The sequence below is a fragment of the Sinohyriopsis cumingii genome, chromosome 17, assembly GCF_028554795.1.
Source record: "Sinohyriopsis cumingii isolate HCF-2022 chromosome 17, ASM2855479v2, whole genome shotgun sequence".
Lineage (NCBI taxonomy): Eukaryota > Metazoa > Mollusca > Bivalvia > Unionida > Unionidae > Sinohyriopsis > Sinohyriopsis cumingii.
This window is the reverse complement of record NC_142977.1, coordinates 77,576,854-77,854,848: the sequence shown is the minus strand read 5'-3', so window position 1 is coordinate 77,854,848 and position 277,995 is coordinate 77,576,854. Positions and strand designations below refer to the sequence as shown.

Genomic DNA, 277,995 nt, shown 5'->3' with positions numbered 1-277,995 from the left:
GGTCCCGCCCCCTCTGCTGCTATAAATTTATCCAAAATTTTTATCACGTCCAATACGATATCTTGTTCTAGGATCATGCAAATTTATTGTTATAAACCCGTACTGGGTTGATTGTGCTCGTGAAAAGAAATTTCTGAATTTAATTATATCCATGTCACCGCTACACCAAGTTTGATGAATATTTCGCAACGTATGCGTATCGACTCCATTAAACATAACTAAAATATTAGAGTTATCTCTGATCACTTTTGGTATTTGTGTGTATCGCTGAGTAACATAAATCACATCAGTGTTTTTACGTCTGCCACGTGAAAATATTCTAGCAGGATTTGATTGTTTGTCCAGCATCACATCATCGTATACAACTAAGTTATTAACTAATCCATCTAAAACATCAGCACTCGGCGCTTCATCAATATCGGTTATAAACTCGATAACACCGTTATCTTAGTCCAGTAATCTTGCGTTTTCATTGAAATCTTTAAGTACATCATAGCATCTCTGATCATCAACTGACGGAGCTACTAAATATAACTTATCCCACTTTAACCATCTCATTATCAGATTAAGTAATAATTGCGTCTTACCCGATCCAGATGGACCTATTATTATCATTTTAATGGAATTCGGTAACTCAGGATGGTGTTTAACTGGCTCTTACTTTCGTGTCGCTGAGAAATCAATAATATCCATATTATAAATAATATGAATTTATATTGTTTACGTTGTAGAGCTAAAACTCCAACTAATGATCTTCTATCCACAACAACAAAAAATAAAAGAATAGCATACAGTGGAAGATGTGCAATATGTAATAGGAAGAAATTTTCGTTTTTACCCAGAATTCAACGTAAAGACAGTGGTGATATTGCTACATTAACGTAAAAGTTCCTAGGAACCCCATGGGCTAAATACCCTGGAGAAAAACATCTACCAGGATATAATTATTGTGGTCCTGATACTCGACTTGATATCAGGCTTGACAATCAGGATCAACCAAAACCAGGTGAATATACCATAAATGATATTGATAAAGCATGTCACGTTCATGATGTGGCTTATAAAAATAAAGATCTACAACATAGGCATATTGCAGATGTGAAGTTGATTCATTCGCTAGATTCCATAAAAAATAAAAATATCAGAGAATCATTAGCTAATTGGTTGGTAAGATCCGCGATGAAAAGTAAACTGGCGTTAGGGGGCTGGTAATTAATTAATCAATTATTATAAATGGAATCAATTTATTATAGTCCAAGGGGATACTGGAGGGGTAGAGCAGCAGTTAGTAAACTCGCTGATGCAGCAAATGTCACGCGTTCTGCCGCAGCAGCGTGGTTAGCACGACAGGCAATATGTCAAATTTACCTACCATCACCGAAACGAATTCAGTACGCACATTTCGATGTTAGTGTTCCTAATGAAGTTCATCAGGCTGATATTCTGTTTTTACCTCATAATACGATTAAAGCACGTAGACGTCAAATAACGTACAAATACGCGTTAACTGTCATTGACGTTGCGAGTAGGTATAAAGAGGCAGAACCATTATCAGCTAAAACAGCGACCGAAGTTTCTTCTGCGTTTGAACGAATTTATCAACGAGGACCCTTGCAATGGCTACAGCTGTTACAAGTTGATCCTGGCAAAGATTTTCTTGGTCCAGTATCATCGTTAATGAAGCAACATAATGTCAAAATCAGACGAGGACACTCTGCAATTCATCGTGATCAGACAATTGTTGAACGATTCAATTGAACACTTGCTGAGCTGTTATTTGGATATCAATACGCGAAGGAATTTATTCAAGACAAGAGATCACGCGAATGGTTTGCAAGATTACCAAGTGTGATAGCCGCGCTAAATAACGAAATTACTCAAACAACCAACATGAAACCCATTAGCGCAGTCACAAAAAACATATACCAATACAACGACGTAGTTTTTCAGTATTTGTGTGAACCCGGTGAATTTGAAGGTGGTAAAAAAAGAGCGACTGATCCTATTTGGAGTATTGCGACGCACAAGATATCTAACATAGTAAGATCTACTGGTAGACCCGCAATCTACAGACTGGATTCAACTGCTCCTCAACGTGGATTCACGCGTGAACAATTACAAGCAATTCCTGAAGACACACAATTACCACCGCAATCACTTAACTAGCACCCTTACTACGATTACACTCAAGACAGGTCAACATCACATTCTCACGTGTATGACCGCGACTGTTATTTTTTCTATCTACGGTAAATTGTCTTGGATTATTATTCTAATACTTCCATAACATTATACAATTACAACTCGCACAGTGATTATTCTGCTGTTGTTTCATCGTATTAATAAATTCAACATGAAGATCAAAGTCGCGTTTATTTTTTTGTCATTTTGTTTATAACCAGCTAATTTTTTTCTTGTTATATCGTTGTCAATATCATCATTGATCACTGACGAGTCCATGACGATTCTCCGTAGTTGAGATATTCTTCTAACTCTAGATACTGCAAGATAGACTAAGTTCGACCATTCGATACGATCATCGACGATCCAAACAACTGTATCAGTAATAGTTAACCCTTGAGATGAGTTAATCGTCATCGCGTATCCTAGCGTCCACGGAGATTTATTTGTTTTTAGCGCATCCTCAACAACACTGACATCAACTGCGACAACATCATTTAATACGAGATTTTGTTTTTCGGTCTGTCCTGGTTGTAGTGAATGGGGATACCCTGGAGACAATGGGAATTACCATTACAGGACCCCTTGGGACAATCTGGAGACAATGGAAATTTAACATGGGGAAAAATCATGGGACAATCTGGAGACAATGGAAATTTAACATGGGGAAAAATCATGGGACAATCTGGAGAAAATGGAAATTTAACATGGGGAAAAATCATGGGACAATCTGGAGACAATGGAAATTTAACATGGGGAAAAATCATGGGACAATCTGGGGACAATGTAAATTTAACATGGGAATAGATTGTGGGTCTGTTGAGCGACAAAATGGAACAGGGTCGGGACCCTATTTTAATAAGGTCCCGACCTGAGGGGTCTATGGAAAGGGAACAGGGGAGAGGGATAGAACACACACACACACACACACACACACACACACACACACATTAAATAAAAAAAGGGGTAGGCAATTGAAAGTCCATCTCTTTTCGAGAAATTTGGGTGGCCCTGAAAAGGGCCTTTGGGTTTATATATGCCCTTAACATAAATGACATCTGTGACTTCTTCTTGTCCTTAGGCTTCGTCTCACGGTAGGACCGTAAATCAGGACTCTTTTGAGGCATCCTTGCCTCTCCACGTAAATCCTACGTATCCATAGGTTGCTGGCGGTCCTATGGACAACTGTCCATTCGGATCGGACATACATCGGTATGTCCGTCCTGAACATCATCGAAGACACAAGGGTTGATGATTCGACTGTGGTCCACATCTTGTGGCGCCGAGAACAGGTGAATCAATGCAGTGAACTGCGCTTATTTATAAGTAGAAGAAGGATTGAAACGGATTAAGTTCATTCACCAATCCAAACACGCGTTACAAAATTCAGTCAACCCGCATCCAATCCGAAGAGAGCAGTCCGTGACGTCACGTGGTCTATATAGATTCGCTAGCGCCTGTGTGCAGTCAATCTATGCGACAGTGATTCAACATGACGGAAACTCAGAAAACGATCCATTGGGGTGCACCAGCAGTGGAGACCACCCAAGGGAACCCGGACTTACTTTCAGAAGAGGTAAATTGGGATTTTGTGGATTTTCTTACCTCGCAAGAATTTGTTCCGGAACCTCCATCACCTTTTTCATTACCGCACGTGGAGAACTTTAGACAGAGACAGAAAGAAGAATTGGAGAAATTTATACAACGACAAAAGGAAGCGGAACAAGCTTTTCTTTTACAGCAACAACAGTAAGAAGAGGTAAGAAAAAAAAACAAGAAGAAGAAGCAGCAAAGAAACAAGAGGGTGAAAATCAAACGGTCACGGTACTGTTAGACATTTTAGCGGAGTTAAGAAGTCTGAAACAAATGTATCAGACTTCTTTATCACGACCGAAGAGAATACGACCTTCCCGAGCTAAACACGTCAACCCTGTGACTAAGCCTACCGTACCACCCTTAGTGATTTCAACCAAATCATCATCATCATCAGAAGTAGGCCTCGGCCGTGGCAAAGGCTTAGGGCAGTTAAAGTTGATTGCTTAAACTCACCCCTACACCAAAAACCAAAGGCCCTTTTCAAGGCCACCCACTTCTCTCGAAAAGAGATAGACTTTCAATTGCCAATAACTCAAAAAAAAAAACAAAAAAAAAAAAAAAAATTTACCCCTATAGTACGTGTATATGAGTGCGTGAGTGTAGCTTCTTATTTAAAATCAAAACTCAAAGACACTTACCTTTTTATACCTAATTTATTCTTTTATCAATAGTTATAATCCAATTCACAATTCACAACAGAGCACTTTAAAAAGTTCATAGACTTCTTCTGTTTCTTTGTTTACTCTCTCTGTTTTTTTCAATTTCTTCACCGTCAGAGTCTTTTCCTCCTCCTCCTCCTCACTTTCCTCCCTTCTTCTTTTCTTCTCCTGTTTCTTTTTCTTTGCCTCTTGTAAATAGAATTGTCTACTTTCTTCCTCTTCTTCTTCCTCTCCAGAATCCCTCTCTTCTTGCTCCTCTTGTTTCTTAGGGCAATCTGGAGACCAATGTCCTTTTTCTTGGCAATAATAACAGGTATCTTGACTTTTGTCTTTTCTAACCCCTTTTTTTCTATTTTGACGGTCTGGACGCTCTGAAGACCAATGCCCTTTCTTCTGACAGATATAGCAAGTATCTTGACTTTTATCTCGAAAGGAAGGAGAGTAGTCCGTCGGCTAGTCTGAAGAGAATTTTCTAATGACCCCTCGCAAAGCTCTGATGAAACGTTCCATCTGGGTAGTCTCTTCCATCGTTCTGCTCGGTTTGAGAGTGAAATGAATAGTGAAAGGACAAGACACACACCCTTTTATATACGCTGGTCTGCTAGGACTATAAATTAGTCCATGGTGTTTAAACTGTAGTCATTTGACGTTTTCCACTCAAGATGAAACAATCCAATTCATTTGAGAAGAAAGAAGAAGAAAGTAAGAGGCAGAAACGTGATCTATCGCCTCTTACCAGAGCTGACGTCTTGGCACAAATTCATGCCAGTGATTTTGAAGAGGACATGAGTGAACCAGAATCCAAACCCTCTAAACAAAGTTCGCCACCCTTAGTCAACCCTGAAAAATACTATTCCATTCGAGAGACGGAAAAGCGCTCCTCTAGAAAATTTAGAACCACGGCTTACAAATACACGGTGAAGTTTAAAAATTTCAAGGCTGAAGTACCGTTAGAGAAAGCAGAAGGGTTCATCACTGGGGTGTGGGATTCTTTGCTCACTACACTCAAGCGACAATGTCAACCCAAAGAAGACAATCGCTTGCGACTCTCCATACAACACGACGGTTTGAAATCCCCTGTTTGGATCGAGTTTAGCACCCCTGCAGAATTGACCGCTTCCAAAGTCATGGACAAAATTCAACACGTACAACAATCCAATGACCAGTTTGACATCACCGATGGAAAAGCCACACTGGACATGACCCACGTCTCTCCTCCTCAAGGGAATGGACGCAAAAAGATGTTATTGGTGGACGAGCTTCGCAGCACCAAAACAAGTCTCGTCCGAATTCACAACCCTCAAGACCAGATGTGTTTAGCCAGGACTATCGTGGTGGGACGAACCTATGCCAAAAAAAACGACACGGTAGAATGGAAAAGAGCCTGGAAAACTATTCAAAAATCTGACCGAGCCAAACAACGAAGTGAAGCAGAACTCCTGTTGCAACAAGCCGACTTGCCCAAAGACAAACCCTGTGGCATTCCTGAAATGCAAAAATTGCAAGATGTCCTAGCTCCACGATACACCTTGAAAGTGTACCCTCAAGAAGTGCGCGGACCTCTGTTGTTTCGAGGGAAAGACTTTAAGGACGGAAAATGCATTCATGTCTATTATCACGATGACCATTTCGATACCATTACCAGTATCAATGCATTCCTGGGATATGGTTATTACTGTGAGAAATGTGACTATGGTTATAACAATCGAGAACAACACAAGCATTGTGGATCGAAATGCTCAGGATGTTTGGCCTCTCCACCCTGTCTGAGCGAAGGGCAAGAACCAGTGCATTGTTCAACTTGTCAGCGCACGTTTGTCAGCCCTGCCTGTTACTAACAACATCTGAAGGCGCAAAGTTCACAGAAGAAATGTGCTTGTCAGCTGCTGAGATTGTGCCCTACGTGTGGACAAGGCATACTTACCAATAATGCCAAGGCACACGTATGTTCAGGAAAGAAAAGATGTCACATTTGTCACCACATCGTGGACTTGGAACACGAATGCTACGTGCAAAAATACCAACCCCAACCAGAGAAAGAGGATGGACACAAGAAGAAAGGCAATTTCATCTTTCTCGATTTCGAATGCATGCAAGAGACTGGCATTCACGTTCCTAATTTCTGCGTGGCTCATCGAGCGTGCGAGAAGTGCATTCAAGAACCTATCTTCAGTCATTGCCCTCACTGCAGCAAGATTCCTGGAGGACGTGAAAAAATCTTTCGGGGACCGAACACGCTAGCCGATTTTGCCCAATGGGTCTTAGATCCCATCGACAAGACGTGGAGCCAAGAGGACATCGAACGTTACGGAGATTGTCATCGTCATGCCACGGTGATGGCTCACAATTTCTCCGGATACGATGGACAGTTTCTTTTGAGATACTATACCGAACAAGGCACCGAACGTCCTAAAGTCACTTTGAACGCAGCCAAAATCATTTTCATGCAAGTGGGACAAGTACAGTTTAAAGATTCGATGAGTTACTTGGCCATGCCTTTGAGCCGAATGCCTAAAACGTTTGGAATGACAGAAATGGCTAAAGGGTACTTTCCACACTTTTTCAATACGGAAGCCAATCAACACGCCGTTCTACCCCATTTACCTGAGGCTCACTATTACGACCCTGACAACATGCGTACCGAACAACGAGAAGCTTTCTACGCTTGGTACCAGGCTCACGCCTCGGACCCTTTCGACTTTCAGGAAGAAATGTTAAAGTATTGTCGTTCCGACGTGGACATTTTACGGCGTTGCTGTGGAAAATTTCGAGAAATGTTCATGGAACACGGAGGGGTCGATCCTTTGAAAGAAGCTTGCACCATTGCCAAAGCGTGTTCCTTAGTGTACCGGCAACGATTCATGCCTGAAAACACCGTGGCTGTCATCAGTCCTCAAACGACCAACTATGTCAAACGTCAATACTCGGTCAAAGCCCTACGCTGGTTACATTACTTGTGCGACAAGTAAGACAAATGGATTCAGCATGCCCGCAACGGAGGGGGCGAGAAGACCATCGGAACGCGTTCGGTCGATGGCTGGGACTTAGAAAACCCCAAGATCGTGTACGAGTTTAAAGGTTGCTTATTTCACGGATGTCCCGTCTGTTACCCTGACCGCGGCACTAAAAATCAGTTTTTACAACGAACCATGGAAGACTTGTACCAGACCACTTGTCAGCGACGCCTAAAGTTAGAACAGGAAGGATACCAAGTGGTGGAAACGTGGGAACACGAGTACGATCACCGTTTGAAAACCGATCCCGAGTTTAAACGCCTCGTGGAAAGTTACCAGTTCATGGATCCGCTGAACCCGAGGGATAGTTTGTACGGAGGAAGGACCAATGCCACCTGTTTGCTGTACCAAGCCGACGAAGAGAAAGGAGAAGAAATGAAATACTTGGACGTGTGTTCGCTGTATCCCTACGTGTGCAAATATTGTCGCTTTCCTGTAGGGCACCCACAATTGTTCACGGAACACATCGACCTGGAAAACATTTGACAATACGAAGGCTTGATCAAGTGCAAAGTTTTGCCTCCCAAGGACTTGTACCATCCCGTCTTACCTCACCATTGCCAAGGCAAACTGATGTTTCCTTTGTGCCGTACTTGTGCCGAAACGTGCAACCAAGACCAGCCTTGTCATCACACCCAGGAAGAACGGGCTTTGACGGGAACCTGGGTCAGCGTAGAATTGTTCAAAGCTCTGGACATGGGATACCAACTGTTAGAAGTGTACGAAATTTGTCACTTTCCCAAGACACAACAATGTCACAAGGGTGACCCCACTCAGAAAGGCATTTTCGCCGACTGCGTGGATGCCTTTTTGAAACTGAAGCAAGAAGCCAGTGGCTATCCTTCCTGGTGTCACACTCCCGAAGACCAAAATACATTCAAAGAGAAATACTGGGCACAAGAAGGCATTCCTTTAGATCACATCGAGAAAAACGAAGGCAGGCGATCGTTTACCAAAGTGATGTTAAATTGCTTGTGGGGTAAAATGGCACAACGTCCGTGTTTACCCAACACGGAGTATTTGACAGAACCTTCCCGCTACTTTCACATGATTCACGACAAAACCAAATTCATGAAACACGTGGACGTCGTTCGCGAGGATTTGATCTTGGTCAATTACGAAGAAGATCTGGACTTTGTACAAGACGACCCTTTTGGAAATGTCATCATTGCGGCTTACGTGACAGCCCATGCTCGCTTAAAATTGTACGAAACTTTAGAACTGTTAGGGGAACGTGTTCTGTACTTTGACACGGACAGTTGCAATTACATCGATCACCCGAGTCAACATCACCCTGACATCGAAGGAGACCGTTTAGGAGCCTGGACAGACGAGCACCCCGACGACAAGATTCTAAGTTTCGTCAGTGGTGGTCCCAAAAATTACGGCTACGAATACCGGGACAAACAAGGAGAAGTGCACACGAAGTGTGAAGTGAAAGGATTGACTCTGAATTATCGTACCAGTCGTGTGGTCAACTTTGGGGTATTGAAAGAAGCTTTGCAGTCTAGAGAAGATGAACACTTTAAAGTGACCACCTATCAACCCAACAAGATTGTACGTTTACCCACTCACCACATCGTCAGTCGACCCTTGGAAAAAGTCTATCAAATCGTGTACCAGAAGCGAGTGCGACTGCCCAACCACTTTACTTTGCCGTATGGACATGTTGGTATTAAACATTGGTTGTAAGAGGATAGCCACCCACCAGAAGGATGACTTCGCCACAGCAAGAATCGAGTGAGAAACCCGATGAGAACTCCAAGTTCAAACCCTACCCTGTTCCAGTCTTCTTGCCTGACTATTGTGATTGTGCCCGTCGATTGGACACGTTTCAAGCATGGCCTACGGATAGGAAAGGATTACCTTCTTCGCATGTTTTAGCTAGAATATGATTTGTCTACTTGGGACCTGAGTCTGGATTGGGATACGAAGTACAGTGTTTCGCTTGCGGACTGAAGTTACGAATGGATCTATGTATCTATAAAGATTCAGCTATTCTGGAACATACTCGATGGTCTCCGCACTGCCCTTACCTTTCTGTAGCCTTTCCACCCATGACATTACGGTACAATGATGACGGTACCTTAGAAACGGTACCTTCCAAAACAAGACATACAAAAGGAACGATATACAAGCTTGAGACTGCATTGCGACTAGTATAAAAAGGGGCTATGGTCAAGATCGATAGTTCATTGTGACTACCAAGACCAAGTGAACAAGATGAATACTTTCAGAGAAACACAAAACAAGTTTAGAAAGGCACAATTCAAGTGTGGGGCTTCTAAAGTGAAATGCGATTGTGAGCCTTGCGATGGGAACGAAGCTGTACGCTGTGACCTTAGCGATGCCGTAAAGCATCGTGTGAACTTTGATCTCACTACCCCTATCATGGAAAGTGATGCTGTGCGTGGCAAACCTGAGGGATGCGAAAGCGATGCCGCTCATCCTCTTGGACACTTTACTGAGTTTCGTTTTAAAGGTGGATGTTCACTTTCACGTCTACCTCCCTACGGATGTCATCCAGCCCTGAGCAAACTCCTGTCCATGTCACCCAACCCTCATCGAAACGAACCTGTGAAAGACGAATATTTGTTTCCTGTGCGTTTGTCGGAATACTGCGACTTTGAAAATCGTCTTCAATCGTTCAAAGGAAAATGGCCTAAGTATCTGGGAGGCCCGACCCCCGAAGAATTAGCCAGAGCCGGATTTTTCTACTTGGGCGAAGGGGATAAAGTCAAGTGCTTCAGTTGCGGTGTGTCACTTCACCACTGGGAACCGCAAGATTCGGCCTACGTAGAACATGCTCGATGGTCACCGAATTGTCATTACTTACCCTTAGTGGGACCGAGACATTGAAGTAACTTACCATGTCGTTGACGAAGAAGAAACCAGATTGGCTAGGAGTGAAATGTTGGACATCACCGAGACCGGTATTTAAACTTCATTTCAAAAACGATATTGAATCATTACCTAAAGAACTGCAAGAGAAGATTTACAAGGAAGTTTGGCAGGGGTTTGCCAGAGTGAAATCTCAATGGGTAACTGTAGAACTTTTGTGCCGAGAAATTCACAAGAGGAAAGTGAAAAAAGTCAACCAGTGTGTTGGATTTCTCTGGGTCAAGTGTGCATTCGTCCTATTATATCACTCTAGACCGTTTACATCAAAAGAGTTCAGTGAGATTCTTGGACGTTACCCTGAATGGCAGTGGTCAGAAATTACTCACTATGTGGATTACTTTTGCTCTAGGAGAAGACTGTGAATTGTACGGACTGACCTATTCATGGATACTTTACAAGAGAACATTCGTGCTTTGCCTGTGGAGTTGAGAGAACACATTTACCGAGAGCTGGTCAAAATACAAGTCAAACGTAAAGAACAGTTGCATCCGTTACGTCACCAGATCTTTAAAAACTGGTACCTGAATGGTATAAGAGGACTGATTCGTCAGAAATTGTTTCAGTGGTCAGACCTTGTTGAACACTTTCAGTTACTGAATGAACTAAACGTTCGTAATTTTGGTTACTTTGAGATTCACCTAGAGCAACGTATTGAGGAAGACGAGTTAAAGGATTACCAACATATGTTACGTGGAATCTGCTTAGCGGAAGAGGAAACATCTAGACAAACTCTGAAGTGTAGGTTACAGTATGCAAGATTTAGATTCCCTACTGGAGAACGAAGATGTCTAGTTAGAAAGTACCTTTATTGCTTCCGAAACAAAGAGACTATAAAATCAGTAATCCATGCCACGGCTTATGTCACATGTGATTGAACAGATTCCGTGGAAGGAACTCAATGACCATATTCAAACCGTGGATCATTACCATCGATTATTACGAGAACTGTATCCGTTCAATTTGAGACGACGCATAGTGCGTGTCTTAGTGACTTGTTTTCTGGGATTTCGTTTACCAGCCGATTCCTTGTGGACTCTTTACGAACAGTATTTACCACCCCATTCAACATGAAAGTGGTGCCTTTAAATGTTCACGAGAGACTCCTTTTACTCAAAGCCTTACGTTTTCATCTGTATACTTCTTGACCTCTACGTGAAAAAAAGATTCGTCAACTTTTAGCTACCCAAGACGTGTATGACGATGTGTGTGTAGCTTGTGACGTACACCCCCACTGGACAGATGTCCGTGCCTGGAAAAAATGGGATTTTGAGGCTTGGACCCAAGAAGTGGCCCAGTAAGCTCCAGAGTTGTGATACTTCCTTTTAACGTCCAAAGAAAAAAGTTACTTTTCAACCTGTGTTAGTGACAGTACCAGAAGAACCCGTCACCCAGGACAGGACTGTCGTGGACATGCCTGAAAGACCCTTTTGAGAGGACACTTGTGTGACCTTACCCCTATAGAACTAGTCAGAACATTTCCCAAAACATGTTGTACAGACACTTGTGTTTATTCCACGTTGATGGTTATCATGTGCCTTTTATCGCTGTACTTAAGCCTTTGGCTTTTATGTATTTTTGTCTTTCGTGTTCATGTTTAAAACATTCAATAAACGTGTCCTGAAAACTCTTGTCTGGTCTGTTTTCGTGTCACAAGTGACATTCATAACACTATGGCTACCTCTGCTGTCTCTGCTCCCTCTTCCTCTACTGTCAAAGTCATCGACGAACACTTAGATCGTGCCAGTTGGGAGGCTTTGTATCTTCGCCATCCCTTTAACATGCTCATTGCTAGACCTAGCGTTTCAGGCAAAACCGAATTTGTCAAAAGTTTGATTGAACATAAACATCATTTGATCGATCGTCCACCTCAACGCATCGTGTGGTGTTACAAAGAGTGACAATCGGCGTACAACCTCTTGCGAGAAAGTCAAGGCGATTCCATCGTGTTTGTGGAAGGCATTCCTAAAGAAGACGACGGCATCGTCTCTGACCCCCGTCAAACCCATTTGGTCATTTTTGACGACATGTTAGGAGAAGACGAAGAAGAAATTAAACTGTGGTTCACGCGCAAAGGGCATCATCGTAATGCCAGTGTCGTTTACATCACTCAAAATTTGTTTCAACAAAGTAAAGCCCATCGCTCCATCAGTCTCAATGTGCATTACGTGGTCTTGTTTAAAAGCCCTCGAGATAAATCGCAAGTGCAAGTGTTAGCCAAACAGTTAGGAACGCCTTGGCTGACTCAGGCGTACGACGATGCCACTCAAACTCCACACGCCTATTTACTCGTCGATTTGAAACCTACGACCCCCGATGATTTGCGATTTCGTACCCACTTGTTTCACCACTGGTGCCAAGACGGAGGGCCTGTCCTGTACACGTCTCCGTCCTCGACTTAACTTAATTCCACAAAAATATCTATAAAAACCTCAGACCCTATTCGTCTGTCTCACACAACGTCAACATGACGTCCCTTCAGTCGCATCTTCCCGTCAAATTGATTCGTGCCTTGTATGGAATCAGTCGAGAAAAAAATCCACACACACGAGCTCGTGTCTTAGAAGCTAGTCTCAAAGAAGTCTTACGATGGTTCACGGTGACAGCACGTCAATTACTACAAGGGATCATTCAGATTCCTCATCAAACCAAACGCTTTTTTGATCGAAACAAAGTAGCTTTGACCCAACTGGCCGATCCCCGCATCGACACTCAAACCAAAAAACAAATCATTTTGAAACCTGGAGGGAGCGGTACTCTAGGAGGGGTCATCATTCGCTCTCTCTTAAGATGGGATCCTAATGCCACCAAAGTTCTCACCAAGAAAAAGTCAAACGAAGCCCCAAGAAGAAGAAAAATACCAGGTCCCAAAGGAGAACTTCTCCAGTTGCGGGACCCTCCTCTTACCAGACACCACCCCGGAAAAAGAAAAGAAGCCCCCAGAAAAAGAAACAGAGAAAAAGTCCCTAGAAAAAGAAAAGTCCACAGAAGAAAACTAGTCGCAAGAGAGGCACTTCGGCCAGGACGCAACCTTACACTCGCAAACCACGACCTGCCACGGCGGAGACCGCGTCTCCGGCAGCCTCACGTTCATCCACTTCTCCGCTGATGACACCAAGAACCTGGAGACGTTGATTACACCAAGAACTTCTCCGTTGATGACCCCAAGAACTTCCCCAGTGGCAGGACCCTCCAATTTAGTGGCAGTGGCTGCTGCTTACAAAGTACCTTCTCCCAAAATCAAAGTCCAAGAAAGATCGGGCATGGTACAAAGTTTACTGGATTTGTCCAAGCAAGAACTGGCTCGATTTAGTCCGTTACGTACCCCTGTACGACGTGTCATGCCTGTCCTCAAGTCGATACGACGTAAAGACAATCAGTGGCGACGTGTTCCAGTATAAAAAAGGTATGTGACCAAGTAGGGGTATCAGTGTTTTGGTGCTCCTGAAGATGTCACCCTCCAGAAAACATCCCTCTTCTAAACAGACCCAAGGAAAGAAAAGGAAAGGACAGCCTCCTCGTTTAGTCAAACATGGGGACATGTTATCTGTTCTGTCCAAAGCTTCTTCACCCCTACGAAAAGAAACTCATTCAAACGGCCTCCAAAGAGGTCATCGATACAGTGTGCGAATGTTGTTTGAACGTATTGAAAGGCACGATCCCTTTGTCCAAAACCAGAAACAATGCTTAGGCAAAGATCGTTACGTTCTTCGCCAAATGGTTCACAAGAAAATTCCTCTTCGTCAAAAGAAGATGTTGGTCCGACGTGGAGGCATTTTACCCCTCTTGTTAGGTCCATTGCTGAAAGGAGTCTTGGGAACCATGTTGGGAGGACTGGTGGGAGCAAGATAAAAAGGCCCTCTGAAGTCCCAAGATCTCAGAATCGACCCCTGACAACCCCATGAAAGGACGAAAACTAGCTTTAGTGCCTTACAAACGATGGATAGAATACCATCGTTGGCAAGAACAACGCACCCCGCATTTACCTCCCATTCCCCATTTGAGCGAGATGTTCAGTTACAACACGAATTGCAATCCTTGATGGATCGCCAAGATTTGTCCGAAACAGAAAAATCGCAAAAGTACGGTCAACTCTTGCAACGACTGCAACTCTTTCACCAAAAAGCTTTAGACGAAACAGCTCTTCCCACTCTGAAAGATTTTAAGACCTTGATGAAAAGTCCAGCACCATCACCAGTACCACCACTACCATTGACCAAGACAGAAAAAGGAGAAGAAGAAGAAGAGTTTCAAACTCCACCAGAAAAAGTACGCAAGTTAACAACACCACCTACCTCCAGAATTGGATGGATTAAAAAGATGATGACCACCCCTTCTTCATCACAGGAGAAAAAGAAAGTGAAGACAGAAGTGAAGACAGAAGTGAAACAAGAACCGATATCCCCTGCTCCGACATCCTCCTCTTCGACACCTATTGCCGGTCGCACACGCAAAGCATTGCAATCCAAGAAAGTACCCCAAGAGAAAAAGAGTAGCATCTTCCAAGGGTGGGTGCCTTATTAACACACAAACACAAAATGGAAAAAGTCTTAGCCAGCATTTACTACGATCCCTCGCATCCTGCAGGTTACGCAGGAGTTCAAAAATTGTATCGTGCTGCCAAAACGCAACTGAAAACTCTCCGTTTACCTCAAGTGCAACGATGGTTACAAGAACAAGCTACTTACACTTTACACAAACCCATTCGACGCAAGTTTTCCAGAAGTCGCACCAGAGTGGAAGGCATCGATCATCAATGGCAAGCCGATTTAGCCGATGTCTCTCATTTGGCCAGCTACAATCGTGGCTACAAATATTTGTTTTGTGTCATCGACGTCTTTTTCAAATTTGCCTGGGTCGTACCCTTGACTTCCAAATCGAGCGGCGATTTAGTGCGAGCCCTGCAACGAGTGTTGAAACAAAGTGGTCGTCACCCTCTTCGATGGCAAACGGACAAAGGCACCGAATTTCTGAACCAAGCTTTCCAAAAAGAATTAAAGAAACGTGACATTCATTTTTTACCACCGAGAATCCTGAAACCAAAGCCAGCATCGTGGAACGTTTTCAAGGCACTTTGAAAGAACGCATGTGGAAATATTTTACGCATCACCACACTCTGAAGTACATTGACATCTTACCGCACCCGGTGCAAGCGTACAACCAATCTTACCATCGAAGCATCCGACGTGCCCCGCAAGAAGTGACTCCCGAGAACGAAGTGTTGGTGTTTGAGCGCCTGTTTGGTACGTCCCCGACGAGGGCTGTCCCCAAGAAAGGTGGAGTGTTGGCCGTAGGAGATTGGGTATGCATTGGCAAAACCAAACGCACTTTCGACAAAGGTTACTTACCTAACTGGACGACCGAATTGTTTCGTGTCACTGGACGAGTGCATGGCCGTCATCCTGCCGTCTATAAATTGGAAGACATGAACGGAGAAGTGCTCAAAGGAACGTTTTATTTGCCCGAGTTACAACGTGTCACCAAAAAAGAAGACGACGTGTACGACATCGAAAGCATTCTCGAACGCAGAACCCGTAAAGTGGGTAAACGACGTGTCAAAGAAGTCAAAGTACGTTGGAAAGGATATCCACCCAGTTTTGATTCTTGGATCGACGCTTCGCAAATCATCGACTATAAAAAGAAGTGACCATCATGCCCTTTCACACAGACGCAGCTACGTCGACCACTCCTTCACCCAGTTCTTCTCTGCAAGATTTACAGAAACAACCCTTGTGGGTGTGGTGTGGAGAACGTGTGCCTAAAACGCAAATCGTCTTTTTCTGCCAAATCTTCGTGGTGTATTGTGTCATCAGGGCAGCCATTGCCAATTTGAGTTTGCAACAAGGAGACAAACAATTGTGGACCATTTTATTGAGCAGTTGCATCGGTTACCTGCTTCCCAATCCCTCCCTGAAATTTACCTCGAACGGGAACAAAGGGAACCTTGTGCCCAATGCCAGTGCCAGTCACCACTTCAACAACAACAACCACAACCTTATTCTGGGCGGAGACACGCGTCTGACGTCCAGTAACCCCTCGGACAACCACAGAACTCTGGAATTATGAGTCACCAAAACCAATTTTACTTAACCTTACCCAGTGACAGTTCCATGGAGGTGTTTCCCAAGAACACGTTGTGCTGTTACACGGCCAAATTACCTCAGACCATCCAATTAGATCACGAAGCCCATTGGGAAGTGGCTTTAGTAGAAATCATTCACCCGACCCAAGTCCTCAATGTCCTTCCGAATCAAAATTGCAACAGTACTTGGATACCCATGGCAAATATGACAAGAAAACCCCTGGCACAAAAAATCAAAAGTACACCACCTATCACTTGTTCGTTCCCCCAGGCTATTATTTTAGTGGTCAACATTTGGTGAGCACCACATCCTCCAGGTTTAATGTCGTGTTTCTGAAAGCTTTGGAAAGTGTCAAAAAAGTGTCACCATGGAATACCACAAAGCAGCTCGTCGCTTCTTGATGAAATTTGACGGGAGTAAAATCGTGTCCATTTTATTTTGTCCTGAATTGTTTGACATGTTTGGCGGAGACATGGACATGAGAATGGCCATGATGAAGAAAAACGAATTGCCAGTCATTTACGACAACGAGTCTTTTAGCAAGTTATTTCGTGCCCCGGTAGAACTGAACCAAGGACTGAATTTGATGTTCGTGTACTCCGATGTGGTGGAGTATAACGTGGTGGGACACACCTCTGTGCCGTTACTGCGTGTCATTCCTTTCAAAGTGGATTCTGCCACGGTCACTGACGAGGAAGGCGGAAACACTTACCACGTTCACCGCGAATTTGTACATCCTCACTATTTGCCTGTCAGTAAGTCTTATTTGGACACGGTCAACATTGCTATAAAAGGAGATCTGGGACAAAATATTCCATTCACTAAAGGAAAAGTCACGGTGAAACTCCATTTTCGAAAACGGTTCTCTCACGACTTGTAAGTCATGTATCCAGTGTACCGAGGGGTTGCTCGACAGCGAGGACACGGTTTAGGAGATATGTTAAAATCGGCCTTTCGTTCGGTGGCCCCGGTGTTGAAACCGATGGTGACACGCGGATTGCACGCCTTGAAAGATGCGGCACTGACGCAAGGCAAAGAATTTCTCCAAAATGTCATCATCGACAAACAAAATCCTAAAGCAGCCTTCATGAGGGTAGGCAAAAATGTCTTGCTGCAAACGGGCAAAGACCTTTTGGGCCGACGAGAAACACCTATAAATGCCCTGCACGCTACCGAGTCAAGCATTCAGCAAGGACAAGACAGAAAGAGACGACGAAGAAAACACCCTTTCACCAGACTTCACACTTCTAAAGCTAGAAAGGCAAAGAAAAGAAGAACCGTTCGAGACTTAGACCTTTTCGATTATTGAGAAAGAGACAAAAATGATGCACCGAGAGTCATGCCCTTGTTCCAAGTCGGAACTGGATCAGTTTGCCATGCCCCCCACCATGATGACCATGCAAGAATCCCAGTGGGTGGAATTTCATCCCGTCTCCTCTTTGACGGATTCCGCTCGCATCGAGTTTGAAATCAAAAGACAATCCGAAGATTACATCGATCTGAATAGAGTTACCTGTATTTGAAAGTGAAAGTGATCAAAACGGACAACACCAATCCAGGAGGCGATGCTAGAGTAGCTCCTGCCAACAATTTCATGCATTCCTTGTTCAGCGAAGTGGACTTGTACTTGAATAACAAATGGTCAGCAGCAGCATGGATACTTACCCATATCGTGCCTACCTGGAAAATCTCTTGACGTACGGAAAAGAAGCCAAGAATACTCATCTGGATGCTTGCGTGGTATGGAAACCTGACACGGCAGGTGTAGCCACGTTTAGCGACACAGTCCTGACAGAAGATGACAATCCTCACAATGTGGGGTTTAACGACCGTCGTAAGAAAATTCTGCAAGGGCGAAGTTTAGAACTGATGGATCGTTTGCATGTGGACATGTGGTTACAAGAAAAGTATTTGCTGAACGGGGTGGATATCCGTCTGAGACTGAATCGTAGCAGTGCCGCTTTCCATTTGATGGCCCATGCCAATGAATACAAAACTATCATTCAAGAAGCCCGACTTTACGTGCGTCGTGTGGAAGTGTTACCTAAAGTGGGAAACGACGTCAGTCAGACGTTGAGCAGAACGACCGCCAAGTATCCGATACGACGCGTAGAAGTGAAAACGTTCACCATTCCCGCTGGACAGCGATGTATGATCGAAGATCATCTGTTCCAAGGACAGTTACCCAAGCCTTTGATTGTTGGTATCGTCAGGAATTCAGCCTTCAACGGAACCCACGATCAAAATCCTTTTGAGTTTCAACATTACAATGTGTCCAAGATCGAAGTCAGTCGCGACGGCAAGACCTTGTGTACCCGACCCTTTCAGCCCAACTTTGCTGTCGCGAAGAATTATTTGAGATCGTACTTGTCCCTGTACGAAGCCACGGGACAGTTAGGAACCAACACCAGTCACGGTATTTCGTACGATGATTATGCAGGAGCCTATGCGTTGTGGGGTTTTGATTTCACTCCAGACCAAGGCAGCGACGAGGGACATTTCCACCCTATAAAATCGGGTCAGATTCGTGTGGAACTTCAGTTTGCAAATCCACCTCCAGATCACACAGTGAACGTCCTCCTGTATGCAGAATTTGACAATACCATAGAAATCAACAGTTTGAGAGAAGTCATTCTAGATTAGTAGAAGCTATGGAAGACTGTTATCCCTCTTTACCTAGTGGAGAAACTTTGAAGATGGAATGTAAGGAGACCGTGGAAGAAGAAGAAGAAAAAGAATCCCAAGACGAAGAAGTTATCATGATGAAGTCAAGATGGCCAGAACAAGAAGCCCATTTAGTCTCCTGTTTTGCTACAGTCGTGGCAGAAATAATGAAAGAATTGATCAAGGAAGAGTGCTGGATGTCACAACGATCATCCCAGTCAAATTCAACACGACAAATGTCTGATGTTAAGTCAAGAAGAGAAATTGGACGAATATCTGGACAAAGCTTGTGATCGCATCGAAATAGAATTCGTGTTGAACGAGTGGTATAAAGGCTTGGATAAACATTCTTCTCCTCCATTAACGTCTCTGGAGTGCCGTCTCATCGAATCACTCTTTGACCAGAGTAAGAAGTCGGATCTAAACGCCTTTTACTTGTCAGACATTTTCAAGGAAAAAGTCAGGATCGAATTGATCACTTATCATTACCTGTGAAGAAGAAAACCACACAAATCAATGGATACCTGGGAACTTTATTACCCTTTGAACCACAGCTCGTACACGGCTTCTTGGAATCCTGTCGTCTGTGCTAAACATGAACTCCCTCATCGTAAACCTCAAGATCATCTAGCTTATGTGATCAACACGGACGACAGTCATCTCCCAGGAACCCACTGGGTAGCCGTCTACTTTCCTCAAGAAGGATGTGTGGAATATTTCGATTCGTATGGATTGCCTCCTTTGGAAGACGATATCATTGACTTTATGAGAAGAAATGCTCAGACCACCCGATTCAATAATGTGAAATTACAAGGCACAGATTCCTTGGTGTGTGGACAATATTGTGTGCATTTTCTGCATCATCGCAGCCTGGGTTATTCCTGAGAACATTTAGTGACTCATTTTGATCCTCGTTCTTCTTCTAGAAACGGTGTGAAAGTAGATCAATGGTTTTGTGACCATTATGCTTATCTTTTGTCTCAAGCTAGGAAACGTAGTATCCATCAATGGCCGAATGACTTCCGGCAGTGGAAATCACAGTTTCATTCACAACGTTGTCAGCCTTGTCCAAAATAATGTGTGAGTTGGAAAAAAATGTTTGTTATTTGAAAAAAATGTTTGATGTTATATTATTAAAAATGTTATAGTTGCTTGTTAGTGTTAAGTGATTTTGAATAAAAAAAAATGTTGTTTTGAAGAAAAAAATGTCTTTGTGGTTTGTTTGGCTATAAGAATTTTGATTCATGCTCTTTGACTTCTTACTATCCCTCTCATGGCACTCATTGAACGTTTCGGCTCGAAAACCGTGGAGGTATGTTTTCCTTCACGTCCGCGCTTTGACTTTAAAGCCGGGGTAGCCTCGAGTCTAACCATCCATTGTCGACTCATCCTCCTACGAAGATGTGCTCCAAACTAGCTAAGCTAAACGAAGCCTACGTGAATTTGCACAGGGTCAGACACAGTCTGATACCGAAGCCAGAAGAGATAGAGAATGTGAGAATGCTAAAAGTCACTGAAGACCTGATAGAAGAGCTCTTCAGAGAAGAAGTGAACAGGGAGAAAGAAGAATGGACAGAGAAGTACAGACTTCAGAAACAGCAGAGAGAGCAGCAACAGCAGCAACAGCAGCAGCAGCAACCTGAACCTGACAGAGGCTTTGTCGATTGTCGTATCGACACCAAAGAGTTCTTCTTCTCTTTCCGAAGAAGCAGACCTATCGTCAGAAAGTCTATCGTCAGAGGACGTCGCATTCTTAGAAACTAAAAGATTGCCATAGCAAACAAAAAAAACAGCCCTTTTCAGGGGTACCCCAATCTCTAGAAAAGAAATAGCAATCCATTTGCCAATGTGTGTAGGTAAAGTAGTGTGAACTCTGACTCTGACTCTTTTTTATAGTGTGAGTGAATGTGTTAGTGTATATGATTGTGTGTTTGTAAGTGCTCACGTACGTTTGTTGTGTGTTTGTAAGTGCTCACGTACGTTTGTGTGGATAGTATATTATGATGATTTTTTTTTGTGCTGTTTTTGACGTGTGGGGAGAGTAGATTTGGGGTTTGATTGGATTGCTTTGCGTATGTGGATAGTATATTATTTGTTTAATTAAATTTTTTAGAATAGTGATGGGCAGTATAAAAAAGTGAGTGAGTGTTTCTTTTAGGTCCGCGCGTTTGTTTGGTGATGATCTAGGTAATATCAATTTTGATTTAAGGGATGTTTTCCTTCACGTCCGCGCTTTTAGTATAAATGGAAACTCTCTTGGCAGTCTAGCTACCCTGTTCATTCGTTAACAAGACAAGGAATACCAGAATAAGCAAACTTCTTGAACTCCAGATACATCTGGAATACGTCAGGCGCCTGTTAAATGAACTGGCAGCGGAGGCCATAGTAGAAGAGGGAAGAATAAAGAAGGAAGAGGAGGAGAGAAGACAGAGGGAAGAGGAGGAAAAGAAAATAGGAGAGAGGATGGCTTACAAGATACCAGAGACAGAGGATTGGGGTGCTGAAGCCAATCATCCTCCCTCTGCGCTCTCAAGACAAAAAGTTAAAGGAGACTGGGGAAGAAGATGTGTGTGTGGTGCCAGGCCTGGAAGGTGCCATCATTAACCAGGTGTCACTGGAGTTAAAAAAAAAACAAACAGCCCTTTTGAGGGCTACCCAATAATCTAGAAAAGATATAGTAATCGATTTGCCAATGTTTGTATGTAGAGTAGTGTGAATATAAACACTCAGTCTTTTTTTTTATAGTGTTTGTGTTTGTGTTTGTAAGCGCTCACGTACGTTTGTGTGAATAGTAGATTTGGGTTTCATTTTAATGCTTTGCGTGTGTGAATAGTAAATTTGGGGTTTCATTTTAATGCTTTTCGTGTGTGAATAGTAGATTTTGGGTTTGTTAATTGCTGCTTCACGTATGTGGATAGTAGATCATATAAAATGAGAAAAGTATGGGATGTTTTCCTTCACGTCCGCGCGTTTTAAGTGATAATCTAGGTAATATCAATTTTGTTTAAGGGGATGTTTTCCATCACGTCCGCGCTTTAACTATAAGAACCCACAAAGTTCGTCGTTTGCACCATTCTAAGGAATAACTGAGATAAAATGACTCAAGTATCAGTTTTATTTAATCTATTGAGAGACATCTATTTTTGGATAATGGATGTAGAATATGTTGTAGGAAGAATAGAAGAGGAATGGAGGCATGGAGATATGAAAGACTTGGTAACCAGTCAAGTTCAAGGCCTAAAGACAGCAAGAGATATCATAACAGGGATGATAGAAGAAGTCAATAAGTCAAGAGGCTTCATTAACCCACCTTACTTCAGAGTGGGAAGTTTGAAGGAAGCACTCGATCATGCCATCCAAGTCCGGTGCTTCCTAGAAAAGATATTGTACTGGACAGAGTGGAGGAATGTAAAATGGGGGTTGGACAAGGTGAAGAAAGGGGAAGATCTGATGAGAAAAGTAATGGAGGAAGAAGTAGAGAAGATTAAAGAGAGATGGAGGGAAGAAAGAAAAGATGAGGAAAAAAAAGAAAAAAGGAAAAGTTTGAGCGGCTCAACAACAATTGGATGAAGATACAGACCAAGTTTAGAGAGTTGGGCCATCCTGAAAGGTTACCAGAGTCAGATATAAAGAAGAAGAAGAAAGGATTATTAGGCAAGATAAGGGGATGGATGAAGAAGTGGAGGAAATAGAAGAAGAAGAAGAAGAAGAAGAAGAAGAAACCCAACGGCCCTTTTCAGGGCCACTCCAATTTCTCGAAAAGAGATCAACTTTCAATTACCTACCCCTTTTTTTATTTAATATGTGTGTGTGTTTGTGTGTGTGTGTGTGTGTGTGTGTGTGTGTGTTCTATCCCTCTCCCCTGTTCCCTTTCCATAGACCCCTCAGGTCGGGACCTTATTAAAATAGGATCCCGACCCTGTTCCAGTTTGTCGCTCAACAGACCCACAATCTATTCCCATGTTAAATTTACATTGTCCCCAGATTGTCCCATGATTTTTCCCCATGTTAAATTTCCATTATCTCCAGATTGTCCCATGATTTTTCCCCATGTTAAATTTCCATTATCTCCAGATTGTCCCATGATTTTTCCCCATGTTAAATTTCCATTGTCTCCAGATTGTCCCAAAGGGTCCTGTAATGGTAATTCCCATTGTCTCCAGGGTATCCCCATTCACTACTCCTGGTATATTAACGTTGTCACGTTTGCCTGCCCGCGATTACGTAAGTCAGGAACAAAGGGATGGGTTAGCGCCATGAGTATGTCGACCCTGCACTACCGTGGCGATTCGTGTTTGTACAAGAGTTCTCTTCGTTAGGTGTCAAAACTAACATGTAGACGTTATAAGCTTTGTGCTAGAACAAAGGACCCTCGATGCTGTTGTAAATCTCCCCGCTTTGACAGATGGCCTGAGGCTTGTCTGTTAAGCTAGACCGACTGGGGTAGAATTGATATCCAGTCAGAACTGAGGAAGGGTGGGGCCATCAATTCGAACCAGAATTTAACAGTCATTTGGGCTGGGAACGAATTAGTCATTGTGAAGCATCGTGCTGACAATTTGTAGCAATAACTCCGGGAGCCACTCGTGATTTGGCGGGAAAAACCTTTGTACATTCAAGGACAGAAAGCTTTGTAAAGGTCAGTGAGTTATTTGCTCGATTGTTGCAGAATGTTACGGCATTGTAATTGTAATTATGTGCAGCATGTATATTTACTTCCTAGAATCGTTAGTACGTAGAATTACCGTTGTATTGTTTAATTTACATGCGTACTTGAGAAATGAGCTATGATTATGTAGATTGCTCGCTCGTCAGAATTAATATTGTGATTCGCTGTTTAGTTACTTCGTGGTAAACTAGTGTATTTATTTATGTGATATTCTAGATTTTGCAATTGTTGAATTAAATTGTAACTTTGGAAATGGTTGCAGTGTGTAAATTTAAATAATATGGATATTTGAATATTTGTGTACACTTGTGGGAGTGTAATGTACAGAAATGCGTCTGATTGTTGTGATATTGTTGAGAATAATGAGATTAAGAATATATATATATATATATATATATATATATATATATATATATATATATATATATATATATATATATATATATATATATATATATATATATATATATACATATTGATGTGACGCAATTTAGTGATGTCTGTATGTTAAGTAGGTTACCTCTTTTGTTGTTTTCTATAAGAGCGTGTGGGTTTTTCGATCTGCACGAATGCGTGACCAAAGATGTACATAGCCTTTATCTGATGATTGATTGTTGATGTAGTATGAGGCGAGATGGCTAACACAAATGCTAACGTCCTTGTGTTTTTCGCAGGAAGCTTTTGGGGACAATACTACCGGGTAGTCATGTCCAGAGTTTCGGAGAGACAGGATAGAACAAGGCAGTAGGCCGAGAACAAACCTAGTTGCTGGAGAAAGAGAGAGAAGGAGGAGAAAAGGAGACAAAAGGGGAAGAGGATAGGAAGAATCGGAGTACGGAGAACGCCGGAAGGAGGAAAAGAATTGGCAGAGTAAGCACAGATGAGCAGAAACCAAGTACAGGGGAAAGACATCTCACACTATAATCACGTGATGAAATAGGTTGTTACATGGTCGAGAGGAAGATTGGTTGAGAAATTAATATCGTTTAATTTGTATTAAATTGTTATTCATTGAATTTCACCTTTGTGTTCTTAATAATTTAATTGTCGGTATTGCTGACTGGGGGCTCGGAGCTTTACCTCTCTCTATCACTAATTTCACTTCCTACAAAACGAGCAGGAAGGGGGGGGGAGGAGTTCCACAGTAATTCAAATAAATATTGGGAGCATCCCACCCGAACGCATAACAGTGGGTCACATAGAACTTCACAAACATCAATATTCTGTCGTCGCGTGTCTGCTGGTCGATAACATAATGGTACACGTAACGCTGAGAACTTTTCTTTATGTAACTGAAACAACCGCTGTTGAAGTGTATCACGAACTATCTTTCTGCTTTCAACTATCAAATCATTTGGTCTCCACGTTTGCAGAAAGTCGTTCATAGAGGTTTCTGAAATCACTTCACGCATTACATCACATTGAGTTTAATTCGGATGTAGTCTGATTAATTTTTTTTAACTCACTTAATTCCGGATCAAGTGCTCTATGATCATCAGTTATCTCCGAGTAATAAACAACAAAATCTTTTAGCCAATCATGTGGAAATGGTCCAACAAAAGGTGGTGGTTGACCGTGATCGCCGCACATTATTACAGCAGTATTTTTTGTTAATAGCCAATCAAGAAATGTTTTTAATGTTTCTAATGATACTGTACATATTTCATCCCAAACGATAATCCTTGGAATATATTTCTCTCCCATTCGATCAGGAGTCCATGCGTCACCCTTGCATCTAAAAAAGCTGTGATAGGTACATGATTGCACTCCTCGTTGTTTCATCTCTCGCGCGAGTCTATGTGTAGGTGTTAAAACAATCATATCTGAATTCTGAAATAATTCGATTGCTCGAGTCGTCTTACCAGAACCGCCCGGTCCGTTTAGATAAACCGTTTTATTTCTGGTTATTGGATCGTACACCGATGGTGCAGATGATAATTTTGATTTCTGATTATTTATCAGGTAAATATCTTTAATCGTAACATCAGCGGATTCTGAATAATCGAGTATACTTTCTTTTTTTATTCTCCACGAACCCCACGGTGCGCAAGTATCGATATGTAGTTGTTCTAGCAATCCTGAATATTTTTTTACTGATATAAAACGAATCCGTAGCAACTCTGACAGCAAACTTAGAAACTCTGTTTATCATCGATAATAGATTTATCGAAACATATGCGAGCATTGAAGATCTTAAATGAGTAATCTGAGGTGACTCACCGTCTATATAGCTGACAAAAATTGTACCTAGTTTATTTCCATTTGGCAAGAAAGCTATTTCTCGATTTATAAACGTATTTCTTTTCGTTGTATCAGCGATTATAAAATCTAACTCAGCATCGTCCATGATCAATCTTGTACAATGTCGTTTATGATCATATGATCCACCTTGAGTGAACTTGCCAATTATATTTCTGCCAAGATCTTTCGTAATATTATTATCATAATCGGTTTTATCCGGGTTTTCATCATCAGAATATTTCTTTTGTTGTGGTAACCAAACATCGGTTTGTTTCCGATATGATATAATTGCTTCGTTTACAATCAACGATATTATTATTTTACAATCGAGCATATACGGTAACAGTACTATTGGTACCCACATTTTTTACTGAAAAATGTTTTCCAAACCAAACACAACAAATTGGATGAAGTCCTTTAGCAAACGCGAATGACTCGATACAAGCGAATCCAGTCAGGTCAAAATCCGGTAATGGTCCATTTATCGATACTCGCGTCATTTCGTGCGTCGGATAACCGAATCTTTTAAAGTATACAGAACGATCTCCCATCCCGAGAAAACTTCCGGGATAACACGCGACCATATCAACCGAAATAACATCTTTATGATCGTATTTAGTATTCGATAGTCCACCGTGTCCGTATTCGACACAACTGGATACTATGTCATCAAGAAAATCAAACCTAGCTGGTTTCCACGAATTCTTTTTTCTAGCAAAATGAGCCGCAACTGACGGAACACTAAAACATTTGCTCAACAGTTCGTCAGTATCATCAGTATATCGCAGCGCAAGATTTTTCATTTTTGTGTGAAGAAGATCTGTTCGATAAATAACCCCATTAGGTCGTACAAACTGATCAAATTTACTTTTTTCTTCCATACATGATTCGTCGTTCTCAGAACTCTGAAATAACCATACTGACACAGGATCGTTTTTACTTATTTCGTTAATAAAATCAAATATGTGTCCGCGATAGTATTTAACAGTTCGATTTCGTGGAAATACTGTTACTGCGCTGGTCCATGCATGCGCGTTATGATCAATAATTTCAATTGAAGCTCCTTTTGATTTATATTTTCATTCATATAATATTTCTCCAGTTATCGTCGCTACGGTTATTGGGAACTTTAGTTTTTTTCCTAACTCAACCACATCTTTGATAGACGCCCCGCTATCTTTAACCATTTCTCCCCACGTGTTTATTATTTTACGTCTTTTATCCGTTAGACCGTTTCTACGAGTCGAAACGGTATAATGTTCTGTTACTCGTTCGGCTACACCGTTTATTTTTGCAAATTCCATCGATTTCAGATTATCAACGCTGGGTTTTTTATTTATCGGATATATTCCATAAATAACCGCGGTCACAGGATACGCTCACTCATAATATGGTTTGTCAATGCCAGTCAATATTCCTGGTTTGGAATTTTTACTCAGTGCGGCAATTTTTTCACCCTTGTGTACAGGATGATATTTGTCACGGATGATCCAATTACCTGTTTCTGTTAGCACGACAAATTTTATTCTGAAAAGATATTTGCGATTATCAATATAGTTAATGATAGTTGCTGCTCGTTCGTCATTCATCGTAGCGTCGATGACACCTTCGGTGTTGTGCATAATCTGGAACGTTGACCAGACATGAGATGCACCATCTGTGTGAAATTCTTTCTTGGCGCCGTGAATTTTATTAATCAAATTATTATTTTTCTGATCAACCAGATATCGCATCGGTAGGTCAGGCAATATCCTGTCGAGATTAAATTTATTTGCTTTCCAGGGCTTGATTCTAGATAATTCATCGAATTCGTTCATATTATATGTCAAAAAAATATTTAAATTAAAATACTATGTATACAATGTCTCGATGCAAATGGTTTATGAACGGTTCATTGACTCCTTGTAATAAATCCTGTAAAAAGGAATTCTGCTGACAACACGTGCAGTGCGTTCGTGGTGGAAGCTTGGAACCAATACCGTGCCTGCGACGTGGTGTCGGAGTACGAGGAAAAACACAGCTGTGTGCACAAATTTCTGCAAAAAAATATCGCGAACTTAAGAGATATTATGATTAAAAAAATAATAACAGTAACAACGCTATAAAATCCGTAGAGGACTATCTAACTAAGTTTTCAGACAAATTATGATTTAAACAAAAAATATTATATATATGGAGCAAAATATAAACCAGGAGTTTGAAAGGATCCTATAATAACGAACTATGAAGCAAATCGTGATGGCATGATTAGGCACTGTCGATTGAAAAAACCAGTTGGTTTTGTTAGTAATACTGGCTATCTATTGTTTACTGCTGGGAGAAAGAAGTATCTCTGTCATCGGTTCATATACGAGTGTCACAAGGGGTTGATCAAACATGGTTTTTTGATCGATCATATTGACGCAGATCCTCAGAACAATTCCTTGCACAATCTTCAGGTTATTACACAGAGTGAGAACTCTGCACTGGGAGAGACTGGTGAGTACACAAAGATTCACAGAGCGATTAAATTCTTCAATACAGAGACTAGCGAAGAGAGAGTTTTTCATTCAATCAATTCAGCTGGCAAATATTTTGATTTAACCCGCGTGCGGTAAAATACATCGCAGAAAATGTAACTAAATCCACTTTCTCAAAGAAACATAAACAAAAAAATATGTTTTATTATTGTTAATGAGATAAACTATCTATCCCATAAAAGGTATGTTTTCATGATATTGTAACACCCTATGTATTATATATCGAAAAGACCAGAGTTCAAGACTAAAATGCTTTTTAGTAAATAATAAAGGTGATATAGAACATGCTTCTCAATATGGCAAAGTGACTTTACATAAACACAGTGTTCGTCACAACACTATCGGCTTTTGATGATATAAATAAGACTTAATTGTCTAAATGCTAAAAGAAAATAATACACCATATTATGGTAAAATTAATTCTATTATTAAATTCCTGTGTATATTAACAGCTAAATATTGGATTTACTATGATACATTCTGACATGGTAGCGTGTTCTCAATGAAAACTATAATTTAGGTACTAGTGTACTTGAGCAGTGTGGTGGGAGATAGCAGCGGCTTTATAAAGAATTATATAGTAATTCTTTAGCATTTAAATTCAATGGCAATCCTGTAATAAATCTATTTAAAACTTCTCATAACAATCTGATTCATTTTTGGGATTTCAAAGTGCCAAAGTTAATATCGGTTGTGTAAAAATATATATAAGTGATGGTTTGCAGAAATTCTTTTCTGCTTAGATGTTCATACTTTGCCGCTCTGACAGCTATCTGCCACTGTACTGTCTGCACGCGTATTTATAGAATCCTGTTTAGGTCACATAACCTTAGTTAGCCAATCAATGTTTGTCCTTCTCAGTGTTAGCCATGGCGGTAACCGAGTCAACTGTTCAAACTGCATGGAAAAATCCCTCTACACACAAAATTTAGACAGAAGTAAGTTGTCCTCTCAATGTCCGTGGTGTGCGTTTTTACTTTTAATCTTATTTATATATTCATACCTATGATTAAGAAGAACAGAACGAAACGGACAAGTGAATTTCGATGCGAGTCGAGCGAGAGTACAACGTACTGCTGATGCAATGAGTCGTAATACGGTTAGAAATAGTACCTATCAAATGCATACTATTTCGCACATTAAAGTAAAATAACAAATTCTACATAACCAAGAACTTACAATAATGAACAGTAGCATTAGTTCTAACTCATTGTTCAACAAAAGTCTGACAATTGTGATTTTTTGGCTGGGCACATTGATTCCATCACTATCCTGCATGTCCGCTGTTCCGGCAATGAAACTCCTCCGGATGGTTAAGTCTCTAATTTATGGACTAGCATCTTATTTCTGGCTTTGATATTCCAAAAATCATGGAAGGTACGATAATTCATTTCCTAAACCATTTATGTGAAATTGCAGCACGACACACACATGGTCCTACATAAAAATGAATATGGCACAATGACTACTATTATGCGAACTTCTTTTCACTTAATGTTGATATCACAGGGCTTGTAGAACTGTTGATGTCTTTAAGTGAATTTCTTGACGAATTCATTAATACTCATGAAAACAGCGTGTCATTCCGAGTACAACAGTTAGGTTTTATACTGATATTTAGTATAAAACACAAAGTACATATTTATAAGAGATGCAGATGGCGGTCTAAACAATGGTGGGTGGGTGGCATGCGTTCAGGAACGGAAGAAGGAATGTAGTTTTTAATAACATTTTGGTATGCTGAGTTGGGTATTACAATATTCTAACACCAATGTAAAATTTAATATTTACCTCGAATTGTATTTATTAACTATTTATTTAATTTATTTTTTGGGGTCAGCATTCTCCACTCGCATACTACTTATTTTTTTTCGACATGAGCGAAAGGAGATAATTATGTTGAGTATACTCATGTAATTGAGTTACTTCCCTTTTACCATTCATGGATCCGCAGACGTATTTACGATAAGTATTATCACAAACTTTCTATGTAAGCGGAAAATTGTTGTACATAAATATTACCTTGTAAATAATATTTTTTCTGTGTATTTCTAAAGTCAGTTGAGAAACCGTTAATTCGACAAACCGTACTTATTTAATTTCGATTTGTCGAAAGTGGCTAACAGGAAGAATATCAGTTATCTTCCTTATATTTTCCGTTGTCTTACAGGAAGAGTATCAGTTATCTCCCTTATATTTTCCGTTATTTTGTATGAATGATTGTGATTATGGTACATGTGATCTTTTTATTAAGCACAAACGATGTAGTTTTAAGAAAAAATATTTTTATTTTATTAAATTCGTTCGGTTTCCTGGTTCATCTGTATGTTTTTCTGCGGTAGTAATTAATAAAGCAAACAACAAGTAGCCAGAACGTTTCTCGAATTATTTTCGGGTACATATATTATCCCGAAAATGACTAGTTTTTTTTAAAATCTGACTTGTTAAGCAGATATACGTTTATAAGGTGTATTTCTTCTGAATTCATGTGTTCAGAACTAAAATTCAGTTGTATTTTAGGAAAAAATACTTAATACTGATTTCTTCAGTGATGGGTAAACTATATAATAATTTCTGAAACATGTGCAAGCAGATTAGAAGCATGACGCAAGTGGTAGAGCGGATGATTCTTGTTCTGGAGGTCAGCGGTTCGAATCTCGTAACAGGCACATTGTCGACGGTACCGATTTATAGGATTTTCATATATAAGTGGGAGCTCCAGCAGCCCGTGTACATCTCTCATCACGTCAAATACGTGGTGAGTGCGTATTTTGCACTCGCCCCGGGATTTGATCTGGGGGTGTGTACACAAGTGCATTTCGCTCCCAAAATAAACAGTAGCGTGGATGTATAAGCTCTAGGTCACATGGGTACCCACAAAAAATACATTCAGAAAGAATGTTTAGTTAAAAGAAACGGTCATGAGATGCCGAGAAGACCATAACAAAGATCACAAGAAAAGGCAGAGTCTCAAACAAAGACAAAAGTCAGACAAGGATATCATGAAAGACATACAGACCAGAGCAGGTACCAATGAAATGATAACCGCTCATCATAGCTACTGTTTATTTTTGGTCTAAAATATTATTCTTAAATAAAATTATTCTGAAGTATTTTATTTATTCTGAAGTATTTTTTTTTATTCTGAAATTTTTATTTATTCCGAAGTAATTTTTTAAATTCTGAAATATTTTTTTGAATCATAAAATCTGATCGATTTGTATAATTTTGAGTACCTAACTACATCAATCTGATCGATTTGTATAATTTGTGAGTACCTAACTACATCAGTTCTGATCGATTTGTATAATTTTGAGTACCTAACAACCCATCAATTTCAGAATTAAAAAAAATATTTCAGAATAATAATAAGATATTTCAGAATTAAGAAATATATTTCAGAATAATGATACTGATCGATTTACATGATTTTGACTACCTAACTCATCAAACTGATCAATTTACATGATTTTTACTACCTATCTACATCAAACTTTTCGATTTACACGATTTTATGTACCAACCACCCCATCAATTTTATAAGAAATAAAATATTTCAGAATAAATGAAATATTTCAGAATAATGATAAAATATTTCAGAATAATAATAAAATATTCTGATAAAATAAAATATTTCAGAATCAATAAAATATCTCAGAATAATAATAAAATATTTCTGATAAAATAAAATATTTCAGAATAATAATAAAATATTTCTGATCAAAGATTATTACGATAAAAATTCTTAGGATAAAAATCTACTATTTTGCCTACAGATTCACAATTAATTTCTCTCCACGCAGGTCAATTAAACGTCCGAGGTGGTCTGTGAACTTAAAATTTATTCGTGTTAACAGATTATTATGACACCGCAGATAAACAGGAGTAGTTGTTTCTTGCACGATTAAACTTCCGGGGGGGGGGGACTTGTGGTGTGAACGTGTATAACATGTATCTTTGTTGAGCCTGATTTTACTTTCCAGGATCTATTTGATAGCTGCCATCGATCACATCACAAACGAGATTAACCGCGATTGTTGATGTTATATAGACGATTCCTGGTGAAATATGTCTGCCGCCGCCGTATGGATCATTATCATGTTTGAGAAGCGATGCTGGTGGGGCTATTTTTCTACATGACTCAACAATTTTAGGAAAGTTCTCATTGATAATATCTTTGAGTGATTTTACTAGTTCGTCAGCATTAAATCCTGGTATTACAAATGTTGGTAATTGTTGTTCAGTTATTTTGTAATGATTGAGAAACAACCGTTTAAGGGTCGTTGATGTACGTGGTTTTGTATAATGATCAACGAAATCATCATCGGAGCGAATCATATTCGAAATGAATGTTTTATTGATATATCTTTAGATCTGATATAACCTGATTTAGATGTTTTATCCTCTCAACGATTTGTTGTTTCACATCATCACTGTAGTATTTTGTGATGCCAGAAAAGATTTCGGAGTTTGTTGATTGATTGTCTAAATTCAGAATTAACAGGATCGAAAAATGACTGAATAAATCCTTCATCGATGATTGGATTCACTTTATCATCATGAGTATACAATTGTCCTATTATTCTAGGAAGATGTTCACCATCAGGAGCAGTCATAATTCTGGTAATTCCAGACAATCTCCAAGGATATTCATCTCGATATCCTGAAGCTGTTATAAATTTCTTTTCATTTATTGTAAAATCATCTAACTTTGGTTCTGGTGGTCCATGGTATTCTGGCGCAATATCAGGCCAACCTAGTACGGATCTAATCGATGATTGATAAATATAAACGGCATAATCAGGAGAATGTATCTCAACCGTAGAAGATAAAGTCGGCTCATGAACGTTAATTGATATTTTTGCTTCTTTTCCGGTTATTGATTCGATACTGCGCTGAAACTCATCGTTGATTTGTTCAATCTCATAACTACCAGTGGGTATCCCAACAACTTGCCAGTCAGGTGTTCCATCCGGTTTGTTCTTATTAGCAAATACAAGCGAATTATTTGGTCTCAATCCATTAAATGATTTCGATCTGATGTTTGGCCAACTGTAATATACTCGTAATTGTGCTAGCGCGATTTCTTTTACTGGAATCGTAGTTCGAAAACAGACGTTAAATTCAGGATTAGTCGAACTTACTGAGATCGTCGTTGTTTTTGGTGGAGTTGTGTTTGTCACGATCTGTTGAAGTAGCTCTCCCGACGTTGTCAGTGATGTCATTATTTAATATATTTGTACCTTTAATACCAGCACCATGTGATATATTTTAATCATCTCTGAAAACTCGAAATCAGAGATAATTCCATCATTGAGGCTTGCTGATAACAACGAAGATAACTTCGAGTATGCTGTTGTCGCCGTATGTAATTTTATCATGTAATCGGATAATTTTTCATTCGTGCAAGTACTTATTTTTTTTTGCGATGAAATAAAGAACACCTGCATACGTTGTTGTAGCTGAAATACAGATTGTTACGGCTACTGGCGCCATCATTGTTATCGTTGATAATAATACGCCGGTGGACGCAACAATAGCGGATACTGAATAAACGATTACGTCGACGATAACTAGTCGTCGTCGATATTTCTTTATTTTTACATTGTATTGTTCGACTCGATCTTTTAAGTTTGTTTGGCATTCACGTGCTTGATTGTACCTGTAATGTTGCGATGCAACATCATTTTGAACGTCGATTGAGGTACTCATTATATTTTATACAGTAACCAATTGAGGTGTTTCGGCATCTTCGTCGGATGTTGGATCTCTTAACACTGTGATCTTGTTTCCGTTCATGCTGAGTTCACCTGTCATTATGTCACCGGTATTTTTTAAGCGATTAGCAACACTTTTTGCAATTTCATCTCTGATGGTTGTAAACGATATACTTGAGTCTCTGACTCTACCGCCGTCAGTAAACACAGGGATGTTATCCGTGACCGCTCCGAGTACTCGTCGAACTATATCATTCCATTTGATGTTGCTCGTTTTTAGTTTTCCGTATCAGTCCTGAAAAACAACAACTTCATCTCGGACAACTCCAGCCAGGTTCATAATATCAGCGAGTTTATCTTTAGTCGCGTACTTCGACAAATCAATATCATCTTTTTTTTCTTGTCCTTCTTCTATCGAGGACAAGAAAAACAAGATGATAATACCGGTGACATAATGACAGGTCAACTCAGCATGAACGGAAACAAGATAACAGTGTTAAGAGATCCAACATCCGACGAAGATGCCGCGACGAAAAAATATGTAGACGTTAACTCTGGCACCGTTGACGGTAAATTATCCACGTTGCGGGCCGAGTATGACGTCGGCTACAGTACCGTAGATGGTAAATTATCCACGTTGCAGGCCGAGTATGATGTGCACATAGGCGCTTTTGCAAGATTTCGCAGAAATTTTCAAAAAAATCGATGAAGCCATAGATAAATTCTTCGGCACTCCGCACGCCGTTGACACAAAAGTTTCTGACATAAAAACTAACCTAGACACAACTAAAAAAACCCACTCAAGATGTCGTAAGTGGAATTCCTGATATCGTTAACAAAATTAGTTTGACTAAAATTTAACCCAGAGTAACTCCCGGGCATATTACCAACATAGTATACACGGCGAGAACAAATTGCTAATGGTGGTCCAAACAAGTTATCGTTGACTAAAACTCAACTAAAACATTTCAATAAAGCGCAGCAAGCAAACACCGGAGTTCAACTTGATTTCGCTCCAAGTGCCATCAAAGACATAATTAAAACCGGTGGTATATTCCACTTCTCGCAGCAATACCAGTATTAATTTCCGCTGCTGCTCCAGCTATCGCAAAAGCAGCCGCGTTAGGTGCTGTTGGAACAGCTGCCACAATGGCATTAAAGAAAGCACCTGGGAAAGGTTATAAAAAAAGAAGCGGGTCTAAGACTTCCAGGAATTCCGCCCTCATGGTACAGAAAGGGTCTAAGACTACCAGAAACTCCACCCTCATGGTACCCCAAACACCGCTAATAAAAACACAGAGTGTTTCACCGTTGTCAAATTTTGATTTACTCGATGCTGCAAAACAATTAAATATAAAAAAATTCAGAGGTGTTTTTATGCGAGATCAGTTACCGAGCCAACCGAATACCAACGAAACTGGAATTATTAATCTTGATAACAGCGATGGTCCAGGAACTCATTGGGTTGCTTACGCGATTGATCCACGTGGAATTGTTTATTTCGATTCGCATGGGTTAGCACCGCCAGTTGAATTTCTAAAATACGTACATAAAGTGCAAAGCACTTCCACTCCCACGAAAATTCCATTTTGGTACTCAACGCTACCAACACAAACATTTACCGATCCACCAATATGTGGCCTTGAAGTAATTAATGTACTTGACGCGTTATCAAAATCAACCAAACCACCTCACAAAGTCGTGCACGAGTATACCTCGGATAAATTTAACATTTTAAACAATCCCTGACGAATAATGGTTGATATTTACGGAAGATGTCTCGAAAGTAAAGGTACAAAACGCGACGATGTAGATTTATCAAAATATGCGACCAAAGATGAGATTGATAATCTTTTAACGTTGTCCGGGATAGACCCAGATGAGCTTGTTATTTGTCAGGACCGGCAAGGCAAGCTAAAAACCAGCAATATCAAATGGAATGACATAGTTCCACGAGTACTCGGAGCGGTCACGGATAACATTCCTGTGTTTACTGACAGCTGAAAAATCAGGGATTCAAATATATCGTTTACAACCATCAGAGATGAAATTGCAAAAAGTGTTGCTAATCGCTTAAAAAATACCTGTGACACAATGACAGGTGAACTCAACATGAAAGGAAATAAAATAGTTGATTTAAGAGATCCAACATCCGACGAAGATGTCGTTAACTACAGCACCGTTGACGGTAAATTATCCACGTTGCGGGCCGAGTATGACGTTCACGTTAGCATGTTTAAAAATCTCCGGAGAAACTTTTGAAAAATTAATGAAACCGCAGAGGAATTTTTTGGTACCCCGCTCACCGTTGACGCAAAACTGTCTGATATCAAAACTAACAGTAACACGATCAAGAAAACACTCGAAGATGTCGTGGGATTCCTGAGAATGTTAACAAAATTAGTCTCAGTCAAATTCCACCCGGAGTAACTCCCGGGCATATTAACAACATCGTATATACAGTATCATCTGGATTCGCAACATGGTCAAAACAAAATAGTACTATCAAACATACCTCAACAGTTACTGGTGTGTAATGGCTGTCTGTGTTCAGTGCTGCAAAATTTGAGATATTTACAACGTATTCCTGGCGGCATTCCACCGACAAGTTTTCTTGGGTTGTGTCTACTATATTAAATAGCGGAACCGAAGAAACATTTATACTGGAAGCAGCTAATAAGAAATTAACCGCAACATCTTACTGGTGGTGTCTAGAATTTGTATCTGAAACACCTCAGTTGGTTACTGCGTAAAATAATTAAGGCGTTTACGAAGTCAACGACGAAGTCAATCACAGCGTCAACAACAACATTATATGCACAACAATATAGATACGATCAAGTGCGCGAATGGCAGTAAGAGTTAAAAACCATTATTGACCAGTACACGTTGAAAGTAAAAAAGAAATACAAGCGTCGTGTAATCGCGTTGGATGCAATAGTTTATTCAGTATCCGCGGTAGTTGCGTCCACCGGAGTAATATTATCAGCGCTGACACCAGTAACAACTGCAATAGCAGTAACAATATGCGTTTCATCATCGGTTGCAATCGCAGGTGTTTTTAACATTATCGCGATAAAGATATCAAAGTGCACGAGCACAAAACTACACGATTATGTCACGCGGCTAAACACAGCCACGAACGCGTACTCGAAATTATAGTCGCTGATATCATCAAGCCTTAACGACGAAACAATATCAGATTCCGAATTGACGATGATGACAAAGACATACAATGAAGTCCACGTTTTCAAGGAAAAAGATATAAATAATGACCGCTCCGACATCAGTAAGATTTGTCGACCATGAGATCACAGGCACAAAGTCATACCACGATGTCAACATGAAATACAGACAATCTTTACTTGATATAGAAAATGCAAGGTCGGGTAGTTATTTTAACTTTAACTACAACAAGAGCTATATAGAGTGGGGGTTTGTTTCCGAATGAAAACAAGGAAAAATAACTAACTCTGTATCTTTTAATTTACGTCAAATCATGGACTTGTTCGATGAAATTAATCAAGAACATAAAGAACAACTAGTGTGGCTAAGACAGAGTTTCCCCGATAACTAAAGCGTCGTCAGGAAAATTGAAATATTAAATCAACTTGCATACGACAAGGAATATATTAACTCGCGAGCAATTCGAACAATAATCGATTGCACCAACAATGACAAACAAAGGTTTTTAGATGAATTCAAGATAACAGAAGTTGATCTCGTAAATTTTAAACTTCCAGGGTGTAACGTAGCCGAGTTAAAAAAAATCCGTCATCGATGAAACACTATCGCACCCAATTATTTTTCGATACAATGATGACTTAAGTGTAATTATGGAAATCGTACGACCATTTGAAAACGAAGGTAATGAATAATGACAGAACTACTTTAGCAGATAGCCGCAAAAGAAGTCTGGTGAAAACGACGATGAAAACAATAAGCTCAACCAAGCCTGAATTCAGTATTAATTTTCCAAACGAATTCCTAGAGGAGGAACTGAATCCATGACTATTCACCTGGATCAAATTATTGAATATTTTAAAATCATTGATCGAGAACATAAAATAGAACGAGAGCAACTACGGCAACTCTTCCAAGAACATCTTTTTGATATAGCAAGTTCACGCAGCGAAATCATCACGCGAATTGAAATACCAAATCAGCTCGTGTACGACATGGAATATATTAACCAACGAGTAATTCAGGCAACAATGGATTACACCGACAACATATATAGATATAAACAACAGTTTTTAAACGCGTATTCGATAACAGAAGCTACGCTACCGAATTATAAATTTCCTGGATATAACGCACCCGAATTAAAAAAAAAAACCACTCAACGATATCATCGATGAGTTCTTTCCTGATATACTTACACGGTACAAAGAAACACTACCACCGGCAACAATTCTCCGCACAACAATAATTCACAAGGGTAAGGACGATATGTATCTCCGGAAATCGTAAATATAACTTCGGTGGTCGCGGTCAGTCTTGTGTGTGATGCAATCGATGGAAGTTACAGCACGGACACATCAATGTCAAATCAAGCGCAGCAAGGATTTATTCTTTATTCATTCACACCGAAAGAACCAACCGGATTTCTGATTGTACAAGAACCGATCAATCCGGTTAATCTACGATGTCATAATTCACTGTTATCAAGAATAAATTTCAAACTAACTGACCAATCCGGCCACTTGCTGGATTTAAGAAATAAAACGGCAAATATTAATTTACTTGTGAAATCGTATAAATCTACGATTTTCAGGGATTCTAAGCGTGTTATCAAGAAAACAGTGCCAAAAAATTAATTCTCCTGATAGTCAAGGTGGATATTTTTTTTACTGACTGACTAGACCCAAGCTGTCGCTCAGGTTTCACAAGAAATTTATTTTTTCTGAAAATCTGTCAAATTTGTTAATTATGAAAGGGTAATAAGTAGTCAAAATCCTGTAAATCGACTGATTTGTTAATTCTGAAGAGGTAATAGGTAGTTAAAAACGTGTAAATCGACTGATTTCTCAATTCTCAAGGGGTAATAGGTAGTCAAAATCGTGCAAATCGACTGATTTCACAAAAAATATAATTTTTACTGATAATAGCACCAAAAATAAATTGTCCGTCCTTGTGGACTGACATACTACTTTCACTTTCATTTCCACGATCAAAGCGTCTCATTTTCGTTTTCGATCGTTTCACGATCTGACATAATTTTTCTTAGTTGCCTCACACGAGTATTAATTATATTCTTTGCTTCATATTCAAGAGCTAATTCTGACCTAATTTTTTCGATTGCACGAGAGAGACTGACAAATTCTTTGATCCGCGCTTCTTCTATTGTAGCTAGCTATTGACACATAGCCGTTTGAATCTTCTTTATAAATATATATTGAGACGGTAAAATATATCTTCCCTCGTCTTTAGCCTCTTGCAATGCTTCAAAATCAGAAATAATTTTTTCGGGATTTAATTCATCAGATATATTTATACCGTCATGTTCTAATTTTTTAATGGCAAAAATTACATCATTGATATTTTCGTAATTCATTATATTATATATACCGAATATTATATATTTAAAAGAATTATTTTTATACACCATTATGTGAATTTCTAGGTTGCCATATGGCAACCTAGCAAATCCAGAATGGTGTACACAGAGGACAAATCACAATCCCATATGAACCTCTAGGGTGTTAATAACATCCTACCAGGCTCAGGGGATTACTAAACATGACCTGTCAAACAACAGTCGAGCGGCTCAAGAGGGCGTGTTTCGGGAGACGTCACAACACATAGTATTTACACTATTTACATTTGTAAACTCCTAAGGTGCCACCGCATCTTAGCGAGTTTACAAGCGAGTAAACCTTAATTAAGGGACGTCACAACACATAGCATTTACACTATTTACAAGTATTTACAGTAGTACATGTATTTACACTATTTATAGTTAGGACAGCACAACACATAGTATTTACATTTGTAAACGCCTAAGGTGCCACCGCATCTTAGCGAGTTTACAAGAATACAGTAAACCTTAATTAAGGGACGTCATATCACATGTATTTACACTATTTACAAGTATTTATAGTAGGACAGCACAACACAGCGTATTTACATTATTTACAACAAGGACAGCACAACACATAGTATTTACATTAGTTACAGTAGGACGGCACAACACAGTGTATTTACATTATTTACAACAAGGACAGCACAACATATAGTATTTACATTATTTACAGTAGTACGGCACAGACAAATACGGGGTTATTTTCTTACGCTCAACAGATTTGCACACCCTGCCCCAAATGAATCCCGTGAGGTGCAAAAGTAGCACCGCCACGTGGTGACATGGCGGAAAGGTGTGAAAATCTGTTGAGTTTCGCAAACCCCAAACAGAAGATGGGGTCGTATAGTATATAAACTGACTGATACTTGGAAATTCAAGAATAGCTCACGCGATGGGCGTGGCTTATTTGCTGTTTTGTATTTCTCTTTTTCTTAAATATAATCGCCGAAAAAATATAGATAAACCAGAAAACCAAATGAATTCAGCAAAACAAGTATATTGTCTGTGAAAAAAATATTATTTACGATAAATAAACGATTACACCTGCCGGTGTTGATAGTCCTTGATAAAATCTACGGGGAGTAATCGGAGATAGACCGTAGTATTTTACTTCCGTGTTAATCCGTACAGATAGGACGGAGAATTATTTACCTGTACTAGTGTGTGTACAATAGACGGTTCGCCACAAAACCTTATTTCAGAACAGACTGCAAAAAGAAATAATAGAACCTGAATTTAGTTCTACTTGAAAATTATTTGTTTCCTGGATAATATATTACCTATGACGTGTGTTGCGCAATCTCAAGGGAGGGAATTTTTTCATTGACTTTTACACAATTGCTGTAGAGTTATCTCCGTTATCTGTATCTAACACCAATGGAATGTAAGAGAACGATGATTTGATTATTTTATCTGCAACACGTTGGACCGAACATGAGTGAATATCAAAATATTTGCCAGCCGCGTTCATTGACTGAAATATCATCTCTTCGCCGGTCTTTGTATTAAAAGATTTAATAGCTCTAGGAATCTGTATGAATTTCCAAGTCTTCCCACGTGCAGAATTCTCACTTTGTTTAATAGCCTGAAGGTTGTGTAGGGAATTGTTCAGAGATTTTCCGTCAATAAGATCGATCACAAGACCGTCTTTGATCTCTCCAAAGAAACATTCGAATATGAACCCATGATTGTGATACTTCTTTCCCCCAGCGGTAAATCTAAGATAACCAGCATTATTAACAACACCAACTGGTCTTTTCAACCTGCAATTTCTGACTACCCATCACGAGACGCTTCATAGTTCTTAATGATAGGCTGTCTGACAAATTCTTTTTGCTCCATTTATATATAATGTATTTTTCTAAATTATAATTTATCTGAAAACATAGATAATCTTCTACACACTTTATAGCTATGTCATTGTCATTATTTTTTTATCATAATAACGCTTCATTTCTCTGTACCGTTTACCAGCGCACTGCACACATAGCTGTGTTTGTCCTTGCACTCCGACACCGCACCGTAGGCAAGGCTTTGGTCCTAAACTACCATTACGAACGCATTGTGAATGTTGCCCGCAGAATTCGTTTACACATGATTTGCGACATGGAGTTGCAGATCATATCAGAAGCTATTTACACTGATTCAATATATATAATATTTTTATTTAAATACTTGTCTGAAATATAATATGGATGAATTTGAGAGATTATCTGCAAGCAAACCATGGAAAGCTTCAAGATTCGATCTTGGCAGACTTACCCCCGACTTGCGGAGGCGAGCTCTGACTGATCTGATTAATATTATCAGGGATGCCTTAAAAAGAATTTCGTGATGATGGAGCATCTCACACGTGGTCGACATTCAAAATTGTACGCGATGTCTCTGCCAAGGACTCTGCCATTGATGCTACAATGAACGATACACGTGCGAAAACGATTATCGATTACCTTCATCAGAAATATCTTCTCACAATGAAGTTTGTTGTGCAAGCAGATTCCGATACGTGGATTATCCGTGACAAACATGACCCTGTCCCTGCTAATGGAAAAAACCGCTGTGTTAAGTAAAGATTCCAAACCAGGAATGTTGACCGGGATTGACAGACCATATTACGCTCGAGCGTATCCTGTGACTGCGGTTATTTATGGAATTTATCAACTACATGATAGACCTAACATTAATGGTCTTGCCCCAATGAGATTTTCATTGCTGAATTGTGCAGCCGAGCGAGTAACTGAACATTTTAAAAATGCGAAACGTGGAAACGGTCCGACTGATCTGCGACGTGAAAAAATAGCGAAGTGGTCCGAACAGGTCAAAGATACAGGAGCGTCAATAAACGATGTCGCTGAGTTATCGAGTAAATTAAAATTTATATGAATCAGCGAATAAGGGAAATGGAACACCAATTGAAATTATTGATCATAACACTCAAGCTTGGACTAACGCAGTAACAATATTTCCACGAGATCGTGCTGTGAGATTTTACTCTGGGGAAAATATGTTTGATTTTATTAAACAGATAAGTAAAAACGATCCTGTATCAGTATGGCTGTTTAAGAGTTCCGAGGATGGAGAATATGATCAATTTGTAACACCTAACGGCAATTTATATCGTAAAGAATCTCTCCATGGCGCGATGAGAAAACTCGCGGAAAGATATTCAGAAAATACTGAGCAATTATTAACTAATTGTTTTACAGTTCCGTCAGTTGCTGCCCACACCGCGAGAGAGCGAAATTTATGGAGACCAACACGCACTGAGCCCCTCGAAGATGTTCAGTTAAGTTGTATCGAATATGGACATCGCGGTTTGTGGAATACAGAATAGAACCACAAGGATGTTATTTCGGTGGATATGGTCGCATGTTAACCGGGAAATTTTTCGGAATGGGTGAATGTGCTGGATATTTTAAAAGATTCGGACATCCTACAAACGAGAGGACACGAGTGGCGATTAATGGTCCATTACCCGATTTTTATCTGATAGGATTTGCTCGTGTAGTATCGTTTGAATTCGCTAAAAATCTTCATCCGTGTTGTTATGTTTGGTTTGGTTTGGTAGACACTTTTTAGAAAAACGCTGGACAGCAATAGTGTTATTACGATATATGCTTGACAGAAGCGTATTAATATCGTTGACGGTCAGTGAAGCAATTATATTATATCGGAAGCAGACTTCGGTTTGGTTACCAACACCGGAGCGTATCAGTGTAGATGAGGTCATCGAAGAATATAAGCGGGAATGTCCAAATACGCATGTTGATGTCATCGTCGATGATGCTCCTAGTATTCTCAGGATTAAACTCAGCAACAGTGAAAAAACCGCAAAAGCTCTCGGTAGAAAATAATCGGTAAATTTACTCAAGTTGGAGCATATGATCATAAACGGCATTGTGCAAGATTGATTATGGATGATGGTGAATTAGATTTTATAATTGCTGATGCCGCTGCGAGAAATATATTTTGTGACCTGAGAAACGTTTACTTGTCTGACGGGAAAAAGTTGGGCACACTTGTTAGTTACACTGATGGAGAATCTCCTCAGTATACACATCTAAGATCTTCAATGCTTGCTTATGTTTCTATAAATTTGCTATCGATGATAAACAGATTTCCTGACACTGCAGTTAGAGTTGCAACGGATTCATTTATATCAATTAAAAAATATTCAGAATTATTGGCTCGTTTTACAAACACTAATGCATTATGGGGTTCGTGGAGAATAAAACAAGAAACATTGCATAATTATTGTACAAGCCGCGGATGTTGCGGTTAAAGATAGTTATCGCAGCGATCAGATATCAGAATTATCGTCGGAGCCATCCGTGTATGATCCAGTATCCAGACACAAAACGGTTTATTTGAACGGACCGGGAGGTTCTAGCAAGACAACTCGGGTAATCCAATTATTTCGACAGAAACACGATGATATGATTGTGCTAACACCATCACACAGACTTGCCAGGGAGATGAAACAACGGGGGTAAATTCTTGTACTTATCATAGTTTTTCAGATACAAGGTGACGCATGGACTCCTGATCGAATGGGAGAGAAATATATTCCAAAGATCATCATTTTGAATGAAGTGTGCTCAGTGTCGTTGGAAATATTAAAAACATTTCTCGATTGGTTGTTATTGAAAAATACAGCTGAGATAATGTGCGGCGATCACGGTCAACCACCTCCATTTGTTGGACCATCTCCACACGATTGGATGAAGAATTTTGTAGACTACGTTGAAGAAATAACTGATGATCATAGATCTCTTGATGTATAATTAAGAGAATTTAAAAAATTAACCAGACAGCAACCGAACAAAATTCAATGTGAAATAGCGCGTAAAATAATTCCAGAAACTTCCTTGAACGACTTTTGGGATACGTGGAGACCAAACGATTTGATAGTGGCAAGTAGAAAAATAGTCAGAGACACACTTCAACAGCGGTTATTTTAGTTACACAAGGAAAAATTTCCAGCCTTACGTGTACCGTTGTGTTATAGACCAGCTGATACACGACGACAAAATATTGACGTTGGTATACCAGGACCCTTGACAGAGTCAAGGAAACAGAATCTCGTTTTAAATGATGTTGTCGCAGTTGATGTCAGTGTTGTTGATGATGCTCTACACGCTGATAAATCCCCGTGGAAGCTAGGATACGCGATGACGATTCACTCCTCTCAAAGATTAACTATTACTGATACAGTTGTTTGGATTGTTGATGATCGTATCGAATGGTCAAACTTGGTTTATCTCGCAGTGTCCAGAGTCAGAAAAATATCTCATCTGCGGATAATCGCCATGGACTCGTCAGTGATCAATGATGATATTGACAATGATATAATAAGAAAAAAATTAGCCGGTTATAAACAAGGTGACAAAAAAAATAAACGTGATTTTGATCTCGACGTTGAATCATAGCGCTAAAGCAGCAGCAGAATAATCACTGTGCGAGCTGTAATTGTATAATGTTATCGCAGTACTTGAGCAATAATCCAAGACAATTTCCTGTGGACAGAAAAGATAACTGCCGTGGTCATACACGAGAAAATGTGATGCTGACCTGTCTTGAGTGTAATCGACGTCGAGGTGCTAGTTAAGTGATCTGGGCGGTAATTGTGTGTCTTTGGGAATTACTTGTAATTGCTCATGTGTAAATCCACGCTGAGGAGCAGTTGAATCCAGTCTGTAGATTGGGTCTACCCGTGGATCTTGTTATGTTAGATATCTTGTGTGTCGTGATGGTCCAAATAGGATCAGTCGCTCTTTTTACCACCTTCAAGTTCACCGGGCTCATATAAATATCTTACAGTCACATTACCTAATGCTGGCTGTGCTGAAAATCACGTCGTTGTACGGGTATATTTTTTTTTGTGATTGCGCTAACGGGTTTCAACGCAGTTGTTTGAGTTATTTCATTATTTAACGTGGTTATCACACTTGGTAATCTTGTAACCTAATCGCGAAATCTCTTGTCTTGAATGAATTCCTTTGCGTATGATATGTAAATAACCGCTCAGCAAGTGTTCGATTAAATCGTTCAACAATTGCCTGATCACGATGAATTACAGTATGTCCTCGTCGTATTTCGACATTATGTTGCTTCATAAGCGATGATATTGCACCCTGAAATTCTTTGCCAGGATCAACTTGTAACAGCTGTGGTCATCGTAGACCACCACGTTGATAAATTCGTTTAAGGCAGAAGCTACTTCAGTTGCTGTCTTTGCTGATAACGGCTCTGCTTTTTTATATCTACTTGCAACATCAACGACAGTTAACGCGTATTTGTATGTTATTTGACGTCTACCAATTTTAATAGTATCATGTGGTAAAAATAAAATATCAGCCTGATGAACTTCATTAGGAACGCTGACATCAAAATGTGCAAAGTGAATTCGTTTAGGCGGCGGTAGGAAAATTTGCCATATTGCCTGTTTGGATAACCATTTTTTAGTAGCAACACGTGTAACCTTTCCTGCTTCAGCGAGTTTACTAATCCCTGCGTTACCTTTCCAGTATCCTCTTTGGGAATAATAAATCGATTCCATTTATAATTAATTACCAGCACCTAGCGCTAATTTACCTTTCATCGCGGATCTTACTAACCAATTAGGCAATGATTCCTTGAAAGATTTATTCGTAATGGAATTTAGCGCGTGAATTAATTTCACATCTGCGATATGCCTATGCTGCAAGATCTTTACTTTTATAAGCTACATCATGAGCATGATACGCTTTATCAATAGAGTTTATTGGATATTCACCTGGTTTTGGTTGATCTTGGCTGTCAAGTCTGATATCAAGTCTGGTTCCAGGGCCACAGTAATCATATCCTGGAAGATGTTTTTCTCCTGGGTATTTAGCCTACGGAGTCCCGGGTAACTTTGTTAATTGTGCTGCAATATCACCTCCTCGATTTTTTTTAAACCCGACTGTGCGGGAATAAATTTAAATTTCTTTGTACCGCATCGTTCACACTTACCTGTAACCGCTGATCTGCTATTTTTTGTTGTAATAGTTGTTAGATCACCTGTTGGGGTACGCGTCCTGCATTTCACACAATATAGATCCATAATTTATTTATGTAACATGGATATAATTGATTTCTCAGCGACAAGAAAACAAGAACCGGTGAAGCATCATGCTGCGCTACCAAATTCTGTTCGTATGATCATAATTTGACCATCTGGAAGTGACAAAACGCAACTGTTGCTTAATTTGATAATGAGATGGCTCAGGTGGGATAAGTTGTATTTGGTAGCACCATCAGATGATGATCAACGATGTTATGATGTACTTAAGGATTGTAATGAAAATGCAAAATCGTTAAATGAGCGCGGTGATGCTGTTGTCGAATTTATAACTGATATTGATGAAGCGCCGAGTGTTGATGATATTGATGGATCTATTAACAATTTAGTCGTGTAGGATGATGTTATGCTTGATAAACAATTAAATCCAGCTAGGATATTTTCTCGAGGTAGACATAAAAACACTGATGTGATTTATGTAACCCAGCGGTACACACAAATTCCAAAAGTAATCAGGGACAATTGTAATATTCTTCCTGTGTTTAACGGAGTTGATACTCACACGTTACGAAATATAGCTGTGATATGGACATAATGAAGTTTACAAATTTATTTAGTCGGGCTCAGTTATCACCGCATGGGTTTATAACAATGAACTTACAAGATCCTCGAACACGATACCGAGTCGGTCTTGATACAATTTTTGGATAATAGCAGCAGAGAGGGCGCTGTCTCCAACTTGGCACCGACGTGATCGCGTATTTTCCTGAGATTTTTCGCGATCAGCGATAGCCTGGGTAAGTCAGTTAGAGTTTATTAAGTTCGTTGACAGGGTTGTCTCATACCAGATACTGAGACAATCGCGATTTTTTTTGCGATTTTCCAGGAAGGCCTATTTTGCGAAACGGAGAGTGAACCAATTAGAGCAATTCACCCTCTCTGCTGCTTGCTTGTTTTACTGGAGTATCCGGTGCTAGTATTAAGGAAGTGTAAGCAGCAGGGAGGGCGAATCCTACAACACTCTAGAAGACCTCCAAATGCCAAAATAAGCCCTTTAAAAAACCGCGATGGTATTGTAAGCGAATCGTCATCGCGTTGTTGTCGCTTGCGTGTAAAAAATTGTCCAAAAAATTTTATCTAACCCAACTCGATATCGTGTTCGAGGATCATGTAAATTTATTGTTATAAATCCGTGCGGGGTTGATTGAGCAACACTGAAAAAGTTTATCAACTTATTTATATCCATGTCGCCGTTACACCAAGTCTGATGTATATTTCGTAACGTTTGTGTATCAACTCCGTTAAACACCGCAAGAATATTACAGTTATCCCTGATCACTTTCGGTATCTGGGTATATCGTTGGGTTACATAAATAACATCTGTGTTTTTGTGCCTGCCTCTGGAAAATATCATGGCAGGATTTGATTGTTTATCCAACATCACATCATCATACACGACTAAATTGTTAATTTCCCCGTTAATATCATCAATACTTGGCGCTTCATTAATGTCAGTTATAAATTCAACAACATCATCGCCGTTTATCGATTTTGCACTTTCATTAAAATCTTTTAACACTTCGTAGCATCGTTGATCGTCCACAGATGGAGCTACCAAATACAACTCGTCCCACTTCATCCACTTCATTATTAAATTAAGTAACAACTGCGTCTTACCACTCCCAGATGGGCCAGTTATAATCGCGCGGACAGAATTTGGTAGTGCTGCGTGATGCTTAACTGGTTCTCATTTCCTTGTAGCAGAAAAGTCAGTGATCTCCATTATATATATTATAAAACAATATGGATTTATATTGTGTGAAATGTAGAGCACGTACCCCAGCAAGTGATCTGACAACTGTTACAACAAAAAATAACAGATCTGCGGTTTCGGACAAGTGTGAGCGATGCGGTACAAAGAAATTTAAATTTATTTCCAGTGCAGCGCCAAATCCAAAGTCAGTTCCAAAACCAGCGCCGAAACCAAAGTCAAAACCAAACCCAAAGTCAAGTAAAAAAAAGGAGATGATATCGCATCCAAGTTAGGAAAGTTACCCGGAACTCCGTGGGCGTAATATCCCGGAGAAAAACATCTCCTAGGATATAATTACTGTGGTCCTGGAACCCGACTTGATATCAGACTTGATGACCAAGATCTACCAAAGCCCGGAGAAGAACCAGTAAGCGCTATCGATAAAGCATGTCATGTTCATGATGTAGCTTACCGAAGTAGGGATTTGCAACAGCGCCATCTCGCGGATGTGAAGTTAATTCACGCGTTAAATGTCATCACTGATAAATCTTTCAAAGAAAAGTTAGCTAGTTGGTTAATAAAGTCCGCAATGAAATCTAAGCTTGTATTAGGCGCTAGTAATTAATTTTAATGGAGTCAATTTATTATTCCCCTGGCGGATACTGGAAAGGTAACGCAGCAATCGGCAAGCTTGCCAACGCTGCAGCGGTTACACGTGATACTGCAGCCGATTGGTTATCTCGACAAGCAATATGGCAGATTTATCTACCGCGTCCTAAAAAAATCCACTTTGCACATTTTACTGTTAGTGTGCCAAATGAAGTTCATCAATCTGATATATTATTTCTGCTACATGATACTGTCCGTCGTCGAACATACAAGTACGCGTTAACCATAGTTGACGTTGCAAGTCGATACAAAGAAGCAGAACCGCTAACATCGAAGACATCAACTGAAGTGGCCAACGCGTTTAAACGAATTTATCGGCGTAGTCCTCTACGATGGCCAAATCTATTACAAGTTGATCCTGGCAAAGAATTTCAAGATGAAGCAACATAATGTCACCATCAGACGAGGACATACGGCAATTCATCGTGATCAGGCAATTGTTGAGCGATTTAATCGAACACTTGCTGAGCGGTTATTTGGATATCAGTACGCGAAGGAATTTATCCAAGACAAAAGATCTCGTGAATACGTTATAAGATTACCAAGCGTGATAGCTGCATTAAATAATGAAATTACTCGAACAACCAACATGAAACCTGCCATCGCGGTCACCAAAAAACATATACCACAGCGACGTGATTTTCCAGCGTAACCAATACTGGGCAATGTCACTGTGTGATATTTATATGAACCAGGTGAACTTGAAGGTGGTAAAAAAGAGCGACTGATCCTATTTGGAGCATCACGACAAACAAGATATCTAGCATAACTAGATCTACTGGTAGACCAGCAATCTACAGGTTGGATTCAACTGCTCCTCAACGTGGATTTACACGTGAACAACTACAAGTAATTTCCGCGGATACTCAATTACCGCCCAAATCACTTAACTAGCTGGCATGCAAGGCGCTAGCGCCTCGATGTCGATTACACTCAATACAGGTCAGCATCACATTATCGTGTGTATGACCGCGACTATTATCTTTTCTATCTACGGTGAATTGTTTTGGACTCAAATACTGCCAAAACATTATACAATTACAGCTCGCACAGTGATTATTCTGTTGTTGTTTCAGTGTCATGATAAATTCAACATCGAGGTCAAAATCGCGATTATTTTTTTTGTCGCTGTATTTGTAACCAGCTAATTTTTTTCTTATTATATCGTTGTCAATATCAATTTCATCAGCGTTTGACTCATCCAAGACAATTCTTCGCAATTGAGATATTCTTCTGACTCTGGACACAGCCAAGTAAACTCAGTTTGACCATTCGATGCGATCATCAACGATCCAAACAGTTGTATCGGAAATTGTCAGTCCTTGAGATGAATGTATCGTCATTGCGTATCCTAGCGTCCACGGAGATTTGTTCATTTTTAGTGCATCTTCAACAGCATTGATATCAACTAGCACAATATCATTTAATACTAAATTCTGTTTGTCTGTCAATTTCCCAGGAATATCAACATCGATATTTTGTAACCGCGTGTCGGTTGGTCTATAACATAGTGGCGTTTTCAGCAAGGAAAACTTTTCTTGTGGTAACTTAAATAATTCTTGTTGAAGTTTATCTCTAACTTTTTTTCTACTTACAACTATCAAATCGTCTGGTTTCCACGCTTGCAGAAAGTCGCTCATTGAAGTTTCAGGAATCATCTCGCGCATAATTTCACATTGAACTTTATTTGGTTGTAATCTGATTATTTTTTTAAATTACCGCAGTGGTGTATCAAGAGCACCATGATCATCAGATATTTCTTCGTAGTAATCAACAAGTTCCTTTAGTGCGTCATGGGGAGATTTTCCAACAAACGGTGGTGGTTGACCATGATCTCTGCACATTATCACGCTGGTAATTTTTGTCAGCAACCAATCTAAAAGTATTTTTAATATCTCGAATTCCACTGTGCATATCTCGTCCCAGATTATTTTCCCAGGAATATATTTTTGTCCCATTTGTTCTGGACTCCACGTGCCGCCGCTGTATTTAACAAAGCCGTGCCAAGTACAAGCTTTTACTTTTCGTTGTTTCATCTCTCTGGCAAGTCTATGTGTAGGTGTTAGCACAATTAAATCACAGTTTCGAAATAACTCAATTGCTCGCGTTGTTTTACCAGAACCTCCCGGGCCATTCAAATAAACAGTTTTATATCTGGTGATTGGATCATCTACAGATGGCATCATCGAGAACGCGTTTATGTCATAATCGCGACGATAATTATCTTTGATCGCGACATTAGCGGATTCACAATAATCATGTAAACGTTCGTCTTATATTCTCCATGTCCCCCATGCACTTCCGGTGTAATAGCTTACTTTTTCTAAGTATTTTTTACTAAAGTAAAATGAATCTGTGGCAACTCTAACCGCGGTGTCAGGAAATCTATTTATCATCGACAATAAATTTATAGAAACATAAGCCATCATTGAAGATCTTAAATGCGTGTACTGAGCCGATTCTCCTTCGATGTAAATAACAACTGTGCCTAACTTTTTCTCGTCAATTAACACATCCTCTCGGCCACAAAGTGTATTTTTTGCAATAGTGTCGGCGATTATAAAATCTAACTCAGCGTTCTCCATAATCAATCGACAATGACGTCGTTGTCCGCCGCCTTGAGTAAATTTAACAATGATTTTTCTGCCAAAATCTTTTGCTACTTTTTCCTGGTTGCGGATTTTAATCTCAAGAATTTTAGGAGCTTCTTTAATAATAGCGTCCATAGGAGTATTTGGAGACTCTCGTGCAAATTCGCTAATAACGTCGTCAACGCTGACATCTTCCGGTGTTGGTAACCAAACGTCGGTCTGCCTTCGATATGATATAATCGCTTCATTGACCGTCAGCGCTGTCAATATTCGTTTGTCAAGCATAAATCGTAACAACACAATTGGTGCCCAACGTTTTTCCGAAAAGTGTCTACCAAACCAGACATAACAACACGGATGAAGTCCCTCAGCGAATTCAAACGATGACACGTAAGCAAATCCTGACAAATCAAAATCGGGTAATTCTCCATTTATTGATACACGCGTCATTTCATGGCGAGGATGTCTAAATCTTTTAAAATACCAATCACATTCACCCATCCCAAGAAAACTTCCTGGATAACACGCAGCCATATCCACGGAAATCATATCTCCGCGGTTATACATGATGTTCCATAATCCGCCGTGTCCGTATTCAACGCAGCTCGCGCGCACATCGCTGAGAAACTCAGTACGTGTCGGCGACCATGAATTTTTTTCTCTGGCAAAACCCGAGACTACACCTGGAATTGTAAAACAATTCTTTAATAACTTTTCGGGGTTTTCAGAATATTTTTTTGCAAATTTATACATCGCGGATTGCAATTTTTCTGTTCTATTTAATTCCCCGCTGGGGGTCACAAATTGATCATGTCCACCGCCTTCGTAACTTCCAAACAACCACACTGACACAGGATCCCGCTAATAAACTCAAACATTTCCTTGGTGGGGCGATTTGAACACGCTGGATAATATTGTATAAGACGATCCCGTGGAAATATTGTTACCGCGGATGTCCACGCGTGAGAGTTGTGATCAATAATATTTATTGAAGCTCCATTTCGATTATATTTCGGCGCGTGTAATATTTTGTTTGTTATCGTTGATACAGTTATGGGAAATCTTAACACGCGCTCCAGATCAGCAACGTCGTCTATCGATGCTCCTGTGTTGTTTACTTTTTCAGCCCACGCTGTTATTTTGGAACGTCTTAGATCAGTTAAACCATTTCCCCGCGCTGCATTTTTAAAATGTTCAGTAACTCGTTCAGGTACACAATTTAATCTTGTCGCGGTTTTCATCGGGGCAAGTTTACCAATTTTTCTAATTTTTATCGCGTAGATTCCATAAATAACCACAGTTACAGGATATGCTCGAACGTAATAAAATTTATCAATCCCGGTCAGCATTCCAGGTTTGGAATTATTACCCAATATCACACTTTTTCTATCAATGAGAACAGGATCGCGTTTGTCATGAATATTCCACCCATCTTCTCCCCCGTACGTGATAAATTTTATTTTTAAATGATAACTCGCTGTCAGATAATCAATAATTGTTTTTGCCCTCGCATCATCCATAGTCGCGTCAACACCGCCGTCAATTCTAAATGTATACCATACATGAGATGCGCCGTCGTCGTAAAATTCCTTCTTTGCGCGTTTGATTATATTAAATATCTCAGTAAGCCCTCGTCGCGCTACCCTGGTTAATCTATCAAGGTCAAATAGCGATTTTGATGGCTTAATCCGCGATAATTCTTCCATGATATTAATTAACCCAAGTATTTAAATTTTAAAAAATATATATAAATTGCAACCAATCAGTGTAAATGGCTTAAAATCGGTCACGTAACCCATGCAATAAACCATGCTATGGTGAATTTTGCGGGCGTCATATGATACAAGTTCGCAGCGGAAGTCATGGTCCATCGCCGTGTATTAAATGTGGCAGAGAAGCAGTGCAATTATGTGTAGGTTGCGGAGGGCACCGATGCAGATAATTAATCAGATATTATAACAAAAAATACAAAAACGTCTCTGATAGAACTGTTCAATCTGCTCTGGATTATGTAAATAAAGTATTCATTGATTTTCAAAATCAAAGATTTTCAATTTAGAAAGATGATATTATATATAAAATGAACTTTACCCTAAGTGATGAAATAATTCTTGGTGAATGCAAAGTTGAACTTTGCAATTTTAAAATCATTAGCGCTGAAGAAGTCTATGATAGAATTTCCAAAATTTAAAATGATGTAATATCCGAATTCAGAAAAATCACCGGATCATGCAATTCTTCGCGAAGACTCATTTATTCAACGCGCGAGTGGACCCCAGCTTGTATCAAAGTGGAACTTAGTGCGACAAATACGCGATATTTCTCGCGGCGTTGGCTATTCTCAGGCAAACCCGTTACGGGCTGCGCTAAAAAAATTAGAACAGAATTTCCTCTGCGCGGTAAAGACCGTCTAAATGCGCCGGAACAGGCATACCTACGTAAACAAATACATAAATGCGATGACAGTGGTGTTATAGACCGCGAAGTCCGCATAGAACATATAGTACAAGCGGTCAATGGGTATTTTGGTAAAATCTAAATCCGCGCAAGTTTGTTTACTAAATCCGCGTAAGTGAAGTTTTGTTCACATGTTTTTTTTTTTTCAAGTTTTTTTCAAGATTTTCAATTTAGAAAGATGATATTATATATAAGATGAACATTCAACCAAGTATCTATAATACCATTATCGCATACACAAATAAATCCATTTAGACAAAAAATGCTATTCTGGAACAGGATGCCTTGTGGAATTATAATTTATTAGATCAAATTGAAGAGTTTATGGCGAAGTTTGACAGCGAAGATGATTGTGCGCGATACTGTACACTCAGGGCCAGCGCGCGTAGGCTTTTCAGGGTAAAATCTTTCAAATCATTTTTTTTTACCTTTGAAAATCAAAGATTCCCAATTTAGACAAACGAATATATATGTAAAATGAATACCGAAAATATGAATATTGTATTTTCCGAAATTGAAAAATTGCAAACAAAGATCTTCAAAAATTTATTGATAAATTTAACTATATCATGGCGCGAGAACGATATGGCGGTTACACACTTTCAAAAAAATGGAGATTGATAGCGCGAATACAATCCGCGATGAATAACTGCCTTGGAGAACCTTCGATTGATCTAGCGAAGTTTGTTCCGCTGAGACGCATCGTTGATAAAATACGGCAAGAATTGTCCGACGAGTACGAAGCAAGAAAAACAATAAGTGCTCGTGTAAAAGATTTAAGAAAATTGACGGAACTCGAAATCCATCCCGTCGATGAAATATTAGACAATCTAGCTAGTATCAGAAATAGTGTCTGACATAGGTGTCAAACACCTGCGTCGGATACAAATGTCTAGCACAAGTGTCCGACAACAATGTCCAACACTAGTGTTGGAAATTCATAGATAAGTTTGCGAAAAAACACTGGGGGATTTTCGATTGTTGGACATTTTTTCGACGTTGTTTTTTTATATTTTTTTAATATAATTTCCCAATGCCTAACCGAGCAAAATATTTATCTCCGGCGCAAGAGCTAACCATCATAAACCTTCGCGGAAAGGAACAACCAGCAAAGATTGCCAAACAATATCATATCGGCCGTGCGCGACTATATAAGATATGGAAAGCTGCCTATCTCAGTGAAAAGTTCATAGGTGGTTTTGCTGGAACAGAGCGAGGAAAAAACCTAACAAAATACATTACCCGGATTAACAAAAAAATAAGTTAAAAAAAGAGACTTATGATGAATTACTAGCGCAACACCGCGAATGTATTTCTGCGATCAATCAGTTAAAACAAATAAATGAGCGTAACCGAGAAATACTGACTAAATTAACTCCGCTGCAAATAATTGCTAATCGCGATAAAACGATCCTTGTCTGCGAAGAACAAATCGCGGAGTTACAACAAAAAATCACTGACAAAGAAAAACAAATCACTGAGTTACAACAAAAAATTATTGACAGCGAACCAAAGAAAGAGTCCATCGAAGATATATTATCAAGAACTCTTCTAGGAAAGGATCCCCGGAAACCCCCCCTCCAGCGAGACTCTCACGTAGATCTTCTTCGGTGAGGCACGAGTGTGAATAATTTAAAATCTCATCATAGTTAGTTGCACTCGGATAGCCTGCTCGCGTTCAAGTCGCTGCTGTTGCTCTGTTGTCAGTAGAAAATCCTCGTCGCCGTATTTATCTATAAACAACGTAACCATTCCGTGCGAGCATAGGAATGTTTGTTTGATTGCGTTTGCGAGTGCTGGCTTATCATACCCAAAGACCTTTGCATGGAGATACATATATTTTTTTCTTATTTTCAAATCCTTGATTGAAAAATCTTACGGATTTTCAAGATTGAAAGTCTTTTGAAAAATCTTCGATTTTCAAGACTTGGAAATCCTTGGAAAATCTTTGATTGAAAAATCCTATGGATTTTCAAGATTGAAGTCTTAAGACTTCACTAGCAGATTTATATTCAGTGTTTCATCGCGCATGTCAATAAGATTTCCAGATTGATCTGTCAGCGTAAAATTTATTTATGACAGCCATGGATTCGAACATCGCAGAAAGACCGGATGAATTGGTTCTTGCACGATTAGAAATCCAGGCGGCACATGTTTCGGAGTAAATGGATAAAGAATAAATCCTTGCTGAGCTTGATTTGTTATATCTGCGGAGTAACTGTCGCCGATATCATCACATGTAAGATTGACTGCAACAACTTCAGTTATTTTACAATGCCCGGAGATACATGTCTGCCGTCGGAGGTCTGACTGTTGTTGTGTCTAAGGATAGTCGGCGTTGGCAGTGTTCGCTTGTGTTGTGCAAGTATGTCGTCGAAGTATTCGTCAGAGATATCGTCGACGGATTTTTTATTCTCGCTTGGAGAAATATACCCGGGGAGTTTAAATGTTGAAATATCTTCTACGCGTATTTTATACATATCTGCAAAATCGATTCTAACAGAGCCCTCTTTGGCGTCTAATACAGCTTGAATAAATCGTATATTAATATATTCCATGTCATATGCAAGTTGATTTAATATTTCTACGCGTTTGATGATTTCACCGCGTGAACTTGTTATATCAGAAAGATGTTCTTGGAAACTTTGCCGTAATCACTCAAGTTATTGTTTATAACCTTGACTAATTTGATTAAATAGTGTATGTGTTATTTATATTCCGCCAACACTTTGGAGTACTACCACTCAAAGTCTCAGCGGCAGATTGTATAAGAAACTGATCGTGATATGACTTATTGTCTGAGGTATAATCATACTTTTTGGGCGCTGGTGGTATTGGTGGCGTCGGCGGAATATCTTTAGGCCATCCTAACACTGTTCTGATCGAACTATTATATATATCCACGGCTTAATTCGGTGCTGATATTTCGATCGCCGACGACAGCGTTGGCTCGAGAGCAGTTATCGTTATCTTGGATTCCACCCCGGTGATATTTTTATTCGACGTTGCATATCTTCGTTGATTTCTTCGATTTGATAAGCTCCTGTAGGTATCGAAATAACGTTCCAATCCGGAGTTTCATCGTCGTTGTCTTTGTACGAGAATACGAAAGAATTATTTGCTTGCAGCGCGCCGAATGATTTTGATCTGATATTGGGCCAGTTGTGATATACTCGTAGTTTCAATAGCGCGATTTCAGTCGCAGGAATCGCAGTTGAAAAAAACAATATTAAATTCTGGTTTAGTTGACGACGTTGTGATCATTGTGGTTTTTGCCGGGGTTGTGTTTCTGGCTATGTCTAGCAGAGTTTGCGTTGTCATTATTTATTTCTGACGTTTTTAAATCCTCCTATATCTTTGTCATGTCGGTGAATTCCTGATTGGATATTGCCCCGTCAGTGATGCTGGTTGATATCAGCGTTGACAATTTCGAATACGCGGTTTGTGTCGTGGTTAATCTTGCTGTGTATTCACGTAATTTGTCACTCGCGCACGATGATATCTTTTTCGCGATAATATTAGCAACTCCTGCAATGGTTGTTGACGTCGAAACAGTGATTGTGACTGCAGTGACAGTTGTCACTGGTGTTAACGCGAACAATAACACCCCCGTGGATGCAACTAACGCAGATACCGAATACACTACGGTATCCAAAATAGTTACACGGCGTTTGTATTTTTTTATTTTGCGCTGATATTCCTCGATGAGAGTTTTTAATTCTGTTTGCCATTCACGTATATGATTGTATCTGTACTCGTCCATTATTATTATTTACACAACCAATTGAGGAATTTCAGCGATAAATTCCAGGCACCACCAGTAAGGTATGTCTATGCTGGTATTATCGTCAGGCACCAACAAAAACTGTTCTTCGGCGTCTTTATTTATTATTACAGTTGCAACTCCAGAGAATTTGTCCGTGGAATGTCGCCAAGGATATGCTGTAAAGATTTCGAATTTGTCTTTGGAGAATATAGACAATCTGTATACGCCAGTGATCGCGGCTGTGTGTTTGATGGTGTTGTTTCTGTTGGTCCATGTTGCAGATCCAGAATCTACAACGTATACGATGTTTCTAGCGCCAGATGGAATTTTTTTAGTTTTGTTAACGATGTCTGGAATTCCTGATTTGATTGCGTCAATGTTCGTTTTGATCTCGCAAAGTTTCATGTCGATGACAAACGGAGTGCCAAAGAATCTGTCCAGGTTTTTGTCCGTGTCTTGATAATTTCTGCGAACTCTGCTGAAGCCGCTCACGTGAACGTCGTATTCAGCCCGCAGCGTGGTTACTTTTGTGTCAGTGGCGTCAACGCTCGCATCAACGTATTTTTTATTTGCGTCATCTGTCGGCGTTGTTGGATCTGCCAGCGCGGTTATTTTATTGCCGCAGAGACTGAGTTCACCAGACATTGTATCGCCGGCGCTGTCTAGTTTGTCGCGGAGTAATTCACTAAGAGTTGTAAATTGCGCGTCGACATATTGTTTGTTTGTGGCATCTTCTTCATCTGCGGGATCTCTTAACACGGTTATTCTTTGCCCGTTCATGTTGAGTTCACCAGACATTGTATCGCCGGATTTTTTCACATGTCGCTGCATTTCTGTTCGTAATGATGCAGTCGATATCGCTGAGTCTCTGATTTTACCGTCAGAAGTGAACACGGGAATATTGTCTGGGGTTGCTCCAAGAACTCTGCGAATAATCTCTTGCCATTTAATATCACTGGTAGCTAGTTTACCGTGTACGTCCTGAAAAATAACAACTTCATCGGGGTTTACTCCAACCAACGACAAAAGATTGCTAACATCGTCTTTGGTTGCATATTTTGACAAATCCACGTTGGTGCGCTTTACTTTTCTGTTGAGAAGAGATCTTCCGTAAATATCTACCATTATTTTGTTAACCTGCTTTTAAAAGTGTATTCGTGTACGCGTTTGTGAGGCGGCAACGATGACGTCGATATCGCATCAAGAATATTTAATACTTGCTGGCCACATATCGGAGGATCGGTCAGTGTTTGTGCTGGAAGCCTTGAAATACCAAAGTTTCGCCGGAACCGATTTCACATATTTGAGAAATTCAACTGGCGGCGCTAATCCATATGAGTCGAAATAGATGATTCCACGTGGATGGATCGCGTAAGCAGCCCAGTGAGTTCCAGATCCTTCATTGTTATCAAGATTAATGATTCCCGTTTCTGGGTTTTTTGGTTGTTGTGGCAATTGATCTCGCATAAAGACACCTCTGAAATTTTTTATTTTTAATTGTTTGACTGCGTCGAGCAAATAAAAATTGAACATCGGGAAAAACTGTTTCAAAACCGTTTTGGGTACCACAATGGCGGAGTTCCTGGATGTCTTAACCCGCGCCCCTTTTTTTGTATCCAGATCCTTTGGATCCACCGGTCACTTTCTTTAGTGCCATTGCAGCAGCGGTTCCAACAGCTCCTAACGCGGCGGCCTTAGCAACAGCTGGGGAAGCAACGGCAATCAGTGCTGGTATTGCTGCAAGAAGAGGAAAGATATCGCCGGTTTTAACCATGCCCTTGACCGCGGCTGGAAAAAAATCAAGCTGAGTTCCAGTCGCTGCTTTCTTTGCTTTATTAAAATGATTAAGTTGTGTTTTAGTCAACGATAACTTGTTTGGACCGCCAGTAATTTGATCATATTTAAAAGTTATTTTTGCCCCGCATGTGCTTGCCTGCTTTGATTGCAATTTCTTTGCCTGACCAGAAGTCAGAGTGACATTAACATAATTGTACGACATTTTATTTAGATTGGATTGATCTAATTGTTTACACATTAGTAGTGAATGGGGATACCCTAGGGACAATGGGACTTACCATTAAAAACACCCTTGGGTCAATCTGGGGACAATGTAAATTTAAAATGGGAAAAATTGCTGGGTCAATCTAGGGACAATGTAAATTTAACATGGGAAAAATTGCTGGGTCAATCTAGGGACAGTGTAAATTTAACATGGGAAAAATTGCTGGGTCACTCTAGGGACAAGGGGAATTGAACATGGGAATAGAGTGTGGGTCTGTCTAGGGACAAGGGGAATTGAACATGGGATTTTTTAAAAAATAAAAAAATAAAAAAGGGGTAGGCAATTGAAAGTCTATCTCTTTTCGAGAGATTGGTGTGGCCCTGAAAAGGACCTTTGGGTTTATGTTAATGTTTCCCTTAACATAAAGGGCACCGCATTGGTCTTCTTCTTGTCCATAGGCTACGTCTCACTGTAGGACCATACATTAACACTCTTTTGAGACATCCTTGACGTTCTACATAGATCCTACGTATCCATAGACTCGTGTCTGTCCTATGGATAACAGCCCAGTTGGATCGGACATACATGGGTATGTCCGTCCGGAACATCATCGAAGATACAAGCGTGGAAGATTGTACGTCGGTCCACATCTTGAGGCGCCGAGAACAGGTGAATCAATGCAGTGAACTGCGTTTATTTATAGGTAGAGGAAGGATTGAAACGGATTGAGTTCATTGACCAATCCAAACACGTGTTACAAAATTCAGTCAGCTCGCATCCAATCCGAAGAGAGCAGTCTGTGACGTCACGTGGTCTATATAGATTTGCTAGCGCCTGTGCGCAGTCAATTCATGTGACAGTTATTCAACATGACGGAAACTCAGAAAACGATCCATTGGGGTGCACCAGCAGTGGAGACCACCCAAGGGAACCCGGACTTACTTTCAGAAGAGGTAAATTGGGATTTTGTGGATCTTCTTACCTCGCAAGAATTTGTTCCGGAACCTTCGTCACCTTCTTCATTACCGAACGTGGAGAATTTTAGACAGAGACAGAAAGAAGAATTGGAGAAATTTATACAACAGCAAAAGGAAGCGGAACAAGCTTTTCTCCTACAGCAACAACAGCAAGAACAAGAAGAGGTAAGAAAAAAAACAGCAACAAGAAGAAGCAGCAAAGAAACAAGGGTGTGAAAATCAAACGGTCACGGTATTGTTTGACATTTTAGCGGAGTTAAGAAGTCTGAAACAAATGTATCAGACTTCTTTATTACGACCGAAGAGAATACGACCTTCCCGAGCTAAACATTGCAACCCTGTGACTAAGCCTACCGTGCCACCCTTAGTGATTTCAACCAAATCATCATCATCATCATCATCATCAACAGTACGCAGTCTAGAAGTATGCCTTGGCCGAGGCAAAGGCTTAAGACAGTTAAAGTTGATTGCTTAAACTCACCCCTACACCAAGAAAAAAGGCCCTTTTCAGGGCCACCCACGTCTCTCGAAAAGAGATAGACTTTCAATTGCCAATAACTAAAAAAAAAAACATTTTACCCCTATAGCACATGTGTATGAGTGTGTGAGTAGTGTACGTTCTTATTTTAAAATCAAAACTCAAATACACTTACCTTTTTATAGTTAATTTATTCTTTTATAAATATTTACTCAATTTTCACAATTCACAATTCTCAACAGAACACTTTAAAAAGTTCATACACTTCTTCTGTCTCATTGTTCACTCTCTCTGTTTTTTGAATTTCTTCACAGTCACAGTCTTTTCCTCCTCTTCCTCCTCACTTTCTTCCCTTCTTCTTTTCTTCTCCTGTTTATTTTTCTTCACCTGGCTGCTTTCTTCCTCTGAAGAATTTCTCTCTTCTTCTGAAAAATCCCTCTTTTCTTCTGACTCCTCTTGTTTCTTTTTTGGGCAATCTGGAGACCAATGTCCTTTTTCTTGACAATAATAACAGGTATCTTGACTTTTGTCTTTTCTAGCCCCTGTTTTTTTTTTCTTTTTTGATGGTCTGGACACTCTGAAGACCAATGCCCTTTCTTCTGACAGATATAGCAAGTATCTTGACTTTTATCTCGAAAGGAAGGAGAGTAGTTCGTCGGCTGGTCTGAAGAGAATTTTCTAACGACCCCTCGCAAAGCTCTGATGAAACGTTCCATCTGGGTAGTCTCTTCCATCGTTGTGCTCGGTTTGAGAGTGAAATGAATAGTGAAAGGACAAGACACACACCCTTTTATATACGCTGGTTTGCCATGACTATAAATTAGTCTATGGTGTTTAAACTTGAGTCATTTGACGTTTTGCATTCAAGATGAAACGATCCTATTCATTCGAGAAGAAAGAAGAAGAAAGTAAGAGGCAGAAACGTGATCTATCGCCTCGTACCAGAGCTGAAGTCTTGGCACAAATTCATGCCAGTGATTTTGAAGAGGACATGAGTGAACCAGAATCCAAACCCTCTAAACAAAGTTCACCACCCTTAGTCAACCCTGAAAAATACTATTCCATTCGAGAGACGGAAAAGCGCTCCTCTAGAAAATTTAAAACCACGGCTTACACCTACACAGTGAAGTTTAAAGATTTCAAGTCCGACGTACCACTGAAGAAAGCAGAAGGGTTTATCACCGAGACGTGGGATTCTTTGCTCACCGCACTCAAGCGACAATGTCAACCCAAAGAAGACGATCGCTTGACACTATCCATACATCACGACAGCTTGAAATCCCCTGTTTGGATCGAGTTTAGCAGACCCGCAGAACTAACCCCTTCCAAAGTCATGGACAAAATTCAACACGTACAACAATCTAATGACCAGTTTGACATCACCGATGGTAAAGCCACACTGAAAATGGCCCACGTCTCTCCTCCTCAAGGGACCGGACAACGCAATAAGGTGTTATTGGTGAACGACCTTCGCAACACCAAAAAGAGTCTCGTCCAAATTCACAATTCTCAAGACCAGATGTGTTTAGCCCGAGCCATCGTTGTGGGACGAACCTATGCCAACAAGAACGACACGGTAGAATGGAAAAGAGCCTGGAAAACTATTCAACGATCCGACCGAGCCAAACAACGAAACGAAGCAGAACTCCTGTTACAACATGCCGGACTGTCCAAAGACACACCCTGTGGCATTCCTGAGATGCAGAAATTGCAAGATATCCTAGCTCCACTCTACACCTTGAAAGTGCACCCTCAAGAAATGCGCGGACCTCTGTTGTTTCGAGGGAAAGACTTTAAGGACGGAAAATACACTCATGTCTATTATCATGATGACCATTGCGATACCATTACCACTATTCCTGGACTCATGGGATACAGTTATTACTGTGAGAAATGTGACTATGGCTATAACAATCGAGAGCAACACAAACATTGCGGATGGAAATGCCCAGGATGTTTGGCATCTCCACCCTGTCTGAGCGAAGGACAAGAAAGAGTACATTGTCCTGCTTGTCTGCGTACGTTTGTCAGCCCTGCCTGTTACCAACAACATCTGAACACGCAAGGTTCACAGCAGAAATGTGCTTGTCAACTGCTGAGATTGTGCCCTACGTGTGGACAAGGCCTACGTACCAACAGTACCAAGACACACGTATGTTCAGGAAATAAAAATGTCACATTTGTCACCACATCGTGGACTTGCAACAATCGTGCTACGTGCAAAAATACCAACCCCCACCAGAGAAAGAGGACGGTCACAAGAAGAAAGGCAATTTCATCTTTTTCGATTTCGAATGCATGCAAGAGCCTGGCGTTCACATTCCTAATTTCTGCGTGGCGCATCGAGCGTGCGAGAAGTGCATTCAAGAACCTATCTTCAGTCATTGCCCTCACTGCAGCAAGATTCCTGGAGGGCGTGAAAAAATCTTTCGAGGACCGAACACGTTAGCCGATTTTGCCCAATGGGTCTTAGACCCCATCGACAAGACGTGGAACCAAGAGGACATCGAACGTTACGGAGATTGTCATCGTCATGCCACGGTGATGGCTCACAATTTCTCCGGATACGATGGACAGTTTCTTCTCAGATACTATACGGAACAAGGCACCGAACGTCCTAAATTTCACTTTGAACGGAGCCAAAATCATTTTCATGCAAGTGGGACAAGTGCAGTTTAAAGATTCGATGAGCTATTTGGCCATGCCTTTGAGTCTAATGCCTAAAACGTTTGGAAAGACAGAAATGGCTAAAGGGTACTTTCCACACTTTTTCAATTCACCTGTCTGCTTTCTTCCTCCTCTTCTTCCTCTTCGTCTTCTTCCTCTGAAGAATCCCTCTCTTCTGACTCCTCTTGTTTCTTTTTTGGGCAATCTGGAGACCAATGTCCTTTTTCTTGACAATGATAACAGGTATCTTGACTTTTGTCTCTTTTACCCCCTGTTTTTCTTTTTTGACGGTCTGGACACTCTGAAGACCAATGCCCTTTCTTCTGACAGATGTTGCAAGTATCTTGACTTTTATCTCGCAAGGAAGGAGAGTAGTCCGTCGGCTGGTCTGAAGAGAATTTTCTAATGACCCCTCGCAACGCTCTGATGAAACGTTCGATCTGTCTAGTCTCTTCCATCGTTGTGCTCGGTTTGAGAGTGGAATGAATAGTGAAAGGACAAGACACTTACCCTTTATATAAGCTGGTCTGCCATGACTATAAAGTAGCCCATGGTGTTTAAACTTTAGTCATTTGACGTTTTTCGCTCAAGATGAAACGATCCAATTCCTTTGAGAAGAAAGAAGAAGAAAGTAAGAGGCAGAAACGTGATCTATCGCCTCTTACCAGAGCTGAAGTCTTGGCACAAATTCATGCCAGTGATTTTGAAGAGGACATGAGTGAACCAGAATCCAAACCCTCTAAACAAAGTTCACCACTCTTAGTTAACTCTGAAAAATGCTATTCCATTCGAGAGACAGAAAAGCGCTCCTCTAGAAAATTTAGAACCACGGCTTACAAATACACGGTGAAGTTTGAAGATTTCAAGTCCGAAGTACCGTTGGAGAAAGCAGAAGGGTTCATCACCGGTGTGTAGGATTCTTTACTTACCACACTCAAGCGACAATGTCAACCCAAAGAAGACGATCGCTTGAGACTTTCCATAGAACACGACGGTTTGAAATCCCCTGTTTGGATCGAGTTTAGCACCCCTGCAGAATTGACCGCTTCCAAAGTCATGGACAAAATTCAACACGTACAACAATCCAATGACCAATTTGACATCACCGATGGAAAAGCCACACTGGACATGACCCACGTCTCTCCTCCTCAAGGGACTGGACGCAAAAAGATGTTATTGATGGACGAGCTTCGCAAAACAAGTCTCGTCCGAATTCACAACCCTCAAGACCAGATGTGTTTAGCCAGGGCTATTGTGGTGGGACGACCCTATGCCAACAAAAACGACACGGTAGAATGGAAAAGAGCCTGGGAGAATATTCGAAAATCGGACCGAGCCAAACAACGAAGTGAAGCAGAACTCCTGTTGCAACAAGCCGACTTGCCCAAAGACACACCCTGTGGCATTCCTGAAATGCAAAAATTGCAAGATGTCCTAGCTCCACGCTACACCTTGAAAGTGCACCCTCAAGAAATGCGTGGGCCTCTGTTGTTTCGAGGGAAAGACTTTAAGGATGGAAAATACATTCACGTCTATCATCACGATGACCATTTGGATACCATTACCAGTATCATCGGATTCCTGGGATACGGTTATTATTGTGAGAAATGTGACTATGGCTATAACAATCGAGAGCAACACAAGCATTGTGGATCGAAATGCTCAGGATGTTTGGCCTCTCCACCCTGTCTGAGCGAAGGACAAGAACCAGTGCATTGTTTCACTTGTCTGCGCACGTTTGTCAGCCCTGCCTGTTACCAACAACATCTCAAGACGCAAGGTTCACAGCAGAAATGTGCTTGTCAACTGCTGAGATTGTGCCCTACGTGTGGACAAGGCCTACGTACCAATAATGCCAAGGCACACGTATGTTCAGGAAAGAAAAAATGTCACATTTGTCACCACATCGTGGACTTGGAACACGAATGCTACGTGCAAAAATACCAACCCCAACCAGAGAAAGAGGATGGACACAAGAAGAAAGGCAATTTCATCTTTTTCGATTTCGAATGCATGCAAGAGACTGGTATTCACATTCCAAATTTCTGCGTGGCTCATCGAGCGTGCGAAAAGTGCATTCAAGAACCTATCTTCAGTCATTGCCCTCACTGCAGCAAGATTCCTGGAGGGCGTGAAAAAATCTTTCGGAGACTGAACACGCTAGCCGATTTCGCTCAATGGGTCTTAGACCCCATCGACAAGACATGGAGCCAAGAGGACATCGAACGTTACGGAGATTGTCATCGTCATGCCACGGTGATGGCTCACAATTTCTCCGGATACGATGGACAGTTTCTTTTGAGGTACTATACGGAACAAGGCACCGAGCGTCCTAAAGTGATTTTGAACGGAGCCAAAATCATTTCCATGCAAGTGGGACAAGTACAGTTTAAAGATTCGATGAGCTATTTGGCCATGCCTTTGAGTCGAATGCCTAAAATGTTTGGAATGACAGAAATGGCTAAAGGTTATTTTCCTCACTTTTTCAATACCGAAGCCAATCAACATGCCATTCTACCCCATTTGCCTGAGGCTCACTATTACGACCCTGACAACATGCGTACCGAACAACGAGAAGCTTTCTACGCTTGGTACCAGGCTCACGCCTCGGACCCTTTCGACTTTCAGGAAGAAATGTTAAAGTATTGTCGTTCCGACGTGGACATTTTACGGCGTTGCTGTGGAAAATTTCGAGAACTGTTCATGGAACACGGAGGGGTCGATCCTTTGAAAGAAGCTTGCACCATTGCCAAAGCGTGTGTTCCTTAGTGTACAGACAACGATTCATGCCTGAAAACACTGTGGCTGTCATCAGTCCTCAAACGACCAACTATGTCAAACGTCAATACTCGGTCAAAGCCCTACGCTGGTTACATTACTTGTGCGACAAGTAAGACAAATGGATTCAGCATGCCCGCAATGGAGGGGGCGAGAAGACCATCGGAACGCATTCGGTCGATGGCTGGGACTTAGAAAACCCCAAGATCGTGTACGAGTTTAACGGTTGCTTATTTCACGGATGTCCCGTCTGTTACCCTGACCGCGGCACTAAAAATCAGTTTTTACAACGAACCATGGAAGACTTGTACCAGGCCACTTGTCAGCGACGCCTAAAGTTAGAACAGGAAGGATACCAAGTGGTGGAAATGTGGGAACACGAATACGATCACCGTTTGAAAACCGATCCCGAGTTTAAACGCCTCGTGGAAAGCTACCAGTTCATGGACCCCCTGAACCCTAGGGATAGTTTGTACGGAGGAAGGACCAATGCCACCTGTTTGCTGTACCAAGCCGACAAAGAGAAAGGAGAAGAAATCAAATACTTGGATGTGTGTTCGCTGTATCCCTACGTGTGCAAATATTGTCGCTTTCCTGTAGGGCACCCGCAATTGTTCACGGAACACATCGACCTAAAAAACATTCGACAATACGAAGGCTTGATCAAGTGCAAAGTTTTGCCTCCCACGGACTTGTACCATCCCGTGTTACCTCACCATTGTCAAGGCAAACTGATGTTTCCTTTGTGCCGTACTTGTGCCGAAACGTGCAACCAAGATCAGCCTTGTCAGCACACCCAGGAAGAACGGGCTTTGACGGGGACGTGGGTTAGCGTAGAATTGTTCAAAGCTCTGGACATGCGATACCAACTGTTAGAAGTGTACGAAATTTGTCACTTTCCCAAGACACAACAATACCACAAGGGTGACCCCACGCAGAAAGGCATTTTCGCAGACTACGTGGATGCCTTTTTGAAACTGAAGCAAGAAGCCAGTGGCTATCCATCCTGGTGTCACACTCCCGAAGACCAAAAGACATTCAAAGACAAATACCGGGGACAAGAAGGCATCACTTTAGATCACATCGAGAAAAACAAAGGCAGGCGATCGTTTGCCAAAGTGATGTTAAATTGCTTGTGGGGTAAAATGGCACAACGTCCGTGTTTACCCAAGACGGAATATTTGACCGAACCTTCCCGCTACTTCCAGATGATTCACGACAAAACCAAATTCATGAAACACGTGGACGTCGTTCGCGAAAATTTGATCTTAGTGAATTACGAAGACGATCTGGACTTTGTACAAGACGACCCTTTTGGAAATGTCATCATTGCGGCTTACGTGACAGCTCATGCTCGCTTAAAATTGTACGAAGCTTTAGAACTGTTAGGGAACGTGTTCTGTACTTTGACACGGACAGTTGCATTTACATCGATCACCCGAGTCAACATCACCCTGACATCGAAGGAGACCGTTTAGGAGCCTGGACAGACGAGCATCCCGACGACAAGATTCTAAGTTTCGTCAGTGGCGGTCCCAAAAATTACGGCTACGAATACAGGGACAAACAAGGAGAAGTGCACACGAAGTGTGAAGTGAAAGGATTGACTCTGAATTATCGTACCAGTCGTGTGGTCAACTTTGGTGTATTGAAAGAAGCCTTGCAGTCTAGAGAAGATAAACACTTTAAAGTGATCACCTATCAACCCAACAAGATTGTACGTTTACCCACTCATCACATCGTCAGTCGACCCTTGGAAAAAGTCTATCAAATCGTGTACCAGAAGCGAGTGCGGCTTCCCAATCACTTTACATTACCGTATGGACATATCAGTATAAAACATTGGTTGTAAGAGGATAGCCACCCACCAGAAGGATGACTTCGCCACAGCAAGAATCGAGTGAGAAATCCAGTGAGAACTCCAAGTTCAAACCCTACCATTTTCCGGTCTTCTTGCCTGACTATTGTGATTGTGCCCGTCGATTGGAAACGTTTCAAGCATGGCCTACGGATAGGGAAGGATTACCTTCTTCGAATGTTTTAGCTAGAACAGGATTTGTCTACTTGGGACCTGAGTCTGGATTGGGATACGAAGTACAGTGTTTCGCTTGCGGACTGAAGTTACGAATGGATCTATGTATCTATAAAGATTAAGCTATTTTGAAACATACTCGATGGTCTCCGCACTGCCCTTACCTTTCTATAGCCTTTCCACCCATTACACTACGGTACAATGATGACGGTACCTTAGAGACGGTACCTTCCAAAACTAGACATAAAAAAGGAACGATGTACAAGCTTGAGACTGCATTGCGACTAGTATATAAAGGGGCTATGGTCAAGATCGATAGTTCATTGTGACTGCCAAGACCAAGCGAACAAGATGAATACTTTCAGAGAAACACAAAACAAGTTCAGACAGGCACAGTTCAAGTTTGGGGCCTCTAAAGTGGAATGCGATTGTGGGCCTTGCGATGGGAACGATGCTGTACGTTGTGACCTTAGCGATTCCGTAAAGCATCATGTGAACTTTGATCTCACTACCCCTATCATGGAAAGTGATGCTGTGCGTGTCAAACCTGAGGGATGCGAAAGCGATGCCGCTCGTCCTCTTGGACACTTTACTGGGTTTCGTTTTAAAGGTGAATGTCTACCTTCACGTCTGCCTCCCTACGGATGTCATCCAGCCCTGAGCAAACTCCTGTCCATGTCACTCAACCCTCATCGAAACGAACCTGTGAAAGACGAATATTCGTTTCCTGTGCGTTTGTCGGAATACTGCGACTTTGAAAATCGTCTTCAATCGTTCAAAGGAAAATGGCCTAAGTATCTGGGAGGACCAACCCCCGAAGAATTAGCCAGAGCTGGATTTTTCTACTTGGGCGAAGGGGATAAAGTCAAGTGCTTCAATTGCGGTGTGTCACTTCACCACTGGGAACCGCAAGATTCGGCCTACGTAGAACATGCTCGATGGTCACCGAATTGTCATTACTTACCCTTAGTGGGACCGAGACATTGAAGTAAATTACTATGTCGTTGGCGAAGAAGAAACCAGATTGGTTTGGAGTCAAATGTTGGACATCACCGAGACCAGTATTTAAACTTCATTTCAAAAACGATATTGAATCATTACTTAAAGAACTGCAAGAGAAGATTTACAAGGAAGTTTGGCAGGGGTTTGCCAGAGTGAAATCTCAATGGGTAACTGTAGAACTTTTGTGCCGAGAAATTCACAAGAGGAAAGTGAACAAAAAAATCAACCAGTGTGTTAGATTTCTCTGGGTCAAGTGTGCATTCATCATATTATATTACTCTAGACCGTTTACATCAAAAGAGTTCAGTGACATTCTTGGACGTTACCCTGAATGGCAGTGGTCAGAAATTACTCACTATGTGGATTACTTTTGCTCTAGGAGAAGATTGTGAATTGTACGGACTGACCTATTCATGGATACTTTACAAGAGAACATTCGTGCTTTGCCTGTGGAGTTGAGAGAACGCATTTACCGAGAGCTGGTCGAAATACAAGTCAAACGTAAAGAAGAATTGCATCCGTTACGTCATCAGATCTTTAAAAACTGGTACCTGAATGGTATAAGAGGACTGATTCGTCAGAAATTGTTTCAGTGGTCAGACCTTGTTCATCACTTTCAGTTAGTGAATGAACTAAATGTTCGTAATTTTGGTTACTTCGAGATTCACCTAGAGCAACGTATTGAGGAAGACGGGTTAAAGGATTACCAACATATTTTACGTGGAATCTGCTTAGCGGAAGATGAAACATCTAGACAAACTCTGAAGTGTAGGTTACAGTATGCAATATTTAGATTCCCTACTGGAGAACGAAGATGTCTAGTTAGAAAGTACCTTTATTGCCTCCGAAATAAAATGACTATAAAATCAGGAATCCATGCCACGGCTTATGTCACAAGTGATTGAACAGATTCCGTGGAAGGAACTCAATGACCATATTCAAACCGTGGATCATTACCATCAATTATTGCAAGAACTGTATCCATTCAATTTGGGACGACGCATAGTGTGTGTCTTAGTGACTTGTTTTATGGGATTTCGTTTACCAGCCGATTCCTTGTGGACTCTTTACGATCAGTTCTTACCACTCCAATGGCCTTAAATGGCCACGAAAGACTCCTTTTGCTCAAAGCCTTGCGTTTTCATCTGGATACTTCTCAACCTCAACAGGGATAAAAGATTCGTCAACTTTTAGCTACCGAAGACGTGTATGACGATGTATGTGTAGCTTGTGACTTACACCCCCATTGGATAGATGTTCGTGACTGGAAAAAGGGGGGTTTTGAGGCTTGGACCCAAGAAGTGGCCGAGTATGCACAAGAGTTGTTCAAGGAAAAAAGTTACTTTTCAGCCTGTGTTAGTGACAGTGCCAGAAGAACCCGTCACCGAGAACACCCACTCGCTTCAGGACAGGACTGACATGGACATTCCTGAAAGGTCATTCCGGGAGGACACTTGTGTGACAATACCTCATGTAGAGACTGTAAGAACATTACACACTGTCCCTAGGACATCTTGGTTACCCAAAACATGTTGTACAGAGACTTGTTTATATTCCACTTTGATCGTTTTGATGTGTTTTTTATTACTGTACATAACTATCTGACTTTTATGTATTTTTGTCTTTCGTGTTGTTCATATTTGAAACATTCAATAAACGTGTCCTGAAAAAAGTATATAAACTCTCGTCTTGTTTGTTTTCGTGTCACAAGTGACATTCCTAACACTATGGCTACCTCTGCTGTCTCTGCTCCCTCTTCCTCTACTGTCAAAGTCATCGACGAACACTTAGATCGTGCCAGTTGGGAGGCTTTGTATCTTCGCCATCCCTTTAACATGCTCATTGCTAGACCTAGCGTTTCAGGCAAAACCGAATTTGTCAAAAGTTTGATTGAACATAAACATCATTTGATCGATCGTCCACCTCAACGCATCGTGTGGTGTTACAAAGAGTGACAATCGGCGTACAACCTCTTGCGAGAAAGTCAAGGCGATTCCATCGTGTTTGTGGAAGGCATTCCTAAAGAAGACGACGGCATCGTCTCTGACCCCCGTCAAACCCATTTGGTCATTTTTGACGACATGTTAGGAGAAGACGAAGAAGAAATTAAACTGTGGTTCACGCGCAAAGGGCATCATCGTAATGCCAGTGTCGTTTACATCACTCAAAATTTGTTTCAACAAAGTAAAGCCCATCGCTCCATCAGTCTCAATGTGCATTACGTGGTCTTGTTTAAAAGCCCTCGAGATAAATCGCAAGTGCAAGTGTTAGCCAAACAGTTAGGAACGCCTTGGCTGACTCAGGCGTACGACGATGCCACTCAAACTCCACACGCCTATTTACTCGTCGATTTGAAACCTACGACCCCCGATGATTTGCGATTTCGTACCCACTTGTTTCACCACTGGTGCCAAGACGGAGGGCCTGTCCTGTACACGTCTCCGTCCTCGACTTAATTTCACTCCACAAAAAAATCTATAAAAACCTCAGACACTTTTCGTCTGTCTCACACAGATTGAACATGACGTCCCTTCAATCGCATCTTCCCGTCAAATTGATTCGTGCCTTGTATGGCATCAGTCGAGAAAAAAATGCACAAATACGAGATCGCGTCTTAGAAGCTAATCTCAAGGAAGACTTACGATGCTTCACGGTGACAGCACGTCAATTACTACAAGGGATCATTCAGATTCCTCATCAAACCAAACGCTTTTTTGATCGAAACAAAGTCGCTTTGACCCAATTGGCCGATCCTCGCATCGACACTCAAACCAAAAAACAAATCATTTTGAAACCTGGAGGGAGCGGTACTCTAGGAGGGGTCATCATTCGCTCTCTCGTAAGATGGGATCCTAATGCTCCCAAACTTTTCCCGAAGAAAAAAGTCAAACGAAGCTCCAAGAAGAAGAAAAAGAGCCACGGTGTCAAGACCAAGTCCCCAAGGAGACCCGTGTCTCCAAGAACTTCTCCAGTGGCGGGACCCTCCTCTTGCCAGACACCACCCCGGAAAAAGAAAAGAAGCCCCCAGAAAAAGAAACAGAGAAAAAGTCCCCAGAAAAAGAAAAGCCCACAGAAGAAAACTAGTCGCAAGAGAGACACTTCGGCTAGGACGCAACCTTACACTCGCAAACCACGACCTGCAAAGGCGGTGACCGCGTCTCCGGTAGCCTCAGGTTCATTCACTTCCCCGTTGATGTCACCAAGAACTGAAGAGTACTTGGAGACGTTGATCACACCAAGAACTTCTCCGTTGATGACCCCGAGAACTTCCCCAGTGGCAGGACCCTCGAATTTAGTATCAGTGGCCGCTGCTCACAAAGTACCTTCTCCCAAAATCAAAGTCCAAGAGAGATCGGGCATGTTACAAAGATTACTGGATTTGTCCAAGCAAGAACTGGGTCGATTTAGTCCGTTGCGTACGCTGCACGACGTGTCATGCCTGTCCTGAAGTTGATACGACGTAAAGACAACCAGTGGCGACGCGTTCCAGTATAAAAAAGGCCTGTGACTAAGTAGGGGTATCAGTGTTTTGGTGCTCCTGAGGATGTCACCCTCCAGAAAACATCCCTCTTCTAAAATCCAAGGAAAGAAAAGGAAAGGACTGCCTCCTCGTTTAGTCAAACATGGGGACATGTTATCTGTCCTGTCCAAAGCTTCTCCACCCCTACGAAACAAACTCATTCAATCAGCCTCCAAAGAGGTCATCGATACCGTGTGCGAATGTTGTTTGAACGTCTTGAAAGGCACGATCCCTTTGTCCAAACACCAGAAACAATACTTAGGCAAACATCGTCACGTTCTTCGCCAAATGGTTCAAAAGAAAATTCCCATTCGTCAAAAGAAGAAGATGTTGGTCCAACGTGGAGGCATTTTACCCCTCTTGTTAGGTCCATTGCTGAAAGGAGTCTTGGGAACCATGTTGGGAGGACTGGTGGGAGCAAGATAAAAAGGCCCTCGGAAGTCCCAAGATCTCAGAATCGACCCCTGACAACCCCATGGTAGGACGGAAACTAGCTTTAGTGCCTTACAAACGATGGACGGAATACCATCGTTGGCAAGAACAACGCACCCCGCATTTACCTCCCAATCCCAATTTGAGCGTGATGTCCCAGTTACAATACGAAATGCAGTCCTTGATGGATCGCCAAGATTTGTCCGAAACAGAAAAATCGCAAAAGTACGGTCAACTCTTGCAACGACTGCAACTCTTTCACCAGAAAGCTTTAGACGAAACAGCTCTACCCACTCTGAAAGATTTTAAGACCTTGATGAAAAGTCCAGCACCATCATCACTACCACCACCACCACTACTATCATCCCCAGGGGTCACCAGAGATGCTACCCCACGAAGACCTGAGAAAGAAGAGATGCGAGAAGTGTTTCAAACACCGTCAGCAGCTCCCATTTCAAGTAATATTGCAGCATCCTTGTTGACCCCGTCCCCCACACCCCAACGAGAAGAAATGAAAGCTTGGGTTAAAAAGATGATGTCCACTCCTCCTTCGACAGAAGTGAAAAAGAAAGAAGGGAAATCAGAAGTGAAAAAAGAAACGAAGACCAACGCCATTCCATTGCCACCTCCACCACCACTACCTTCGACTTCTACTCCCGTAGCCCATCGGACACGTAAATCCGTTTCTAAACCACCCTTTCGTCCCACCCAAAGTAGCATCACCGAAGAGTGGGTGACTTATTAACACACCAAAAAAAAAATGGAGAAGGTGTTAGCCAGCATTTACTAGGATCCCTCCCATCCTGCAGGTTACGCAGGAGTTCAAAAATTGTATCGTGCTGCCAAAACTCGACTGAAAAGTCTCCGTTTACCTCAAGTGCAACGATGGTTACAAGAACAAGCTACCTACACTTTACACAAACCCATTCGACGCAAGTTTTCCAGAAGTCGCACCCGAGTGGAAGGCATCGATCATCAATGGCAAGCCGATTTAGCCGATGTCTCTCATTTGGCCAACTACAATCGTGTCTACAAATATCTGTTTTGTGTCATCGACGTCTTTTCCAAATTTGCCTGGGTCGTACCCTTAACTTCCAAATCGAGCGGCGAGTTAGTGCGAGCCCTGCAACGGGTGTTGAAACAAAGCGGTCGTCACCCTCTTCGATGGCAAACGGACAAAGGTACCGAATTTCTGAACCAAGCGTTCCAAAAAGAATTAAAGAAACATGACATTCATTTTTTTACTACGGAGAATCCCGAAACCAAAGCCAGCATCGTGGAACGTTTTCAAGGCACTTTGAAAGAACACATGTGGAAATGTTTTACGCATCACCACACTCTGAAGTACATCGACATCTTACCGCACCTGGTGCAAGCGTACAACCAATCTTACCATCGAAGCATTGGACGTGCCCCGCAAGAAGTGACTCCCGAGAACGAAGTGCTGGTGTTTGAGCGCCTGTTTGGTACGTCCCCGACGAGGGCTGTCCCCAAGAAAAGTGGAGTGTTGGCCGTAGGAGATTGGGTGCGCATTGGCAAAACCAAACGCACTTTCGACAAAGGTTACTTACCTAACTGGACGACCGAATTGTTTCGCGTCACTGGACGAGTGCATGGCCGTCATCCTGCCGTCTATAAATTGGAAGACATGAACGGAGAAGTGCTCAAAGGAACGTTTTACTTACCCGAGTTACAACGTGTCACCAAAAAAGAAGACGACGTGTACGACATCGAAAGCATTCTCGAACGCAGAACCCGTAAAGTGGGCAAACGACGTGTCAAAGAAGTCAAAGTACGTTGGAAAGGATATCCACCCAGTTTTGATTCTTGGATCGACGCTTCACAGGTCATCGACTATAAAAAGAAGTGACCATCATGCCCTTTCACACAGACGCAGTTACGTCGACCACTCCTTCACCTAGTTCTTCTCTGCAAGATTTACAAAAACAACCTTTGTGGGTGTGGTGTGGAGAACGTGTGCCTAAAACGCAAATCGTCTTTTTCTGCCAAATCTTCGTGGTGTATTGTGTCATCGGGGCAGCCATTGCCAATTTGAGTTTGCAACAAGGAGACAAACAACTGTGGACCATTTTATTGACCAGTTGCATCGGTTACCTGCTTCCCAATCCCTCCCTGAAATTCTCCTCGAACGGGAACAACGGGAACCTTGTGTCCAGTGCCAGTGCCAGTCACCACTCCAATAACAACAACCCTATTTTGGGCGGAGACACGCCTCTGACGTCCAGTAACCCCTCGGACAGCCACAGAACTCTGGAATTATGAGTCACCAAAACCAATTTTACTTAACCTTACCCAGTGACGGTTCCATGGAGGTGTTTCCCAAGAACACGTTGTGCTGTTACACGGCCAAATTACCTCAGGCCATCCCATTAGATCACGAAGCCCATTGGGAAGTGGCTTTAGTAGAAATCATTCACCCGACCCAAGTCCTCAATGTCCTTCCCAATCAAAACTATTTTGATGTGGAAGCTCATGACGAGCAAATGCAAAAGTACTTGAATACCCATGTCACACATGATCACAAAACCTATGATGACAAAACTCAGACGTGGTCCCACCAATTGTTCGTTCCCCCAGGCTATTATTTTAGTGGTCAACATTTGGTCAGCACCATAGCCTCCAGGTTTAGTGTCGTGTTTCTGAAAGCTTTGGAGAGTGTCAATAAAAGTGTCACCCTGGAGTACCACAAAACAGCTCGTCGCTTCCTGATGAAATTTCCTGAGGGGCGTAAAATCATGTCTTTCTTAATTTGTCCTGAATTGTTTGCCATGTTGGGCGGGGACATGGAGACGAGGAAGAAAGTAGAACAAAAAAAAAACCGAATTACCAGTCATTTCTGACAACGATACTTTTGCCAAGTATTTTCGTACCCCGGTAGAACTGAACCAAGGACTGAATTTGATGTTTGTGTATTCCGATGTGGTGGAGTATAACGTGGCGGGACACACCTCCGTGCCGTTACTGCGTGTCATTCCTTTCAAAGTGGATTCTACCACGGCCGCTGACGAGGAAGGTGGAAACACTTATCACGTCCACCGCGAATTTGTACATCCTCACTGTTTGCCCGTCAGCAAGTCTTATTTGGACACGGTCAACATTGCTATAAAAGGAGATCTGGGACAAAATATTTCATTCACCAAAGGAAAAGTCACGGTGAAACTCCATTTTCGAAAATGGTTCTCTTACGACTCGTAAGTCATGTATCCAGTGTACCGAGGGGTTGCTCGACAACGAGGACACGGTTTAGGAGATATGCTAAAATCGGCCTTTCGTTCGGTGGCCCCAGTCTTGAAACCGATGGTGACACGAGGATTGCACGCCTTGAAAGATCCGTCATTGACACAAGGCAGAGAATTTCTCCAAAATGTCATCATCGACAAACAAAACCCAAAAGAAGCTTTCATGAGGGCAGGCAAAAATGTCTTGCTGCAAACAGGTAAAGACCTTTTGGGCCGACGAGAAACACCTATAAATGCCCTGCACGCTACCGAGTCAAGCATTCAGCAAGGACAAGGCAGAAAGAGACGACGAAGAAAACACCCTTTCACCAGACTTCACACTTCTAAAGCTAGAAAGGCAAAGAAAAGAAGAACCGTTCGAGACTTAGACCTTTTCGATTATTGAGAAAGAGACAAAAATGATGCACCGAGAGTCATGCCCTTGTTCCAAGTCGGAACTGGATCTGTTTGCCATGCCCCCCACCATGATGACCATGCAAGAATCCCAATGGGTAGAATTTCATCCCATCTCCTCTTTGACAGCCTCATCTCCCATCGAGTTTCAAATCAAAGGACAGCCCGAAGATTACATCGATCTGAACAGTAGTTACTTGTACCTGAAAGTCAAAGTGGAAGACACATCAACGGATGGTCCCAATCTAAGGGACAGTGAGGTAGTAGCTCCCGTTAACAATTTCATGCATTCCTTGTTCAGCGAGGTGGACTTGTACTTGAATAACAAACTGGTCAGCAGCAGCATGGATACGTACCCTTATCGGGCGTACCTGGAAAATCTCTTAACGTAGGGAAAGAAGCCAAAAACACTCATCTGGATGCTTGCGTGGTATGGAAACCTGACACGGCAGGCAAATTCAACGAAACAGACGATTACAATAAGGGATTCATTGAACGTCAAGAGAAAATCAAGCTAAGTCGTAGTTTAGAACTAATGGATCGCTTGCATTTGGACATGTGGTTGCAAGAAAAGTATTTGCTGAACGGAGTGAATATCCGCTTGAGACTGAATCGCAGCAGTGCCGCTTTCCATTTGATGTCTGCAACTGCCGATTACAGAACCATTATCCAAGAAGCCATACTCTACGTGCGCCGCGTAGAAGTGTTACCTAAAGTGGGAAACGACATCAGTCAGACGTTGAGCAGAACGACCTGCAAGTATCCGATCCGACGAGTGGAAGTGAAAACGTTCACTATTCCTGCTGGACAGCGATCCATGATCGAAGATCATCTGTTCCAAGGGCAGTTACCCAAACGTTTGATCGTTGGTATCGTCAAGAATTCAGCCTTCAACGGAGCCCACAACGAAAATCCTTTCTACTTTAATCATTACAAAGTGTCCAAAATTTAAGTCAGTCGCGACGGCAAGACTTTGTATACCCGACCCTTTGAACCTAAATTTGAGCCCGAGAAGAATTATTTGAGATCGTACTTGTCCCTGTACGAAGCCACGGGAGAGTTAGGAACCAACACCAGTCACGGTATTTCGTACGACGATTATGCAGAAGGCTATGCTTTGTGGGCTTTCGATTTCACTCCAGACCAAAGCAGCGACGAGGGACATCTCCACCCTATAAAATCCGGCCAGATTCGTGTGGATCTTCAGTTTGCAGAACCTTTACCCGTAAATAACACGGTGAACGTCATCCTGTATGCAGAATTTGATAATACCATAGAAATCAACAGTTTAAGAGAGGTCATTCTAGATTATTAGAAGCTATGGAAGACTGTTATCCTTCCTTACCTAGTGGAGAAACTTTGGACATGGAATGTGAGGAGACTGTGGAAGAAGAAGTTATCATGATGAAGTCGAGATGGCCAGAACAAGAAGCCCATTTAGTCTCCTGTTTTGCCAAACACTTGGTCGAAAAAATGACGGAATTGATCAAGAAGGATTGCTATGGATGTCAAAACGATCATCCCTGTCAAATTCAACACGATAAATGGCTGATGCTGAGTCAAGAAGAAAAATTGGACGAGTATCTGGACGAAGCTTGGAGTCTCATCTCGGACGAAGTCGTGTTGCATCAGTGGTATAAAGACTTGCGTGAACATTCTTGTCCACCATTAACCACTCAAGAGATCCATCGTATCGAAGCTCTCCTGAATCAGAGTGGGGACACGAAGCTAAAAGCCTTTTACTTGTCAGACATCTTCAAGCAAAAAGTCAGGATCGAATTGATGACTTATTATTACCTGTGAAGAAGAAAAAGAAAAAAAGCACACAAATCAATAGATACCTGGGAACTTTATTACCTTTTGAACCATAGCTCGTACACGGCTTCTTGGAATCCTGTCCTCTGTGCTAAAGATGAACTCCCTCATCGTAAACCTCAAGACCATCTAACTTATGTGATCAACACGGACGACAGTCATCTCCCAGGAACCCACTGGGTAGCCGTCTACTCTCCTCAAGAAGGATGTGTGAAATATTTCGATTCGTACGGATTGCCTCCTTTGGAAGACGATATCATTGACTTTATGAGAAGAAATGCTCAGACCACCCGATTCAATAATGTGAAATTACAAGGCACAGATTCCTTGGTGTGTGGACAATATTGTGTGTATTTTCTGCATCATCGCAGCCTGGGCTATTCCTTAGAACATTTAGTGACTCATTTTAATCCTCGTTCTTCTTCTAGAAACAATGTGAAAGTAGATCAATGGTTTTGTGACCATTATGCTTATCTTTTATCTCAAGCTAGGAAACGTAGTGTCCATCAATGGCCTAATGACTTCCAACAGTGGAAATCACAATTTCATTCACAACGTTGTCAACCCTGTTTAAAGTAGAGTGTTAATTGAAAAAATGTTTGTCATTTGAAAAAAATGTTTGATGTTATATTGTTAAAAATGTTATAGTTGTTTGTTAGTGTTAAGTGATTTTGAATTTAAAAAAATGTTGTTTTGAAAAAAATGACTTTGTCTTTTGTTTGGCTATAAGAATTTTGATTCATGCTCTTTGACTTCTTACTATCCCCTTCATGACACTCATTGAACGTTCCGGCTCGAAAACCGTGGAGGGATGTTTTCCTTCACGTCCGCGCTTTGACTTTAAAGCCGGGGTAGCCTCCAGTCTAACCATCGTCGACTCATCCTCCTACGAAGATGTGCTCCAAACTAGCTAAGCTAAACGAAGCCTACGTGAATTTGCATAGGGTAAGACACAGTCTGATACCGAAGCCAGAAGAGATAGAGAATGTGAGAATGTTAAAAGTCACTGAAGACCTGATAGAAGAGCTCTTCAGAGAAGAAGTGAACAGGGAGAAAGAAGAATGGACAGAGAAGTACAGACTTCAGAAACAGCAGAGAGAGCAGCAACAGCAACAACAGCAGCAGCAGGAACCTGAACCTGACAGAGGCTTTGTCGATTGTCGTATCGACACCAAAGAGTTCTTCTTCTCTTTCCGAAGAAGCAGACCTATCATCAGAAAGTCTATCGTCAGAGGACGTCGCATTCTAAGAAACTAAAAGATCGCCCCTAGCTTCAACTTCACACAAGCAAAAAAACAGCCCTTTTCAGGCCTACCCCATACTCTAGAAAAGAAATAACAATCGATTTGCCAATTGCGTGTATGTAGTGTGAATATAAACACTAACTCTTTTCAGGTGTGATTGTATGTGTTTGTGTGGATAGTAGATAATGATCATAATTTTTTTGCTGTTTGACGTGCGTGGAGAGTAGATTTGGAGTTTGATTAGATTGCTTTGTGTATGTGGATAGTATATTATTTGTTTAATAACATTTTTTTAAGAATAGTAATGGGTAATATAAAAAAGTGAGTGAGTGTTTCTTTTAGGTCCGCGCGTTGTTTGGTCATGATCTAGGTAATATAACTTTTGTCTTAGGGGGATGTTTTCCTTCACGTCCACGCTTTCACTATAAATTGAAAATCGCTCGGCAGTCTAGCTACCTTTGTTGATTGATCAAGAGAATGAACACGAGACTAGCAAAACTGCTTGAACTTCATGTACACCTGGAATATGCCAGGCGTATAGTGAATGAGCTGGCTGCAGAGGCCATAGTAGAAGAGGGAAGAATGAAAGAGGAGGAGAGAAGAAACAAAGAAGAGTAAGAAAAGGAGAGAGAAAATTTCAGAATCCCAGAGACAGAAGATTGGGATTCTGAAGCCACTTATCCAGCCTCTGCTCCCCCCCAAAAAAGAGTGAAAGGATACTGGGGAAGAAGATGTGTGTGTGGTGCCAGGCGTGGAAGGTGCCATCATTAACCAGGTGTCATGGAGTTCAAAAAAACAAACAGCCCTTTTCAGGGCTACCCAATACTCTAGAAAAGAAATAGTAATCGATTTGCCAATGTGTGCATGTAGAGTAGTGTGAATGTAAACACTGACTCTTTTTTCTTGTGTGTGTGTGTGTGTGTGTGTGTTTGTGTGTGTGTTTATTTGTAAGCGCTCACGTACGTTTGTGTGAATAGTAGATTTGGGTTTCATTTTAATGCTTTGCGTGTGTGAATATTAGATTTTGGGTTTGTTCTTTGCTGCTTCACGTATGTGGATAGTAGATCATATGAAATGAGAAAAGTAGGGGGATGTTTTCCTTCACGTCCGCGCGTTTTAAGTGATAATCTAGGTAATATTAATTTTGTTTTAGGGGGATGTTTTCCATCACGTCCGCGCTTTAACTATAAGAACCCACAAAGTTCGTCGTTCGCACCATTCTAAGGAATAAAAAAGGAAGATGGAAGTGTCCCAACTGTTTAATGATTTAAGGCATGTTTATTTTTGGATGGTGGATGGTGAATATGGAGTTGAAAGGATTGCAAGAGATTGGAAGTTAAGAACACGTCTGCACTATGTGAACGAACTAAAATTAGCTAGGGAAATGATAGAGGGATTAATTGAAGAAGAAGTAAAGAGATTGAGAGGGCTGATAAATCCCCCATATATCAGAGTGGGAACAATAAAAGAGGCCATGGAGAAGGTAAAAGAAGTAAGAAGGTTCTTGGAAGAGATAGAACAAAGGTCAGAGTGACCCTTTGTCAAAAGGAGTGTTGAACAATTGAAAAAAGGGGAAGAAAAGATGAGAAAGGTGATAGATGAAGAAGTGAAGAAAATAAAGGATAGGTGGGCAAAAGATAGAAAAGAAGAAGAAAATAGAAAGAAAAAGGAAGAACTAGAGAAACTAAACGCTAACTGGATGAAAATCCAACAGAAGTTCCGAGCCATGGGTCACCCGGACTGGATACCGGAAACAGAAAAGAAGAAGAAGAAGAAAGGAATGATGGAAAAAATAAGTGGATGGATAAAGAAGTTAAGGAGTTAGAAGAAGAAGAAACCCAAAGGCCCTTTTCAGGGCCACTCCATTCTCTCGAAAAGAGATAGACTTTCAATTGCCTACCCCTTTTTTATTTTTTTATTTTTAAAAAAATCCCATGTTCAATTCCCCTTGTCCCTAGACAGACCCACACTCTATCCCATTTTCAATTCCCCTTGTCCCTAGAGTGACCCAGCAATTTTTCCCATGTTAAATTTACATTGTCCCTAGATTGACCCAGCAATTTTTCCCATGTTAAATTTACATTGCCCCTAGATTGACCCAGCAATTTTCCCCATGTTAAATTTACATTGTCCCCAGATTGACCCAAGGGTGTTTTTAATGGTAAGTCCCATTGTCCCTAGGGTATCCCCATTCACTACTCACATTGTTTTCTACTGGTGCATCAATGACCCTCATTCGGCCACCAACACCTTCAAGTAGCATTGCCTTGTCGGAAAGTATAACTGCAATTGCTCTGTAATTATCATCTGAATTTACTATGGCTCGGAAGTGCAAATCGACAACAGATTGTTTAACCAGGTCAGGATGTTCCAACGAAAAGTAATAAATCGGATACAGCGTTATAAAATCCAGTTGTGATATTTGCAGACCAGTATCTGGATTTTGATCACGTCCCATAAATGTCATCAAGCGATGATATGCGCGCGCCACCTGATTGCTTTCAAAGTTTATTGTTATATCTTCGGATGGTTCTTGATGTCCGTTTATTCTCAATGATACTTCAGAGACGTTAAGATTGTCAAATATCATATGACTTCCTTCTTGATTGTTTAATCGGTTAACCAGTTGAAAAGCAACAAAGACATGCCTTGGCGCAGAAACACCTTGCTGTGATGATAAATGCCAGGTAAATAAACCGCGTACTGTCGGTGGTTGTTGTAAGCCATGACAGCATTGACTTACCGCCTTGATCCATAAAGGAAAGTAGACGCTGTTCTTCAGTGATTGACGGTGTCATTACTGGCATCCACAACGCGAGTTTAAATAATATTACTTTACCCTCAGCAGCGCCAGCTTCTTTCCAGATAGCATCATTATCGTCGGATTTTCCATAAAGAACAATTGTGTGTTTGGCCCCAAAAATAACTTTCCTGACATTTCTGCATAATCCAAAGACATGAGATAGTGGAATTGTGCATGAGAATCTTCTACGGTGATCTGGTTCACCTGTCAACATTGATTTACGCGTGGCAAAACCCAAGTTGTAATTTGGATTTTGTCCTGTCACGGCAGGTGTCGTATTGTCGCCGGCTGCGTTTCTCACATCACCCGTAAGCACAGATCGGTAATCAGGATGATTAGAATTGTCCTTGGCAAACATCATAGTTGGCCCAGCTGATCTAGTGTAATCATATGAATATCTCGCTAGACCTATAATTGTTGTAGCAACGTCAACGTTATCTTGGATTGTCTCAATTTCCCTTCGATCGATCATATACGTGGCACTTTTAAATAACGCCATGATACCATTATTAACAAATCCAACTCTGACATTAGCTTTACTGGCAACGTTACCAATAACACCAGGAGCTTTATCCTTGATGACATCAATAGCCTTCATCGATAATTGTTTTGCGATTGGCATTGCTTTGGGTGCCAATTTTGCAAATAACCCTTGAACAACATCGCCCAATCCATCTCCGTAAAATGCCCTATAAGTTGGTAATTGCGAATTTACTACTCTGACTTGTACATGTACGCGGTGAGCAGTGTGTATGATCATTTTATTTAATTGTTATTTCTCTAATCGCTGTCAACGAGCTCATCGATAAGTTCTCGATAAATGTGAGCATCCATAATCTTGTTTTGAAACAATCGCTGGCAAATATCAGCGGCTTCATTAATGATTTCCGGAGAGTTATTTCCGGCACGTCTTCCTCCGATGAGAACTTCTAGCCGCTGCACATCATTGATGATATTATCGGGACAAATACCGCCATAACCTTCACCGGTTTTAGGTTCAGGGTCGGGCTGTCATTTTTTGCGAGTTTTCTTTTCTGGTAAAGGTCCTCTTATTTTATCAACTTGTTGAAGAAACTTATCATATTCGGATTTATTTTTTTTTTTTACTGATTTGCGAAATATCCTTATACTCGCGAAATACCTTAGCGGGCCACTCGTGTTCTGGAGTGTTAATATGTTCTGGCTTTAAAATCTCATGTCGGCGTTGATATTCGCTTGCAGCAAACTTAAGAGGATTGTGTATAAGGCGCTCATGACCTACTCGAGTAAAATATCTGGTTATTGGCTCAGATAAACCCTCTACAATATCCTTAACGTCCTCAACCTCAGTGAGCGTTTTATTGGCAGCTTCCATAGCTTCGGTAATTTGTTTTGGCAATGTTGCAATAACTTGTTGTGATGCAGTTTTAGCCTCGGCGATCTTTTTAGTTGGTTCAACAATTGGTTTAAATAATTGTTCTGTGGAAGTTGTAAATTCTTCCTGTGTTTGCTGACACGTTTGTAACTTTTGTTTTACACTATCTCGTACAGTAAGAAATTTTTTAATTGCGGATAGTCGCTCTCGAGCTAATTTAGTAGTAAGTGATTCTCTAATGTTAGCCATTATTGATAACTTAAATTTTTAATTTGCAGCGGAGTCGGGTTAGATACAATTTTTGGATAGAGTTTACAGGCAAGCAGCAGGGAGGGCGACGACAACAACGCGATGACGATTCGCTTACAATACCATCGCGGTTTTTTAAAGGGCTTATTTTGGCATTTGGAGGTCTTCTAGAGTGTTGTAGGATTCGCTCTCCCTGCTGCTGCTTATATTCTGTCACACGGTCCTGGTTGGTTTTTGCTGGTTTTTTTGTTGGGCCGTTTCCTAGTGTTCTTGTGAAGTTGAGTTTAAATTTAAAACCACTGTCTCTGTTATATTGTCGATACTAGTGCCCTACGTAGCTGCCACGATGTGGTAACATCTGCCAAGAGATGGGCACAAGCAGGTTTCCTTTGGATTTAATTGAGTGACATATTTGTTACTCTTAGAACTTTCCATATGACGGAACCATCTTCAAGAACATGGTAAATCTGGAAATGCACCTGCTTAAAATCGAGTACGGAAACATAAACGTCACCTGCGTGAAACACTGTATCATGCGAAAACAGCACAGGCTCATATGATTTCACGATTAAAACTTAGTTTATTTCTGACAGAATGTCTGGATGGGCTATGATACAATTCGTAACCGGGTAAATAGTGATGTCATAATTACACCTTCGATCTGGTATGCCAGTTGTAAGGTGCTATAAATTTCGTCGTGTGAAAGTCGACGCTTTTTATTATAAAGATGTTTAATTGTTTACTTTTTTGGCGTTTCTTGGTTTCTGGACGCCTTGGTACGCACCTGGTACTCGTTACTCGGGTGTTGCGTTGAAGACTTTTATTTTAATTTTGTAAAAAGTACTATTAAAGTGATGTCATATAAACAATTGTGTTTTCGGTAGCACTACTAATACTAATTTGTTTACTGTTTCTTTTATAGGTACAGACTGTTGTATTTCTGGTACTGGAGTTAATTCGGAAGCCAATAAAAGAATCTGGACTGGTTTCCAAAATTGTATGCTTTTTTCAAACAAAAAAGTGACAGTTTACTTAATCAAAAACTTTTCTGCTAAAGTATCAGTTTCCTCCACTTATATTAAAGCTCCACTTTTCTAATATCGACGGATTTCAGTACCCTGGATACGCACCAGTTTCTGTGACCAACAAAATGGGAATATCCGCTACAACTTAAACCTGAACAGTCACCTAGTATACATATCCATTATATAGGCCACGACTACTGGGCCACTTCAGTAAAAGACAAAAACTAACATTTACATTTTGGACAGCCATAATACAAATATAATTTTAAGTTTTTCTGCACTGATTCAGTTATCAGGCATTTGCTTTATTTACATTTTGGATATTAAAATTCCGCAAATCCAACAGTCCATTGGTGTTGCCAGCTTGACGTAATTGTGTTATAATGGGTATGTTAGCTCTGTTAAATTTACACTTTGATGAAAATGCCATGAGACTTCACCTTTTCAAGTGTAGTAAAAAGGACTCAATTTTCAAAGCTTAAGAGTACATCAAAACGCCAAAAGCTTAGACCGACTAAGATATATGTTATGAAAATGGAGTTTCTCATAACCTTCTTCTCATTTCTTGCTATGAGACGGAATTAATCATCAGTTAAGAAAGGTCTTTGTCCATGGAGAGAGAGAGAGAGAGAGAGAGAGAGTCCCGGTCTCTCTTCCAAGAGGTGTCACTCATAACGTGTCGATATGGCAAGCGGAGGTACTTCGGGATCCACTGTAACGATACAAGCCTCTTTCAGATTCCGACGAATGAACAGATTTTATTGAAATGTATAAAATTACATTCCAATATCAATGTACATAAACTTAAATTATGGACATAAGAGATACATTTAAAACTACGATATTCATTCACTTACCAACATCGTACATTTGTATAGTTTCTGCCTTTTAGAATATAATACAGATAATTAAATATCGCATAAATGCATGATAGCTAAAGAATTTAAAATTCAATAGTTCAGACTAATACCGCATTCATTTAGTAGAAATATATTTTACTGAATTTAAACTAAAATGTCAACATATTAAACTCTATTATTTAAAGAGTATTTTATTTCTAAGTTAACTCTTACTGAGTATGAAGTTGGTAGCGACCGTTCATTTTTACTATAATCAATAATATAAATCAATAATATAATTACAAGTAAATATAAGTTCTTCAAGCAATAAAACTTTCCAATATATTATATTAAAGAATAGTAAAGAGATATTAAAATAATCTAATGTTGCAACGTACCGATGTTATATTAACATCTTAACACTAAACATCCCTATACTATATGAAAAATTGTACATAGACGATAATCTTACCTGTAACGATACAATCCTCTTTGAGATTCCGACGAATGAACTGATTGTCAAACGTATCTCCTGCTTTTTATATCAGTTTCTTAGGACATGGCTAAATATGGACGTACGTATGGTTCTTGAGTTTCGAGGGAATCTCAGAGTGAGGCTTCATAGTTTCTTACAGACTATCGTCTGGGTCTATGTACGTCATAAGACAGACAATTATGTCACGTCAGCGCGTGGAGCTTATAGCGTAGTCAGGAATTTTAGGCATACTCGATGCTGTATCTTACACAACTTAGCGAGTGTAGTTTTTGCTGGCTTTTGATACAAGGGAAATGTATAGAGTTTTGCTTTTGTTCATAAGGGCGCAATCTTTATTAAATAGTATATAATTGTAATACCGAAATAAATGGATTTAATCTTAATGTATTTTAATAGAAAATTACTTTCGATATAATTTAATCAAAAATTACTTTTAATACAATTTAGAGAAAATTTCAGTATTATTATTTTTACTAAAATATTCTGTCCTAATAGATACACAGTACATGTTACTGAAACAGATTGCCAATGAATGTGTCGTCTTCTACGTTTGTATGAAAATATAGTTTGTTGCGACAAATGCAACACTTGGATGCACTACAGTTGCGTGGCCACTACAGGAAATGTTACAAAAAAAAAACATTTTTTCCCCTCCCCGGTGTCTGTTCGTTTGTTATTGAAATTATTTAAAAATGAAATGGGTTTAATCTTAATATATTTTGATAGAAAATTACTTTCAATATAACTTAGTCAAAAATTACTTTTAATACAATTTAGAGAAAATTTCAATCTTATTACTTTTACTAAAAAATTCTCTCTAAATAAAACTATAAATTAGCATATACTGTAACAGTCCCAACAATATCATAAGAAGAAAAAAAGAATGTAAGCATAGTATATGTTTTCAAGATTCAACATAATGGCAGTGAAACTAACCAGTAATCACATACTGTTTATACTTTAATATATATAGTTTAATATATTTAAAGAAATGGTGTCGGGTCAGAAAGGACCGGTAGGAAAAGGCCCGGTCAAGAAAGACCGGTAACGGGTCAGAAAGGACCAGGACGGAAAAGTCTCGGGATAAAATGGACCGTTCAAAGGTTTGATCAATAATAATAATAATAATAAGAAGAAGAAGAAGATGATGATGATGATGATGATGATGATGATGATGAAGACGAATAACAAGAAAAAGAAGACGAAGAAGAAGAAGAAGTACACGCAGTTTTCCTTTTATGATAGCTTTTCTACAATATCTATATTTATTCACTTCTTAATCTATTACATTATTTATATATATTGCTAAAACATCAAGCTGCAAAATATGAAGCGCTGGTCAGCGAGAATTAACACGAAGATTTAAGTAAATCAGTGATAGTAACATCAGAACTTTACAAATTATATTGATTGCAGTACCTGTGTCAGGAAAAAATCAGAGATCACATTGTACCTGTTTTCTGTCTCAGAATTATTTAATACGTCACGAAACTTTGATGATCCCAAATGAGATGCCAATACAAGTCTCTGCAATCACAACTCTTTATTATGCCTCCAGTCTCAACAGAGCTTGGTCTGTCACAAGTTTTAGCAGTTTTTGTAACGATTACTGAGACACTCCTGACTGATCTACCCCAGGAGAGTATCGGTAAACTTCAGATATATGATACTTGTGCCTCTTTTTCCCCCTCACTCATAACGTTTTATCCATCAGCATTTATACTTTTTCCCACTTCATATATGTTTAGTGAACTTATTTTCCGTTTTCTTGAATTTACAGTAACTTCTACATCTTTCAAATTATTGTTCGTATTGACACATATTCGCCTGTCTTTTAAAGATGAAGAGTTTGAAAATAATGATCTTGAGTTACGTACTTATATGATGAAAGCATTATCATATTAGGACGGTGGGCTATAGTGCTGATGATGGTTCGTTTCGCTGCTCAGAGACCCTCGAGGGGCCCCGAGGGGCCGAGTGGTCTAAAGCGCTTTCCGTTACGGATCATTGCCATCTCACCTCTGTCTGCGTGGGTTCGAGTCTCGGGTTCGGCTAATGTGGCTATGTGAGAAAGCTTGCCAGTAGCTTCTCGTGGGTCGGTGGTTCTTTCCGGGGTTTTCCCGGTTCTTCCTCCACCATTAATACTGGCCGCCATGATTAGCCTATCGTGTGTTGGAAAATGGCGTTAAACCCTACAACAACAACAACAACAACAACAGAGACCCTCGACGTTAAGTTGTAAAAATCGTAAGGCCGGTTTGATGGCTTGAACGTGAGAGGACATTGGCACGTCGGGGGCTGTTCATGGTAGTGGCACGTAACCGGGATTCATTGCTGAATTCGGTTTGCAAAGTGGATCCTTTGTTTCCACAGCCTCGGGCAGAGCATTAGCTGAGTATTTACTTGGAGATTATTATAACTGTTTAGCAGGCAGGCCTCAGGCATGGCGATAGCACTTGCAATCAAGTCCTTGCCCAGACTACATTTGTTGAAAACGGGTTTCAGCGGAACCTTAAAACTGGAGTTTGTTTTTCTGGATCGCGCAGCGGCATATGACATGGTCTGACATACAGGGCTGCTGTTGAAAATTTCCAGAGTATTGCCGCGCTGGATAGTTGAGACTACCGAACTGTTCTTCGTAACAGGCGCTTCAGAGTGCACATCAGAGAGAGATGCAGCTCGTGGAGGCATCAGACTAATGGACTCACACAAGGGTTTGTTCCTTCGCCATGTTTGTTCAATGTCTATACCTGTAACACAGTCACGCAAGGTCATTCATGCAGATGACATTGCTCTCGGGACCCAGAGTTGCTCATTTACTGAGCTTGAGTGGGTACTGAACAGGGACCTGGAGGATACGACGGTTTTCTTGAAGAAATGGCGTCTGCAGCCAAGTGCAACAAGGACAATATTCAGCGCATTCCACCTTAACAATGCAAATGTGAACCGCGAGCTTTGCATCCTCCTCAATGGGCAGCAAATAAAACACGATCCGACACAAACATACCTTGGTATGACTCTGGACAGATCTACAACCACCTCAAGAAAACTGCAGCAGAACTTAGCACTCGATGAAACCTACTACGCAAACTGGCTGGCTCAACCTGGGGTGCTAGTGCTCAGACACTCAAGACAAGAGCACTGGCCCTCTGTTATTCGACAGCCGAGCATTGTGCTCCTGTCTGGGCTCAAACATCCCACTAGGTTAATTGATATCCAGCTCAACAGAACAAGGCGCATAATCTCTGGAACACTACATTCTACTCCTTTACCATGGCTGCCGGTACTCAGCAACATTCCTCCTCCACATCTGCGTCGCCAGGAATCAACCACAAAAGTGTTGGCTAAGTTCTATGCCAGTGAGATACTTCCACTGTACATGGTCATCACTTCACACCCAGCAGGCCGCTTGACTTCGGGACGCCCAATCTGGTTAGGTTCGTTGCCGGAGTATATGACAGCTATTTCGGCATGGGGTGTTGAGTAGTCTTCAACAGATGTTGTAAACCACTCCCTCATAGCTGAGCCATCTGTCTGCCCTCCTGTTTTCAACCTTCCATATCATATGTGGACCATACTGAACCACTTTCGGACAGGACAGGGTCGTTGTGCAGTCAACTTTGTCCGATAGGGCCAGGCCACAAATTCTTCCTGTTGCTGTGGAGCACTTCAGACCATGTCACACATTGTGGTCCACTGACAAAGTTCCCCGGTGGACTGCAAGCTCTGCATATTGCTGATGATGACGTTGTTAAATGGCTGAGCACACACTGCACACGTAATAATAATAATGTTATTGCCATATTGTTTCAGCATATGTAATTGGTGTTTCAACCATTACACATGTCTAAAATTATTTTTCTGCACAGAGAAAATGTATGCTTTTTGATGAATACGCATTATTATTAGATCTCACATTATGGTTTTAGGACTAACAGTGGAAAGAAGTTAGATTGCTTTCATGTAATTTTCTTACAAATTTTACATTTTTGTAACAGACGTCGCTACAATATTTCAGTAAATTGAAATCACAAAATTTGGTCATAAATGTAATATTAAATCTAAATGTTTGAGCTTTGCGTCACGCGTACATTTCCATAATTGAGCTTGTCTTTAAGCATGTATTTACAATTTGTATGTGATTATTTTCTTTTTTGAATGTCCTATAAAATCGTAACACCGTGTTTCAATATTATTGTCTATCCAGCTTTTTACGTCTTTTGATCTACAATAGGAAAACAAAGGTGTGGAAATTACCAAACAATGTATAGAATATTACATTACTCTTTCTTATGCCTCCAGTCTCAACAGAGCTTGGTCTGTCACAAGTTTTAAGTTTTTGTAACGATTACTGAGACACTCCTGACTGATCGCGTATATAATGCACTAAAAGTGAATATCGTTTAATTATTTACCTTATTCACTGAGTTTTGAAATTCACATTGACGATAGAGCAATCAGCAAATTTCTCCTAATAAACATATTTAATGACCATTTTGTATCAGTAAGCACAAAAGGCTGAAATGATTAAAGCCGAATCAACCATAGCCGAAAATTACATGAACGAATCGACTCGGACCCTAAGGAGAAGAAAACCTCTTTCACGTGACCTTTTGTCTACTTCCATAAGGTGTATGCGTATGAGCGGCAACAAATAATAAGATAATTACAACATGTAATGCCTATACAAACGGAAACGTCCTTACTGGTGATCACTGGTTCAGTTGCTTCTGGATTTATTTGTATACTACTATTATTACAGCCTATTCATTTTAAGTTTAGTATTGTTTTCCTAAATTACCTGCTGTGTAAAATTTATATCGACGGCACAATTAAATTTTTGGTAGCTATTGTTTCATCTTGTTTCACCATAATCTGTTTTCCATACCGGTCTATCAATTTATCAATTTAATGCGATTAATAAAAAAGATAAGCTATCCATATATTGACGTATGATCACTGTATTCATTGTGCTCGGGAAGTTAGGGCAAGACAGCATGCGATTGCTTGTTACGTGTGTGGGTTTTGGCAACATCGCACATGCAACACTGGCAAGTACACTTAAATATATTCATAAAGTTTCATATAAGACTATGCTTGAACTCTAAAAGTCATATCCAGTATTGCCACTAATATCGAACCTGCGGCGGTGAGCTGGTTGAATTCGTAAAGCGATGCTTTAACCACTCGGTCATCGACTGCCTTAATTTTTATATTTCCATAAGTCACAAGTTGCCTTTATATCGTATTATAATATATCAATACTGCTAAGAAATAAATAAATAAATATATATATATATATATATATATATATATATATATATATATATATATATATATATATATATATATATATATATATATATATATATATATATATATATATATATATATATATATATATAATCTTTAGAAGCTCTAAGCGCGCTATACAACATTAGACAACACCTATAAGATAAAAAAAACATATAATGATATGATTACAAAAACAAACACCATGAAATTAGAAAACATTAGGAAAATATGCTGAGAATATTTAAGGTAGGAAATATTATTAGGTCTTTAAGTTTGTTCTTGCAGTCGAAATAAGTGAGTTTTGAGAGCACTCTTGAATGTGATCACTGTGTCTTTGTGTCTAAGTTCAGTGAGCAATTCATTCCACGTTGCTGGGCCCTGGTATGCAAAAGAACGCTGTCCATATGACTTTGTTTTCATAGTGGGAATAATGAGTATATGATTGTCAGAAGAGGAGCGTAAGTATCTTGCTGGTGTGTACACATGGGTGAGGTCGGATAGGTATGTTGGACTAGAGTCCGACAGTGAAACGTAGCACAGAGAACAAATTTTGTGTTTGATTCTGGATCGAATGGATAGCCATTTTTAGGGTACAGAGCAGCGGGGAGGTGTGCTCTGATCGTGGTACTCTAAGTATGATCCGAGCAGTTGTGTTTTGAACTTTTTGAAGTCTCTGGAGTAGATATTGAGATGAACCAGACAGAACTGAGTTACAATAGTCGAGTCTTGAAAGTACTAATGAACACACAAGTGTTTTAGTGGCATCAACTGAAAGATATTTGCGAATTGAGCTGATGCGTCTCAGCTCAAGATATGCAGCCTTGCATATGTTCATGACATGTTGGTGCAATGTGAGAGTACTGTCCAGAGTAACACCTAGGTTTCGTACTGATTGTGTGAATGTAATGTTGGTGTTGCTGATATTTATTGTTTGAGGTAAAGGATGTGAATGAGAAAGTCTTTGTGTTGTGATCAGAATGGCCTCAGTTTTATAATCATTCATCTGCAGCTTGTTACATGTCATCCATGATTTTACATCAGAAATGCACCTATATATAAAGAAAATACAGATTTTTTTGTTATTTGGTGCAATAATGCTAGGAATAATAGAGAACTGATGGTTTTTAAAATTTGGTTTATTTCTTAGATTCCAATAGTTATGGAGTTATCGAATGATATTCATGTGGCTGAGTCAGCTGAATAAGTGGATCCTTATGGTGTGAGCACGATTGTTCACATCCCCGACACAGACACGTCATTTGATATCAGTGACAGAAACATTGGTCCAGTGAATCTTATTGAAGAAGAGTACGCATATGCAAGTAATAGTAGTAATATTAAAATGCATTTGCAAAGAATATAGGAAAAGTTATTATATACTGATTTTTAACTCCTTGGTAATCATACAGAAACATGAAATATGCACAACCGCTATACTTCCTTAAAACATAAATGCATTAATTTGTATGATTGTGTTTGCATATAATTGTTTATTTCAGGTAAATGCATGATGATTTGACTGAAACTATGGTCGAGTACCTTGGGATAACGTGGAGGGATCTTCACATAAACATACCCGGCTGTCGGTGTCCAGTATGTGTTATTTAACTAGGATAACGATGTGTGAAAAATGCAAAATTATAAATAATAATGTGTGTGTGTGTGTGTGTGTGTGTGTGTGTGTGTGTGTGATATGAAATCTTTAATTCTATTACATTTCCTCTTTGGACAAAACTGTTTAAGGACAGATATGCATGCATTTTTGTCTTAGTAGCGAGATAACATTAACTCTACTTTGTAGCGCTGCACTTCTAGAAGTGTCAACTTAAAGTGTCCAGTGTCAATACACAGGCAGTCGAACTCGTTTGTTCACATCTTTGCTCAGCATACTCCCCACCCCCGCTGTCCCTGACCGTTAGCTAAAGGCAGTGGTGTATTGCCTGTCACATTGGCAGCTGATTGTACAACTAGTACGAATTCTATGCACATTTTAATTATAGGAATAAAAATTACATGTAATGAAAATTCCTGAAATATTCAAGCCTGACAAAGTGGTGATACTAAAGGCAATAATCTCGGAATGAATTTCTAAGTGTTCTGCATAATGTTAGTGGCTTGGGTGTCAAGGCAATCAATTTCTATAAATGTTTTGCGTTGAATCATACGTTTGTGACTACCTCCTTTGACATAACATGATTTCCTCTTTCTCAAAGGTGAGGCAGCACGCTAGAGAGCAACTTTTCACACCAGCCTTGAACATTGAAGAATACGCTATTCTGGAGAGTTCGGGACCAGATACAGTCTCTCTCCCAACGAAGGCGCTTTTGAAAAGAGTTGCAAATAGAACCAGAGCGAAGCTACGTCCAGAAGAGCCAAGAACATTTAACTTTAAAGTTTGTGGTTTATATAGAACTCAGACATCTCTATAGTTAGATATGAATTTACTATAAAATGTAAAATAGTATATTTTTATTATTTCATACTGTTTGTTCGTGAATGCTGTTGTCCAAACTTTAGAATAATAATGTCTTATATCTTGTTTGTAATTAAACTTTGCACTTTTAAGTTTCGTCTCTTTTTGTAATTGAAACATGTGGCAATCACTGTGATAAGGGCACTAAAATGCATCTAACAAAGCTATACTTTGATCCATATTGTACATTATGGGAGGACGAAATTATGAATATTTTATAACATGTATGATAATGATAACAATTATGTATTTGTTCTGATTTTTACAGCTGAATGAGGATTTCATCAAGGCTCTTGACTTATTGGTGGCAGACATCAAAGTGGATGGGGAGCGACAAATCCTGCTGGCAAGTTAATATCAGTTAGGACTTTTGCGAGAAACGAAACGTTGGTACATGGATGGAACATTTAAGGTAATCATTGCGTTGTATTCCTTAGTCTTTGCTGTTGGAGTACTAGTTATTACTGAAGTCCAGCCAGTTATTACTGAAGTCCAGACTTTGTCGGTTTTAAACTAATAAGTAATAGTCTTCAGGCCCATTTGTTTAACAAGTGTGGTTGTAACTTCCAGGTCCTTGGTAAGCCATTCAGACAACAGGGTCAGCTCATGTCCATCCATGCCTTCATCGAAACGAATGGTGCACAGAAGTAGTAGCCGCTTGTATTTGTCTCATGAGCCGGAAGACGAAGTGAGACTACCTGGCTGTAAGCTATTGTGTTAAAGCTTTCTTTCTCTCTACCTTTTACAAAATTCATTGACATTTCCAACACGTTTATTGGAGGGATATGTGATAGATAAAAGAAACAGTAACAAAATAAAAACTCCGTGTGATTAGACTGTGTCATGATCTCTTGACTTTGAGTTATATGTCTGTTGAATATTCAATAGTTTTTTTCAGCATCTGTATTTCGTTCCAATAATTAAATGTAATGAACGGACTTTATATATCCGTTGTCGAATTGATTTTGGTCAATGTAATACGAACACTGATATTATTTAGAATTTGTGATTACATGTGTATCGTTCTCTGCAGTCAAGCCATGTATCGTTAGAGGGATTCGTACTGGACTTCGAAAAAGGTAATATGTTTATGAATAACATTACTGTAAATCAAAATTGAGCAATACTCAACAACACTAACAGTTCATGCCTGCAAAAATTAATCACATCAAGCAATATTTTATGACAAGCGTATTACCGTTTACATAGAATGGCTTCATACACGAACAATATAATTAAGGGATTGTCCTTGCATATTTTCAGCTGCATGGCTCGCCCTCAGAGAGGCTTTTCCTGGCGTCGAGTTAAGGGCTGTGTCTTCCATTGGTCCCCGACCGCTCCGGTGTCCTAGTGGTTAGAGCGTCCGCCTCGGATGCGGGAGGTCGTGGTTTCAATTCCCGGCCGAGTCATACCAAAGACTTATAAAAATGGTACTAACAGCTGACCTGGTGGGACATCATGCTACATGTCTGCGGCATGATGCCCCAGTGCTAGACATCACACTGCATATATCGTAGCGATATGACTGAAAAATTGTTAAAGCTACGTTGAAAATCCAAATCCCCCCCCCACACACACACATACCATTGGTCCCAGGCCGTGCGGCGACACGTTCAGTCTATTGGATTGGCTAAAACGTATATGCGACGATATGGCTTTCACTCCTTTGTGCGTCAAGCCTGGTCTTTTCAGTTCCTGCCCAGCGCTCACATACGTCAATCAGTGCAGATGATACAAATGAAGGCTACCATCGATGCTACACGTACTCTTATCGGGTATCTATCTCCTCATGCTGTGGCTGGACAACCTAGTGTTTACAGCTGAGGCCTGGTCAGTATACCGCTGAAAGTGCGAACGAACAACGACGTAAAAAATAATAAAATAATGCATGTCAATATAAAGACCATAGTCTATTAATTCTTATTTATAATAATATCAGTCTGCGATCTGTATGTAAACACTGTAGAAACAGCAGTACTATATCCCTGCATCTTGTACGGTACAGTAACTTTGACAGCCACTGTGCGCAATTTTGTTGTGTTGAAAGGTTTCTTGCTTAAAAGTGAATATCTGTGTATGCATGTTTTTATTGTTCGTTTCTTATTTGTTGCTGTTGTTGTAGAATTGCATACTATATTTTACTGTTAAATTTATTTGACAGCTATTATGTGCAATATTGTAATATTTGATATTAGAATTTAATATTCATGTATTAACAATAATTGTTGTAGTTATTAATAGATTTATAAATATGAAATTGCCTTAGCGTTATTTTGTATTTTGTTGCTTATGCTAGTTAGTCATTATATATTTTCTTCTTGTTGTCTCTCTATCCCACAGTAAACATTTTTTGTATATATAATTCTCTTCCAATTTTGACTTGGCCTTCATTGCAACCACAACGCATTAACGGTGCCTACAAGATATAGAATAGAACAAATCTCTATTTAAAGCCTAAATTATAATCTACAAATATAAAATATAATAAAATAAAATAAACTACGCATACACATGTATTAACGACATTGAATGTATGTGAAACAGGAAGAGTAAATAGTCTTCTCAATGAAAAACGTTCACCCCTTATTAATGGAATCGTCATTACTTAATAAAGGTAATACTATGACAAAGTTGACATGCACAAGCCACACGCGGGTTACACTGACTCATATTCATTCTTTATGTTATCACAAAGATAATATTGATTCGCTTTATTTGAGATGTTTTCTTTCACAGTTAGTATTTGCCTTCTTTTAACTTTCTCACATTTAGTAACTTGGCATTATTTTCTTCTTCGTTCATTTACAGTAGTCGCGTGTCGCAATTAATTTCACGATCACTCATGTACGATTGTGACATATTGCACAATGATACCTTACTGCACAGCATTTTTTAAAGATATTTCACAAGAACAGATAAGAATTTTATGTTTATGCATTAGTTACTTTTAGTATATATAAAGTACTTAGTAATTAGTAATTGGGCCTTTTTGGTCGGGGCCTATATGGACTTGCCCTTGTAAGCAAAAGTCCATTTTTGCGATGGGCCTTTTTGATACCGGTCCGTTTTGACCCTGATCCAAAGAAATAAAGTGAACTTTATATAATATCGTGATCGGGGACAGCAGCCCTAAATTTGACTTGTTTGGGTTAAAAGTTTTAGTCCTCAGAAAACACATAAACACATTACTCCATGTAATACCAGAGAGAAAAAAAGTTGAATAAAAATATATATTTGTCTTAAAAATTACATATATAATGGTTATTCCCAACAAGTGTAATATTTTTTTAAATGATTAGTTACCAGATTTATTTAAGATAATATGTTGTGGGTACGGGTAGTTTTGGTACGGGTACGGTTTACACACGGGTTATACTTTTACACTTGACCGGAAAAAGAGGCGCGATGTATGAAGCGTACTTTACCTGTTAAACGTTAAGTTTTGATAAATATAATTTTTATTCGTTCCAGACTTACCAAAACAGACACCATAAATATATTACAAGTTTTCTTCTTGAAAGGGGAAACTATCCGCCACAAATTACTTATTTAATAATAAGAAGGCCAGCTTACTTTTTAGAGAGATGTGCAGGGGGAGTTTCTGGTCAATAATCAATTGTTGAGCTTAGTCCTACGATGCATAGTCCCAAAACATAAATATCAGGGTTGAGGGTTTACATTGTGGGACTGTTTTTAAGCTATATTTTTCTAATAAATCTTCGGATGATCAAGATAAGATCGTTCTAGCTGAAGGTACAAAAATTGTAAACAATGATATTACTGGAAGAAGAAAAAAATCTTCAATAATTCAGATGTACATAAGGCATTAGACATTGGAAATGACGCACCTTTTGACCCTTGAACCTAGCCCTACAATGTAAGACATTGACCTAGTCTTACAATGTAAGATGTATCGCAAGTTATTTATGTTTTAGTGCTTGACGCCCAAAACATAAATATCAAGGATGAGGTCTTACATTGAAGGACTACCTTTAACCCATCACATCTGAGTATCAGCACCATTAAGGACAATAGTAACATGGAACAAAAAAATTTAAGCAAGTTTACCACGCAGAAGTATATAAAATAGTAAGTTTAAATTCAGATAAAGCTAGAGGAGGGGATAAAGTTACTGTTACGCTTTTAAAAGCTGGGGTACCAATTCTTGTGGGCTATATTACAGGTCTGATTAACAAAACTATTTTTTTTTCTAATCGTCTGAAGGAAGCTCAAGTAGTTTCCATTTTAAAAAAGAACAGACCTATTGGTAAAAATAAGTACAGACTTCTCAGCATTTTACCCATCATATCCAAACTGTTTGAGAAATCAATTGAGACCAAGCTAGCATCATTTTTTGAGAATGTTTTTAACAAATGTTTAGGTGCTTTTCATAAAGGTAATGGGTGCCAGACTACTCTGTTTCATTTGGGAGAAGACTGGAGGAAACTAGTGATGAAATCAAATATATCATCACTGCCCTAGTGGATTTATTGAATGCTTTTGACTGTCTCCTTCATGATGTTCATATATGCAAGTAAAGGGCTTATGGTGTGTAGGACTATTAGTGAGCTATCTGTTGAATTGTAAGCAGCAAATTAGGTTGCAGGATGTCTTGAGTAGTTGGTTGGTCTGAAGTTCATAAAATGGTTCCTCAGGGGTTGATCTTTGGACCATTACTTTTTGTTATTTTTATCAATGATATCTTCTGTTTTATTACATAAGCTCTTTATATGTCTATGCCAATGATAACACTTTGTCCTTTTTCTCAATGGGTTTTGACACTCCAATTAACAAACTTGAAGCAGAGTTGAAGATTCTGATTAACTGGTTCACTGCTAACATAATGCAAGCCAACCCTGAAATGTTTCAAGCACAAGCTGTGGGTAAATAAGCATTCATTTTGAAGCCTGTACTAAACAAAAGCAGTGCTCTGATAAATTGTGAACAAATTATTAAACTACTTGGAATTGAAATTGACTATCAACTGCAATTTGATTCACATGTAAAAAAAATCTCTGTAGGAAAGCTTCAAGACAACTGTCCTGAAATGTATTGGTAATAGCTAACTAAACTTAACAAACTGACACTCTTATATACATTTGTCCTCTCAGTTTCCTTTTCTGTCCCATATCCTGGCACTTATATAGTGACATGAACATTAATGAACTTTAAAAAATACAACAGTGTGCACTGAGCTTTTTATATGATTTCACAAGCATCTGTCATAAACTTTAGGTTATGGCTCTAGAAACTTGCAAAATATTGAATAAGCTTTCTCCCAAATGTTTGGATGATTTAATATGCTTGAAACATAATAAATATAATTATAGATACTCAAATATTTTAGATATCTCAAGAATTAAAACAACATTTGGCCGAAAAGATTGTTTAGATATGCAGCATTTGTTGTTTATCTGTCTCGTCATGTGTATTTCTTTCTTTTTAAGTAAGGCATAAGCTGCATTGCATCATGTCTCTTAGTTCTATTTAGTGCTTCTGCATTTAATTTAAATTTAAATTTTTACAAGTAATTAATTTTCATTTTGCTGTTATTGTTGAAATTATCCTAAATTGTGTTTTCAGTTTATCCAGGTATCAATTTCACTTTTAGTCACTGACTTGAAAAATGATTTGCTGGCTCATATTTGAGTTACATGTTATGTTTTGTCAAATTTTGTCTATGTATTATGCTGTGTTTGTATGTCATGCTGATCATGCTTGTTGTAATGCCTTTTTTATTTATGTAACATCAGTAAAAAGCTCATGTTGAATTGTTGTTTTAAATCATGGTGACATTAAATGAATCTTATTTTATCTTAGAAAGATTTTAAAATCTACTCCTCAAAAAATATTTGCACCCACCTGACTGATGGCATACATATTTAAAACCTTTTCAGAACCGTGAATATTATAAACAATTCAGGACACAAAAATTACCTGCACTTAAAGTCAATCATATTACATTTGACTTGCGTTACATTTTTCATTGAAACCAGTCGGTTCAGTTTTTGAGAATTTATGCATATAACATAGTTGGTACACTGGATTTACATGTCAGAATGTACCTTATTCTTAATTTCATAAATATACTTACTTAAGCTTGAACAGCTGTATCAGCCACATACATAAACATTAGTGAAATACCAAGGAGATTTGACTGCTAAACAGTAAAAGATCTTGCCCTAAAATCGACCCTTGAAGAACACCTACAGTTACTTGGTATGGATCACTTAAGATGGCGTGGAAATGAGTGGCTTGAAATCTGCAGTTTAAATATAAGCTAAAAGTAATAATATAGTGTTAGATTTTGATAGAAAAAAAATCCTAATTTTGATAGCAGATTCTGTGATTGACAAGGTCAAATGCGTTCCTAAAATCTAACAGTAATACACAAAAAAGATTCCTAAGATCTATTTTCTCCTACCAAGAATCAGTCATATTGATTTAAGTCCTTTCATGAGTTGATTTTCTCAAAAGTGATGTCTGGACATCAGATTACATATCTGTATAAAAGAATAGAAATAGGCGTAAACATGTGATCATACTAGTTTTGACAAAATGGGGAGAACAGAAATTGGCCTATAATTTGATTGATCATCCTTGTCACCTTTGTTTTGAAGAGATGTGTTATTTTAGCAGCTTTCCATTGATAAGGAAAGAATTAGTTGTGATAGCATATTTTATACTGGAATAAATGATTTCATTGCATGTTCAGCTCTGATTTTGTAAATTTGAACTGATTGGTCAGCAGGTTTTTAATTTTTGACATTTGATTTAAATATTTGTAAGAACATAAGTATTTTGAATGGCTGGAATTGAACAAATTGGTATTTTGCCTGTTACGTATATCTGATTTAATTCATATTTATTTCAATTTAATTGTTTGTCAGTTTTAAATTTTTTATTCTATTATATGCTATTTTATTGTAAATTTAATCGCTGGAGATGATATTTTTCCAGAAAATTGGTTGACCTGAATCATTCTTTTCATAAACACCAGGTATTGGCCTGGATGCTGACCTTGATTCAAAATTACTAAACAAAGTTCTATTTTTATTTTAAAATGATCGGTTGTTGTCAAGGTAATGATAGGGCTTGGGTTTAGGATGTAAACAACTTTTTCCATTTTTGTATTTCTTAGAGAAAATTATTGGTCTAATCAAGGCCATATTCTGTGTACGTGATATAAACATGATCACGTGACCCCCCCCCTCTTCTGATTTTGCAGCTTGGGGGAATTTCAAAACTGCATCTTATAATACAATATAATCTTTGTTTTAGAGAGAGATCTCTCAGTTTGGGGCTTTTTACACTGATGTCAAGTTAGTTTGTTGTAGCTATAATTTTCTTCAGATCAGTTGGATTTCAAAAGGATTAATTCTCTATTGTCTGGAAATATTTTTGAGGAGTGCTCACACAGAAATTTTGGAAAGACATTGCTTACAAGTTTAATTTGGATTTCCAACACTGGAGTGTCATTATTTGTATTTCTACAAGGATAAGCACAGTACTGACTACAGCATACATCATCGTCATCCATCTTGGATTTTCCATCAGGATTCAAACTTGAAATTATTAGAACATTTATTACTAGGACTTTTGCGATTTAATTCGTGGATTATTGATAAGATAAATTTTTGGATTTGATTATTGAAATCCTAAGTTCTTCGTTTTTTCATTTTTACAGAATTTTTCTAACATAAATTATTTGTTAAATTTTAAAAAGCTTGTTGTTTTCACTCTTTCTGTGTTACTGTTTATTCGAGCCTAAACATGTAACTTATCTTATGGCATATTTGATTGATTTGTTATAGCATAACTAGAATTTTTACTCTTTTTTATAATTTTGTTGTAACATTGGTGAAATGAACTCCACAGTAATTAAAGAGATTCCTTATTCATTGCTGGTTCATATTATACCAAAATATTTCAATATAGAACTGTCTCCAAAAGTGATGGTACACTGTATAATGTTTCAGGTGAATCTATGCAAATGGTCATTATTGTTTGATATTTCAATTAAAAATGAAAATATATAACATGTTGTAAGATTTCTGTGCAGTAATGGATAATGAATCCATGTTAAATTAGAATTGTAATTTAATATGTTAGGTAAAGTGATTTGTCTAGTCAGATTGATTAAGCTGTAGTTTCCATTTAGTCCTGCTTTAGTTCTAATATTTATGTATCTTTTAAGTAAAATTACTGTAACTATTTCCTCAACCCTTCCTAGTTTTTAGAAGTAACATATTTGTACACTCAAGGGTTTTTTAATTTTTTTGTTGGGATTCAGTATACCCATACAATCTATTTATATATAAAATCAAAACAAGTTAAGGACCCCTGCATTTTGCAAAAATTGTTCCCAACATTATATATTTTATTTATTTTTTGCCATAAAATTAATTCTCCATTATCCTGGAGTGTATCATTGATAAATAGTATGCCTTGTTCAAACTGGTTTTTGCTATAAAAAAAGATAATTTTAAAATATATATTGAAGAGAAAACAACAACATATTTAAGTCAGTCATTGCAAAATTGCTGAAGTAAAATCATTTCATAATGTTTAAGTCAATCATTGCAAATCAACCTTCATGATGACTATTATTTATTACTTGTTCCGTTTTTAGTCAACTGACTCTTTGTATAAGAAGTTGTAGATTAAGTAATTAAATAATTTAATGATCCATTTTGTAGGATTTGGTAAACTTATATCTGTGACTGAAATTTGATAAAGCAAGTGATTTTATCACAAAAATTTTCTTTTAAGGGGTACAACTTCTTTTTGACTAGTGAGTCAGTAGCATTTTGGTTTCCTTTAATTTACTGATATAATTGAGATTTATCATGTGAGTCATCTAACCAGCATCAAATATACTGTATATATTGTGACAGTAAACCAACCAGTATAAATTATACTCTATATATGAGATAATGGATGCCTAATATTGTGACAGTCATCCAACCAGCATAAATTATACTCTATGCATGAGATAAGGCCTAATATTGTGATACTCGTCCAACTAGCATTATTTATACTCCAAACATGAGATAATGCCTAACATTGTGACAGTCATCTTGTCTCTTTAAGTTATATTCTACACACAAGCAGCATATACTGTTTTTCATACTTTCTATTCATAGTAATTCTTCTGTTTTTAAATTAAAACTGAATCTTTGCATATAATTTTACACACCCATGGTAATTTTAAGAACTTCTTTTTAATCTATCCAGAAACAATGTTGTATTGTTAGCATACTCTGGTATTAGAAATTCATGTCCATTTATCTTGATACCAGTAATATCTTTATTCTTTTTAATCATTAATGACTATCTCTGTACAGAACAAAAACAAAGGATGAAGGGGATTGCCTTGTCTGCATCCTCATATCTATGAAACCAAGCAGAAATATGTCCATTTACGGTTTCACAAGAGTTTATTTTGTGATAAAATGCTTCAGTTGATTTGATAACTGAATTACTGAAGTTAAAAAAATGTATTTGAAATACAAATTTCATTCCAGAGAATGAAAAGCTTTTTCAAAGTCAGACTGGTGTAACAATGAAGGGATTATACCCATTTCATTTTAGAATATTACATTGTATACTGCATTTATATTTTCCCAAATGGATCTACTAGCAATAAATCTGGTTTGAGCATCATTAATTAAATATGGTGATGCTCTTTTTAATCCTATCAGCAATTCATAATTGGACCATAGGTAGTATCAAAGAGTGTGTGTGTGTGAGTGTGCATGATTTTGGGTTTTTAACAAAGCTTTAACGACCTTCCGCATCCAAGGTGGGCACTTTAACCACTTAGGCCAATGGAGTGGTAAGTATTAAAGAGAAGTATTGGTCTCCAATTACTTAAATAATTCTTATCTTATTACATTTAGGAATACAAGTACATGTAATAACTTCTTTCTGAGTTGCTGAAGGACGATTTATTTAATAAGCATAATTAATTGACCAAATAGAAAATAGTTTAAAATGATTCAGAAATAAAGTAAAAAATGCTGTATAAAACTTGTCTGAATCTGGACTTTTAAATGTTTTTTATGTCAACCAAATCTTTGGAAAATGATCTCCTGCTCAATAAATCTTTTCTCCATTTTCCATTTAATTTGAAATCAGTGTCATTGTGTGTTTAGTAAAGATCAGTGTTTTCAATATCACTTGAGGCATATAAACTTTCATAATAGGATTGTGTCTCTTCAAGTATTTCTTTTTGTTTTGATAGAGATAGTGTTGTAACATTTTATAATACTTTTATATATTTGCTAAGATAGCTTCGTTTTTTCAAATTGAATAAATATTTTATAATCTTAAATTTTTCAGTCCATCTAGCTTTAGACCCAATCATATGACCAATTGATGCAACTCTTGGAATTCATTTAGTTTTTGCTAATTAGATCTATATGACTTTTTTCATTGTCATTTGATAAAATATTAATCTCTTGAATGAAATCTCTTTGCCATCTCTCTTTGCAAATTATTGAATGAAGAATAAAATATTGTTTTGGCTCTTATCTCCATTAAAGGAAATTAGAAACATAATTGATCATAAGTATATTAAAATCTCTCCCTGTTATTATAAAAGTATCATTTAAATAATCTTTTGTTTGTAAAAAAAAATTGGTGATACAGGTGCATTTTGGTTCACTGCGATTAAATAGTGTGAAATTTTCATTTTCAGTTTGTCTCAAATAATCTTATTTCCCACTGAATCCTTTATTCTCTTTGCTCTAACTTTAGAATTATTGGTAAGGACTGCTATTCCACAAGACTGGCTTGAAAACGTACCACTGTTATCCCACTGACTAGGTATATAACATTCTTCTTTGTGTTGGAAATGTGCATCTTGTAGAGAATTAAAATTTAAAACAAACTTTTATTTTTTGTTTTAAAATATTTAAGACCTCTCTTAGGTTGATCATCAGAACTGTGAGAATTTATAAATACAAGAGTAATTTTATCAATTACTGAGTTAAAGACGCAAAGTTACTTTGTTGATCATATACTAGTATAAATGGATATTTCCATCTTTGTTTCAGATGCATATTCAGTACCACTTTTGTGCCCAACCTTCAGATTTAGCAGTGCTACTTGTACCCCAGAATTGCCAGATGTATCTTGAATTGTAGTTTTCTTCATTTTGCTTTCAACAGGGCTAACATTCATAGAAGCAGATTTGGAATACTCTGTTTTGTAGGACAAGAAATTTCTTCATGAATAGAGGTGAGATGGGGTTGTTAAAAAGAAATTAATACACTATGTCTTCATTGTGCACATTTCCACACAAACTTGATTGCAAAAAATTACTTTTACTTTTTTAGTTACTGGTCAGCAATTTGCTTTTATGAGATAGAACTGAACTGCATTTTGACAACATAATGTTCTTTTCTTACAACTTCATCTCACCATGGTGAAACCAGAATAATTCATATATTATAAGTATTAAACTCACCAAATGCATGCAGTTAGCCCTGTTGATAGCCACTTGTAAAAAGTAACAATATGTGATATTCACTTGTAATGTATATTTATTCTGTGTGCTTTGTTTTTGTCCATGATTGAGCGTAATATCTACTTCATTTTTGTAATGATCCTAAGAAGTAAACAAGTTGTTTATGTGAATTTGAGTTAAAGACCTGGGTTTTTCCCTAGGAAATTTTATCTTTGATGAAGTGTAATTAATAGACACTCAAGACTATTGGAATTCATTTAGATCATTCCGTTCTTATTAACTCATGATAGAACATTTGGGATTATTTGGAATGTAATTCACCATGTAGAAATAAGTAATTTGTTGATTTTATTAAACTTGTTGGTGTCTCTTATTTTTCTTACTTAGTTTAAGGCCATAGAGTTGTAAGACACTAAATGTAAAAAAATAAGTATGTGTAGTTTTTATGAAGTTTTCACAAGATTTTTTTTCTGCTTTCAGAAAATAAATGGATGTTCTCCATCAGGTTTATCCCAAAGTGCAACTACTGATAGACTGGTTGTCAGACTGTTTGCCCGAGGGTGAAGCAAGAACCAGTCTTCTAACTGAGGATGATTGCAGCAGGTATTGGATAGACTTTACTATTCAGGACTGACACAATTTCTTAGTGATCCACTTGTTCTGGACAGGTTATTTTTGAAAAATCACTTGTCCTGCAGAATTTATCACTTGTAACTGAAAAGATAGAAATTACACAGTTCCTATTGAGAGTTTCCTTTACATTTATTTTTAAAATACTTCACTTTACAAAACAACCTATACATTTTTGGAGATATAAAATCCCTTTTTCTTAGCGACTAATAGTAACATTTTGAAGTTAATTTCTTGTATATAAATAAATAATAAGGCAAGATCAGCAGCAAAAATCTTTATATCTCACCAGACGCCTTGGAAATGCGTAATCATGCATATTTGGATGCAATTTTTTTATTTGGGAGGCAGAAAATCACATAGGTGCGAGTCCTCTATACGCATGTAATAGGTGGGCAGCAAAATTTAAAGACTTGCCAGGCTTGCTTGAGCTATCTGCTGAGTGGGAAGATGTGTTGATCAGTTAGCTGTATTGATATTTACAATGACATAATCTAGTGGTTGACAAAACTCTTGATGAGCATGTTGTCATTATAAGAGTACATCAGAAGAATATGATGCAATAGCTGGGTGGCTGCTAGGTGGGAAAACATGCCGATATTTACAGTAATTTAATTTAGTGGCAGAAAGACCCAGAGATCTGCATGTTTTTATTTATAAGAGTACATCAAATAAACAACTTTAGCTTTCATTATTGTGTTAATTTTTGAGTTTAGCTGAACAAATAGTGCATGTGACTTAAAAAGCAAGACACGTTGAGACTTAGACAAAATGCCATTTGCAAATTTAGATACCATAAGTATTTTGAGGTTAAATGGCAAGCTGATGAAGATTGTTAGGAGATTCAGAAGAGTCCTTAAATTGCTAGAACTGATAGTTCGGATGGGTCATTGGCAATTTGTAAGGACGTGTGTGATGCATGGCTTAGTGTTAGGAATAAGACCTTTCCTTGGAGTGAAAAAAACTGACAAAAATTTAGTCACACTCTGATTGACAAACAAGAGCTATATGTCAGTGTTATAAAGAATGTGGAAATCAAACTCAGTGGCAACCATTAGTTATTCTAATTTGCAAAGTTCATATCTTCTGGGTATGGACTGCAACTTTTGCAGGTGGGACTCCTATTTTTAAAAAAATGGGACTCGTGGACTCCTAGTTTTAGACTCCTAGCAAGACTTCTGCTCACTTAAGCAGTGTAATTTTATATATCATGCATAAACCGTATATTTTTCTAGCAATATATGAGCTGGGCCGTGCCAGGGTCTCAGCTGGGCCATGCCATAGTCTCTCCTGGGCCATGCCAGAATCTCAGCTGGGCTATGCCAGAGTCCCAGCTGGGCCATTCTAGAACCTCCTCAAAGTTAACTTCATTCTTTGTCACAAACTTTGGCTAAGATATACACATCTGTGTGTTGACACTTAGCAGTTGACACTGCTTTCCTATGTAAACGCTAGCAAGTGTTCTTTTGAGTGCTGTTGACTATAAAATGGTCTGCTGATAACATCTGTTCAAAGCTAATATTTACTAACATATATTTGTTGCCAAATCAAGTGTTATATCTGAAGGAGATTATTTTACATGCAAGTTGTGAGTTAAACTCAGAAATCTGCAGTTATCTCACGTTTTCACTTTTACAAAATTTGTAAAGTTTCTAAATCCTGACCAAGTATTTCACTTGTCCTGGACATCACACTGGGATTCCTCCTTGCTGCTAGAATGTACTGTAAAGTGTAACATAGTTATGGCTTACTTTCTTTTAGTAGAGTTCATTATTTTTTGCATGTCAGATCACATACTCCTTTTGTTGTAAGGGGCCCCGAGTGGCCGAGTGGTCTAACGCGCTCTCCGTTATGGATCACTGCCATCTCACCTCTGCCTGCGTGGGTTCGAGTCTCGGATTCAGCCAATGTGGGTATGTGAGAAAGCTTGTCAGTAGCTTCTTGTGGGTTGGTGGTTCTTTCCGGGGTTTTCCCGGGTTCTTCCTCCACCATTAATACTGGCCGCCATGTATAGCCTATCGTGAGCTAAAAAATGGCGTTAAACCTGACACCAACACCAACACCTTTTGTTGTACCAGCTTGTCCCAGATACTGACTCATAGATAAATCTTTATCTTCTGCAACTGTTCATGGTCCAACAGAGTTTGAAATCAGACGGTAGCCTATCGGGTTACTAGGACAAAGACCTGGGAGCCCAGCTTAAAGTTGGTGGCCCTAATAAGGCACTTTAATATGAGACTGTAAACTTTAAAACTTCTCTTATTCTGTGTTATGAGTCATTCATGAATATGTTCTGTTGTGATTTTTTTCTCCTAAGTTATGCTTTAAAAAGAAAATGTATAACAAGTCATGATATCCTTTAGTGGCCCATGAGGCTATCTAACTTTAACATATGGTAGTCTGCACCTATCATATTGGTAGCCCCTGGGATCAGGGTGAAAGATTTGTTGAACTCTGACTTGTTTCTGTTACACACATACACAACATTGGGTTAGTTATTTATAATGCTTATTATCAGATAAAGACATTGTAAAAATGTACCACAATGTTTCAAAGGGGGATATTATCATCAAACATGGGTTTATTATTTGATCATTTCATTGCTCGGCTTAGAATCTTTAGTCCTTTACAAGCTCCTGATTAATAGGCCAAGCGAGTCTATTGTATGGTCATACATACATCCTTTAACATCTGCCATATGTCTTGCATCCGTCGACATTTGCTATTTTTGGCTTCTTGAAAACCACCGAATCAATTTCAACTAAACGTGGCAGACAGCATTACAGTATGAAGGACTTTCAGGTTTAACTGATCCCCATTTACCATAGCAACATAACCAGTATTACTAAATATAGAAAAACATTAAACAGTGTAACAAAATCTGCACAATATGGTTTGATTACATTCTAATAATGGAAAATCTTTATATGACATTTTCTTAATAACCTGTGAACTAAAATCGATGAAATTCAGCAGAAAGCATCCTGGCTAGACAGCCTTTCAGGCTCGTGCAAATGATGCAGATCAGCTATAAAATAATGGCAGCAGATACTTAAAACAGAATAACTATAAATGGCTTTATAAATGATTTCTCAAAAACTTCTTGACAGAATTTCTCAAATTTAACAGCATTCTGGCATTAAAATCTTAAGTAAAATATAGCCACCAATACTAAAGATAGAAAAACTTTAAGCAATTTCTTAATCTGTATGGCAGAATTTGACAGCAATATATGACAAGAATGCCTTACAGCTGTGACAAAATTGCAGTTCACCATCAAATCTAGTCAGTATTATTGAAGCTAGAAAGTCCTTTGAATGATTGCTTTGCAAAACAATTAAAAAGGATTGGACTGATTTGATGCAAAGCATGTAGGTCTTTTAAATTTGTACACAATATGTTGATCTACTATCAAAGTTGGCTGCTGTTAGTAACAAAAGGAAAACCTTTAACAACTGTTTCTGTAGAATCACTCAACAGTATGTTAACAAATGTGGAAGAATGCATCCTAACTTGAATGCCTGTCAGGTTTATGCAAATCCACCGTTATTTAATGTATTGGATGAAATTTATTCAGAAAGCATCCTATCATTCTATCCAAGAAGTTACACTGTTTCAGTGTAGTAAGTTCTTGCATTAGTATCTTACAGATTACAGTATGTACTCACTTATATGTCGAGTCCAACTGCAAACTGCCCAGATCTATATCCACCACTGCATATTGAACTGACAGATCTGGGCCACTGCAGTTTGTTAGGAGTAATCAGCAGAACAAAAATATGAACCATGATCTGCTATCACTTAATGTGAAGGCATATCAGGGTCTGTGTTGTTTGCATTGGGTCCAGACTTATATGTGAGTATACACAGTACTAACACTTAATACTTTCAAATTCTTCTGCTAAGTCAGCAAAATCTATAATTGATATTTTTTTCTGACAGATTAGCCCTCATTATCTATGTTGAAAAGGACAAAAGATGAACAATGTTTGTAAATATATTTGTCAAGAAAGATCCACAACTGTTGTTCATGTGGTTAAAAAGTAGAGTTAGGAGCTTTCTTTTATTGTCATTCGTAACATGATGAGATTTTTTAACTGAGTTATGCAGATCTGGGTCAGTACAGTTTGAAGTTGGACTTGACTTATAAATAACTAGATATGGTACATAAAATGAAGATAATGGAAGTAATAATATCAGAAGTTGGAAAAAGGGTGTAGATAAGGTAGTACTTAAGTAGACAATCTCAGCTTTAAGACTACTTATTTTCTCACACAATATACTATTTATGTATAAAAATGTCAGTTTTAAGATTTCACATTTTCTTAGGATATTTCTGAAGTGGGAAAGTGTCACCTTTAAGACTTCACATTTTCTTCAGGTAGTACTGGAGTGGGAAAATGTCTGCTTTAAGACTTCATGTTTTCTTAGACAGGGTAGTACTGGAGTGGGAATGTCTGCTTTAAGACTTCACATTTTCTTAGATGATGTGGTACTTTTGTTGGAAAATATTAGCTTAGAGTTCCTGTTTTCCTTGCTGAGAGTTGTTAATGATAATTCTACTGACACATGATTTGTTACTTATTTAAAAAAAATCAATAAATATAGAACAAGTGATGATATCATGAAGAAGAACACTGAATTCAATACAAGGTGCCCAGATTAAACATTCTGGACGTTATGGGTCTTGGAATAGCATTTTGTTTGGTTTGGTGCTTTTTGGCACCACAGCACAAGTCATGCAAAGCATCTGGCAGACATAAACAGGGCATCAATCAATATTTGAGAATAATGATTACATTAAAAGACATTTTTAACATTTTGCTCCTGATTGACAAATCAAATGTTTTATAATGCATGCATGTATTTAGGCTCAAATGATGTTTTCGCACTGTACATTTTGCGATATTAGGTCACTACTGCTGAGGCTAGTATTTATAGTGGCCAAAAGGTGATAGTTTTTCATGCATGTGTTTATCTCTACCATATTTATTCATGTGTATATCAGGTCCAAGTTAAAACTGCATAGATCAGATCTCCCATTGCATTATGTGCTGGCAGGTCTGGGTATATGCACTTTGTTAATAGCAGTTAGTAGAAAAAACATAGTCCCTGATCTGCTGGTGCATTATGTCATGGCACATTAGGGCCTATATCCCTATATCCTGTAGGTACTATAGCGCTGGTGTCATTTTATTTGGTCATGGAACTGTCTGTTTTGTTTCTTTTGCTTTGAGTAACCTTTTGTGTTCATAAGCTGTAAACTTAACTTTGTCGTCTACCTGGGACCTATTTATGGGTTTTCAGTGGTCAAATATGGAGCCTGACCTTGATGAAAATTATTTGAATATCATGCAGAATTTATATTTTACCCATTTATGCCTGGAAATTTTATGGCAGAAGGGTGTAATTCTTTCTAAAATGATATCCCATTCCCATGCAGTCACCCTGGAAAAATTGCAGTTCACAATATATTATTTCCAATAGGAACAGTTTCTTTCTCATGGCAGTCCTTTGAATAGGACTTGTGCTTGTGGTCCTTGGAATAGAGAATATTTGCATGTAAATGAGTTAAGTTGGAAATTGTTGGAAAGCACAGCACATTTGAATACATAGAGCATTGGTAAACATCATTGCAGATCACACTGAAAGGAGTTACTTAGTAATGTCATAGAATTTAACACAGCAAAAGTTGCCAACTGTCCCCATAAAATAACTGATGAATACATATTTTTCATTTTATCATTCTTTTCACATATTTTTGCTTAGAAATGCAAGAAGAAAAATAATTTGTTATTTTATTTCTTGTCTGAATTTTCATTCTAGTTCCTTTCAGTTGGATATATTCAAATCAAATTTGGAAAAATATACTCATACACGTATTTTAGATTGGGGTCATATTTGTTCCCCATTCCCAAGAAAAGAGACCTACAAAAAATCTTGTAATGGATTATCATTTGATTAATTGATTGATTTAGTTACAGAGATCTGCTGACAAGCTGTGTGGTTGCCATGATAGCTGACATTAAGTTACCAGTAGCAACAGCATCCTTATCACAGCACTCACATCAAAGGGAAGTCATCCTGAGAGTAATAGAAGTAGGTCATCTTATGTTCGTATGGTTGAAAAGCTTTTTGAAGAGCCCACCAATGTTTGCATGTATATTGCTCCTCAATTTGATACTCCCGGTCTTTTGCCACTATAAATTATTGCCAGTAAATTTGAACATACTAATTCATTTGTGTTTTAGTTTCCCCTCTAATTTGCCAACCACACTATCTTCCAGCCATCAAGCCTGATCAATGTTGTAATGATATATAAATAATTATCATAGACCTTGAATATCTGCCATCTTTATCAGTAATAATGATTTAACTTTTGTTTTTAAATTATAGACTGTCTCCAGTAAAGGTGATTTGTATTGTGTGAACTTGGTTTGTGTGTGTGTGTGTGTGTGACACTGTAATTAGGAGTTTGAACATAGCTTTAAGAATTTTCCAGTCATATCACTATGATGTCTGTGGTGTGACAGCTTATAGTGATGTCTAGCACTCGGGCATTATGCTGCAGACATGTAGCATGATGTCCCACTCAATCACGTTATCCTGACACCAGACCAATCAGTCCTAACACTGATCTCTTAATGCTAAGCGCCAAGCGAGGAAATGCTAGTACCATTTTTATGTCTTTGGTCTGACTTGGCCTGTGTTTGAACGCGCAACCTCATGAATCAAGGTGGATGCTCTAATCACTTAGGCCACCGAAGCAGTCTAAATATGGTTTCTTTTCTAGAGAAACTATCAGTTTATAGCAGAGTGCTTACTGCAAGTCACTGTCTAGGTCAACTTCTCTTCAAACCATTACTAATAGCCATTGTAACATAATGCTGAGGACAATGATCACAGCTGCAAGTACAATTTTAATTCAATGAAAGTTGATGTAAGCATGAGTAAAATTGTTGTCTTATAGTTTTTGGTAATATGTGAAAAGCTTATTTAATTAAAATTCATTTGGTTGATTTCTGCATGATTTTCTTATGATCCGGTGGTTGAATTTACCATTGGAGGAAGAGTCCAGGTTGAACCACCAACTCACAGGAAGCTACTGTCAAATTTTTCATGTACCCATTTAGATTGAGCTTTGACTCAAACCCACTTGGACAGAAGTCATATTTGAGTGGGGGCCCCAAGTGGCCGAGTGGTCTAAAGCGCTCTCCGTTACGGATCACTGCCATCTCACCTCTGTCTGCGTGAGTTCGAGTCTAGGATTCGGCTAATGTGGGTATGTGAAAAAGCTCGCCAGTAGCTTCTCGTGGGTCAGTGGTTCTTCCCGGGGTTTTCCTGGGTTCTTCCTCCACCATTAATACTGGCCACCATGTATAGCCTATCGTGTGCTGAAAAATGGCATTAAACCCCACAACAACAACAACATATTTGAGTGACTTGTAAAGACGAGCACCTTAGACAACTCAGATATCCAGAACTGTACGGGTATTTCTGTTTGAGATAATACAGCACACCCTCACTGTAAGGTCCTTCATAAAATATTGGTCACAATAAGGCAGTATACTTTGTGAATTGAATGGATGGTGTTATAATGAGGGAGTACTGTGTATACATGCTTCTATACTATTAGGTTATGACTGCAAGAGTCAGAGATTAGTGGTAAAAACTAACTGTACTTGTACAGCATCATTATAGAATTTTGATCTTAACTCTTTGTATGCCTTCATAAAACTGATTGCCTGTTTCCCAAGATAAATTACTTTCGACATGGATCAAGATACAGATAGTACAAGGCTGAAAAAAGAAATCATATTCAGCTTTTAGCATGCTTAGAGAGGGGAGATAAAAATTATAAATGAGCAAGTGGAAATATGAAGAAGAAATCATATACAGCCGTTAGCATGCTTAGAAAGGGGAGATAAAAATATAAATGAGCAAGTGGAAATATGAAAAAGAAATATACAGCCTTTAGCATGCTTAGAGAGGAGAGATAAAAATTATAAATGAGCAGGTGGAAATATGAAAAAGAAATCATATACAGCCTTTAGCATGCTTAGAGAGGGGAGAAAAAAATTATAAATGAGCAAGTTTAAATATGAAAAAGAAATCATATACAGCCTTTAGCATGCTTAGAGACGGAAGATAAAAATTATAAATGAGCAAGTGGAAATATGAAAAAGAAATCATATACAGCCTTTAGCATGCTTAGAGAGTGGAGATATAAATGAGAAAGTGGAAATAAGAAATTCAATTGCTTATAGCCACAGGAAGGCCTGTTCTGCATTCATTCAATAAGGGTGGGGATGTGAGCAATTGTTATTTTAAAATGGTTCTGTAGTATTGTTGCATCACTGCATATTTCTTGGAAACATGATTTTATTGTATTTGCTGCACAAAATAGAGGAGGATATCAATATAAATTTAATTGGTTTATGCCTGATAGATTTTAAATTAAGTCTAGTATAGCAATTCCAAATGACATAGGTGGTAATATTCACTTGTACCTATTTTGCAGAACATAAGGTAAAGACATATAGACAGCTTCCTTAATAATACACAAGCATCAGAATTCATTAAGATCAGCTGCAGCATAAGTGAGTGTGCAGGAAAGCAAGGGAGGCTCAAAGTTTGGTTAACACTAATAGGTGATTCTTTGGGGTCGGGGACACTGCTAGCAACTCTTGTTGGTGAGAGTTATAATATCCTTTGACACAAATATTCATATAATACAATTTAATATTAATAAAGGTTAGGCCATAATGAGTCTATTCAAGTTAATATTAAAGGAGACTAGAAATCAAAATTTTCCTTTTACGTATGTAATTCTCTACAGATTTTAATTCGACTGACATGTTTATAAATTAAATATCGTAAGCGGGTAGTGATTTTATTGCATGGAAGATACTACGATTCCGTAAATTCCCGAGTTTTTCCGAGTTTTGATGAGACGACAGATCACGTGGTACCGTGACGCAAAACTAGCCAGTCCTCGAATACAAACATAAACATTGGCGAGCGAGGCAGACAGAAGGAGACCACATTTGGGTTGCACATTCAAAACTTGAATCTGCAGTCTGATACAATAGTTTATGTACTGTACTGGTCAGTGCTAAAAGAAATTTTTTAGGCACAGGCCCCGGGCTGGTGACTTAAATAAACTCAAGCCCTGACTGAAATTCCACAAGCCCAGACAGTTCTTACCTGTCGACTCTCAAGCCGGGAGAAAAACCTCCCGATTTTGGGGGTATTTCCTCATCTACATCCCGATCTCGTAATATCTCTAAATTTTTCGCAGCGAAGTCCCGATTATTACATTATGTTTGTCAATTTTCATTTGTCAGAAGAAAAAAACCCAACCCCAAACCATTTATAAATAGATATAACGTATGCAATCCACAGTCTAAACTGCCACACTGCAGACTTCGTAGTGATATGACTGAAAAATTGTTAAAGCTACGTTAAAAATTCAAATCACATGCACACACGTCTAAATCCGGCACTGGACGAAATAATTAATATCACACAAGTTTTTTTCTTTTTTTCTTCTTCAGTAAATAGAACGTAAAAATTAAACATTATTCAAGCAAATTTCAGATGTTTTTAAACAACTACAACAGTACTATAGTATACAAAAATTAAAAGAATAAAATTGTCACTAATTAACTTAAATGAATGATCACTGTGAAATTTTCTCTGCAAACAAAATCGCATCTCCATTTCCGCCAAGGAACACGGCCAGTTAACACCTGACGTTCCTCTACCGTATATGTAAAGTTTAATTACCATGATTAAATTACAAGGAATAAAACAAAATATACCATGCAGTATATGTGGCCCTAAAGAACTAATTCTGAATAAATATTTTGTTCAGCAATCAGTGTTACATGCATTAAGACTTAAACCTGAAGTCCATGGCATCGTAAGTAACAACAAAATAGGCATCGTTTATTTGGCAATCAATTGCTGGTGCTTACACATACACACACTGTCGAACATGGCTTCTTTGAAGTATGTCCGAAGGGTAGTCCTTTTCACAAGATCAATGCAAGGATAAGGAGTATGTTCATTAGTCACACCGGCTTTATTGTTTGCGTACTTAATTCAAAACTTTAGCTATTTTGCAATTTAGTCAGAGCTGACCAGAATATGCAAAATGGGCTTGTCCTGGGGGAATAATAAGGCGTATCACATGGAGAAAAGGTAAGTCCCATGGGCGCTCGCACATTAGGGCAAGGGGTTGGGGGTTGGGTCAATAGCCCGCCCCCCAGTTTCTATTGTCAGCCATTTAATGTGAAACTTTGACCTCTTTTCTTTTAATCGCTGCTATTTAAACTGCCCAAGGAATAGTTTTATATCAGTTCCAATCATTACAGATTACCGTTTATACATACTACATGTATACAATGATTTTTTTTTAAAATTTGTAATTTTTATAAGATTACTGAAAATTGTGTTTTCTCGAAACACGAAACGGTTTAGAATCTTATTTTTGGCTAAGCCTCCATTTGATTAAAATCAAATCTAAATTTCACCTTGGACAGTGGTGATTTGATTTAGACTGTGCCTTGTTAAGGCATGTATGTCAACATCTTGAAAATACATTTACTCATTTCACCAGCGCGATCAAAGTTTCCTCAGGCAAACAATTTTTGTTTCGACAAGCCTGACGGGCACCTCACTTTGAATACAGCATGGGCCGGAACTAAAACCAGAGGGGCCCAAGGTGTCGGGCTATCAGATTTATTTTTAGCACTGCTGGTGTAGATAAAAGATCTGTGAATTGATTGTTGCATTTTGTGGTCACTTACTCAGCCTTCTGCCTATTTTCGTATCCCGCACGTTTAACACTTTTCCCTGGATTTAAAATATTCAACGTTATGTCTGGAACAGCGCCAACTTTTAGTCTAGGCCTAGCATTTTCATATCCTTGAGCTGCCATTTTTTCAGAATCCCTCTCGTAACAGTCCTTTGAGAAATGTAACGAACACAGAGTGCTGTATGGTGTTGCTTTGAAATCGACTCGTTTGTAATAATGTATCCATTCTTTCATTATGCCTTTATCTTTCGGAAAAGAAAAAAAATTGTTGTCCACAGGCGTTTCTTAATGTTCTATTACACCCGTAAGCAACGCAAAATGGTATTGTCTTTTACTCTGGCAACTCCCACTTGGGCTGCTGGAGTCGCTACTATGACGTCACATCCCGAAAGTAACGAATAGGCGCGGAAATTTTGCATACAAGGTCACAGAAATTCAGCTCTTAGAAGATAGGCCAATATTTTAATATTGGCATTACGGTCGCAGATGATACTTCAGAATAAGGTTTTCTGCTATAGTACTTTTATTATTATTCTATATTTCCATTGGTTTCTGGTCTCCTTTAAATAAATTGAGGACAAATGTTTAAGATAAATCAGCATCAAAGGCAGTGCTGAAAATTGTTTGTTTTGCGTCAGTAATGTTTGAGTTGCATCCATCTAAGTATCAATGCATATGCATACATTGTAAGCAAACACAAACTGAAATTGCCAAAATTACACTCATTAATTGGAGCCAGACCCTTCAATATGTTTATATTGGTTAATTCCTCAAGATAGTGATTTTCAGGTCACCATACACATCTTTGTTGACAACATGTCCAAGATGAACTGCATTGTTGATAGCACATGGCACTGATGAACTGCATTATTGATAAAACATGACCATAATGAACTTATTGTTGATAGCACATTGTCTTGATGAACTTCATTGTTGATCAGGCATGGCCACAATAAACTTCATTGTTAATGAAACATGGTCTTGATAAACTTCATTGTTGATAGCACATTGCTGTGATGAACTCCATTGTTGATAACACATTGCTATGATGAATTCCATTGTTGATAGCACATTGCTGTGATGAATTCCAGTGTTGATAGCACATTGTTGTGATTAACTCACATTGTTGATAGCACATTGTGATGATGAACTCCATTGTTGATAGCACATTGCTTGATGAACTCCATTGTTGAACGTTGTTGTGATGAACTCCACTTCTGATAGAAATGACTATGATGAACTCCATTGTTTGTATTAATAATAACAGTTGGGACACTCTGGTTACACTGTTATGAAACTATATATGGATAAAAAAAGTTTGACCAACAAGAAGAGAGAATAGACCTTGAACTTCCTGAAAACATTTGATGCTTGCCTTGCACATTATATTAAAACTTATTTTTTAATGCATCACTGCATTTTGAAGAACAATCCACAGATTTGATGAACATAAGAACTTCAGACATTTCTATGGTGTTTGATTTTAAAAATGAAGTATGGAAATGTTCACTCGTTAATGTGATATCAGCAGTTTATACGTATTCTAATCAGCTATAGACAGTATGTTAATTAGGCATCATGTAAAAGGAATATTAGGTTCTTAACAGTTGTCAAAATAAAGTCAGCTTAGCATTTGTGTAAGCACTTAATAAAGTTCCCACAGAAGAACTCATAGGCATAACCCTGACAGTCATTTGGCCCCTTTCATGTATGAATAGAAGAGGACATGTCACAATTATGATGACTTCAAAACAGCAACTCCTTTAGTTATTTATTTCTTAATATTGCTTTCAGTAGGTATTTATCAATATTTTCATTGATATTTCATTGTATATATCTGGTGTTATTTGCCCTGTACTGAGAATATTTTTGTTACAAAATGTATGATTTCTACTTTCATATTTGTGAGTTTACACTTCTGTATACTGACCACCATTTTAACTGTAAAATTAGCTTTGATTTAAAGAGTTTGGTGATCATTATGTTTATGTTTTTGAGGCTATATCTTGCCTTTTTCAGCATGAAAAAATGGAATCCAGACCCTCTATTTCCATTGTAAGAGATTTCATAAGTTATCAGTGGACTGGGCATGCTAAAATGAGGGATTGGTGTATTAACATTCCATGTTACATTTTTGTTTCATCTCCTTGTTATATAATCCTGTCTATTTTGTATTGTTTCAGAAAGGAAAATCGCATAAAAAATGTGTTAAAAAGGAATAAAAAAATATTTTACTTGATAATTTCATAAGGAATGACAGAAGCTGTGTTTGTCTGATGTTTTTAGAGGTAGAATAGCCTAGTTTTTAATATCAAAACGTAGTCCAAGATCTGGGGTTATGGAGTTTATAGGTTCTACATAACAAGTACAAAAGTGGATTTATACATATTATTTCAAAGTGCCTTAAAGTGCAGTACTTGTTACAATGTTGTGTATGGGAATCAAAGAGTATAATGCCTACTGGTGAGACTGACTTACGATAAAGTGTATGTTGCATATGATGTTACTATCATTTAATGAATGGGATTCATGTCCATATGTGCTTTTCAACAGGAACCATGTTATAATGAAGAGCCTTACAGTGAGGTTGTGTTGTATATGTCACAGAATTGGAGAACACTGACAAATCTGGAATCAGTCACAAAATAATGTATTAAAATCTAAGGCTGACATGGAATTGTGAATTTCCTACTACAGTAGTCCCCCTCTTGAACGGCCCCCCTGACCAAGCGGCCACCCGCTCCTTATGGCCAGAATCCGTTGGCACCGACGAGTTTGTGTTCAAAAGTACCCCTTGTGAAAGGCCACCCGGCTAACGCGGCCAGCATATTAGTGCAAAATTATAAATTTTACCCCTCACAAGCGGCCGCATTTTATTTGAATATGTATCCAGAGCTAGTATTGTATTCATAACGTGTGTTAAGTAATCTGATTTCTGTTTCCCGATGTCAGGTTTTCGTTACTGAAAGAAGTGTTGAGTAAAGTACATTTACCGCTAAGGTTAATATTATATCATTTACGCCTCATGAGAAGCCAAATTTATTCCATAAAAACTGAGAAAGACTCAAATTTTAATCCATACAAAAGGGTACATACATGTAATCCAATTAGCCTTACTGCTGTGTTATCATAAGATGTCCGGTTTAGTCACTCTAATAATTGTCAAGATTACAATTATCGAACAGTAGTAACAGCTGAGAAGTGGCAGTATCAATGTACAATACCCAAGTCAGCAGGAAAATGGTTTAATAGCCTTTATGGCTTCTCTTAGTAAGATGTTGAGCTTGTTCACTTTGGTAATCAGTGGCTATTACTACTGACAATAATTGTCAAAATTACAAATCCTAGCGGCCGCGAGGTCAAATCTGCGTGATGTTAATGGTACATATCGAAGCCGTTTTGGCTTCTGTCACTTAGTTTCAAGAAATGTATAAAAACAATAGGGTACCAGACTGTGACTAACGAATCACGTGACAAGATCACTTCCTTTAAAAACAAACGGCAATTTGTTTAGATGCATACAAAATTGTTTTATCAGTATTGTAGTTGACAACATGAATAACTTACTGCAAAAAGATCAACATGTCATCGAGGAAAAAAAATTCTCAGTTTAGAGGAGAACGTGAAAGTAATTCAACTGACCGGGGGAGGGGGTGGGTCGTCGAGGATCCTTGCAGAAAACTAACGTCGGGAAGACGCAGATAAACAATATCGTGAAAGATAATGAAATGATTCTGCAGAAGTGGAAAGGTGAAATGGACGGAGAAAGGAAGATTGTTTGAGTCAGGAGACGTTTGTATCCTGATTTGAAAGACAAGAAAAAGCAAAAATTTTGTCAGCTGAATTGGGATATGACGACTTTACCACAAGTAACGGATGGTTGCGACACAATATCAAGTGTTCTGTCATTAGCGGCGAATCAGCTGATGTTAATAATGAAGTTGTCGAAGATTGGAACAAAAGACTAAACGATATATGCAGGGGATATGACAGCAAGGATATTTTTAATGTGACGAGACTGGTTTGTTTTTTTAGCCTGTTACCAACAAAGTGACAGATGATGTGAACTGTAACATAATTATAAAGACAGTTTTAAAACTATATCAATGGTTATTCATAGCATTCTTTTGAAAATGATGAAGAAGTTTGTTTTACATTTATTTCACATCATGCATGTGATTTTTTAATTAAAATATTAAATATTTAAAATTAAATGTGCCTGTGACTTTTTTCATATGTATTTACTATTCGCATTTGTCATCCCCCTCTAGAAAGGCCACCCGCATTATAAGGCCACTTCCCTGCTGCATTAGGGGTGGGCTTATAAGAGGGGGACTACTGTAAATGTTTTTTTTTTCTAGTAAAATTGATATGAACTATTCAGCATCAAAAGACAAAATTGTGTGTGTGCATTTCCATTTTAGATCTATAATTTTATTAATGTTTCGCTCTCTGATATGCATGTACCTGGAGTCCATTTCATTTCAGAAACTTCATAAGCGAGAAGGTTCAGGGAAGAATATTCTTACTCTAGGATTTGGATTGGTAAATATAAAGAGTTTGTGCCTTGCATGTGAAACATATATATAGGGATCACTTTTTCAAATATTTGCATGAGCAAGATATAGATCCCTTTTTTGACAGCATTGCAGTTGGCATAGGTCTCAGCCTGAAGTATTTTCATTTAGTTCACTTTTTCTGACACATTTTTGTGTACTGTGTGCTGTTATGAAACATCATGGTGTATTCATCCTGGAGAGTACTTTCTCATTACAGACAAAAGGTCACAGTGTCCTATTTTTATTTTTCCATTAGTTTGGGTATTTTAAATATGCCTCATCAGAGAATATGAGACAGCATTCTGTGGAATTCTTGTGAACACTTAGACTGTGTATTTTTGAGTATAAAGAAGTTAAACTGGGATCTTCTTTGGATTTTAAAAGAAAATGACTGCTTTTACAAAGTAGAGAAGCAGCCTGACGATGGTGACACAACTGACTGGTGACTGACAGTAAACAGTCAGATTATTACTGTGATTTGTTTGCTAGGCAGTTGTTTTTGTCATCTATAAAGTGTATGACTTTTAAAGCAGCAACAGTGTCATCACAATTTTTATATTTCTGTAAAGATTTTAAGTCAGAGAATTTACCTTTACCTCCATATTTCTAAAACGTAAATTCATAATATGTGATGAGTACATTAGTTTGAAAATTCCCATTCGCTGATATTAGAAATAGGTCACAGTGACTTACTTTTCGCTTCTCGTGGGTCGGTGGTTCTTTCCGGGGTTTTCCCGGGTTATTCCTCCACCATTAATACTGGCCACTATGTATAGCTTATCGTGTGCTGAAAAATGGCGTTAAACCCTACAATAACAACAACAACAACTTACTTTTCATGCTTGGTGAATACATTTGGCTTTGCTAGCAAAATTCCACTTTGAAAATTTAGTTTTCTTAAATTTTTGTGTGGTTTTAACAGCTTTTATTACACGTTATTGGCTATATCAATGGGAGCTAAGTGGCTTTTGCAAGGATACACCAATGGGTAATTTGTGATTGCTATTGAACTTTAAGTAAGGCAGATAATATAATGCTAAATGCCAATTGTGTGAATATTAATGGACTTCAGAAAGGTTGATAATATAATGCTAATTGCCATTTGTGTGACAGTTAATGGACTTCAGTAAAGTTGATAATTTAATGCTAATTGCTATTTGTGTGATTGTGAATGGACTTCAGTATGGTTGATAATATAATGCTAATTGCTATTTGTGTGATTGTTAATGGACTTTAGTAAGGTTGATAATTTAATGCTAATTGCTATTTGTGTGATTGTTAATGGACTTAAAAAGGTAGATGATATAATGCTAATTGACATTTGTGTGACTCTTAATGGATTTTGATAATGTTGATAATAAAATGCTAATTGCTATTTGTGTGATTGTTAATGGACTTAAAAAGGTAGATGATATAATGCTAATTGACATTTGTGTGACTCTTAATGGATTTTGATAATGTTGATAATAAAATGCTAATTGCTATTTGTGTGATTGTTAATGGAGTTCAGAAATGCAGATACTCTGTTAATTGCTATTTATCTGATTGTTAATGTCCTTCAAAAAGGTAGATAATATATGGTTAATTGCCATTTGTGTGAATGTTAATGGACTTAAGTAAGGTAGATAATATACCGTATATACTCGTGTATAAGCCGAAAAATTTAGGAAAAAAATAAGGTCTGGAAGAAGTGGGGTCGGCTTATCTGCGGGCCAAGGTCCAAGTCTGAAATTTTTAATGCTTTTTTTCCCTTGATTTCCAGTATTTATTGTTTCTGTCGATCGCTGAAGATGAGATCACATGCCTAATGATGCCACATGGCTCATAAGATTTGTGCTGTTGTAAAGTGAAACAAATATTTTTTTCTAACTTAAGTGGTAGGATAATGAATGAAAAACATGTTTTAATGTACTTGACGTCTATTTGACAGATGTCCATCCACCAGAAAATGCAGCCATACGTGTTACTTGAGCCACGGTGGTATGTGTATTTTCCAAAAGAACCACCATATTAGTAATCTCCAGTCAAGTATTTAACCCTCAGCTAATCAGTAGTCATTAAACTCTACAGTATCGTACAAATGCACGCTAGCTTATTTCAGTGTAAATATGAAAAGAATCTACGTAAAAAAATAAAAGAATTACGATACTGAAGGTATATACAACAAACATTTTGATTGAGAGTAGAAATACATGTACGATAGTCTTAAAGGGACAATAGCGAGGGGCTCCATAGGGGTTTGTTGCGCGCATGCTTAGGAAGGGTAAATAACAGGGCAATATACGAGTTAGCGTGAATAATTGTAAAACAATATAATTTGTGGGATTTCTTTGACAGGTGTTTTAGAAGTAATCGGCAGCCACAGTTTATATATTGCTGTTGTTTAGTTGTTTGTAAAGCAAAGTGGTTTGTTAGCAGTAGAGTGTTGTACAATAGCTACCAAATGCTTAATCTGTGGTAAATGCCTCGGGGATAATAGGTTTGTTTTGTTGCACAATGTCAATGACTTTACTAATACATGCCAACTGTCAGATGTATTGTTTAATGAGATATGGTAGTGGACATGGTTTCTGCTCAAAGTTATAAACTGTCACAATACTTGAATAATGTCCACGCTGAAACAAATGATATTTTGATTAATTGAATCACACTACCGGTAGTTTAAAAAAAACCCACAAATAAACAACAATGATAAATAATTATCAAATACAAATTGATAACCAACCACACATGGAAATAATTACAGGATAAGGTATATAAATAGTATACTACCACTATAAGAAATTATTTCAGTTTAATCTCTCTAGAAGTTTATATTCAATTCAATCAGATAAAATGAATAGTGTTGGAAGTAAAAGAAAGTGTTCTGCTTATGATGCAGCATTCAAACTTAAAGTTATTGAATATGCAGAAGCAAATAACAACTGTGCTGCAGCACGCGAATTTTTTGTGAACGAGAAGCAAGTACGAGAATGGCGGAAAAGCAAAGCAGCATTAGAAGAAATGCCAAAATCCAAGAAGGCTCGTCGGACTGAGATTGCCTCTTTCCCTGAATTGGAGAAAGAACTCAGTGATTTTGTAAGTGAAAGTCGACAAAATGGATACATTGTCACATGAACTGCAATTCGTCTACATGCTATGCAGATGGCGAAAAATGAAAAATATAAGTTGGCAGATTCAAAATTTGTTGCATCAGCCGGCTGGTGTTGTCGTTTTATGAACCAGAATGGTTTCTGCCTCAGGCAGTGAACGAAGATAGCACAAAAACTACCAAAAGACTTGGAAGAAAAAATTTAATCATTTCAGCAGTTCATCATTAAATGCAGAAAGGAGTGCTCATTTGAACTATCACAAATTGGAAATATGGATGAGATGCCTATGACCTTTGACTTACCAAGCAATAAAACAGTCAATGCTGTTGGTGAGAAAACTATTCTGAGAAAAACGACCGGCCACGAAAAAATGCATTTCACGGTTGTATTGGCCTGTTTAGCTGATGGATCAAAGCTGCCTCCTGTCATCATTTTTAAAAGGCCAAAAAGCATGAAATTTCCTGCTGGTGTCATCATTCATGCACAGCAAAAGGGATGGCTGGACAAAAGTGGAACAATTGAATGGTTAGAGAAAGTATGGAACAAGAGACCAGGTGCAATTCTTCGGAAACCTTCAATGCTTGTATGGGATATGTTTCATGCACACAAGACCGATGAAGTAAAAAAGGCTGCAAAGAAAATGAAAACAACACTGGTTGTGATACCAGGAGGTTTAACGTCAGTGTTACAACTTCTTGATGTCTGCCGTAACAAACCTTTTAAGGACAAGTTATGAAAGATGTGGGCAGAATGGGTTTGTTCAGGGGCTGTGCAAATGACAAAAGGCAGGAATTTAATGAGGCCGGATATCGATTTGGTCGCCAAGTGGGTACAAGAAGCGTGGGACTCAATTCCTTGGGAAATAATTGCAAATTCATTCAGGAAGTGCTGTATCAGCAATGCCATGGATGGAACAGAGGATGATGCTGTATTTCAATCCGACAATGATGAGGAGAGCGAGAAGGAGAACGACACACTATCGGATGACCATGATGACAATGACAACGTATATGATGAAAGCATGCCCGTAACAGAAGCCGAGTTTCATGAACTGTTTGATGAGTCTGATACAGAGCCAGATTTTGAAGGATTCTAAAAGTGATAGAACTTTTATAATTCATGATTTTAGAATGAGGATTAATTAAATTTCCATTAAGACTTAACTCTTTAGAATTGTTTTTATTTCAACATGTAAATTAGCTTTCTTACTTTCATTTTATTTAATAATGTGATTTGCCTAAATAAACATATTCAGAACTCACTTTGTGCATCTTGTGATGTACGGGTAGGCTTGAAATTATGGGTCGGCTTATATGCGGGTCATGCACTTTATAACAGTTTTACTCATTCAGTTTGGGGGGGTCGGCTTATATGCAAACGGGCTTATACATGAGTATATACGGTAGTAAGGTAGATGTTTTAATGCTAATTTATATTTAGGAGACTTTTGAGTGCCTTCTTGGCTCATACTTTCCAACCATAGAAACTTATCGCTTAGATCAGTTGCCATTGTGTGTTTTCTAGCAAGGTTCATTTCTCTGCCTTCTGCATCATGTAAACTCGATGTGTGCATGTGCCTAAAAGCTCCAAGAGGCAAATTACACTAAAATCAAGATTTGATTGTTTAGGTTATGGAAATTCCCTGAAATTGATTTTCTTTGCTTTCTATATTTGTAAATATTTCATCATAGTCTTTACTGATGTGGATTTCTAATATCCGTTGTTTATTACCACAGATGTCAGATGATGCTAATGCCCAGATTTCCACTGTCCAGAATTTAGAATACTGGTATCCCAACAACAATGTCAATAGACTTCACTTTCGACAATGGAAAATTCTTCTTAGTAGGTGTGTATATTTTTAACAACCCTCTCATTTTTAGTGTGCTGTGGGTTTAATCACCTCATCCTAAAGCATTGGGCTGTGTAATTGGAAAAACATGTAAATTTAACTTACAAGTTTTCACATTAACCTTTATTGAACTGACAATTTTCAAAATATAAAGTGGTGTCAGTGGATGTGAAAATTATTTGTGAAGAGTAGTGTGTACAGATCAGTTGGATACCCTTCTATATTATATCTATCTACTTGCCATAATTACCGAATTACTGCATATCTTGTAACAGGAAAAATTGACATAGCCACCCCTCACCCCACCCCAATGCTAAATCAGATTAAGAAATTATTCATCAGTCTATAATAAAAATGTCATAATACTTTTATTCTTTTGTGGATTGTTTTACCTTTTGCTTTTGTACAAACAAATCCAAAGATACTTAGAAACAGGTAACAAAATCATCAAGAAGTTTTGATCTTGCTTGCATCTCAGCAGACATCTAACTGAAGTTACCACTACTGTCCTAGAAAAGTGGTTTAATTTGCCTGCTGCTTAAGTGTATAAAAGATGTTTTTGATTGGCTATTTTCTGTAATACCTCCCACTTTATTGTATAAAGACTGATGATGACATTACAAATCTTGGAACTGAGGTACTCCTTATGTTGTGTAATTATTGCATGTGGGGATAACAAGCTAAGCTCTTACCTTACAGATTCCTAAAGATTCATTTGTATAAAGCTGTTGAGGTTTACAGTTGGTCCAATATCAACAATGAATACTTCAAAGTTATAAAGATGATCATGCTAGTTTTATTTATATATTTCTCAATTGACTGCCAGGCTATATAGTGTCTAGCAATGCACTGTAGACTATATCATGTCTGTCCCACTGCACTGATGACTATATAGTGTTTCCTACTGCACTGAAGACTATATAGTGTTTTCCACTGCACTGAAAACTATATAATGTTTCCTACTGCACTGAAGACTATATAGTGTTTTCCACTGCACTGAAAACTATATAGTGTTTTCCACTGCACTGATGACTATGTAGTGTTTCCTACTGCACTGATGACTATGTAGTGTTTCCTACTGCACTGAAGACTGTATAGTGTTTTCCACTGCACTGAAGACTATATAGTGTTTCCTACTGCACTGAAGACTATATAGTGTTTTCCACTGCACTGAAGACTATATAGTGTTTTCCACTGCACTGATGACTATGTAGTGTTTCCTACTGCACTGAAGACTATATAGTGTTTTCCACTGCACTGAAGACTATATAGTGTTTCCTACTGCACTGAAGACTGTATAGTGTTTTCCACTGCACTGAAGACTATATAGTGTTTTCCACTGCACTGAAGACTATATAGTGTTTTCCACTGCACTGAAGACTATATAGTGTTTCTCACAGCACTGAAGGCTGTAGAAAAGTTCATCCTGGGCCTCTTGTTATAAAATTGTGAGAGAATGGACCTTTTTTTTTTTTAGATCTGAGAGTTTAATTTTTTGATTTTACATTTCATCCAGGATTGGAGATGAGTTGATGTCATTTCTACTGGAGAACACATCCATCTTTGTACAGGTGGTTCCCACTTGTTTCCTGCAACTAACTGGTAAGGTTAATTTTAACGAGTGGCCGCACATCTATAAAAGAGTGGTTATTGTTGTTGTTTTTATTTGATGTGTATCTTGCAACTAAAAAAATTTCAGTAAAGGTTGGAAATAAGCCATTAATCTACTTGCATTCTTTGAGCACTTCCTTCAGGGCAGTATTGACAGTGAATGCACATTCATTGGTAGGGTGCCAATTTTCATTGATTTTGTGGTTGTTAAAATCCTGTAATTAAATACCCAACATAAAATGGCTTTACCATAATAATGTTCCTGGAAGAAGCATAATGCTTGGACTCAATTACAAAACAAAAATGTAATTTTATGTTGATCCCACCTTATCAGACTCTTTATATAGGAACCATTTTGGTGGCCATGTACATGTCTTTTCATCTTTATACCTGTCCACCCATACCCATATTGTCCATTCCCTAGTTTAGGATCAAAGTTCAGAATATTTTTATATCATCGGTTTCAAGTACAGTTGACCACAGAGTTGTGTTGCTTGTTATATGAATAGGTCATGACTTTTGCAGACCAATTTACTAAAACTCAAGGGTGGGCATGACATTCTAAGGGTAGGTTCTTGTCTTTTCTCAGCCATAAATATCAATAACCACAAAAATAAATGACTTCACTAGTTTGTACTGTTTATGTAACCACAGATGTTTCACAGAATCTATTCATCTATATCATATATACTAACTTATGAGTTGAACTTCATACTGCACAGATCCAGATCTGCCGTTGTGTAATGCACCAGAAGAACTGGGTCTGTACAGTTTGTTAGGAGTAATCAGTAGAACAAGCAACATAGACTCTGATTTGTAGGTGCATTATGCTACAGCAGAATTGGATTATTATTGTTTGCAGTTTGACTTGACTTATAAGCGATTATATATGATAATTGTCATAATCTCTAATCCCAAATATTATTTGTCTCATTTGAACTTGTTTGATGACTGGTGCTGAATGAACTGCACAACATACTTCTTCACTTGGTTTGCTTAGTGATTATCACTTTTGAAATGTTGGAGTTTTAACTTTTTGAAAAATTGACATATATTACTAATGGTCCAAGAAAGCCAAATCACTAAAAATGTAAAGGTTTTTCATTTTCTAGTACTACTCTAAGCTAAAACATGTCTCCAAGCAAGGGGTATTATTTTCAAAACTATGGAGTAAATCCTTTCATAACTTTGGAGAAAAAGTACTCGTCACTAATTGCCAATAAAGTAAAAGCTGAATTAGTATTTAAGGTTCAGAGATCAAAGACATTTCTTCTCAAATACACATCGAAAATGGTATCTTGCCAAGTGAATTACTGAGATATTGTTTATGCACAACTGATAATTTACTTTGCTGATTTATGGTAAGTTGTAAATTGCTAAATGTTTTTAAAATGTTTTAGTATACTTTTCATGCATTTTATCATTTTCTTCACAGGATTGTTTTTGTGATTATTAAAATTGTATAGAAATCTTTCTCTTTCCATTATTTAATAAGAGCCATAAGAAGCAACCACATGATTTGACTCCCAGTCTCTCAGTGAATTCAGCTGTGGTTATAAAAAGGTAAAAATCGCCTGAAATCAATGACATAATTATGAAATAATCATGTAGTTTTGTGCCAACTAGTATGAGCTGATTTTGTAAAAATGATCTGCATGAACAAATTTCATCCTTCTTGATCATCAGTACAGTAAAACCCTGCTTTATCATGATGATTGGGTCGGTACAACCCTGCTTTATAATGACGATCGTGTCCCACAGTGACATCACTCTGTGATGCCATCATTGGTACAACACTGCTTTATCATGATGATCGGGTCCCACAGTGACATCACTGTGATGCCATCATTGGTACAACCCTGCTTTAACATGATGATTCGATCCCACAGTGACATCACTCTGTGTTGCATCATTGGTACAACCCTGCTTTATCATGATGATCGGGTCGGCACAACCCTGCTTTAACATGACGATTCAATCCCACAGTGACATCACTCTGTGCTGCCATCATTGGTACAACACTGCTCTAACATGGTGATCAGGTCACCCAGTGACATCAGTCTGTGCTGCCATCATCGGTACAACCCTGCTTTAATATGATGATCAGGTCCCACAGTGACATCACTCTGTGGTGCCATCATTGGTACAACACTGCTTTACCATGATGATTGGGTCCCACAGTGACATCACTGTGCTGCCGTCATTGGTACAACCCTGCTTTAACATGATGAGCAGGTCCCACAGTGACATCACTCTGTGATGCCATCATTGGTACAACACGGCTTTAATATGATGATTGGGTCCCACAGTGACATCACTCTGTGATGCCATCATCGGTACAACCCTGCTTTAATATGATGATCAGGTCCCACAGTGACATCACGCTGTGGTGCCATCATCGGTACAACCCTGCTTTAACATGATGAACAGGTCCCACAGTGACATCACTCTGTGCTGCCATCATTGGTACAACCCTGCTTTAACATGATGATTGGGTACCACAGTGACATCACTCTGTGATGCCATCATCAGTACAACCCTGCTTTACCATGATGATCGGGTCCCACAGTGACATCACTCTGTGATGCCATCATCGGTACAATCCTGCTTTAACATGATGATCGGGTCCACAGTGACATCACTCTGTGATGCCATCATTGGAACAACCCTGCTTTATCATGATGATCGGGACAGTACAACCTGCTTTAACATGATGATCGGGTCCCACAGTAACATCACTCTGTGCTGCCATCATCGGTACAACCCTGCTTTATCGTGATGATCAGGTCCCACGGTGACATCACTCTGTGCTGCCATCATCAGTACAACCCTGCTTTATCATGATGATCGGGTCCCACAGTGACATCACTCTGTGCTGCCATCATCAGTACGACCCTACTTTATCATGATGATCAGGTCCCACAGTGATGTCTGTCTGTGCTGCCATTATCGGTACGACCCTGCTTTATCATGATGATCGGATCCCAGAGTGACATCACTGTGCTGCCATCATTGGTACAAACCTACTTTATGATGATGATCGGGTCCCACAGTGACATCACTCTGTGATGCCATCATTGGTACAACCCTGCTTTATCATGATGATCAGGTCAGTGCAACCTGCTTTATGATGATGATTGGGTCCCACAGTGACGTCACTCTGTGCTGCCATCATCTGTACAACCCTGCTTTATCATGATGATCGGGTCCCACAGTGACATCACTCTGTGATGCTTTCACCGGTACAACCCTGCTTTAACATGATGATTCGATCCCACAGTGACATCACTCTGTGCTGCCATCATCGGTACAACCCTGCTTTAATATGATGATCAAGCCCCACTGTGACATCACTCTGTGGTGCCATCATTGGTACAACCCTGCTTTAACATGATGATTGGGTCCCACAGTGACATCACTCTGTGATGCCATCATTGGTACAACCCTGCTTTACATGATTAGGTCCCACAGTGACATAACTCTGTGCTACCATCATTGGTACAACCCTGCTTGAACATGATGAGCAGGTCCCACAGTGACATCACTCTGTGCTGCCATCATTGGCACAACCCTGCTTTAACATTATGATCGGGTCTTAGAGCATAGTGACATCACTCTGTGCTGCCATCATTGGTACAACCCTGCTTTAACATGATGATTTAGTCCCACAGTGACATCACTCTGTGCTGCCATCATCGGTACAACCCTGCTTTTACATGATGATTGGGTCCCACAGTGACTTCACTCTGTGATGCCATCAACGGTACAACCCTACTTTAACATGATGATTCAATCCCACAGTGACTTCACTCTGTGCTGCCATCATTGGTACAACCCTGCTTTTACATGATGATTGGGTCCCACAGTGACTTCACTCTGTACTGCCATCATTGGTACAACCCTCCTTTAACATGATGATTGGGTCCCACAGCGACATCACTCTGTGCTGCCATCATTGGTACAACCCTTCTTTAACATGATGATTGGGTCCCACAGCAACATCACTTTGTGCTGCCATCATAGGTACAACCCTGCTTTAACATGATGATTGGGTCCCACAGTGACATCACTCTGTGCTGCCATCATTGGTACAAGCCATCATGCTGTATGTAATGTATCATGCATTAGCTTGGATGTCAGTTACCTTAAGAAAATGATCTATGCATATCCTCTTTCCTGTTCAGATTGGAAGGTTTTGGGGGTGGATATAGTAGTGGAAACAAAGTGGTACAGTTACAGTCTTAAACCAATGTATATTAAATAGAAAAAAGTGAAATCACATTTCCTGTATTTTTTTATTTATTTCATCAGAGAACCATGCATTAATACATACATGTATATCATATAATTTTGTGCATGTATGTACCATTGCATGGCTTTCTGTTGTATTTTGTCAGCTTGCTAAAGGATTTTGTTGGGCAAAGAAGACAGACAAAAGAAGGCATTTTAACAAGCTCAATGGGCAACTCATATAGAATATGAGCTGGGCCTAATTAAGATTTAGAGGGGCACAGGATGTTGGTTACTTTTTTTGGCACACTAAGTTGAAGTGTCGATAGATGTACTCATTATCTGATTTCAATGTATCCATGACACTAAAACTTTGCAGTACTTCAAGAAATTGCTGAAGTTTTTCAAACATTTTGGGTGCAAGTGTTTTATAACAAAGTTTCACTGTACGTAGATTGCCATTCACTATCATCGATTTCCTTCACTCCATGAACATTATGTAAGGCTTCATTATTTCATCAGAAATATGTTTACAGCCACATTCTCACAAATTCAAAGCCAAAAAAGATGGCCATAATGTCTTTTGCCTTGTTTGAGCAACAGAGTGGTAAAAGATCATCTGCTTGCCAAGGCAGACTTCATATTTGAGTTGTCTCCTCTTGGATAGAGGGATTGGTACCAAATGCCATCAATTGCCAGATTGCCAGATAATGCTTCCACTCATTTGTGGTCAGAGTGCACTTTATGAGGCCTTGCAAAATACCACTTGGCTATGTTGCCTATCATTAGTTGAGGAATTCTTTGCAGCTGTATCACTTCATGGAAGTATACACCGTGTAATTTTTCATCTGTTCTTGCTTGTCATCGTGGATGAATATTTCGCAATTCATTTGTCAGGTTTGTCATCTGATAAATACATCAGTCTCATCTTAATTGTCTGCTTAGTGGTCGATAGTACTTGCAGTTTGACTCAGTTAAAGTATATTAGTCAAAATTAGATAAATGATCATTTATTCCTTGTAATAAGATAATTACTTAAGTTTTATCTGGTATATATCTCAGTTCCTGATGTCCACTTAACAGTAAGTTAGTATGATGATTCAGTTATAATTTGCCATTGTTTCACTTTCTCTAATTACAAAATTACGACAATTCATAAGTGCTTCAGTGGTCAAAATTTTTTGCCACAAAACTATATGCAGTGTTTTTTTATGTATAAGGATCCTTCTAAATAATAGAGCTGAACTTTAAAAGGTACATGTCTTTATTCTATGAGTGACTCATTACCATGTGTTACTAATATGGTTATAAACTAAATGACAGAAAGAAGCAAAATCAACAAGTTTTGTTATACTTAACAATTTTCTATTCCAATGAGCATTTTGTATTTTCATTGAATGATCTTGATGAACGTTTCCTCTCAAATTATCTAAACAGATATGGACATGTGCTTTCTGTGGTTGGAGGAAAGATGGGCAAATGTTACATACAATCATTTTACCTGGACAAATGAGACATCAAAAAACATAAATGCTGAAGGATGCAGATGGTATCTGTATTGCTAGCACCACCATTTATATCTCAATAGCTAATTTTCTTATGCCTGAATCTCTTGAGGTGGAAAGCTAAGCCAGCTTTTTCAACTTAGTCATTGCTATCTTCACAGAGGTTTCCTTGCCACTGCATGCTTATAAGTTTGAGGACACATGTTTTTCAATCTGACATCCTGGAAAGACCCACGCTTCCTTGCATTGATTGGTCTCTTCCTCTGCACTATCAATTGCCCCCCCACAGAATTTCTGTATCCATCAGTTGCAATGAAGGAAGAATAAACCAAAAGGACAGTCCTCTTCAAAGCAGCTTCTACAGGCTGGTCAAATTGCTATTGTCTTGCAGAGTTTTTTCTTCACAAATATGACTTCCATCACAAAATGTGAACCAGGCTTTTTACAAGCTTTACTCTAAAGTCCTTAGATGTCAACAAATGTATGACATGTCAGGGAATGCCAAACACATATTTGTTCTGGCCCAGCAACACAGGACATAATATAAGGAGAGAACATCTGGTTTCAACCCAGCTTATGTTCCATTCAGCCTTCCTACAGAAAAAGATGCACTTTTCCTGACCCACATACCTGTGACTCTTGCTAAGAATAAATGTCGTCTTAGAAATAAAGTAGTCCAGTTCTTTAATAGCACAACCCCATTGGGATCTTACTTGGGCCTTTCCACAGATCTCTAAATCGTCACCTTTGTGCATCTGAGTTCAGTGCAGATTCCCTGGGGTCTGTCCCCAACACAGATTAGGAGAGACCTTGCAAAGTCAGAAGCTTAACATGAGCATTGTTTTGTAAAAAGACATGAAATTTCACATTGTGCTACTGTTCATCTATGATTATAGTTCTGAGTTTGTCTCTTCACTGAATGTTTCTTGAGGATCACCTAGGTGATGTCCCTTCTCTGCTTGAAGAGTTGAGTCTTAGTCTCTTCACCTTTTTGGTCTTCACATTGTGACCATGAACCCTTCTGCAGTGCACTACTGGTTCTTGAGGGTCATAGATGACCTTCCTATCCATATGGCAGCCAAAACTGTGTATGCCACATTGAATGACTTTTGGATTATATGCAGTTACAACTCAGCAAATGGAAGGACCACTCACATATCTTGGTGGGTATCTCCCTGAAAGATCAACTGTTAGAAATTAGAATTTGGACAGATACCAGCTTGGCTGTCCTTGGTGTCCACATCTTTTTGAGTGTGCATGGTTTGGCCTGTTCAGGAGTCTTCCAGGCATATTGACCCCCAGCTGAATTCCAGTGTGAATGCCTTTCAGGTGTTATCTGGAATGGTCTTTTGAGTTCTTCTTTCTTGACTGTCAGCAATTACTTCAGAAAGTAAGGGAGATCCTAATTTCCAGATATGTCAAGAAATCCACATTGAAGACTGCCACACCCCAGTTAGGTTGAAGTTCCTTGTAAATTCATCATTCTAATGGAATCAGGCTTTCCACACTGTATGGCCCTTTCACCATTTGGTTTTTCAGTTGAATTTGTACCCAATGCAGACCTTCTGACAAGGTTGAACACTAAGCTCACAACCTTTCTCTTCCAGCCACAAATCAAAAGCCTGGATAGCCAATGTCCTTTCATCAGAATTTCTCAGGTTTTCCAGAAAATGAGGAAATTTGAATGCCAATTTGTACTGTTTGCTTCCCACAATAATAGAAATCATAGATCAATGATCTCAATCTAACAGCAGAGATTCCTGGGTCAGTACTGCCTTTCTTTACCTGCCAAAATATCCATGTATACATGTTCTCCACATGTGTGCTGCATCAGCATTCACATTTCTACCAACCCCTCTGATTCCCAAAGGTTTTGCAAAATGAGAATTAATTGGAGTGCTAACTAATCCTGAATGATTCACACACACAAGTGGGAAAGATCATAGGTCAATGACGTTTTGAACTTAGCAATGATGATTTCCTGGAGTATCCTACCTACTTGCTGCTGAAACAATTGTGAATGCAAGTTTTTGATCCAAACCTGGAGATGTTGAATGTACCTGCCCAGCTTATATCAAACAACCCTCAGAAAGATAGTTTTCTAAACAGTTTGTGGACAGAAGTGATCTAGAAAGTGGGGGTTTATTAAAATGTTATCCTTTTTTAGCGCCAGTGCCAGGGTAAGTATCTTCTACACTTCTTTGGTTCTAGTCATATGATTTTTTTTTCTTTTTCAGGTGATAATTATCTTGCAAAGTGTGGGTAAATGTGGGCATAATGAGACATTTACCCTACCTTTTTATTGTGTACTAATTGTACACATACCAATGTTTGTCCTATTTGTTTTTCATGGGAAGAGGCAAGAAGGGGACCACTTTCTCCTTTTAATCTCAGGATGACTCCCTAAAATCCCCCTAGCTGTATCCAAAGCATTTGCGAGCTGAGGGCATGCTTTCCATTTTGAACAGACTTTCTTGTGCAATTGTTGTTCAGATCTTCTGTTGCTCCTGCACTCGGGGATGGTTTTGGAGCCTAGTCAAATATTTTCTTAGATCTGAATTTCACCACCTGAATTTATGGATAAATCAAGACCAGTTTCTGACTTGAGTTCCTGTTCACACCCTTTAACCCACTCCCTTCTGTACACACACTAATAAGATTCAGGATGGGATGTTAATCTAGATCCAGAGTGGACTTAGAAGAATTGACCATTCATATTAACAACATATAAAAAAACAGTGTTTCTAGTGCAACTGGGGTGTGTCAGCATCATAAGGCATTGTTGCAATATGATCATTGTGGAAAACACATTGGTGTTGTGAACCTTAAGATGTCAAGGAGGCACTCATGCTCCCTCTCTTTACATTAAAGTTTGGAATCTCTGTTGATGATCAATCTAAGAGATCCCTCTTAGAGTCCACCTTATTCTGGTCAAAAGGAATATCCTGGTTGACAGGTTGTCCAGACAGGGCTTTGTGGTCTTACAAGATTGCACTAGTTGGTGTCAGAGGCACTTTTCATTTGTAGGGGAGGCCATTAGTGGACTTAGTCTAAAGTGGGTTCATATAACTCCACAAGTTTTTCCGCAAGTCAGGATTCCCACATCTCCATTGACCATGATGAATGTGCCCCCACCTGGCCCCAGTGGTCATGTTCAGTGATCTCCTTGACCTTTTGGTAGACAAGCCCATGAGATTGTCACAGAAGAGGGACCTGCTGTTGCAGCATAGCTGGTCCAAACACACCAAATTTCCACCTTCGTGCTTGACTTGTCTGAATGATCTGCTTAGACTGGATTTTTGGCAAGGTTGCCAACTGCATTACCCAGACTAGGAGGCAATCTATTTCCAAAGCCTACAATGCCAAGTGGAGAAACTTTTGTAATTTGTACAGTAGGTAATGCATTGTTCCTATATTTACCTCTTTAACTGACTGCATCAGTGGCCTATGTGGTCAGAGTGTCTGCATCAGATGCAGGAGGTTGTGGGTTCAAACTGTGGCTGAGTCATACCAAAGACTTAAATAAATGGTGTTAACAGCTTAAAAGGTTAGTGTTAGGACTGGTTGGTCTGGTGTCAGGATAATGTGACTGGGTAGGACATGATGGTACATGTCTGCAGCACAATGCCACAGTGCTAGACATCACTTAAACTGCCACATCTTTTCCAGGAAATAGAATGACATGTATTTGCCATTAATGGTTACAGGGCAGCCCTTTCTGATACTCTTTAAATTCTCAGTGGGTTATGCAATTGGATCAGGTTTCTGATCTCATCAGGTATTTTAACTTTGGAGACAGGTATCTTGATCATTAATAATGCCTAGATGGAACCTTTCATGTGTTCTTTGGGCATTATCTAAACTTTCTTGTGAACATTTGAGTGTCACTTAATTGAGGACTTTACCCTTAGGATAGTTTTCCTGTCTTTTCGTCTTGGGGATAATAATGATTGGTTGGCTCCATTAGGCACTTAAACTTTTGTTTGGCTTCCTCTTAAAAAAGAAGGAAATTGTCTTATTCACCCACTCAAGAGATCCTCTGAGACTTTTCTAATTTGTACAGTAGTAAATGCATTGTTCCTATCTTTACCTCTTTAATTGACTGCATCAGTGGCCTAAGTGGTTAGAGTGTCTGCCTCAGATGCAGGAGGTCGTGGGTTCAAACTGGCTGAGTCATACCAAAGACTTATATAAATGGTGCTAACAGCTTAAGAGGTTAGTGTTAGGACTGGTTGGTCTGGTGTCAGGATAATGTGACTGGGTAGGACATGATGGTACATGTCAGCGGCATGATGCCACTGTGCTAGACATCACCATAAACTGCCACATCTTTTCCATGAAATAGAATGACATGTATTTGCTACTAATGGTTACAGGGCAGCCCTTTCTGATACTCTTTAAATTATCAGTGGGTTATGCCATTGTGGGGGTAAAACTAATTTTAATTATGTAATACCTACCTGCTACTATTGCAGAGATTTACACCTCCAACAATAATGCTCTAATGTCCTGTAGTCTTGATCCAAGTCAAGAGTGAAGATATTCCATATGTTGGATATGACTAAGGAATTGGATATTAGACTGGGATTGTTTTCTTTTCTTTCTGGCCTCCAATTGCTGATTAGAGGGAGGGAATATTTAGTTTTGACTGGAGACTTAGTGACCTGGAAATGGGTAGCACTGCAGTAGTAGCAGTTAATTATTACATAGTTGAAATTAGTTTTACTGCCCTGCCATAATTCTTCTCATATTTGTGCGATCAGAAATACTTCACTAATTTTAAACCTTGGTATCACAAATAGCTCATGTCCCGCTATGATTCTTTGAGAGGAAGTTAGCTGCCACCACAATCAGATTTTACCATTCCATGATCACAGAAATCGTTTGCGATGATGAAATGGATTTAAGGTCATAACACAAGCCTCTCCATCCTTCATGCAAATTTTGACTTTTATCAACTGAAGGCCTTGATCCTTTGTCTGAAATTGAATCTTACATGATATAGAAGACTATTTACAGAACCTCTATGACTTACCTCTATTATCTGATTATCCACTAAGTACACAAGGTACTAAACCAAGATTTGACAAATTACTTATGCATGTAGGAGCATGATTTTAGGGCGGTTACCACTAGCACAGCATTTGAGTGCAACTGCTTCCTAACTGACATCATGCAAGTCGTGGGATGGAGGTCAGAGATGACATTTTCAAGATATATTTATATATATATACTTTTGGGTAAAGGGCCTCAACGGAGGCAAGTTGATTTAACTGATTAAGTCACCCTCTTAAATAAAGACATTAATTATTATTATTATTATTATTATCAATTGGACATTTTTTTTAGGTTATCTGCACTGATTCACCACCCCTTGTGACCTCAAAACACATTTTTTGAGCCCTCCTGCCTCCTCAAAACTGTCTGGAAATATGGCAGGTATATCTCAAGCCATCCCTGCTATGACATTCCAGGAAGAGCATCCACATCCATTCTGTTAGTAACTGATGATTAATGAGTTTTGGCACCAATCAAACTGTTTAGTGAAAGACCAGTCCAGTCTTAACTTCTGCCTAGGCAAGCAGACAGCCTTTTAATATTTTTGATACTAAAACAGCTTTAGATGTCTGGATTTACAAGATTATCTGCTATTGTATTTTGAAAATGGCATGTATTATTTAAAAAAAGTTTACTTGAAAAATTGGCTTCTAGAACTTGATGTGTATAATGAAAGTAAACAACATAAAGATTTTGTTTTAAATTCTACAAAAATACACCTTATTTTGTAGGTCTGCCAGTCTACAACATGTGGACATTTGAAAGCAATGCCTGCTTTGAGGTAAAACCCAGAAAGATTAAGACTTTCTCCAGGTTCATGGAAAATAGAAAGCAATACTATTCAAGGCAAAATAAAACTTGTAAAAGTGCAAAATGGCAAAAATCAACACACACCCTAGCAGAAGGAAATGTAAACAAGGTCAATTTACACAAAAGGAAATTAATGGAAAATGCTTGGGATGATAATTTGATTGATTTCAAAAGACAAAAGATGGAATTGAATCAAGATGTGCCAAACATAAATAGCATGGAGCAAGTCTCTGTGGACGGTAAAAATGTTGTTGCCAGGAGGGTATGCAACTCTGACCTTGACCTTGTAAAATGGAAAGATGAAAATAATATGCCAACAATGGACAATCTTTCTCTAAGAAGAGAACTGACAGGTAGTTTGATATGTTGCATAGAAACATCAAAGCATGTTGTCAGTAATCTGACTGATTCACTAAATCCTATTAATGCCAGCCTGGACTGTCATACTGTTGTATTCAGAAACAATTTAAAAAGGAAGTTTGATCATAATCAGACAGAGACTCAGTCTAAAACAAAAAGGCCGACTAGATCTGTTGAGTTTTCACCAGATTTGGATATAGTTAAATTTGTGTTAGGAAATAAAGATAATTCATTTATATCCAAGCGAACTGAAATAACTGGTACAGAACATACTGATTTGAAGTCTAACCAAGGTCTGACTTTAGTAACAAAGACCAAAAAGCAGAAGAGAAGAAAAAAGAAAAGGAAGAAAAAGATGACTGAAGCAGAAGCAGTAAAAATACCTGACTTCAAACCATACAAGTAAGCTACATAAGTAATATTATGCTTGCTATCTTTTAAAAGCATGAAATTGCTGTTGTGAACAATCATCCAAGATAAGTTTAAAGTCCCAATGCCTCTGTTACATGCAAAAAATCATATATGCCAAATTGTCTGAATAATACTGAACCTTGAAAAATATTGGTCCTAAACATCCATTAAAACCAGATAATATCGATGTGTCATCACATTATGAGCCATGTAATTTCTCCCTTGAAGAACCTAGCCATGTTTCACATGTGAACAAATTAATCCATGTGTCTACTGATTTGAAAACTGGAACACAAGATTTGATGATGTCACCTTTATAAACATAAGAAGCCAATACTTCATTAAACCCCTCTAAGTATTCCAGTGCCCCAGCTGATCATCAATATTTACATGGGTCCTATTTTATCTAATGTACACTTTTCCTTCTGAGATCTGCTTATAAAAAGTGGGTTTGCCTCACTTTGTTCCTCTCGAATCAGTTTGTGCTCCACATGAAAATGTTGATGCTATTAGATTAGTCAATAACAGAATTTGTTGAATTTATTACATCACTACTTTTGAAGCATTCACAAAATAGAACAGAGTTATGAGTGATTTCATTGATTGAATTAAGGGGTGGCATCTCTTTATTCTAAACTGAATATTTGACTTTGGCATCTTGATTATTTCAAGCTACAGTTTATGTCAGATGACTCTTAAGTCATTTCCTTCTTTCCAAGCTTTAGTTTGACTGGAAGAATGTTGAAATTTGTGAAAAACAGCAGCATTGGGGCTTTAAGATTTTGCTCATTGAATCTGTAACTATAAAATTAAAACTTTTTCTTCCAGGATCAGAATGTAATCCTTATGATTCTATTATCTTCAATAGTCTTATCAAGAGAATAAATAGAGTGTACCTCAGTGTAGTCATGCCAGCACCTTTAATAAAATATTTATTGTTCTAAAATGAATTCTCATAAATGACACCTGTAGCTGATATAGTTGGTACAGCACTCCTACATATTCAGTTAGAGCAATACTTTCATAGTAGAAAAATCTTAGTATGGAATCCATTTGTTACATACATGTTACATATTTAGAACTGTTAAGTTATTATTTGTAAAGATATATATATATAAATAATATATAATCTATTCACCTAGAAAAAGCAACACGTTGAACTGTTTTTAGTGTTGGATGCTAAATTAAATTAAGTATATGATGTTAATTTCTTTCCAGATTTCACCTGTATCTTCCAAGATCAAGCTTTCTCTACTGTAGGAATTTAAGAGAAAGATTCCACGCATCATGTAAGAATTCAAGCTTTTTTTAAATGTACACCTTGCTCTGATAGTTGGCAGGGATATTGTAATCTTCTTGTACATTGAAACATGCCTTGAAATATCACCCCACCCCTTCTGCCATTCAAAAGTGGTCACTCAAGACAGGTTGTTTCATTAAAGGTCCTACAAGTGTCTAATTAGAGGTCAATCAACTGTATGACACTGTTGGTCCAAGTATGAAAAATCTATTATTGCATGATGGATTTTACTTACAGTAGTTTTGCAGATGGTCATTTCCATCATGTGTTGATCCATTATTCCATCCATTCTTCCATGCCAGTATCTTTCAGTCAGTTTTCCTTGTTATGTGAACTCTGTCTATGCCATTGCAAGAGGCCAATGTTAATTGATTTAAATTCTATGATGTTAGATGACAGTTAGAACATGTAGATGGCAAAAGAGGTTTTGGATCCAGGACAAAGGCTTATTAGAAAATGGATGGTAAAAATTAAAAGCCTTAATTATGAACATTTACAATGCTGCCCTAAATTTGAACATTTGCAATGGCTTTCATCTTCTGCTTTTCTGTCTGTCAACTGTATGTGTATATGTGTACCCCTGCAGGACTCTACAGATTGGATAGCTCAGGACTTGTCAGTTTTTCATTCAGACTTTTGCTTAAAAGCAAGAATGTCGTCATTGGCAAGTTTAATTTTGAAAAACCAAAATCCTAATTTATTTGCAAGATTTGTATGCCGCTTTTTGGGGGACTGTCTTCTTCTTAATTTAGCATTTTTCCCTTTTAACCATGTTATTAATGTGGAAGTATATGATTGAATATGTCATGCTGAAATTGACCTTTCAGACATCTACAATTTTGCAAATTGTTCAGAACCATTATTGTATATTAGCAATTTTCAGTTTTTAAAAAGAGTTCAAAGTCTGTATGTATTATAGTCCATTGCTTAATCATCACAGGCAGAGAAATTGTGAAAATCCTTGTTTGTCCTTTTGATAGCCAGCTTTGAAAATCTACTTTGTATTGTATGCATGTGACTGTATAATGTGTGTGTCCATACATGTTTGTGCATGATTGCACAAGCCTTTGTCAGAGGAGAAAACCTCATGTTGAAATCTTCAAAGAATCAATTGATATATTTTCTCACTGCACTGCTATTTTGAAAAAAATATTTCACTGGAATAAAAGAAGAAATAATACAAGCTGAAAGTAGATATGCTGATATTATTTACAAAGTACTCATAATTTCAGCTAATTTAGAATTTGTTACAAATCTGCACAGTAATTAATTTGAGCTCTTCATTGTAATGTTAGAAACAGAAGTAAGACATATTAGTCCTATTGTAACTCATCATCAGTTCTGCCATGGAAAGTGTCACACAAATTAACACAAACTTATTTAATATATTTGAGATGAACAATAATAAAGGTTAATCAGTTTTCTTCTATTCAATGGTGTCTTGTTGTTCATCAGCTTTCTTCCAGATGGCCATCCATGACTCGAATCTTACCGTTTATCTGAGTTTGTAACATTGCGGCTCATGTCATCATTAATCTGATGCTAGAACATGGACAATTGTTGTTGTTGTTGTTCTAGGGTTTAACGCCATTTTTCAGCACAAGATAGGCTATACATGGCAGCCAGTATAACTGGTGGAGGAAGAACCCTGGAAAACCCAGGGAAGAACCACCGACGCACGAGAAGCTACTGGCAGGCTTTCCCATGTACCCATGCTAGTCGAGCCTTGGACTGGAACCCACACAGACAGAGGTGAGATGGCAGTGATCCGGAATGGTGAGCGCTTTAGACCACGCGGCCACTTGGGGCCCCAGAACAAGGACAAGGATTTGCAGAAAAATATATTGTTTTTGCTGGCTTGGAGGTCTTAGGTTTATATGCTCCACAGTTAATTTAGACAGATTTTGAGAAGTAATTAAAATCAGCTTGATTACATATGATAAAATTGATAATGTTTTTAGAACTCAGTATATTTGTATTTTCTCACTGTGTATTTGAAAACAAATGGAATGTGCTTTTAGAAGTTCCATTACTCTCTGCCTTTGGGGATGGGGTTTTTGGTTCAAACAAAAGATATGAAAATTTAATTTACAATTGATGATTTCAGCAATAAAACTTAGTTATTATTCCAACAAACAAGCAGCTGAAATAAACAGGTTAGTGATTTTAAAAACATATTTTTGTATATACTATGGCGCATTGCAAACAAAACATTAGTCATGAAAAAATGCCTATTTGTATTGCAGTACTTAATCTTATACCTAATGATAAAATGTACAGTATAGTCACACTCACATGAACACAAATGCTACAATCTCTCTTTTTTTTGGGGGTGGGGGGGGTGGGCAATCAGTGCTTTCATATATTTGGGGTACAATATTAATTCTTTAATTTTTTTTTCTGTTCAAAGAGCAATGCAAAAATTTCAACATAGCATTTTAGTGCTGTTTTTTCAGCTTTTGTGTAAGTTTAATTATGAAATTAAAATCAATTGTTGTCAGTCTTGTTGAAAATTAGCATATGAAATTTGAAGGCATTATTGAAAATCCATGCATTTGTAGTCTTGTTGCAAGCAAATTATTACTCTTTGGACGTTTATAGATTAATTGCTGATAAAGGTAAACATATAGAATTTATTTATGTTTTATATTTTAGTCTGTAAAATTAGGAACTAGCTTATAACTTGAAGCCAGGCAATAATTATTGATTGTATCCTATTTTGAGTTTGCTTTTGTGGAAATTTCATACAAATATTTTGCTGAATCAAACTTAGATAAATGTTAATATTTTCTTAAAGTTAAATGAGTTTTTCGTTTATTTTTATATTATTTGGCTCTGAGTTTCTGTAAAATGGCTGTTTTAAGCAATTCTTCTGAACATTCCTATTTTGATCTCTTTACATTAACTTTTCCCTATTTAACCACTGTTTCCTCCTATTCTCCCACCACTTTGCCTTATTTTTCATATTTAATCACTGTTTCACCCTATTCTCCCACCACTTTACCTTAGTTTCCTTATTTAACCACTGTTTCCCCCATTCTCCCACCACTTTGCCTTATTTTCCCTGTTTAATCACTGCTTCACCCTATTCTACCACCACCTTACCTTATTTTCCCTATTTAATCACTGTTTCATCCTATTCTCCCACCACTTTACTATATTTTCCCTATTTAATCACTGTTTCACCCTATTCTCCCACCACTTTACCTTATTTTCCCAACATTGTAAACTTTTTGGTGGGTGAGAATAGGCACTTTGATCTAATTTTTGAGGTCTGCATGGACTCAGTACAGTCAACTCTGAAGTTTTTGAACTACAGTAACGTTTTTTGGTTTGATATATTTACAACACCAAAGCTATAATTGTTGAAGTAAGGTCACTTTCCTTTCAAAATTTAAATGCTGAGACCTGCAGAATAGACATCTAAATTATAATCTATCGTCAATGAATGTTTTTTTACTCTCGGTTTTAAAAATATAAAGAATTTTGTCCTCACATGATTGGACAACATACTTGTTTTACCTTCTTTAAAGAGGCAATGATAGCTGTTATGCCATAATTTTTACATTTGTAAGTTCCTTTTCTTTAAAAAAATTTCAGTTGTTTTGTCAGGGTTGAACTGTGGCCTAGAAGGTACATTACATCTGTACAAAATTATTTTCCAAGATACAGCCATTTTGGATGACAACAGTCATGTTAGGGCAGTTATACCAGATTCTCTGACAGATGAAAGGAATCATCAGGACTCAAAAGAAGACAATGTTGTAACTTCAGAAGCCACTTCTCAAGTATGCATTGTACATGACTTTAGAGTTAACATTATTCTGGAATCATGTCATGGAGACCACAATTGTTTTTCTGAGAATCTTAGAGGTATCGGACAAAATCAAGTAAGCAGTCAGATGCAAGGATGCAGTGTCCAGCATAGTATCAGCCGTACTAATATGGCACAAGAATATCAAGGGACCAGACAATCTACCAATCAAATTACAACAGAGGAAAAAGAAGCAACTGCCTGTACAGGTAAAACTATAACTTGTCAGGAAAATTTACATTCTGAAGATCAACCTGCTGCAAAAGGTGACCATTCAAGCTTCTTCCAGTCAAAGAATGCCATGGATTCTTTCCTTTTTGCAATGAACACAGACCTACCTCAGAAATTACAAATTCCAATGGAAGTAAGCACTACTTCAGTTCATAATAGTGACTCATCTGACAATCTTACACTTGGACAACATCCTAATGTGTCCAACATTAACAGTTTACCCAGTGCTTCTAAATCAGGTTCAGATATGTGTATTTTCTATAGCTCTGGGTCTTCTGGAATTTCGATTCAAGATAGCACTTCTTCCTTGAATGGAAACTGTCTTATAGAGAAATTACAACAATTACATGACATGGAAATGAATATTTCTCCAGAAGTTGAAGACCTACACAAACATGTGCCCAGCTCAGCTGGCTTTGAATCACACACAGGTTTATTTTCTAGCAGTGAATCGGAAAGTAGGGATGATAAGTCATGGGTATCTGATTTCACAGAAAATTCTTTACAAAAGATTAAAGAAGCAGCAAAACTTAATCGATCTTTAAATAAGACAAGTTCAGGTTCAAACTTATATTCTTCTATATCTGACAGTTTTTTAGATGTGTTGGAAGAATTTGATAACACTGAAAGAAAACATGTATCAGAAGAATTTCATACGAGTGAAAGGGTAAGGAAACAGTCAAGTTTCTATAACATTCAAAGAGTTGGGAAAGTTTCTAGTGATAAAATAGACGTATTGAAATGTGAAGAACACAGTACTGTACACAGAGTTAGTGATGCTTTGAATAAAGAAACACTTGGAAATGTATTTTTGCTTCAGGAAAAGGGGACTGAATTTCAAAGACAAGCTAAGTTAGGTGAAGTCTTATTTAGTCATGGTTTAGTCAAAGGCATGGATCCAGCATCAAGTCAAGCAAGTCCGAAAGAATCAAATTATATGGCCTTCAAGAGTAGTGATTTCACATCAGTTTTAGTTAATGATACAAATTATGACCATACAAAATACATTGATCCAATGTCTGGCATAAATGTTGTAGAGGAGACAAATTACTTTGAAAATTTTAAAGAAGAAAGCTTGATTGGGACCCAAATGTTCGACGCGGCTTGCAAATATGAATCCCTAAAAGTGATAACATCATCATTTGTGGGTCACAGGTCACTTGAAAATTTGACTGAAGGTCCTGATGGAATCGGGTATAGTTTGGTGAATGCTGAAATGGATATCAATATTCCAAAACAAAACATAAACTTATCCTCAAAACTGATACCAGTCTTTGAAGGGAAACATGCAGAAATTGAAAATAGTTGCTATTTGATTGCAGAACCAACTGGGGTATTTTACACAGATCAGGCACCAAATTTGAATTCATTATGTGGTCATAAGTTAGAGGAGGAAGTTATTACCATGGAAACTACATTCAACCCAGAAAAGCAGGAGTTTAACAAAGGTCTTCCAGTGAAACCTAAAGAGGCTTTCATTTTGAATGGGGAGAAAATTGACAATCCACCATTTGAGCAAAACCAAGATGTACCTTTATCTACTACAATGTCATACATTGAAGTTCCATTTCTGAAGGAATTAATCCCATTGCTGCAGATGCTGATTACAAAACACAGGTATGAGAAAATTATATGCATAGGTTTTGGTGTCTGTACTAGCAGTTAGCATGACATATTTAGCAGTTACCAAGACATTTTTAGCAGTTAAGATGACACATTTATCAGTTGGCTTGATACCTGTTTAGCAGTTAGCATGACATGTTTGGCAGTGAGCATGATGTGTTTAGCAGTTAGCAGGATGTGTTTAGCAGTAAGCATGAATTGTTCAGCATTTAGCATGACATGTTGAGCAGTTAGCATGACATTCATTTAATAGTTAGCATGATGTGTTTAGCAGTTACCATGACATTTTTGGTGCAGTTAGCATGATACGTGTTTAGCAGTTAGCATGACATGTTAGCTGTTAGCATGATGTATATTGCAATTAGCATGATGTGTTTAGCAATTAGCATGATGTGTTTAGCAGTTAGCATGACATTTAGTAGTTGTTAGCATGACATTTAGTAGTTAGCATGATGTGTTTAGCAGTTAGCTTGACATGTTTAGCAGTTAGCATGACACTCTTTTTCACTTTTCTGACATTTACCTTTTCATCTTTGTCAGCAACAGTGGTAAGGGTATTGAAAGTCATACAGCATAAATAATGATGTTGTTTTCATGTGCAGCTGTGTTTTTTGAAAGTCATACAGCATAAATAATGGTGGTGTTCTCGAGTGTGGCAGTGTTCTTTGAAGGTCATATAGCAAATAATGGTGCTGTTCTCAAGTGAAACAGTGTTCTTTGAAAGTCATACAGCATAAATAATGGTGCTGTTCTCATGTGGGGCGGTGTTCTTTTGAAAAGGTTCTTTATAAAATGCTTCATTGATTTAAATAACATTTAATTTTGAGTGATTCTAGTGCTTCAGGTTGAATGAAGTACATAGTTCAAGGTCCATGTTAGGGGGTTATTCACGAAAAATATTCTTCATATTGGTAGTCATTTTGCCCAGTATATACATAGAAAGTGATATTGACTTCAACTTTTCTAGAATTTACATATTTCACTCCCAAATTTGGCCTTGAATCAACTCTTGTGTCTATTTTCCATTTAAAGAGCAAAGTAAATCAGTTTAAATATAGTATTTCCATGCTTTCTGATAAACTTTTGTTTTACTGTAATAATTGTTTATGGAAGCAATTATATACCTGTGTATGAGATTCTGGTTAGAAATTAACACATGAAACTTGAATAGGTGAGTGAAATCCCAAGCATTTGTGGGCTAATCATGGGGAAATTACTTTTTTAGAAGTTTGTAGGCTGATTTCTAGAAAAGGTAAACAAGTTTATTTCATGTTTCTTCCTGTGAACTGAAGACTTTTTCATTGAAATCTGTCACCCATTTTTGGTGGCAATATATTTTTAAAAGCAAGAAGTAAGTAATGCAGAAAACTTATTTATTCAAACTGAAATTTTTTAATATTTTTATTACAAGTATTAAGTATTTCATTTATTATATTAGTCTCCTCTAAGGTGTAGTAAAATGACTTTTAGCAACCATTTTGAACTTTCTACATTTTGTTCTCTTTTCTCTCACTTCTCCCTATCTTCTCACCTCTTTACCCTATTCTGGCAGGTAGAGAAGTCACATGATCCTAATATTGAGGCCATTGTGAATCCTATAGGTAGGAAGGAGATGACAACAATTTAGAAGCCTTTTTTCATATTTTTGCTGTAATTACCATTTAAGCAGCATAAACCTGTGCTCAAAAGCTGTCTCCAGGAAGGAGTTCAAAGTGGCCTTGATTAAAAGGTATCTGTACTTTAAAGGTTCATTTTGAAAGTTAAATTGGGTTTGAGCGAACTGTCAGAAAGTGGCTGTTTTGAGTGGGGATTTGGGAGTCAAGATAATGAAGTGGTAAGATGCTTAAATTGCAAAACTGCTGTCCTGGGTTTGATTCCTCGTTATAGAGCTTGTATTGGTATGTTGTTTTGTGCATTTCTTTATTTTTCCATTTTTCTCCATCTCAGTGAATCAGTGATCATATTGCATCATCATTTGAGTTTTCGTGATTGTATTGCATACATTGCATAAATTTGTTGTCCAATACATAAAATAAAAAAGTAAATTAAGTCCTGTATGAACAGATGAAATAATTATGCTCTCTTAAGCAGGTTCATTTAATGACATCTGTGTATCACCTATTTGCTTCCAACAGGAAATGTCCTTACAGAGCTTTATTGAATTATTACTGTCCAGTGCACACTGGCAGAAGGAAAGGGTGTGGCAGACAGCCAGCACATCATACAAAGTCCATAACAGGGACCCTACTGGAGGACTTCACACACCACAGACAGGTAAATTTATATGGAACATTTTAACAGTTTGTCCCTGTATATTCATTTTTGTTGAGACCATATGGGATATTAGCATTTGTACTAGTAACCATATTTCCCTCTTGAAGTTGTTATTATTATTATTATTATTATTAGACAGAGAGGAATAAGGCACTATCTTTCCAGACTATGCAGTGCATGTACATGAATGCATGTATGCCTTTGTATCGTTTGTTTCTGTGTTATTCACCTCTCCTCCACTGCTGTAGATAGTAGCTGTAACAAATGAAGGGTTGATACCTTTTCAGCTGTGAACATCATTTTCATATGTTTAATGGGCATAGAATTCAGGGCTGGGGAATAGGGGTTTGTGGGATGGGTTGTTGAATGGAAGGGATAGTTATAAACCAGGGAATGACAGATCTCATACTATAGATACAGAAATATTTGAAGCAGTTGTAGTAACTTTACAGTCCATAAGGGTGGATAGGGTAGTGATAAACTTTACAGTCCATAAGGGTGAACTGGAATGTGGATACGGTAGTGATAGAGTATTAAGATGTGAGTATATTGTGTGGAAATGGAGGCAATGTAGACTTGATGATAGGACAATGAATAGTTGAAAAGCATTGGACACCTAATTCCTTTCAGAATTATAGATTTAGCTGTGGCAGCTTTTGAAGTATATTATGTGAATCTGTTTAAAAATCATCAGAATCAAGAAATGACACTAAACAGTAGCAATGTTAAGGCGATTATATCATCTCTATGAATGGAAAGAGGTTACTGTGGTAATATATGCTATTAACATTGTGTTGCTACAAAAGATCTGACAGTTACAGGTCACCTGAATTCAGCTCCATGCTCTTACTCAGTTGTAACCCTATATGCCTTATGATAACATTAGTGTGAGAAACTAGTGTGCATGTGTTTTATCTGTATTAGTCAGTTGTAATCTAGCCATTAAAGTAGTTAGTCCAAACCATTGTTTATGTTATTTAGCAAAACATAACATGGTGTCAGAAGTGAAAATTTTGGAATAAGTTGGATTTATACCATCAAGAAGTATATCTCCATAAGAATACTGAAATTTTGGATGCACAAGTTTATTTGTTAATTGTGACATAATGGAAAAACTCAGTCAGCCACCTGAAATGGTCTTTAATTCCCACCATCTAGCAGAAACTTGAAGGAGGCGGAAGCAGACTATGCAGTTAAACTTAGACATTGTGCTTGCAGATAAAGAAGACAAAGAAAAATTAAGTGCTTTCCTATATATTATTGGTCAGCATGGTAAAGACATTTAAAACACATTTGCATTTGAGGCCAATGTAGCAGAAAAAATTGATCCACTGATCAAAACATTTGAGGATTATTGCATCCAAAGCAGAACATTACAGTAAAAAGGCACAGATTCAATACAAGAATCCAACAAAAGAATGAAACCATTGACCAATATGTAACTGAACTTAAATTGATTGCAAAGAACTGCACATTTAAAAATTAACAGGATGAAATGATTAGAGATAGAATTGTCTGTGGGACTAATTCAGAAAAAGTAAAAGAAAGACTTTTATGAGAAGATCAACTGACATTACAAAAAGCACTGGTTATCTGCAGAATAGATGAAGAATCCAAAAAGTAGATTCAAAGTATGTAAAATGAAGCAGCTGCATCAGAAATTCATGGTGTGAAACTGAAGAAAAAAGAAAAGAAAATGGCATAACTAAAGAAGGCAGAAACGATATATATGAAAACGGACTCCAGATTATTCAATTGTGGTAAATGTGGCAAATCACATGCAAAAGGTAGGTGTCCAGCCTATGGAAAAACTTGCTACAGGTGTTGAAAACAGCATCATATTCTGAAATGCTGCAAGACAAAATGGGTGCATGGTATGCAAGAATACTCAAGAGGAAAAAAATCTTTTGTAGGAACAGTGACAAAGGCAAACAACTCAAGTCAGTGACAAAGAATGCTATGTCACTCGCACTCTTCATGGGACTAATGTCAGATTTAAAACTGATACTGTCTCACAAGTAAACATGATTCCAAATCACATTTTTGAAACAATCAACATTGACAACGTTGAAGTTAAACCAACCAAGACCTGTATCGCAAGCTACTCAGGTGACAAACTAATTGTCATAGGCAAATGCCTATTCTTGGATTCAAAGCATCTCAAGATTTGCACTTAATACACCATGTTCACAGGAATAAGGACAATCATATCGTGAAAGAATTTCTCAGTGTATTCAAAAGTCTAGGATGCCTGAAACAAAAATATCATATTGCAATTGACAATAATGTGAAATCTGTCATTAATCCACCGGAAAAATGTAATACAGAAAGTAGATGAACCAACAGAATGGGTCAGTTCATTAGTAGTTGTTGATAAACCCAAGTCGGAAAACTATGACTTTGCCTAGATCTGAGAAATTTGAATCAAGCTATCAAGCGAGAGCATTATCAACTTCCTACAATTGAAGATATAACCACAAGGATGGCTGGAGCTAGGGTTTTCTCCAAACTAGATGTCAATCATGGTTACTGACAAATACCCCTGGTTGAGAAAGCCAGTTATTGACATTTAACACCCTGTTTGGTAGATATTGCTATCTGAGAATGCCTTTTGGTATTAAATCTGCTCAAGAATTGTTCCAGAAACGCATGGCACAGTGTTTTGAGGACCTGCCTGAGCCGTAGATGCCATCAATATGATAATATGATGGCATAATTATTTGGGAAACTTCAAAGGAAGATCATGATGGAAAACTGAAAAATGTTTAAAAAGAGATTCCAGGAAATATATCTGATACTGAATTTGGAAAAAATGCCAATTTGGACTAACAGAAGTGTGCTATGTGGGACACATGTTGACATCATCAGGTATTAAACCTGACCCAGAAGAAGTAATAGCAGTCATAGAAATGCCCGCTCCAACGGACAAGAAAGGAATTGAAAGATTACTGGGTACAGTCAACTACCTAGCGAAATTTATCCAAAATATGTCTACAGTGACAGAGCCAATCAGAGCACTTTTGAAAAGTGACACTGAATTTGTTTGGGAAACTGCACAGAAACATGCATTTGAAGAGATCACACAGATTCTAAGCAAAGAACCTGTGTTTAAATACTTCGATGTTAAGAAGCCTGTCTTTGAAGTTGTGATGCATCAAAATCAGGACTTGGAGCAGTGTTAATGCAGTCAGGCAAACCCATTTGCATCAGTCTTTGACAGATGCAGAAACAAGGTATGCACAGATCATAAAAGAACTACTTGCTTTGTTATTTGGTTTTAAAAGTCTTAGTCAATATATTTATGGTCGTCAAGTACAAATTGAATCGAATCATAAACATCTGGAATCAATCCTCAAGAAACCTCTATCTGCCATACTGCCTAGACTTCAGAGAATGCTTTTAAGACTGCAGAAGTACAGTTTTGACTTATTGTATTGTTCAGGAAAAGAGTTAATTGTAGCAGATACATTGTCTAGATCATACAGACAGATGAACACATCTGAGATGAACATGGATAGTGAAATTGAGTACTATGTACGCATGATCATGTCAAATATACAGAGTGTAGATACACAGTTAGAAGCAATAAAGAATGGAACTAAACATGATAATAAAATGACCAAATTGCAATAAATGAATCAGAAGGGATGGCCAAATGATAAACATCTCGTACCTTTTGAAATCAGAAATTTTCTGGAACTGCAGAGATGAACTTTAATAAATGGATGGATTAGTTCTAAAAAGAGAGAAGATTGTAATACCAGATGCTCTTCAGAAAGAAATACTAAAAGAGTTGCACAAAAGTCATATGGGGATTGAGAAGGTAAAGCAAAGAGCAAGAGACATTATGTACTGGCCTGGCATAAATCCACACATTGCAGACACAGTATTGAATTGTTCTACTTGCCAGGAATACAGAAAGTCAAATAAAAAAGAACCAGTGTTGTCTACACAACCTACTGCACCAGGGGAAATAGTTTGAACAGATTTATTTATGTCAAATAATTACAACTATGTCTTGATAGTAGACAATTGCTTCAGATATTTTGAAGTTGCCAAGTTAGAAAATACATTAGCAAGCACAGTAATCAAACACACAAAGTCAGTTTTTGCAAGACATGGAATACCATGAGAAGTAAGGAGTGATAATGGACCACAGCTCTCCTCAAAAGAATATGGTCAGTTTGCAAAACCTTGGGGATTCAAACACACTACGCCAAGTCCCAAGTATCTACAGTCTAATGGTTTAGCAGAAAGAACCATTCAGACTGTCAAAGGAATTCTCAATAAGGCAAAGAGAGATGGAAAAGATCCATATTTATTGATATTGGAGTATCGAAATTCACCAGTTGACGATATAGGATCTCTGGCATAAATACTACAAAATCTACCTACTACCAACATACAGCTGCATCTGCAAGTTATAAAAGAAAGAAACCTAAAGTGGAAACTGCGTGAAAAGAAAAATCAGCAAAAGAAACAGTATGATGGAACAGCTAAAGAGCTTCCAAATCTGACTTCTGGAGACGAAGTTAGAATCAGAAGACAATATCTTTGGGAACCAGCTGTAGTTGCCAGAAAAAGTAGCACACCAAGGTCGTATATGAAAACCCAGGATGGTGCTATATACAGGAGAAACCTAAGACATCTGTTACAAACAAAAGAGACATTACCAGAGATGTATGATGCATACAAGGATACTAACAAGGTCACTGAACTGAATGACAAGATGACAATAGTCATCAATGAGCCAAACCAGACAGGAGAGATTCGAACAGTGAGTGGATATCTAATAAATAACCCTGCAAGATACAGAGACTATTTTATGTGAACTTGATTATTTTTCTGAATTATATTATGTCTTCTGAATATTAGAAACTGGAATTGGTCAAGAGCATGGTAATACATGTGTTATATGACATCAGTTTATATGCAGTGATAACAACTAGATTGAAGAACAAAATATTTGGACAATAGATTTTAGTGGCATTGCCAATATGTCACATTGTACTTGTTTTCATGCGTATAAAAATGATTGTGAATGTCACAGGGCTAGAACTTAATTTTAAGGACAATTAGTAGAACTTTTCCAACTCACCAGAAACTATTTGAAATATATGTTCATGTGCAAAATAAAACTTTGTCAAGTTTGAATATGTTCGCAAATTTTATCAAAAGAAAAGGAGAAATGAATGTGTGAATTTAAAAGAAAAGCACAGAACTAATTTTTAGGGGGATTTATGGTAGTATACGGTATTAATATTCTGTAGCTACGAAAGATCTGACAGTTACAGGTCACCTGAATTCAGCTCCATGCTCTTACTCAGTTGTAACCCTATATGCCTTATGATAACATTAGTGTGAGAAACTAGTGTGCATGTGTTTTGTCTGTTTTAGTCAGTTGTAATCTAGCCATTAAAGTACTTAGGCGAAACCATTTGTGTTATTTAGCAAAACATAACAGTTACTGTGGAAATAATATATGTAGACTCTGCAGACTTGCTCAAAGTCTTTGTATTTTTGGCTTGGATGGATTTCATACCTCAAAGTCTATTGCATGCTGTTCACTCTCTGATAGTAAGACTAGTATGTGTTTCTAATAATAAAGCACTTTCTATATTAAGGTATTTTTGTTTGCTTTTGTTTTTGAAAGGCCAGTACAGATACATAAAAATACATAACTAAGATTCTAATTATGAGAAGAAAAAAATGATTTATCAAAGTGATTACCTCCCTTGACATAGTTTGACAGTTTCTTCGTAGCACTTCATACAAAACATAATCACTTCAGTAGTAAATTCTCATCAATGGTGATTGCTTAAATATTTGTTTCATAATACTTTGTGACTATTTGAATCAGTTCTTTCTTAAGAGTTAAAGAAAGAGACTTAAAACATTTATAATTAAGGGTACATGTCTTTGAAAGCATATTGGAATTTGCTTGTGATCATAAAAAAAGAAATATAATTATGAATATCTTGCAGGTTATGTTCATCTCTGATTCTGTTCAGTGAAGTATTACTGTAACAATTCCAAGCTGTGTTCATCTCTTTGATTCTGTTTAATGTAGTTACAGCATTGTATGAACCTTCCAAGCCATTAGGAATCTCATTGTTTTGATTTGTAATATGTAGGATAATCAGGATGACACAAGCTTCTCATTATATAATAATTTGTGGAAAAAATTGATATAGGCTAGCTATTGGAAATGATCATGTATGCATAATGTATATAATTAAGATGGAAAAATGAACAAATGCGGTAATTTTGACCAATATATTTACAGAAGTTAAAGTTAAGGCTTTCTTTGATGGTTTGTTTCAAATTTGACATTGTACAGTATATATTTTTTGTAATTTTATCCTCCATTCAATTTGTTCAAGATGATTTTAAATTTATATTATGTATGGGTTACAAACGTTCCATTGATGTAATTTTAGCTTGTTTGTAAATATAAGAAAAAGTTAATATTGTTTTTAGTATCGCAGACACATTATCATAAGATGTTAAATGAAGTGACCACAAGTGTTTACACAATTGCATGGAGAATCAATGTCCTGTGATGATGTGTATTATTCATTTGTATTGGCAGGTGTACCTGTTTTTGAGAAGTGTCATCTTGAGAGTTGTCCCTGAGGAATTATTTGGGTCTAGTCACAACAGAAATATCTTCTTGAAGAGTAAGTTGTGATATATACAGATACTGTCCTTCCTTTCCATTGTTCATCAGTTTTTGTTTCATTAAAGTAAAACTTAGTGAAAATAAAATCTTAAATCCCATCAGCTATGAGACAAATACACAACACCTTAGAATTGTCAGTTTGGTTACACTTAATCTTGGATGAAATGTTAACAGTTACACTTTTTTTCAATCTTTATATTGTCTTAAATGATTTCATTTAAATTGTCCATTGACCTCTTAATTACAGTTAATATTACTTATTAATTAGGGACCCCGAGTGGCCAAGTGGTCTAAAGCGCTCTCTGTTATGGATCACTGCCATCTCACCACCATCTGCGTGGGTTCGAGTCTCGGATTCGGCCAATGTGGGCATGTGAGAGAGCTTGCCAGTAGCTTCTCGAGGGACGGTGGTTCTTTCCGGGGATTTCCAGAGTTCTTCCTCCACCATTAATACTGGCCACCATGTGTAGCCTATCGTGTGCTGAAAAATGGTGTTAAACCCTACAAAAACAAAAGAACAACAACAACTTATTAATTATGGTTTTTATCATCACATTTTTTAGGTCTTTAAAAACCCTCAGTTTTCCATGTACACACACACACACACACACACACACACATGCAGAGTTTATTTTTGAAAATATGTTGTTAACCCGCACATGTGTCTTTGGATTCTTTAAGTTAAATACTTTCGATAAAAAATTAAGTTAAAACATATGTCGAAGTGTTAGTACTCTAATGCAGGCACATCTATGGCATAATGTCTAGAGAGTGGTAGTACTGTAATACTGACAGCTGTAGAATAAGGTCTAGAGAGTTTTGATACTGTAATACAGACAGCTGTAGAATAAGGTCTAGAGAGTGGTGGTACTGTAGTATAGACTGCTGTAGAATAAGGTCTAGAGAGTGGTACAGACTGCTGTAGAATAAGGTCTAGAGAGTGGTGGTACTGTAATACAGACAGATATAGAATAAGGTCTAGAGAGGGGTGGTACTGTAATACAGACAGCTGTAAAATAATGTCTATAGAGTTGTGATACTGTAATACGGACACAGCTGTAGAATAAGGTCTAGAGAGTGGTGGTACTGTAGTATAGACTGCTGTAGAATAAGGTCTAGAGAGTTTTGATACTGTAATACAGACAGCTGTAGAATAAGGTCTAGAGAGTGGTGGTACTGTAGTATAGACTGCTGTAGAATAAGGTCTAGAGAGTGGTAGTACTGTAATACTGACAGCTGTAGAATAAGGTCTAGAGAGTTTTGATACTGTAATACAGACAGCTGTAGAATAAGGTCTAGAGAGTGGTGGTACTGTAGTATAGACTGCTGTAGAATAAGGTCTAGAGAGTGGTACAGACTGCTGTAGAATAAGGTCTAGAGAGTGGTGGTACTGTAATACAGACAGATATAGAATAAGGTCTAGAGAGGGGTGGTACTGTAATACAGACAGCTGTAAAATAATGTCTATAGAGTTGTGATACTGTAATACGGACACAGCTGTAGCATAAGGTCTAGAGAGAGGTGGTACTGTAATACAGATAGCTGTAGAATAATGTCTATAGATTTGTGATACTGTAATACAGACAGCTGTAGAATAAGGTCTATAGATTTGTGATACTGTAATACAGACAGCTGTAGAATAAGGTTGAGAGTGGTGGCACTGTAATACAGACAGCTGTAGAATAAGGTCTAGAGAGTGGTGGTACTGTAATACATACAGCTGTAGAATAAGGTATAGAGAGTGGTATTACTGTAATACATACAGCTGTAGAATACTGTCTATAGAATTGTGATACTGTAAAACAGACACAGCTGTAGCATAAGGTCTAGAGAGTGTCAATACTGTAATAAAGACAGCTGTAGAATAAGGTCTATATAGTGGTGGTACTGTAATATAGACAGCTGTAGAATATGGTCTAGAGAGTGGTGGTACTGTAATACAGACAGCTGTATAAAAAAAGGTCTAGAAAGTGGTGGTACTGTAAAACAGACAGCTGTAAAAAAGGTCTAGAGAGTGGTGATACTGTAATACAGACGCAGCTGTAGCATAAGGTCTAGAGAGTGGTGGTATTGAAATACAGGCAGCTGTAGAATAAGGTCTAGAGAGTTGTGATACTTTAATACAGACACAGCAGTACCATAAGGTCTAAATAGTGGTGGTACTGTAATACAGAAACAGCTGTAGAATAAGGTGTATAGATTGGTATTGGGTAATACAGAAGCATCTGTAGAATAAGGTTTAGAGAGTGGTAGATCTGTAATACAGACACAGCTGTAGCATAAGGTCAGGAGAATGGTAGTAATGTAATACAAAAGCAGCTGTAGCATCAGGTATGGAAAGTGGTGTTTCTGTAATACACACACAGCTGTAGCATCAGGTCCTGTGATTGGTAGTAATGTAATACAAAAGCAGCTGTAGCATAATGTCTGGAAAGGGGTAGTACTGCAATACAGACACAGCTGTAGCATATGTTCTAGATAGTGGTGATACTGTAATACAGAATCAGGTGTAGAAAAAGGTCAGGAGAGTGGTGGTTCTGTAATACAGACAAATCTATAGCATATGGTCTGCAGAATGGTGGTACTAAAATACAGACAGCTGTAGCATAAGGTCTAGGTAGTGGTAGTTCTATAATACAGAAGCAGCTGTAGATGAAGGTCTGGCAAGTGGTATTACTGTAATACAGAGACAGCTGTAGCATAAGGTCTAGATAGTGGTGGTACTGTAATACAGAAGCAGCTGTAGCATAAGGTCTAGATAGTGGTGGTACTGTAATACAGAAGCAGCTGTAGAATAAGTTCTGGAGAGTGGTAGTGCTACAGACACAGCTGTGACATAAGGTCTGATAGTGGTGGTACTGTAGTACAGAAGCAGACCAAAGGTCTGTAGATTGGTAGTATTATACAGACACAGCTGTAGCATAAGGTCTGTATATTGGTAGTACTGTACAGACACAGCTGTAGCATAAGGTCTGGAGAGTGGTAGTACTGTAACATAGAAGCAGCTGTAGCTTAAGGTTTAGTCTCATATTCTCATATTTTTGAGCAAGATACTCAAGGTAAGACTCAAAGTCCCAAAATGTTGATAGTCATTCACTTAGTAAGAATAAAGCTGTAGCCATGGAACATTGATAGTCTATAACTTCAATAAAGTCAGGATATGGAAGATTTTTCTCTCTACTAGAATGCCAAATTTTGATGAAGAAGGTGCACTTTAAGTATTGTATTTGATCTTGGGGTTATGAGCATGAGAATATGGGTCCTGCAATTTTTCAGCTTGAGTTTTACTCAAAACTACAATTTCTGATGTCGCAAAAGCAAGCTATTCATGGTACTGAATTAAATTTTCATCTCTGGCTTACCTTCTTCTCTGAAATTTTGCTACAAATTTTGACATCATTTGCTTGAATGGGAGTTTTTTTGACACACACTGAGTTTTGATTAAAGTCTGAACTGTTTGAATTTAAAAGTTAAATTACAAATTCTGGGTATCATCTTGCCATTAAAGAAGCAAAAGAGCATAAAATAATGTAATTGCTTGTCATGACGTTATCCTCTTCCGATGAATAACAATGAAAGATATTTTGTAAAATTATACACCAAAGTAGGGAAAAATGAGTGAATGTGCCAGGGCCCACACTGTCAATCAGACATAACATGTAAATGAGCTAGGGTTATTTCCAGCATGTTGTTTGTCATGCATGCATATTGCAGTGTGAACAAATTGTTTGAAAGGGTCAGTGTAGCCCATGCAACTTGGCACAGTATGGTCCTAATTAACTTGATGGGTTGACAAAGCTAAGTCCATTGGTCAGAATATGCACTATTTATCCCACAGTTAATAATAGACAGTTTGTACCCAACCTAACACCTGTTCCACCACAAAGTGTGTATTGGACCAAATTAAAAACCAGGGGAATCATCACACAAAGTACATATTTATGATCTGGAGACAGTGTGTCTTATTTTCAACTCCACATCACAGCATTTAATTAATGGTAATTTTAGCCTGGGATACTTTGCTTTTCCATGTAGTCTGGCTACAGGCTCATTACATTAGATAAAGCTGTTTTTTTTTTGTTGAGGGAATGAAGCTAAAATAGGTGCAATCCATAACTTTCAGTGTCATAATATTTGACACAGTTGGATGAATTAGGCTGAAGGTTTCTCAGAGTTTCATATCTTTTTTTTTTATTATTAGTTTTGAATAGCTTTTTTACAGTCACTTAATGCACTTTCATCTCAGAGTAACTGAACCATGGTGGCTCAGTGGAAATAGTGCCAGACTTGCGGTCATTGGGTTGCAAGTTCAGTTCCTACTAAGACAAATAACTTCATTGTATTTCAGGGTCATGAACTGTACTCACTTAACTTTGCATGAAATGATCATATTATTTTATGCCATCAAACACCAGATCAATGACAAATATCAAAACATATGTGCCATTAAACACCAAATCAATGCCAAACAAATACTATCAAAGCAAGCATGCCATATAAAACCAAATCAATGCCAATCAAATGATATCAAGGCATACATGCCATTAAACACCAAATCAGTGTCAATCAATTAATATCAAAGCATATGTGCCATTAAACACCAAATCAATACCAAACCAAATATCAAAGCATATGTGCTGTTAAACACCAAATCAATTCCTATCAATTAATATCAAAGCATATGTGCCATTAAATGATAAATCGATGCCAATCAAAAAATATCAAAGCATATATGCCATTAAACACTAAATCAGTATCAAATCAAATGTCAAAGGATATCTGCTGTTAAACACCAAATCAATGCCTATCAAATCAAATGTCAAAGGATATCTGCTGTTAAACACCAAATCAATGTCTATCAATTAATATCAACGCATATGTGCTGTTAAACACCAAATCAATGTCTATCAATATCAATGCATATGTCCCATTAAACACCAAATCAATATCAAATCAAATGTCAAAGGATATGTGCTGTTAAACACCAAATCAGTGCCTATCAATTAATATCAATGCATATGTGCCATTAAACACCAAATCAGTGCCTATCAATTAATATCAAAGCATATGTGCCATTAAACACCAAATCAGTGTTCATCAATTTATATCGAAGCATATGTACCATTAAGCACCAAATAATGCAGATCAAATAATAGGTAAGAGTTTGTGACAAGAATGTATAATAGTGATCTCATCTGTGTAATTTCTAGACTGTAAGAAGCAGATATCAGCTGGGAAGTTTGAAAAAGTATGTTTGGGACAGCTCATGCAGAAAATGAAGGTAAACTTTGAAATCTAATACATTGAATTAATTCCTTTATTGTGAGTATCAGTTTTTGTTGTTATGTTAAAACTTATTTTTGGGGGTCCTGAAACTTTCTGGATGTGCCTGTATCATGTGGGGGCCCCGAGTGGCCGAGTGGTCTAAAGCGCTCACCGTTCTGGATCACTGCCATCTCACCTCTGTCTGCGTGGGTTCGAGTCTTGGACTCTGCCAATGTGGATATGCGAGAAAGATTGCCGGTAGCTTCTTGTGGGTCAGTGGTTCTTTGCAGGGTTTTCCTGGGTTCTTCCTCCATCATTAATACTGGCCGCCATGTATAGCCTATCTTGTGCTGAAAAATGGCGTTTAACCCTATAACAACAACAACCTATATCATGTGCTTTTCTTGAAGGCAATGAGATCTTTCTTTTGGTCTGAAAATGTATGGTTTGAAGTAAATTCAGAATTCCATGAGTTTTGTAAGTTTATGCCAGGGACAGTTTGATATCCTTTATCAGTATGTCTCTCATACAAAATGTCTTTGGATTTGTTCTTTTTACAACATTTGGCAAAATTACACCAAATTCTGTAATATACTTACCGATTGAGTGACTTGTTTAAAACTTTTGTCTCAAGAAGAGAGAGGTTAGTGCATTACAATTCCAAAGTGTTACCTACATGACTTTATACATTTTTCAAAACATTATTTTAATGGTAAAACTTGGAATGACACATTGGATGTATTACTCTCTTATTCTTCCATTTCATGCCTTCAGACCACTGACTGCAGATGGCTGAATGCTCTTTCCAGTAACTTTCTGCAGCTACATATGTTGGCCAAACTTCTTTTCTGGCTGATGGGCATCTTGGTGTTCCAAATCCTCAAGGTAAAATGAGCTTTTTTTCTTTCAAAGCTTTGTGATTGAAGGTTATTTTTGTGCTCCAAATTATCAGTGTAAAATGAGCTTTGTGTTAATGTAAGTTCTTGATTTCATACATAAATAGGTTTAGATCTTTAATTTTTGCATGTACAGATAATGATGCATAGAAGTATTTGCTGTTTTTTATATTTTAGTATGAAATCTTCTGGTCTGTATGCAAGTTGACTAGGTTTTTACCTGCAGCAATGCAGATTTGTTACAACCAAAAATGTTGTGTTGTTGCTGTTGGCTGTAGGACAATGTAGGTATGTGGAAAAGAAATCCATTGCCAACATGAAGATGTAGATTGTAGGTGTGATTCAGTGATTTGAAGTTCTAGTGGTGACCCCTCTAGATCACTGAGCTAATGGCACTTAAATCTCATTATAAATGCTGCATATTTGAACCTTTTTTGTTTTGTGATAAAGTGTTTAGCTTAGTCTTTGTGATATGGACTCAGTTAAAGGCCTTTTATAATGATATACCACCAGAAAAAAATACGACCACAACTTTTAATGATTTTTTTGGTAACCTTCTCTTTTATTTCATTTACATTTTACAGAGATGTAATATATTTACTTTTAAATTTTAGTACCTGATGTGTATGCTTGTTTGGAAGGCTTTAACTTTCATAATTTGTTTTCAGTTCTTTACATTTGAATTTTTACCTTTTATCTGTTATGTATATCTATATTTTTGGGACTCCTGGTACATGATTTTTATCTTATTTTTGTAATTTTTATTCATGACTGTAAGTTGTATAGAATATCTTTAGCTAGATTTTGACTTTGTGACCTAGGTATGTTTAGCATGTATGATTACATTAGATCTATAAATGGATGCTTACATATATATTGACAGTTACTATCTCATTTCTCACAAGATCCCGCTCAAGGCAAGTAACTACAAATTAACTCTTGTTTTTCAGACCTTCTTCTACATCACTGAGTCATCTGTTCACAGGCATAAGCTGTTTTACTACAGACAGAGTGTTTGGCACCGCTTGCATACAAGGGCATTTGCAGGTATCCATGATGCAAATTACAGTTTGTCTGGAAAACAGGCAAATAATTTTGGTTTTGTTTAAGTTTTGTTGTTGTAGACTTGTATTAAAGGCATAAAATTGAATTTTATTTCAATATAATTTTGTATGCCCTTGTTGCTTGTAGAAGGGAAATCTTGATTTGGTTCTGTCTGTCCTTCTGTCTGGCAGTCTGTTCATATCAAGAACGTTGTTAATGTGTGCACAAGCTACTCAGTGTAGATACATGAATTTTTTTTAGTATCTATGGATGTATCTGTAGATGGCCTGATTAGATTTGCAGGCCATCACAGCAATTTTTGAATTTTTTTAAACATTTGAACTGTTTAACATTTTTTGGACACATTTTAAAACCCTTTGGACAAACCCATTGTTAGCAAGAGTAATAAAAAAAATGAGGTTGAGAAATTAAATCTACAAGGTCTGTTTATATTCAGTTGTAAATAACATAATTAGTTTTGCAAGATAGTCCAGCAATTTCTAATTTTTTTAAAAGACTTTGGGACATGTATTTTTTGGACAAAAACTTAATGTTTAACTGACCCTATAAGACTTTTGAGACATATGCAGTTTTTTCAGATGTTTGACACATTTCTGAATTTTGTCAACATAGGTATTCTTGGGGAGAAAGATCTTGTTAGCAGGAATAGGCTAAAACTATTTAAGATAGTAAATTTTATTATTATTGGCATATCTTTATTGATCTGATTAGAATTTTTACACATTTAAAAAAGTTTTTTGTTTGTTTCACCATGTGTATTTGCTTATAGGTCAATTCCAACTGCAAACAGTATAGATCCTGATCTGCCATTACATACTGTGCTGGCAGATCAGGGTCTGTGTTGTTTGTTCTAATGACTATTTCTAACAGACTGTGTAGGCCCAGTGCTGCAGATCTTGAAAAGTTTGCAATGGCAGAACTGGGTCTATGCAGTTTGCAGTTGGACTGGAATTAATAGTGAGTCAGTATGATAACTCTTTTGACAAAAACTGTGCTTTCACGAAGTCTGCAAATAAAATTTGATATGCATTTATAGATGACCTGAATAGATTCTTTTATGTCATTATAGCAATTTTTCAAAACTAGATCTTTTGGACTGAAATATTTTAGTCTGAAGTAAGGGAATCATATTTTGCAAACACAAATTTTGTTTTTTCTTAATTTCAGATTTTTAAACTTATACAATATTCATAACATTTGTCATAGTTTTACATTCCTTTTTCACTAGTAGGATACCTTTAAATAAGGATTTATTTCTTTGCTAAATCCTTTTTTTCAATTAATGTATGTGCATCATGAATCATTATGTAAAAGTCAAATAAAACAGTTTAAACCTAAACATGAAATTAAATGTTAGTTTACTTTGGCATCTTGATATTGTCATTTTTTAGGTAGAACTTTACTTTAAACTAAAATGATTAAGATATCATGATTAGTTGAATTTGATCTGGAGTTATTTGGACTTTCATTTCAGACCTCTTGAAAACCAAGATGTTGGAGCCAATATCTGAGGTAAAAATATGTGTGCCTAATTAACAGTGCAAGAGATCTTAGATGCTTATAATTGTAAATATTACTTGGTATTTATAAAAGTTTCTTGATATCAAGTAAAAGCAATCTGGGCTGTTCCAGTAAAATATACATGGGACCCAGGGAAGGCACTTTAAATGTGAGGTACTCACCCAAAGATGCTATTTAGAACTTTCTTTTCATTTTAATATGAACTCTGTGCAATCAAAGTACCCTGATACATATTTTTAAATTTAAATATATATTTAAATGGAACAGCCATTAGTTCTAAATGTATGGAGGTAGTCAAAAAGCTCATCACCAGACTGGTCATGATAAAACACTTAGAACAGTTGATTTACATGGGGAAACAATTCCAATTTAGACTTACTAGCCAGGCAAGAATGCTGTGGGGAAAAGGGTTTCCATTATAAAAAATTGGTTCTTTTTATGCATATGTTGGGTTTCTTACATAAAATTTTGCTTGCCCAACAATATATAGTTGTCCATGCTAGTTGGTATAGGGAATTGGCATCCCTGATTTCACAATGTGCCCTCAGAACATTTCCTGTTCATTCTGTAAAATGTCAGAAGCAAAGGCTCCCAAACTTTGCAGGAATATTTTACTGAAGTAATGTGCTAGACCTAAAGGATTTATGCATGTACACAGCTCTCATATTTTAGCATGCTCTGATGAATTGTTAACTAACATATTATGTGGATGCAGATGTAGATCCATCTTTTTTTCTTTTAGAAAAGGCAGAAAAAAGTATCCTGTTCACACAACATTTAAAAACCTGACCAAACTTGGTAAATGATAGCTAAATATATATTAATTTTACTATTGAAAATAAACCACTCCATTAGCATAAGTGGTTAGAGTATCTGCCTTGGATGTGGGAGGTCACTGGTTTGAAGCCCGGCCAATTCATACCAAAGACTTATAAAAATGGTACTAGCAGCTTCCTCGCTTGGCACTCAGTATCAAGAGGTTAGTGTTAGGACTGGTCAGCCTGGTGTCAGGATAATGTGACTGGGTGGAACATGATGCAACATGCCTGAAAGAATGATCCTCAGTGCTGGACATCACTATAAACTACCACACTGCAGACATCATAGCGATATGACTAAAATTGTTAAAGCTATGTTAAAAATAAAAAACACACACACCATTGAGAATGGCAGTTTGTGTGATTTTATTGCAGTTGTCATCATGAAATTGACATAATTTAATGGAAAGTCATATATTTTGTAAGATTGTAACAAAAATATTTTCTCGATAGATAACAATATGGAATGAAATTTCATCTAGTGAAAATGTTGGGAAATACCCACTGTGAGAAATAAATATTAAGCAAAGAACTCGTCAAGTAAAGTTTAATTTTATTTTTTAATCAGGTTTCAATTAAATCATTATAAATGTGACATGTTCTCGTTTATTAGAACATGAAGAGTCTGCCAACTGATAGTAATGCATGCTAGTGCTTCTGTGAGAACCTAATTAAGATTCACTCTGTGGCTAGGTTGGATTAATTTTGTCTAAATCTGCTAAGCACTTATTGCTACTTTGGCAAGATAACACAAGCTAACTAACATATTAATTTGTTTCAGACAATATTATAATATGTGAAAGTTACAGACATGTACAGTATCATTCATTTACTGGGCCATTCTTCTTTTTAAGTTATTGCTTTTGCCTTTTCTTTGGAATTTTTCTGCGAAATTTGCAGTCATACATTCAAAAATAAAGTTGCAAATTTTAATAACATGCATACATTTTTTATCTTTAGTCCTTCTTCTCTATGATATTTTTGTTCTTGGTTCACATCTGCCCTGTGCTGATATTTTTTTATATTAGGACAACTAATACAGAGCTATACTTGGTCATTTTACATGTACTGTTGATGAAATGACTCATAAAATTCAATCTTGAGGAGTTAACCAATACACACCAATATATGGGTTTGGCTTGAGGAATAAACCAGTACACACCAATATATGGGTTTGGCTTGAGGAATAAACCAGTACACACCAATATTTGGGTTTGGCTTGAGGAATAAACTGGTACACACCAATATATGGGTTTGGCTTGAGGAATAAACCAGTACACACCAGTATATGGGTTTGGCTTGAGGAATAAACCAGTACACACCAGTATATGGGTTTGGCTTGAGGAATAAACCAGTACACACCAGTAGATGGGTTTGGCTTGAGGAATAAACTGGTACACACCAATATATGGGTTTGGCTTGAGGAATAATACTGGTACACACCAATATATGGGTTTGGCTTGAGGAATAAACTGGTACACACCAATATATGGGTTTGGCTTGAGGAATAAACCAGTACACACCAATATATGGGTTTGGCTTGAGGAATAAACCAGTACACACCAATATATGGGTTTGGCTTGAGGAATAAACCAGTATACACCAGTATATGGGTTTGGCTTGAGGAATAAACCGGTACACACTAATATTTGGGTTTGGCTTGAAGAATAAACTGGTACACACCAATATATGGGTTTGGCTTGAGGAATAAACCAGTACACACCAATATATGGGTTTGGCTTGAGGAATAAACCAGTACACACCAATATGTGGGTTTGGCTTGAGGAATAAACCAGTACACACCAGTATATGGGTTTGGCTTGAGGAATAAACCAGTACACACCAATATATGGGTTTGGCTTGAGGAATAAACCGGTACACACCAATATATGGGTTTGGCTTGAGGAATAAACCGGTACACACTAATATTTGGGTTTGGCTTGAAGAATAAACTGGTACACACCATTATATGGGTTTGGCTTGAGGAATAAACCAGTACACACCAATATATGGGTTTGGCTTGAGGAATAAACCAGTACACACCAATATATGGGTTTGGCTTGAGGAATAAACCAGTACACACCAATATATGGGTTTGGCTTGAGGAATAAACCAGTACACACCAGTATATGGGTTTGGCTTGAGGAATAAACTGGTACACACCAATATATGGGTTTGGCTTGAGGAATAAACCAGTACACACCAATATATGGGTTTGGCTTGAGGAATAAACTGGTACACACTAATATATGGGTTTGGCTTCATGAATTAACCAGTACACACCAGTATGTGGGCTTGTCTTGAGGAACACCAATATATGGGTTTGGCTTGAGGAATAAATGGGTACACACCAATATATGGGTTTGGCTCAGCTGGTTTATGAGTGTAATTCTTGTTGTGGAGCTTTAGTTTGTTGGTGTTTGCTTACAATGTATACATGTGTTTTGACCTTCGAAGGGAAGCAACTCCAACTTAATGATAATGAATTTGCAAGTGCTGCATACCAGCTTGATCAAAATGGAAATTCCCCCATCAGTTTGTTGACTTTAATTTAATTTTTAGGATCTGTATTCGTAAATATTCAAATCCAGTGAAGATTATAATTCTTGTATCATTGAAACCTCCTCTTTCTCCTTTTCCCCTCTTCCATCATTTAACCAAAGGTTGATTTTCTGCATATCTTGAGCTGAGACACATCAGCTCAATTTGCAAATAACTTTCAGTTGATGCCACTGAAACACTTGTGTGTTCATTAGTACTTTCAAGACTGGACTATTGTAACTCAATTTTGTCTGGTTAATCTCAATATCTGCTCCAGAAACTTCAAAAAGTTCGAAACACAGCTGCTCAGATCATACTTAGAGTACCACGATCAGAGCACACCTCCCCGCTGCTCTGTACCCTACAGTGGCTATCCATTCGATCCAGAATCAAACACAAAATTTGTTCTCTGTGCTACGTTTCACTGTCGGACTCTAGTCCAACATACCTATCTGACCTCACCCATGTGTACACACCAGCAAGATACTTACGCTCCTCTTCTGACAATCGTATACTCATTATTCCCACTATGAAAACAAAGTCATATGGACAGCGTTCTTTTGCATACCAGGGCCCAGCAACGTGGAATGAATTGCCCACTGAACTTAGACACAAAGACACAGTGATCACATTCAAGAGGGCTCTCAAAACTCACTTATTTCGACTGCAAGAACAAACTTAAAGACCTAATAATTTTTCCTACCTTAAATATTCTCAGCATGTCTTTTAATGTTTTCTAATTTCATGGTGTTTGTTTCTGTAATCATGTTATTATATGTTGTTTGTTTTGTTTTTTTTTGTTTTTTTTTATTATCTTGTAGGTGTTGTCTGATGTATGTGTAAAGCGCTTAGAGCTTCTAAAGATTAGGCGCTATACAAAGTCCTCATTATTATTATTATTATTATTATGCTGTCTTACACCCTTTCAAATGCTGTGTTCAGTGCACCTAGATTGTGTTGTTCACTTATTCCTGAGTGAGAGGTGTAGTAATGATGATCTTAGACATATTTTTCTTTGCAAGGTTAAAAATGACTTAGTTCAATCTTTTAATTATGTCTTAATTCAAGACCTGCCCTAGAGGTAATAAAACTCCTGAGATTCAGCTTGGCATAATTGAATGCCATTTGGTGAGCAAATTGCCTGTATCATATAGATTTATAATGTCATCTTTTCAAGTCCAATTTTTATGGAGCCATTGCACATTTTTCATCAATTGAAATTTCTATTAAGGCAGGTCCTTGTAACTTGCAGAGCTTAAGATATATTCAACATGTTATGATGTAATTTAGTGTATGTATATCTCATAGACCTAGATTTGGGTTGTGTAGGCTTTTTTCTCATCATCAAAGCATTTTGGGTAGTTATTTACTTTGATGCATAACTTTGTATCTTAACAAAAGATGTTGTAACTGTCAGGGTCCATGAACTATTTAAAACAGTCCAATGCAGTTGGATATAAACATTGTCTCATAGATGTAGCTGTGCCTTGTATGGGTTTTGTCTCACCAATAACTTTTTCAATAGAGTTGTGGCCACTGACACTAGACTTTATATCTTTATATGAGATATTCCTTGTAAGCAGCTCAGCTCCAGAACCATCCAACATCTGATACAGAATTTGATGCCATGAATTTGGCATTGCATCAGTAAAACAATAAGTATTTAAAGAAACAAATTAGCAAAATTGGAATTTAGTCTTATGTCATTTACAATTAACAAGAGATAGATAATATTGGGTACTATTTATCTAATCAGAAGTGAATTAATTAAAAATTTAAACTTTCAAGGAAAATATTAAGGACATTTAAATTTTTTGTGTTGTGTCTTATGATTAATTTTCATCATGATGCTCAGTTCCTCATTAAGATCATTCATCGATGTTCAGGTTACTGAGAAAGCATAAATATGCATGTTCAGATTAATTTGTTAATCTGTTAGGTGTCAGGATCTTATGAAATATTGGCAGTAACTGTAAAAATGGCTGACATTATCTACAGCAAGTTCATGTAGTGTTGTTTTGGGACATGTATATACTAGACTGATGCCATATGAAGCACTTTCTTTATTGGCACACAAAAGGGGCATGTCTTCTTTTTCACCACTGTAAACAATGATGTACACTATATTAAGTTACCTGTAACAATAACAGAAAATGGTTAAAGAGACTCAGATTACATTAGCTGTACCAGGGAGAAGATGTAATGAGACATTGAGGGCTTACAATGCACAAATGGAAAATAAACTCATTGCCATGGATGTAACTTAGAATGCAAAATTTAATTTGTCAAATTTAAAATAATAACCCATTAAACCTATAAAAAAACAATGATGTTAAAAAATTATGTCAGCTTAAAGGTTTCAAGTAGATGTTTATTCATTTGGAATTCATTTAATGTGGTTCATAAAATTTAATAAAGAGAAAAGAAAAGGGCATCTCATTACATCTGCAACCAATTTAATGACATGTTCAAAAATGGCATCTCATTACACCTCCAACAAATTTAATGACATGTTCAAAAAGGGCATCTCATTACATCTCCAACAAATTTAATGACATGTTCAAAAAGGGCATCAAATTACATCTCCAACCAATTTAATGACATGTTCAAAAAGGGCATCTCATTACATCTCCAACAAATTTAATGACATGTTCAAAAAGGGCATCTCATTACATCTCCAACAAATTTAATGACATGTTCAAAAAGGGCATCTCATTACATCTCCAACAAATTTAATGACATGTTAAAAAGGGGCATCTCCAGCCAATTAAATAGTACAGTTTTCAAATACTGATATTAATGTTCAATATAGTAAACAAGATTCATTCTTTGATTTCTGTTTTCAAACAACCACAACATTAGATATTTTGAATTACTGTTAAACTTGTGTAACAAATAATACTTTGGTATCTAACATCTTTGTCGAACCCAAAAGGTTTTCTTTTTTTGTACACTATACCTGTGATCTGGAAATAAATTGCTATGCATCATTTGTTTCATAAATAAGTAACTTATAGACAACTTTAATAATGACTTTGAAATTTTTTAAAACTGAGATGTAACACAGAATTTCAGACATCAGGTTATATCATATTCTGATGCAAACATTGTCTCATGACCTGGATGTGCCTTGTATGTGTTTTGTCTCATGACCTGGATGTGCCTTGTATGTGTTTTGTCTCATTTACTCCACTTGATTAGAGATATGGCCTTGGACAATTAACTTCAAATCTTCATCAAGGATGTGTCCACTTCAGATGCAGGAGGTCATGGGTTTGAACCCTGGCCAAGTCATACCAATGACTTATAAAAAATGGTACTAACAGCTGCCTCGCTAGGTGCTCAGCGTTAAGAGGTTAGTGTTAGGACTGGTCGGCCTGGTGTCAGGATAATGTGACTGGGTGGGACATAATGCTACATGTCTGCGGCATAATGCCCCAGTACTAGACATCACTATAAACTGCCATAAACAGTCATCATAGCAATATGACTGAAAAATTGTAAAAAGCTTACGTTAAAAATCCAAATCACACACTCTCATCAAAGATGTTATTTTTGTAACCTGATTAATTTGATATATTCTGATGTATTTTGATGTGACTATTTTTCATAGACCCATAGGTGTCTTCTGGGTTTTGTCTTGTCTGCTTCATTTTGGACCAAGATATGCCCTTGTCAAGTGAATTCTTGCCTTCAAATAGACACCTGAAATGTTGCTTGCAATCAGCCCGGGGAGCATTGAGCATATTTTTATGCAGTTAAGTGAGAAAATTGTGTTCTTGACTTACATATACCTTTTATGGGTCTTGTTTCCGGTCTTCACCATTTTAGACAGAGTTATGTCCCTTGTCAGTCAGCTTCTTACTTTTACATGGGATATAGCTTGTAATCAGCTTAGATCAGGAATCATTAAATGTATTAAAATTCAAATTGATGTGAACATTATTTCATAGACCTACATGTTCTAGATGAGCCTGTCCTTTTCTACTCCATCTTGTTTATATTTATGACTGTTGTTAATCAGTTTCATATCTTTTACAAGTATGTACTTGTATTGATGAGCTATGAAGTGGTTTGGTTGGATTTCAAACATTTCTTGTCATCATTAAGAGGAGTCATGGCCCCTGAATAACCATCTTCTCCTTTCTTTGGTTTGCTAGTATGTTAATGTATTACAGAGCAAATTGTAGTGAACAGGCTACTTTGTAATGCAGGCATCACTAATAGCTCTTATTTTATTGATCCCTCGGGGGCCTCGAGTGGCCAAGTGGTTTAAAGCGCTCTCTGTTATGGTTCACTGCCATCTCACCTCTGTCTGCGTGGGTTCGAGTCTAGGATTCGGCCAATGTGGGTAAGTAGAAAGCTTTCCAGTAGCTTCTTATGATTTGGTGGTTTTTCCTGGGGGTTTTCCTGGGTTCTTCCTCCACCATTAATACTGGCCGCCATGTATAGCCTACCGTGTGCTGAAAAATGGCGTTAAACCCCACAACAACAACAACAATTGATCCCTTGAGTCATAAAATATCTTCGAGTAATTACAGACTTTCAAAGAATGAAATATACAATCTTCAACAGTATTGGTCTCTTATATACCAGAATACATTTCGTTTCAGCATTTTGCAGAAAAATTTACCAACTGATTAAAAGCTGTATTTGTCTTCCATACACATACATCATGTTGAATATATTCATCAAGGAAAATTTCTGATATATAACCAGTTTGAAAACTGAAGGAGATGAAAATCCAATGTATGAGATGTCACCTTAATCTTGTCTGTAAGTTGACTGGTTACTGGCTGTTGTAGACTGGCTTCATTCTTGGCTCTTTCTGTAGAGACCAGTCAAACAGCAAAGAGATGAACTGGTCAGTGTGCAGTTACAAAAAACATATAACAATACTGACATCAAGTATGATTTATTTTCTTCGCAGATCACTTAAAACATAGAAATTCTTGTCTAAAATATTCAGCAAGACTAAATTACTATAATAATATTTTATTGATAGAGTGTATCTCATTTAATGCTTGCCATTTTACTATGTGAGCTACCTTTTATAAATAATAATCATTATTGTTATCATTATTGTTGTTATTATTATTATTATTATTATTAATTCAATTCAGTGTTAATTTCCTTGTGTACTTTGTTGAGCCTTTAAACTACAGACTATCCATCTCATTTGATTTTTTTTCTTCAAAAGGAGACATCAAAATCTCTCATCAACTCCTGTTCTGCTCTTGGTGTGTCAACATTGAGGTTTCTTCCCAAGACCAGGTCATTGCGGCCGATTGTGAACATGGGATCTAGTCAGAACCATTTATCTCCTAAGGTAAAGAAAATTAAAAATCACTCAACTTTTGATGTAGCTGTTAGTGGAACCTTGACTGATTCCTCTTTTTCTAAATTTTGAGAATGAAGAAACTACCTGTGTTACATGTAAAATTCTGTCTGTGTATTTTGTAAGCATGATGTAAATGGTTCCTTCTACATTTTCGTTTAGATACTGATAATAGTAAATGAGAATACAGTCTTAACTAAATATATAATTGCTATATTTTTATTGATTATTTATAATTTTGAAATAATTCTCAAATTGGTTACCATTTGGAGCTCCATAAAACCATTGAAATAAACTAAAGTTTTATGTGCAGTTTTTCTCTCCTGATGTTGGTATTTTTTATGTATCGCAGTGAAATGGTGCATTTGTGTAGTTTTAGTGGTGTTAGATATATTTAATTTGTGTTTTTTGTTGGCTTTTCTCCATGATTATATGTTATGTGTATCTTTATTGTGTGACTGACCTTGGTCAGTCAGTAATTGATTTAAGGGCCTACCTGACTAGAGACATATTTTGTAAACAACATAATATTTATATAATATTTATATGTTGATAGGTTAAGTAATCATATCATTATTAATGGAAGTAAACATGTTTACTTGTATCTATATTTAGGACATTTTAATTTTTTCTTGGAAATTCCTGATCTTATTGACAACTTAGAATGTTCTAGCAAGGATGTTGACCTTCATTCTGCTTCTGTTATTCTGCTTTAGCTTTTTATATTAATGCTGTTTAATTGAAAATTGCTCATTCCATATCTTAACATCAGTAATATTGTTTTGTTAAATTTTTATTTGAGAGGATTTTTTTATTTTAATTATTAACTGGAATAACAGAATTCTCTATCCTTTTTGGATTAAATCATTATTTTGGGATTATTGTGAAATCATTGAAGGACATTTTAGATTATATAAGTGTGAAACATCAAGACTATTGGCACATTAACACATTCAAGACACATCAGCACATTCAGTTTTGGAATTTATTCAGAACACCTCAAGATTTCATTTGGAACTGTATACATTTGGATTTGTGATTGAACATTTTGGACTGTTTGGGATTTAAGTAATAATACTTTATGTTCTTTTTAAATTTTCACTTTGTATTCTAGGGAAATAAATAATTTTTTGAATTTTACAAAACTTGTTGGTTTTTGCTTTTTTTCTGCTACCTAGTTTAAAACCATAGGGTTGTAACAGTGAACAATATTAGGTATTTTTGACATATTTAAATGTGTAGTTTTAGTGGCAATATTAGGCATACTTTACATATTTAAAATGCGTTATTTTGGTGGCAATATTAAGCATACTTTACATATTTAAGAGGCCCCGAGTGGTCTAAAGCGCTCACCATTCCAGATCACCGCCATCTCACCTCTGTATGCATGGGTTCGAGTCCAAGGCTCGGCTAGTGTGGGTACGTGGGAAAGCCTGCCAGTAGCTTCTTGTGGGTCGGTGGTTCTTCCCTGGGTTTTCCCAGGTTCTTCCTCAACCTGTTATACTGGCCGCCATGTGTAGCCTATCCAGTGCTGAAAAATGGCGTTAAACCCTAGAACAACAACAACATATTTTAAATTTGTAGTTTTAGTGGGCGATATTAAGCATACTTTACATATTTTAAATGTGTTCATTTTAGTGGCAATATTAAGCATACTTTACATATTTTAAATGTGTTATTTTAGTGGCAATATGAGGCATACTTTACATATTTTAAATGTTATTTTAGTGGCAATATTAGGCATACTTTACATATTTTAATTGTGTTATTTTAGTGGCAATGTTAGCATACTTTACATATTTTAAATGTGTTATTTTAGTGGCAATATGAGGCATACTTTACATATTTTAAATGTTATTTTAGTGGCAATATTAGGCATACTTTACATATTTTAATTGTGTTATTTTAGTGGCACTGTTAGCATACTTTACATATTTTAAATGTGTTTTTTTAGTGGCAATATTAAGTATACTTTACATATTTTAAATGTGTTATTTTAGTGGCAATATTAGCATGCTTTACATATTTGAAATTTGTAATTTTAGTGGCAATATTAGGCATACTTTGCATATTTTAAATTTGTAGTTTTAGTGGGCAATATTAGGCATACTTTACATATTTTAAATTTGTAGTTTTAGTGCCAATATTAAGCATACTTTACATATTTTAAATGTGTTATTTTAGTGGCAATATTAAGCATACTTTACATATTAGTGGCAATATTAAGCATACTTTACATATTTTAAATGTGTTGTTTTAGTGCCAATATTAAGCATACTTTACATATTTTAAATGTTACTTTAGTGCCAATATTAAGCATACTTTATATATTTTAAATGTGTCGTTTTAGTGGCAATATTAAGCATACTTTACATATTTGAAATTTGTAGTTTTAGTGCTAATATTAGGCATACTTTACATATTTTAAATGTGTTGTTTTAGTGGGCAATATTAAGCATACTTTACATATTTTAAATTTGTAGTTTTAGTGTCAATTTTAAGCATACTTTACATATTTTAAATTTGTAATTTTAGTGGCAATATTAGGCATACTTTGCATATTTTAAATTTGTAGTTTTAGTGGGCAATATTAGGCATACTTTACGCATTTTAAATTTGTAGTTTTAGTGCTAATATTAAGCATATTTTATATATTTTAAATGTGTTGTTTTAGTGGCAATATTAGGCATACTTTACGCATTTTAAATTTGTAGTTTTAGTGCCAATATTAAGCATATTTTACATATTTTAAATGTGTTGTTTTAGTGGCAATATTAAGCATACTTTACATATTTTAAATTTGTAATTTTAGTGGCAATATTAGGCATACTTTGCATATTTTAAATTTGTAGTTTTAGTGGGCAATATTAGGCATACTTTACGCATTTTAAATTTGTAGTTTTAGTGCTAATATTAAGCATATTTTATATATTTTAAATGTGTTGTTTTAGTGGCAATATTAAGCATACTTTACGCATTTTAAATTTGTAGTTTTAGTGCCAATATTAAGCATATTTTACATATTTTAAATGTGTTGTTTTAGTGGCAATATTAAGCATACTTTACATATTTTAAATTTGTAGTTTTAGTGCCAATATTAAGTATACTTTACATATTTTAAATATTTTGTTTTAGTGGCAATATTAGCATACTTTACATATTTTAAATAGGGGCCCCAAGTGGCCAAGTGGTCTAAAGCGCTTTACGTTACGGATCACTGCCATCTCACCTATGTCTGCGTGGGTTCGAGTCTAGGATTCGGCCAATGTGGGTATGTGAGAAAGTTTGCCAGTATCTTCTCGTGGGTCGGTGGTTCTTCCCATGATTTTCCCGGGTTCTTCCTCCACCATTAATACTGGCCTCCATGCATAGCCTATCGTGTGCTGAAAAATGGTGTTAAACCCCACAACAACAATGACAACAACATATTTTTAATGTGTTGTTTTAGTGGGCAATATTAAGCATAATTTGCATATTTTCAACATGTATTCCATTTAAATCGACTAAGGGAGTAGGTTGCATATTTTACAGGTACTTCAACTTGAAAAACATTGTACAGAGAAAGGAAAAGAAAAAAGAACTGATTTAGACTCCATCCTTTCAGAAGAATATAAAAGGACACTTGTTCTTCCCAGGTCCATTTAACTGGAATAACCCAAAGTTAATATTTGCTTCATTTTAGGGAATTTCCATCAATAAGCAGCTGGCTGATTTACAGCAGATTCTATCTTATCTCAAGGTATGTGATAATTTGTAATCATAGATAGGGTAGCTTATCCTCATTAGACAATCAGTATGGCTGCATAATGGGGTGTTTGTCAATAAATGAAAGCAAAAATAGTGGTCTCACACTATAACAAATGAGTTTTGGTCCATACTAATTCATTATAGCGAGGTGTGCATTATGCCAGTTTATTATAATTAATATTTATGTTCCATGGTGGGTGATCATTACACACGTAACTTTTAGTGGCAAGGTTTGTAATAGAGAGAGTCTGCTGTTGGTAGAAATATGGCATAATGTAATTCACTATTTTATGTCAGCTACCATTTTTTGTGGATTTTGTAATTGCTGCAAATCATGTATGTAAAGATCCAACGAACAATGATCAATTAAAGTATTTTACCTATTGTCAGAGCAGAGATAAACATGCCCTACTCAGTAGCATAGAAAACCATGCCCTAGTCATTAGCATAGATAACTACACCCTACTCAATGGCATAGATAAACATGCCTTACTCATTTGCATAGATAACCATACCCTACTTACTAACATAGATAACCACACCCTTTTCATTAGCATAGATAACCATGCCCTACTTATTAGCTTAGATAATCATGCCCTACTTATTAGCATAGATAACCATGCCCTTCTCATTAGCATAGAAAACCATACCCTACTTATTAGCATAGATAACCATGCCCTACTCATTGGCATAGATAACCATACCCTACTTATTAGTGTAGATAACTATGCCATACTGGTTAGCATAGATAATCATGCCCTACTTTATCAGTGTACATAATCATGCCCTACATATTAGTGTAGATAACCATGCCTTGCTCATTAGTATAGATAACCATGCCCTACTTATTAGCATAGATAACCATGCCCTACCTATTAGTGTAGATAACCATGCCCTACTTATTAGCATAAATAACCATTCCCTGCTCATTAGCATATATAACCATGCCCTATTCATTAGCTTAGATTACCATGCCCACCTTATTAGTGTAGATAACTATGCCCTACTTATCAGTGTAGATACCTATGCCATACTGGTTAGCATAGATAATCATGCCCTATATATTAACATAGATAACCATGCCATGCTCATTAGCATAGATAAGTATGCCCTACTTATTAGTGTAGATCAGTGGTTCCCAAACTTGTTCAGGCCATCACCCTCTTGGTTATCCTCAGCGCCTCCTTACCTTACCACGTACAAAGCATTATTCAGCATAAGCATTCCCCTTGCTAATCCCACTGCTCCCCAAGCTGATGGTATTGCCCACTTTGGAAACCACTGGTGTAGATAACCATTCCCTTTTTATTAGAATAAATAACCATGCCCTGCTTATTGGCATTGGTAACCATGCCCTACTTTAGCATAGATAACCATGTCCTACTCATTATCATAGATAACCATTCCCTACTTAGTAGTGTACTTAACCATGCCCTACTCAAAAGTGTGTTATATAGTCATTAGGCATCATATTTTGATAGTGAAGGTTGGAATTTAATATTCTGAGTTTTACACATCACTTTAATATGTAGCTTTAAAGCTGTTTGAGATTAAGGGATGAAATTTGGTGTGCTTAGAAGGTGGGATCCTATCTTCAAAGTCAAGGTCAGATATTAGTATCTTAAATCATCAAAATATCAGCTGAGTTTATATTATGGGCAGCATCTATGCATATTAAAAAGGTGATGTTGCATTTTATTGTATATTGCTCAGGATGTCTTATTTCTGATAAGATTATTTTTAGTTTAGTTAGTTTTGGTATGCTAGATTACTGTTTGTAGCACTTATCAATTGTCCTGAAATTAAATTCTAGTAATTTCATATTGAAACCATGTGATCACATAGTACAGTTCTGAAATAACTTGCCTGGTTTTTTTTGGTTATGTTTTTGATTTTAAAACAGGGGAAGTAACCTATGATATGACTATTTATGATCTCAGGTTTAGGTTATGTAGAGTTCTTCTCCTTGCAAAAACAAATTGAAGAAAAATATTAAAGTTAGACCTTAGGATGTAATAATTTCAGTAGAAAATGAAATAAAAGATAACAAAATAAACTAAATAAAGGATTATAATGATATATTTGTAAAGTAAGTTAAAGAAAAGAATAAAATATCAATATAACACAAATTACAAAAGTCTTGTAGTTGAAAGAAATTTTACAAAGGAAAAGTTCTGTTTGGGATTTGGTTATGGTTTTTTGGCAGTGGAAACCATGACCTTTCCAACAATGTTGAGAAATTTGGTAGTCAATTTAGATGGATCAGATGATGTGTATTGAATCATGAGTCCAGTGCCTTAAACACCAAGCCACTGCATCTCTGTTGGGTGGAGATCCAGTAGTTTCCTTGTTATGACACCAGGGGTGTGGCTTAAGGAGTTAAGAACAAAACCAGGAATAAATGCTGACTGCACATATGAAATCTATTTGTAATGTGCATGTGTATACACTTTAATGGTCGAACTATGGACAATTTCAAAGTTATGAATTAGAACCTAATCCTTTTTAGGGGGAAGGGGCATGAAGGAATAATGCCAGATGTATAAATGACATGCCCTTTTCATACTCAAAAAATAATTCTTTATGACAAATTGTATAGGAATAAAGTTAAATGACACGAACATTAATAGTATTGTAAGTATTTATTCTAAGCTTTTCTTCTTCTCTGATGTATCAATACACATGTGAATTTGACAATGTCTACTAAACAAATTCACTTGGGCCTCTTGTTTGTATCCTGATATCTGTTTCACTGTCATTCTCTAGGTGTTGTTTGTTCCCAGGTGGCTTTCTTTCAGTCTGATGGTCTGGCTTTGACTTGCATTCTGTAGTCATTGTTGACATGGTATAGTTTGAGTCCTTTCTGTAATGGACTGACAAGGGGCAAGGGGCACAATTTGTAGGATTCTCCTATATACCTTTACATTTATCTTATTTTTCTTTTTCAGATGAATTGAATGTTAAAGCAAGATTTACTGACTTAAATTTGTATTCACCATTTTTCAATCAAAGTGTTCAAAAAAGAATATGTAGCAGGCTTTTGAAGAGGTGAAAAATAATTAAAGTCATCTAACATTATGACAACAAAAATATTAAATTACACAGAAGAAAATGTAACTTGGTGACAAAAGTTTAAAAAATGTTTCACAGATATTTTAAGTTCATTTTATAAGGTATTTTTTCTTTGAATTCTGAAATTGTACCTTAATGTTAAATATCAACCAGGTGGAGTTATATTTTAATCTTCAATAATCTTTTCTCTGCAGTGTTGGAAGAGAACACTTTGAACACATGTCTTTGTAATTAGATTCCATATACACCACTCCCTCGATATCTTTCACTCTGATAACTTGCAAACCCGCTTATAATACGGGTTCAGGTGTGAATCCCATTTTGTAAACCAGAAACTACCAAAACATTGATTCCTATTTGTCGAACTTGAAGAAAATTGTGATCAAAATTGGTCATGGAAACTTTGATATATCGCTCGTTTTATCTTCAAAAACGGTCGACAGAACCTGGAAATTTTAATCAACATCATGAAAGATCAACTTTTAATAAGTAATATAATTTGTTACATTTTTTTTCAAACGACATTCTCATTCTTAATACACTGCAGTTAATGCTATTCAAGGACATTTCGATCAATGAAAATATCACTTACGCCTAGTGGAGGCAGTACTTTAAAAAATAAATACCAATTAAATAATACAAAAAATTATCAATTAAAATTTGTGTTTTAGTTCTATCTTTTAGTTCCTTTTATGTGTGATCATCATAAATGCAATGTGTCCTCTTGTAAAATGTGTCAATCTACTGTAACAGTAATGTCCACGAGCGTTTCTTTGAGAAACTGAGTAAGTGCCCACTGTGTTTTGTTATTGGACTAGCGGAAGCATTTGTTGTATTGCTGCAGTAAATAAAAAGCAGGCCACCCTTTCTGTTATTACAGTAATTATGTCTTTTGAATCAAATAACAGGTAGAATACAAATCCTACATGCGTAAGAACCAACAACCCCAGTCGTATGTTGGGTAACTTAGTTCATTTGATCAATTGAACACTGTGATAAATTGTATTGTGTACATAATCTAATTAAATTACCTTAAATTAATCTACTCAGTTACAGATCTGATTAAAGATAGCAAAGCAACCAAGCAAAATGAGTAAAATAAAGAGCCTTGTTTCACATATACAGACCATTGTGGGAAAAACAAGTTTCAGAGAATTCCTGAATTCACACATAGAGATATCCTCAAGGATGATAAGAAGTTTCACTATTACTTGGAATGAAATCATGTCATCAATATTTTACTAATTGAAAAATAACAAAATTGAGTTTTGATGTAGATGATTGTCTCACGAAATAAATGTTGTGTATTTTTGGTAAAAAGGAATCTTGTTTGGTAGTGTATCAACAGTTAGTCTGGTTCCCTGCTTCGTACACTCCTAGTTTCGCAAAATACTATTACGCATCACTCCAGGAACCAGACTAATCAACAAACCAAAGAGATGTGATGTAATAAATGAATGTTTTCTTGAACTGTGTTTAGTTGTTGAAACCATTTGCAATCATTTTACCGATTTTTCAGATGTTGGACATTTTGAAAATAAATGTAATTTATAGAGAATAATGAAAACTTCATCAGAAAAAGAGCTTTATTGACAATTTTTCTCGACTCGATAATAAAACGAGGATTCAGCCATTAAACAGCCGATTCCCCCCCCCCCCCAACCCAGTGGTTTTGTCGATGTCTAACGGGTTTTTCGGAGGTCCCTCGGTAACTCACACTCTCGCTTATAGTGTGGTCTGTGCTTTTAGACCCTGATGTGTATGAGTTATTGAGGGAGAGGTGTGTCAGATATATTTGGATTTGGGAAATAGTTGCAAATTTGTTAGTTGGAGTTTTCATTTCACTTTATTGTTTATTTTGGCTTATATGAAGTACACATATTGCCTTTAAAAAAACATACTGGGGCATTAAGGTTAGGGTAAGTTTGAAAATTCTGATTTTCAGTTTTACAAGCCGTAGACCAGAAGACATTATGGGATGGCCTGTTGTCAAATGTAAATCAGTTAGCTCAAGTTTGTTATCTCTGTTTAACCTAAACTGCATGTACTTGGAGGATTGCCATGGACTTTGCACGTTCGTCCCAAGATCTAGTTGGTCCTTAATAAAAATTGTGCTGCTCAGAGATCCAATATGGCCACCAGAGCAGCCATCTTGAAAATCTTGTTACTGCTCTTCCTCGGGAATGGTTGGTCCTAAATGACAATGGTGGCAGTCTGATACCTAGTATGGCTACCATTGCAGCTGTCTTGAAAATCTTGTTATTGCAACTCCTCCTACATGGAAGTCATAGTGACATAGATATATCTGGTTGGCCCTGGATGAAAATGGTGCTGATTAGACCTCAGATGTGGTTGCAATGAACATATTGAAAATCACTAATTCTCTGGAATGGTTGGTCTTCAGATGGTAACTCGTGTGTCTTAAATGAAAATGGTGCCAATCTTACATTCATTATGGCTGCCTCAGTGGCTAACTTACAGATCTTATCACTCAAGAATATCAGGGATAGTTTCAATATTCAGCAGTTAAAAAGAAGAATTTATCTTTATTTGAATTCCTGGAAAATCATTTTGGACAGTATTGTCAGTGTCTTCAAGGGACTCTTGTTGAAAATTTGGTGTACCCATCAAGTTTGACAACAAAATGAAACCAACATACTCCTAATGGAGCAAGTGGACAATATTTCTAATCATTTTTACCAGGAAGAACAACCAAGTATAATTGGTGCAGCCAAGTTTGGGACAGATGACATCTACACAACATGGCAAGCATTTGCTGATAGACAGAAACAGAATGGATTAGGGTAATTTTATTTTCTCGATGCAACTTAATCAACATCACTTTTATGATGCATAAGTACTCAGTTTTACATTTCATTATGAATAATATATTCAGTACGATCAAGAACCTTAAATATTTTTGGATTTGCCAAGTGAAAAGCACACTGCATTAGACTGTTTGTGGGGAGCTGCAGTGGCTTTGTGGTTAAAATGTTTAACTCCTACCTGAAGGGGTGTGGGTTTGAATCCTACCATTGGAATTAGTACTGGGTCATGGTACCCATGGTATGTCCTTGGGCAAGGCACTCAATTCCAATTGCCTCAGCACTAAATGACCTACTTGGTTGGCTTGTTATCTTTAATCACAGTTGTGAATAACTAGGATAATTTAAGGTAGTTTCATTATAATTACACCACACCCTTGAAAACTTGAGGACTGATAACTTGCAAACCCTGCTTATATTGAAGGGATCAGTCATGTATCCCATTTTTACACTTGAAAGTACCAATAATTTGACCTCTATTTCTTGAACATGAAGATCAAGAATGGTAATAAAACCTTGATATATTGCTTGTTTTATCATCGGAAACAGTTGATATGACCTGGAAATTTGAATCAACATTATGAAATTATCAACTTTCAATAAGAAGCCATGTATTTTGCTAAAATGTCTTTCCAAACAACATTCTTGGTACACTGTAAATAACAGTAGGTAACAAAATTTCAGTAAAAAAAATGTCTCTAAAGCCTACTTGAGGCAGCACTTTAATAGATAAATACCAATTAAATAAGGTTTTTTATGTGCCCTATTGTATGCAAGCGTGAAATATGTCAGTCTACAGTAGCAGCTATGTCTGCAAGTGTTTCTGTGAAAACCTAATTAAGTGCTGACGATGTTTTGATACTTAATTTGCTTAAGTATTTTTTGTATTGTTGCACTGAATTAAAAGCTGACCACCTTGTATTACCAAGTTGATTAAGCTTTTGTATCAAATAAAGGGGGTGGAATAAATTAAAAATTAAAGGCATGCAAATCCAACCTGCATAAGAGCTAGTGGTCCCGGTCAAGGGTAGTTAATTTGTAATTATTGAATTGGCGCTCTTAGATTTCCTCATGGATGAGAAGTTTCACCATTACTTGCAACGAAATCATTGCATCAGTATTTTACTAATAGATTAATTATGTAAAAATTTGACCTTTGATGATGATGGCTGTTTCACGAACTAAGTATTCCATTTTATTTTATAATAAAAGGAATCTTGTTTTATTGTGAATTTGAATCAGTAAGTTGTCTGGTTCCCAGATTAGTATGCTCCATTGCATTCCACTGTAGCAGAGAGAAAAGTGGGAGCATATGGATCAGGGATCCAGATTACTCAACAACAACACAACCACAACGTGGGAAAGCCTGCCAGTAGCTTCTCGTGGGTCGGTGGTTCTTCCCTGGGTTTTCCAGCGTTCTTCCTCCACCAGTTATACTGGCCGCCATATATAGCATATCTTGTGCTGAAAAATGGCGTTAAACCCTAGAACAACAACAACACATGGCAGTGATGTAAAAGACAATGTTTTTGCATACATGTGACAGTTGTTGAAACCAGTTGGAATAATGGTAATGATCTCTCAACGGTTGGGCATCTTGAAAATAAAGGTAATTTTTACATAAAATTGAATGACTTGGTTAGAAAAAGCACTTTATTAACAATTGTTCCTGACACGATTTTTAAACGAGTATTTAGCCATTAAACAGACCAGTTCACTTCCCTCTTATGGTTTTCACTATGTCCAGTGAGGATGCATCATTTCAAATCATTATTGTGGTCCCTTGATAACTCATGCCCTCACTTATAGTGTGGTCTTTGTTTTTGGACCACGTTATGCGCGAGTTATTGAGAGGTGTAATAACATGTGTAAGAGTGTTCAATTGGTCAATTAAAATGAGTTGACCAGACACATGATTGTGACTGCTAGTTATAATGCAGGTATTATTTGCATGCCTTTTTAACATTTTTATTTATTTCGTTCTTTGTTTGATTTGATATAAAAGACAGAATTAACATGATAATACAAAGCATGTCTGCATTGAATTGAGTGTAACAATACAACAAATATGTCTGCAAGTTGGAGATCAAAACACAGTTAATTTGTTTCTCACAGAAGTGACCAAGGACATAGCTGTGGCAGTAGATTGACATTTTTTATGTTTGAATACAACAGGGTGTATCACATTTATGATGGTTACACTGTCTTACTTATAGGGGCTTAAACTTAAGTAACAAGACAAGGCAAAACCCAAGAGCATTACATTTTCCAAAATATAAATTTATTTCCCTAATATATAAAATCAAAAGTGAAAGAATTAAAAATAACTTCCTTGAACGTCCAAAATTGTACTATCTGTTTCACACTAAGCTGGAAACTTTCCAGAGCTATTACAAATTAAGGTTCTAATTTTTTTTGTGTGCTAATGTGCTAGCACCACTGAAGAATCACAGTTCAAGATCCAAAAGTTCAAGGTAATAAGATGAAAGTAATATTCAAGTCCTTGAATAAATTCACACAATCTAATAGGTATTGACTGTTTAAATTAAATGTTTTCCACTCCGTTGTTCCAACAAACAATTATAAAAACAAACAATTTTAAATAAATCATGATTTCCTCTCTCTCAGAAAGCGGGCATAAACTGTAGAATAATACAAGTGATTGTCTTTGCTTATATAGTCTCTATATGTGCACCAAATCAACAACATCTGAATCACTAAAGATTCTCAAACAATTTAAATCATTATATTCTAAAATAACTTAGCAGTCGTAATCTGACCTTCTCATTTTATTGAGCCAATCAACAATTAGGGTGTATATGATACCTCTATGCAACAAATGTACTCCTAGTGTCACATGATATTTTCATGGCTTCCATTCAAACTAAATGCATTGCATACTTGACCGAAATAGTTGTTGACTAGACGAGCTTAATCTGCCATGATTTATGAATGAGAATTCTACATGTATTTTACATGTACTTTACTATAGTACCAGCCAGCCACTGAATTAAAGAATTAAAATATAAACATCTTAAACCCAATTGACTTTTTAAAAAAAAACACTATATTAAAAATTAATACATATACTATATATATTTATATTGTAAAAGTTTGTTATAGATATACAATATATCTATTTTTAAAAAAAATTATACAATTTTATATAGTGCATTCGCATTAAGGCCATTAGGATACAAAGTATCTAACTTTTAAATCCAGTAAGTTTCTTTTATGAGTCTATTCATGTCACTATGCACAATATCAACTGGCATGAAAGAAAAATCGAGTAGAGAGTGATTATTAATATAGTAGAGAGTGTAAGAGAAAGTACTTCTTTCAGTAGTGCTAATACAAAAGAGGTATTTTCTATACATGATAACACTAACTGAATATCAACAGATGTGATTTATTTGATAACCTGTAAAAAATGTAGCATGCAATATGTTGGACAAACACTTCAACAAGTTTCTAAGAGAATAAATAATCATCACTTTCATATAAAAAAATTATAGAGATCCTCATTTTTCCTCTAATATTTCAACACACTTTAATCTCTCTCTCTACTCGACTTTTCTTTCATGCCAATAGATATTGTGCATGGTGACATGAATAGACTCATAAAAGAAACTTATATCCTTTATAACAATATAATTATATGTATGACCGTTTGTCTCTATTTTATTCTATTATGTTACTGATAATATATATATATATATATATATATATATATATATATATATATATATATATAAAATTGTTATGATGATGCATATCATTTATGACGTTACTTAATGACATAATTGTTATTTTAAAATAAAAGATGTCATTGTTTTCTTTCAAAAGATTTCATACCTGAAAAAGCACAGAATTTTTGGCATTTGTGTTCATTTTTATTCAAACTCAGTAACAAAATATAGAAATTCTCAAATTGTGAATTTCATGATGTTAATTAAACTTTCTGGACACTAACCACCATTTTTGACAATAAAAGAAGCAGTATATCAGATTGCTAGTTTTGATAGTGATTTCTTCACTTTCAACAAATAAAGGTCAGTTCGTGGAATTATAAGCTGGTTTGTGCAATATCTGTGCGAGTTATCAAGGAGCAGTGTATTTAGTTGCTAAAATCTGACAAATACAGTGAAGAACAAAATTTTCTGGTATAATTCAATTGCATCATAACATCTATGCAAGAAATGTAATTGAGTGATTGGAAAGAAGTTTTTGCTGAGTGCTGTCCCTATTCTTGAGTTTAAAACATATTGGGTGCTTATGAAGGGTTGAAGTGAAAATTAATTTGTCAGTATCCAACATATAAGAAATGAAAACATCTTATATATTTTTAAAGCAAGTCTGTTTCTTTACCCTGTAATCATTATGTTGTCTAATAGCTCAAAACAACTAATTTTAGATTGAACAACTGAATTTTTTTTAAAAAATTGGTGGGGATCCCCCCAAAGGGGAATAATTGTAATTCTTTCTGTAGTTACATTGTATACTTTTGTTAAATGTCAGGTTCTTTTTCAATTTCAAGACTAGACCAGTATTTCATCATTTTGTTTGACCAAAATAGTGTTAACATTATTGTTGAGTCATGCATCCAACTTGCACATTGCATGACTGCATTTTTGAATAGACTTACATGTTGTAGAGCATAGGCATTGGATATTACATCTAGCTGTGTTGCATTGAATAGTCCATGCAACACAGCATGTTGCTGAAATTGACAGGATAAAAACATACTTGGATAGAACAAGAGGTCAGTATTTTTTAAATATTTGAGGATTATCTCTTGGAAAAGTTAATATTGTTTAGCCATATGCCTAACTTAAAAGGGGTGCAGTGTTAAGGCCTCCCACTAGTGGTCTGGTGAGTATGCTGGTGGTGGGGGTATGGAACTGAGGGGCTTTGTTCCTAAAAGCTGAATTTCAATTGTCTTTTTGTTGGAGATGTGAAATTTCTTGGAAACTAATTTTGTAAAGTATTTTTAGAACTTTGTAGTGTTTTTGTTTTAAATGATGATTTTTTGGGTTCCATCCTATTAATAAGAAAAATCAATTATGATGCAGAATCATCAGGTTCATTAATATTAATTTTAAATTTACTGATATTGAATCATTGTTCAGTGTTCTTTGAATGAAATAAAGATTTCATTTTCTTAGCTGATAAAACTCTGAAATGTAAGAAAGGTTTAAACAAGCAGCACAACAGCCATATTGGGAACCATATAAATGCTGCTTAGTATGGAAAGTAATGTTGCCATGGGGTTTTCACCAAAAGTCTACTTATGATGTCTTTATGGCGTAAATGAGCATAGTGTGACTTGGGCATCCAGTATGGCCACCAAAATACTGAAAATTCTGTTTTTGTTACTCCCTTTGAATGGATGGTTGTATTAACATTGGGTTTTCAATGAAACAGCCACTTGTTCCTTTTTTCAGCAAAATCTTTGAATAGGCTGAATTTTACATGCATCCAATTATATTAGATGAAAGAAAAGTATTGTATATTTAGTGTTGAATCTTTGCTTTTTTGTATACAATATAGTTAGGTAGCTTTTAAAATCATTTATATATCATCTTTGTGGAAAATAGGTAACAATGATTCTGTTTTGATGCCTATGTTTCTTTCTTCAAATGTTTGCAAGGAATATAGTTTATTCAGCATACATAATGAACAGGATTGTTGATTCAACAGAGTACCATTCTGTTTTTCTGAATCTGATACAAGCCTTTCAGATTTTTAGGTTAGGGCTATTTGAGGGATTTGGGGTGAAATGCAGTCTAGTTTCATTAATTATGGGTATTGGAGGTAATCATTACTTTTATAAGTGTTGACCAGTGAAATTAAAAAGTCATTGGATGGTGGATTCTTAGATAAATGTGCATTTGGACCCTATCCCTCTCATAATTGTGGAATAAATCTTTGCAGAACTTATTCTTTTTGAGATCCAATGTTATTCACTTTTGTCGTCATATTACAGGAATAGTCGATGGAGCAGAAATGTGATTATTGAGTCTGGACTATAATTAAAGCCGGCTTGAGTCATTTAAACCTATCACAACTGCTTTTGTATTGCAGGAAGCTGTTCTTTGTCAAGACGGATATCACCAACTGCTATGACACCATCCTAGGAAAGAAATTGTTCAATATTATCAGAGAAATTCTTGAACAGGTGAGCTTTCATTTTGTTGTAAGATTTATCAAACTGATTCCATATCAGGCATGTGATTCTTAATTCCAGATATGAAATATTTAAATTTATTTACAAATTTCATGATCTCATGGGCTTATTAAAGGGGACCACTGTATTCACAAGGTTTGTTCTTTGCTGTGGAACTAATGCTATTATGCAGAAAACATTTCTTTTCTCAATGAAACTAAGAATGCATACCTTTAGGTTATGACTCCTTAGCTTTCAACCTTATCACAAAGCCTTCATCAGAGGAATGACTTCTGGGCTGAAGTCATGTGATCAACTAAATGTTGACCACATGACAAAACACTTTTGTGCAATTCTGGAAGTTCCAATCTGGAATAATGGTTAAATACTGCTGGCATAGTATGTGATGGAAATTCATCTGCTGGCATAGTATGTGATGGCAATTCATCTGCTGGCATAGTATGTGATGGCAATTCATCTGCTGACATAGTATGTGATGTCAATTCATCTGTTGGCATAGTATGTGATGGCAATTCATCTGCTGGCATAGTACGTGATGGCAATTCATCTGCTGGCATAGTATATGGTGGCAATTCATCTGCTGGCATAGTATGTGGTGGCAATTTGGCTGCTGGCATAGTATGTGATAGCAATTTGGCTGCTGGCATAGTATGTGGTGGCAATTCATCTGCTGGCATAGTATGTGATAGCAATTTGGCTGCTGGCATGGTTTTTATTAAAGTATAATATTAAATGATTTTGGTTTTTGTTTTAGGTGAATATGACATTTTATGAACCAGTCAACCTCATACTGACTTAAAGAAAGTGAAGATAAATATAATGTGTTTACTTGTTCATAACACTTTATTCTTTGAAACAAATGTCTGTAATTGTTGTATTATATAATGAATTTTCTTTAGAATTGTTTGAATGTCACTCAATTACTTGACACGAAGAACTTAATGTCATGATATCATGTAAGAGTTATTGATGTCATTGCCATGTAGTTTGAAGAATGATCTTGTGACATGAAGAAATACTACATATAAAATGATGTGCCATCTGATGAAAAAGTGTCTCTGATGGGAATTATTTTATAAATGTTGTAAAATCTGCTATTTGTAGTATTCCTATTTTGGTAGTGATACTGTTGTCATCATGAAGAAAGGATTTTATGTTAAAGTTTTTTAATCATTTATTTCAAAAGTCATTTACAGCATGGTTCATGGGTGAGATAAATTGATTTGCATAACATAATTCTTGTTTAAATATAGTTTTTTAAATAAAAATTATATTTTATACTTGTGTATTGGTGGTTGGATAAATAGAACTTGAAAATAATGTGATCAGTGAAAGAAACCATGTAAATGGGATTGGTGAGAGCAGACAGAAAGTCACTTTACAGATGAATACACATTGCAGTTTCATCTCTAAATACAGGCAGATTGTGAGGAGTACATTGTGCGGAGGTATGGTAGTGTCTACATTGCTGGGAACAAGCTCAAAAGAGTCTTCAATGCAAGTGTATGCCGATTGTCTGATTACAACCCAGATTTCATCCACTTTGCCAGGGAGAAAGCTAAAAAGGATGGACTTCATGATACCATCCTTGTTGACAAGGTTGCATTATCATCATTATCTTCATAGCCACCACCATCACTACCATCATCACTACTTCAGCATCATTGTTCTTCTATAATATTTTTTGTCCTGATCCATACTAAAGAAAATTTGGTGATTATGTGACCCTGTTTGGGGATTTAAATTTGTTAGTGCTTGTGTAATACAGCACTCCTAATCCATTCACTATAAAAATCTGAAATCTACAAATTAATTGTGGGAAAGGAGCACATGTTACATATCTAATTCCCTCGATTTTAAAATGTAGATCTTCACTGTCCATGATAACTGTGGTTTAAAATTGTATCATATGACAAAGTAAAATGGAACTTGTTAATTTATAATATTAGAAATGAACTGCTAATGTATTCTTGCACACTTCATGTGTATTTCTTGTGTAAATATTTGCTGATGATGGTTATAAATAGTTCTGTTATTTATTTCTTTTGATTCATTTTTATTTTTTTTGTTACTTTTATAGTTGTAAAATGAAACATTTTACCGGATTCATGAAGTAGTTGATTACATACTATGCACAAACTGCCTTCACTTTCATTTTTCCATTCATGCAAAGTTCGTACCTAATTTTCCAACTTCACGACTTGATGAATCCTGTAGAATATGAAGTTCAGTTCTTAAATATCTTCCAACCAATAGAATTTACTGATCACTTATATGTCTTATAGATGACATGAGTGTGCTATGGTATTTCTTGATTTATTATTTTAAATCACATTTCTCATCAAAGCAGTTTCCTTGGGAGCCTAGCTCTGCTTTTATAAGACATCTCAGCTTTGAATATGTACCCTGCTGAATGTTGGAAACTTTAGTATTTCTAATGTAAAATTCATGTACTGTATCATTGGATGTTTTAATTGATCATTTTGTGCTGTAAGATGAAAGAATTACCTTACAACTATATAAAGACAAGTCTTAGTATATGTATAATCTGTTAAGCATTTGATGGATATCAGAGACAAGTCAGATTACAAGGATAATCTAGTAAACATTGCATGGATATAGGAGAGAAGTCATTAGATGGATATAGGATACAAGTCATTAGATTGATATAGGAGACAAGTCATACTACGTGTATAATCTATTAAAAATGATGGATATAGGAGACAAGTCATTAGATGGATATAGGATACAAGTCATTAGATAGATATAGCAGACAAGTCATACTACATGTATAATATATTAAAAAATGATGGATATAGGAGACAAGTCAGCAGTTGTGTATTTTTTAATTTTTCAGGTGTTTCACAAACATGAGGCAGTTGAGTCCATCTTGCAGCTTCTCTCATCCCATCTCTTCAACAACATCATCAAGGTATAGACTAGTTTAGTTTCTTGGTCTGGTTTGGTGTTTTATGGCACAGCAAGATAAGTAGGTTCATTAGAGCAGTTGGAGTAACGTGCCTTGCCCATGGGGGTTGATCCATGCTGATACAATAATAGCATTTTAACTCGTATCCTTTTGAATGTGAGTCTGACATGGTAATCACAGATCTGCTACATCAGTTAGCCAATTTGGGGTCATCATTAGGGCAAATTAACATGTTACTTTTCATTCCATGGGAATTATATCTTACACTGTAAAAATTTTTTGCATACATGTGAACCTCTTAGTTAGGGGGGTTCTCCTCCAAAGATGAGGGTTGTCTGCTGTCCCTCTTGTCATTCACTGAAATCTCTCATATACGTCATAATATTATCACAAACAATTTTTTCCCGTTTATTTTCATACATTGTTTCCAGTGTAGTAGTATATTTATTCTAAGACTTTGTGGTCATGTGACACATTAATGTCTTAAGTAGGTCAAGACAGTTTAGTTGCTAATTTCAAGCACCATGTAAAAATTAACATCCCTTTGATTCTGACATCAGGGTATGTTTGACATTACTGTTCAGAATCTGGGATGATGGATTATGCTACTGATATAAACACCACTGACCTTGATTTAATGTAAACATAACCACTTAGGAGAGTTCACAGGCAAAGTGCATGTAGCTCAAACTATGAATAATCGTATCACATAAACAGAGATAAACACCACTGACCTTTATTTAATCCTTTGTAACCATTGCCACTTAAAATGTAAAGACTGTTCTAAACAGCAAAATAAAAAAGAGCAAAAATTGTGGATGACTACCAGTTTCCAGAATTGTAGTAGTGTCATTGTAGACTATAAACCAGAGAAATGTGCATGTCACTAACTGCCATTTTAGCGTCGATGTCCAGTGAATAACCATTCAGATTATCCATTCTTTGTTTGAAGAGAATAGTCATGGATATGCATAGTCAGTTTAAAGATTTGTAATGTTTCTTTTTTGTTTGCAAAAACCAGCAGTGCTAATAGTTTCATAATGGGAAAAAAAATCATTTTTAAAGGGCTTCATTGTAGCAGTTGAGAACATTGTTCACCTTTGAATGTTTAATCCATAACGCCTGGGTCGAATGACCATTTTGTCTTTGTGTTTAATACTAGTAAGAAATAATGGTTTATTTTGTGCTTATTTAGCTATTCAGGTTGTGGACCAGAAGAGCTTATGGGATTCTCTTGTCCATCATCTGTCTAACCATTAGCACATGTTTGTTATCATTACTCCTCCGACATTTCTTGGAGGATTGTCTTGAGACTTTACACACAGACTTATTCATCCCACGGTCTGGTTGGTCCCAAATGAAAATATTGCCCATCTGATGTCCAATATGGCTTCCACAGTGGCTATCTTGTTTTTGCTTCTCATCCATAATGGATGGTTATAGCAGTATGGGGTTTTCACTAAAAGACGTGTAATCAGTCCTAATGAAAATGGTGCTAATCTGATGTCCAGTACTGTGGTAGTCATCTTTAAAATTTTGCTATTGCTACTGCTCTGCAAACACTTCTTATTGTGTCTAGCTGGTCGTAAAAAACCGTTAAAAAACTGTCAATCTGACATCAGGTATGGCCATCGTGGCAGCCATTTTCAAAATCTTATTATCGCAACCTTATTTGAACAGAAAGTCATATTGATGTTGAGTTTTCACCAAAAGCATTCTTATGATATCCAGTTGGTCTTAAATGAATACATGGCTGATTTGATGTCTGATGTGGCTGCTACAGCATCCAGCTTCAAAATGTTGCTATTGCTACTCTGAGTGCTGTTCCAGTAAAACATATATCCCCCCCACCCCCAGGACAGCACTTCAAAAAAACTTCTGTAGGAGGTTGTGTTTCGAACTATTTTGATTCTGACAGTGGAAGGTTGGTTATGAAAATCACTTCTGTTGTGGGTTGTGCTAACAAAATGAGAAATCGCTGGTGGGGTTGTCAGAAAGAAGAAGAAAAAAACCGATTATATATTTAAAATCGCATCTACCCCCCCCCCTCGGTCTAACTTGAATAAAACATTGGGTCAGAAAATTATGCCAGTACACGCAAGTGCATGTAATTTGTACGAATTCATGTACTTTGAAAGCAGTGATACGCGTTCAGAAAATTACGTCAACGCCGCGGATATAAAAAAAATGTGCTTTGCGCAGTATGCAATTTTTATTAAACTTTTAACTTTAACTTTAAAAGTGCATTTCGCAACGTAATTCAAACCACCGAAGCTGTCTCACAGCGCTTGATGCAACATCCAGATATCTGGATACTTCAGTTCGACATGAATTGCTGTTAAACTAAATTTCATTCGTTCATTGACCCTGGAACAGGCATTTTATGAAATTTTAGCCTTACTTTCATCGTGGAAGTTTTACAAATGCGTGTTTCCAATAAGGGCCACTCAGGAAACCAAAATGGTTGAATCACAACAAGGTTTGTCTTCAGATGACGTTTTCAATTCGGCAAATACTAGCTGGTGATAGCTATGATGACAATTATTTTCATGTATATCGGTCTGTTGGACATTGGAAAAATGTCACTGGAAATACCAGTGTGATTTTGAGCCCAAAATTGATGTTGAGTGCGAGTCCGATGTACGTGTTAGATGGACAATATGCCGGTTATATTTATTAAATATACCCATGTCTAAACAAGCAGACTATGGGAATGTTGGACTTAAAACCCTAATACAGCATTATGGAAGAGAAAAATCTGGCATAAGAGGCAGCAAAACACTGATTCAAGGAAGTGAATCTTTGGCAGAGTTCGTGTTAGTGAAAACTGACAGAGGTCTCGGAAACGCTTATAATCACGCGTATTTAGACGCCATTTTTTTTATTTAGGTGGGCGGTAAAATTCAAAGACTTGCCAGTGCAGCTTCAGTCACCTGCATAGTGGGAAAATGTGTTGATCAGTTAGCTGTGATGATATTTACAATTACAGAATTTAGTGGTTGAAAGCCCCCCCGGGTGTCACAACTCTCAGAGTACATCAAAAGAACATGCTGCAATAGCTAAGCGGTGAGATCAAAGGCTTTGACTGGCAGCTGGTGGGAAAATCTACGGATTTTTACAGTGCTTGAATTCAGAGGCAGAAATACCCAGAGATGTACATGTGGTCATTTATAACAGTACATCAAATAAACAACTTTAGCTTTCATTATTGTGTTCATTTCCGAGTGTAACGGAATAAGCAGTGCACGTGACCTCGGAATCATGACATGTTGAGACATAGACTTGAATGAGTATTTTGGGGTTCAACGGCAAACTGACGAAGATTGTGAGATTCAGGAGAGGGCTAAAGTTGCTAGAACTGATTGTTTGAAAGGGACATTAGCCAAGTGTAAGAAAATGTATGATGCCTAGCTTAGTGCTTTAAATAAGACCTTCCTTGGATCGAAAAAATTCAGACTCACTATGATGGACAAGCAAGAGCTATGTCAGTGTTATAAAGAATATAGAAATTAAACTCTATGGCAACCAATAGTTCTTATAATTGGCATAGTTTCCTGAGAGGGGACTGCAACTTTTCCTGATGGGACTCATATTTTTACCAAAATGGGAGCCATGGACTCTTTAGTTTTAAAATCCTAACGAGACCTCTGGTTCAAAACTTTTCTTTTTGGGACAGAGATATCCAAGAGAGAATACCCATGGGGCCATACATGTGGGATGTTGAAAATTGTACAACCATAAAGAACAGTAACTTGTTCAAGCTAGTTATGCATATGTGTTTCGGACAGCAGGCAGTGAAAGGAGTTTACAGCACAGAATACTATTCGTACACAGGAGGAGGAGGATCATATTAAATTCAGAAACAATTAACAGATTAATGCTCATAGGGAACATCAGAGATCCCCATACAACATAATTAAGTGTGTGTAGATCTCAAGTTGGCAGAACCACTGAGCAACAAAAGAATAAAAGGACAAACTTTTGTATCATGCAGATGTATGACCAAATGATGTACATGCTCACTATGTGCAAAAATTAAATGACATTAAACATAAGAGACTGACTGATATGTGTAAACTCAAAACAAGATGGATAAAATTTGTCCTGTTTGTGTTCGGTTCTTCCTATTGTATATTTTGATCTTGGTGATATTTTCTGCAGACCTCATTGGCACTTTGTTCCAAGCCATCATTTGGTATTTGTATTGCAAAATGGATAACTTAAAAAGTCTATTATCTAGTATAATACATTTTTAAGCAGTATCATTAACTGATGATGAAATTGATGGAAAAATACTTGATGTCATTCTGATATATGGATTCTTTACTACACTACTAATCTAATCATCCTGAATCTTTTTTTTTTACCGTCTCCTTTAGTCTTACTGGTACCAGTGCTTTTAATAAAATTGTAACTTCTATTTTCTTGCAATCTGAATATTTGTAATGATGTGTTATTGTCAAAAGGTAAAATGTGCTTAGTGTTGTAAAATCTAAAACTATTAATTAGCAAGAGACTAAAGTAAAAAGTGGACAGAAATTATTGCCATATTACAGTTTGTTAGAAACAACAGAATAGTTGTACAAGATGTATTTTGCACAAAGTTGTAGAACTAGTGCTCATATTGTCACCACATATTCTACTTTAATAATTATATCATTATTTCTGTATATTCCTATCAGTATTTCCCAGTGGTAGTAATTTTCTGATCTGATGTTGTTCATTTCTTGCGCAATTTTTACACATCAAGAATTCTCACCGTATCATTAAAAAACAATGTAATCTGCACCAAATTGAGTTGTTTGAGAAGAAATTAATTCTTTTAACCCAAAAATAACTGAAGCTACGAGTTCTTGCATTAAAGTCTCACATTAAATAACATTTGAAGTAGCAACAATAGTAGTTTAGGATGCAACTGTACCAATTTCACCTTTGGTATATCCAAGTCTTGAATGTGATGGAGGAATATTGCTCCAAAATAAACAAATCAATTTTAGAACCTGTTCACTGACTATGAATCAAGTATCCGAGTCCAACTGAATTGCTAAAAAAATTTGAATTCTTTTGACAACATCATAATTAGCTGTCAAATATGGAGTAAGCCTATAGTCTTTATGCCATCCCAACCAAGACCCCACCACAACCACGTGACCATGCCCAATGACATCACAGTAATAATCGCTATACAACTAGAGATGACATCTCTTCGAGAATTTTGATTTCAGTAGAGCTGTAACAGAGTGGAACAGAAAGAAAGAGTGACAGATTTTTAAGTGTTAGTGAGATATTTAACAATGGAAATTCCCACCACCACCACTTCCTCATTGGAGATCACACATACACAAAATGTAGAGTACATCCTGAAATTGTGGCAGCTTCCCTGCAGAGGAGATAACTTGACTATTCAGTTTTATTGGTCTCTGGTTATCCCATGGTATTTCTGTTACTTGAACATTATCTTACAGTGTGCCCATTCAGCATGGTCGAAAAAGGCTTACAACCATTGAGAGTTGTTCAAGGACTCGCATTACTACAGATGTGAAAGAACGAGAACCATACTATAAATCAGTGAAGATAAAATAGAGTATATATGTGTTTGACTGTCCCTGATTGGTTGCTAATGAAAGTAAGATTTTAGTAAAAGTGAGGGACATTGTTTTATTAACATAATTTACATCCCTTTACAGACCCGAGTTTGGACGACTCATGACTGAAATCAGCAGCTGACTCTTTGGTGCAGTATTGAAAGCACACATTTCAAATTTGCATAGATCCAGAAAATGGTGCTGCTGTTATGGTTTTTTTTCTTCACAAAAGCTGTCATCATAGATGTGTCTATACTGATATAAATTTGATCATGAGCACTCAAAATTTTAAGTTACTGAATTTTAATATCATGGTGTTTGCACATATTTACAGTGTGAACTGAATTAGTGCAGAGTCCTGAACTCTCGAGTTTTGTGCAGAAATATGGAATCCATGCAGAATACAGCCTGAAATGTAGAGGTTTTCAATCTTGGATTTAGTCTCCCCATTGTGTTTCACACTGATATGCATATTCACAGAACATTTGTATAGTATTAGTAGTAGGAAAAGTAAGTGAGAAATTTAGATACATATCATAAACAAGACAAACAGTATGTGGGGGGAGAAGATCATAAGTACAGGCTGGAATGGAGAAGTATAATAAAAACAGTAATGAGTAGAAGTGTGCCTCTTTTTGTATGTGTGCAACATTATTTTCTTAGCTTCAGTAAGAAATTTCATCAAAAGGAAGACAATAAAGGGTGTACAGTTAACTAAACCAATATGAATTTAGCTACTTAAAAGATGTATCAAATTGATTTTAACCTTCTGGTCTGTTTCTGTCTATTCTGGTGATATGTCCACTGAATCAGTATGGTTGGAAAAAAATATTTGGCAAATTTAAAAAATTAAAAATCTTTTGGCAGATTATGATTATACCCTACTTCTACCTGAGAGATGTGAATGATGTTATTTCTTGGTTTGTTGATTGTGGTTGTTGCTCAATTCAAATGCATCATTGAAAAACATTGATGCATTCTCATACTTTGTTGCAAATATTTATTACAGATGTATATCACCAGATATTGGTGAATATAGCTTGAATAAGTTATAACAGTTCTAGTTGGAACAATGAACATTGTTAAGAGAAAATTTAAGTGAGCTAAAATGTAAACTTTTTGGCAGTGTGTGATGCAGGATTGCACAAGACTTTTCCATCTCATATGCTCACCATGAAAATTCCATTTGCACCAACTGACGATGACTTTTAGGTAACTGACAGAAAGGCATAATTGACGATATTCTAAGGTCTACAAAAATTACTTGAGTCAAAAGTTATAAACTCATACAGCTGTGGCAAAAATGATTGACTAGTACCTTTGCTGCTGTTGCCACAGTTGATTAGTTGGTTGATTCAGTGTGGTTTGATTTTGGGTTTTTGGGTGATTTTTTTTACAATATATTAGGTGGAGGAAGAACCCCGAAAGACCACCTACCTGAATTAGTTGATCTGTGACACAAACTCACTGCTTGCGATGTTTAAGTGATGTAAAAGCAAGCACCTTAGTACACTTGGGCACATGGAGCCTCTTGATTTGACGTTTATCTCCAACTGAAGTCATTTAGACATGAGATCTTGGGGTTTCAGTTTATCATTATGGCCTTTACACCATTTTCAGATGAAGAGAATCTATATATGGCAGCCAGTTTTACTGCTGAAGAAAATCCAAGTCCTTTTGAGACACCAAACACCAGTTATGTAGAACCACTGACCTTACACAAGTAACTGGCAACATTCTCATTAGCACATTGGAGGCAAGTAATCACATGACAAGCATCTTGTACCACTGCCATGGAAGCCCCTCAGATCTGTTTCACAAGACAAGCATCTTATACCACTCTGCCATGAAAGTCCCTCAGGCCATAGGTATAAGTCTCATATGAAAGACTAGAAGTGGGAGATAGAACCTGTGACAACTGGATTGAAAGTGCAGAATGTTACTGCTATGCCACACAAGATGATTATGATGTTGTTGACAATACATTTAACTGCAATGACATTGATTTTATGAGTGCTCTGGGAAAAATGATTCCTTGACTTTCATCCATTTTTTTAAATCTATGATATAAAAATATTTGACTTGCTATAATTTTTTATAACTTTATATTAGTCTTGCAACAAGGTGTAAAAATAAGACATTGGTAACTGAAAAAGATGTTCTTACAAGAAATGATATAGTGTAAAAGTAGACAAATGATGCAACATCACTTCCACAGGCATCATTGGTTTTTTTTCTGACAAATCATTTAAGTTTACCAAAACATTTATTGGAAAAAATAATAACAATGAATCGTAGAATCTGACCACACATTTAAAGCAATACAAGATTTAACTACTATTCTAATCAAAAGCAGCCTGCCTGAGAACAAAGAAAAATAGCAAGACATATTGATCACCTTAGGAAACACAGAGTTTAGTGAGGATACAAATTCATGATTTCTGTATTAGAATAGAAATATCTATTATAAAATCTGTATTCATGGATGTTAAATTAGTAGGTATTAAGGGACTGATCAATGACATCTACAAATAATAAGCCACCATGAAAATCTGTGATTTCACAGTATCAGAGACATACTTGGCTGACAGACAAACAAACAAAAGAACAAAAAACTGATTATAATGAATGAATACAAATAAAAATATGCAGTAGATTATATGATGTATATGAATTCAGTAGATTACCTCCAGCCAGCTGTCATTTAAATTGCTTCTGTCCCCAACCCAATATTAAAATCGCTTCTACCACCCACTAACCCATAGCCAGAAATTATGTTAAAAAAATATACTTCTGTAGGGGGCAGTGTTTCTCGATTAAAACATCTGACGGTGGATCATAATTTTTTTAAATTGCTTCTGTTGTGGGTTGGTTGAATTTGAAAGTGCCTTCCCCCTGGGGGGTATATGTTTTACTGGAACAGCCCTGAATGGAATGTCCTTTTTGTAAAAAATATTGTTATATCTGCTTCTCTCCAAATGGATGACTATATCAACATGGAGTTTTTACCAGTAGACTTCTGATACCTAGTTGGTCCTAATTAAAATGATGCTGCCACGATGACTGAAAAGTCTTGTTGCCACTACTCCCCATGCATGGAAGATCATTATGATATGGGTTTTTTACCATAAGACTTCTAATGATGTCTGATTTGTCCAAAATCAAAATGGTACCAAGCCAACATCCAGCATGTGTACCACGGCAGTTAATTTAAAACTCTTGTTATCACTGAAGAATATCAGAGATGGTTTCAACACTTAACACATAAAAGGAAGAAATAATATTATCTTGAATTCTGGAAAGTCTTTAACTTGGTGGAGCATCAAGGAACTTTTCTTTGATGTTACAGTGATTACAACCCACATGTCAACATTGGGGAAAAGAATTAATGTAAATTGAAAGAATTGAAGTTAACTTAAGGACAGAATAAATAAATATTACCAAAACTAATTTTCAGTTCATTTGCTAATACTCCAAATATAAATGTGAATATTCAGTGATAGATGTTTATTATATTGCTCATTAAAATTATTTTCAGATTAATGCATGCAATATTTTAACAAGAACTGTGAATAAAGATTATAATTAGTGTATAGTTATTGTGGGTATTTTCCTTTCTTAAACAGTGTTGGATTTTGATGATGAAAACAGATCCTTTGCATAAGCCTGTTTCGAGTGTACACCTGATTTGTGCAACTGCTTTTTGTTGGCAAATGGTGAGGTCTTTCAAGATAGATTCTACTGTTGTAACAATGACAACAGCAGTATTGATGGTGACAGTAATGAAGAAACATTAGGCTGACTCAAGGTGTGGATCCAGTAACAGTATATCATCTCCTATGTGTTAAGATCAACAATGTTGAGGACTGCCAACTGTATAAGAAGCATGTTAATGGCAACAAGTCTCAGTGAGAGGACTGATGAGATGATGTGCAAATTTTTATGTTAAACAAATGGAAATTGGTTCATTAGTTGTCACTTTTGTCCATTTACATGCTAAAAATCAGATTGAAAAAAAAATATCTTCCTCTTTTGAAGTCAAAACTCCTGACCTTTTTGTGGATCTCCTGATCTGTCATGAGCTGAATGTTCTGTTCCATCAGCTGTCTGAATCTGTGTCCTCATTTTGTTAGAGAAAACTTGTTATATTTATTTAAAAAAAACAATAACACCTTTATTATTCAGACACCAGACTGATTAAGATAACTGAGTATTGGGTCAGTTATGGTGGTATTTTTATGTTTTGGTGATTTGCTAATGGTTCATTTAAACCAATCATATTTTCTGGTAATAAAGTCTGTCACTACATTTGCCATTTGTGGAAGGATGGAGTAAGTACAGACAAAAACATTGTATTGCATGATATAGAAAAGTTTGTTATGTCCCCAGCTCTAAGGCAGGCAGAATGTTGCTATTTTTGGACTCTTTGATGTGCCTACTATGTGCCTGGATACATCTTGCATCAGACTTTTTAGTTTGGTTCATTTGGCTTGTTTTATGTTATGCCACAGCTATAAAACTAATTGAGGAAATGTACATGATAATGGTATTCCATACATTCTAATTAGGCTACTGCAACCTTTAGTGATGCTTTAGTGTCTTTGGTTAAAATATTTGCCTAAGTTTACATTTTCCATTACAGGCAATGGCATTTGTATCCCATTAAAACAGTTGTCAGAATTTATGTCTTCCATTACAGGCAATGGCATCTGTATCTCATTAGAATATTTGTCAACTTCACATCATCAGGGCCCCGAGTGGCCGAGTGGTCTAAAGCGCTCACCGTTCCGGATCACTGCCATCTCACCTCTGTCTGCGTGGGTTCGAGTCAAAGGCTCGGCTAGCGTGGGTACATGGGAAAGCCTGCCAGTACCTTCTCGTGGGTCGGTGGTTCTTCCCTGGGTTTTCCAGGGTTCTTCCTCCACCAGTTATACTGTCCGCCATGTATAGCCTATCTTGTGCTGAAAAATGGCTTCCATTACAGGCAGTGGCACTTATATCAGCTTTAAAACATTTGTCAAAGCTCACATCTCCATTACAGGCAATGGTATTTTTTATCCAATAGAAAATTTATCAAAGTTCACATCTTTGATTACAGCCAGTATCATTTATGTATCTCATTTTAATATATGTCAGAGTTCACATCCTCCGTTAAAGGCAATGGCATTTGAATCTCATTATAATATTTGTCAAAGTTCACATCTTTCATTACAGGCAATGGTGTTTGCATCCCATAACAATATATTTTGAAGTTCACATCCTCCATCACAGGCATTGACAGTAGTATCCCATTGGAATATTTTTACTTTGTAAACTTTACACTATCCAGCCTTTATTTATCCAGAGTTTATTTATGTCTGATTGTTAGAAGAAGTCTAGGATTTGGCATACTAATATACCTTCCTTGCTATATATGATAAACACAAATAGCTATTCCAATCCAAAATCTAGAGGTTTCATTTTCTTGTGCAGAATATATCTGATAATCAGTCATGACGAAACTATCATTTGTTTAAATCACAGTGCTGTTAAGTGTTGTAAATTTAATCAGAAGCAGGTTTATAACTGCTAATTTTAATGACATATTTCAGGTTGGAGGCAGTTTCTTTCTTCAGACAAAGGGAATCAGCCAGGGATCTGTTTTATCTACCCTCCTTTGCAGCCTGTTTTATGGCCATATGGAAAGAAGTCACTTCACTTTTGCAGAGGATGAACTGATAATGAGGGTTGTGGATGACTATCTTTTTGTGACTCCAACCCAAGACAGTGCTAGGGGCTTCCTTGACAAGATGTTGGAAGGTTAGTGTGATATGTAGTGTATTGAATATAATTGATTGGCCATAATTTGACTGATAATTGATGCGGGTAAAAACATAATCATATACAATGGAGAAGTTTCCAAGTACTTTTTACTTTGGTGACTTGTTGTCTAGTGCAAAGCTGCAAAAATATAGCATGATGAAATGAGAATTAAACCATTCATAGCACTAAGTGACAAAATCATGAAATTCAAACATGCAAAATTTTTCAGAATTGTAAATTGACATAATTTAAATGATAGGAAAATATTTCTTTGATAGTAATCTTCAAATAAAGAGGAACACTTTTAAAGCGAAGCAGTATATGTTTGCTTCTAGAAGTTAACTTATATAGGTTTGTTTTTCTTTTCAAGACAATATTTTGTAATAATCCAGTGAGACCTGAAATGAAAAAATGTTTAGTACCTTCTTCAGCAATGCAGTTTATCTGATTATTGATCACTGGTCCAAGCTAATCTGCAATTCAGTATTGGTACAGTGGTTTCTTGCTGTAATGCCCTTCATTATATCAAGTTAATTAGCCATCAAGTACTGGTAGAGTGGTTTCTCGCTGTATAGCCCTTCATTATATTAAGTTAATCAGCCATCAAGTACTGGTACAGTGGTTTCTCGCTGTAAAGTCCTTCATTATATCAAGTTAATAAGCCGTCAAGTACTGGTACAGTGGTTTCTTGCTGTAAAGCCCTTCATTATATCAAGTTAATCAGCCATCAAGTACTGGTACAGTGGTTTCTCACTGTAAAGCCCTTTCATTATATCAAGTTAATCAGCCATCAACTACTTGTACAGTGGTTTCTCACTGTAAAGTCCTTCATTATATCAAGTAAATCAGCCATCAAGAACTGGTTTAGAGGTTTCTTGCTGCAAAGCACTTCCTTATATAGAGGATCTCAAATGGGTAACGATTTAATATTGAATTTATGAAACGATTTGAATAATGCCCATCTTTTGTGAGCCTTGGCAAGCAAAAGCTGGACGGGGCCTCAAGTGGCTGAGTGGTCTAAAGCGCTCTCCATTACAGATCACTGCCATCTGACCTCTGTCTGCGTTTGTTCGAGTCTCGGATTCGGCCAATGTGGGTATGTGAGAAAGCTTGCAAGTAGCTTTTCGTGGGTCGGTGGTTTTTTCCAGGGTTTTCCTGGATTCCTCCTCCACCATTAATACTGGCTGCCATGTATGGCCTATCGTGTGCTGAAAAATGGCGTTAAACCCCACAATAACAACAACAACAACAACAAAAGCTGGACATTATTTAACAAGTTTCGTAACTTTAATATTAAATCATTACCCATTTGGGAATCTTTTTATCACATAGTTTTATTTCAGTAGAAATTATTTAGATAGAAGAACAAATAATTTCGTTCATTCTGACAGATGCTGTACCTTTCATTTGTTGTGCATAAAAAAAATTCCCAAACAAAATTGAAATTATAGTAAAAGTATATTATACATTTTTGATAACTATAAATCAAAGAATAAGCATCCATCCAAATAAACAGAACATTTTGCAAAAGACAAAACATTTGTCAACACAAGATGTCCAGTGCGTGTCATGTCACATTGTTTGATACAGTGCACAGTACTGGTTTGAGTTGGTCTACAGGACACAGTGACAGTGTTTATGTTGAAATTCCACAACTAAACATTACATTGTTGCAATATTATTGTGAAAAAACGATTACTGGATGCAGAAATATATATATTTACTGTACAGGATTTGTGACTGGATATTTGCAGTATTTGATTTGGAACATTAGATTGTACAGAAGACGTAAACAAATCTCTGAGTCGAACTTGCATCACATATTTACTGCATAAATATACTGTGGTTGGATAAAGTTCTGTCAGTTGGGGAGACTGGTTTACGTCTACATTCTTCTGTGAACAAAGGTGAATTTATTTACTTCAGTAAGTTCATGTTTAAACCAAGCTTGTATATTGGGTGGATTCCATGCTACAGATACACCACCCATCCATCCCCACCCTTATCCTCGTTATCATCTAAGCAATACCAGTAGTTTTACTAGTTGTTATTGTTCTTGCCTTATGGCTTTGCCATTTTTCATGTTGTGATATGTTATACATGACATAACAAACCCATGTGGGTTTAAAGTGGCAATATTGAAATAGATGAGACTATTTTTTTCCCAATTTCCTTTTGTGAGTTGATTATAAAAATGACGGCCAAAAATGTTCAATGAAAACAAAAAATTCCAGAATGCAGGGTTAAAAAAGTTTTGCCACAGTCGCAGCCAATCAGTAAAGAGAATACTGCACAATAATTTCTTGGGCTTATTTGGACCAAACAGAATCACATAAAGTGATATGTTCACATGTATGATATAAAAAATATGAAACTGCACACACTGTAGGAAAGTCTACAGACTATGTGATAAATCAAGTTAATCAGCCATCAAGTACTGGCACAGTTATTAATCTCTGTAAAGCCCTTCATTATATCAAGTTAATCAGCCATCAAGTATTGGTTGAGTGATTTTTCACTGTAAAGTCCTTCAGTATATCAGGTTTATCAGCCATCAAGTACTGATACTGTAACAGTAATCTGTCATGATAAAGCTCCTCATTATAACATGATAACCTTCCATCCAGTACTAGTATATTGTTCCCATACTATAAAGCCTTTCAGTATACCAAATAAATTGCCATCCAGTATTAGTATATTGTTCCCATACTATAAAGCCCTTCAGTATACCAAATAAATTGCCATCCAATACTAGGATATTGTTCCCATACTATAAAGCCCTTCAGTATACCAAATAAATTGCCATCCAATACTAGTATATTATTCCCATACTATAAAGCCCTTCAGTATACCTAAAGCCCTTCAGTATACCAAATAAATTGCCATCCAGTACTAGTATATTGTTCCCATACTATAAAGCCCTTCAGTATACCAAATAAATTGCCATCCAATACTAGTATGTTGTTCCCATACTATAAAGCCCTTAAGTATACCAAATAAATTGCCATCCAATACTAGTATATTGTTCCCATACTATAAAGCCCTTCAGTATGCCAAATAAGTTGCCATCCAATACTAGTATATTGTTCCCATACTGTAAAGCCCTTCAGTATACCAAATAAATTGCCATCCAATACTAGTATATTGTTCCCATACTATAAAGCCCTTCAGTACACCAAATAAATTGCCATCCAATACTGGTACAGTTGTCCCTCACGATAAAACCATTCAGTATGCCAGGTAAACTTGTGTTACACAGTGGTCACTAACTATATACCTCCTTTGTTAAGTTAATCTGACCTCCAATACTGATACAGTGTTCCCTTATGATAAAGCATTCAGTATACCAAATAAATTGCCATCCAATACTAGTATATTGTTCCCATACTATAAAGCCATTCAGTATGCCAGGTTAACTTGCATTCCAATACAATACAGTGGTCCCTCACTATATACCTCCTTCGTCTGTTAAGTTAATCTGCCCTCCAATACTGATAAAGTGTTCCCTTATGATAAAGCATTCAGCATACCAAGTAAACTTGCCATCCAATACTGATATAGTGTTCCCCCACTATAAAGCTCTTGATTATACCATGTAAACTTGCCATCCTGTATTAGTTCATTGGTCCCTCACAATAAAGCCCTTCAGTATACCATGTCGAGGTGCATGGTATCATAGATATACTGGCTTACCATGGCATTTTTATGTGGTAATATCCTGGTACTTTTTCACTATACCAATACTTTGGTGTTTTCCATCAGTATGGAACATACAGAAACTCTTGAATAATCATGTTGTGAAAGTAATGATATTAACAGCATATTTTTTATTTTTCGTCACAAAATAATTTATAAATTAAAATTTATTATTTATCCTTTTACTAAACAGATGTATTTGTCACAAATTAATTTTGAATATTTTAGTTATAATGATATTTAGGATCCTTTAATATATGCCAGTGTAGTGACAAAATGGTATGCTGTGAAGTACATTCTGGCAAATTCCAACTTTTGGAAGAAGACAGATTTAGGATTTGTAAATAAGGTTCAGTTGTAGTTATTTACTATAGTACTAGCACACCCTCCAGTTTGTAACCACCTACCAACTTTAAAAACTTAAAGCATCCAGTACATAAAAAATGCACAGAACTTAGACATTTCATTCACTGATTCATAATTTCTCATCTAATTGTCACAAAGTGGTTTCTAACACTGTCAAATTATTGGCGTCTAAATGTGAATCGATGTTCCCATGTCAACAGGCAAACAGACTGCTTGCTGTCCATTTCTGGTTTCTAGAATAGTCTATTTCAGTAAAAACTGTGTTGTTTGCATCCAGTATTTGCAATGTCTAGTTTTATTATTTTTAAACAAATTGATCAAAGAAATAGGAGGAACTCTTATATGTGCTTAAAGACATGTAAATCCAAAATTTATGGAATTATTGAGATTTTCCAAGATGGTAAACTACATCACATGTGTTGCTTGAAAACAGAGACTGGCCCAAGTAAATATTTTGACCGTGTTACTAAAGAAACTCTTGTTTGATTCAAAATGCCAACAGGTTAACATGCTTTGTGTTGCTCTGGCAACAGTCAGGCTAGATTTTATAAATTTTGAATAAAGTGACTAAGTTGTGTGCTTTTTCTATGCTTGCTGCTTCTGTTTTTAAAATCATTAGAGGTGGTACAAACAAATGGGATGGTATGAGAATACTGTAGCGTGTTAATGTCAAGTTCACATACTCATTAGTACAAATGAGGATCATCCTAAGATTTTTAGGAGATCAGTTTGTTTCTGTTTGAATTTAACATAATTTCTCAAGTCCACTAAATGACACTCATTTGCTGAGCATGTGTGTTTTATGCTTAGTGGCTCTATGTTATAAATACCCTTATCTTGTCTGGGTGTTGGCATCCCACTCAAAGCTTCCCTGCCTATTATATCAGTAGTGTACCTAGTGTATTGTAGGTTTCAGTGTCAACACTTCCTATTTTTATCAAGTTCTAAGTGACTTTTACAGTGTCCAATATAATGTAACCTTTATCATCCCACTTTAGTTTCAGTTTTAGATTGCAAATTATACAGCAGTTAACATTAACTTAGCTAATTCATGTCCTATAAGGTACTGACCTTTCTTCTGAGCTGAAATATTTTATGTCATCTCAAAATAATAATTTTTACATGTCAGGCCCCTGCCCCAGATCATGAAACTGTTGATCCCTAATATAATTGCAGTATACAATAGTATGTATCTTGGTATGTACTGCAGTACATAATTTTGTTATGGTACCCAGCTCTAATACCAAGGAAACTTGCTATCCATTACTGGTAAAATGGTCCCTCACAATAAAACTATTCAGTAGACTAAATAAACTTGCCATCCAATACTGATAAGTGATTTCTTGTGATAGACCATTCAGTATACCAAATAAACTTGCCATCCAATACTGATAAGTGATCTCTTATGATAGACCATTCAGTATACCAAATAAACTTGCCATCCAATACTGATAAGTGATCTCTTATGATAGACCATTCAGTATACCAAATAAACCTGCCATCCAATACTGATAAGTGATCTCTTATGATAGACCATTCAGTATACCAAATAAATTTGCCACACAATACTGGTATAGTGATCCCTCACAATAAAGTGCTTCAGTATGCTAAGTAACTTGTCCTTGTCCCTCATAATAAATATACCAAGTAAACTTGTCATCCAATACTGATACAGTGGTCTGTCACTATAAAGCCTCACAGTATACCACTGCCCCACTTGTAATATAGGCATGTTGTATGGTTATTACTCCCATTAAATTATTGTTTGCTTCTAAATTCATTCACTTTTATGCTGTTTATAAATAAATACTTGCTTTATTTTGTGTTGTATGGATTATTATGACACATACATGTACTTGTTTGGAACAATCCTCTAGATAAAGTAGTTGCGTATATATAGCACAGGTCATATTTATGACTGCTATACACAGAATCACAAAGATTAAGCATTCTAGTAATAATTTAATGATTCTGCAGGCATTCCAGAATACAACTGCTTTACAAACATCAGCAAGGTACTTGTCAACTTTCCCCACACTCATCAGAGATTGGGAACAATAGAAATGATAGACAGTGAGGGTATGTATTAAAGGTATAATTACTGTTAATATTTTTTCTATTTTCAATCCCTGTATTTTTTTCTTCCAAAGCATAATTGTTAAAATGTATTTGATGAAAGATTTATTATTCCACAACTAAACGTGGTGATAGCAGATTGTCTCAAGCACTTAGGTGTTCCAGGAACACCGTTGTATTTTTTTTTTTTATTCTAGAGTAAGACATGGATAAATATACTGATGTGCCCTGCTAATATTTAGTATATTGAATGGCAATGTTATTTCATTGCATGGTACAACAATATCACATTTCAAGATCATCAAATTGATTAAATCTTTTGCATGCTCTCCCCTTGAGCCAACTTTATAAGTAATTCACAGCAAACAAGAAATGTCAAAAACATCAAATCTAAAGAAGATTTCAAATAAGGGAAAAGAAACAACATTGTTTTAAATTGCTGATTTAGTTAAAATGCAGATGGAATGCAAATGGAATGCAGATTTAATAAAATTAATTGTTTCAGGATCTGTTTGACATACATAATTGATACTATATGACTTTGCAGGTAATGATTACAAATCATGTTTACTTCTGCATGCATTTCTGACCTTATTTGTTCTGACAATTTCCTTTAATTGATTGTGGTCACAGAATGTTTACTTTGCATGGCAGCAGGGTCATTTCTGAATGAAAAGTGTCTTTTGATGGCATAATGGGAAATATGTATTTTTATATGTTAAAAAAATGTAAAAAGTACACAAATGAAAATAAATAAATATGAGTCACATTTAGAGTACACGCATCATGTTTTATGGATTGCCCACTCAGTCAGGTGGACGTGGACAAAAAGGTAGGGGATTAGGTGCTCACTATGATTAGTGGAAATCCACTCGGTGGATTTTTCCCCCATGTCTAGTGGAAATGCACTCAATCTAGTGGAAGTCCATAATGGATTTTATTGCAGCCATAGTGGGTTTTATGGCACACTTAAGTGATTCTATTGTATTCGCTCCAAAAGTTGACACTGTAAACAAACAGATAGGAGAATCCCTGACATGATAAAGCTGTCTTTGGCAGGCATGATATTCATACCTTTACCTGTAGAAACTATACAGTGGTAAAATTTCTTGTGATATTTATCAATTATTTTTTGTCATAGTTTCTCTTTTATTTCCATACTTTTTCCAAAAAGTGTGCATGCCTTTCAGTATTAAACAGCACTGTACAACTTAAAAGCATCTTGCGTGTGAATTGCTGCAGAGAAGACATGTAAGTTCCATGCTATATCATGGATGTCCATGATTACATAATTATATTGCTGTGACTGGGCTAATAAAACGTATATGTCCCATCCATGCCGAACACAGCATGGAAAGGATTGAGGTCAACCATGGGAACATGAGTTTTCTGTCAGATGTGATGTGTGTACTGTACATTTGTATTTATTTCAATATTTGACTATTTAATATGTACCAAAAATGTAAAATAATCTTTCCCATTAATATTTTCTTATTGTCTCATTTTGTCTTGATGCATGTAAGACTAAGTTTGGTGTATTTGATAAGAAGCCCATGCTTAGTGATAAAGCCACACCCATTTTACAGAAATGGGCATTATTTACCAAAGACATATTTACCCGATCACAAACCCACCATTTCATTAGGCTGCACCAAAGGGTTTATCATTGGAAAAATACTGTATCTGTTTTATTTATTACTAGTATCCGAATGGTTCCCATGGTGTGGAATGATGTTTAGTATGAAAACACTGGAAGTCAGGGGAGATTATTCCAGATATGCAGGTGTTTGTAAGTACAATTTTCTTTTATGTTGCTCCAGATTAGGCGGATATTTGCTCAAAGTATTTTAAAATAATTTATAAATGCACGTGTACTTTGATTTGAGTGGTGTCACAGTACCCTATCACATCATGGTTATGTATATTCATTGTGCTTATTCACAGCTGTGTATGTTTTATTCATGCTTGTTTCTTGATGTGCTAGTCACCTAAAACTATTTGCTTATGCCATGGCTATAATTTACACTTTCTTTCCTTTCTCAATATCCTTTTGTAATGCTCAGATTTTTGCTCACAAATCAAATCAAAGAGTGCATTGATTCAAGATTCAGTCTTGAAGTTTGTTTTCAGGTTGAAATGATTGGAAGTACTGCTTACCACCTTTTAAGTGCAGTAAACCAACATAATACTAAAGAATGGCTGACAGGTGCAAATGATCATGTGACATGCAAATGACTGCCTATAATATACTGTAACTCCATTTCAGTGTAACTCATATCACCCAAAGTTGTTAATGAATTGATCTTGGAAAACAGATGAGTAATATAACCACAGTTTTAATTATGTTCCCAATCCCTTCAAGGCAGAATGAATGCACTTAGATTGTAACACAGTTATTCAGCAAGGCACTTAGCACCATCAGCACTTAACCATTCTGAAGATATCTAAAATCCAAATTCCAGGAATATATGGGTGTCAGCACTGAAAGATGTAGGTACTGTGATCAATTAGATTCTGGGGAAAACTTGGGATTTTAATCAATTCATTTTAAATCTGTTGTGACAGTGAATTAGATTGGAACCACTTTGGTGGCCTAGTGGTTAAAGTGTTCGCTTCAGATGCGGGTTCGACCAAGTCGTACCAAAGTTTCATTAAAATGGTAGTAACAGCTGTCTCGCTAGGCATTCAGCTTTAAGAGGTTAGTGTTAGGCTTGGTCGGCCTGGTATCAGGATAATGTGATTGGGTGGGACATCATGCTACATGTTTTTGGCATGATTCCTCAGTGCTAGGCATCACTGTAAACTGCAACACTGTAGACATTGTAGCAGCACAACTGAAAATTTGTTAAAGCTATGTTAAAAATCCAAATCACACACACACACACACACACTTCAATTAGATCAGACAGTTGGATATATTGTTATACAGGTAGACAGGGTCTTAGGAAACTCAGCACTGGAAATGTTTAGAGTTCTGATGGAATCCTAAGAATAGTGTCACAACATATAACAGTGTCATTAAAGTCTACAGCCTAAGTTGCTCATGGTTCAAATGTTATATTGCATAGACCCAGTTCTGCCAGTGTATTATGTAATGGCAGATCTGGATCTGTGCAGTTTCCTGTTGGATCGGACTTATAAGGGAGAATACATGATTTAGTTCGTATGCAGATCAACAGTTTTTTCAGTAGATGGAGGATGAAAGTAGTACTCAAAGATGAATCCTCTGATGAGGTCACAGTTGACTATGAAGTACTATGAGATGCCATCTTTTATTCCCAATGTTCTTGTCCATTATAAATTCATTGCCCAACTCTAAAATCTCAGGACAGATTATTGGCTGAAGATTGTAAAATGTATCATATAGTCAACACATTTCAAGATCATATTAATTCGAAAGAGAACCTAGGCAGCTAGACTAATGGGCCAAAACTGTGGGTATGTACTTTAGATTCAAGAAGTGTTATATAATGAGCTTAAAAAACACTGTCAGTACCACTAATAATACAGCAGGTTTATTCCAGTCTATACCAAGATGTGCTACTGGTCAATTCAAATATTGTCTAGAAAGGCTAACTCTTCTCTAGGCTTTCTTCATCAAAATTTAAGTTGTTTTTTCCTAGTTAATGTACTGTGTATCCACCCTTACTAAGATCATTCTCTTAATATATATCAGTCATGTGTTAGTGTACAACAGTCTTGTGACTACAACTTGTTTAACAGATTTTAATGGATTACCATGAAACTTGGGAAATAAAATCTTTTGAAGATCTGCACATCAACTAATTACTGTCCTGGTAAAATTTTGTTTTTTAGAATTCAGGAACCTTTTGTTTTGCAGCTGAATGCAGTTTATGTCAGAATCTTAAGAACACAACTTGTCCCACAGTTTTTGATGGAGCACTGTGAAAGTTATTACACCTCATGATCATCATCAGGTGAAGTGCATATTTACACATTACTGTGTGCACATGTGACTTTACTAGAGCTCATTGTAAAGTATGATAGAATATTGTGACTGCTACTTGTCTCACGATTTTCAAGGGATGACAATGAAACATTGCAAATGTTTGGTATTCATTTGATGATGTGCACATTTACAAATCACTGTTCTCAAAAGTTTTGTTAGAGTTTTGTTAGAGTTATTAGTTATTACCCTTTTTTGTCTTTCAAGTATTTGCATTGCAAGACAGAATCTTCTGAATGCAGCTCATCTGGTAGATTTTATGAATCACAATGAAACCTGATAAATATTTTGAGTATCATCCCAAGATGTTTATATGGACAAATCTTTATGCTTTCTTGATTTATGTAAGACTAATTGCCCTTTTTTAACTTACAGCCAGATTGAATATGGAAATGAATTTTGTGAATTTAACTTCTCTTGCAGTTTTCAGTGGATTGGTGTGAAACTTATTACATGTTATGGCCATTATCAGCAGATTTTGCCAAATCATAATGTTTGCACTACTTTTGGAAGAGTTATGCATCTTTTTCTGTCAGAAGATAATTAAAATTGTTCATATTTGATGGAACTGTTATGCATTCACTGTCACTAAGATTAATTGGTGAGCACACATGTTCTTGAACTATTCATGAGTTTCAGTGGTCAGTTTTTTAAAATACATTTATGTACAAATCCATGGCTGTCTGTAGAAGATACTAAGTATGCAGTTAATGTATTTTCACTATTTCCTTTTTAATTCCCATCAGTTTAAGATGGTAATTGTTTAATAGACTGTTTGTACTTTTTGCAACTTATTATATCATCCTTTACTGTATTTATAATAAATGTTATTACTATCAAGTGACCATGTTTATTCTGAGCCGAATTAATGTAGCAATCAAGATCACATTACTCTTATGTTACGTGTTTAGGCTCTAATAAACAGTAACAAAAGAAAGAGTGAAAACATCAAGCTTTGAAAAAATGTAACAAATAATTTATTTCCCTGGAAAAATACTGTAAAATTGAAAAAATAAGAATTCACGGTTTTAAGAATCAGATCCAAAAATATTCCAAGATTAATCCACGAATAAAATTTTAGAAGTCCTAGTAACAAAATGTTGTTGTTGTTTTTTTTATGGGGTTTAACGCCATTTTTCAGCACATGATAGGCTATGCATGGCGGCCAGTATTAATGGTGGAGGAAGAACCCAGGAAAACCCCGGGAAGAACCACCGACCCACGAGAAGCTACTGGCAGGCTTTCTCACATACCCACATTGGCCGAATCCTAGACTCGAATCCACGCAGACAGAGGTGAGATGGCAGTGATCCACAATGGAGAGCACTTTAGACCACTCGGCCACTCAGGGCCCCAACAAAATGTTCTAATGAATTCAAGTTGGAGTTCAGATGAAAAATCCAAAATGGAAGGTGATGACGTATACTGTAGTCAGTATAATGCTGATGTGTTTACAGTTCTTTGTGAACCACAGAAAATAATATTCTGGTGTTTGAATTCCAAATAAAATTTAAAGAAATGCCTTTGTCCAAGAATTCTCTATGAGCACTCAAATATTTCCAGGAAAAAGAATTAATCTTTTAGAATCCAAACAATTTGAGTAAAAAGCTGGTCACAAACAAACACTTTCCAGTGTAAAGGTAAAAGCCCAAACTGAGAAATATCTCTCTAAACATCATTATTAAATCTAACTACTGCGCAATTTTGGAAAACCCAGAATTGTGAAATAGAGGCTGTTTACATTCTAAAATCACGTACTCCCAATATGACCTTGATTAGAAGCAATCATTTTACTCCAAGAATAAAATAAAAATAGAAAGCTGTTTACTTGTCTCAGTGATTTTTGAATCAAAGTTGGGAACTAAGTCAAAAAAAGAAAGTGTTTCTTATATTAGATGTTTATGAAAAGAGTCGGGTCAAACTGAATTTTCTGAAAAAGTGCCAAATCAAGTAAACAAGATTACATTACTTTGACATGTAATGAAATTTTTTAAAAATTTAAAACTTGCAAACAGACAATTAAATTAAATCAAATATAAATTAAATCAAATATATATAACATTACAATGATAATAATATTTACATATTGAAACTTATTTTTGTTTATTACATCATATACAGTGGGGTACAAAATATCATAGTTTGCAAGCAAGACACGGGATTCTGTGGAACCAATGTATGACTCACTATAGTTTGTTTTGCTTTTTCTTTCAAAGCAATTGGAGATACCATGACCTTTGACCTTTCCAACAAGCCAGGCAAAGCACTTAGAGACAAATTACTTTTGTAAGTACCTTTTGTATGTATTTGACTGGTTTGGCATAAAAATAAGTTTCTTTCACAGACATTTACAGAGCATCTTTTCTTGAAAATACTGCAGCATTGAAGTCATTTTGCCATCTCGTTCTTTGTATGTAATTACAAATTTTCAAATTGTTCAAAAAGTATTTCATTTGTATAAACATTACCAATGTTGATCATAGTTATTATATGTTGATGTTGATGATAGTTGTTATAGGTGTTTGACTTGGTATGGGTGTTGATAATAGTTACTACAGGTGTTTTGACATAGTGTTTGGGTTCATCATGGTTACTATGTGTTTGACTTAGTATGGGTTTTGATCATAGTTATTATGTGTGTTTGACTTGGTATAGGTGTTGATCATAATTACTGTGGGTGTTTGACTTTGGTATGGATGTTGTTCATAGTTCTTATAGATGTTTATAGATATTTATTCTATAAGAATAAAGGCACATTTGCGTGATGCAGTAACTACAAAGGCATCTCCTTGCTCTCCATAGCTGGCAAAATACTTGCTCGCATCACTCTCATCAGGCTTATTGCAGCAGTGTCAGAAGATAACCTCCTTGAGTCTCAGTGTGGTTTTTGCCCAGACCGCAGCACCATTGACATGATCTTCGCAATGAGACAAGTCCAAGAGAAGTGCCTTGAGCAGAACATGAATCTGTATGCTGTCTTCGTGGACCTGACAAAGGCTTTCGATGCAGTCAATAGAGACACCCTGTAGGTAGTACTCAAGAAGCTTGGGTGTCCTCAGAAGTTTACCAACCTCATCCAGCTCTTCCACAATGACATGACTGGAGAATTTCTCTCAGATGGTGAACCCTCTGAGAAATATCCCATATCTAATGGTGTCAAACAGGGATGTGTGCTTGCTCCGGCACTCTTCAGCCTCTTCTTCACAGCTCCATGCCATCCGTGACCTTGACCTTGGTATCTACATTAGATATCGCCTGGATGGATCAATGTTTGATCTCCGTTGTCTAGCTGCAAAAACCTAGATGCTAGAAAGACTCATCACTGAAACACTCTTTGCAGATGATTATGCCCTCATGGCCCATGAAGAGACTCACCTACAGGCAATTGTGGACAGGTTCTTTGAACCCTTCAACCTATTTGGACTCACAGTTAGCCTAGGAAAGACAGAAGTACTCTTCCAGCCCACCCCAAACACTGTCCCATCACAACCCTGCATCATCATTGGCAATACGCAGCTGAAGAATGTGGACAGTTTCAATACCTTGGCAGCACAATATCCAGTGATGGCTCTCTGGACAAAAAGATCACTGCGAGGATCCTAAAAGCCAGTCAAGCACTCGAATCACCAACCAAGAACCAAGGTCTTGCAGCACAAGGACATATGCCTGTCAACAAAGATGAAAGTGTAAAATACAGTTGTCCTCATGACTCACTTGTAAGGCAGTGAAATGTGGACTGTCTACCAAAAGCATATCAGTCAGTTGGAACAATTCCACCAGCGTTCCCTGAGATCCATCATGTGGATCAAGTGGCAGGACCAAATCACCAACTAGGAAGTCCTTGATAGAGCCAACACAACAAGCATCGAAGCCAAACTAATTTAGGTCCAGCTTCATTGTACTGGCCATGTCATCTGCATGGACCAAAACAGAATCCCAAAGCAGGTGTTCTTTGACGAGCTAGCCCAGGGCAACCAAAACCAAGGCTGCCCTCGCAAGAGGTATAAAGACAATCTCAAGATGCACATCTAATGGACCAGCCCGAGCTCGCTGCCTCATACAGAGTCCTTTGGTAAGCCCAGACCAGAAAAGTCTGTTCCACCTTTGAGATTGACAATTTGCTATTGTCTTGCTGCAGCTCATGAGAGATGTCACAGATCTGTATCCCAGCATCTCCCATCCACCTGTGTCCCATGCCCCACCTGCAACGGCCTGAACGCATCAGAACTCCAGAGCAACACGCGCGTCCACCATTGCTGAGGTCACACAAATTGTCTTCCTTGGAGAGAGAGAGATGAATGGAGGGATGGAGTGAGGGATGTTTGAATTTGTATGGGTGTTGATCATAGTTACTATGAGTGTTTGACTTGGTATGGGTGTCAGTCATAGTTAATACAGGCGTTTTGACATAGTATTAGGGTTGATTATAGTTACTGTAGGTGTTTGACTTCGTATAGGTGTTGATGATAGTGATCAGGGGTGTTTGCCTTACTATGGGAGAGGATTGCTTGCTTTTTCTATACAGTTTGCAGTTTGAGTCATGAATACCAACTAACATGATTTTATAGCTCTAAATTTTTTTTATACACCATCAAGCTATACTTTTGAAAAGTTTTACTTAATTTAGCTTCATGAGGGAAGGCCAGTTTTCATGTCTTGCAAAACATTGCTGTGTTGTGTTTGTTTAAATTCATGGATAAATGAAAATAATTGTGGGTTTGAGTTTACAAAAATGAGCTTTCTGTTTTATAAAGTCAGCATTAACTTAGTCTTTTATTTATTAGGTGTTCAAATATAGAAAACTTAGAGTGGAAACAAATTTACAGGCTTTGCCACTTCACTATTCATGTGACTACAATAACCGGTGCATAGAGTAGTCTCAACTACTTCAGAGAAAGGAAATGTAGTAAAAGAAAATTATGTCAGTGAAAGGCCTCATTCTGTCAGAAAACCTAATTTTCCTTCATTCTCTTTGCTTCAGTTTGGTTTCGTTTGTTTTGGTCAAATAAATAAAAGATTCTATTGCATCTTGATAATTTTATTCAAGTATATTAACCTCTGTCTCCAATGCTGTTCTTTATTTGGTAGGGAGGTAATTTGATAGGTCCGAGTTTGCCACAAACACTGCAATTCCATGCAGTGTGCATGTGCTTTTAATGTAAAATTGGCAGTCTGTCATGCTGGTTGATATCAACTGTGTGCAGTACCTCACACATAGAACCTGGACTCCTGTAAATAAAACCCTATGATGCATGAATAATCTAAATGAAGTTTGGTTGTATTTTTATTTGTGTTAATACTTTGGACACATATACAGAGAATTCTGATTAAAGGGAAACAATTGAAGTTTTTATATTGGAGTCAGCTAGGTATCAGACTGCATGTGTTGAAACCATCAAAAACAAGACGCAATAGGAGTCAGAATTTGAGAGGACATGGCCATGTTTAAGCTAGAAAAGTTAGCTAGGCACATATCTCTTCCAAACTGCAGATTTTGAGAAGGATTCCTGTGCATAGATTAATGTTCACATTGCAGTCAGAAACAGATTAACTTCAGAAATCATCAACAAAATAATGCTAGTACAGGTGCAGGGTGGTTCATATGGAGATTTTAATTTCAACAGAGCATTGCATACATGGAAAAGAAAAGGATAGAAAGACATGTGTAGAGATGTTAAGAATATGATTTATACCACTCTGTAATTTATTTTAAAGACACTTCACCTCTACCCCCTGCTTTTTTCTGTGGGGAAATTGTCTTTGTTATGCTAATTCCTGGCATCATCACTGCAAACATTTTGGAAATGAAACCCTATTGAAAATTAATATCACATGAATTTTTTTCACCACTGATTTTTTCATACAAGTATTTGTTCATCAGAAAAGATATGATAAAACATGTAAAAAAAATAATGTATGGACAGTAAGGTAACTTTATTTGCCAACCTTCATTTAAGTGGGAAGGTCAACTAATGCAATCACTTTTCTGATAGCAGCAGTGACAATGGTATTATTATCAACAGGTTTGGTAAAGGTTAGATTTATTTTATTTTATCATGGGCTTGACTTGCAGCCCATGGCCTTGTTTTTGTTTTGTTTGTGTTTTTGTTTTTTTCTATATGCATGTCATGAGACTTGAGTGTATTAAGTTATTATGTTTGTTAGGACATCTGGCAGCCTGTCTGCTCCCTATTTGTTTCACACAATAGAGTTTTCTGCCATATACTGCTACTATACCTTGTAAGTAGCTTGTATTTGGAGAAGGCAGAAACCTATTTATTTCAAGCTCAAAAGATCACAGGTCAGGGTCATAGTGACTGAAAGCTGTTTTGACATAATCGCTTGATTTGCATTCCAGATACCTTAACCAAACTTTGAAATATTCCAATTTTCAGATTTGTAAGATATCTGTCGATTTGTTGATTCAGTGGTAGGCCATGTTCATAATGTCTTTAAGAAGAAAAATGGTTTTGGATAATATATTGAGTTCTTTATCACCTACTTTGACCAAACGTTTTTGGATGGCTGACAGTTAGACAAGAAAGACACCTATTCATTTTGGGGTTAAAGTTTAAAAGGATAAGGTTGGGGGTCTCAGAGTAGGTAAAGTAATTTCCACCAAACTGCTAATATGTTTTGTGCAACAGGCTTTGACTAAATATTGCTTCTTTGCTAAGACACCCATTGATTTTGCAATTTTAAGATCAAAGGTCATTATCAGATGGACTCCAAGTTGCAAAATGGTTTCTACTAAATGACTTAAGTCTCATGCCACAAACCATTTGTGTGTGGCTTGCAAGAAAGGCACATTTTGATTTTTGCTTCAGTAAGTCAGAGACGAAGTCACAAAAACTGACAGAAGGAAAATGGTTTCCACAAAGTAACTAATGTTTGTGTTTTTTACATTGAGAAGGTTTTGTAGCTGGCTTGCATTTAAGACAAAGAAGACATGTGTGGATTCTGGATTCAAAAGATCAAGTGTTCAACCAGTGAAAGGTTTTCATTAAAAGAAGTACAGTATAATAATATTGACCATGTGACAGGCATATAATGTAGCATTGAAGGTACTCTAGATTCTCAGTGTCCTTGATACTACTATTTATGATATGGTAGGCATATAGTGTACCATTTATATAACTCTTGTTTCCCAAAGTCCACAAGTTAGGGGTGAATAAGTTTTAAAGTTTTCAATACAGTTACTCAATCAAGTTCAAGTAAGTTTGATGTCATGAGGCTGATTTGTTGTCTTCAGACTTGCACATATTTCTGTTTATGTTATAATGTCAATGATGCAGCAGTAGTGTCTCTATAATCAATGTGCCCATGATGCATAACTATGTTATGAACACTTTAAAATCAGTAAGTCATTTTTCTATTTTCCAGCTCAGTTAGACAGAAATGCCATCATATCTTCTTGGACATCAGTGTAAGTAAAATATAGTACATATTGTACATAGACTTGAGTGTAAGTAAAATATAGTACACATTGTACATAGACTTGAGTGTAAGTAAAATATAGTTCACATTGTACATAGACTTGAGTGTAAGTAAAATTTAGTTCACATTGTACATAGACTTGAGTGTAAGTAAAATATAGTTCACATTGTACATGGACATCAGTGTGAATGAAGCAGTACACATTGTACATGGACATCAGTGTAAGTGAAATATAGTACACATTGTACATGGACATCAGTGTAAGTGAAATATAGTACACATTGTACATAGACTTCAGTGTAAGTAAAATATAGTTCACATTGTACATGAACATCAGTGTGAATGAAACAGTACACATTGTACATGGACATCAGTGTAAGTGAAATATTTTACACATTGTACAAGGATATCATTGTAAGTGAAATATATTACACATTGTACAAGGACAGCAGTGTAAGTGAAATATATTACACATTGTACAAGGACATCAGTGTAAGTGAAATATAGTACACATTGTACATGGACTTCAGTGTAAGTTAGATATAGAATACATTTGTTTCCTACAAAATTATCAGATCATGACAACTGGTACTTTCACAACTTTGACTTCGACAACTATTGCAAAGAACTCCATAATTCACCATCTTAGCTACACTACAGCTTGCAATTTTGAACACACATCATCTGGACTGGTCCAGTCCTTACAATGGAACAAAGGTCAGTCAATATTTGTCTGCCTATACCACCCTCATCCTGGTTGGAAACACAAGCTAACTGAATTTCCCTTTTTGGAGCAGTTTCATAACCTCCTGGAGTATAGAGGTTCAGTAGATGGCTACCTGATTATTCTTGGTGATTTCAACTTTCACTTTGACTGATCTGGAAACATGGTAGCCTCTAACAGCATTTGAACCCATCTCACTGGATTTGTTACATACAGTTGTGATGAAAAGCAACCCATAAGTCATGTAAAAAAACTGTATCCAATTCTGACATAACTGCTGTTTGAGTGCTTAGATTTAGTTTTGACTTCATATACTGATGTTGTCATTACTTGTATCTCATTGGGGGAATTCCCATAATTTTTCAAAACTGCCATTGAAGAAACACACACTTATCCCTAACAATTTAAAAAACTGCTACCCTGTATCTAACCTATCATTCATTTTTTAAAAAAAGTTGTTCTATCCCAACTTGTATTTCATCTGAATTCAAACGGTCTTTTTAGCAATGTGTAGTATGCAGATTGCCCTTGCCATGGTACTGAAACTACCCTTCTGAGAGTGGTTAATGACCTTCTCTCTGCTTTGGATAGTGGAAAGATTACAGTTCTCACCCTCCTTGACTTGTCTGCAGCATTTGACATAATAGACGATGAAATATAACTTCACTGTCTCCAGCATGTATTTGATATTCATGATATAGTCTTACTTTGGTTCAAGTCCTACTTAGTTACTCAGGTACAAATTGTGTTTTGTATGTAAATGGAAAACATTCCAGCCCCGTTGGTCTGTTTTGGTGTTCTACAAGGCTCTGTTATTGGCCCCATACTCTTCATTCTATAGATTCAGCCACTCTCAGTGTCATAGTTCAACATCCGGTGTTGCACCAGTTGTACACTGATGACATACAAATATACAAAATCAAGCTGCCAAGCTGAAATTGAGACTACCATTCAAGGCACAGCAAGATGCATTTCTGATGTGAAGTCATGGATGACATGTAACATGCTGCAGTAGAATGATGATAATACTGAGTCATCCTGATCACCATGCAAAGACTCCTCATTCACACCCTTAACCTAAGGCAATAAGTATCAGTCATACCAACATTAAATTTACACAGGCAGTATGAAATCTAGGTGTCACTCTTGACAGTACGCTCTCATTACACCAACATGTCATGAACATATGCAAAACTGCATATCTGGAGTTGAGATGCATCAGCTCATTTCACATTTTTCTTTCAGTTGATGCCACTAAAATACTAGCTTGCCAGTAGTTTCTCGTAGGTCGGTGGTTCTTTCTGGGGTTTTCCCGGGTTCTTCCTCCACCATTAATACTGGCCGCCATGTGTAGCCTGTCGTGTGCTGAAAAATGGCGTTAAACCCAACAACAACAACAACAACTAAAATACTTGTGTGTTCCTTAGTACATTCAAGACTGAATTATTGTATTTCACTTCTATCTAGTTCATCTACTACAGAAACTTCAGAAAATTCAAAACAAGGCTGCTAGGATCATCCTTAGAGTATGAAGAACTGAGTACACCTGTCCCTGCTCTGCAGCCTTCACTGGGTACCAAATGAAACAAAAATCTGTTCACTATGCTACATTTCATTGACTGGCTCCAGTCAAATATAACTCTGACCTCACCCTTGTATATACACCATCTAGAAACTTATGCTCCTCTTCCAACACTCACATTCTCATTGTTCCCACTGTTAAAACAAAGTCTTACAGACAACATTCTTTTGCATACCAGGGCCCAGCTACATGGAAGGAATTAACCATAAATCTTAGACTCAAGGACAATAGTGCCCTCAAAACTCACCCATTTCGACTGCAAGAACAGGCTTAAAGACTTAATAATGTTTACTTCTTTAATTAGTGTTAATTAGTGTTAGCATGTTTTTGTATTGTAATTTCAAGGTGTATGTTTTTTTTATCTTGCCATTTTTTTATGTGTTATCTAACTTTGTAAAGCACTTAGAGCTATAAAAGTTAGGCACTGTGCTGGTTTCTTTACTTTTATTATTACTACTACTACTTTTATTATTATTATTATTATTAATATTATTGCTATTATTATTATTACAATGCAAAATTTTCAAATGTTCATGATGATCAGTATAACAACTACAACTACAATCATTACTATCTTCAATACTACTACCATACAACCACCACTATGACAATTTGGAATAAACCAGTTTGTGTCATTTACTCTCTAAAATCAAGTTATTCATTTACAAAGTAATACATGTTTTTAATTGAATTGCAAACTTATATACAGATTTAGAATTAATTTGTATATGCTTAACACTTTTCAGATAAACAGTCCAGAGAACATTGTCAGGAATTGCTACTACCTCTTCATGTTGTCTGCATTCAGATTCCATGCTTGTACCAGACAGTTGCCATGGAAACAGAGGCCAAAGGACAACCCACACTATTTTTTTGGTACATAAAAGTTCTTTCATAAGTACTAGAAATAGAAATTTACAAATTTGATAAAAGTGAACTTGCACTTAAAAAATTTAAACTTGCCTCAAACATGAAATCTCAACATGAGTAAGAAAAAGTACCATAAAATATGGCATATTTTAAACAAATTGCTTTTATTGAAACTTTTGTTTCCTTTGTATTTCTTTTGGCACCTTACATTCATAAACTGATAGTTAAAATTATCTTAAAATATACATGTAAATAATACATGTAGATAGATTTGTACATTAGAAAGAATTAGAATGATATAGTTGTAAGAGCAAAAGCAAACATGTACACATACAGTGTGACCCCGCTATAACACGGTAGTTGGGAGCCATAGAACCTGACCGCGTTATAGACCGAACCGTGTTATAAGCAACCAGGTCATTTAGCTGAAAAAATTACGCATGTACCCAAAAAAATTGTGCGGAGGGGGTGTAGGTAATAAATGCGGGCAGTAAAATATGTGCTTCATCGGCACAGTTACTATCTTAAATCGATGCATATTAAATGAGAAATACACCTGTAGTGAAAACAGAGAAGACATATAATGGCTTACTTTATTTAGAGAACCACAAATTGGTACATATACGCGAATACTGTTGATATATACATGTCTAATGTATAGCATGAATAGTATCAACACCGTGTACTCACCCGTGAACCTCATCATATACATTAAATCCACAATACAAGTGATTCCATTGAAAATATGCACACACAAAGCTTTAAAATATTCAATAATTTTGTCACAGGTCATATTGTTTTGAATTCAGTGGAAAAATATAGCATAATCATGTAACGAATGACGAAGCACATTTACTTTTTAGTATGTCCTAAGTCGGTAAAAGTTAGTTTACGTTTTAAGCCGCTGTTGGTAGCTTTCGTAAGTATAAACATTTTCCCTACAAAAAGAAAACTTTCATGGCACACTTAACGTGTTCCAGTCACGTTGGAAAATGCAAAAATCCATCAGATTCCATCACTTTCATTTAAGTTTGATACTGACTTCCTTTGATGAAAAGTTCTTTGTTTTTATTGAAAGATTGTAGTTGGCTTTCTTTGATGAATGGTGCATGCATTATTGAAGTCACTGCTAAAGGACAGCTTTAGAGAACCAAACAAATGCCCATTTCTTATTGTGGCGGCAACATCAAATAATTGTATTGATTGAGGACGATTTTTTTCTTCCATTTGCTTAGTACATTTTCATAACAATTGTTGCTTCAAGGGTAATCTGTTTCCTTTGAAATTTCAGCAAACTATTTTATCTGGGTACATTTTTTAAAAGGAATTGGCCATCGTTTGGACTATTCTAGTTACTGACCCTCCATGTCTATTGAATAAACCAATAAGATTTTTTTTTTTTTACATTTGTGGTAGCAGCATGATGCTGCCTTCCACGCATGCATCTGAAAATTAACAAAGGGTCAACAGATGATAGAGATGCAGGTGTTCAGGTTTGATGACGGGGATTATTACAGAAAATGTGAGTGTTCTGAAGGATTTAATTCTGAGTGAAAAGAAGAAGAATTTTACTTACTATCCACATACAAATGTCAATCTTTGTAAATATATTAATTACTAGCGAGCAGCAGAAAATCCGATGAAAGATAGATTACGAGATAATACCTTGTCCGGTTGATCTCCATTACCAGAAATGTCAACAACAAAGCGGATATTTCACAACATACAGTAATCATGCTAGATGTCATGATAAGCGGATTATAATATAACAATTCACTGTTTAGATGGTTTGTCAATATGGACAAAGAAGTTATGTAACAATAGATAAATTTCAGTGCATTTTTTATCCAGTTTGTGACTTCCTTTCATGTGGCCTCTGAATTTCTGCACTTCAAACCAATGGTTGTATATAAAAGTTTAAAGAGCCAACAACATCGTCAATAAAAATAAATAATCACGACATGGTATGTTTTGCCGCCAATAAGGAAAAACAATCCAAATCTGCGACATTGGCGAAGACCTACGCGATCCCAGAATAAACTTTTTATGCATTATTTTTTGTACTTTTAAGAAGAAAAACTACTTTTTCGTGTATGAGAAAAATACATACAAAATTTCAGGAGCCACGCCACGATCGTCTTGTATTATTCATATGCGATCTCTTTCCCAAAATGATAATAAAGTTTTTACATTTTTTTTTTGTACTTTTAAGAAAGATTTTTTGTTGTGTACAAGAAAAATGTATGTATATGAAATTTTGTGAGCCACACCACGACCGTTTTATATCTGAATTTGTGTTATAACGGAGCGCACTATAACGGGGTCACAAGGTATGTAGATGGATAAAGGGATAGGTAGAAACGATTTTGGAAATAGATAAAAAATTTAAGTGAGAGAGGGGGAAAATCAAAGCAAGACTAATTTATCCATTTACTTTACAGTTATGATGGGTTCTATTTTTTATCAATTAAAACTTACTTGCCATAAAATCTTTCACATGTTTCAAAACAATCTTTGAAAAGCCATAGTTTAGAGTCAGCAATCTGACAAACTACCCGAGACTAAATTAGGACCAGAAAGTTGGCAAATCCCTGATACATACAGATATTATGATTACAATGTAACTGATAAGATAAAATGTAAATATTTGTTCCTTATTTGTCAAAACTTGATTTAAATAGTAAATATTCACATTATCCCATTTGTGCGTGAAAATGTGAGACTGGCCTTGACATTGACTAGACTCTGGAAATGACACATACAGTAGATGAAACGAAGTGTAGTCAGGTATGCATAAGCAGAAAGCTCTACATATAAAAAGCTAAATCAAAGTGTTGATATATGTATCATGATGAGATTGCAGGGTATGAAACTTGCAGAGCTAAAAGCATTAGGAACTGAAAATAACCACTTGTCAGTAAATTAGCTTGCACAGAGTAATTGTATTTTATTCAGACTGCCAATGTTTAATACAATTTGTTGTATCTTGTATCACTGTCCCAATTTTATGGACTTGTTTGCAGGCTAGTACCTTGAAAATTTGAGCTTGCACATACTGAATTTAAGCTTGTCCCAGGAGTCAGGAAAGTCATTTAGTAAATATCTGTAGAAAGTACCCCTAATATTGGCCCTTATTTGTTGGATGTGAAGAAAATTGTGATCAGAATTGGTAAATCGAACCTTGATATGTCAAAAGCAACTTATTTTGATTGATCAGTCGAACACATTTATAAATATTATTATGTTAATAAAATATTTAAACTACCTTATATTAGTGTACTTATTCACAAATGTCATCAAATGAAGCAAGGCAACCAAGCAAATTGAGTACTTTGTGAGTAAAAAGTTTAGTTTGATGGTTACAGTTTCTTGTGAACTTAAAATTCCTGAATTGGCACTCAGACATTTCCTTAAGGATGAGAAGTGTCACTATTACTTAAAATGAAATTACAGTATCAATATTTTACTAATAGAACAATTTTTAAAAAACTGAGTTTCAACATTGACCATTGTTTCATGAAATACATGGCCGTAGTGTTTGAAAAAAAGGATTTTTGTTTTGTTGTGAATTAACAATAACAAAAAGCAGTGACGTAACACACAATTTTTTTCATGTATGATGGCCATTGAAACAGCTTGGATTAATATTAGTAATGATGTTTCAGAGGTTGGGTATCTTGATAATAAAGTTAATTTATACAAAAAAGTGAACAACATCATTAGATAAAATTCTTTATTGACAATAATTACCAATGCAATTATAAAACTAGTATTCAGCTGTTAAACACTTGCATCCTCACTTATAGTGCGTTATGTCCTTTTTGCCCTCATTGTTTGTGAATTATTGAGAGAGAGGTGTACTTTATTACATACATTAGAAAAGCAAACCAACTTAGATAGCCTCTTCCGTAACAAATACAAAACATATAATACTTCTTGCATCAGATGAAACTTACAAAGAATATTGACATTATACTTGAATGAGTGTAACAATGAAAATGATTGAGGTCTGAGATTATAAAGGAATAAAGAAAGGTGAGGCACGATAGGAAAATAAATTCGTAAATATATACACAAAAATATTTGAACAGTTCTTACATTATTGGAGTTTTCCCAGGCATTCATGGATGAATAAATTTAATCATATTTGAATTTTAGTATAACATATCTGCCAAGTGTCCTGTTTTTCCTATATTTGTCTTGTATTTTGGACCTGAATATGGGTGTACATTTCTCTTGTTACGAATCCATTTTGTTTAATATAAAAAAATGAAATAAAAAATTTCCTTACAATTTTCTATTTAGAATAGGCACCCAGTTTCATTTTGAGAGTAAATATATCACATGTTTGAAGGGATATAGAGATCTAAATTGTGACTGGTTGACTTGAAGTCAAGACTACAATGCCAGTCTTTAACTGTCATATTGGATTGTGCAAAGCAGTTGCTGCCACGGGGGCTCATTACCAAGAAACAGGTTATACCTTAAAATAAATAACAATACCTTAACTATGGAATAAAACCTAAATAAAAAAACTACTAAAAATAATTGAAAAGAAAAGAAAAACGCCTCTACCGTGACCCCACAAAAATGCATATTTGCTGTGGTTTTTTAGTGTGTGCTTAGAAGGCACGTGAATCATGTAAGTTAAAGACATCCGATCAGTTTATTCCATTATTGATTTGATAGACCCATAACAGCATATCATTGTCAACATTTTTAGAAAGAACAGGAGTTGTACCCTTTTTAAAGATATTTTTGAAAATTGTAACTGATGTGCCTTGCCTGAAATTGTGTTTTGAATGAAGCAAGTAAGTTATGTAATTCAAACTGAATTGCCAACATGGTGGAAGTAGTGCATATACTTAGTGATGTCATCTTACATGCTCAAAAATATGTTACAGTGGACCAAAATCAGCATGCCGTGTAACAATTTCATAACTTTTCAGTCGCCAGATATATAATTTTAATTGGTCTAATCACCAGCATAAGGGGTAGAGACTTCTGGACTGCACCTTTGGTGATTGTTAGTACCAATCTATAGACTTATAAACACAGATTAATCTCTTTGTATTCTTGAGGAGTGTTGTTAAGTAATAATCTCAACTTTTAATTTACTACTCAGTTTTCTGTTTCAGGAACACATGCAATTAAATTATGACCGTGAACAGTAATACTTTTATGTTCTTTTATTCACATAGATTATGTTTGTATTTCAGAGTAAATCAGAGTGAGGTGAATTCAAATTTACAATCAGGGATGATTTACCCACCAGTTACTGTAGATAGGAAAAGCATGGGGCATACATATTGTAAATGTCTTTTCGATTCACTTGAAGAACTATGGAATATCACAACATTTATTTAGTTTATGGTACTATAAAAAATGTTTTATATTTTGACATGTTTGCAAATTCCAAGTTGATAAGAAAACTACTGATCTCCAAACGTTGCAAATTTTGACTACATGCTATTTTTAGATGTCAACTTTTGATCAGCTTTCAAGTGTAAATTTGTAGTATTTATGCAGGGAAACCATAAATATGTAATAATGAGACCCTGCTAAATCCAGAAAAGTTAATATTACTCCCTAAAAATGCATAACTCAATATACCTTGAGCATAGCTGATAGCAATTGTAGAACTTGTTTCCAACTAAATTGGATATCAAAATGGTTTATGCCTAATCGTACAATGTAAGACATCTACGCTGATATTTTTATTTTTGGGTCAAGGTCTTACTGCCGAGATAACAGCACTGTGAAGTGTTTTCTGATGTTGATTAACATCGGAATAATAAGTAAAATTTTCAGGAATATTTCACACTTGGCAGTCTACAATGACATTTTTATACAAATTAAAGTCATAATATTTTAGCCAGACTTTACTTACTCGAAAGTTTTAGCCAGAATTTTTTCTGATCAAATTCTAACACAAACAAATGGACATGTTTTCAGGTTTCATTGGCCTCCATTTCAGTTGGCTGGAATGCAATGGAAGGAGGGATTACCGAATTTGGTTATGATTATAAGACTCTTGAATGAAACGAATCTATCTAAACACGTTTTTCAATATTAATATAGTTTTATTCGTTTCGTTAGAGAAATATCAGCTTAATCCAATTATGGCATCCCCAACTTCCATTGCATCAATTGCAAAATTATCATCAATTTGTTCTTATACAGGCATTCTGATGGAGTTGGCAAGCCATGTTTGGGTACTCTGCAGACATAGAAAGGTCAGTTTGTAAAACCTATTTTGACAATATATAATTGTATTATTTTCCATACTTACCATATATTCACATGTATAAAGCAGATCCAACTGTAACCTGCACCTACCTAGATCTGATGTTGCATAATGCATTGGCAGATCTTGGCCTCTGCAGTTTTCTAAAATGAATCAGTAGAACAAACAGTATAGACTCAGGTGGCAGATATATATTGTTTGCAGTTGGACAAAACCATTATATGAGAATTTCCTGTTGGTGAATAGAAAACACATATTGTAAAATTTTATTGCTGGTTCTAATCCAAAAGCTGGCCTTGTTCACTTTGATTAGCTGACCTTAAAGAGAAAATATGGCTTCAGAATTTATTATTACTGTATAAATTATAAGCTATTTTAATGATTTTAGAAGTTGTGGCCAATTATAAGTTATTTTAACAATTGTAGAAGTTGTGGCCAATTATGTATTTTTTAAACAATTTTAAAAGTTATGGCCAATCAATTATCACTAAGCTGTGCCATGTTGACTCTTTCCAGATATTCAGAGATAAACTGAATTAACTCCCCTTTTCTTTAGTGCCAACACAGGCACATCTATCACTGGTGATAATGGTTAGGCTGTACATGTTTTTAAAAGAGTTGACATTCCTTGGATTGCTTCAATATTTTAGTATTTACAAAATCTTTCCACTATATTTTTTAATGGATTAATCTTGACTTGAAACAAAATCTGTTTGTATCAGAACTCTTAATTTTTTTTATAAATAATAAATAGTTCTTCTTCACTCATAGTTTGCACAAAACCAATACAAGATCCTCTTTTCTTAGTTGAAATCTTGTAAATCTTGGTGATTGAATATGGAAACAAATGTGGATATAGATATATTTATCATTTATACGTGAAAGATTTTTATTTATTATTATTGCTGTGTTTCTTTTATTTGTTTTCTTAGTAATAATTAGACCTATGATCCAAGATATTGAACCACATTTCACAAAAGCAGCAGAGAGGGTGAACAGACCAATTTTGGAAGCGTCCAAAAACCAAAATAAGCCTTCCTACGAACGATCGAAAAATAAACAAGCATCGACAGATTTTTAAAAAAAGCATCGACGTTACTGAGAAAATCTCTCCGGGGTTTGTCTAATTAATATTACTTCATTGTCGTTGGTGATTTTTTCTATTATGTACGCGTTTTACGCAATTACGTCTTCGTGAGGTCTCACCCTCTCTGCTGCTATTCATCCAAATATTTTATCAAGTCCAATATGATATCTTGTTCTAGAATCATGCAACGCTAACGTTATAAACCCATGCGGAGTAGTTTGCACTCGTGAAAAGAAGTTTCTGAATTTAATTATATCCATGTCACCACTACACCAAGTTTGATGAATATTTCTCATCGTGTGTGTATCAACTCCATTAAACACAACTAAAATATTACAGTTATCTCTGATCACTTTTGGTATTTGTGTGTATTGTTGAGTAACATAAATGACATCAGTGTTTTTATGTCTACCTCGAGAAAATATTCTAGCTGGATTTGATTGTTTATCCAGCATCACATCGTCGTATACAACCAAATTATTAATAAATCCGTCTATGGAATCAACTGATGGTGCTTCATCAGTATCGGTTATAAACTCGATAACATCGTTATCTTTATCTATTCGTGCGTTTTCATTAAAATCCTTAAGCACATTATAACATCGTTTATGATCAACTGACGGTGCTACCAAATACAATTTATCCCACTTTAACCATCTCATTATAAGATTAAGTAACAACTGTGTCTTTTCACTTCCAGATGGTCCTATTATTATCATTCTGATGGAATTTGGTAACGCAGGATGGTGTTTGACAAGCTCTCGTTTTCTTGTCGCTGAAAAATCAATTATATCCATGCTGTATAAAATATCCATGGATTTGTATTGTGTGAAGTGCAGGATGCGTACCCCAACGGATACACTAACAACTATTACCACAAAAAATAATAGATCAGCGGTTATGGGTAAGTGTATGCGGTGTGGTACAAAGAAGTTTAAATTTATTCCCGGTAATAATTTAGGGACAAAGTCAGCGTTAAAAAAAACAACAAAAAAAACGAGGAGGTGATATTGCAGCAAAATTAACAAAGTTACCGGCAACTCCGTGTGCCAAATACCCAGGAGAAAAACATCTACCAGGATATAATTATTGCGGTCCTGGTACTCGACTCGATATTAGGCTTGATAATCAGGATCAACCAAAACCAGACAAGGAACCAATAAACGCTATTGATAAAGCATGTCATGCTCATGATGTTGCTTATAAAAGCAATGATCTACAACATAGGCATATTGCAGATGTGAAATTAATTCATGCGCTAGATTCTATAAAAAATAAAAATATCAAAGAAAAATTAGCTAATTAGCACTAGGGGCTAGTAATATATAAAATGGAATCGATTTATTATTCTCCAAGAGGATACTGGAAAGGTAAAGCAGCAATTAGTGAACTTGCTGATGCAGCAGCGGTTAAACATTCTACTGCTAAAGCGTGGTTATCTAAACAGGCAATATGGCAAATTTACCTACCACCACCTAAGCAAGTTCACTTTGCACATTTGGATGTTAGTGTTCCTAATGAAGTTCATCAAGCTGATATTCTGTTTTTACCACATGATACTGTACGTAGAAAAACATACAAATGCGCGCTAACTGTTGTTGATGTTGCAAGTAGATATAAAGATGAAGAACCGCTATCAACGAAAACAGCATCTGAAGTAGCCGATGCTTTTAAACGAATTTATCAATGAGGACCATTATGATGGCCACAGCTGCTACAGGTTGATCCTGGCAAGGAATTTCTTGGTCCAGTATCATCACTGATGAAACAACATAATACCAAAATACAACGAGGACATACTGCAATTCATTGTGATCAGGCAATTGTTGAACAATTTAATCGAACACTCGCTGAGCGGTTATTTGGATATCAATACGCGAAGGAATTTATTCGGGATACAAGATGTCGTGAATGGGTTGCAAGATTACCAAGTGTGATAGCAGCGTTAAATAACGCGATCACTCGAACGACCAACATGAAACCTATTAATGCAGTTACAAAAAAAAATATACGTACACAACGACGTGATCTTTCAGCACAGCCAGTATTAGGTAATATCACTGTAAGGTATTTATATGAGCCCGGTGAACTCGAAGGTGGTAAAAAAAAGAGCGACTGATCCTCAGGTAGACCTGCAATCTACAGATTAGATTCAACTGCTCCTCAACGTGGATTTGTACGTGAACAATTTCAAGTAATTCCTGAGGATACACAATTACCACCGCGATCACTTAACTAGCTCCGTTACGTCGATTACACTCAAGACAGGTCAACATGGTATTTTCTCGTGTAGGACCAAGATTGTTATTTTTTCTGTCTATGGTAAATTGTCTTGGATCATTTTTCAGATACCGCCATAACATTATACAATTACAACTTGCACAATGATTATTCTGTTGTTGTTTCAGCGCAATGACAACGTCGGTGTCTAGATCAAATTCTCGATTATTTTTTTTATCAGATTGTTTATAACCAGCTAATTTTTTTCTTATTATATCACTTTGACATTCGTCAATATCATCACTAATCACTGACTCGTCCAAGACAATTCGTCTCAATTGAGGTATTTTTCTAACTCGAGACACTACGAGATAAACTAAGTTTGACCATTTGATGACCATCGACAATCCAAACAACTGTATCAGAGATAGTTAATCCCTGAGATGAATGAATTGTCATCGCATATCCTAGCGTCCACGGGGATTTTTCAGCACGTAGAGCATCTTCAACAACGATAACATCAACTGCGACAATATCATTCAGCACAAGATTCTTTTTCTCGGTCTGTCCTGGTATATCAACATCAATATTCTGCCGCCATGTATCAGCTGGTCGATAACATAATGGAACTGGCAGCGTCGGGAACTTTTCTCGTTGTAACTGAAATAATTCCGGTTGAAGTTTATCACGAATTATCTTTCTACTTGCAACTATTAAATCGGTTGGTCGCCATGTTTGTAAAAAGTCGTTCATGGATGTTTCTGAAATTATTCCACGCATTACTTCACATTGAATTTTATTCAGTTGTAGTCTGATTAATTTTTTAAACTGTTTCAACATTGCATCAAGTGCTCTATGATCATCATTCATTTCTTCATAATAATCAACAAATTTCTTTAGCCATCCATGTGGAGATGGTCCAACAAACAGTGGTGGTTGACCGTGATCGCCGCACATTATCACAGCAGTATTTCTTGTTAACAACCAATCTAGAAATGTTTTTAGTGTTTCCAACGACACAGTGCATATTTCATCCCAAATGATGATCCTTGGAATGTATTTCTCGCCCATCCTTAAAGATGTCCATGTATCACCCTTCCATCAGAAGAAGCTGTGATAAGTACATGATTGTCCTCCTCGTTGTTTCATCTCTCGCGTGAGTCTGTGTGTAGGTGTCAGCACGATCATATCTGATTTTTGAAATAGTTTGATCGCTTGAGTGGTTTTACCAGAGCCCCCAGGTCCGTTTATGTATATCGTTTTATATCTAGCTATTGGATCATATACCGATGGTAACAACGAAGTTGTCGATGATATATTTGATCGTTGATTTTTATAATAATCACCTTTGATCGTAACATCTGCTGATTCTGAATAATCAAGTATATTTTCTTTCTTTATTCTCCATGAACCCCATGGTGCATCATCATCCGTAAAATCATCCAACAACGTTGCATATTTCTTATCGATGTAGAACGAATTCGTTGCAACCCTAACTGCGGTATCATGGAATTTATTTATCATAGATAGCAAGTTTATGCTCACGTAGGCCAACATCGATGATCTTAAATGCATATACTGAGGCGATTCTCCGTCCATATAGCTTACAATCATACCTAATCATGTTTCATTTGATAAATAAACATCCTCACGGTTTATAAATATATTTCTCGCTCCTGCATCAGCAACTATAAAATCGTACTCGGTATCATCCAGTATTAATCGTGCATGACGTTGTTTATGATCATATGCTCCACCTTGAGTAAACTTTCCTATTATTTTTCTTCCAAGATCCTTTACTGTTTTATCGCTATTATTGAGTTTAATCTCGAGGATTCTAGGAGCATCTTTGATGATATCATCCTTGAAAGCATCAGGACATTTTTCTCTAAATTCTTTAATGACCTCATCGAGACTGATATTTTCCCACAGTGGTAACCAAACCTCGGTTTGTTTCTTATATGATATAATTGCCTCACTAACCACGAACGATACCAATATCGCACAATCAAGCATATATCGTAATAAAACTATTGGTACCCAGCGTTTTTCTGAGAAATGTCTACCAAACCAAACATAACATATCGTATGAAGATCCATAGCAAACTCGAATGATTCAACACAAGCAAATCCAGTTAGATCAAAATCTGGCAATGGTCCATTTATCGATACTCGCGTCATTTCATGTGTTGGATGACCGAACCTTGCAAAATAGTTAGAACAATCTCCGTGTCCGAGAAAACTTCTTGGATAACACGCAACCATATCAACAGATATCATATCGTTGTAATTATATTTAGTATTCCACAATCCGCCGTGGCCATACTTGACACAACTTGATTGTATATCGGAAAGAAATTCATTTCGGGTTGGTTTCCATGAATTTTTTTCTCTTGCAACATGAGCTGCAACAGATGGAACAGTAAAACAGTTGCTGAGCAACTCATCAATATGTTCTGAATATTTCTGAGCAAGATTTTTCATTTCCTCATGAAGGGATTCTTTACGATATATTTGACCGTTGGGTCGCACAAATTGATCATATTTTTCATCATCTGAGCTCTTAAATAACCACACTGACACAGGATCGTTTTTATTTATTTTGTTAATAAAATCAAACATGTTATCATCATAAAATGTAACAGTTCGATTTCATGGAAACACTGTTACTGCGCTAGTCTATGCATGCGTGTTATGATCAATAATTTCGATCAAAGCTCCTTTTGATTTATATTTTGATTCATATAATATTTTTCCTGTTATCGTCGCTATGGTTATTGGGAATTTTAATTGTTTTCCTAACTCAGTGACATATTTGATAGACGCCCCGGTATCTTTAACCGTTTGCCCCACTCATTTATTATTTTACGTCTTTTATCTGTTAAACCGTTTCCACGGGCCGCATTTGTAAAATGTTCTATTACTCGCTCGGCTACACAGTTTATTTTTGAAAATTTCATCGGCGCCAGTTTGTCAACGCTAGGTTTTTCATTTATCACATAGATTCCATAAACAACTGCTGTTGCAGGATACGCTTGCTCATAATACGGTTTGTCAATACCGGTCAATAGACCTGGTTTGGAATTTCTACTTAGTATGACAGTTTTTTTATTACCGTGGACAGGATCATATTTGTCACGGATAATCCAGTTATCTGTTTCTGCAAGTATGACAAATTTTATTCTGAAAAGATAACTTCTATCATCGAGCTGCTCAATAATAGCTGCTGCTGTTTTGTCATTCATCGTAGCATCAATGATACCTTTTGCCTTGGCTTTGTCATTGCAAATAATCTTGAACGTTGACCAGACATGAGATGCACCATCTTCGTGAAATTCTTTCTTGGCGTCGTGAATTTTATTGATCAAACTTTTATTTTTCCGATCAACCAGATCTCGTATCGGCACGTCAGGAGATATCCTGTCGAGGTTGAATTTATTTGTTTTCCAAGGCTTGATTCTGGATAATCTCTCAAACTCATCCATATTATATTTCAGACAAGTATTTAAATAAAAAACATTATATATACAATGTCTCAATGCAAATGGTTGATGATCGGATTATTAACTTGTCATAATAAATCCTGTAAAAAGGAATTCTGAGGACAACACTTGCAAAATGTTCACCGTGGAAGCTTAGGACCAATACCATGTCTGCAATGTGGTGCTGGAATACGAGGAAAAACACAGTTGTTGCGTGTCGTGGTGATAAACGATACAGAGAGCTTAAAAGATATTATGATAAAAAAAATAATGACCCTGACAGAGTCAACGACAACGCTATAAAATCCGTGGAGGATTATCTAAGTTTTCAGACAAATTATGATTTAAACAAATGATATTATTGTATATTGGAGCAAAATGAATTTGTCCCACATCCTATAATAACAAACTACGAATCAACTATTGATGGTATGATCAGAAATTGTCAGAAGAAAGTACCAGTTGGTTATATTAATAATCATGGTTATTTATTGTTTACTGCTGGGAAGAAACCTTTACTCTGTCATCGATTCGTGTATGAATGTCACAAGGAGTTGATCAAAGACGGTCTTGTGATCGAGCATATTGATGGGAATCCTCAAAATAATTATTTATCCAACCTTCGAGCTGTTACACAGCGAGAATTATACACATGGTAATACTGGGAGATGTAAAACAACCGGAAGGAGGGCGGTAAAATCTACAAACATAGAAACTGGCGAAGAAATTATATTTCAATCAATGAATTTAGCTACGAAATATTTTAATATTAATCCACCTTCAGTACAATTTGTCACGGAAAATATAACCAGATCCACTCTTTCCAAGAAATATAAACAGAAAATCATGTTCCAATATTGTTAATGAGATAAACTATCATCACTACCTAAATTATATTTATTAACCATTTATTTAATTATTTATCCTTTTTGGCAAAAAGCCTCACTTTTATACTACTTCTTTTTTTTTTTCATGTGAAAGGGAGATTATTCTCTAAATATATATTTATCCGTAGATTTCTGACTTTTATGATCGTAATTAGTCAATTAACCATCTGCGTCATAATTAATATCAATAATTATACCAAAGAAAGATATTTATGGTTTTTAGCTTACAAAATAGAAGAATAAACGTATTTTACATCATATAATATAGTGGAGTTATTTTTAGATCTGTTACGAGAAATCGAGGCAGAACACACAGTTTATATATTTGCAATCTGTTTAGAAACCGCTGTTATAATACATAAATATATAAACCGATCTGTAGGTAAAAACGTTTGATAATGCAGTGGTAGTATGTAAATATATTTCATCAAGGCAGAACACTCTGTTTATATATTTACAATCTGTTACGAGAAAGTCTTGACAGAACACGCTGTTTATATATTTACAATATATTCAGAAACCACTGTTTTAATGCAGAAATATTTACAATCTATTCAGAAAGCGCTGTTTTAATACAGAAATATTTACAATCTATTCAGAAACCGCTGTTTTAATGCAGAAATATGTATACCTTACAATCTATTCAAGAACCGTGGTTATAATAATTTCTGAAACATATATTGTTAGATGATTCGATAGCTCAGTTGATAACATATCTGACCGTGATACTCGTGGTCCCAGGATCGAATCCCATGACTGACAACCATCAGTGGTTTACACATATTTGCGATTTTTATAATTAATTGGGGGGCTCCACCTGAAGCCTCAAAACTCAACAGAAAAAAGACACCCACCCACCACATCACTGGTGGTAGATACATGTTTTGCATCACCCATGGGCTGATTATATGGGTGGGTGTCAAAATCTGTTGAGCGTAAAGAAGGCCCCCCATATATGTTGTGCCATCCTTGTCATTCATTCATTGTATATATTCCATGTCATTCATTCATTGTATATATTCATTGTATATATTTCATATATGTTTGTACTGTCATTCATTCATTGTATATATTTCATGTCATTCATTCATTGTATATATTATAAATACTACGTGTTGTGCTGTCCTTAATTAAGATTTCATTCACTGTATATATTTCATGTCATTCATTGTATATATTCCATATAACCCATGAACTTGCTAAAAGACTCGAATAGAGGTTCAATGTGGGGATTGTTAATGTTGTGCTGTCCTTAATTAAGATTTCATTCATTGTATATATTTCATATGTCCCTGAACTTGCTAAAAGACTCGAATAGAGGTTAATAGGGGATTATCATTCATTGTATATATTCATCATAGATGTTGTGCTGTGCCCCTTCCTGAACTTGCTAAAAGACTCGAATAGAGGTTCATAGGGGATTATCATTCATTGTATATATTTCATATATCCCTGAACTTGCTAAAAGACTCGAATAGAGGTTCATAGGGGATTATCATTCATTGTATATATTCATCATAGATGTTGTGCTGTGCCCCTTCCTGAACTTGCTAAAAGACTCGAATAGAGGTTCATAGGGGATATTTTTTTATTTTAAATATATATATACTAAATAATGAACTATGAAAATATCAGTGATGTAATTGTTGCTATTAAAAAATTAGAAAAAGACAGTATTAATATATCTGATGAACTGAATCCTGAAAAGATTATTTCTGATTTTGAAATCTTACAAGAACGTAAAAATGATGGTGGTTTTACACTGTTGTCTGAATACAAGTTCATAAAATGAATTCAGGCGGCGATGTTCCGGTCACTAGCAGCAGTAAAAGATGATCAGATCAAGGAATTCGTTTCTCTCTCTGCCGCAGTAGAAAAAATTAGATCGGAGTTATCCCACGAATACGAGGCAAAGAAAATGATTAGTACTCGTATAAGACAATTAAGAAAAATCATGTTAGCGAGTAACCTCGTTACTGGTGAAATGATCCAAAGTAACTTCGTTGGTGAAACGACCGAACACGTGTAATATTATATATTTATTCTGAAATATTATATATTTATTCTGAAATATTATATATTTATTCTGAAATATTATATTTATTCTGAAATATTATATATTTATTCTGGAATATTCTATTTATTCTGAAACATTATATTTATTCTGAAATATTTTATATTTATTCTGAAATATTATATTTATTCTGAAATATTATATATTTATTCTGAAATATTATATATTCATTCTGAAATATTATATTTATTCTGAAATATTATATATTTATTCTGAAATATTATATATTCATTCTGAAATATTATATATTTATTCTGAAATATTTTATTTTTCATAAAATCTGATTGATTTTGTTAATTTTAAGTACCAATCACCATATCAATTTCAGAACAAAAAAAATATTTCATGATAAAATATTTCAGAATAAATATATATTTTTTGTAGTATTTTTTGCAAAACTGATCGATTTACACGATTTTGAGTACCTAAATACCCATCAGAATTAACAAACTGATCGATTTGCATGATTTTGAGTGCCTAAATACCCATCAGAATTAACAAACTGATCGATTTGCATGATTTTGAGTATCAACCACCATATCAATTTCAAAGTAAATACAATATTTCAGAATAAATACAATATTTCTGATAAAATGCAATATTTCTGATAAAATGCAATATTTCTGATAAAATGCAATATTTCAGAATAAATACAATATTTCTGATAAAATAAAATATTTCAGAATAAATAAAAATATTTTCTGATAAATTACAATATTTCTGAAAAATCTACGATAAAGTCTTACGACAGAAATTTTAAGATTTCACATACAGATTGACAATCAGTTGCTCCCCACGCAGGTCAATTAATCGTCCTATGTGGTCAGTTAGTTTAAAATTTATTCGTGTTAACATATTATTATGACACCGCAGATAAACAGGATTAGTTGGTTCTTGCACGATCAAATCCCCAGGGGGAACTTGTGGTGTGAACGTGTATAAAATGTATCCTTGTTGAGCCCGATTTGATTTTCCGAGATCTATTTGATAGCTACCATCGCTCACGTCACAAACTAGATTAACCGCGATCGTTGAGGTTATATTAACAATTCCCGGACATGCATGTCTGCTGCCGCCGTGTGGATCATTATTATATCTAAGAACAGTTGGTGGTGGCACTATTTTTCTCCATGCATCGAGTATTTTAGGAAAGTTCTTATCAATGACATCATTGAGGGATTTTATTAATTTATCTGGATTATAATCAGGGAACTTAAACGTTGCAATATCAGCTTTGGATATTTTGTATTTGGTTGCGAAGGATATTTTGTAATCGTTTGATGACTTAAGAACTATATCTCTAATTCTGTTATAGATAACTTCAGAAGAATTAACTATATAATTTAAAACTTCTATGTACCTAATGATATTATCGCGCGCAGATGTCAAATCAAATAAATATTCCTAAAAACTATCACGTAAGTTATTTAACTGTATTTTATGGTCTGAGTTTATTGAAGAAAATATAGAATCAATATTCAAAGCAATAACACGTTTATTAAGATTATAAAAAGGAGCTATTGGATCATAATAAAGTTCTCCCCTTTTCACCTCTGGTTTTACTTATATGTAATCTAACCAATTCATTTTAATATTATGACGAAAACTATTCTTCGACGTAAAATCACCCCTCGTTGGTTCTGATGGTCCTTCATGCACCGGGGGAACATCCGGCCAACCTAGTACGGATCTTATCGTGGACTGATAAATATCTACAGCATAATCAGGAGAGTGTATCTCAACCACAGAAGATAGCGTCATCTCATGAACATTAATCAATATTTTTGATTCTCTTCTGGTTATTGATTTTATTCTACGAGCAAATTCATCATTGATTTGTTCGATCTCATAACTACCAGTTGGTATTCCAACAACAACCCAGTCAGGTGTTCCATCTGGTTTGATTTTATTAGCAAATACAAGTGAATTATTTGCTTGTGTACCATTAAATGATTTCGATCTGATATTTGGCCAACTATGGTATACTCGTAATTGTGCTAGTGCAATTTCATTCGCGCAAATCGCAGTTGGAAAATTGATGCTAAATTCAGGATTAATCGAGCTTACCGAGATCATCGTGGTCTTGTGCGGGGTTGTGTTCATCACGATCTGCTGGAGTAATTCTATCATTATTAATACTCGTACCTTTAATACCAGCGCAGTTGTATATTTTAATCATCTCTGAAAACTCAAAATCAGAAATTATTCCATCACTGAGACTCGCTGATAACAACGAAGATAACTTCGAGTATGCGACCGTCGCTGTATGTAATCTTATCATGTAATCGGATAATTTTTCATTCGTGCAAGTGCATACTTTTTTTGCAATGATATTGAGCACACCTGCAATCATTGTTGATGCTGAAATACAAATAGTTACAGCTACTGGTGCCATCATTGTCACCGCTGATAATATCACACCACTTCCAGCAACAACAGCAGATACTGAATAAATGATTACGTCGACGATAACTAGTCATCGTCGATATTTCTTTACTTTTACTGTGTATTGTTCGACTCGATCTTTCAATGCTGCCTGCCATTCACGTGCTTGATTGTACCTATAATGTTGTGATGCAACGTCGATATAGATACTCATATTTTATACAGTAACCAATTGAGGTGTTTCAGCTACAAATTCTAGACACCACCAGTAAGATGTTGCGGTTAATTTCTTATCAGCTGCTTCCAGAATAAATATTTCTTCGTTTCCGCTATTTAATACAACAGATACAACCCCGGAAAACTTATCAGTTGAATGACGCCATGGATACATTGTAAATATTTCAAATTTTGCAGCACTAAACACAGACAACCTGTACACACCAGTGACTGTTGCGGTATATTGATAGTTTTATTTTGCTGCGACCATGTTGCAAATCCCGATGATACTGTGTATACGATGTTGGTAATATGTCCGGGAGTAACCCCGCTGGGAATTTTAATCAAACTGGTTTTATTAACGATCTCAGGAATCCCCGCTACGATGTTTTGCTGTGTTTGTTTGATCGTGTCAATGTTCGTCTTGATATCAACGAGTTTTACGTCAACGGCCAACGGATTACCAACAAATTCCTCTGCGGTTTCATTAATTTTTCTAAAGTTTCTGCGAAGATTTGTAAACGCATTTGCATGAACGTCATACTTGGCCCGCAACATGGATAATTTACCGTCAATGATGCCATAGTTGAAGTCAACGTATTTTTTTGTTGCGGCATCTTCAACGGATGTTGGATCTCTTAAAACTACTATCTTATTCCCGTTCATGCTGAGTTCTCATGTAATTGTGTCACCGGTATTTTTCACGTGATTAGCAACACTTGCTGTAATTTGATCTCTGATGGTTGTAAACGATATACTTGAATCCCTGATTCTGCCGCTGTCAGTAAACACAGGGATGTTATCCGTAACTGCACCAAGTACTTGTCGAATTATATCATTCCATTTTGATATTACTGGTTTTTAGTTTACCATGTCGATCCTGAAAAATAGCAACCTCATCTGGGTCAACTCCAGCCAGGTTCATAATATCAGCGAGTTCATCTTTAGTCGCATACTTTGACAGATCAATGTCATCGGACTTTTTCTTAACGCGTGAAGAAGATCTATCGTAAATATCAACCATTATATTTTAAGATCTGTTTAAAACGAATTGGTTGCTTGTATAATCATGCATGACTTTATGTGGTGGTTTGGATGATTTTGATATAGCGTTAAGTACATTAATTACTTCACGGCCACATATTGGCGGATCTGTCATTGTTTGTGTGGGTAGCATTGAATACCAAACTTGCGCATGAAGTGGTGCAACATACTTGATAAATTCAATGGGTGGAGCTAACCCGTTTGAATCAAAATAAACGATTCCACATGGATCAACCGTGTATGATACCCAATGAGTACCAGGTCCTGAATTCGAGTCAAGGTTAATGATACCTGTTTCGAGTTTGTTCGGTTGTTTTGGTAATTGATTTCGCATAAAAACACCTCTGAAGTTTTTTATTTTTAATCGTTTAGCAGCATCAAGTAAATCAAAATTTGATGCTGGAGCATCTAACGAAGTGATCCTGGAAGCCTCAGACCTCTTCCCCAACGAGATCCCGGTAATCTTAGGCTGCGTCCCTTTTTTTGTACCCCTTTCCTGTTGCTTTCTTTAGAGCCATTCCAGCAGCGGTTCCAACAGCACCTAATGCGGCTGCTTTTGCTACAGCTGGAGCGGCAGCAGCTATTAACGCTGGAATAGCCGCGAGAAGTGGAAAAATACCGCCTGTTTTAATTGAGTCTTTAACCGTACCTGCAGAGAGATTAAGTTTGACGCCTGTCTTTGATTGTTTTGCGCCGTTGAAATGTTTAAGTTGACATTCTGATAATGATAGTTTATTTTGACCACCCGTGATCTAATCTCGCTTTAGTGATATTTTCATTCCGCAGTTTTTTGCTGAATTTGATTGAAGGTTTTTAATCTGACCAGGAGTCAGACTGACACTAACGTGATGATATGACATTTTATGATAAATACTTGCCACGCTCCAAATAATGATTAAAGATTTTCCACTGGTGCATCAACAACTCTCATTCGACCACTACCATCTTCAAGTAACATGGCTTTATCACTGAGTATAACCGCGATTGCTCTATAATCAACACCACCTGTATTTAACATTGCTTTAAGATGTATATCAATGACAGATTGTTTTGATAGATCAAGATGCTCCAGTGAAAAATAATAAATCGGATACAAAGTTTTGAAATCATGCTGTGATATTTGCAACCCAGTATCAACATTTTGATCACGTCCCATGAATGACATCAATTGATGATATACACGTCCTATATGATTTTGTTCATAATTTAGTTGTATATTCTCTGTTGGTTCTTGTTGTCCGTTTATCTGTAAAGAAATATTTGTGATACCTAGTTTGTCAAATATCATATGATTATGTTCTTGATTACCTAAACGATCATTGTTCTGAAACGCAATAAAAATATGCCATGATGCAGAAACACCTTGTTGTGATGCCATATGCCATATAAACTGACCGTTAACGTCAGTTTGCATACTATCTGTGCTTGTTGTTAACCTTGACAACAAGGATTTACCACCAATGTCCATGAAAGAAATCAACTTTTGTTCTTCTGCGATCGTTGGAGTCATTACCGGCATCCACAATGATAGTTTCGATAATACTACTTTACCAGCATCACCAGCAGGTCTCCTCAGAGCATCGCTGTCATTAACCTTTCTTACAAGAACAACCGTGTGTCTAGCTCCAAAAATAACCTTTCTAACATTTCTACAAAATCCAAAAATATGTGATAGTGGAATTGTACATGAAAAACTTCTATTGGCTGCTAGCAACATATTTCTACGTGCTTCTGGATTAGAACCTTGAACTACAGGCCACACATCAGCATCAGCGTTATTGGCAAAATTTCTTGGTCATCTTATATTATACGGATCATCATTGGGGTGACCAGAATTATCTTTCACAAACATCATTGTGGGACCTGCTGATCTTGTATAATCATCAGAATATCTTGCTAGACCAATTATTGTTGTAGCAACGTCACATTATTCTGAATTGATTAAATATTTTTTCCATCGATCATATATGTGGCGCTATCAAATAATGCCATGATCCCGTTGTTGACAAAACCAATTTTTTTACCTTATTTGCGTAATTAGCATTGTTTGTTCTTACAATTGTCCCTTCTACTTCAATAAAAGCCTCAGTGGGTAAAAAGTATCTACTTGTGTCATGAACTTGTAGTTCAATTCTTCCTCCATGTTGATCTGGTGTTCGTGCATCATAAGAATAAAACTGATAATCACGTACCGATTCATATTTAAGGACAGGTGCTTCCACATCAAATGCTTCGTCGGATATGCGCTTGAACATTTTATTATAATTATTTCCGTCTAACACATTGATTACCGCGTTCGGGAAGTTCCACTTCCTGATATCAAACTTGAAATATTATTTCCCGATTCACTGAGTCCCCGATCTGCTAACGCTGCCAGTTTTTGATTTGCAGCTTGATTACGTCTGCGGGCAGAATTTCAGTACTTGGTAATTTTACTGGTTGTGATCTTCGTCGCATTAATCGTGCTAGTCTATCTTTGATCGCCGAGAACACCTTACCAGCAACATTGACAATTGCTCCAGGAGTTTTTTCACGAACAATATCAATAACTTTCATTGATAATTGTTTTGCAATAGGCGCTGCTTTTGGGGCTAACCTTGTAAATAATCCCTGAATAACATCACCAAGTCCATCTCCGTAAATTGCTCTATAGATTGGTAATCGTGAGTTTACCGCTCTGACCTGTACGGATTTACAATGATTATTATGTATGATCATCTTATTTTATTTACCATTTATCTAACAACTAGTCACTGTAATCATCAACAAGTTCATCGATAAGTTCTCGGTAAACACTGATATCCATGATACCACCTTGAAATAATTGCCGACAAATATCAGCTGCTTCATTGGTTATTTCTGGTGAGTTATTTCTGGCATGTTTTCCCCCTATGAGAACTTCTAACCGTGACACATCATTGAGGATAATATTAGGACAAACAAAATTATTTCCCACTGTATTCAGGGAAGAAAGACCACTTCCAGTAGCGTCAAAAGAATCATCGCCAGGATCTCTTTCTTTACCCAGTGAACGTAATTTCTCCCGTTGTTTAGTTTCTATATCTCTGAATATTTCTTCTCTTTGCTTCCATTCTTCTTCTACTTTTTGCTTCATTTCTTTTGCCATCTGTTTCCTTTTCTCTCTAGATGGTTTCAACATCATCTCTTTCTGCGGTGAAGAAGATTGTTGTTGTTCTATTTGTTGCAGAGGTGGAGGAAGTTGATATGAAGGTTCCTGCTGGGAGAGTTGTTCTTGTTTTATTTTCTCTCTATAAAGTCTTTTTACTTCTTTATCAAGATTTTTGTATTCTGGACCTCTAGCTTGTTTTTTGTTTCTATATACGCGATATATCCATTTAATAAGATTATCATCACTTGCTTTTTCATGACGGGATTTTAAAATATTAGATTTATTAAATATACCAAATAATATTGTTTCAGGTAATTTTTCTCTTGTAGTATTTCTAATATCTTTGACAACCCCTTTCCTAAATCTTGCAATCAATTCTAAGTTTTCTTCTACTGGTTCGGGTTCAGGTGCAAGTTCTTTTCTTACATCGGCGACTTCAGTACGAAGTTTTCCAATATTTTCACCAACAGGTGGAGGTTGAGCTGCAGCTATATCAGTTGGAAGATCTCGTAAAATCTTTTTTGTTTGTTTGGTTCTTCTTGCTATTTTTTCAGTCTGCACTGCAGTTTGTTCTAATACTGGAAAAATACCCTTTTTCCTCTTCTCATCTTCCTCCTCAATATCTCCCCATATAGTTTTTTCAACAACCTCTGCAGCTTTCTTAGTAGCTGCAGTGACGGGTTTAAACAGTTTTTTAGTGTCTTCTTCATACTCAACTTGTGATTGTTGCTGCGCTTGCAAGTTTTTTCTAAATGAGTCTCTGACAGGAAGAAATTTTTTGATTGCTTCTAATCGTTCTCGAGCTATCCTTGCAGTATGAGATTCCGGATGTACCATTATTTTAATATAACATTTTAATATAACATAATGATTTAATTATAGCAGCAGAGAGGGTGAGACCTCGCGAAGACGTAATTGCATAAAACGCGTACATAATAAAATAGAAAAAAATCACCAACGACAATGAAGTAATATTAATTAGACAAACCCCGGTGAGATTTTCTCAGTAACATCGATGCTTTTTTTTAATATCTGTCGACGCTTTTTTATTTTTCGATCGTTCGTAGGAAGGCTTATTTTGGTTTTTGGATGCTTCCAAAATTGGTCTGTTCACCCTCTCTGCTGCTACAAAACTCAGTCAATGGATTTGTCAAGGACAGAATTTTTCATTTGACAGGGTTAACTTGTATCATCTTAATCCTGTACAGTATGTGATTGACTTTGTTTCTGAATGATTGTAGGCAAAATGCAGTGAGATAACTAACACCTACATGAGGTACTAGTATACACTTGGTGACACATGTTCTGACTCTTGCCCTGCTTACACAAGGATTGGGTAGAGTTCACTAGACAATGGAGACTCACCAATTACACAGCACCATTCACAAGAAAATGGCCAATTTAAGAAATTAAAGGATGCTTTTTATAAGTATTCCAGTTTTGCAGATATAATAAACAAAATATCAACTGAGTATGCATTACACCTTTTGACCAGATTTTCCCTTTAAGTTGAATGTAGTATGTTATTGTGTTTTCTGTCCATCAGTTAATATTTGCCAGTCTGACACATAACTTTGTAACATCTGGAGAGATTTTGCATACTTTGCATATGTGCATATTCATAGTCATATCTCCTGTCTTATGGTCAAGGTCACATAATTGGTCTGGTTCCTTATCCACGGTGTCATTATTTAACCTCTACAGACATTTATGGCACTTTACCCAGGTCAACACTTTGTCATGTAGTAATCAAGTCATGAGCTGAAGGGTCAAGGTCATTGGTAGACAAAAGGTCACAAGACAGGTGTATTCCATGTCATTGGTAGTATTCTTGTTCAGAATGCATGTAACGCATGCCTAACGACTCAGACATTTTTTGTGCTTAGATCATTAAAGTTTTACATGCCTAGATATATTTTGAATGTTGTATTAATAATGTTGACACTAAAACATACATTTTGTAAGTCATTCTGTTAAAATGCTTTTTATGATGTGAATACGTTTTCTACCTTTTGTAATTTTAGCCCATTGTAATATAAAACAGGCATATTTTTAAGTTTTAACTTCTCGTTAAAAGGACATGAAGAGTGAATTCATTTTGTGTAAAAGTGAAATTCTGTGGTAAGTGATCTTTTATAATTTGTGCTTGAAATGACATGTAAAATGCATAAGTAAACATGTAGTCTACTATCTTTTGTAATACACTATATACTGATTTTGCTGTCAAATAATGCATAGCACTTTGTCACTATAAGGCAAGTCATGGATCCCATTTTATTAAGTGGCATTTAAATTATATTTCCCTCATTGTAAAAAAATGATCTCAGTATAAGGGAGTATGCTCTGTGGCTCCCAAGGACAGTGTTATAAAGAGGGAATTCTGTATGATATACTTTTTTATAAGGCAGTAACTGTAAGGGAGTATTATATATGGCTTCTATAGACGGCATTATAAGGAGTATGCTATCATGTGTTCATTATAAAAGTGGTCTCACTATAAGGAGTATACTGTATGGGTCTCATGGATTGTTGTTATAATGTTGTTGTTGTTGGGTTTAATGCCATTTTTCAGCACACTATAGGCTATACATGGTGGCCAGTATTAATGATGGAGGAAAAACCCGGGAAAACCCGGAAAGAACCACCGACCCAGGAGAAGCTACTGGCAAGCTTTCTCACATACCCACATTAGCTGAATCCGAGTCTTGAACCCACGCAGACAGAGATGAGATGGCAGTGATCCGTAACGGAGAGTGCTTTAGACCACTCGGCCACTCGGGGCCCCATTGTTATAATGTGAGAGTACTATATCATATACTTTATTATAATGCAGTTTCACTATAAGGGACTATGATCTATATCTCCCATGGAATGTGCTATATAGAGGGAGTACTGTATCATGTACTTCATTTTAATGCATCTCATTATAAGAGAGTATACTCTATGGGTCTCAAGGGTATCATTATAATGAGGGAATACTGTACCCTTGTAGATCAGCAATCCTAGTCTGTAGGCATGGCATCTTCATTACAGCACTTATATTATATCAAGCTTTTTTTTTAGTTCATCATTTGGGACAAGGATCAGGTGAGTTTTACATTTTGCCCAGGAAACAAAATCAATAAGTGCAATACGTTTTTGGGGGAAGGGCAGAAAAATGTGAAATGATTATTATGTTTATGATAGTAGCTTGATGTAAACAAAATTGGTGAATGTAATGATATTTTTTGTCAGTTATGGGAATATTTTTAAAGATAAAAATAAACTGGGTATTTGTATATTGTTCTGGCTCAGATAATTGGCAAAGTAAAGTAGCCATAAAAAGTTCATCCCTATGGGGAAGAATTCATACAGTAACACCATTACTAAAAGATTACACTTATGTAACAAAAGCTCCAGGGTTACAAAATATCATAGTGTTATATTCAGATATTCTTTATAACCATGGTTAAAAAAAAAGGTTCTTGAAAGAATCTGGAAGGGAAAAAGCGATATTATTTGTAATATCTGATATTTCATTTGACTTTAAATAGAATTTACTATGTTTATTTATCTTTTGATTATAATCTACACAGTGTTTAATACTTTGTACCAAATAAATATGAACTTGAAGAAATAAACTTTTACAAACCATTAAGAGTTGAATAACAAAAAAGCCTGAATTTGTTATTGGCAGGTTGTGCCTGAAGGCATTCCATGTCAAAATGGAGAGACATCACAGCGAGTACAGGGAAATAATCAAAATGATTAAGCCCACTCTATCCAGATTGGAAAAGAAACAGGTATAGCTTTCATATAAAGTTGAATATGCCTGAGAAGTCACATCTATTAAACAGTTGCATTTTCTAGGTTCCAAAAATGAAATTTTAGAATAAATTCTACCTGTATGAAAGGCCTTTTTTTTTCTACTGCACACAGTTCATTGCTATATTGTCTGGACACCATGAATCCATAAAAGTCATATCTATAATTTTTCTTCTGATGTTATTATACAGAGACCTGCATCTGATTTACGGATAAACAGGGCTGTGAATATGCAAATCTTTCTGCATGACTGGAATGGCTATTGTTAGGAAATGGCACAAAAACATAAATTTGTGATGCAGTAGTTATTTGAACTTATTTTGGCTGCTGGATACTAGATTTGTATGGTACTTAAGCTTGTGGTATATTTTACAGTACTTGTATTGATAATTTATTGAAGCTAGTCTATAAGGAACATTCAAGGGAATAAAATAGTTATCCATTATTGACAGGTATCCTTGATACAGACCGTTTGGTGTTCACAAAGGCCAATTTTGATGTATTTAAAAAAATGCAAGTCTCTGAATTGTTAAAGACCTCTTTTGGCAATATTTTTGAAGACATTTCCTATATGCATTATTCTATCTTAGGGTCTTTATGCATAAAATTTAAAGCTCTGTGTCATCTGGGATCCTTCTATCTGTTAGCTACAATTTGTCTCTGTGGCCTGGATTCTTCTGCAGACATGTAACCTTTTTGTTAATCCTACATTGTTGGCAGATGCATCTATATGACCTTGATTGGTGTGCAGACTGGTCACATTTTTGTTAATCCTACCTTGTTGACAGATGCATCTCTGTGACCTTGATTCTTCTGCAGACTGGCTACATATTTGTTGAGCCTACATTAGTGGGTAGACAGACAAGATGGTCTATTTACTGTATTGCCAGCAGATATTTTGTCAAAAGTTTGTTACAGTTTAGGTTAAAGGTTTTACTTGCATATTTTTCACAGACCCTTCAATAGATTATCATCATATTTAACATGAATCATCGCAAAGTTAAGACAATTGATTTCATACTTGTTTGCAACTTTTACTTTGTTATGAAGGTCACAGTCATAGAATATTTATTTGAAGGTTTCTGCTAAAATCTTGTCATTTACTTCAATTTCTCCTACCTCTTGATATATTCTCATCATACTTGGCATGAATCATTATGATTTTCTACATATTTTGGATCAGTTATTATGAACAAAATACAATTCATTCAACAACACACATGTTTGCCTATTTGACCATGGGTTTAAGGTCACAGTTATAGAAAATTTGTGTTTGGGTTTTGGTTAAAGTTATTTCCTTTGCTTATATATCATAAACCCTTAATGGGTTTGCTTCCAGCTTGGATAGGTTATTACAAAGCAAATGAAATTTATTCTGTAACACACCTGTTTAAAACCTTGAACTTAAGGCAAGATCACAATCATAGAAAATGTGCTTGAGATGTTAGTCCTATACTGCTTTGAGGTGTTAGTCTTAAACTGCCTTGAGGTGTTAGTCTTATACTGCCTTGAGGTGTTAGTCTTATACTGCTTTGAGGTGTTAGTCCTATACTGCCTTGAGGTGTTAGTCTTATACTGCCTTGAGGTGTTAGTCTTATACTGCCTTGAGGTGTTAGTCTTATACTGCCTTGAGGTGTTAGTCTTAAACTGCCTTGAGGTGTTAGTCTTATACCACCTTGAGGTGTTAGTCTTATACTGCCTTGAGGTGTTAGTCCTATACTACCTTGAGGTGTTAGTCCTATACTGCCTTGAGTTGTTAGTCCTATACTGCCTTGAGTTGTTAGTCTTATACTGCCTTGAGGTGTTAGTCCTATACTGCCTTGATGTGTTAGTCCTATACTGCCTTGAGGTGTTAGTCCTATACTGCCTTGAGGTGTTAGTCTTATACTGCCTTGAGGTGTTAGTCTTATACTGCCTTGAGGTGTTAGTCTTATACTGCCTTGAGGTGTTAGTCGTATACTGCCTTGATGTGTTAGTCTTATACTGCCTTGAGGTGTTAGTCGTATACTGCCTTGATGTGTTAGTCTTAAACTGCCTTGATGTGTTAGTCTTACACTGCCTTGAGGTGTTAGTCGTATACTGCCTTGATGTGTTAGTCTTATACTGCCTTGAGGTGTTAGTCTTATACTGCCTTGATGTGTTAGTCTTTAACTGCCTTGATGTGTTAGTCCTATACTGCCTTGATGTGTTAGTCTTATACTGCCTTGAGGTGTTAGTCCTATACTGCCTTGATGTGTTAGTCTTATACTGCCTTGAGGTGTTAGTCCTATACTGCCTTGATGTGTTAGTCTTATACTGCCTTGAGGTGTTAGTCCTATACTGCCTTGATGTGTTAGTCTTATACTGCCTTGATGTGTTAGTCTTATACTGCCTTGATGTGGTAGTCCTATACTGCCTTGAGGTGTTAGTCTTATACTGCCTTGAGGTGTTAGTCTTATACTGCCTTGAGGTGTTAGTCGTATACTGCCTTGATGTGTTAGTCTTATACTGCCTTGAGGTGTTAGTCGTATACTGCCTTGATGTGTTAGTCTTAAACTGCCTTGATGTGTTAGTCTTACACTGCCTTGAGATGTTAGTCGTATACTGCCTTGATGTGTTAGTCTTATACTGCCTTGAGGTGTTAGTCTTATACTGCCTTGATGTGTTAGTCTTTAACTGCCTTGATGTGTTAGTCCTATACTGCCTTGATGTGTTAGTCTTATACTGCCTTGAGGTGTTAGTCCTATACTGCCTTGATGTGTTAGTCTTATACTGCCTTGAGGTGTTAGTCCTATACTGCCTTGATGTGTTAGTCTTATACTGCCTTGAGGTGTTAGTCCTATACTGCCTTGATGTGGTAGTCTTATACTGCCTTGATGTGTTAGTCTTATACTGCCTTGATGTGTTAGTCTTATACTGCCTTGATGTGGTAGTCTTAAACTGCCTTGATGTGTTAGTCTTATACTGCCTTGAGGTGTTAGTCATATACTGCCTAAACACTTCAATGAAGTTTCTTCATACTAGGTATGAATCATCATGAAGCTTGGACAATTCATTCAGCAACACACTTACTTGCCCTTTTGTCCATAGTTTTAAATTATGTAGAAAATGTACAGTTTTTTCATTGCTTATATTTCCTAAACCCTTGATGAATTTTCTTTATACTTTGGATGAATCAATATAAAGATTTGACAATTCATTCTGCAACACACTTGCTCACCCCTTTCTGCAACATACTTGGTCACCCTGTTCTCCATTATACTTGTGCAACCTTTCTGCAACATAATTGCTCACCCCTTTCTGCAACACACATGTTCACCCATTTAACCTTTGTGTCAAAGTAAGTCATAGAAAATTTGCTTTCAGGTTTTAGTTTAAATTTTTTTAATTCATTTGTGTATATTTCCTAACCTTTTTATGGATTGTGTTCATACTTTGGATACATCATTATAAGCTTAGGCAGTTAATTCTGCACAACACTTATACGATTGGATGAGCTACATTTGCATCCAAAAAGAGCATGAATTGGTTACATTAGATACAGACTATTTTCACATTGTATCATCTATAATTACCATGCAGATTTATTTAAAATGAATTTATGTAACATTTATGAAATTAACAGGATTTTATTCAAAGATTTGACCCAGTGGCAGCTGGTAGCAGCTGTTGATCCATCACATTACACAAATTACAATTCATTACTGTGCTTGGCGATTTTGGGCTAGTAGTATTTTAGTGACCAGACATTAGTTTGCCCAACCTAGTAGGACATCTAGGTAGAATTGACTACAGAAATACATTTTCAAATCATTGAAACTGCAAAATATTCTATATATTTTTCGTGAACATTATGCAACTTGTCAATCACTAAATGTTTTTAAAAAAGGCAATTTTTAAAGGAACATGTATGCAGATAAGTAGGTGGAGTTTTCTTCATTTCCTTGATGATTCAATCATCCAACTATCTTAGAATGCATTTGTAATACTTCTCATTTTCAGAGCATCAGGCTGGACCTCATGGCTGTAACAGATTGTGGAATGCCAGATGAGTTTGAAACAATTCTCAACTGATAAGTTGTGCAGCTGAAAAACTATTGATATTTGTCATGCCACTTCAGGCCTGGCAGATGTTTATATCATGGATGACTCTGAGGTGAACATTTTTCATGCCTTGGACTTATTAGCATACAGCTTCTAAATTCCATGTCTTTGAAAATCTGCAACAGTGAGCCAAGAGTATCATTTGTGATGATTTATGAGGAAACAGAGCAAAACCTGTTTTTGCAACTGTTAAGCATTTAGACCCTCTCCATCAGCAACAGAATATTGCAACTCCCATTGACAGTGTCCTCTCTTTACAACAGTGTTAATGTGAGCCTGAAAGTAGCCAATGTTATATGACAGGGATTCTTATTCTTAGGGAGTGTTCTAATAACTCCATTGACAGTGTTCTCTCTTTACACCAGTGTTCACGTGAGCCTGAAAGTGGTCAATTTTATATAACAGGGAACCTTATTGTTAGGGAATGTTCTAGTAAGTTCCATTTACAGTGTTCCTTGATGACAACACTTCAATGGAGCCCAAAAGTGGTTCATGTTATAAGACATGGAACCATATAATTGGAGATGTTCCAAAGGGTTTTATCTGGATAATGCTTTTAAAACAGACAAATGGTGGATTCAGTGATGTGAAACCACTTTATAATTAGTTCTCCTCTGTCAAAAACTTAACAGTAAAGTGAAATAATTAAACAATTATAGCAATGCTTAAATAAAATTTGACACATATAATGAGATTTATGGCCATTTCTATGGTAAAGGAGGAGCAGCAGTATAACGGGCTTTATAGTAAGTGACCTTTGCACATAGGAAATATGACCACCTTCAAATTCAGACCACTTTCTCTCAGCAATCATTGGTCTGACTTAGGATGACTTGCCATTGTTAAGTTAAAAAAACAGATTTTACATACCTTATTACATCAATGTATTTATTCCCAATTTTGTGAATATCATAAATACAGGTTATCAATGTTTACTTCATTTCACTCATATTTTTTGTGGTTGAAATATACCTTTGTTCTGTCAGATAATGTGAGAAATAGTTTTGTTTATCCTTTACAAAACGTTATTCAAGATCATGAGATCAACCCAACTGTGAGATAAATTTATAAGATTTTGATTGAATCATTTCAGCATTGTATCATAGAAATGTGATATTGTATTTTGAACACAATTGTAGATAGCTTAGTTACAGATTTGTCATCATCTTGTACAATTATTGACTTTGGATGAGGTTGTTGGATGGTTTACTAAACCCGAAAAACAATGACTATATGCTGTGGTGAAAATAACATGGAGGACAGGTGGATGAGAATTCACAGTAGCAACTGAAATCAAAAGTATGCAACTGTTTTATTATCTGACATTTCAGTATTCAATAGTCTTTTGCCTTAATAGAAATGAGATAGAAATTATTTTTTTTTAAATTTAAGAAAAGAACAGAAAAATATACAAGGAGAGATGTGTTTTCTTTTCATTAGATAAAATGCTTACATAACTTCATTTGATGAACTTCATTAAAATAAAATAAAAAAAGTTAAACATTAAACATTTGGAAAAATTAGTTTTATTATTTTTTCTCTGTAAATTGTAGCCTTTATACTTTCATTTAAAGAATAATTAGACAGACCAAAGGAGGGAATTGGCAGATGGACTGATGAACAGAGAGATGAAAAATACATTCCATCACTTGACTAGTATGTATATTACAAACTCAAGCAGAAATTGCATGCTCTGACTTGGTAAACTGTTGATAAGGCATCAGTTGAGCTGTTTGAATCTTACAATGCCCTTGTGTGTGTTGGTGATTGATCTATAATGCTTTTGTAACAAAGATAGCAGGTAACAATTTAAAACACCAAACTTCAAAATCATATAATAAAATGTGCCAGCAGATCAAGGTCATTACTGTTCATTTAATCTTGTAATAAGAATGAACAGTTTAAACCCAGATCTGCTGACACATTATGAACAGTGTATGTCCAGATCTGCTGGCACATTATGAACAGTGTGTGCCAAGATCTCTTGGCACATTTAGAACAGTGTATGCCAAGATCTGTTGGTGCATTTTGAACAGTGTAGGAGAAGATCTGTTAGCACATTTTGAACAGTGTATGCCAAGATCTGTTAGCACATTTTAAGCAATGTATGCCCAGATAATAATAATAATAATAATAATAATAATGAGGACTTTGTATAGCACCTAATCTTTAGAAGCTCTAAGCGCTTTACAACATTAGACAACACCTATAAGATAAAAAACATATAATGATATGATTACAAAAACAAACACCATGAAATTAGAAAACATTAAAAAACATGCTAAGAATATTTAAGGTAGGAAACATTATTAGGTCTTTAAGTTTGTTCTTGCAGTCGAAATAAGTGAGTTTTTGAGAGCCCTCTTGAATGTGATCACTGTGTCTTTGTGTCTAAGTTCAGTGGGCAATTCATTCCACATTGCTGGGCCCAGGTATGCAAAAGAACGCTGTCCATATGACTTTGTTTTCATAGTGGGAATAATGAGTATACGATTGTCAGAAGAGGAGCATAAGTATCTTGCTGTTGTGTACACATGGGTGAGGTCGGATAGGTATGTTGGACTAGAGTCCGACAGTGAAACGTTGCACAGAGAACAAATTTTGTGTTTGATTCTGGATCGAATGGATAGCCATTTTAGGGTACAGAGCAGCGGGGAGGTGTGCTCTGATCGTGGTACTCTAAGTATGATCCGAGCAGTTGTGTTTCGAACTTTTTGAAGTCTCTGGAGTAGATATTGAGATGAACCAGACAGAATTGAGTTACAATAGTCGAGTCTTGAAAGTACTAATGAACACACAAGTGTTTTAGTGGCATCAGCTGAAAGATATTTGCGAATTGAGCTGATGTGTCTCAGCTCAAGATATGCAGCCTTGCATATGTTCGTGACATGTTGGTGCAGTGTGAAAGTACTGTCCAGAGTAACACCTAGGTTGCGTACTGATTGTGTGAATTTAATGTTGGTGCTGCTGATATTTATTGTTTGAGGTAAAGGATGTGAATGAGAAAGTCTTTGTGTTGTGATCAGAATGGCCTCAGTTTTGTCATCATTCATCTGCAGCTTGTTACATGTCATCCATGATTTCACATCAGAAATGCATCTCTCTACACCTTGGATGGTAGCATCAACTTCAGTTTGGTGGCTAGATTTGTATATTTGAGTGTCATCAGCATACAATTGGTGAGACACTGGATGATGATCTATGACACTTGAGAGTGACTGAGTGTACAGAATGAAGAGAACAGGTCCAAGAACAGACCCCCTGTGGAACACCACAACATAGATCAACTGGGCTGGAGTGCATTCCATTTGCAGATACAATTTGTGTCCTGTTGACCAAGTAGGACTTGAACCACAGTAAGGCTGTATCATGAATGCCAAATACATGCTGGAGATGGTGAAATAATATATCATGGTCTATTGTGTCAAATGCTGCAGACAAATCAAGGAGGGTGAGGACTGTAATCTTTCCTGTATCCAACGCAGAGAGAATGTCATTAACTACTTTTAGAAGAGTAGTTTCAGTACTGTGGCAAGGGCGTTATGCAGATTGTACATTGCTAAAAAGACTGTTTGAATTTAGATGAGATACAAGCTGAAATAGAACAACCTTTTCTAAGATTTTTGATATGAATGGGAGATTAGAAACTGGGCAGTAGTTCTTTAAATCGTTATGGTCTAGTGTTGGTTTCTTCAGCAGAGGCTTTACAATGGCAGTTTTGAAAAATGATGGGAATTCCCCGGATGAGAGAGTGGTATTAATAACATCAGTTAGTGAAGGCAATACTGGATCTAAGCACTCAAGCAGCAGTGATGTTGGAACTGGATCAAGTTCACATGACTTTGGTGCACTCTTCATCATGATTGTACGTACAAAATCCATAGAGACAGGTTCAGATGCTGCTAATGGTTGCTGCTCAAATTCTGTATCCCAACTGTATGGTGACGATGAGTCAATTGAAATTGTGGTGTCAAGCTTATCTCTAATGGTTTGTACTTTGTCACGGAAGAAATTTGCAAACATGTCCGGAAGGTTGACTGGAGAGAAGGTAGTTGGAAGTGGTGTAGATTTGTTCCTTGACATTAGCTTATTAGTAATCACGAAGCTCTTTGCAGCTGGAACTTTCCATCATCTTAGTAGTGTAGTGGGCTGATTTCGCTGCATTGACTATATTTGTGACATTCTTTTTAGAGGCTTCATAGATTTGCTTATGAATGCCAAATCCAAATGGTGGAAAGCCAAAGCCTCTCAGCTTTACGGCGGTCTCTTTTAGCAGTGTGAAGCTGGTCCCTAACACTGCTGTACCATTGAGAACACTTTTGAATTGATACTCTGTACTTGGTAGCTGGTGCATGTTTGTCAAGCAGTGAACGCAGGCAGTTACTGAGTTGTTCTGCGGTAGGAGGTAAGCAAGTTGTTAAGTTAGCTTGGATGTCGTGCATTAGTTTGGTTCTATTTATCATACGGAGGTTTCTCTTAGTAGCAGATAAAGGTGGAGGGTTAGGGACTGATACGTCAAAATGGCATATAATGCAGAGGTGATCTGATGCAAGGTCATGGTATACCAGGGAGGACCGTAGAATGTTATCATCAAGTCTATGAAGAATCCAGTCTAAAATGTGACCGTGTTTAAGGGTAGGTTGGCTAACTGTTTGAGGTTGAAAACATTAATGGAATCTATGAGTTTTGATGTATTTGGGTTTCCGTGACAGAGCGAAAGTTGAAATCTCCAAGAATAGCCAGGTTGCCACCTATCGAATTTCCATAGTCCAGGAGATTTGGAAACTGCTCCAAAAAGAGAGAGTCAGCCAGCTTGTCTTTTCTACTAGGAGGAGGGCGGTATAGGCAGAAAATATGGACTGACCTTTGCTCCAGTGTGAGTGTGGTTTGTACTAGTTCAAACAATGTGTGGTCGAAATTGTGGTTAAGACGTTTTATCATGGTGTTCTTTTTGATGACAGCAATTCCACCTTCGCGAGAATTACGGGGGAATGACTTGATGGAGTAACCAGTGGGTGTTAGATCCGCACACTTGGCTCATCGCCTGATGTTTTTAGCCATGTTTCTGTCAGGAAAAATAGGTTAATATTCTGGTCATTGATAAAATTAACTATTTCTGTGCGCTTTTCCGGTGGTCCGACTGACTGGGCATTGAATAATGCAATCTGCTGGCACATTATGAACCGTATATGCCAAGATCTGTTGGCAACAAATATTTTTGCCTCAGATAGATCATATTTTCTGGCAAGTTGAATCATTTCACCTTTTTCAAAATGTCTAACTGTTCCTGGGTAAGATTTGAATGAGAGATTTCCACTTTTGATGACATTGTAAAAAAGCATGTTGATTTCACTAAAGATTTCAAAAATGAAAAATAATGCATGGGATTTAACAAATATCAAAAACATGGGGAATCTAAATTTCAAAAATCAAAGTTTTCTGAAATATTTTAGCCAAAATTCATATATTCCAGGGACGAGCAAGCCAATTTTCTTTGCTACATGTTTTGTCTCTTACAAAACGTAACAAGAACAAAGTGAAGGCAACAAGCTTTGTAAAATGTAACAAATAATTTATATCCTTAGGAAAACAAGTTAAAATGAGAAGAAAAAAACTTGCGGTTTTATGAATCAAATCCAAAATTAATCAAAGAATTAAAAAATAGAAGTCCTATTAGTAAAAAGTCCTATCAAAATTTAGTTCGAGTCCTGATGAAATCCTAAATGGAAGTTGATGACGTGTGTTGTGATCAGCGTCGTACTTATGTATCAACAGTTTTTTGTTGAATCACAGAAAATAATATTCCAATTTTAATTCTGTATAAATTTTGATAAGTGTCTTTGTCCAAAAATTAATTTAGAGCACTAGTATTTCAAGGGTAACAAACTTTAAATCAAATTAAATTGAAGAGAACAAAATAATTAGCCCAAAACTGGTCACAACATCAAACACTTTAACTTCTCAAGTGTTAAGGCAAGAATAGCTATTATTTCTCAATACATCAGTAATAAATCTAACTACAACGCAAAACAGATGCCTGGATGTGGGTCAGTCCTCCGGAAAAACCAGAGTTTGTAACAATTGCTTCATGTTATTTGTCACGTACTCGAAGCCACTATATGAATCTTACTCTGAGAAAGAATTACTTACTACAAACTATCACTAGGTCAGCATTAGATGAAATGTTTCTATAAAGTTTAAGTCAAAAATTTAAAAAATCTGTCAGAACTGAACTCTATTCCAGTAAATAAAGTTTCATTACAATAGTTTATAATGGAATTTAAAAAATTAAAAGTAAATAAAGTTACATTACAATAGTTTATAATGGAATTTAAAAAATTAAAACTAACAAAAAAACAATTAAATTAAATTAAATATACATAACAATAATCTTAGTAAAACGTTTGGAATCAAGATGACTCAATCACACTGGTCCAACGAGAAACCAAGATAAGAAGCTAAGAAACAACGAATTTTGGTGTCGCGTTGAGCTTAAAATGAAGTGTTCGCCCAAATGCATGTCAGTGATTTTGAAGATGACACGAGTGAACCTGATCCAGCTTCTGCCACAAGATCAATAGTCATTCAATAGCTCGCGAAGATTATTATCACATTCAAAAGACGTAAAACTAACCTCCAGAAAATTCAGAACAACTGCTTACACCTAAAGGGTAAAATTGAACGAGTTAAAGTCTACAATAACCCATGGAGAAAGCAGCAGGTTTCATTACAGTCTTGTATTCCTTGTTAGAGACACTGAAAGGACATGGTGAAGCTAGCTAGGACGATCGCTTGAGACTTTCCATCTATCACGACAATTTGAAGTCTCCTGTCTGGATCTAATTTAGTATATGAGCAGAATTAACACCATCCAAAGTCATCGACAAAATTCAACACGTTCAACAATCCAATGACGAGTATAACATTACTATGCTAGGAAGAACGATACATTGGAATGGAAAAGAGCATGATAAATCATTCGACAGTCGAAGAGAGCCACACAACGGGAAGAAGTCCTTTTAAAGGTGGCAGTATTTTCATGGAGGCTGTGGCATTTCTGATATGCAAACACTTAAAGACTTGTAGGAACGTCGCTATACCTTAAAGTGAACCCTCAAGTCGTTCACGGAGCTCTTGCGTTTCGTGGACCCGATTTCCCAGACGGAAAATTCATTCACGTAAGTCAACAAGACCATTTAGCAGGGTTAGAAATGAACCTCAAAAGCGTCGAAAAATATAAAATTGTATGTTCACCTTATAAACCTAAAAAAACCCGAAAAGAACTGAAGGAAACCTAATAATATGTAAAAAAAAAAATAATGAACGACTAAACCCCAACCGCACAAAAAAGTTGTTTCTGTGCACATTTTGTCGTTAGGCGGTCGAGAAAGAGCGTGAATTATTCAAATTAAAGATATCTGGTCATTTGATTCAATCATTTATTTCACGCTTTATCAAAAATTTTAATGTTATGCTCACCATGGAGATAATCTTATAACTGCTTTGTGTCTTGAACCTAAATTTTTAAAACCTTGTGAAAACATACCCTACCCCCTCCGAAAGTTTAAAATTTATTTTCACTTCTATCCCTGATTTCAATACCATTATTTATGTCACTAGATTTCTCGGATACCAATGCTACTGCGAGAAATGTGACCTTAGGTTTACTAGTCTGGAGCAACACATTCGTTGCATAAAGAGACTTCTTGGGTATTTAGCGGTGATTGATATGAAAGCGACATTGTTTAATTATAACGACCGTCGAAATAAAATCAAATAAGGACGCTGTTTAAAATTAATGGATCATTTGCATTTGGTTACTTATTTGCAGGACAGGTATATGCTGAGCGGAGTGGATGTAAGCTTGAGACTGAATCCAACTAGTACCGTCTTCTATTTGATGGCTAATGGTAACGGGTATAAATCCATCATCGAAGAAGCCAGATTTTATGCTCGTCGTGTGGAAGGTTTACCTAAAGATGGAAACGACATAAGTCATACTTTGAGCAAAACGACAGCCAAGTATCCGATAGGAAGTGAAAACCTTCACCACTGCTTCTAGACTCCTATCCAAGATCAAAGACCATATTTCCAAGGACAGCCACAGAAAAGTTACTTATTGTCATCGCCAGCAATGATACCCTCGACAGAGCCATCGATCAAATCCAGTTCCAGCACCTTAACGTGTCATTGATACGTCACTCGAGATGACCAAACGTTGTGGACCAGACGCGTTAATCCTAACTTTGCCTAGAAAAATTACTTGAGATCTTATATTTTATTGTTTGAAGCCACAGGACAGATAGTTTGGTACCAAGAGCAGCCGCGGCATATCGTGCCAAGATTATTTAAGAAGATATGCTTTGTGAGGCTTTGATTTCGCTTTATATCACGGCAGCGCGAACATTTCCAGTTTATAAAATCAGGCTAACTTCGTGTAGAATTTCATTATTCAATAGCTTCAGTGAGCCGTAAACGACATTTTGTTATGCAGAATTAGATAATACTCTGGAAGGCAACAGTTCAAAACATCATCTCCCCAGCAACTGTTGTACACACATCTCCTTTACTAATTCGCCGTAAATTCTGTTTAAAACACTTCCTGCAAAATACCTTGAGCTCCCAATGAGTGAAATAATAAAGCAAAACGAATAAATAGGAAACATAAAAGAAGCAAAGAACAACACAATCACAATATAGGGACAATTGCCACTGGTACAAATGAAAAGATTATGGAAACTTGACCCAGATTCGACTCAACTCTGTTCTTCCTGGAAAATGAGAATTTGCTCATAAACTTTGAAATAGCCATGCAATGGCTGATTCTATCCCCAATCTTGACCATACCATCCCTATATAGTCCTGCGGAAAATATTTCCATAAGGTCGACAACACAGACCCATAAATTCTCATTAATTAAAGTGATTTTGTAGGGGGCAGTGACACCGACCTTAACCTTACAATGATAACTCTCTTCTGAACATCCCCCAATCGGCCATATAAATAAATATTAAACCTATTGAAATGACCCCAAATACTAGAGAGGGAGGCTACAAGAAATTAGCACAATCCCATACTATTCCGCCTCTCCCACACATCCCTTGAGGGGTGGGGGGAGGGGAAAAGGGATACCTCACATCCTCAATCCTATGCATACATCGCTAGTAAAGGGGGACATGTGCAATTGAAAAACTCCACCCAGGTAATGAAAACCTAAAAACCAAACAAACAAACCCCAAACTAAACGCTCAGAAACCAATCTCTGTGCAGTGGGGCCCCGAGTGGCGGAGTGGTCCAAAGCGCTCACCGTTACAGATCACTGCCATCTCACCTCTGTCTGCGTGGGTTCGAGTCTAGGATTCGGCCAATGTGGATATGTAAGAAAGCTTGCCAGTAGCTTTTCGTGTGTCGGTGGTTCTTCCCGGAGTTTTCCCGGGTTCTTCCTCCACCATTGGGGCCCCGAGTGCTCTAGTGGTCTAAAGCGCTCACCGTTCCGAATCACTGTCATCTCACCTGTCTGCGTGGGTTCTTCTTTTTGGGGCACCAGCCAGATGCTCCCCCCCCCATCCTAGTAGAAGCCTAAAATTTTTTATGTATTTTTGTTTTCCTCCCAGATGTGTTGCTATGTATTATTTTAGAGTTCTTTTGAAAAGAAGAACTAGGATTAGGGTATTTGTACCATTCCCTAGTGTGCCTATAGGGTTGTTCCTCCGAGAGTGATTTCTATTACCCTCTCGGATTTCCTCCCCTAGTAATTTGGTGACCTTGCTAGGGTCCCCTATGTCCCGTGTTTGCTATGTGTTTGTGCTATATGTTATGATTGCTATATTCGTGTTCTTGTAGGGACAGCATTCTTTGTCAAATCTATATCATGAGCCCAGTTGTCTTAACAATTCCCGTGTTTATAATTACAACGGGAGTATATATTAAGAATTTGGAATTTTGGCGAGCGGTGATGTTTTAATCTAAGTTTTTGAAACCTTATAGGTTTATGTGTGTGTATTAAAATCACCTCTCATCTATGATGATAAGACTGTGTTCCAGGAGGGGTTCACACTTTTTATTTTTTGTATGTCTCCCCCATGGAGCAGGTCTATCTATACCTTATGGAAAAGACCGAAATATTTTGTCAATATATATCCTTCGGGATTGTAGCACAGTAAAGAGCTGCGCTATTGTTAGTAGTAGATAGTTTATATTATGTGTTTTAGATGGGTAATCAAGGCTTATTTTGTTTGTTTTGCCTATCTCATGAGGGTTTCTTTTCCAGACTCTTTTATGGGCCTGTTCACTTCGCGTAGCGCCATGTGACATAGCCCCATAACGTCCTTATCCGTACTTTCCTCATGGGGGCTCCTGTTTGTCTATAATTATGACTTGGCCACATTCTTTCATTGTATTAACTATATAGCTTGTTATCTTGTAAAGTGTTTGTTTGCTAAAGTTCCCATCTAAATACAGCAGATTCTGTGGTTTATATGTATCTGTTCTTTGTATTTCTGTTATTAACTCTTTTCTACTGTCCTCTGTTTTACATTGTAGTATTGTATGTTTTTTTGAAAAGGGGCCTATTTTGCACAGCGGGCACTTAGGCGGTGCTCTGACCATATGCCTTCTCGCTGCCGCCTCTCTCGTCAACCCTGCATCATGCATGTATTTGAAGGAGAGGCTTTGAATTTTGAGGGAGCCTAGTTTGGACCAGTGCCCCCATGCTCTCTTCCAATTTACATACATATTTTCCCTCTCTATTTTACAAGGTAGTTTTCCCGTTATATCATCCCTAATCCATTGGTATGTTAATTTTTCAGCCATTTCCCACAGTTCTTTCCTATCCCTATATTTTAATAATAAGTCTTTTATACTTTTAAATTTTCTCGGACCTTCTAATAGTTTTGTAAGTTTATTATTTTTATATGTGTCCACCCTATTTCTTAAAATAAAACCAAACCAATATATATAAATTCCCTCCCACGGCAATTTTGAATCAGCATTTATTTTTTTAAACCTATTTAAAATATTTGTTATTTTTAAAAGTATGAGGCTCGGTAGCCCAATCCCACCCATTTCTTTAGCTCTATATAAAGTTTCCTTATTAATATAATGTAATTTAAAATCCCATATGTATTTAATAATTAGTTTTAATATGGTATTTAGAGTGACGTTGTTTATATCTGTTGATTTCATAATATAGTTTATATTAGTATACATGTAGGTTTTTGCCACTTTAGCCCGTTCCATTAAGCATAGTGGCGTAAGAGGCCAGATATCAACATTTCTTTTTATTTCATTTTCCATTTTTTTACAGTTTTCCTTTTCCTCATTGCTTCCAAAGTATATGCCTAGTGCTTTTACTGTATTTTTAAACAGGTGGGCTGGTAAAGCCGAGTGTCTACCACGCCAGTTGCCTGTCTCTAGAATTTCTGTTTTGTCGTGATTTATTTGCGATCCTGATGCTTGTCCGAATTTTTCATATTCCTTTATTAAGTGTTCAACGGACTTCGGATCGTCTAGAAAGTTCGTGCAATCATCTACATGTTGCAGCATTTTCACTTCGTCTTTTAAGTTTGGAACTTTTATACCTTTTATGTCTTTATTTAGTTCTATGCTGATACTTAGCATTTCGATTGCTATTACATATAATAGCATTGACAGTGGGCATCCTTGCCTCACTGATCTTTGTATTTCAAATTTTTCTGTCATAGCTCCATTATTCTGTACCCTAGAAGTTATGTTATTGTACAGTATTTTAGTCCATTTTCGGAAATTTTCTCCGAATCCAAATTTTCCTAATACTTTTTGTATATAGTTATGTTCAATTCTGTCAAAGGCTTTTTCTTGGTCAAAAAGTACCATAGCCGCATTTTTTCCCTTTATTCTGTAAATAATCTATAATCGTTCTTATTTTTTTTTTTTTTTGGGGGGGGCACCAGAGATGCCCCCCATCCCGTTCCAAAAAAAAAGGAAAAGTTGTTATGTGGTCTGTATCCCCCGAAGGTGTGTATGTTTGTATTATTTATAATAGAATTTTGATCAAAAATTTGATTTTTGACATTTTTGATGGGGTATTTATTCCCTAGTGTTATCTAAAGGGTTGTTCATCCGACACTGGGTTAGACCCCGGTGTCGAAATCCCTTCCCTTGTTTGTTTTGTGATCTATGCCAGAGATCTCTAAGTCCCATGTGTGCTATATGTGTATGCTATGTGTTTGTGTGCTATATGTTTCTATGTTGGGAGGCTTCTATAGTCAAATTTCCCCAGTTGTCTTCTCGTATACTATTGGGCTAAGAATTTTTTATTTCATTAGTTATTTAGATTTAGTTTTTGAGATTTGATAGAGAAAACGGTGTGATATTTTGGTTTTTATAAAGGAAACTTATTGTTTTAAATGAGTGATCATGTGTGTCGTTTCCTTTCTATTTTTTGTTTCTGAAGGAGAGGCTTTGAACGGTGAAGGCTCCACATTTTTCTTTAATTTCTTAATGTTTCACCTTCAGCGGAGTGTAGCTCTCTCCATTTTTTTTTATAGAAAGTATAATACGAAAGTTCCAAAAAGTTTTTATCTTGAGTATTTAGTATAGGTTATGTTAGTATTGTTAGTTTTGGTTCTTCTCTAAATGTTATTATTCTCATGTTTCTGTTCTGTTTGTCCATTTCCTCTGCATGGGTTTTTCTGTCACTATTTCGCAGGCCTGTTCACTCCGCGTAGCGCCTTGTGACTTAGCCCTGCGACGTCTATGCAACAAACTTCTCCCATGCAGAGGTTCCCTGTATCTCTTTAGTTAAATGTTCGAAAACGTGGGGGGGGGGGATTTTCCTTCCTTCCCCTCTCTCGCCCTCCCTTCTTCCTTTACTTTTTCTTCCCTTTCTAAAGGAACAGTTGGAATTAAATTCTTCTTTGAGATTTCAAGAGATATTTGGAGGGAGATGGGGGTTGTGCCCCAGCGCCCTGACCCTTCCCGGTCAGTTCTCCAGAAGCCCCCCACCCTCCCTCTCCTCAAACCCAACAGAAACAATCCTAAGAAACTAAGATGAGTATGGTCAGGCGTATTTCATTTTTAGTATTAAGCTTGTTAAATTTATCCTAAGCTTCAAGTAAGAATTGGGCATGTGATGGGGGCAGGGTCATGGCTCGCATATGCTTTACCGCTGATCGGTACTACCACCGACCCCGACCCCCTTTTCCCTCCTAACCGCAGAATTAGTGTTAGAAGGCTGTAGGTTAGTATATTCAGACGTTTCTTTGTTTTGGTAGATCTTTATTGTTTTTCTTATTTGGAAATCGTAATTATTTGTCCACAAGACATCACTGTTGCTATTATATAATTTATTATTTTTAAAACAGTTTTATTATCGTAATCTACATCTAGATATAAAATATTTTATTTATGATAATTATATTTTTTGCTAATTTCCGTTATTAACATAGTCCTATTATTTTTACTTTTGTCGCATTGGGTTATCGTATGTAGTTTGGTGAAGTTGGCCTTCTTACATAAAGGGCATTTTGGCATTATACTAATCATACGACGTTTAATTGCTTCTTCGCCTGTAAGCCAGGCGTCGTGTAGATACTTGAAAATTATGCTTTGTATTTTTACAGATCTTATTTTTCCCCAGTTTTTCCAAGTTTTTTTCCCCAGTTTATCCCCCAGTTATTCTGCTCTACTCTACATATCATATATTTCATTTCTTCTTCTCTAATCCATGCATAACTTTGACTTAAATCTAAATTCCATAATTCCGTTTTGTCTCTATATTTTAAAAGTATTTCTTTGATGTATCTAAATTTTCTAGGTACTTCCAGTTTTTTAGTCAGCTTATTGTTTTTATATATATCTGGTCGGTTTCTCAAAGTGAAACCAAACCAGTATATATATAGTGCTTCCCATGCTGTGACAGGGTCTGGTTGTATCTTTTTGAATCTGTTGATTATATTTGTTAGTTTTAGTAATAGGGGCTTGGCAGACCCAAGCCCCCTCTACTTCTGTCTTGATATAGTGTTTCTTTTTTTACGTAGTGCATTTTAAAATTCCAAACATAGTCAATTATTTTTTTTATCTATCCTTTTTAAAACTGTGTTATTTATATCTATAGACTTAATTATGTAATTAATATTGGAGTATAGGTATGTCTTTGCCACTTGGGTCCGCTCCATGATGCATAGTGGCGCCATGGCCCAGATTTCCACATTTTCTCTTATTTTCTTGATTGTTTGTTTGTAGTTTTCTATGGTCTCTTTTTTCCCAAAATGTACCCCTAGAGCTTTTACCGTATCTCTAAGGAGGTGGGGGGGGGGGGGGGGGGGTTGCCCCTCCAGTTTCCTATTTTTAAAATTTCAGTCTTGTCGTGGTTTATTTGTGAACCCGACGCTTTACCAAATTTTTCAAATTCTTCTTTTAAGTGTTTGTAACATTTTCCCTCCCTTATAAAGTTGGTGCAATCGTCTGCATGTTGGAGCCTTTTTAGTTCTATTTTTAGGTTAGGTAATTGTATATCTTCAATTTCTGGGTTATTCCTTATCTTGTGGCTTAAGATTTCTATTGCCATTACGCATAATAGCATTGATAGTGGACATCCCTGTCTCACTGATCGTTGTATTTCAAATTCTTTTGTGCATTTCCCATTTACCTGTACACATAAAGTTATCCCTGTGTATAGGATTTCGGTCCATTTTCGGAAGTTCGGTCCGAAGCCAAATTTTTTTAATACACTCTGTATATAGTTTTGTTCTAATCGGTCAAAGGCTTTTTCTTGGTCGACGAGGACCATAGCACCCTTCGTACCTGTTTCGTTTACATAATCTATTACGGTTTTGATATTTAAAATGTTATTTTGTATATCCCTCCCTTTTCCCCCACAGGTTTGGTTTACATTTATTATTTTATTTGTCCCCCCCCCCCTTTACTCTGTTTGTTAGTATTCTGCTTAAAATTTTGTAATCTGTATTTAGAAGTGATATTGGTCTCCAATTCTTTATCGCGTCTCTATCTCCTTTTCCTTTATATGTCAGTGTAATAATCCCCTCCCTCATTGATTTAGACATATGTTTCTTACTTAAAAATATATTATTGAATAAGGCGTTTAGGATCGGCGTTAGTTCACCGTGGAATTTCTGATAGAATTCCACGGTTAGTCCATCTTTTCCTGGCGATTTTTTCTTAGTTAGTGTAGCTATGTTCTTTTGGATTTCTTCATCTGTGATAACATAATCACATATGTCTCTATGTTCTGATGATATCCTCAAGCAATCGACATTATTTAAATAGCTGTCGATTGTGATGGGATCTATGTTTTGTGTCGTGTAGAGTTCTTTATAGTAGCTAAAAATATTGTTTAAAATATCTTCTTTTTCCGTGTAGGTTACATTGTTTATTTTTATTTAGTTCATAATTTTTCCACACCCTTTTCTAAATTCTTCCCTTTTGTACAAGTCATTTGCTTTATTGTTTAATTCTGTAAATTTACCCGCCCCTGTTATTCTCCCTTGGTACTCATTTTCTTCGATTTTTTTTTATTTTGTCTGTCAGTTGTTTTTTTACCTCGTCGTTTGTCGTTTTTTGTAAGGTTGATTTAAGTTCATTTTTTTCTTTTTTTTTGTTTCTCCGCTCGTCTGTTTGAGTATTGAATCGAAGTTCTTTTTATTTTGTTTTTAAGGATATCCCACTCCTTTATTATGTTTATATTTTCTGCATTTTGGAAGGTTTTAATTTCTTCTTTTATTAATTCAGTATATTCAATTTCGTTTAAGATTTTGTTGTTCAATTTCCACTGTCCCGGTCCCCATTTTTCCCTTGTCCTAATTCTTAGGTCCATAGTAACCATATAGTGATCTGATAGTTTGGTGTTAGTTATTGTTGTATTGATATAGGTTAGAGTGTCATAATAATTGCCATAGAATTTGTCAATTCTGCTTGCTTGGTTTTGTTTGTAAGTAAAAGTGAATTCTCTCCTTGGTAAGTTGAGTTTTCTGTAGATGTCCTGTAATTGATGTTTATTCAGTAAGTTTATCATATCAGTCCTGTGTGCTTTGTCGCTTGCTGTTAAGTCTTTCGTTCTGTCAATTTCGTCCCCTGCCCAATTGAAGTCTCCCCCTATAATTAGGTTTTCCATTGAATAAGATTGTAGATAGTTTGATAGATTTTCGATAAAGTTTGATTTTTTATTCCTGTTAGCTGCACATACACATTTAGTATATGCCAGTTTAAGATTTTTACATGTATTAATCGTCCTTTGAAGAACTCTCCCTCCTCTATCCTTTCCCAACTTACTCCCTGTTTGTTTTTGATTATCGTTGCTACTCCTCCTTTTATATCATTACTAATAAATTCACTGTGTATAACTACTGCATTGAGTTTGTCCTCTAGTAAAAATTTTAGTTCTGGCGTAATGCCATTGTAAGTTTCTTGTATCATTATTATGTCAAAGTTTGTTTCTTTGGCTATTTTTTCTGTTTTCGCCTTGTCTATCCCGTTGCTGTTGATAGTAGCGATTCGGAAGTTTGATTCTTCCATTTTTTAGCTACACTCCAAGGTGCCGCATCACTTACTTTAGGCTGTTTATCTATATTTTTTAGTTTGGGTTTTTGTTATTTTAGTATTTATATGGGGCTCTGGAGAGTCTCCAGAGCCTCATTTGATGGGTTGCTATTTTCTGATGTTTGTAAGTCTGAGTGGATTTCCATGTCTAATTCAAAGTCGCTTCCAAGTCCGTTTCATTGTCATTGTCTGTTTTTCCCTTTGGAGTTTCTTCGTCTATATCTTTGTCTTTGTCGTTGTCCTTTATTTTCAATATCTTTAATAATCGTTCTTATATTTAATATGTTGGTTTGTAAGACTCTCTTCTTAGGTCCACATGTTTGATTTATATTAATTATTTGATCCATACCCTTTTTTAACCTATTTGCTAGAATTTTACTTAAAATCTTGTAATGCATGTTTAGGGGAGATGGGCCTCCAGTTTTTTAAGTCATCTCTTTCTCTTTTACCTTTGTATATTGAAATAATAATCCCTTCTCTCACTGTTTCAGTCATTTCGTTATTTTTTAAAAGAATATTATTATATAACCATTCAAGAATGGGCAACAACTCTCCACAGAATTTCATATAGAATTCTGCGGAGAGTCCATCTCGTCCTGGTGATTTCCCTTTATTCATGGTCTGGATGCTTTCTGTTATTTCCTTCTACGAGATAAAGGTTCTATGTTCTGTCGTAATCTTCTCGCAGGGGATTTTTTTGAGATATTCATCTATTTTTTCGTCTGTGATATTCTGCGATTTATATAGTTTTGGTAAAATTCTTTAATAAGTTCCATAATTTTTTCTTTTTCTGTTACTATTTCATTCCCAGCTACTTTTAACTTATCTAGTATCTTCCCCCCAACCTTTTCTCCTCTCTTTTATATAAGCCTTCTGCCTTTTTATATATATGAGTAAATTTTCCCGCCCTGATTTCTTTCCCTCTAGTTTCTTCCCTTGATAATTCATCCAATCTGTTTTTTATTTTGGTTTCTAACTCTCTATTATTTGTTTTTTGGAGTTGGAATCTAATGGCCTCTCTTTCCATTTTCATTTTCCTACTTTTGATGTTTGAATATTTAATTGCAATCTCTTTAAATTTTCTTTTTAAAACTTCCCATTCTGTCATAACATCCAAATTTTTATTTTGTTTAAAATTCTCTATTTCCTGTTTAATTTCGTGTGTAAAGCTGGTATCTCTTAATAAGGAGTTATTTAACATCCACCTTCCCTTTCCCCATATTATCCTACTTGAAATTTCCATAGTCATGTTTATAAGTCTGTGATCAGAAATTTTAAAATCAATTATCTCTGCTTCTTTATGTGTTTTCTCATTATAGTTGGTGCACAGAAATTTATCTAACCTACTTCCTTTATTTGTTTTGTATTCATATGTATATTGTTTTCTTAATAAATTTCGCCTTCTATATATGTCTATTAGTTTATGTTTCTTTATAAAAAATTCCATTTCCGGTTTTATTCTTATGTCATTTGGAGCTAAGTCCCCTTCTCTGTCTATATTTTCACCTACCCAGTTAAAATCACCCCCTAAAATTAGATTTTCCATTGAATACTTTTCCAGGTATTTTGACAAATTTTATATAAAGGTTTTCTTTTGATCCCTATTTGCTGGCATGTATATATTAATAAAATGTGTTTTTTCAGTAATAATGTGCAAAAGCCTCCCCTTGAAAAATTTCCCTTCTAATCTTTCCCAAACCAGACCCCTTTTATTTTTATAAGAGTTGCTACTGCCCCCTTAATATCATTTCCTTCATAATTATTTATTAAAAGTATGCCATCTAAATAACTTTCACATGCTATCCTGTTCTCATTATTAAACCCATTGTGCGTTTCTTGAAAGAAGAATATATCGTATTTTAAGTCTTTAGGAAATTTTAGTATTTTGTCTTTATTTATTCCATTAACATTAATAGACAGGAGCTGTAAGTTTATTCCTTCCATTCCTGTCTCTTACCAGGGTGTTGCATTGATGGTTATACCTTATCACAATTATATTTTTATTTATGTTTATTGGGAAATTTGGGTGATGGGGGCACTGGTTTCCCCAACCTCCTCAGATGAGCTAGATGTAATTTGATTCTCTGATATTATTGTGTTTATGGGAGTTGTTTCCTGCACTGAGCTGTTTGTTTCCTCTGTTGCATCTGTCTTAATTGTTTCTTTTGTCTCTTCCTTATCAGTGTGTTCTTCTGTATCCATTTCCATATCTGTCCCTGTTTCGTATTCCGATTCATCTTCTGGGTTACTGTATTGGTTGGTTTCCTCCTCCTCTTCATCATCAATAGCATCCTTTTCACTCTCTCGGTCAGTCTCTTCCTCTTCCCTTATCTTCTTTTGTTTTGTTTGAGATTTCTGGTTGGTTCCCTTTGTGGGCGATGCAGCCCTCTCTTGGGGAGAAACAGAGTCTGCTTTTCTTCTTTTCCTGTTTCTCTTGGGTAGAGGTGTAGATGTTAGGGGTGCATTTGTTCCCTCTTCTTTTTGACTTTGCTCTATCTGTAAACCCTCGAATCTGTTCATGGTAGTTACATCTCCTTCAGTTCTCTGTGTGGGGGCCCTTCCGGTTTTATTAGGGCTTAGTTATTTCTCCCACTCCAAAGTTTTCTGTCCTTCAATTTGCGTTATGTCAAGTTCCGGTAATGCTAGTATTTCTTCTTCTGTATTTTTTTCCTCTCTTATCTGCTTTATAAGCTTGAGTATCTCTAAACTTCTTTCCAGATTTCCTGTTTGTTGTTGTTGTTGTTGTTGTTGCTGTGGGTTTTTTTGGGTAGCCACCTTGCTTGCATAGGTTCCCCCTGGGTGGGTATTTTTGGCCTGACAGTCCCTAGGGACATGTCCTGTCTGTTGGCACATGGGGCACGTTCTATCATTTTCACTCCCCTTGTACCACGATTTTAGACGAAATCCGAGGACGTAGAAGAAGACCGGAAGTTTCTTCGCGTCTTCTCTGCTTACATAGATGAGTCTATTTCCTGATTTAATTGGGGCAAAGCTCCACACAGTGGCCATTTTGTGTGTGATAACTTTAGCTCCCATCTTCCTTTCTATCTTTTGAATAAGTTCTGTATTATCCACTTCGAGCGGTAGTCCCATAATGCTTACTTCTGTCGCTCTCGGTTCGATTTCCCTGATGAAAGGGGCCGTCTTTGCAATCATCACTGGCATCCCTTTTATTTCAAGTGTATCTGTTTCGATCAGAGGTTGGTTGCCTTTTGGATAGAGAACGTACTTGTTTATCCCTCCATTTTGTAGGGCCTCTATCTTGCCTATGTCCATGCCGAGTGTATGCAGCGCCATCAGTATTTCGCTTTGTCTAGGCGCGGATGTTGCGTCTCCAAAGTCGAGGGTCTGGCATCCCTCTGGGTGGTTGACAATCATCCTCGTATCTTCTATTACGGTGTTGAAATACTGCTTTATTTTCGAGCCTGTTGGTACTGATCTTGTAGGCATAGTCTCAGTTTCCATTGTTGCTTTGCTTGCTTGCATTCAGAGTAAACTACAGGTCTCACACTACTATTTCTATAAAGTGAGTTTTTGAAAAGTTTTTTTTTTCCAAATTTATAGCGGATAATATTTTACTATTTTAAAGCAAAACATACATTTTGAGGTCTATCAATTGTATTTTAACTAGGTCTTAATGATAGTAAGGCTATTTGTCTAAGAAAACAAGGTTTTTTAGACAGGTAGTACGTATATGTTGAATATATCTCACTCTCTTCCACTGCGTGCTAATCCCAGCCGGGATTATTTGCATGCAGAGGACCAGATCAAGATAAAGGTTATGTATATTAGTGAATAATATATAAAGGTGTTAGTGATGCAGTTTCTCACCACTACTCTTTCTTGCTATCTTTGCTTTGTCCTTGCCATTTTCAGACGATAAAACAACGGACTGTACTTCTCAAGAAGGAGTATAAGCGTGGGTTCGAGTCCAAGGCTCGGCTAGCGTGGATACGTGGGAAAGCATGCCAGTAGCTTCTCGTTGGTCGGTGATTCTTCCCTGGGTTTTCCAGGGTTCTTCCTCCACCGGTTATACTGGCCGCCATGCATAGCCGATCTTGTGCTGAAAAATGGCGTTAAACCCCACAACAACAACAACAGTCTCTGTGCACTAATGTGATATGCAGTCAAAAAAGCTGCAATCTCTAAAGTAACTTCGATTAGTCCAATTAAAACTATTTTGGCAGGACTAATTAAGGTCCCCGCCCCAAACCTAAAATAACCACAACCATTGCAGGTGAAAGGAAAATAACGCAATATGGACTGGCAAGATATATAAAACCAACAAACCAATCAGCAATCATTCCGTAGAAAAGGAACCTCGATTCTGAAGGCAGCCACCAATAACTCATGGACACAAAACAGACATGGCGACATTACAGAGCAGATGAATAATAACCCAAAAAATGCAAACAGCGCCGAAAACCAAACAATCAATGCTCACACAATCAAAGACAAATACGAATACCACGTCAGAGAATGAACTATCTTATTACAAGTCCTAAAGTAAATATCAATGTTATTCGTGTCAGAAGCAACCCAAACAAGGAACAAGGTCTTACAAGAAGGGGGCAGTGACTTTAATATTATCAACACTAAGAAGAACTACATTGTAGTCTGATGTGCAACCTCTATATAGGTAGCTAAATATGTAGAATTAGCTAAATATCGGCCCATATCGACTGACTCACTTGACACAACACAACAAGCACACCCACCCCCCAATGTTACTAACAAATAGAAAAGCTCAAACCACTCCATTAAAAGTTATATAAATAAATTTGTAGAAGGAAACTCAATTAATAGTTAATAAAATAAAAATTATGGACACGAAGTAGTGAGTACAACTAGCCTTAAAAACAAAAAATTTAAAAACATTCACTGCAGCACTAATATAATTTATACAAACTCCACCCA

General features: G+C 36.9%; 1 protein-coding gene across 1 annotated transcript; it reads left to right on the top strand.

Annotated features, from left to right (window-relative positions):
* Positions 1–106,319: 106,319 nt before the first annotated feature.
* On the top strand, positions 106,320–258,065 carry LOC149779281 (uncharacterized). Its single transcript, XM_089939880.1, has 32 exons — positions 106,320–106,481; positions 107,191–107,313; positions 113,319–113,439; positions 122,651–122,707; positions 127,550–127,662; positions 129,182–129,267; positions 140,801–141,641; positions 142,869–142,939; positions 146,551–148,612; positions 150,754–150,892; positions 157,485–157,572; positions 162,785–162,855; positions 163,614–163,724; positions 164,686–164,782; positions 166,275–166,312; positions 174,881–175,009; positions 178,701–178,757; positions 184,541–184,641; positions 190,747–190,840; positions 192,269–192,448; positions 193,707–193,781; positions 204,955–205,162; positions 211,205–211,306; positions 213,006–213,092; positions 217,487–217,556; positions 222,654–222,696; positions 225,760–225,889; positions 232,067–232,119; positions 250,733–250,776; positions 251,719–251,742; positions 252,332–252,437; positions 256,441–258,065. Exons 2-32 carry the CDS (start codon positions 107,198–107,200, stop codon positions 256,510–256,512), a joined length of 5,586 nt encoding a protein of 1,861 aa, XP_089796006.1. The 5' UTR covers positions 106,320–106,481; positions 107,191–107,197; the 3' UTR covers positions 256,513–258,065.
* The last annotated feature ends 19,930 nt before the right edge of the window (positions 258,066–277,995 follow it).

Excerpts from the sequence above, each read along its gene's own strand:
- LOC149779281 (XM_089939880.1), top strand. The coding sequence starts at position 107,198 with ATGGATGTTCTCCATCAGGTTTATCCCAAAGTGCAACTACTGATAGAC. Across the intron at positions 107,314-113,318 it reads ACTGAGGATGATTGCAGCAG|TTACAGAGATCTGCTGACAA; the intron begins GTATTGGATAGA and ends TGATTGATTTAG. Across the intron at positions 252,438-256,440 it reads CCAGATTGGAAAAGAAACAG|AGCATCAGGCTGGACCTCAT; the intron begins GTATAGCTTTCA and ends TCTCATTTTCAG.